The 288,358-nt window shown below is 42.1% G+C and overlaps 1 protein-coding gene across 1 annotated transcript; it reads right to left on the bottom strand.

Annotated features, from left to right (window-relative positions):
• Positions 1-125,078: 125,078 nt before the first annotated feature.
• Positions 125,079-237,683, bottom strand: LOC126260494 (proton-coupled amino acid transporter-like protein pathetic). The gene is made up of 12 exons (XM_049957823.1): positions 237,627-237,683; positions 173,158-173,166; positions 167,627-167,827; positions 140,253-140,383; positions 138,935-139,069; positions 138,075-138,225; positions 137,605-137,726; positions 136,162-136,246; positions 133,331-133,612; positions 132,039-132,217; positions 131,468-131,634; positions 125,079-128,028 (listed from the first exon to the last, which is right to left on the bottom strand). The coding sequence occupies exons 1-12, from the start codon at positions 237,681-237,683 to the stop codon at positions 127,787-127,789; spliced, it is 1,761 nt and encodes a 586-aa protein (XP_049813780.1). The 3' UTR covers positions 125,079-127,786.
• Between the last annotated feature and the right edge of the window lie 50,675 nt (positions 237,684-288,358).

A 288,358-nucleotide genomic window follows, 5' to 3' on the forward strand; every position in this document is an offset into this window, starting at 1 on the left:
AGCTAACTGGGCGGACTGTGGTATCAATAGCTACGATACCAGGGCGTAGGTGCAAGTTCGTAGGCTGGCACTACGACACCGACACCGACGACAGCGCCCTCAAGCCGGCGCTGTTCAGCTCTACGAGCGCCGCTGCAGATTCAGCCCATTTTGACCAAGAGCAGACGACCGGGACAAAAAATGGTTCAAATGGCTCTGAGCACTATGGAACTTAACATCTGAGGTTATCAGTCCCCTAGAACTTAGAACTACTTAAACCTAACTAACCTAAGGACATCACACACATCCATGCCCGGGGCAGGATTCGAACCTGCGACCGTAGCAGTCACGCGGTTCCGGACTGAATCGCCTAGAACCGTTCGGCAACCGCGGCCGGCACGACCGGGCACTTCGCTTCATACAGAGAATTAGCACTACTTACGACGGGTCTAAGTCTTCGCATCTACGTACTCATCTGTACAAAATTATGTATGCCTCCGTATATTTTCATGCGCCAGTAAACAACTTTTACTTGCTTGCAGTACCGACGCGTTTTACCTAACCTGCTCCTACTCGCTTCCTTCATTCGCCCAACCTTTCAGTTTTCAGGAACAGACCCACGCGCCGCCTTCCAGGCGGGATACAAAATGGACCTTCTCCCGTCTCCAATGTCACTGAGCGTCTAGACCGCTCGCTGGACATGATATGTGGATCGTCAACAAGGTATGTTCTTTCAGACAAGAAATTAAGTCTTACGTGTCCTTTGCTTACCTTAATTTTGTAGTCCTAGAAAAGATGCAAAGAGTAATAGACGCATCAGAATAGACGACCAGGAAAGTGAAAAAAGTGAGCTAGAGAAAGTTATATTAGTACAAAAATTATTCGGTTTGAAGAACAGCAGATGTAATAGCTTTCATACTGGTTAATAATTTTTGCTGTGGTCTTTTTGACGGTTTTGGTGACTGGAATGTGGTAGCTTGTTTTCGTTGTTCACCACGATGATTTCTTACATGACTGTAGTACAGCCTTAAAATAAGACGTACCAGATGGTAAAAGTAAGTCTGGCCCGGATAGCGTTTATTGGGCTTCGCACACAATAGACTTTAAGAATGTGTGGTTCTCTCCTGTAACGTCTTACAGTTGAACGTTCTGAATCGAAAAGTTAAACTAAATCGTAATCGCGGTTGGCTGTTCAAACCTTCATTATAACCATTTTCCAGAACTGCTACAAATTCGTCGGGCAATAGACCGCTCCGCTCGAACTGTCAACACAACTGGCACTGTTAAGAGTGTCCTACGACTTCCACATCGCTGGCAACGGGTTACACATAAAGCTGGTGACTACTTTGAAGATCAGTAAAACTTTGAATCACGTATCTATTTTGTACGAGCTGTAAATAAATAGTTGCCACTATTAAAGTTCCAACCCTCGTACTTATAAAGCAATTTTTTTGCAAACCTACTTTTTAAATGGAACAATGCCTACTGATATTAAGAAACCAAAAGTAGTGTGAATTAGAATGTCAGTGGGGTTTGTTGCAGGATTCTAGTGTGCGTCACTTAAGAGATATCGTGTATGAAAAGTTTCCCCACAAATACTTGCACAATACCTGTGGTAGCACACACTAAATAACACCACAACTGCATACACTAGTTATGTGGATTGTGACAAGTAACGAGACAGTTACATTTAGCCCGCCCGGTTGGCCGTGCGGTCTAACGCACGGCTTTCCCGGCGGGAAGGAGCGCCTGGTCCCCGGCACTAATCCGCCCGGCAGATTTGTGTCGAGGTCCGGTGAACCGGCCAGTCTGTGAATGGTTTTTAGGCGGTTTTCCATCTGCCACGGCGAATGCGGACTGGTTCCCTTATTCCGCCTCAGCTACACTATGTCGGCGATTGCTGCGCAAACAAGTTCTCCACGTACGCGTACACCACCATTACTCTACCAAGCAAACATAGGGGCTACACTCGTCTGGTGTGAGACGTTCCCTGGGGGGTCCACCGGGGGCCGAACTGCACAATAAGGCCCAGCGCACACTCACTGCACGCAGCAGAGGCAGAGCCGCTTTTGTAGAGCACGCTTTCCAATGGGGCACCGCATACTGCGCTCATTCGAGGGGGTGGATCGGTCGTGAGCGGACGCTATACTGCCGCGCGCTACTGGGAGACCCTTTGGGAGCGCTACGCTTGCCGTAGCATAGCAAACTTTGTCGTTTGCGTTGTGCGTGCACAACGCAAGCAAAATTGTCGTGTGTGGGTGCGCACGCTTTGCGATTGCGCCGCAAATTTGTCGTGGTACGACGCTTACGTGGTCCCTTTGTCGTGCAGCTGCTGCCGGTCTACTGGCAGCGCGGTGGCGGCGAGGGCCGTGGTTTTCTAGTTCACCGGTCGCCTGATCTGCCTCAGACGTGAATCATCCAGACACTGCCGCAGGGCATCCTCCCTGCTCCTCCAAGAGTAGGGAAATTCCTGCACCAGGGCCCGTGGTACTACCCGGTAACCCGCGCGCAGTCAATGTTAGGGCTGGCACTGTTCGGGGATACCTAACGGTGCCAACGAACGAACCAGTGCCCCTGGGCAGTGCATGTCAGACTTCAAGTACCGCTGACACAATCATCTTGGGTAAGCCCAAAGCCCCAGTCCGCTGCGGCACCCAGTCATTGGGTACCCGCGGCCAACCAAGCTCAGCCATTACCAAAGCCAAAACAAGAGTACAAGATTCGGACGTAATGCCAGCGCCTAAGCGTCCGGCTCCAAGCCGGCTCGCTGAGGAAACGGAACAAACTGCAAACGATGACATGGAAGTAGGGGGGGAAACTGTTGTCGCAAACATTCCGACGTCAAACAGCTTCGCTCCGATCGACACCGATGGAGCGGAAACGGCCGAAGCAACGCCTACCCGTCCCTCGACCTCAGGCGCGCAAGCGCAATCGAGGCCGAAACGGGAAAAGGTGCCCCCAATCCTAGCTACAATCTTGAACGGTACAATGAAAATCATAAAAGAGGTCGCCCCAAAACTAAAAGGAGGACTAAATACCTCGTGCAGGGGGTCCTCTGTAAAATTTCAACCGTCAACCCTGCCCGATTATAGATTTCTGACAGAGTACTTCACACAGAAGAAGATTGCGTATCACACATACCCAGTCAGTGAGAAAAACTCATATAAAGCGGTGATCAAAGGTCTCCCCAGAGACACAGATCCCGCGGAGATAAAGGAGCTCCTCCTTGCGCGTCACTTCAGGGTTATCGAGGTCAAACAGGAGACCAAGGCATCCGACCCGAGCAACCCGGGAGAGGGGCGCAGGAAGAGAGCTTCATTCAAAGTTATACTACACCCTGACGAGAAAAATAGAGAGCTCTTGAAAATCGAGCTGTTTATGAACTGCAAGGTTACGGTAGAGAGGTATCGCCAACCTGAGGGCCCTGTTCAGTGCCACCAGTGCCAGCAGCTGTTCCACTCTGCAGAGCAGTGTCACCATCCTCCAAAGTGCGTCAAGTGTGCCGGCCCACACTTGACAAACACATGCAAAAAGAGCCGTGCAACCCCGGCAAAATGCGCCCTATGTGGGGGCGATCACCCGGCAAACTACAGCCGGTGCCCCACACGTATCCAACTGATGTCCACCCGCCCCCCTCGGTCGGCAAACGGTGCTGCTCTGCCGCGAGGCGCTTCTCCCTCTACGGCGCAGCAGCCCACATCTGCGGCCAACGCACAGGCAGCTAGCTCTGCCTCCGCCAGCGGCCGCAGAGCGACTGTGCCGGGGCGAGATGCCTTTCCCTCGCTTCCCCCACCACGCGCCCCGACGGCTGCTGCCGCCTGGCCTCCCCCTCCACGCCACCACCGCACTGAGGCGCCCGCAGCTGCCGCGCCGCCTCAGTCGGCTGCTGGCCAGCAGCCAGGGACGCCGCTCGGCGTCTTTGACGAGCTGCGTCAGCTGTTTGCAGGCTTCAGCCTGACAAACGTCATGTTCACAATTAGGGACACCATGGCGCGCGTGCAGGCGGCGCCTGATGGCCTAAGTAAATTCATGGCCCTCGCAGAGGGAGCAATCTCATTATTCAGCGCTTTTAATGGATCCCCCTAGATCCAGAAAGTTCACAATTTTAACTTTTAACGCCAATGGCGTAAAAACACAGAAGCACGCACTAGAGGAATTTCTAGACCGGTATGCGATCGACGTTGTGTGCCTGACGGAAACTCACCTTAAGCCCAAGGACCGCTTTTCTGTAAGAAATTACTCCATCCATAGAGTAGACCGCGTAGGCCGCGAGCGCGGCGGAGTAGCGGTCCTTGTAAAAGGCAGAAGGTGTTTCCGCACAGTGGACCTACCGCAGACACACGGCATCGAGGCAGCCGGTATAGAAATCAAAATTCAAAACACTCCATACACCATCATCTCCGCCTACCACCCCCCGGGCACCACCATACTGACACAGGACCTTCAGGCTCTGCTGGGTACTGGCGCTCGTGTGATTGTGGGGGGGGACCTAAACTCGAAACATACGGCCTTTGGCTGCCGCGCCGAGAACAGAAGTGGTGGGAGATTGCATAGACTCGTCGAGAGGCGTGCCGCCCTCAGCGTCATCGCACCCGACGAGCCTACGCATATCCCTGTGGACCCGACAAAAAATCCGGATATCCTGGACATTTTTGTCGTAAAAAACTTTGCTCTCGACGCGACAGTCACCGTGCACTACGAGCTGAACTCTGACCACAACCCGGTCGTTCTGGACATAGCCAGTGTCGAAGACGAAGCCGGGAGGATGGCAAAAACAGAAGTAATAACAAACTGGGACCGATACAAATACCTGGTGGGTGAGCACGTGGAGGAAATCCCACAGATGGAAACAAAAGAAGAAATAGACGAAGCAATCACCAACTTTACAGACGTCCTCCACGCCTGTGCTCGCGCTACAAGCGTCAGGCTCACCACAGAGCCTGGCGCCAGGGACCTGCCCCCTGACATCTGGGACCTCATAGTCGCCAAACGCAGGTTGCGTAAGCTGTGGCAGCGTCACCGCCACCCAGCTGACCGCCGCCTGCTGCGGCGGCTAGAGGACCAGGTAAAACTCCGACTGCAGGAGCACAGGAGCCGCTGCTGGGAGGAGATGTTACAAACCGCCGAAACAGAGAGCAGCAAACGCAAGATCTGGCAGATAGCCCGGCAGCGGAAAGCCCCCACCAGAGAAAACAGGCCACTCCACGGCGTGAACGGTCTAGCGTACGAAGATCATGACAAGGCGGAAATAATGGCACAATCACTAGAGTCACAATTCCGAACTCACGTCATCGACGATGACGAGAGTGACAGGCAGGAAAGATTAGTCGTCGGACGAGTGACTCAGATTAGAAATACGCGCCCAAATACAGAATTCGTGCCCGTAAACGAGCCGACAATTAGCGCACTTATCAAGCGTCAGGGAAACCACAAAGCTCCTGGCCCTGACCAAATCCGCACCCCACTCCTAAAGCACCTTCCACCTCCTGCCATAACATTTCTGGCAAGCGTCTTCAACGCTTGCCTAAAACTCACCTACTTCCCCTCAGTGTGGAAAACTGCAAAAGTAATCACCCTCCCCAAACCTAATAAAAACCTGCTCCTTCCAGAAAGCTATAGACCTATCTCCCTACTAAACGGCATGAGTAAAATACTCGAGCTGCTCATCCTCTCACCCCTTCAACACTTCCTTACTGTACACAACATCCTGATGCCCGAGCAGTTTGGATTCCGCTCTGAACACTCCACAACCCAACAATGCCTGCGCTTGGTAGAGCACATTTGTATGGCCAGGGCAAAGAGAGAATCTACAGGAGCAGTGTTCCTGGATATAGAGAAGGCATTTGACCGCGTCTGGCACGATGGCCTTATATATAAACTAGACCAAATAGGGTGCCCAGGACATCTAATACAGATCATTGATTCATTTCTTGCGGAGCGTAAATTCTTCGTAAGAAGTGGATCGAGCTCGAGCCAGACACGACCGATTGCGGCCGGAGTACCGCAAGGTTCGGTCTTGGGTCCCGTTCTCTACTCAGTCTACACTAACGACATACCCAAGCAGGTCGGCGGAGGGATTGCTCTCTACGCCGACGATACAGCAATCTTCAGGAGCTGTCGTAACCTTGCATTCATCCGACGCAAGCTACAAGAGCACCTCGATACCATCACGCAGTGGTGCAACATCTGGAAGATAAAAGTTAACCCGGAAAAATCCCAAGCCATATACTTTACGACCAGGCTAAAACTCCCAGACCAACAACTCACCATTGGTGGTCGGGACCTAGCCTGGCGTAATTGTATCACATACTTAGGCCTCGAAATAGACAGGCGTCTTACGTGGCAAAAACATATTCACAAAACTGCGAACAAAGGCTGCGCCCTCCTGTCGCAGCTATACCCCCTCCTAAAGGGTGACGGCCTCACCCTAAGCTGCAAAATGCTTCTCTGGCGTCAGCTCATGCTACCGGCCATCTTGTATGGATCGGAAGTATGGTCGATGGCGTCAGACACCACCCTAGCACGACTACAACGACTGCAGAACAAAACCTTCCGAGTCATCACAGGCGCTGACAGATACGTCCGAAACACACAAATTAGAGAATTTTTAGGCCACCCAACCATATACTCCCTCATAAAGGAGAAGTCCACCAAGCTTTATGAGAAAACACAAACATCGCCCCACCATCTCATACAAAATTTAGGTCACGAACACCCCGATTTTCAACATAAGCGCCCAAAATTAACAATCACCCGTCAATTTAGAGACATTTAGATAACACATACACACACACAAAACAAACATTTACATAAAAACACGTACACAACACCATATCTCATTTTCCTAAAACCCCAAGCGCATTACTTGAAGTCAGACGGGCACAGCCCAGTGGCACTTCGGTATCCCAGAATAAACAGAAAGCCTGTCGCATACTGCACGCAGGCGAGGCGCAAGGGAGGATTAGCTGTGTCAGCCCTCTGTCCCGCTGTCCGAGCCGCACAGTTTTGCTCTGCCTGCGGCCCGAGGAGGCCTGTTACCTCAGGTCCCATCTCTGCCAGCAGTTCGCACCAGCACAGAGGAATGTTTGTATGTGGCACCGCGCTGCGCTCGGCCAGTAGTGACTTTCCAGCAGCAGTGTGTGCGTCTGCGACAGTACCTCACTTTCGTTCGTGTACGAAGTCTTTTAGTTATGGAACACCTCATTCAGTTAGTTCAGGACAATCCAGTGCTGTACGACACCAGTCATCCGGACTACATGCGGAGTAAATTAAAGGACGAAATATGGAAGAAGGTTGCAGAGGAATTACATTACAGCAATTGTAAGTATTATTTATTAATTGATTTATTTATTTTGTATGCATTTTCACAATATACATGTAATATTAATGACATAAGTTGTTCTCTTTAGTACTGGCCTCTTTTTATAGCTGCATACTGCCACTGAACAGAACCTTCTGGTGAATTAAAACACTCATTAAAATTTTCTCTAGTAAGAAACGCTTCACTCGTGTTTCTGCACCTACTTGGAGCAGGCGACAGAAGCTGGTTGGTACTCAGTGGTCCCATGTCGTCCTCCTCGGCGAGATCATTTGACGTAATGTTATCAGTCCTCAAGTGATTATGAAGTACATGTGTAGCTGTCACAATTCTATCTACAGTCTCTAGTTTACACTCAAAAGGCCGTTTAAACACACGAAATCGGGAACTCAAGATACCAAATGCACACTCTACAATTTGACGAGTACGAGACAGTCTGTAATTATAAACTTTATTTTTGTCATTACCTGTAACTCTGCATTTAGGGTACGGTCGAATTAAGTTTCTTAATCATGGAAATGCCTCATCACCTACAAAAACGTAAGGGGCTCTATTTTATTGTCCAGGAAGCGATTTATCTCCTGGGATATTTAAAGTTCCGTCAGTCAGTTTTATTCCTAATACTGAACTAGAAAAAATGTTTCCATCACTAAATCTGCCAATTGAACCGACGTCTATAGAGGTAAATCTGTAGTGAGCATCGACAGTAGCAATTAATACTACAGAGCAATGCTGTTTATAATTGAAAAATGAGGAACCAGATAATTGAGATTTTCGCAAAATGATGTGTTTCCCATCAACAGCTCCAAGACAATTGTAAAACTGCCATTTCCTCTCAAAGTCAGAAGCAACATTTTCCCACATAACTAATGTTGGCTCAGGTGGATAAATGGGTTGTAGATGCTTCCATATCGCTCCACACACATCGTAAACTATCTTCGACACTGTCCTTTGACCCATGCGGTAGCTTAGAGCGATGGTTTTAAACATGTCGCCGTCGTTAAATACCTAAAATGAAAAAAGACAACAATCCGTTTATGTCGCATAAGCAGAGTGGACAGAAAGTTACTACGTGTTTCGACATTTATGGTACGTGTACACGAAATCACAGATTGTTTCTGACACTGCTAGGGGAATGGGGCAAAACTATTCGAAAATATAACTGTTCACCTTTCTTATGTCACTTTATTCGGAAATATATGAAAAACTAAATTCAGGAATTCCTTGTTGCAAGGGAAACAGCGAAAGAAAATTGGAGAAAACTTAGGGATTGTCATCCAGATGCACTCCGTAGACAGAAAAAGAAGAGTGGGCAGGCAGCGACCTCAGTCCGCCCATGGCTGTACCAAAATCAGATGGAATTTTTAGTTCCATATATGGCCAACAGAGGTACGGTAACAAATGTGATGGGAGAGGAAAATGCTACAACGAGCGTTGCAAATGATGGTGGAGGAGATGACGTAACAGGCACACAGAGGAACGAAACACAAGACGACTTGGAGACGCCATTGTTAAAGAAGAAGAAGAAAGCAGATGTCAGTAAAATCATTCTTGAAAGTATTAACAGCTACGACGAGAGAGCTAAGAAAAAGAGACATTTTACGCGAAAGATCACTGCATCGAGAAAATGACGTCTTACACCAATTTTTCATGTCGATGTACCTATCGACAAAAGAGATGCCAAAGGCCTACCAAGTGTTGGTAAAGAAAAAAGTGTTTCAGATAGTATCTGAAACGAAGGAGGAAATTTTAACTAAACCAGTGGCTCAACATCATTCATCAATATCATCATGCAACACAGAAAATAGTTCGTCTACCACGGCAATATCTGACTCTCCTGGTATAGAGTTTGAACCTTCAGCACCAAATTTACCATAAACAGTGTTATCATGTTCATTATTTTAACAAATTTACAGATGGAAATTGTTTCTCTGAACTTTAATAAATATTGAGAGAAAAAATACTTTATTTCAATTGCATACCTTACACATACAGCAAAGTTTTCTTCTGTAGGTATGGGCACCCGCATGTGACTTGGTTTTCCTCTTATGTCTTGCTCTATCAATGTATGAACCTCTTAAAACTGCCGCCTGTTCAGTCGGAAGCTTTCCCTGAATACGTGATCAGGAACTTCCGTGGACAAGACGTATTCGCCATGTGTTCTTCGCTTTTGCATGTACTTGCTTTTCCATAGATATCTTTCTCTGTTCTTGTATGCACTGTACAGTAAAATAACACTCCTGAGTTCCGAATCAGAATCGGAATCTAAGTCTAACTGCATAGACAGACTCGCGGTGGACATTGCTGGGCGTTTTGTGTTTCGCGAGCGCTGGGCCACCGCTGAGCTCTGCCGTGCCTCTGCTGCGTCCAGTGTGCGCTGACCGGCAAAACCTCTGCTGCTCTGCTACGCCTCTGCTCTGGCTCTGCTGCGTGCAGTGTGCGGCGGGCCTAACCCTTTGTTCGGTGTGGGGCCGCGGAGGGGTGAAGTGGACTGCGGTAGTCGTCGTGGGGTTGTGGACCACTGCGGCTGCGGCGGGGACGGAGCCTCTCCGTCGTTTCTAGGTCCCCGGTTAACAAACAATACAATACAATACAACGAGACAGTTGACCATCACAGATAGTATTCAAAATGATCACCGGCAGCGGCAATACACGTTTCCAGTCTGGTATGGAACGACTGTTGCACACGTGCCAGCATTTCAGCGGAGGTGTCCTAGCAGGTTGCATATCATCGGACGTAGTATCATCGTTGTAGACAGCGTCTTTCAGCTTTCCCCGCATAAGAAAGTTTACAGACGTCACATCTGGGGAATGGGTTGGCCAAGATTTCTCTGCCCGTCCGTTCCAACGGATTGGAAACAATTCGTGAAGACATTCTGCAGTACGTCGTGCACTATGGGCTGGACAGCCGTCTTGTTGGTACCACAGGTTCCTACCGCTCTGCAGAGGAACGTCTTCTAGCGTCCATGGATGATTGTCTGTTAGGAGGCTGTGATACTTGTGCGCGCTCAGTGTTCCGTCTATGAAACACGGACCTATGAGCTGAAGGTTTACTATCGCATACCAAACGCTTACATTCCATGGACGCTGACGTTTCACCGACGAAACCAACGAAGATTGCCAGCAGACCAAAAGTGAGTGCTTCTGCGGTTTACCTGGCCGTCATTGGTAAACGTGGCTTCATCGCTGAACAGTATACGTGATACATGTCGTGTATGCTGTCTCAATCCACATGTACAGAAGTTAACACGATTCCCATAGTCCTTTCTATGCAGCTCTTGATGGAGAGAGAGGGACGCGAGAGGGATGGAACTTTTGTCTGAAACGTGCCACTTTCTCTTGCGATTGTGCGGGAGCTAACGTGCGGATAAATGGCAACAGCAGCAAGAACATTAATTTCTTCTCTTATGACGTCATTTGTTTCCTTCTTTAGCGCTTTCTAGGTGTTACACTACCACTTTTACATATTTTCTGTGATTCGCGGTTAAGCCTTTCTCCGTTTCCTTAAACCATTTTGGGTGAGCTGCTTTGTTGCGGAAGTAGTCAACATTTTTAAAAATAAATTTGGGTTCATTCTGAGGATGTGTCCATAAAACTAAATTCTTATTTTCCTTATTGTGTCTGAGTTTTTCGGTAGTTTGGTAAAGAGTTTTATTTCTGGGATGGATCAGTTTGTTATTATGGAATCGGGGGCTAAGGATTTTTCTTAATATCTTCATTTCTTTGATCTCCACACTGTCATCTGGGCCATGGCTGATGAGGGACAGTATTTCGGCAGCATACAGGGCCTTCGGTTTGATTACTGCGTTTCATGACTTATTTTTGCTTTCCATGAGAGTGACTTTTTGTTACGTGTTTTTAGTGAGCTGGAGGCTAGTACAGCTTCACTTCTTGTAGATTCCATTGCCTTGCTCTCTAGGACATTCCAGTTGAATCATTCTCCAAGATATTTAAATTCTTTAACGACATCTATTTTTTGTTCTCCAACTTTAATATGTTTGGATGGGATTTTTACTTTTGTCACTATTTTCGCCTTCTCGAAGGAGACTTTGAGACCAATTTTTTCTGCTTGTTTTTGTAGTTCGCAGGTCTATTCTTTGGCTTCTTCCCAGGGCCACTTCATCTGCAAAGGCCAGACAATTGATTTTTAGGGTTTTTCTTCTACTACAGGCCTTCATGTTTCACACTCTGACTACTTTCTCAATGGGAAATTAAACAGCAATGGGAAAAGTCCATCTCCTTGCCGTCCATCAGTTTTTATCTCAAAAGGATTGGAGAGTTCTCCCATGAATTTCACCATTTCATCATTATATATTATAAACCATAATATATAATGGTGAATAGTGATAAAACAGCAAAGCTAAATTAACACTATTCGTTAACAGTAACGTAACTGTCGCCTATACGCGCTGACTCTTGCGAACGTTGGAATGGATCTTGTAAAATGATGATATACAAAATTTTATTACACTGGCAGTTTCGTCATATCAACTGAAACTTCGTAATATTGAAATAATAATTACTTTGTCGGAACACTGTGTTTTACGTAAGGAACTAATTTCATAAGCACCCAGAGGGGAACCTGGGCCCGCACATACGTAGCGTAATGAATACATCGCTAATTCACAGGACTGGTTAGACATGTCGTCAAAAATAATCATCTACATCTACATCTACATCTACATTTATACTCCGCAAGCCACCCAACGGTGTGTGGCGGAGGGCACTTTACGTGCCACTGTCATTACCTCCCTTTCCTGTTCCAGTCGCGTATGGTTCGCGGGAAGAACGACTGTCTGAAAGCCTCCGTGCGCGCTCTAATCTCTCTAATTTTACATTCGTGATCTCCTCGGGAGGTATAAGTAGGGGGAAGCAATATATTCGATACCTCATCCAGAAACGCACCCTCGCGAAACCTGGCGAGCAAGCTACACCGCGATGCAGAGCGCCTCTCTTGCAGAGTCTGCCACTTGAGTTTATTAAACATCTCCGTAACGCTATCACGGTTACCAAATAACCCTGTGATGAAACGCGCCGCTCTTCTTTGGATCTTCTCTATCTCCTCCGTCAACCCCATCTGGTACGGATCCCACACTGATGAGCAATACTCAAGTACAGGTCGAACGAGTGTTTTGTAAGCCACCTCCTTTGTTGATGGACCACATTTTCTAAGGACTCTCCCAATGAATCTCAACCTGGTACCCGCCTTACCAACAATTAATTTTATATGATCATTCCACTTCAAATCGTTCCGCACGCATACTCCCAGATATTTTACAGAAGTAACTGCTACCAGTGTTTGTTCCGCTATCATATAATCATACAATAAAGGATCCTCCTTTCTATGTATTCGCAATACATTACATTTGTCTACGTTAAGGGACAGTTGCCACTCCCTGCACCAAGTGCCTATCCGCTGCAGATCTTCCTGCATTTCGCTACAATTTTCTAATGCTGCAACTTCTCTGTATACTACAGCATCATCCGCGAAACGCCGCATGGAACTTCCGACACTATCTACTAGGTCATTTATATATATTGTGAAAAGCAATGGTCCCATAACACTCCCCTGTGGCACGCCAGAGGTTACTTTAACGTCTGTAGACGTCTCTCCATTGATAACAACATGCTGTGTTCTGTTTGCTAAAAACTCTTCAATCCAGCCACACAGCTGGTCTGATATTCCGTAGGCTCTTACTTTGTTTATCAGGCGACAGTGCGGAACTGTATCGAACGCCTTCCGGAAGTCAAGAAAAATAGCATCTACCTGGGAGCCTGTATCTAATATTTTCTGGGTCTCATGAACAAATAACGCGAGTTGGGTCTCACACGATCGCTGTTTCCGGAATCCATGTTGATTCCTACATAGTAGATTCTGGGTTTCCAAAAACGACATGATACTCGAGCAAAAAACATGTTCTAAAATTCTACAACAGATGGACGTCAGAGATATAGGTCTATAGTTTTGCGCATCTGCTCGACGACCCTTCTTGAAGACTGGGACTACCTGTGCTCTCTTCCAATCATTTGGAACCCTCCGTTCCTCTAGAGACTTGCGGTACACGGCTCTTAGAAGGGGGGCAAGTTCTTTCGCGTACTCTGTGTAGAATCGAATTGGTATCCCGTCAGGTCCAGTGGACTTTCCTCTGTTGAGTGATTCCAGTTGCTTTTCTATTCCTTGGACACTTATTTCGATGTCAGCCATTTTTTCGTTTGTGCGATGATTTAGAGAAGGAACTGCAGTGCGGTCTTCCTCTGTGAAACAGCTTTGGAAAAAGGTGTTTAGTATTTCAGCTTTACGCGTGTCATCCTCTGTCTCAATGCCATCATCATCCCGGAGTGTCTGGATATGCTGTTTCGAGCCACTTACTGATTTAACGTAAGACCAGAACTTCCTAGGATTTTCTGTCAAGTCGGTACATAGAATTTTACTTTCTAATTCACTGAACGCTTCTCGCATAGCCCTCCTTACGCTAACTTTGACATCGCTTAGCTTCTGTTTGTCTGAGAGGTTTTGGCTGCGTTTAAACTTGGAGTGAAGCTCTCTTTGCTTTCGCAGTAGTTTCCTAACTTCGTTGTTGTACCACGGTGGGTTTTTCCCGTCCCTCACAGTTTTACTCGGCACGTGCCTGTCTAAAACGCATTTCACGATTGCCTTGAACTTTTTCCATAAACACTCAACATTGTCAGTGTCGGAACAGAAATTTTCGTTTTGATCTGTTAGGTAGTCTGAAATCTGCCTTCTATTACTCTTGCTAAACAGATAAACCTTCCTCCCTTTTTTTATATTCCTATTAATTTCAATATTCGGGGATGCTGCAACGGCCTTATGATCACTGATTCCCTGTTCTGCACTTACAGAGTCGAAAAGTTCGGGTCTGTTTGTTATCAGTAGGTCCAAGATGTTATCTCCACGAGTCGGTTCTCTGTTTAATTGCTCGAGGTAATTTTCGGATAGTGCACTCAGTATAATGTCACTCGATGCTCTGTCCCTACCACCCGTCCTAAACATCTGAGTGTCCCAGTCTATATGTGGTAAATTGAAATCTCCACCTAAGACTATAACATGCTGAGGAAATTTATGTGAAATGTATTCCAAATTTTCTCTCAGTTGTTCTGCCACTAACGCTGCTGAGTCGGGAGGTCGGTAAAAGGAGCCAATTATTAACCTAGCTCGGTTGTTGAGTGTAACCTCCACCCATAATAATTCACAGGAACTATCCACTTCTACTTCACTACAGGATAAACTACTACTAACAGCGACGAACACTCCACCACTGGTTGCATGCAATCTATCCTTCCTAAACACCGTCTGTACCTTTGTAAAAATTTCGGCAGAATTTATCTCTGGCTTAAGCCAGCTTTCTGTACCTATAACGATTTCAGCTTCGGTGCTTTCTATCAGCGCTTGAAGTTCCGGTACTTTACCAACGCAGCTTCGACAGTTGACAATTACAATACCGATTGCTGCTTGGTCCCCGCATGTCCTGACTTTGCCTCGCACCCATTGAGACTGTTGCCCTTTCTGTAGTTGCCCAAGGCCATCTAACCTAAAAAACCGCCCAGCCCACGCCACACAACCCCTGCTACCCGTGTAGCCGCTTGTTGCGTGTAGTGGACTCCTGACCTATCCAGCGGAACCCGAAACCCCACCACCCTATGGCGCAAGTCGAGGAATCTGCAGCCCACATGGACGCAGAACCGTCTCAGCCTCTGATTCAGACCCTCCACTCGGCTCTGTACCAAAGGTCCATAGTAGAGATGGGGGATCCGCTCTTGAACTAATTCATAGAGTTGAATCTTTCAAAGGAGTGAACAATCAGTGATTCAGAAAAAAAGAACGGTAGCTCCAAACGTTTCCCACGGCAGAGAGAGAGAGAGAGAGAGAGAGAGAGAGAGAGAGAGAGACGGAGCATATCAGCAGCGCCTCTGCTGGTCAGAGCACAGTGCACGCCACATAACACAGCCAGCGCCGGCCTCTGCCCTGCTTCTACCTTGGCTGCCTGCATTGTGCAGTGCCCCATTGGATTTTGTGTTTCACGTATGCCGTGCCGTCTCTGTGCGTCGTCTGCTGTGTGCAGTGTCTGGCGCAGCTTAACTTCGCATCGCACTCTGTCGGCGATCGTTTCAGTCGCACGTCCTGCCCTCTGGGCAGTTGATGCGAGCAACAGGACAGAGAGCCACCTAGCGGATAACATAGGAACTACTTGCAAAAACCTGCTCGCAAGGGAACGGACGATTTGTCTCGGAGCGGGTGAGTTCACCGCTCCCCCCACCCTCGGAACTCGCCCGCTCAACGCTCACCCCACCGTCTCGACTCTAGCCAGAGCGTTGAGCAAAGCGACTCAGGTGTCACTCTGGTCTCTGCGGTCTCAGCTCATGCAGTAATACAGCTCGCGGCTCGACCTGCTCGACTCAGCGCCTCTGCATCGGAGTTCGTCCCCACTGGACATTATTATATTATGTATACATCAATCGTTTTTATTTTATTTTTATTTGTTTAAACTGATTAGATTAGGTTCCTGATGACTCCTCTTACCATAGGATTTTTATTATGGACACTCGAATTTACGCTTTAATTACGAGCGAACCGATAAACGTATCGCAAAATGTGATGCACCAATATTTTCCTTGTTTTATTCTGCGTAAGGCTATATGCAGCACTTTCGTTTTACAGTCAAATTTTTTTTTCTTATTCTGGTACGGATTTTGCGCTTTTAGGCGTCTTCGGAAGGAAACGTTCACTTTAAAAATATATGGCTTGCGATTTATTTGTATGAGGTTAATGAAATTTTAATACATTATAGCCAAATATATTGTTAATGTAAATCTCAAGTTACAACATTTTCCGATCACCCAAAAAACCACGATATTGCAAAATAAATCAATAATCAAAAACTTAGTCATATCGTGGAAATTTCAATAAACAATACAAAATTCTTACTCATTATCTGTGTTACTTCAAAATAGGATCAAATAAGATCAAAATACAGGTATAGTACCGGAATAAACCAAGTTTAAAGGGCAATGTGCCTTCCATTTATTTTCTATTGTAAATGAGTGGTGAGTCATGAAAAAGAGCTAATTCATTTCAGGGAGTGAACAGTTCTGATCCAATCTCTGGAAAGAACAGTTTTGCCCATCTCTAGTCCACAGTCAGTCCTGTCGACGATGCTGCAGATGGTGAGCTCTGCTTTCATCCCGCTAGCGAGACTGGCAGTCTTCACCAAATCAGATAGCCGCCGGAAGCCAGAGAGGATTTCCTCCGATCCATACCGACACACATCATTGGTGCCGACATGAGCGACCACCTGCAGATGGGTGCACCCTGTACCTTTCATGGCATCCGGAAGGACCCTTTCCACATCTGGAATGACTCCCCCCGGTATGCACACGGAGTGCACATTGGTTTTCTTCCCCTCTCTTGCTGCCATTTCCCTAAGGGGCCCCATTACGGGCCTGACGTTGGAGCTCCCAACTACCAGTAAGCCCACCCTCTGCGACCGCCCGGATCTTGCAGACTGAGGGGCAACCTCTGGAACAGGACAAGCAGCCATGTCAGGCCGAAGATCAGTATCAGCCTGAGACAGAGCCTGAAACCGGTTCGTCAGACAAACTGGAGAGGCCTTCCGTTCAGCCCTCCGGAATGTCTTTCGCCCCCTGCCACACCTTGAGACGACCTCCCACTCTACCACAGGTGAGGGATCAGCCTCAATGCGGGCAGTATCCCGGGCAACCACAGTCGTAGTCCGATCGGGGGATGCGTGGGACGAGCTGGCCGTCCCCGACAAACCCCCATCCGGACCCCCACAGTGATGCCCATTGGCAACAGCCTCAAGCTGTGTGACCGAAGCCAACACTGCCTGAAGCTGGGAGCGAAGGGATGCCAACTCAGCCTGCATCCGAACACAGCAGTTGCAGTCCCTATCCATGCTAAAAACTGTTTTGCAAAGAACGTCTGAACTAATCTACAGAGAGCGCAAACAAATCGACAAAATTTAAACGGTTATTAAAATACAAGATTGCCTAGTAAATGCAGTAATGCTGCTACTTACGCACTGCTGACACACTGCTCGACAGCGGAAGGAGACTACGCGATTTTACACTATTCAGGTACTAAAACGCGATGCTACAACTCTCAAATACTATAATACGCCCGAAATTTATGAATTAAACACTGCAAGTACCAAAAACACGCAAAGAAATTAAGAATTAAACTATGTAAGAAATGAGTGAGCTAGGAGTATACGACTTGCTGCTGCAGCTGCTTATCCAACGACGGCAGGGAGCACACTGATGATATAGGTAAACAAGGAAAACTCCTGTGTCGAGCATACGCGAGAAATGTAATGCAAATCAAAAATGGTTGAAATGGCTCTGAGCACTATGGGGCTTAACACCTGATGTCATCAGTCCCCTAGACTTAAAACTACTTAAACCTAACTAACCTAAGAACATCACGCACATCCATGCCCAAGGCAGGATTCGATCCTGCGACCGTAGCAGCAGCGCCGGCCGCTGTGGCCGAGCGGTTCTAGGCGCTTCAGTCCGGAACCACGTGGCTGCTACGGTCGAGCCGGCCGAAGTGGCCGTGCGGTTAAAGGCGCTGCAGTCTGGAACCGCAAGACCGCTACGGTCGCAGGTTCGAATCCTGCCTCGGGCATGGATGTTTGTGATGTCCTTAGGTTAGTTAGGTTTAACTAGTTCTAAGTTCTAGGGGACTAATAACCTCAGCAGTTGAGTCCCATAGTGCTCAGAGCCATTTGAACCATTTTTTTTGCTACGGTCGCAGGTTCGAATCCTGCCTCGGGCATGGATGTGTGTGATGTCCTTAGGTTAGTTAGGGTTACGTAGTTCTAAGTCTAGTGGACTGATGACCTCAGATGTTAAGCCCCATAGTGCTTAGAGCCTTTTGAACCATTTCGTAGCAGCAGCGCGGTTCCGGGCTGAAGCGTCTAGAACGGCTCGGGCACAACGGCCGGCTAATGCAAATCCATAACCCACAATTAGCTGGTGCCCATGTCAGATAACTGAATTTCACGTTACGTCCAGATATAGTCATTGCGAATAAGCACTACCATAGGTTGTAGAATGGAATGACGGCAGTAAAGATTTGTCCCGCTTATCGCGAGCGGTTGCCTTACCATTTGGCCATCCGTGCACGAATCACGGCTGGACCCAAACCTTCTCATGATGTCGACCATGCGTCTGCGACCAGTAGTTGTGCATTCATTACCTATATTCCCGCACAGGTCAGACTTCGTACGTGAAAGTCTCTTGCCCAGTATCGGCAGATAAATACGATATTGTAGTACCTGTGTCATTCTGATTACGATGCAAAGTTCATTTCGACATGCGTGCATGTTCAAAGAACGGGCACTGCAGCGACCACAGCCGTTACGAGACACATCAAATGAAATCACAATGGAACGCCCAAAAGAACTTTGCATGGCGATCAGAATAACACAGTCACTGCAATATCGTATTTATCTGCCGATACCGGGCAAGCGACTTTTAAGAACAACATCTGGCCTGTACGGGCATGAATGTAACGGATGCACGAGTACAGGTCGTAGACGCATGGTTCACGACATATGGAGGTTTGGGTCTGGCTGTAAGTCATGCACGGATAGCGAACTGGTAAGGCGATCGCTCACGACAAGCGGGAAATCAGGGTTCGAGTCCCGCTCCGGCAGAAATTTCACTGTCGTCATTGCATTCTACAGCTCATGAAAGCCCTTATTCGCAATTGCCAATTCATTTTATGTGTTTCGTAATGGCTAAGGTCACTGCAATACCTGGACCTTTGGACATGCATGCATGTCGAGAGGAACTTTGCGTCATAAACAGAAAAACACAGGAACTGTAACATAGTATTTAGGAGCATCTCTCCATGTTAAGAGAAAGAATATCACTGTAATGTTCAATATTTCATTTCTTATTCTAAAAACTGTTTGACAAATATGATTCATTAGAGAGTAGTGTAAATCATTTTTTTTCCTTCTACTGTTTTCATTGTGAAACTGTTACTCTCAAACTCGGATGGATCGTCAATAACAAAATTCCACAAGTGAATAAATATATTTTGGGAGTGTGGTTAATATTCCCAGCTGTTTAAACAGATGCCTGTGAGATGTACATGTCTGAGCCCCACAGACATTTCTAATTAATTTCTTTGTGCGATGAATGCTTTTTGTCCAACTCAGAAGTTATCCCAGAACATTATCCCATAATACATCACTGAATGAAAATACACAAAATATGTTTACTGACTTCCGTATCCCTAAAATTGCTAATTATTCTTATGGCAACAGTAGCTGAAAATAAACGTATCAGCTGACCCACTATATGGTTTAGCTACTTAGTTTTCATCAATTAGCACACCTAAGGACTTACAAATTTCTACCCTGTTTATTTTGTGTCATCACTGTGCTGGAGAAAGCTGTCGCCGGCACACCGGTCGGCAAAGATGTAGTGCGAAGATCGATAGTAGGCTCTGGATCGAGCGCGACTATTACGAGAGAGGCCAGAGACAGACTCGAAAACAACACGCCCTCTTGGCAGCGAGTATTTAGGCCGCCGCCGCTGACCAAAGAGCCTCACTAACTCACACTACAGTTTGTCGTCTGTCAGTAAATTCACAGTTCATGTGACAGGCTACGACAGTGCATGGCGACCAGATCGAGACTAGGAGCGAGAATAAAGTTTGTAATAGCAAGATTATCGATATTGTCTGCAAGAGGAGCATTATCGATGAGCTTGTACCACAACACATGGACTCTATTAAAGTAAGTAGCAGCTGTCTGTCCATGTAAATAAAGAACCTTGTTAATCCATGTGTGCATTTGTGTTGTAGAAAGTAGATACCAGCTACCCGTGATAACACCTTCTCCCTTGCTTCTTGTGGTACAAGACTCTACAGTGACGACGAGGATTCTACAGTTAGTATAATTGGTTAATAGGAGTGGGAGCATTTTTAACAGTACAAAAATGGGTGAGCTTGTTTTTTATTTCATAGTTTGTAACCTCCCCACAAAATAAAATAAATAATATGAGTATGATTCTAATTTAGTGTAACCTCAAAACAAAATTCTTTCACAGTGTAACCTCCCCACAAAATTCATATACATTTATAACCTCCCTACAAAATTCTTTTCACATTAACCTCCACACAAAATTCTTTCTGATTTAATCCAAGCTCAAAATTCATTCACATTTAGCGTAACCTCAAAACAGAAAAATTCCTAAACCTCTCAACAGTAAAAATTATAATTATGTCGTTCACATTCAGTGTAACGTCCCAATAAAAAAATAAATTCAGTAACCTGGTAATAAAACAATGTAACTAACCTCTCAATTAAATTGTCGCTCACTTATGACTTTTCAATAATTCACTGTAAATTTAACCTGGTAAATTTTGGACGACAGCAGTGCTGTGTCATCGCCCTAAAAGATCATTCTGAATAAAAAAAAGGAAAAATTCTTACCTCAATGAAGTCGCCGGATATATCTGCTCTTACAATAAATTTTTCTGACACAGCTCTGTGCAATGCTGGCCGACCTATCTGTCATTTATGAAAGGAAGCAACTGATTTTTCTATTGCAATAATTGGGATGATCATGGATGGGATAAATTAGTAAATTCTTTAAATTGAAATGAATGGTTGTTAAAAGTTACTTTTTATGAGGAAGATTATTATTACGAGTGTTTTAAAACATTTACATGCGACTTGAGATAACATTACTACATATGCGCGAGGCTGCTTTTTACCTTATACAATAATACTCAGGCTCCGGCATCGCTGCACCGCGACTGGGCCAGCCAACACGATACACCAGACCAGACCAGAGCAGACTCCAGACTAGCAACAACTTACTGCTACAGCTACACAGTTCCTACTGCAGTCAACACTGCTCTCTGGTCAGAGACCTTGCATATCGCAGGCAGCGCATGAGCAATACATCGAAATTACATCTGCTCGGACCTCTTACATAACCCTCCACTGGGGGGGCAAAAATTTGGCAGCGATGGTGAGTCAATTGGACTTACCATGAGCAACAAATTTTTCTAAAATCTACTTAATTAACTAAGTTTACAGACACAGAGTATATACATATACACTCCTGGAAATTGAAATAAGAACACCGTGAATTCATTGTTCCAGGAAGGGGAAACTTTATTGACACATTCCTGGGGTCAGATACATCACATGATCATACTGACAGAACCACAGGCACATAGACACAGGCAACAGAGCATGCACAATATCGGCACTAGTACAGTGTATATCCACCTTTCGCAGCAATGCAGGCTGCTATTCTCCCATGGAGACGATCGTAGAGATGCTGGATGTAGTCCTGTGGAACGGCTTGCCATGCCATTTCCACCTGGCGCCTCAGTTGGACCAGCGTTCGTGCTGGACGTGCAGACCGCGTGAGACGACGCTTCATCCAGTCCCAAACATGCTCAATGGGGGACAGATCCGGAGATCTTGCTGGCCAGGGTAGTTGACTTACACCTTCTAGAGCACGTTGGGTGGCACGGGATACATGCGGACGTGCATTGTCCTGTTGGAACAGCAAGTTCCCTTGCCGGTCTAGGAATGGTAGAACGATGGGTTCGATGACGGTTTGGATGTACCGTGCACTATTCAGTGTCCCCTCGACGATCACCAGTGGTGTACGGCCAGTGTAGGAGATCGCTCCCCACACCATGATGCCGGGTGTTGGCCCTGTGTGCCTCGGTCGTATGCAGTCCTGATTGTGGCGCTCACCTGCACGGCACCAAACACGCATACGACCATCATTGGCACCAAGGCAGAAGCGACTCTCATCGCTGAAGACGACACGTCTCCATTCGTCCCTCCATTCACGCCTGTCGCGACACCACTGGAGGCGGGCTGCACGATGTTGGAGCGTGAGCGGAAGACGGCCTAACGGTGTGCGGGACCGTAGCCCAGCTTCATGGAGACGGTTGCGAATGGTCCTCGCCGATACCCCAGGAGCAACAGTGTCCCTAATTTGCTGGGAAGTGGCGGTGCGGTCCCCTACGGCACTGCGTAGGATCCTACGGTCTTGGCGTGCATCCGTGCTTCGCTGCGGTCCGGTGCACCTTCCGCCGACCACTGGCGACAACATCGATGTACTGTGGAGACCTCACGCCCCACGTGTTGAGCAATTCGGCGGTACGTCCACCCGGCCTCCCGCATGCCCACTATACGCCCTCGCTCAAAGTCCGTCAACTGCACATACGGTTCACGTCCACGCTGTCGCGGCATGCTACCAGTGTTAAAGACTGCGATGGAGCTCCGTATGCCACGGCAAACTGGCTGACACTGACGGCGGCGGTGCACAAATGCTGCGCAGCTAGCGCCATTTGACGGCCAACACCGCGGTTCCTGGTGTGTCCGCTGTGCCGTGCGTGTGATCATTGCTTGTACAGCCCTCTCGCAGTGTCCGGAGCAAGTATGGTGGGTCTGACACACCGGTGTCAATGTGTTCTTTTTTCCATTTCCAGGAGTGTATATAAGTGCAGAACATGAAATGAAATAGAGTGCACATGCACTGAGTACAGAACATATCAAGAAATGACAAAATGTATATGCAATGAGTACAAAACATATTAACAAATAACATAAAGTGCACACGCACTGTATATATCTCTACCATTTTACAATAACTAGGAAAGGAAAGGGAAGGATTGCATCATGGTTGTAGCCCAGTAGGTTGCACGTAGCTGCACTGAAAGTCCATATCTTTCTACAGAAGCACAACACCAAGTGAGACAAGCTGAAGTTCTCTTCCCTGAAGTATTAATCAGTGTAGCCAAGACACTGAAATGTCGTATTAATATTCAATGTTATCATTTAGGTAGTACATTAGGTACACCAAACAGTGGGACCATAATAACATCTCCATTGTTCAAGGTGGTGGACAGCATGATGTGTCAACACCACACTCATGCAGAATCCATACTCTTTCACCAACGTAGAATTAGTGCAAAAACCAAATATAGTGCTCCATGATTATGAGGGTAGACAGAACAAACGGATATTACAGTAATTTCTGGTAATTAGGTCAGAAGGTGAAGGACATTAAGTCTTATGCTAGTCATCATAGAGAATTACACTAGTCTATTAACCGATTTGAGTAATTGTTGGCACTCATTGCCTAGTTACTAAACATTTCTGTACTATGTATGGAGTATTACAGAACATCATTCATAAGTCATCTGATTACACTAAATATTGGCACTCATTGGCCAGTTACAAACCATATTTATGCATTGTTCAGAAGTCATCATTCAAAACAAGAGTTAATTAATGACATAGTATTTACATAATTCATCTAATTATAGTAATCATTGGCACTCATTGGCCAGTTACAAACCATTTTCATGCATTATTCAGAAGTCATCATTCAAAACAAGGGTTAATGAGTGTAGCATCAAGCTACTGGTATTTATATATAATAGCATGTAAGTGACATAAGACAAATTTAAAATATAAGAAACAGTGGCATTCATTGGCCAGTTACAAAGTATTCATATAGTTTTATAAAACATTATTCAGTATTATTCAGAAGTCATCATTCAAAATGAGAGTTAATTATTGGCATAGCATTTATAGAGTACAACAAAAATATTATTTACAGAAATTATTGGCATAGCATTTGTGCATTATTACAAAACATCATTCAGTATTACTCAGAACTCATCATTCAAGTGACATAAGACATATTTAAAATGTAATACACTATAACTATTACTCAAGGTCTGTGGTCCAATAATACATAGATATAATGGATTTAATACATCTGAGAAATTTGCATTATATTTAGTACTAGAAATATCTCTTAAACTAGTAGCATTATTTGGGACTGGTAATACATTTTTTTTGTGCTAGCAATCCATTGCGTTGGGATCGATAATTAATTGCTGGGGCATGAAAATATTTGCTTTTGACATATTGCTGCAAATAACGATTAATAACGTCATTTGTCATGAGTCAGCTGTACCAAGGTTATGAAACAAGTAGAGTATATGTGATCACATTCATGAATAACACACACAAATGGGTAAAAAAAATGCAAGTACTAGAACAGATTTAATGACTAACTGCTTATAGCACATTAATTTCATGAATAGCTTCTTCTGGAAAAAATACAAAATGGATTATTCAGCTGAAAGAAGAAACGGATATTATGCTGAAAAGTAGTGAACTTCGAATTAACAGGTAATGAAACGTGTACTCAATATGTATGTACTCTAGCTGTCCTTTCCAAAACATTCAGTCATTATACCATGCGACATAAGACATGCTGTCAAAATCGAACTGCAACAAATACTTAAATAACTACATAGCATTTCTTAACTAACAGTAAATATATAAACTTCATCATTATCCTCATCAGCAAAAGAAAAACTTCATTATTCATATTACCATAACTTCATTACTATCATCACCTGCAAAGAAAAACTTCATTATTCATATTAGCTTATTCTTCATATAACTATTCATCATCATTCATTATCATCTGCAAAAAAGACACTTCATTATTCATTATTCATATTACCATTTACTCATACAACTATTCATAGTATAGAGTTTCTTATTTCTAGCATATTTCATCACTAAAACTAAGATGTGTAGTTCTGTCTGACAGCCTGCATCAATCGCCTCGTATTCTGAAAGAAAAATAATTAGTTAAGACTGCTATCATACGATGTGTATAGTATATTCTTGTTAATGCTTGTTAATTCTGATCCATTTATTCTTCATGACGAGGTATTGCATTTTATTTCGTTCATTCCGAAGGTGAAATTCCCATTTCATGGTAATCCACTGTGGTTTGTTTAAGTTATTTCTTTTACACGTTATTGCTTTCTGAAAATGATGAATAAGGATTAATATCTGGCATTTAAATCATATACCCATTAAATAAAAACTTGTTTCTAGTGATATAATTAAGCATACAGCATAGCATGACAGAAAACGTATTATGTCAAAACATAGAGAGTGTTCAGGTGCAAAAATGTACACACAGTCTCATAATGCTGTAGCCAAAAGTGTAGAATAGTCATGATATTGAGATATCATAAGGAAAAATGTCAAAGTCAACTGGTGTTTGTTATATCTTAAAGATTTCGTAGTGCATACAAACAAAACAGAAAAACAATCATACATACACGAAAAATGGAAAATGTGCACGGTCTGGTATATAACGACAAGAAAAGCGACCTGCTAACCTTACCTTGCCGGGCGCTTGCCAAGAAAAAAAAAATACCCATTAAATAAAAACTTGTTTCTAGTGATATAATTAAGCATACAGCATAGCATGACAGAAAACGTATTATGTCAAAACATAGAGAGTGTTCAGGTGCAAAAATGTACACACAGTCTCATAATGCTGTAGCCAAAAGTGTAGAATAGTCATGATATTGAGATATCATAAGGAAAAATGTCAAAGTCAACTGGTGTTTGTTATATCTTAAAGATTTCGTAGTGCATACAAACAAAACAGAAAAACAATCATACATACACGAAAAATGGAAAATGTGCACGGTCTGGTATATAACGACAAGAAAAGCGACCTGCTAACCTTACCTTGCCGGGCGCTTGCCAAGAAAAAAAAAATGATAATCATCAGTAATTGTTCATATAAATATAATTGCATAAGTGGTCATATAAAAATCAGAAAATGGCATTACAGATTGATAAATCATAAAGTATGTTCATTCAATAAAGGGTTTAATATTGGAGACATGGTGATTGCCTTTACTTTTTCTGGTTCTCAGAGTTTCGACGTGTACTACATTGGGGTGAGGAATGCTGCGAATTCTGTATGGACCTGCATATAGAAGCTCAAATTTACTGCATCTACTCTTTCCTCTGTTGGATAAATAATGTGTGCGTACTAATATATTCTGTCCAATGTGAAAGTCACGGCGTGTACAAACCTGTTTTTGCTGTCTTCTCCGGCGCTCTGCGGCACGTTTCATGTTGTTCAGCGCAATGTCAATTATTTCATGGTGTCGCAGTCGACGAGATGTAGGAAAGGATACTAACTCTTTAATTTTGTTAGGTGGTTCAACATTTTTCAGTATAACAGTCGGAGATAACATAGTAGATTCATTTGGTATGGAGTTGATTACATCCTGGAATGACAGTATGTGTGTATCCCAATCAATATGTTTTTTATAGCAGTATATTCTACATAGTTTACCAATTTCTTTCATTAGTCGTTCACAAGGGTTCGAAGAAGCGTGATACTTGGATATATAGATCGGAGAAATGTTTCTTGTTCGTAACATACGTGTCCATATAGCAGATCGAAACTGTGGTCCATTGTCGGAAATTACTTTCAATACATGCCCTACATGAAATAGAAAATGTTTTACAAATGCTTTCGAAACAGATTTAGCAGTAGCTTTGCGTAACAGACTGAAGGTAACAAATGTCGAAGTGAGTTCAACAGCGACAAAGATGTAACGAAAACCTCTATTAGATCTGGGAATCGGACCAAAAATGTCTACAGCGGCCATGTATCTCAATTTAACAGGTACAATGGGATGTAACGGAGGAATATGTGAATTCGTGTCAGACTTAGCTTTCTGGCAGATTTTACATGACGCTAAAAATCGTCGAATACGTTTCCCCATGTTGGCAAAATAACAGTTCTGTCTCAGTATAAGAAAACATTTTCTGGCTCCGTAATGTGCGTAACTTAAATGGGTATACCAAATTAATTTGTTAACAAGCTCGTGAGGAATGCATAGTAACCAATTGTTGCTGTCAGGGTGAGAGCGGCGAAACAGAATATTATTGTGTACAGTGTAATAGTTTCTAATGGTAACATTATTCCTATCTTGCCAAAGGTGTTTAATTTCTTTCCATGCGTTGTCTTTGCTCTGCTCCTGTGCTATGTCTCGTAATGATGACGAAATAAAATTTTCGAATGCAACTTGTTGAATATACATGACGCTAAAACTTGCTTGGCAGAAGTTGGTTGCGACGTCTTGCTGATTGTTGCTGAGAGAACGGGATAGTGCGTCTGCTACAATATTTTGTGTACCGGGAATGTGAACAACTGTAAAATTAAATTCCTGTAAATAAAGTTTCCATCTGCTTAATCTGTCATGTGTAAATTTTGCGGAAAGTAAAAACTGTATAGCTCTATGATCTGTGTAAACGGTCGTATGTCTTCCATAAAGAAAATGCCTGAATCTCGTAAATGCCCATACAACACATAATGTTTCAACTTCTGTAACAGAATAATTGCGTTCAGCAGGTGACAGAATGCGACTCGCAAAGGCGATGTTTTTAATTAATGTAGTACCGTCTTCTTCAATTTCCTGAAAAATGTGTACGCCTAAAGCGGTGTTAGAACTGTCGGTGGCAATGGAAAAATTTCTAGTAAGATCTGGATGTGATAAAAGTGGTGCATTCAACAAAGCTTGTTTCAGATTGACAAATTCAGAATGTGCTTGGCAATCCCAGGGCCAAATAGTGTTTTTACCCGTCAATTGACATAATCTAGGGGTGTCTAAAGCAGAGTAATGAATATATTTACGAAAAAAGTTAATTAAACCCAAAAAGCTGCGTAGTTGTTTCTTCGTCGTAGGTACAGTAATGTCACGTAAAGCTTGAAGTTTTTCCGTGTCAGGCGCAATGCCTTCTGCTGAAATTACATGTCCAAGAAATTTTGTAGAAGTTTTGCCAAAGTGCGATTTGCTAAGATTAACTGTGAGTCCTTGTGCACGAAAGGTTAGTAACAGTTGTTCAAGAATCAAATTGTGTTCAGACCAGTTAGCTTCTGCAATAAGAATGTCGTCTACATACGTTGTGATTCTGTCTTTTAATTCTGTCGGAAGTATAGTATTCAAACAGCGAATAAATGCTGCTGAAGAAATAGTTAAACCGAACGGTAATTTGCAAAACTGTTAACAGTCACCAAAACAGAGAAAAGCCGTGTACTTTCTGCAGTTCGCATGGAGCTGAATTTGCCAAAATCCCGATTTCAAATCTAATGTGGAATAAATAGCAGTACCATGAAATTTCTGTAGAAGTTCTTCTAGTGTTTGAGGGCGATCTGTTTCATTAATAATAATGTCATTGATTTGACGCGAATCAAGCACGAGGCGAAGTGAACCATCCTTTTTCTTAACAATATGGAGCGGGTTTATGTACGGACTAACTGCCGGTTCAATAATTCCTTGGTCCAGCATAGCTTGCAATTCTTTCTTAACTTGCTGTGAATATAAGGAATGGGATAATGTTTGGCTTTAAATGTGTCGTGCTGTTTAACTTGAAATTCACACATAAAACCGGACATAGTACCAGGGACGTTGTCAAAAAATGGTGCTTGCTGTAAAAGAATTTTGTGTAGTTGAGTACGTTCGTCGTCTGTATTTGCATTGCTCTGTTTAACTTTATCAGAAATCATCTGTATAACGTCATAGTCGGTTTCGTCTGGAGTATTATAGTTGTGTACGTACGTATCTGTGAACAATGTGGAATGACAGTCTATGTTACGTGATGCGGAAATGACCTCTGTCCGATTAATTGTTTGTTCTTCTGCAGATAAAGAGTGCTGGAATTCTAATGCCAGTTGTACATTTTCATCCTTTAACATTAAATAGGAATTTTGAAAGTCAATAATTGCGTCGTGTTGTACCAGAAAATTCGTACCTAAAATAACGTCTGTTGTCAATAAGGGAACAATCTAAAAATTTGAGTGAAACGAATGACCTGCAATACAAAACGATAAGTGTGTCTAATTTTACATCTACTCCTTTACCAGATACTGCTCCTTTTACTTTAGTTTTGCCTAATGGTAATGTAGGATAGGTATTCTCTTTGTTACATTCGTTGAACGTTTCTTCATTTATAACTGACATAGGTGATCCAGAATCGATTACTGCTGAAAATTTGGATGATCCAATCTTTACTTCAATGACAGGGTGTGAAATGGTTTTTTGAATAACTGGTTTTTCCTGCAAAAGAGTGTCTCGGATGTCGTCAAATGTAATAACATTTTCGTGAACATGATTCTGTGTGTCAAAAGTATTGCTTGCGTTGCTGGAAGATGCAACCTGTACTGTATCTAGTCAAATTCTGACGTGCTATTATTTGCGGGAGGGTGCTGTGGCATTTCGACTATTTGTACTGTTCTGTTATTTCGTCCTGACGTATTACGTTCGGGATGATATCTACTGTCTGGTTCATTCATGATAATCTGTTGTTGCGGATGATTTTGCTGCTGGTAAGACCGACTGTTATTAAACGTACGCTGAAAATTGTGCTCATTACTTTTACGTCTGTCATGATAGTCATTTCTATATGGTGCATTGCGATATGAGTTGAAATGGTATGTTTTCTGTAGGTACTGATTTCTTTGTTGCTGTGCGTTACTATTTGGCGGAGCCGACGCTATACGTGTAGGCGGCGAAACATTAAAGCTTGGTTGACCTTGCACATTACATTGTTGGTTAGGTATGCTAACGGGCTGGTTTTATTGTTGTTGTGGGGAAAACCCTCTATTGTTACCAAAATATGTTTGCGACTGCTGAAAATTTTGTACATCCTGATGATTACATTTCTGTCTTTCATTAAAATTACGCTGGTAGCTCTGGAGTGTCTAATGAAAATTGTCACTTTCGGTAAAACTTGTCATATCAGGTTTTCATTATTCATTCCTAATTCTAGATAGATCGATATTTGAAGAGCTGTTTTGATAGATATAATGGATAGTAGAAGAGAAGGCAGCAGTGCAGAAAACTAAAGATGAAATAGCACTACTACGGCTCGGGGCCCTGTGCACGCTACAGCACATATTCATCGAAGTGTAATGAATCCCCTGAGGTCAATTACTCGCTGCAAATAAATTTTAGTTTCTGCGTTATAGGCAATGCCGGTGAAAATTCAAAAACAAATTGTTGTATCCAGTCCAAGGGGTGAATCTGTGTTCTGTCATTTTTAAATACTTTAAATTTTCTCACGGATAGAAAGTGCTTGTAATCAAAATTATCGTCTCTGTATGTCTGAACAGGTTCAGGATTGTATGATAATCTGTTTGTCTGTGACTGTTCGGAATCTAACTCACGTACTCTCTGTAAATTACCTAAATTATACTGGCTGTGTGAGTCTGACAAATGTTCGGAAAGTGGCGTATGCTGTGATGTGTTAAAGGCTGAAATATTTTTCATCTCCGTCACTTCGTGCTGTAAAGAGGACAATTTTCTACGTAATGTATTATTAGACGAACCTATCTCACTGATCGTCTGCTGTAAATTTTGGTATTCGGGTGTTTGATTAAACGAAACTGGTGACGTATCGTCTGATTTGGTGTCATTATTACTTTCGATAACGTCAATACGACTGGTCAATTCATCATATTTTTCAGTCAGTGCTTTTACCTGATCATCGTTTTTAGTATCACAAGCATTAATTTGTTTTTGTATTTTACGTGTGGTTTTGTTCAATTTTTTAACGTCTGCTTTGATGGCATCGGGATCCTGTATTAGTTCCAATTTTTCAAGTCTGTTGGTCATTGTCTGAAAGTCTAATGTGTGTGTGTCTGTTTTTGTTTTAAGATCGGAGATTTCATCATGCAATTCCGTGTTCAACTGTTTGATTTCGTTTGATACTGTAGCAATATTGTTGTCTACGTATGTTTTTGCTTTCATAAACAATTTACGCTTATCATCCTGTCTTTGTGCAGAAATTGTTTCCATGACATGTTGCTTTACTTTATTCTGTTCCTGTATAAATTTACTGTAACGCGTTTCACTGTTTTGTAGGTGGTGATTAAAACGTTCGTCAATTTGGCTGTTCTGTTGGTCAAATTTCGCGTCTACTTTCGCATCCAGTGTGCGTGAAAGTTCTGCTGACATTAATTTAAACTCGTCGCGTAACAGTGTTGCGTTTTCAGAACATTGTTTAGCGAATGCACTAATTTCGTCTCTAAGTAATTTAGTTGTGGCTGCATGTGTATTACTTAATTCTTGAGCCACAGATCTAATTTCTTTACTACTGCTCCTAGCACAAGCCTTAATATCCTCACGTAATTGTTCTTTAGTATCATGACATTGCGCGGCAACGGCTGTAATCTGTTCACTAAGTTGTTTGCTCTGTTCATTAAGTTGTTTGAAATTGTTATCTTGCTTATCATTCGACTGTTTGGAATTGCTGTCTAGTTTTTCATTAAGTTGTTGTTTGAGATTTTCATTATTTTCATTAATTTGTTGTTTGAGATTTTCACTAAGTTGTTTGTGCTGGTTGTCGTATTTTTCATTGAGTTGTAGTAATAATGCCATAACTTGATCCATGCCAAAATTAGCTGCTGTATTTTCTGTGCTTTGTGATGGTGTATGTGCATTTGTCACGTTCTGTGCAACCATGTTTGCTAATCGGATGTGCATTGTTAGTCACTACCTCCGATTCAAATAAATCTGACATATTTTGACTACATTGTTCATCTTCGTGAGAAAAATTTATCTGTTCACAATTCAATTTTGCAAACCGGGTGTGTCAAACTGCGCAGCGTTCATTGTATCGGAACGTGCCGCGTCATCAATTGTTACATTTACTGTGGACATAATTGGATTTGTTTGTTCATCATTAGGATCAAAATCATTACCAGTGATCGGTAGGCACTGATTATCTGTAATTAGACGATTATCACTATTACACTGAGTGTCGCATGTATTATCGGTCAAATTATTCGAGTCGGCTATTTCACTCATTGCACATCGCGATGTACTGTTAACAGTTTTTCGCGGCATTTTTCACAAATCAAACTTAAGCACAAAATGAAACAAAGTCAAAGCAAAAATGGAACAAATACAATTACAACAAAGAGCAATAAATTGCCGATGATCTGTGAAAGAAAGAGTGACAAATTAGTAAATGCGTTGCGCCAGATGCAAACTACATTTAAGTAAATAAGAGCAGATATATGACTACTTCTCAGAGATTCACAAAGAAATACGATCCTGGCCGGTTGTCGCCAAGTGTAACCTCCCCACAAGATAAAATAAATAATATATGATTCTAATTTAGTGTAACCTCAAAACAAAATTCTTTCACAGTGTAACCTCCCCACAAAATTCATTTACATTTATAACCTCCCTACAAAATTCTTTTCACATTAACCTCCATACAAAATTCTTCCTGATTTAATCTAAGCTCAAAATTCATTCACATTTAGCGTAACCTCAAAACAGAAAAATTCCTAAACCTCTCAACAGTAAAAATTATAATTATGTCGTTCACATTCAGTGTAACGTCCCAATAAAAAAATAAATTCAGTAACCTGGTAATAAAACAATGTAACTAACCTCTCAATTAAATTGTCGCTCACTTATGACTTTTCAATGATTCACTGTGAATTTAACATGGTAAATTTTGGACGACAGCAGTGCTGCGTCATGGTCCTGAAAGATCATTCTGAATAAAAAAAGGAAAAATTCTTACCTCAATGAAGTCGCCGGATATATCTGCTCTTACAATAAATTTTTCCGGCACAGCTCTGTGCAATGCTGGCCGACCTATCTGTCATTTATGAAAGGAAGCAACTGATTTTTCTATTGCAATAATCGGGATGATCATGGATGGGATAAATTAGTAAATTCTTTAAATTGAAATGAATGGTTGTTAAAAGTTACTTTTTATGAGGAAGATTATTACTACGAGAGTTTTAAAACATTTACATGCGACTTGAGATAACATTACTCCATATGCGCGAGGCTGCTTTTTACCTTATACAATAATACTCAGGCTCCGGCATCGCTGCACCGCGACCGGGTCAGCCAACATGATACACCAGACCAGACCAGAGCAGACTTCAGACTAGCAACAACTTACTGCTACAGCTACACAGTTCCTACTGCAGTCAACACTGCTCTCTGGTCAGAGACCTTGCATATCGCAGGTAGCGCATGAGCAATACATCGAAATTACATCTGCTCGGACCTCTTATAAGTTTAAAGCTAACGTATTTGAGCATATCCAGTCCGTAACTTTCACAAAAACATCATACACCGTTTTCTCTACTGATGCTCTTTTCTCGGGTTCAAAACTACTGTTTATCACACTTAAGCAGGATTGATTGTGACCGAGTGAGGTGGCGAAGTGGTTAGCACACTGGACTCGCATTCGGCGGTTGAAACCCACGTGTAGCCATGCTGATTTAGGTTTTCCGTGATTTCCCTAAATCGTTTTTGGCAAATGTCGGGATGGTTCCATTGAAAGGGCACAGCCGATTTCCTTCCACATCCTTCCCAGATCCGAGCTTGTGGTCCATCTCTAATGATCTCGCTGTCGAAGGGGAGTTAAATACTAATCCCCTCCTCCTCTCCAATAAAATGTAAAATCAACATGAAACAAGAATATGGTAGTAGTGGGTCAGTAATCGAATCTTGTGAAACTCCCATTTTAATTTCTCTCCATACAAATGATGTATCTTTACTCCAGCCTAGGGCAACGGGCGACAAACTCCACCTGTGGACCTCATTCGGTTCGAATCCAGTATTAATGCAGTCTGTGGTTCCCAGGTGTATTTTATAATAATATGCATCTGGTGACTAACAGCTGAAGCCAATAATTTCAGTAAACGTTAAGAGCTTCTTGAGAGTAGTTTTCCTGCTCAGTAACAAATAAAAATACTAACAGAGATAATAATATTTTAAGTTGTGGTTAGTTTTACTTGACGTTGCTGAATTTCGCCGTGAGACAGGTAAAGCTTACTGCTTAGCTCAGGAGGCGGATGGGCAACCAGCATGACCACTGCGGTGTTAGGGGATGTGAGGAGGCGAATGTTTTATTGTTAGTCTTCCAGTACCGACAACACACAGCTGGGTGCGTGCTATAACATACGTTTTGACACGGAAGTAATTTGGATGCGTAAATGTACATTACAGAAAGTCACCTTCAAATGCGGTACTTAGGCCAATTTGTAGGAAGGAACATCAAATGATTTGTGGCTGTTGTAATACGGCACAATGAGTAGAAGAAGACTAACATTCAAAACATTTGTTATCGTGTCTCATATTGTATACAGCGTATTTCATTTAAATGTACGTACAGTTGCCGCTATTCCTCCGTTAATCCGCCGCTGACACAGACGAACAGACAACACAACACTTCGTCAGACAATTACAGTGCCTTAGCTTGAGGGTCACTGAGGGTGGCAGCAATTTCAAACTGAACCTGCCGGTTTTTGATGATCGCAGCCTTACTATAGACAGTCTATTGGAGTCTCATGAGGTACTGATCTATGTAGGTAACCAGTTAATAGTAAGATCGATACATGTGCGGTCCGAGGTGCTTCCCCACAATGTCAATATTAGCTGTTAAGCAAAAACGTCGGACCACCACTGGCCTAGGTGGGAAACGTGCTCTACCGACTGAGCTATCCAAGCACTACTCATGACCCACCCTTATAGCTTTACTTCCACCAATGGCGGCCATAATTGTCATGCAATGGGATAAAATCAGGGAATTCTTTCAACACTTTCAATTCAGTGGTAACACTTGGAAAACACGGCAGAGCTGAGCATCACGTACATCAGTGCTTCCGTGCAAAACCTAAGGCTAAAAAGCCAGATCTCTTTCCTGTAGTCCGACTGCGCTTCCATGTCGTTCGCTATTTCTTTAGAACATCTGCAAACTGTTCACGGGACCGATGACCGTTGCAGTCTGGTCCCTTTAATCCCACAAACCAACCAACCAAACTGTTCACCTTCAAGGAAGAACTGTTTCGAAAACAGGAATTTAGCTGGATATAAAATTGTTGCGGTACTTATAAAACATTTTTTCGCAAATTCTCCATCAATGAAAGGGCGGGTTGATTTTGCTATTTAAAGAGCTATCTGATAGTTTTATTGCAGCACCATTAAACAATGCATGATTTTCTTCGGTAAATGTTATAAGGATGAGGTAAAATAGAGGAATAAAAACATATAATGTATAGTCTGTAATAGTAGTAATGTAACAAAACTACCTGGGTGTGTACTTTCTTCTTTCCCGCGCCTCTGTTAGAATAGAAGCTTGGCTCTCATTTTTTCAGAACTGTAGCTGATAACTTGTGTCATGAAGAGGTTAGAAATCTCTCTTCACGTTAAACTACATAGACGCCGATAATTTTATGTTATAAAACAAAGGGCTGTGTTGTGTTTCAATAAAGTAACGTTCTCGCTGTGGTCTCAAGCGTAAGGATTCATCTGATTTTCATTTTCAGGGTCTTAACTTCTCTGTTTTCGTCTCACTGCCTGTGTCTTATTATCACTAACGGTACCTTAACCCTTTATGGGAGCACATTTTTCTGTGCCTATTACAGGTAACTGTTGGTGGTTCAATATATTGTTGTTAATCGCCTGTGCTTTACGAAAAAGACTTTATGGACACAATTTTCTCGAAAATTTGGTTACGATACTATCAGAACTTTTTAGGAATTTTTTCTTATAAAAATTAGCATTGAGAAATAAATTAAAAATTTAAATGATGAGTAAATCCTTTATTCACAAAAGCTTAACAAAAGTTTAATAACTGGATGTTATGGAACACTCTGGAACATAGGCTTACACACAGAATGACAAAGGAATTTGAACAAAAGTTTATTTTTCCCCATTGTACGCACAAGCAAATGGTTCAAATGGTTCAAATGGCTCTGAGCACTATGGGACTCAACATCTTAGGTCATAAGTCCCCTAGAACTTAGAACTACTTAAACCTAACTAACCTAAGGACATCACACACACCCATGCCCGAGGCAGGATTCGAACCTGCGACCGTAGCAGTCCCGCGGTTCCGGACTGCAGCGCCAGAACCGCTAGACCACCGCGGCCGGCGTGTACGCACAAGCGCCAAGGTCCGTACTCCATGTTTTCTTTAGCAGATGTTCACTTAAATTTGAAGGTCTGAGTTCATCAGAAACGCTAATGTTGTCTGCTTTTTTCAAAAGGAATACAGATGAACAACCACGTAGTTTCCTTTACGCGAATCTTGATAGTAATTCTCTTGCTAACTGTAAACAATATGATAGCGGCTCTCCACTTCTTATGACCGCTATTTGCATTACAAACGCATTCACAATGGTTGCGTCATTTACAAAATTAAAGAAATGTGTGCTACCATTTAAGAGGTCCATCTTCATACCGTTCTCGCTTGTGATCAGTGATCCACACCACCCATTATACAGTTGTTCATACCATTCAAACCATGGACTAGCTAAGTTGCATATGGAACCAACTCCTTAGTTTCTAGAAACAAATTTTACTACTTTAGAAGTTATTGCTGTAAACAGAACTGTTACTATGACTGTTTTGTCGTTCTGTTGCAACAGCTGAATCTTTGATCAGCGCCTTGATCTTACCTCGCAAAATGTCATATTTTTCATCATTTCTGTACAATCTTTTCTATTCATTCTTACTACCTACAGAATATATTCCATTTTCCAGAACTGGTTTCCATTATCGAGTCGAAGTGAAATAGCTATCTAGCGCAACCCTCTCACCAAGAGGAATTTTGACATCATTGTCTCCCCCTTTTCCAGCCTAGACCTGGAACATCAGTAGACAACCTGTCTTAGCATCAGTAAGGCACCAGATCTTGCATCTCGTTTTTCATGGGCTTCCTGGGGAGATGCGTTTACGCTCGGTCTTCGCTTGAAAGGTGCCATAGCTTTGTTATTGTGTATGACTGATTATATACCTCTAAGAAATTACCGTTTGTAACGTCTCTTAGTAAAAGACATATTATGTAATAAAGAGAAAGCATTATGTGTCATGCTTTGTTCTTGTATAGAATTATGTACTGGTTTTTATTATTTAGATAATATCTGTGTCGGCGAGTACTGAAACCGCCACAGACGATACTTATTAAATATCAAACGAAGATGAGAATATGTGACTAGTATAAATAGTACAGAACGAACATTAATTTCTCTGTCGTCTTCTTGGAGTTACGTGAGTAGGAAGAGCCTGTGACGTTATATTGCACGCTTGCGTAGCATTCTTTTGTCAAGATTGTGAGAGGGACGCCATTAGACATAGCCTTGGAAAGATGTGTAATAACTTGATTTGTTTAAATGTTTTGAATAGAGTTACTTAGTGAAACCTTGCCTTGCGATTTGTAATAAGCTTTCCTGGTATTTTATCCCATGCCTTTAAGACATTTTCAGTTATTTAAATATTATTCGTGGTGCAGAGCTGCGCTACGAACGAACGAGCCGCTGCCGCGGCGCATTCAAACTGCATTAAATGAAATCTATGATACCGCAAAGAAGCGGGCAGGTGATAGTGAACTAAAATTATTTCTTTCAGCTTTCGGAATTGCAGAGCAGAGCAGCAGATTTTACGATGTGTTTTACAGGTTGACGCGGACTGCTGATAATATATTATTAATAGTGCAAAAAGATAATTTACCTTCATAACATAAAAGAAATCTTGCTGTGCGTAGTTCTGGTCTGGCGTACCTTATAGTAAAAACATCTTTTTCTATGACAATAGTCTCATGTTCTCTTGTTAGTCGTGGTACTTATTGGTGTTTTACTGTTAACAAAAATCCACTGCAAAATTTTGATGTTAAACAATCATTGCGTACTGTAACATCAGTATTGATAACGAAGTAATTTTCATTAACCTTTTCAATAACTATAAAGTAAGGAAGATATGTTGAACTTTATGGCGAGTTACAGTAACGAAAAAATGTTCCTTTAACGGAAAGCCAGATCCAGAATAATAAGAACATAATATATTTTGTTTTGTTGAAAATGAATGATCCAAAGAAAGTCATAGCACAGCATCACTAAAAGGTATTTCGGGGCTCTTTTCGTAGCAACATATTTTATCTCATATATTAGTTGTTACGCGAGTAATAGTAAAACAAAGCAAATAGTAAAGCATCGAGCGGGGTGGCGCAGTGGTTAGACACTGGACTCGCATTCGGGAGGACGACGGTTCAATCCCGCGTCCGGCCATGCTGATTTAGGTTTTCCGTGATTTCCCTAAATCACTCCAGGCAAATGCAGGGATGGTTCCTCTGAAAGGGCACGGCCGACTTCCTTCCCCATCCTTCCCTAATCCGATGAGACCGATGACCCCGCTGTCTCGTCTCCTTCCCCAAACCATCCAACCAACCAAATAGTAAAGAGCCAGCGAAACTGTCGCCCAAAAACGCGGGGCCGAATTTGCAGTGGCCACGAAAATAATAACTGTTTTATGTGTTTTCTTTCATTGTCTATTGTTATATAACTACACATATGTATTTAGTGATAAACGTATGTATATGTCTCATGATTAATGCCATGTATTAATGAATGTACAAAAATTCTTTCATGAAAAAACGCACCACTGAAAGCGAGTCAGAGGAAATGATCCTGATAGTACTGAGAAACTGTAACAGCTACCTAGTCCGGGAGCGGCCGAACCCCGAAATCAGATAAACTAAAGGTAAGACTACAGTGTAGTTGTCCTGTTTGTAGAAGCTTAACTCCAGTGAAGTGATCTCATATCGCTAGTGGTGTGCCTAGTTTGACGTTAGTATTTATGACAGGGCAAAATTGAGTGTAGATAGTAATTTTAGCGTGCAGCGTATTGTACATAAATTACCATATTTTATGTGCATGTGGTAAAACTGTAAGATCCTGTGTTCGAGTAGGTAATTTATGAATATGGTTAAATTGCGTAGTCAACGTCCCAGCAATATGGATACTGAAGGACAGCCATTAGTTAGTGCAGGAAATGTAGAAACGGATGCATTAAGCAGTACAAGTACTCTCTTTGAGGATATACCATGCGAAAATGTGGGGGCAGGGGCACAGGAAGTGGTGCCACCGCCCACCAGTGCTCAAGGAGATGTAGATAAAGAAATTGCACCACCCTCAGAAAAGCAGGAACCAGAGAGTGGTAATCTGCCTGGTGGGTATTCACTTCAGGCAATATTAGAGCGCGTGATGGATTACCAGTCAAAATTTGCGCAACAACAAGCTGAAAAGGACGAAAAAATTGAGATCTTTCTCGCACAGCAAGCTGAGCGAGATCGCCAGTTAACAGAAAATTTCCTTGCCCAGCAAGCTGAGCGGGATCGCCAGCTAGAGGAAAAGTTTCTTGCCCAGCAGGCTGAGCGGGATCGCCAGCAAGCTGAGCGGGACCAGCAACTTGTGCAATCGTTAGAAATGATGAAAAAAGAGATTGCCTGTATGAAACAGAATTATGAGTCGATACCTAAGGCCGTGCAGGAGTTGACTGTACAGGTCAACAACCTGCAAGTAGCAAACACTAACATTGTAGACGAGATAGGTGTCTTGGCCAAACGATTAGAAAAGCTAGAAATAGATTCCACACAGCTTGTAGAGCAGAAGTGGAACGAAGAAGCGACTAAACTTGAAACCGAATTCAACTCTTGGCTAGAAGCAAAGGAGAGCGAGATCGACAAAAATATTAATTATAAGGTACAAGCAGCCATGGCAGATAGAGATTCCGAATCGTTCAGTACCGCAGTAAATAGTCAAGTACAGAACGACATGCAAACCATCAAACAAATACTCAGTGAGGATATTCCGCAGTGGCAAGTGAATATTAGCAAACGGATATCCGACTTGGAAAAGGGTTTAGCACAGAGCAGCAAACATCTTGAACATGAAACTATGTCGCCAACAGCCAATGTTTTTGGCAACGCACAAACTTATACGCGACGCAATAATGGTGAATCTTTAGGCGATAATGCGAAGAGCTGTAGCTTCGGTTCGGAGCACACAGCCTATGTCCCAGGAGCAAACCAGTATAGTCCAAAAATATTGGTTGAAGAAAGTTTGATAAAAAATAGGCAGTTTCAAACGTTTACTACTGAACGGAAGTCAGTACACCCAGTAGTATTTATAAAAAGCTTTAAAAATATATTGCCTAGTGTGTGGAACGAAGCACAGAAAATTCAATACGTAATGTCATACACTCAGACTGATGCAGCGTTGTGGGCTACGGAAGTAGCAGACAGCTGCATGACGTATGAACAGTTCGAAAGGACGTTTTTGTCGAAATACTGGTCGCCTCGTATACAAGAGCGGCTAAGAAAAGAAGTATACAATCCCGAACCGTACTCACCCCGTCTTGGGAATCTGAGACGCTATTTCGAGAAGTATATAAACAAGACGCGCTACTGGGATGAGCCTATCTCACCAAGAGACATAATAAGACTCCTAAAATCACATTTACCCATTCATATCAAAGAGAAACTAATACACGTACCAGAGAACGACATGGAACATTTCCTGTCTGTTCTAGATTCAATAGACTTAATCCAGGAAGACGCAAAAGCAGCGTGTGATCACTCACGGAACAATGGATCAGGGTGTACACATGACAGAAATAATAGTGCACAAAACCACAACCGTGGAAATGGTGGGGGTGGTAACAAGCGGCAAGAGCACTCGCAAAATTGTAATAATAGTAAAAGTCAGAACGGGTATGGGCAGCCGTCCAATAATAAAAAGCGTCGATTTGACGACCGGTACGATTCTGGACCGCCAGGGACCAACCGCTGGAAAAATGCGCGAGGTCAGTGGCATAGCAATTACAGCGACAGTAATCGCAATTGGAATCAGAATCAGCGACCAAGCCCAGAACGGCAAGGTAATGACCGGTACGATAACAACAGACCACCACTGCAAAACGCGCCTATTGCGCAGTCGTGGCGGCCTAAAAATCAAAACGTACACATAGTAGAGGTCGCGGACAATAGCCGTCCAAGTACCTCGCAAGCAAGCCATCCAACAAACTAGAATCGGCCACGATATGCTCTCCGTCGCTGGCCGGGGGTTGGAGTGAGAGCAACACGAATGACAATAAAATGCCTGGAATACATATGCTGCGATACAACGACGGTATCAGTATGGATAAAGATCTACTGACCGAACCGCATGAATGTAAGAAAGATAGCAGCGAAAATGTGCAAGCCATAATAGAAGCGAAGATCAATGATGTTGCAGTGAATATAATCATCGACACAGGTGCCTCAGTGAGTGTAATGAGTACAGAATTGTTTAAAGCGCTGGGGAAGGGACGTAGCATACCGACTTTCCCGGTTAATAATTACAAGGTGTCTGGAGCTATAAGTGCACAGAGCCAATTAGTTAAGTACCAGGTGCAGGTGGAGATTTGTAAGGAGGGCGAAGCCATATTGAGCTCGTTCCTCATTGTTAAAGGGTTAAAGGTGGCCTGCATTCTGGGAGTAGATTTTCTCCGTGAGAGGGACGCAGTGATCGACCACTCCTCGGGAAAACTAAGCATAGTTAATAAAGGTAGGAGGATTGAGTTGTCTATGATGAAATCGAAGGAGGTACTTGTGCCATGCTGCAACCGAATAAATATCAAATGTAGGAACCCCTGGGTACTACACCTCGATGATTATTCACATGTGGCAGATCTCTATTATCCTAGTATTGAAGATAGAAATTTTGAAACAAATGTTTATGCATTTCAAACCAAAGTACCGGAATCTGAAAGTTTAAGCAACATACAAAAGCAAACAGTCAACGCAGCTGCGATCGGAATATACCATGGTATTTACCGACCGACCAGGTATAATCAAGGGGTACCACTATCACATAGAGGTGATGCCCCACAAAACGTACTGTCGCGCATCTTACTCCATCCCTTGGTCGAGGAGGGAAGTAGTGGCTAAAGAGATTTGAAAGATGTTAGAGTGGGATAGTAAAATTATTTATTCAGTGACATGTCAGATGTAAATAGTTGTTGTTATAAGAAGATTTCAGTTGTGTTTTAGAGTATAAGTATGTTAACTTTAAGAAAGAATTTGTGTGTATTTAAAATTTTGAGGAAGCAAGACATAAATAAGTAAGCATAGCATGAAAGTAGACTCAACAAACTGAGCAATAGCATGCTAATTGAAGACTTTGTATACAGATAATTAGTGTCATTAAAATACTATATGCTCATCAAGCAATGAACAATCTTTTTGTTGACGAAGTAATGAATAATTTCTTGAATAATTTTTCATTTGTAGTAAGTAAGTACAATTAATGATTAGATTTTATATATAATGTAACAGGGGTAATTGTGTTAGAATTAAGGAACCCTGAGAGAGTCTCTACTGGACAAAAAAAATGACTTTGTAGTACGAAACAATTATGTGATGTAACGTTACTGCCAATAGTGATCTGAGAACGACACTGGAGCAGAATTCAATCAAAGACAAACCCGTTCCGTGTAACCTACGCTTTGTATGTATCGAGGCTTCAATTGAAGCCCGTGTACTTGGTACACGTCCTTGAGTATTAATTACGCGGTACGCGAATCAAGTCAATCAACGCGGAAACTACACTGTAGTCCTGTAGGACAGATCATTAAAAAAAATACTAATACTAAATGAAGTATTTATTGAGCAATATGCCCAGGTCCAGCTGTCATGCACATGGTAAAATCTGTTTGCTAGATGGGTGATAACCTGGCAAGCTACACCGTAAACGGAAAAGAATACTATGTACCAAAAATCACACACCTTTAAATAATTTAAAAAAAAAACCTTATATGCCTAGAAACAATACTAAAAGTGTGTAATGCCATGGTAAACACAATGGACTCAATGTAAATGAGAATGATTATGCTAAGAACAGTTGATATGCATTAAAAATAAACTGTGTGCACAAACAATATAGGAAAGGACGGAATATTGTGTGTAGCAGGGACAGAAAATGACTGTTGTATCTGCACCAATATATACGTCGGTATAACTCAAGTGCTGAGTGACTAACTGTCATAGTGCAGTGCTCAACGAACAATAAATTTACTGTGTGTAAAAACGGTAGTTAGTGATCCGTTCGGAGTCGATTCAAACAAACAGCGCTCGACGGAATCATTTACTGTGTGTGAACCGAAACATTTTCGCGTGTTGAGAGACGCTCTGGCAGCGTATCGACCGTGAGAACAAATGAAAGTGTGTAGTACAACGTGCGTGTGACGAACCCTAAATACCAGTGTCACAATGCGAGTTTTGCCCGCATCTCGTGGTCGTGCGGTAGCGTTCTCGCTTCCCACGCCCGGGTTCCCGGGTTCGATTCCCGGCGGGGTCAGGGATTTTCTCTGCCTCGTGATGGCTGGGTGTTGTGTGCTGTCCTTAGGTTAGTTAGGTTTAAGTAGTTCTAAGTTCTAGGGGACTAATGACCACAGCAGTTGAGTCCCATAGTGCTCAGAGCCATTTGAGCCATTCACAATGCGATTCACTTGTGAAGCCACAAGAAACCCGTTATCACGCCAAAACATCCTGTGCATACCAGCGAAACGACGGCTTACTGAACAATAAACGCTTTTAACCAAGTTGCATTTCCTTCCACAGCTAATAATCTGTATCCTTAAAGACAGTACACCGTTGTGGAATATTTGTTTCATGCGTTGTGACGGGGAGCGATGCGGAGAAGCAGAGACGGGTGCCGTGCCGCCAGCCAGCCGGTCGCGGGAAACAACTGCAACACGTCAACATTGGTGAATGGTTCGGCGCGGTTTGCAACTGCGCGGGCGCCACCCCAACACTCCGTCGCTGTTACGGCGAGCAGGTCGTCGACCCCAGCGGTCGTTGGCACGCCGCGTTCCAGACGACGCTACGCAACAATTGCTTCGCGTCGCCCGTTCCGTACGACATTTTCGACATTCAACCGAACATTACCAACTGCGCTGTCAATGTACTAACATGAAAATGATTTATTGGACACGAAATTGCGTGAAAAACATTTTTTCTTTAGTTTACTGTGTATAAACTCAAAACATTCACTTGTTCGATGATATATGTTATATGTTTTCGTCATATTAGTGAAGCAAACTGCCGGCCGCGGTGGTCTCGCGGTTCTAGGCGCGCAGTCCGGAACCGCGCGACTGCTGCGGTCACAGGTTCGAATCCTGCCTCGGGCATGGATGTGTGTGATGTCCTTAAGTTAGTTAGGTTTAACTAGTTCTAAGTTCTAGGGGACTGATGACCTAAGATGTTAAGTCCCATAGTGCTCAGAGCCATTTGAACCATTTTTTGAAGCAAACTGACACGAATGCCATACCATGGTAGAACATTTGTCGTGAGTAAGTGTAGAGACAATCCATTACACTACTGTAAAACTATTTAATGATTGACTTTCAGTGTGACACAGAACACAAATATTACCACGAATGTGAAAGAGAGTAAAAGGTACATTTTCAACAAGGGGACTAAAGTTTAACATTTTATCATAAATAACCTTCGTTATCTGTGAACATTTGATAAATGCCAACCGTTTTTGATGAACAATCAGACTGCGTATTACGACAAACCAGGCGAGATGACCATGGCTCCGGCGCAGTTTTCCCAGGTTTTCTGACCGCACATAGCCCGAATGGGGGAGCCAGAAAACTATAATGACCCTGGGACTAGGTTTACGGTCACCTCGCAAAGTGTGAGAAAACCATAAAGAGTGTAATTAAAACTATAGTGCAAAAGAGCAAACAAGTGAATAGTGAATATTCCAAATAAGGTGACAAACAATGACAAAACGGACGTTAGTGGCAGCATTTTGCCGAACATTATTAACGTTCGTCAATTGCTGCCAGGGGGCATTGTAACGTCTCTTAGTAAAAGACATATTATGTAATAAAGAGAAAGCATTATGTGTCATGTTTTGTTCTTGTATAGAATTATGTCTTTTTTTATATTTAGATAATATCTGTGTCCGCGAGTACTGAAACCGCCACAGACGATACTTATTAAATATCAAACAAAGATGAGAATATGTGACTAGTACAAATAGTACAGAACGAACATTAATTTCTCTGTCGTCTTCTTGGAGTTAATTGAGTAGCAGGAGCCTGTGACGTTATATTGTACGCTTGCGTAGCATTCTTTTGTCAAGATTGTGAGAGGGACGCCATTAGACATAGCCTTGGAAAGGTGTGTAATAACTTGATTTGTTTAAATGTTTTGAATAGAGTTACTTAGTGAAACCTTGCCTTGCGATTTGTAATAAGCTTTCCTGGTATTTTATCCCATGCCTTTAAGACATTTTCAGTTATTTAAATACACTCCTGGAAATTGAAATAAGAACACCGTGAATTCATTGTCCCAGGAAGGGGAAACTTTATTGACACATTCCTGGGGTCAGATACATCACATGATCACACTGACAGAACCACAGGCACATAGACACAGGCAACAGAGCATGCACAATGTCGGCACTAGTACAGTGTATATCCACCTTTCGCAGCAATGCAGGCTGCTATTCTCCCATGGAGACGATCGTAGAGATGCTGGATGTAGTCCTGTGGAACGGCTTGCCATGCCATTTCCACCTGGCGCCTCAGTTGGACCAGCGTTCGTGCTGGACGTGCAGACCGCGTGAGACGACGCTTCATCCAGTCCCAAACATGCTCAATGGGGGACAGATCCGGAGATCTTGCTGGCCAGGGTAGTTGACTTACACCTTCTACAGCACGTTGGGTGGCACGGGATACATGCGGACGTGCATTGTCCTGTTGGAACAGCAAGTTCCCTTGCCGGTCTAGGAATGGTAGAACGATGGGTTCGATGACGGTTTGGATGTACCGTGCACTATTCAGTGTCCCCTCGACGATCACCAGTGGTGTACGGCCAGTGTAGGAGATCGCTCCCCACACCATGATGCCGGGTGTTGGCCCTGTGTGCCTCGGTCGTATGCAGTCCTGATTGTGGCGCTCACCTGCACGGCGCCAAACACGCATACGACCATCATTGGCACCAAGGCAGAAGCGACTCTCATCGCTGAAGACGACACGTCTCCATTCGTCCCTCCATTCACGCCTGTCGCGACACCACTGGAGGCGGGCTGCACGATGTTGGGGCGTGAGCGGAAGACGGCCTAACGGTGTGCGGGACCGTAGCCCAGCTTCATGGAGACGGTTGCGAATGGTCCTCGCCGATACCCCAGGAGCAACAGTGTCCCTAATTTGCTGGGAAGTGGCGGTGCGGTCCCCTACGGCACTGCGTAGGATCCTACGGTCTTGGCGTGTATCCGTGCGTCGCTGCGGTCCGGTCCCAGGTCTACGGGCACGTGCACCTTCCGCCGACCACTGGCGACAACATCGATGTACTGTGGAGACCTCACGCCCCACGTGTTGAGCAATTCGGCGGTACGTCCACCCGGCCTCCCGCATGCCCACTATACGCCCTCGCTCAAAGTCCGTCAACTGCACATACGGTTCACGTCCACGCTGTCGCGGCATGCTACCAGTGTTAAAGACTGCGATGGAGCTCCGTATGCCACGGCAAACTGGCTGACACTGACGGCGGCGGTGCACAAATGCTGCGCAGCTAGCGCCATTCGACGGCCAACACCGCGGTTCCTGGTGTGTCCGCTGTGCCGTGCGTGTGATCATTGCTTGTACAGCCCTCTCGCAGCGTCCGGAGCAAGTATGGTGGGTCTGACACACCGGTGTCAATGTGTTCTTTTTTCCATTTCCAGGAGTGTATTATTCGTGGTGCAGAGCTGCGCTACGAACGAACGAGCCGCTGCCGCGGCGCATTCAAACTGCATTAAATGAAATCTATGATACCGCAAAGAAGCAGGTGATAGTGAACTAAAATTATTTCTTTCAGCTTTCGGAATTGCAGAGGAGAGCAGCAGATTTTACGATGTGTTTTACAGGTTGACGCGGACTGCTGATAATATATTATTAACAGTGCAAAAAGATAATTTACCTTCATAACATAAAAGAAATCTTGCTGTGCGTAGTTCTGGTCTGGCGTACCTTATAGTAAAAACATCTTTTTCTATGACAATAGTCTCATGTTCTCTTGTTAGTCGTGGTACTTATTGGTGTTTTACTGTTAACAAAAATCCACTGCAAAATTTTGATGTTAAACAATCATTGCGTACTGTAACATCAGTATTGATAACGAAGTAATTTTCATTAACCTTTTCAATAACTATAAAGTAAGGAAGATATGTTGAACTTTATGGCGAGTTACAGTAACGAAAAAATGTTCCTTTAACGGAAAGCCAGATCCAGAATAATAAGAACATAATATATTTTGTTTTGTTGAAAATGAATGATCCAAAGAAAGTCGTAGCACAGCATCACTAAAAGGTATTTCGGGGCTCTTTTCGTAGCAACATATTTTATCTCATATATTAGTTGTTACGCGAGTAATAGTTAAGCAAAGCAAATAGTAAAGAGCCAGCGAAACATTTATAGTGTCATTTAGAGCGTCAGTTAGTGGCGTCATTTTAATCAGTTCACGATAACGAGGAGCGTCCTTCCTCACTGTGTTTCAGTTACCGTTGAGATGAATGTTTTCCAAAACACAGTTTTAACATTTTAGTCATCAGTCATCACTAGCGACACTGATTCAACATGCAGGGTATCTGAACGTCATTAACTCAATTAATGTGCCAGTTTGTGGATGCCTATAATGATGAGCAATGAACGCTTTGGTTTCAGTCTACCGCGCCAATACATTTCTTCGTTGTTACAAGTTCTTCAGGACTCAGTCGAAAACAGTTTGTTCAACAATATTCAAAATGATCTTTTCATTGACGTTACCAAGAAAATGCTGATATTGATGATCGTTTTAGATAATCCTTTGGCAGTGCTAAACTTTCACAGAGGCAGTGTTGCATCCCAATCAGTTTCAGTGCTCTCGCCACCATCACCATCACCACCACCATCATCATCATTCAGAGCTGGAATTTAGGGGGTATTCTTGTCGACTTCACGGGAGAATGTGTAGAGACTGAATATACTCCATGCACTGAAAAATTGTCTAGTGTAGGGCGCAGTTGTTCAAAAGTAGCGGTATAATGTGGGTTGATGTTCAGACTATTATGTTCCTCATCTGTCGAAACATTCTCTGACTCAATGTTTCGAATCTGCCTCACCCACAGGAAGCGAGAAAAGATACTGTAGTACGTCTACCTCGCTGTCAAAGTAATTATGTAATAATGAGAAATACCTCAACTAAGTGAATATGCCCAAGATCACCACAATAAACAGAAATGTAAAAGATGCTTCCAAAATAGAAGTTTTATTTCCCAGATCGCAGTCTTTTCTGAGAGGTTAACGCTATTTAAGTCTATAACGTTGGAGTCACCACAAAAAATTTGTTAGCGCTTTCTTTTACGTAACGTTTTTAATTTCACACTTTACCTCCGTGTTTTCAATGGCCTGACGGCAATGTACCACATGTAGTGACTTTATAATTCACATACCCGATGGAATGTAGAACTGAATTAATATATTGTTCTAAATTATGATATTTATAAACTTAGTGACATGTTTGTAACACTTACAGACCTGTAGACAGCAATATAACTTTGCAGGAACTAGTAATCAGGATATGTATCAATTGCGATCAGGGCAATAAAGCTTCCACTTTGGAAGCTTTTTACACTGATTTAGAGACCTCTCTCCTTCTTACAGCGTCAGGTAATTACAAAACAGAAACGTCTTCACTAAAAGTTGGCAACGGTGCTAGACGTAAGGCCATCTCGGACCGTGGGAGCAAATATTTTCACAAACTTAATACTTTTGTCGATGTGTTAGAATGGACTAGATTTTTTTTTTGTGCGTTAGCGTTAAGATTATTGCGTAAAATACAACATAAATTCCGTTGAGTTACTCACAAATGTCAGTGTTCGCAGATAAAGAAAAATGAAATAACACAATAACGACTCTTCCTGCCACCATATTTGAGCTCAACACGCACAAAATACCCCGTCGATTGTTGCCAATGCTACTGCTGGCAGCGGCGGGAATTACACGTGTTTCTCATTCTAATGATATGGCAGCGAAAGTAAAGCCTGGGAATGTTATGAGCGCGCTTGTCCCCGGAGGACGTTACTGTACGTGGGAAGTTCTCTTCCCATTGTCCAAAAACAGTATTGCCAATAACAAAGCGCTGATTTATCGCGTGGGTTTTAAATCGAGCTACAGAGAGCGCGCCTAGCTCTGATCTACATGAATATGCAGCTAATTAATAACCACTCATAATAAGATTTTAAATATCTTCAGGGTGTTGCAAAAAGGTACGGTCAAACTTTCAGGAAACATTCCTCACACACAAACAAAGAAAAGATATTATGTGGACATGTGTCCGGAAACGCTTCATTTCCGTGTTAGAGCTCATTTTAGTTTCGTCAGTATGTACAGTACTTCCTCGATTCACCGCCAGTTGGCCCAATTGAAGGAAGGTAATGTTGACTTCGGTGCTTGTGTTGCTCTACGGTACTAGCATCAAGCACATCAGTACGTAGCATCAACAGGTTAGTGTTCATCACGAGCGTGGTTTTGCAGTCAGTGCAATGTTTACAAATGCGGAGTTGGCAGATGCCCATTTGATGTATGGATTCGCACGGGGCAATAGCCGTGGCGCGGTACGTTTGTATCGAGACAGATTTCCAGAACGAAGGTGTCCCGACAGGAAGACGTTCGAAGCAATTGATCGGCGTCTTAGGGAGCACGGAACATTCCAGTCTATGACTCGCGACTGGGGAAGACCTAGAACGACGAGGACACCTGCAATAGACGAGGCAGTTCTTCGTGCAGTTGACGATAACCCTAACGTCAGCGTCAGAGAAGTTGCTGCTGTACAAGGTAACGTTGACCACGTCACTGTATGCAGAGTGCTACGGGAGAACCAGTTGTTTCCGTACCATGTACAGCGTGTGCAGGCACTATCAGCAGCTGATTGGCCTTCACGGGTACACTTCTGCGAATGGTTCATCCAACAATGTGTCAATCCTCATTTCAGTGCAAACGTTCTCTTTACGGATGAGGCTTCATTCCAACGTGGTCAGATTGTAAATTTTCACAATCATCATGTGTGGGCTGACGAGACTCCGCACGCAATTGTGCAATCACGTCATCAACACAGATTTTCTGTGAACGTTTTGGCAGGCATTGTTGGTGATGTCTTGATTGGGCCCCATGTTCTTCCACCTACGCTCAATGGAGCACGTTATCATGATTTCATACGGGATACGCTACCTGTGCTCCTAGAACGTGTGCCTTTACAAGTACGACACAACATGTGGTTCATGCACGATGGAGGTCCTGCACATTTCAGTCGAAGTGTTCGTACGCTTCTCAACAACAGATTCGGTGACCGATGGATTGGTCGAGGCGGACCAATTCCATGGCCTCCACGCTCTCCTGACCTCAACCCTCTTGACTTTCATTTATGGGGGCATTTGAAAGCTCTTGTCTACGCAACCCCGGTACCAAATGTAGAGACTCTTCGTGCTCGTATTGTGGACGGCTGTGATACAATACGCCATTCTCCAGGGCTGCATCAGCGCATCAGGGATTCCATGCGACGGAGGGTGGATGCATGTATCCTCGCTAACGGAGGACATTTTGAACATTTCCTGTAACAAAGTGTTTGAAGTCACGCTGGTACGTTCTGTTGCTGTGTGTTTCCATTCCATGATTAATGTGATTTGAAGAGAAGTAAAAAATGAGCTCTAACATGGAAAGTAAGCGTTTCCGGACAGATGTCCACATAACATATTTTCTCTCTTTGTGTGCGAGGAATGTTTCCTGAAAGTTTGGCCGTACCTTTTTGTAACACCATATATATATATATATATATATATATATATATATATATATATATATATATATATATATATATATATATATATATATAAGCAGATTCAGAAGAATGTAGGATAATTTTCGGCTACATAGACCTTGCGAACAAATGAAAAACTCAGTTTTTTTCTGACTTTCGTCTGAAGCGTCACTGTCCACTCACAACATTCACATCTACGCGCCAGATTTATTTTATCAAGTTTGTTGATAGATTTCAGTTGATGGTAGCTTCCGATTTTGACTACAGAAACTACTAAAATAAATAAAATACTAAAATAAATAGAATAAAATAAATAAATAATACTAAAATAAATAAATAAATACCACGGCATGTAAAATTTGCAGCGTACAGGCTTGTCAGACAGTGATTCGTCTCTTAAAGCAGTCCCAAAATCTATAAATCTAGGTGTTTAAATACACTGCACGATTAAAGTTACAGTCTTAAAACCGCTGAAACCGTTGTAGAAAGAAAGCCTTTGCTCAGGATGACTTAAAATTTGAACAGCATATTGTTGACATGGGGGAAACGTCATTGAAAAAAAAATTAACAAAAATTTCACCAACAGATGACGCTGTAAACGTCTTAACGTAAATGGGTCGTCTGCAAATGACAGGTGAATCGCAACACGACGGCTTTGGTTTCAGCTGAACACTACACCATTAGTTGTAGTACTGTGGGTTAGTTACTCCCATCTACAAAGGCAAGGTCGTACTATATCAGAGGCGGAAAATCGTTTTTTTTTGTGGTCCTGAGGCTAAAAACCACATAAGAAACAAAATGACATAGCTTTTTAATTGTTCTGGGGACCAAAACCCGCATAAAAAACAAAATGATGTCGGTTTCTAATATTGTCGTGGGACTGGCGCAAGAAATATTTAGTGTGCTATCCATCATTTTGTACCACAAGCTGAAATCGAGAAACAGACTGTTCAATTACAGTTCGGACTATCTCAGGAGTCACGTTGAGAATAGGTAGGATAAACTTCTTTCTCCCTCTACGATTTTGCACTTCAAAAGAAGATGTATTTTTAATTTTGTAATCTTTTCTCCGGTTGCTTAGCAGACATCGGACCAGGGCCTGTTTTCATACCACTGAGAGCCTGGAACTTCTGCAGGGCTGCTGGCGCACATTGGCCGTTCTGGTAAAGGTGCTTTGCCAGTAGCGCGTGGTCACTCAAGGAGACAGTCACATTGGGCATCTTGGATGCAAATAGGAACACCGTGTTCCGGGCGTCTGTTGGCTTGCATATGCAAGTTAACCCGGCATGGGACGCCACAATGAAAGTTATACCATGGTACTGCCTATATAAAATGATTGAGAATGGCCGGCCGGTGTGGCCGAGCGGGTCTAGGCGCTTCAGTCTGGAACCGCGCGACCGCTACGGTCACAGGTTCGAATCCTGCCTCGGGCATGGATGTATCTGATGTTCTTAGGTTAGTTAGGTTTAAGTAGTTCTAAGTTCTAGGGACTGATGACCTCAGATCTTAAGTCCCATAGTGCTCAGAGCCATTTGAACCATTTGATTGACAATGTAGTAAAATTTAACAAAAAAATTTTAAAAGGAAAACAGACATAAATTATAGTTATTGAATGCTGTAAACAACTAACAGTTGAGTTAAGAGAACAATGGTGACAGGAACTCTTGCCCTAAAAATTTGAATCACGCTATCTGAATTGCTCTGAGCTGATCAGGCTTTGGTTGATAATCTACAGAAGTTTATGTAGGTGCAGCTGAGAGCAAGTGGCGATTGAGATCTGTACGCCCTGACAAGGCCGGAGCAGTATTATGTTACCCTGTTTGGTTCGTGCGGCGGAGTAACTTGCAGCTGGCGAGATGTTTGCGGCAGAGACGAGGCGTTAAGTGGCACCTTTAAATCGACCGCGGCCACGAAAGAAATGAAAAATCTCACAGTCCAACGATCAAGCACGCAGATCTCAGTTTACTCTCTACCAGAGCTCTGAAATCATGGTAGATTTCAGTGTGTGACACACCCGTTCGCTGGTCGTAGCAAGGACCAATTTGACTCACTTATACGACAGAGCGCGCAAGGATACCAAACGTCAAGACTGGTGAACCAAAAACGAATAAGTGTGCCATCGGCAAACGAGTAGTCCGAGACGTTTGAAGTCACACTGTCGGCACAGTAAGAACTTCACCACAGGCTCTCCAGTCTAACTACTTGCAAGTGAAGTCATTCTCAGGACAGGTTCCAAGCACCAACCACACATGACAGAGCTTCAACCAGAAGATCACTTCCAGGTTCCAGACCGAAGTCCAGAACCCGACTGCCTCGCACCTCTTCAGGAAATATTTCGTTTTCCCGCAAAGTGCACGAGCGACACCGCCTTCACCACGGCTTGAGCCAATCACAGGACTTTAGAGCCGCCAAATCTCCTCTCCTACATGACAGCACAAACTCATGTTGAACCAGCGCAAGAGTTAAGAAACCTATGTCTCTGAAAAAAAAAAAAAAAAAAAAAAATGACTAGTCTTTTTAAGTTTTCACGGTGGGAGGAGATGTTGCTTCCGGCGACAACAAGCGAACAGATACAATATTAAAGATCTTTATCTAAATCGCCTGTGCCTTGCATCATGTTAGTCCTAGCTATGAGGTGTAATAAAGATTCTATCTCAAAATGTTTCTCAGATGCCCGAGTTTCTTATACAAACAAGGCGGCCAATGTAAGAGGGTCACAGGCCTATTTGCAGTATCGGTGAGCACAAAAACTAGTGAATTTTTATTGAAAGCGTGGCTCTGTACACGGTGCCTGGTTTATGACGCCACTGTGTAGACACATTCCTTCAGTCCGAGGCCCCAGCCCAGCCTTTGTCTGGCGCCAATGCAGATAGCAGCATTGTCCAGCTGGAGACCTGTCTCGACTAGGGGCTGCTCTGTCTGCCCTGTACAGCTGTGGGCCTGTCCAGCAAGATTTACTGAGAGATAAGCTCGCTGCCAATTGCTTTCAGCTTCCAACATGCCGTTTCTAAAAACTAAGAACCACAAAAATACCTCATGCTTTTAGTGCCCTACCAGGCTCCATCAATGTCTGCTCAGGCTGTTACCTTTCTAGAGGCTCGCTCAAGGTGCATAAGGTTGTAACAAAATCTTTAATAATTTTCTGTATATGAAAAATAGGTGAGAGAATAACTTGTCCTCTCTCACATATTCTGACGCTTACAGTGCCATCTATTGGTCAAATTTTAGTTAATTTCTATTTGTTTCGTGATGTTTGCCACTGTGTCGTAATATGCTGCTCAAATTTGACGTCATTCTGAGCCCTGTTTCCTCTTTCTATAGCGTTTTGTAACTGGAACTTTAATTATGGACACACTGTACTTGTTGTTCGTGCAGGTAGAGGAGAGGTGGTAAAGAAGTAATTGAGTCAAGCTCCTACAAGAAAAACCGTTATAATGTGTGCCATACGACGACGCAATCAAATTGTTTGATCCCCAGCGTATATTTAAAAAAACCTTTCATTCTGGATAAATGAATAGGATAGTCTTTATTAGTCATTCCTGCACAACAAAACTCACAAAGAATAGCTACTAGCTGTTGCATAACTGGCATTAAATATTTTCAAATGACGAAATAAGCCAGAGTTATTTGGGCTTTCTAAACTGTTATATGGGGAACCAGTGCTTCTTCCTGAAATTTTAGATGCTGAAACTTAGCTCTTCAATCATTCAAACCTTTTCGTTCCCCTCTTCCCAGGCACAGAAATCACAAGCTTCAATTTTTCAGAGTTGGGAGTCGACATGTGTTCTAACAAGGGTGCGGGGCACGGGTAGAGAAAAAAAGATCTTGCACCCGGGCAATGGGTTACGAGGAGAATGATGTTTAGCTGCGCGGAATGGCTGAGCGATTAGAGGCTCCATGTCACGGTTTGCACGGCCCCTCCCGCCAGAGCTTCGAGTCCACCCTCAGGCATGGATATGTGTGTTGTTCATAGCAGCAATTAGTGTAAGTTAGTTGAAGTAGTGTGAAGGCTAGGGACCGATGATCTCAGCAGTTTGGTCCCTTAGGAATTCACACACATTTCAACATTTTGAATGATGTTTAATTATTGGCTCGAAAGGCTGCTAACTTCTAGCCATAAGTGCGCTATGCGCGCATTTGATCAACAGCTGTGACATAAATTACGACACGGCATAGACAATATGTATTCCACGAAAGCACATTATACATATGCTCATGTACAAACACCATCTATGTTCTTTGACAGACTCAACACGAGATGTTGCCATGCTTTTAGATAGCTGAGGTTGCTGTCGCAAAAAAAAAAAAAAAAAAAAAAAAAAAAAAAAAAAAAAAAAAAGTGCGATATGTAGCGATCACAACTTCGGGACGAAGTTCAGCTTACCTTGGATATACTGTACACACACACACACACACACATGTACCTTACCAAACGTCCCCCCCCCCCCCCCCCCCATCGCAACACGTTGATCACCTACTGGATAACACATTTTCACATACACTGGTGCCGGCCCACCAACAAATTTAATACATGTGTACTATTTTAAATTTACGGTGCTGACTTGGCCCAGTGACTAAAAATAAAATCAATCCCTGGGGGGTACCAGGACGATTTTCCAGTGCGTTCCGACCGAATTAAGCCCTGTTGGGAACAAACATGACACTGCACTTTATTTCCAAAGGCATCTCTGAAATATTCTCAGGTCGAAGATTTCGTCTTTGCTGCCATCAATAGACGCTTAAGGTATTATTAGTATAGCTCTCTTCTGCTTAGGCCAGACGAACAGTACAGACACGAATGAAGTGACAGAACATGCACTGTTCGGCATTGTAGGCCTACCAGATTCCACACACATTAATGGCTGGGAATAGATTATCGCACCTCTGTATGACTCGTCTATTGGCCCATTTCGCAAGAGTCCAAACTTGTTATTGCTTTCAGTGCCTCGAGAAGTTTCCAAGTATGTCTATTGATTCCCATTCCTAAGTAATAAGTTCCGAAAACCATAGTACATAGTACAGCCTCTTGTGTATCGCACCCATCAGGATCTCGAAGACAGATTACACTAAACACAGCGATGCAGGTGCTTTTAAGCTTTCTTCTCGCTCTCCACATGTAAATGGACAGATGAGAAACCCCACTACGCGGTACATTTGTAAGTACTTTCTGCCACATACTTCAGTGGCTTATAAGAGGTGAGAAACAAGGGTGTCGTCGGGAATTCCCCAGGTAAGTGTGACAGGATCGCTCTTTTTCTCTATACATAAATTCTGGATAGACACACTCACGGTTCGTGTAGAATCAGTGAGTGTACTGTCCGTGAGTAAAATGGGGAAAGCGTGTGATCTGTATGAGTATGACCAAGGGCGGACTGTGAGGGCCGAAAGTTCGACACGAGCGTTTCGGAAACTGCACGACTTGTCAGGTGTTCAAGGAGTGTTGTGGTGATAATCTTCATAAATTCTGGATAGACTCACTCACGGTTCATATAGAGTCAGTGAGTGTACTGTCCGTGAGTAGAATGGGGAAAGCGTATGATCTGTATGAGTATGACCGAGGGCGGACTGTGAGGGCCGAAAGTTCGACACGAGCGTTTCGGAAACTGCACGACTTGTCAGGTGTTCAACGAGTGTTGTGGTGATAATCTTCATAAATTCTGGTTAGACACACTCACGGTTCGTGTAGAATCAGTGAGTGTACTGTCCGTGAGTAGAATGGGGAAAGCGTGTGATCTGTATGAGTATGACCGAGGGCGGACTGTGAGGGCCGAAAGTTCGACACGAGCCTTTCGGAAACTGCACGACTTGTCAGGTGTTCAAGGAGTGTTGTGGTGATAATCTTCATAAATTCTGGTTAGACACACTCACGGTTCGTGTAGAATCAGTCAGTGTACTGTCCGTGAGTAGAATGGGGAAAGCGTGTGATCTGTATGAGTATGACCGAGGGCGGACTGTGAGGGCCGAAAGTTCGACACGAGCGTTTCGGAAACTGCACGACTTGTCAGGTGTTCAACGAGTGTTGTGGTGATAATCTTCATAAATTCTGGTTAGACACACTCACGGTTCGTGTAGAATCAGTGAGTGTACTGTCCGTGAGTAGAATGGGGAAAGCGTGAAATCTGTATGAGTATGACCGAGGGCGGGCTGTGAGGGCCGAAAGTTCGACACGAGCGTTTCGGAAACTGCACGACTTGTCAGATGTTCAAGGAGAGTTGTGGTGATAATCTTCATAAATTCCGGTTAGACACACTCACAGTTTGTGTAGAATCAGTGAGTGTTCTGTCCGTGAGTAGAATGGGGAAAGCATGTGGTCTGTATATGACCGAGGAAGGACTGTGAGGGCCGAAAGTTCGACACGAGCGTTTCGGAAACTGTACGACTTGTCAGGTGTTCAACGAGTGTTGTGGTGATAATCTTCATAAATTCTGGTTAGACACACTCACGGTTCGTGTAGAATCAGTGAGTGTTCTGTCCGTGAGTAGAATGGGGAAAGCGTGAAATCTGTATGAGTATGACCGAGAGCGGACTGTGAGGGCCGAAAGTTCGACACGAGCGTTTCGGAAACTGCACGACTTGTCAGGTGTTCAACGAGTGTTGTGGTGATAATCTTCATAAATTCTGGTTAGACACACTCACGGTTCGTGTAGAATCAGTGAGTGTTCTGTCCGTGAGTAGAATGGGGAAAGCGTGAAATCTGTATGAGTATGACCGAGGGCGGACTGTGAGGGCCGAAAGTTCGACACGAGCGTTTCGGAAACTGCACGACTTGTCAGGTGTTCAACGAGTGTTGTGGTGATAATCTTCATAAATTCTGGTTAGACATAATCACGGTTCGTGTAGAATCAGTGAGTGTTCTGTCCGTGAGTAGAATGTGGAAAGCGTGAAATCTGTATGAGTATGACCGAGGGCGGACTGTGAGGGCCGAAAGTTCGACACGAGCGTTTCGGAAACTGCACGACTTGTCAGGTATTCAAGGAGTGTTGTGGTGATAATCTTCATAAATTCTGGTTGGACACACTCACGGTTCGTGTAGAATCAGTGAGTGTACTGTCCGTGAGTAGAATGGGGAAAGCGTGTGATCTGTATGAGTATGACAGAGGGCGGGCTGTGAGGGCCGAAAGTTCGACACGAGCGTTTCGGAAACTGCACGACTTGTCAGATGTTCAAGGAGAGTTGTGGTGATAATCTTCATAAATTCCGGTTAGACACACTCACAGTTTGTGTAGAATCAGTGAGTGTTCTGTCCGTGAGTAGAATGGGGAAAGCGTGTGATGTGTATGAGTATGACCGAGGGCGGACTGTGAGTGCCGAAAGTTCGACACGAGCGTTTCGGAAACTGCACGACTTGTCAGGTGTTCAACGAGTGTTGTGGTGATAATCTTCATAAATTCTGGTTAGACACACTCACGGTTCGTGTAGAATCAGTGAGTGTTCTGTCCGTGAGTAGAATGGGGAAAGCGTGAAATCTGTATGAGTATGACCGAGGGCGGACTGTGAGGGCCGAAAGTTCGACACGAGCGTTTCGGAAACTGCACGACTTGTCAGGTGTTCAACGAGTGTTGTGGTGATAATCTTCATAAATTCTGGTTAGACACACTCACGGTTCGTGTAGAATCAGTGAGTGTTCTGTCCGTGAGTAGAATGGGGAAAGCGTGAAATCTGTATGAGTATGACCGAGGGCGGACTGTGAGGGCCGAAAGTTCGACACGAGCGTTTCGGAAACTGCACGACTTGTCAGGTGTTCAACGAGTGTTGCGGTGATAATCTTCATAAATTCTGGTTAGTCACACTCACAGTTTGTGTAGAATCAGTGAGTGTACTGTCCGTGAGTAGAATGGGGAAAGCGTGTGATCTGTATGAGTATGACCGAGGGCGGACTGTGAGGGCCGAAAGTTCGACACGAGCGTTTCGGAAACTGCACGACTTGTCAGGTGTTCAAGGAGTGTTGTGGTGATAATCTTCATAAATTCTGGTTAGACACACTCACAGTTCGTGTAGAATCAGTGAGTGTACTGTCCGTGAGTAGAATGGGGAAAGCGTGTGATCTGTATGAGTATGACAGGGGGCGGACTGTGAGGGCCGAAAGTTCGACACGAGCGTTTCGAAAACTGCACGACTTGTCAGATGTTCAAGGAGGGTTGTGGTGATAATCTTCATAAATTCCGGTTAGACACACTAACAGTTTGTGTAGAATCAGTGAGTGTTCTGTCCGTGAGTAGAATGGGGAAAGCGTGAAATCTGTATGAGTATGACCGAGGGCAGACTGTCTGGGCCGAAAGTTCGACACGAGCGTTTCGGAAACTGCACGACTTGTCAGGTGTTCAACGAGTGTTGTGGTGATAATCTTCATAAATTCTGGTTAGACACACTCACAGTTCGTGTAGAATCAGTGAGTGTACTGTCCGTGAGTAGAATGGGGAATGCGTGTGATCTGTATGAATATGACCGAGGGCGGACTGTGAGGGCCGAAAGTTCGACAAGAGAGTTTCGGAAACTGCACGACTTGTCAGGTGTTCAAGGAGTGTTGTGGTAATAATCTTCATAAATTCTGGTTAGACACACTCACGGTTCGTGTAGAATCAGTGAGTGTACTGTCCGTGAGTAGAATGGGGAAAGCGTGTGATGTGTATGAGTATGACCGAGGGCGGACTGTGAGGGCCGAAAGTTCGACACGAGCGTTTCGGAAACTGCACGACTTGTCAGGTGTTCAGGGAGTGTTGTGGTGATAATCTTCATAAATTCTGGTTAGACACACTCACAGTTCGTGTAGAATCAGTGAGTGTACTGTCCGTGAGTAGAATGGGGAAAGCGTGTGATCTGTATGAGTATGACCGAGGGCGGACTGTGAGGGCCGAAAGTTCGACACGAGCGTTTCGGAAACTGCACGACTTGTCAGGTGTTCAACGAGTGTTGTGGTGATAATCTTCATAAATTCTGGTTAGACACACTCACGGTTCGTGTAGAATCAGTGAGTGTACTGTCCGTGAGTAGAATGGGGAAAGCGTGTGATCTGTATGAGTATGACCGAGGGCGGACTGTGAGGGCCGAAAGTTCGACACGAGCGTTTCGGAAACTGCACGACTTGTCAGGTATTCAAGGAGTGTTGTGGTGATAATCTTCATAAATTCTGATTAGACACACTCACGGTTCGTGTAGAATCAGTGAGTGTACTGTCCGTAAGTAGAATGGGGAAAGCGTGTGATCTGTATGAGTATAACCGAGGGCGTACTGGGAGGGCCGAAAGTTCGACACGAGCGTTTCGGAAACTGCACGACTTGTCAGATGTTCAAGGAGTGTTGTGGTGATAATCTTCATACATTCCGGTTAGACACACTCACAGTTCGTGTAGAATCAGTGAGTGTTCTGTCCGTGAGTAGAATGGGGAAAGCATGTCGTCTGTATGAGTATGACCGAGGGCGGACTGTGAGGGCCGAAAGTTCGACACGAGCTTTTCGGAAACTGCACGACATGTCAGGTGTTCAAGGAGTGTTGTGGTGATAATCTTCATAAATTCTGGTTAGACACACTCACGGTTTGTGTAGAATCATTGAGTGTACTGTCTGTGAGTATAATGGGGAAAGCGTGTGATCTGTATGAGTATGACCGAGGGCGGGCTGTGAGGGCCGAAAGTTCGACACGAGCGTCTCGGAAACTGCACGACTTGTCAGGTGTTCAAGGAGTGTTGTGGTGATAATCTTCATAAATTCTGGTTAGACACACTCACGGTTCTTGTAGAATCAGTGAGTGTACTGTCCGTGAGTAGAATGGGGAAAGCGTGTGATCTGTATGAGTATAACCGAGGGCGGACTGTGAGGGCCGAAAGTTCGACACTTGCTTTTCGGAAACTGCACGACTTATCAGGTGTTCAAGAAGTGTTGTGGTGATATTCTTCATAAATTCTGGTTAGACACACTCACGGTTCGTGTAGAATCAGTCAGTGTACTGTCCGTGAGTAGAATGGGGAAAGCGTGTGATGTGTATGAGTATGACCGAGGGCGGACTGTGAGTGCCGAAAGTTCGACACGAGCGTTTCGGAAACTGCACGACTTGTCAGGTGTTCAAGGAGTGTTGTGGTGATAATCTTCTTAAATTCTGGTTAGACACACTCACAGATCGTGTAGAATCAGTGAGTGTACTGTACGTGAGTAGATTGGGGAAAGCATGTGGTCTGTATATGACCGAGGAAGGACTGTGAGGGCCGAAAGTTCGACACGAGCGTTTCGGAAACTGCACGACTTGTCAGGTGTTCAAGGAGTTTTGTGGTGATAATCTTCATAAATTCTGGTTAGACACACTCACGGTTCGTGTAGAATCAGTGAGTGTACTGTCTGTGAGTAGAATGGGGAAAGCGTGTGATCTGTATGAGTATGACCGAGGGCGGACTGTGAGGGCCGAAAGTTCGACACGAGCGTTTCGGAAACTGCACGACTTGTCAGGTGTTCAAGGTGTGTTGTGGTGATAATCTTCATAAATTCTGGTTAGACACACTCACAGTTCGTGTAAAATCAGTGAGTGTACTGTCCGTGAGTAGAATTTAGAAAGCGTGTGATCTGTGTGAGTATGACCGAGGGCAGACTGTGAGTGCCGAAAGTTCGACACGAGCGTTTCGGAAACTGCACGACTTGTCAGGTGTTCAAGGAGTGTTGTGGTGATAATCTTCATAAATTCTGGTTAGACACACTCACAGTTCGTGTAGAATCAGTGAGTGTACTGTCCATGAGTAGAATGGGGAAAGCGTATGATGTGTATGAGTATGACCGAGGGCAGACTGTGAGGGCCGAAAGTTCGACACGAGCGTTTCGGAAACTGCACGACTTGTCAGGTGTTCAACGAGTGTTGTGGTGATAATCTTCATAAATTCTGGTTAGACACACTCACGGTTCGTGTAGAATCAGTGAGTGTACTGTCCGTGAGTAGAATGGGGAAAGCGTGTGATGTGTATGAGTATGACCGAGGGCGGACTGTGAGGGCCGATAGTTCGTCACGAGCGTTTCGGAAACTGCACGACTTGTCAGGTGTTCAAGGAGTGTTGTGGTGATAATCTTCATAAATTCTGGTTAGACACACTCACGGTTCGTGTAGAATCAGTGAGTGTACTGTCCGTGAGTAGAATGGGGAAAGCGTGTGATCTGTATGAGTATGACCAAGGGCGGACTGTGAGGGCCGAAAGTTCGACACGAGCGTTTCGGAAACTGCACGACTTGTCAGATGTTCAAGGAGGTTTGTGGTGATAATCTTCATAAACTCCGGATAGACACACTCACGGTTCGTGTAGAATCAGTGAGTGTACTGTCTGTGAGTAGAATGGGGAAAGCATGTGATCTCTATGAGTATGACCGAGGGCGGGCTGTGAGGGCCGAAAGTTCGACACGAGCGTTTCGGAAACTGCACGACTTGTCTGGTGTTCAAGGAGTGTTGTGGTGATAATCTTCATAAATTCTGGTTAGACACACTCACGGTTCGTGTAGAATCAGTGAGTGTTCTGTCCGTGAGTAGAATGGGGAAAGCGTGAAATCTGTATGAGTATGACCGAGGGCGGACTGTGAGGGCCGAAAGTTCGACACGAGCGTTTCGGAAACTGCACGACTTGTCAGGTGTTCAACGAGTGTTGTGGTGATAATCTTCATAAATTCTGGTTAGACACACTCACGGTTCGTGTAGAATCAGTGAGTGTTCTGTCCGTGAGTAGAATGGGGAAAGCGTGAAATCTGTATGAGTATGACCGAGGGCGGACTGTGAGGGCCGAAAGTTCGACACGAGCGTTTCGGAAACTGCACGACTTGTCAGGTGTTCAACGAGTGTTGTGGTGATAATCTTCATAAATTCTGGTTAGACACACTCACAGTTCGTGTAGAATCAGTGAGTGTACTGTCCGTGAGTAGAATGGGGAAAGCGTGTGATCTGTATGAGTATGACCGAGGGCGGACTGTGAGTGCCAAAAGTTCGACAAGAGAGTTTCGGAAACTGCACGACTTGTCAGGTGTTCAACGAGTGTTGCGGTGATAATCTTCATAAATTCTGGTTAGTCACACTCACAGTTTGTGTAGAATCAGTGAGTGTACTGTCCGTGAGTAGAATGGGGAAAGCGTGTGATCTGTATGAGTATGACCGAGGGCGGACTGTGAGGGCCGAAAGTTCGACACGAGCGTTTCGGAAACTGCACGACTTGTCAGGTGTTCAAGGAGTGTTGTGGTGATAATCTTCATAAATTCTGGTTAGACACACTCACAGTTCGTGTAGAATCAGTGAGTGTACTGTCCGTGAGTAGAATGGGGAAAGCGTGTGATCTGTATGAGTATGACAGGGGGCGGGCTGTGAGGGCCGAAAGTTCGACACGAGCGTTTCGAAAACTGCACGACTTGTCAGATGTTCAAGGAGGGTTGTGGTGATAATCTTCATAAATTCCGGTTAGACACACTAACAGTTTGTGTAGAATCAGTGAGTGTTCTGTCCGTGAGTAGAATGGGGAAAGCATGTGGTCTGTATATGACCGAGGAAGGACTGTGAGGGCCGAAAGTTCGACACGAGCGTTTCGGAAACTGCACGACTTGTCAGGTGTTCAACGAGTGTTGTGGTGATAATCTTCATAAATTCTGGTTAGACACACTCACGGTTCGTTTAGAATCAGTGAGTGTTCTGTCCGTGAGTAGAATGGGGAAAGCGTGAAATCTGTATGAGTATGACCGAGGGCAGACTGTGAGGGCCGAAAGTTCGACACGAGCGTTTCGGAAACTGCACGACTTGTCAGGTGTTCAACGAGTGTTGTGGTGATTATCTTCATAAATTCTGGTTAGACACACTCACAGTTCGTGTAGAATCAGTGAGTGTACTGTCCGTGAGTAGAATGGGGAAAGCGTGTGATCTGTATGAGTATGACCGAGGGCGGACTGTGAGGGCCGAAAGTTCGACAAGAGAGTTTCGGAAACTGCACGACTTGTCAGGTGTTCAAGGAGTGTTGTGGTAATAATCTTCATAATTTCTGGTTAGACACACTCACGGTTCGTGTAGAATCAGTGAGTGTACTGTCCGTGAGTAGAATGGGGAAAGCGTGTGATCTGTATGAGTATGACCGAGGGCGGACTGTGAGGGCCGAAAGTTCGACACGAGCGTTTCGGAAACTGCACGACTTGTCAGGTGTTCAAGGAGTGTTGTGGTGATAATCTTCATAAATTCTGGTTAGACACACTCACAGTTCGTGTAGAATCAGTGAGTGTACTGTCCGTGAGTAGAATGGGGAAAGCGTGTGATCTGTATGAGTATGACCGAGGGCGGACTGTGAGGGCCGAAAGTTCGACACGAGCGTTTCGGAAACTGCACGACTTGTCAGGTGTTCAAGGAGTGTTGTGGTGATAATCTTCATAAATTCTGGTTAGACACACTCACGGTTCGTGTAGAATCAGTGAGTGTACTGTCCGTGAGTAGAATGGGGAAAGCATGTGATCTGTATGAGTATGACCGAGGGCGGACTGTGAGGGCCGAAAGTTCGACACGAGCGTTTCGGAAACTGCACGACTTGTCAGGTATTCAAGGAGTGTTGTGGTGATAATCTTCATAAATTCTGGTTAGACACACTCACGGTTCGTGTAGAATCAGTGAGTGTACTGTCCGTAAGTAGAATGGGGAAAGCGTGTGATCTGTATGAGTATAACCGAGGGCGTACTGGGAGGGCCGAAAGTTCGACACGAGCGTATCGGAAACTGCACGACTTGTCAGATGTTCAAGGAGTGTTGTGGTGATAATCTTCATACATTCCGGTTAGACACACTCACAGTTCGTGTAGAATCAGTGAGTGTTCTGTCCGTGAGTAGAATGGGGAAAGCATGTCGTCTGTATGAGTATGACCGAGGGCGGACTGTGAGGGCCGAAAGTTCGACACGAGCGTTTCGGAAACTGCACGACATGTCAGGTGTTCAAGGAGTGTTGTGGTGATAATCTTCATAAATTCTGGTTAGACACACTCACGGTTTGTGTAGAATCATTGAGTGTACTGTCTGTGAGTAGAATGGGGAAAGCGTGTGATCTGTATGAGTATGACCGAGGGCGGGCTGTGAGGGCCGAAAGTTCGACACGAGCGTTTCGGAAACTGCACGACTTGTCAGGTGTTCAAGGAGTGTTGTGGTGATAATCTTCATAAATTCTGGTTAGACACACTCACAGATCGTGTAGAATCAGTGGGTGTACTGTCCGTGAGTAGAATGGGGAAAGCGTGTGATCTGTATGAGTATAACCGAGGGCGGACTGTGAGGGCCGAAAGTTCGACACGAGCGTTTCGGAAACTGCACGACTTGTCAGATGTTCAAGGAGTGTTGTGGTGATAATCTTCATAAATTCTGGTTAGACACACTCACAGTTCGTGTAGAATCAGTGAGTGTTCTGTCCGTGAGTAGAATGGGGAAAGCATGTGGTCTGTATGAGTATGACCGAGGGCGGACTGTGAGGGCCGAAAGTTCGACACTTGCTTTTCGGAAACTGCACGACTTATCAGGTGTTCAAGGAGTGTTGTGGTGATATTCTTCATAAATTCTGGTTAGACACACTCACGGTTCGTGTAGAATCAGTCAGTGTACTGTCCGTGAGTAGAATGGGGAAAGCGTGTGATGTGTATGAGTATGACCGAGGGCGGACTGTGAGTGCCGAAAGTTCGACACGAGCGTTTCGGAAACTGCACGACTTGTCAGGTGTTCAAGGAGTGTTGTGGTGATAATCTTCATAAATTCTGGTTAGACACACTCACAGATCGTGTAGAATCAGTGAGTGTACTGTACGTGAGTAGAATGGGGAAAGCATGTGGTCTGTATATGACCGAGGAAGGACTGTGAGGGCCGAAAGTTCGACACGAGCGTTTCGGAAACTGCACGACTTGTCAGGTGTTCAAGGAGTTTTGTGGTGATAATCTTCATAAATTCTGGTTAGACACACTCACGGTTCGTGTAGAATCAGTGAGTGTACTGTCTGTGAGTAGAATGGGGAATGCGTGTGATCTGTATGAGTATGACCGAGGGCGGACTGTGAGGGCCGAAAGTTCGACACGAGCGTTTCGGAAACTGCACGACTTGTCAGGTGTTCAAGGTGTGTTGTGGTGATAATCTTCATAAATTCTGGTTAGACACACTCACAGTTCGTGTAAAATCAGTGAGTGTACTGTCCGTGAGTAGAATTTAGAAAGCGTGTGATCTGTGTGGGTATGACCGAGGGCAGACTGTGAGTGCCGAAAGTTCGACACGAGCGTTTCGGAAACTGCACGACTTGTCAGGTGTTCAAGGAGTGTTGTGGTGATAATCTTCATAAATTCTGGTTAGACACACTCACAGTTCGTGTAGAATCAGTGAGTGTACTGTCCATGAGTAGAATGGGGAAAGCGTATGATGTGTATGAGTATGACCGAGGGCAGACTGTGAGGGCCGAAAGTTCGACACGAGCGTTTCGGAAACTGCACGACTTGTCAGGTGTTCAACGAGTGTTGTGGTGATAATCTTCATAAATTCTGGTTAGACACACTCACGGTTCGTGTAGAATCAGTCAGTGTACTGTCCGTGAGTAGAATGGGGAAAGCGTGTGATGTGTATGAGTATGACCGAGGGCGGACTGTGAGGGCCGATAGTTCGTCACGAGCGTTTCGGAAACTGCACGACTTGTCAGGTGTTCAAGGAGTGTTGTGGTGATAATCTTCATAAATTCTGGTTAGACACACTCACGGTTCGTGTAGAATCAGTGAGTGTACTGTCCGTGAGTAGAATGGGGAAAGCGTGTGATCTGTATGAGTATGACCAAGGGCGGACTGTGAGGGCCGAAAGTTCGACACGAGCGTTTCGGAAACTGCACGACTTGTCAGATGTTCAAGGAGGTTTGTGGTGATAATCTTCATAAATTCCGGATAGACACACTCACGGTTCGTGTAGAATCAGTGAGTGTACTGTCTGTGAGTAGAATGGGGAAAGCATGTGATCTCTATGAGTATGACCGAGGGCGGGCTGTGAGGGCCGAAAGTTCGACACGAGCGTTTCGGAAACTGCACGACTTGTCTGGTGTTCAAGGAGTGTTGTGGTGATAATCTTCATAAATTCTGGTTAGACACACTCACAGTTCGTGTAGAATCAGTGAGTGTACTCTCCGTGAGTAGAATGGGGAAAGCGTGTGATCTGTATGAGTATGACCGAGGGCGGACTGTGAGGGCCGAAAGTTCGACACGAGCGTTTCGGAAACTGCACGACTTGTCAGGTGTTCAAGGAGTGTTGTGGTGATAATCTTCATAAATTCTGGTTAGACACACTCACAGTTCGTGTAGAATCAGTGAGTGTACTGTCCGTGAGTAGAATGGGGAATGCGTGTGATCTGTATGAGTATGACCGACTGCGGACTGTGAGGGCCGAAAGTTCGACACGAGCGTTTCGGAAACTGCACGACTTGTCAGATGTTCAAGGAGTGTTGTGGTGATAATCTTCATAAATTCTGGTTAGACACACTCACGGTTCGTGTAGAATCAGTGAGTGTACTGTCTGTGAGTAGAATGGGGAAAGCGTGTGATCTGTATGAGTATGACCGAGGGCGGACTGTGAGGGCCGAAAGTTCGACACGAGCGTTTCGGAAACTGCACGACTTGTCAGGTGTTCAAGGTGTGTTGTGGTGATAATCTTCATAAATTCTGGTTAGACACACTCACGGTTCGTGTAGAATCAGTGAGTGTACTGTCCGTGAGTAGAATGGGGAAAGCGTGTGATCTGTATGAGTATGACCGAGGGCGGACTGTGAGGGCCGATAGTTCGACACAAGCGTTTCGGAAACTGCACGACTTGTCAGGTATTCACGGAGTGTTGTGGTGATAATCTTCATAAATTCTGGTTAGACACACTCACGGTTCGTGTAGAATCAGTGAGTGTACTGTCCGTGAGTAGAATGGGGAAAGCGTGTGATGTGTATGAGTATGACCGAGGGCGGACTGTGAGGGCCGAAAGTTCGACACGAGCGTTTCGGAAACTGCACGACTTGTCAGGTGTTCAAGGAGTGTTGTGGTGATAATCTTCATCACGTAGCGAGACGAAGGTAAAACCACGTCCATACGTCGTGGGGCTGGGCGGCCATCCCTCACTACAGATGTCGGACTTGTAGGATGGACAGACCGGTAAAACAGGACCAGCCGTGAACTGAGGCTGAACTAATATCAGACTTTAAGGCTGGACAGAGTAAAAGTGTGTCTGAACACAAGGCGCACCAATGCCCCTAGGATGGGCCCCGACAACCGACGATCCATGCACGTGGCGATGTTAACGCCACGACATCGGCAACTACGACTGAAATGGGTACGTCACCATCGTCACTGGATGTTGGCGCAGCTGCAGAGCAGTGCATTGTCTGATGAATGCCGATACCTTATTCATCACTCCGACAGGAGGGCGCGAATCCGTCGTCTTTCAGGGGACAGGTCCTTAGCACCTGTACTGCGGGATGGAGACAAGCTGGCAGCGATTCCATTATGCTCTGGGGAACATTCACTTAGGCGTCCATGGCTCCAAAGGAGCTCATGCAAGGTACTACGACGGTCAAAGAGTCTCGTACACTGATTGCAGATCACGTACACCCCGTCATGTTCCCCGATAGCAGTGGCATTTTTCAGCGAGATAATGCGCCATGTCACAAAGCCAGGAGCGTGATGGAATGGTTCGAGGAACACAGTGGCGAGTTACAATTGATGTGCTGGTCCCCCAGCTCGCCAGATCTGAGCACAACGGAACACATCCGCGATGTGACGACAGAGCACATCGCCCTCTCCCCGGAATTTAAGGGAAATAGGTGACTTTGTGTGCAGATGTGGTGCCAGCTCCCTCCAGCGACACACTGAGGCCTGATTGTTTCCATGCCATGACCCATCAACGTCGTTATACGTGTCAAACGTGGATATGCTGGCTATTATATAGATGGTCATAATGTTGTGGCTGATCATTGTATTTGGGCGTAACGTAGCAAGCGCCGTGAAATAGACTGAGAACGTCAGGTTGATAGTAGGAAAGGCGAATGGTCGACTACGTTTTATTTGGAGAATTGTGGGAAAGTGTAACTCATCTCTAAAGGAGACGGCGTAGAACACTAGTGCGACCTGTCCTTGAGCACTGGATGTGTTTTTGGGATCTCCACCATGTTGCATTAAAGAAAGACTTCGAAACGGTTCAGAGGTGCACTGCTACATTTGTTACTTGTTCGATAAACAGGCAAATGTTACAAAAACGGTTATTCACTTCTAATGAGAATCCCTGGAGGAAAGACGAAGTACTTTTCACGAAATACTATTGAGAAAATTTAGAAAATTGGCGTTTGAAGCTGACTGCAGAACGATTCTATTGTTTTCAACATACATTTCGTGTAAAGACCATGAAGATAAGAGAAAATAGGGCTGCTCAGGGTCTTGTATACAGTCGTTCTTCCCTCGCTGTGTTTATCACTGGAACAAGAAAGGAAATGACTAGTAGTTGTATGTAGGATCCTCCGCCACGCACCGTATGGTGGCTTGCAGAGCATGAATGTAGCTGTAGATGTAGATTAAAGTACGAAAACTCCTATTTTCTTTCTCAGGTTTGGAAACAGACAGAAACATGGAATTTGTTTTATAGTGCTTATTCACGTGTTGTGAATGCTTGAGAGGTGGCAGCACAGCACAGCACACAGAACTTAAGCAGCAGTGGCGAGAGTGAGGAACACTTAAAATGGCGGACAGTGTCGTGAAAGTGAGCGTCACGAATGCCTACGGACTACCACAGGGCTGTGCGATTGGCATGTTGTCAGAAAACTGTGATGTCAGTCATACGACCACACCGCCGCCTGAGAAATCGATACGCCGGATGCGATTCTCTCGATAAACGGAACAGAAGACCAGGCTGTGTTAGCCAAAGAGTACACAGCCAGTCGCAGTACTTATGCTCGCCGCGAGGCGCCGCTATGCCACTTCATGTGCAGCAGGAAAGTAGTGTCGTTGTGCCAGTCTACAGTTCGTAGCCGCGCTCAGTGGTCAGCCAGCGCCGTGTTAGTCATCGTTTGCTGCTTAGTCACTGCTGCCATCAAGTCTTTGTAGCTCCGTTCCAAGTTAGTCTTCGAATTCACCGGATTCGACATTCAAGATTGCGAAAGATTAATTCGTCACTGTAAGATTTGTGACTTGTAAATTATGTCATTCTACAGACGCTTAGTCTAGTCGCATCTTCTATAATTGTCAACCAGTTGATCATGGACTACAGCAAAGTTAAGTAATACAGGTAAATATGTTATTATTTTGTACTCCTGCTAATTGATTGTGTTTTCCTGTTGTAGCTAACATGCAGTCTTGGCATAGTAGAACCCACGTTTCCACTTCCTTGATTACCTCATATTTACCACCTCATGTTGATGGACTCGATTATGGTGGAAGATTGAGAGCCATCAAAAACATTGACACATTATGATGATGTTATGAATGGGACTTCCGTTTCATCGATTGTAACAAGGGAGGAGACGTGGATGCAATTTTCCAGTAATCAGATGAGTCTTCTACAGTAGCGTTCGCAACGTGCATGGAATCGTGGCGTCGACGCTGCGAAAAGTGTGTACGACTGCAGGGAGATTACGTTGAGAAGTAACCCAAGCTTTCAGTTTTCGTGCGAATGGTTTGCGAGGCAAAAACTGTGACTTTAAACGCCTGTATTTCTATTGTTCTGCTCGAATATCTGCTCTAAGATAATATGGGATGTATCAGTCTATTACAAAAATGAAGTGATACAGAACTAAGCCCAGTATCTAAAAACAAAGGGACACATTTTGTTTTCCATTGACTAAAATTGTAGTTGCTCTACCATTCAATGACTTGTCACTTGTCTAAAAAGTCATAAATGCCAATATAAAAAAGAAAAATATCCAAAGACGAACAATTCATAATTCCTTCTAATGAGTGCTTGCATAAAAAGTACGACTTCATGATGGAATATACGTGTGCAGCATGTGTTCGTTCAAATGGCTCTGAGCACTATGGGACTTAACTGCTGAGGTCATCAGTCCCGTAGAACTTAGAACTACTTAAACCTAGCTAACCTAAGGACATCACACACATCCATGCCCGAGGCAGGATTCGAACCTGCGACCGTAGCGGTCGCGCGGTTCCATACTGTAGCGCCTAGAACCGCTTGGCCACTGAGGCCGGCCAGTATGTGTTTTTTTAAGTTTTCTGTGCCTATTTTTTTTAAATGCACAATTCGAAATTATCACAGTCTTATGTGTCTTCTGCCACGATACTTCATCGTCACATAACTATCAACGCCGAACTGACGTCGAACAAGAAAGCCTTTATTTAGTTTCCAGTTTCCGAATACTTGAAGCAGTTCTGAAATATTTTAGCGTTTAAAGTTCTGTTTTATATGACGGAACGTGTCCTTCGAAATTATTTTGTGTACTTCAAATTTACGAGGACCATCTGGAAAGTAAAGAAAGTTTTGGCACAACTAAATAAAAACGAAAGATATCAACACAAAACTTAATTTGCAAAGTTACAGTACTTTACTTTTCAATGCAATTCCATAACTGTCAAGGCTATTATTGTAACATGGGACCAATTTTTCAATTCAAGTGTTGCAATCCTCTTCCGCCAAAGATCCTGGATGTAGCTACTTGTTTGAGATCTTTATCGTTTCCGAACCGTTTTTCATCCAAAAATTTCTTTTATTTTCAGGAGTAAGTGAAAGTCACTTCATCCCACTTCAGAGTTGTTATAAGGGTGTCCAAAAATTTCTCACTTAAAATGTTGAAGTTCTTGCTGTATTCCAGCTGAAGCATTTTGTGGGATTTTCGATGGGCGCCGCTGTTCCGAAAGTCGACAGAAAACATGAGGCGTGACCGCTCGGCAACAAAACTTGGCTCACACTGCGGCGAAGCAAGGAGCTAACTGGTATGCTTGTTATCACAGTGCTGGGGGGATCGATGCTGGGTATCGTTCTTCACTTTCTGAGCGACCCTCCTAAAATAAATTAGGTGGCCAAAAGCAACAGGAAAGATCGCAGGGTTTGAAGATGTGCCGTGTAGGATGGCTGAATTTTGCACACTACTGTTTTGAAATGACCCAAAATTAAAGGTGAAAGCCTTGCTAAGAAAACTGCTTATTACTAATCCTATTTACATCACTGAAATGTATTCTTATTTCAAGCACGCTGGAAATAAATGTCCAACCACATGTTAAGTGAAATGTATTTTCATCTATGTTTTGAAATAACAAAAAGAACATTCATAAAAATAAAAGAGAATTTTAACATGAATTAAAACATAGGGCCCAATTTTAAGAGTTGTTTCACACACTTACAAAAATGGCTTTGCTACGTGTTTAAAAACTCAAATATATGCTTCTTTTGAACACATTCAGAAGTTATTGCCTTTTGATTAAGTACAATTTTTTTCCAGTGTGCTTCTAACAGCAATCTTAAATCCGTTAATATAAGTAATCAGAAAATTTGTCGTAGCTAAGGCTAATAATTTTCTTTTGATTTGCAGAGATTCCTAGCTTACTACTTTGTGTCAGCCTGAAGCGGGTCAGCCCAGGATTGGGATGATACGTTTCACATTTCATTTTTATTCCACTGCTTTATATAAATCCGAACGATGCCTATACTTACTCGTAGATAGTGGTGTGTTGATGTCGTGGGTAATGTCACTGACTAACTACAGTGGTTACCCTGTGGGGCCATGAATTCCTTCAAAATGTTCGACTTTGGGAACATTGTTGCTCACCTGGGCAATGCAAAATAAAGTGGAGATGCTGAGTCGCAGATAGGCACAACAAAAACAGTCAAACAAGTAAGCTTTCTGCCAAAAAGGCAACCACCAGAATTAGATAACACACACACACACACACACACACACACACACACACACACACACACACACACATACACGACACAGTCTCTGGCTGCTGAGCCCAGGCCACGAGCCACACTATATCAACCATCTGCACCCAGCTGCTCTATCCTCTCCCCACCCCTGCCTGGTATGCTCGCATAGGCAGCACCCCACCTCTACCGTGCTTTCCCTCCCCCTCTCCGTCCTGACATCTTCCTTACTCCATCACCCAGATTGCTTCTTCCATTATGCGCTGCTGCTTGAGTCTGGCTTCGGCAGCCAGAGATTGTGATCATGTGTCTGTAAATTGGGTTTTCATGAGCGCGTTTGTGTAAATGTTGTCTAATTCTGATATAAGTCTTTTTAGCCGAAAGCTTACTCGCTTTACAGACTTTTTGTGGTGTTTATCTGCAACTCAGCATCTCTGCTATATGATATTATCATTATTCCATCCTGAATTTTCTGTTGTCTGATTTTGTCTAACAGCTTTTCTTCCATCCGGTAACCCAGTGCTGTTTTCCTTTGTTACTATTTTCTAATGCGTTTCTATACTCAGTATCCATCCTTCTTTCTCTTCTATCCTGTGCTTTACTTGTCACCTTCTAAGCTGCACCACACACTCTACTCACAAGCCACACTGTATGAACCATCTCAGCTGTGTTCAACAGATGGCTACAAGGCCACGCTGATTGTTGGTGCAGCATCTCATGTCTCACATTACTCCCGCTGATATCTTTAATCCTAGCCCTTAAACTCTTCCTGCATCACTCTCGCGTACCTTTCATACGCTATTTTCCTTACTTTTCTGCGTCACGTGAACCTGTGCCACATCCTACCAACTCCTCCCCACCCCCACTCCATCTTCTCTCTTATTCCACTTCGCACATAATAACTTCACGCATTCTACTCACATCTGCTGTGGCCTTCTTCACACTTTTCCACTCATAGACCTGCAACCCACGTTACAATCATTTCATTTTTCTTCTTTGACCTCATTGTGTTTTCACGTCGATTTCAGTTGGTTTTCACCTTGCACTGTCGGCATACTCCCTCAGATTTCATCTTATTTCCCCATATTTCATCAGTTTCGTCCTTTTAGTGATTTTTCCCACGCATTTTAGTGTATTTTTTAGAATTTTGCCACCCACATTTCTACATCATTTATGTATTTTTTACTTTCTTTTATCCCTTACCTTGTATCCTTGTTCCTTCCATCTGCGTCAATACAGAAAAGTTTTCATATACCTAGCCAGAGCCCAGTTCCACATACTGTTCCTGGTTTGTTTTCTGGCTCATGGAATCTCCCCAAATGGCCTTACATCAGATTACCTATCTCCAGCTCCTTCCCCAATGACCTCCATCTGTTCAGATTCAGCCAGTCCTTAACTCTCACCAACATAATCCTGCAGGGTCATGTCAATCAGGCCCAAACCTCCTTGCAACATCTCCTCTTCGCCTGTAAAATTCTGCTGCTATGCAATCCCAAGTTCCTGGATCCCCCATCACAGACCGAAACTTTTGCCCTCCACGAACTAGAGTAGCATGCACAACACCACCTCAAAAAAATCTCCACCCTGTTCACTTCCTACTCCCACCTGCACTGGTACTATCTTTCTATTTCCAAATATCCCCCATATCTTCTCATAGCTCACAAACCCTTCCTTGCAGACTTATTACATTTACCCCACCCTCAGAAACTCCCTCCCACCAGAGCCTGAACAGACCTGAAACACGATCATGAACCCTTCCTCCACAAGCTTTAGCCCCACAAAACAATTAGTCCTTTCCAAAGACCACACCTTTTGCTCTACTCCCAAATTCAATCATGCAGAACTTGTTAAAAACTATCACTCCTTTTCCTAGTCGCTGCAGTGGAAACACTCTTTTGCCATCAACACTACCAGTCAGATTCAACCAAAGACCAATGCTGAACCCAGCTTGACTCAGTTCACTCCAACCGTGATCAACACCCGCTGCCCCCAGATCACTCCCTGTTAACCTCCAGAATTTCTTAATCTCAAATTTTGCCTCACCATCATTTCTCAAATCCCATAATATGTAAGCTAAAACTGCATTCGCAGAAAGTACCGCAATCCACCACCTACAAACTGATTTTGATCTTGTAATTCTACCTGCTGACATAGGATCTACCACTCTTTATGTGAACTGCAAGGAGTACCTGGCAGAAGGACTGTGGCAGCTGTCAGATTCATTACCACACTGATCCCATTCCATACATCCAGAAAGATCACCAATCTCTCCTTATATCCTTAGGCTCATCCCAGAACCTCTCCATGATCTCTCTCCTCACCTCTACCACTCCCTGTACTCCTACCTTCTGCATGCTTCCTAAAGTTCGTAAACACAACCACCCTGGATGCCCCATTGTGACCAGTTACTGTACCCTCACTGAGAGAATTTCTATTCTCAGCTAATTGTACACAACCTACTCTCCTACATTAAAGATACCATTTAGTTCCTCCGACTCTCAACAGTTCCGGTTCCATTACCACTTGGTGCCCCACACATCACTATTGATGCCACCTCCCATTACACAAACACTCCTAATGCCCAGGGGCTTACAGCTATTCATCACTATCTTTACCAGTACCCTTCAGTTTCTCAAATTACAACCTCCTTCCTAGTCAACATGACCAACTATGTCCTCAGTCACAATTACTTCTCCTTTGAAGGCATCACCTACAGACAAATCCAGGCACAGGTATGGGCACCCACATTGCACCAGCCTACGCTGGTTATTCATGGGCCATCTAGTGGAATCCTTTAAACCACCTAGAATCCTAAACCTATCACCTGGTTCAGATTCATGGATGACATGTTCGTAATTTGGATCAAGTGTGAGGTCACCCTATCCACATTCCTCCAGAACCTCAACACCTTCTCTCCCATTTGCTGTATCTGGTTCAATTCAACCTAACAAGCCACCTTCCTCGATGTTGAACTGCACATCAAAGATGGCTCCATCAGTAACACTGTCCATATCAAACCTACTAAGTACCTGCAATACCTCCACTTTGACAGCTGCTACCCATTCGATACCACAAAGTCTCTTTCATACAGCCTAGATACCCATGGCTGTCTCAGCTGTAGTGACGAGCAGTCCCTCTCAAAATATACCAGGAGTCTCACTGAGGCCTACAGAGATCATAATTGCCCTCCCAATCTTGTACAAAAACAGATCTCTCGTGCCTTATCCCTCCAGTCACCACCACCTGCCAAAGTCTCACCATCTGGCCACAGAAGAGCATTTCCCTGAGTGTCGGATAGACCATCAGAGACAGAGCACCTCATGTTCCTGCTGCTAATAAGGCGAGTACACCGTTCATTGGTTATAAATTTTTACGAGCTTCCAACAGGAGCGAGTTATTTACGGATACCTGTGTAGTTACTAGATTATTTCTGTAACTTCTTGTGTGTTCGAGTACTTACCAGGCACAAGGTTTTATTTTAAAAACAATGTAGTGTACAGTATCACCGGTGCTATCGACCGTTATATCGACCCTCTTATCGTACAGGCTTTTGTTTATTTTGGTTAGTATAGCTCAGTGTTGGATAGACCATCAGAGAAAGAGCACCTCGTGTTCCTGCTGATAATAAGCACAGTACACCGTTTGTTTGTTATATATTTTTACGAGCTTCCAACAGGAGCGACTTATTTACAGATACCTCTGTAATTACTAGATTATTTTTGTAATTTCTTGCATGTAGGAGTGCTTATTAGGCAGAAGCTTTTAATGTAATAACAGCGTAGTGTACAGCACGGCCATTGTTATCCACCCTTGTATCGTATAGGATTTTGTTTGTTTCAGTTAGTGTAGCTCAGTGTCGTTTAGACCATTAGTGAGAGAGCACTTGGAATTCCTGCTGCTAATAAACCGAGTACACCGTTCGTTCGTTTGTTGCATATTTTTACGAGCTTCAAAAAAATGGCTCTGAGCACTATGGGACTCAACTACTGCGGTCATCAGTCCCCTAGAACTTAGAACTACTTAAACCTAACTAACCTAAGGACATCACACATATCCATGCCCGAGGCAGGATTCGAACCTGCGACCGTAGCAGTCGCACGGTTCCGGACTGCGCGCCTAGAACCGCTAGACCACCACGGCCGGCTACGAGCTTCAAACAGGAGTGACTGCAGTAATGGATAGTAACTGTGATTGCTGTGTACAGATGCGAGTTGAGTTGGCGATCCTTCACTCACAACTCCAGGCAGTGTTGGCTTCCATCACACAGCTTGAGGCTGCTGCCAAGGGGCATCATTGTGGGGGGTCAGATGTGGGGATGCGAGGGATATCGAGCACATCCCAAACGTCCCCCAATCGGTCGACTGCCATGCCCGCCCCTGGTAATGCCTGCACTGAGGTTGACCCCTCACCTGTCGTCAAGTGGGAGATTGTGCCAAAAGTCTGGCAGGCAGCGAAACTCTTTCTGAGGGGCCATCATAGGGCCTCCCCAGTTCGTTTGATGAACAGGTTTCAAACATTATCTGTGGCTGACGATGTCTCTGAGCCAGATGCAGTCGTCCACCCTGTTCCTGAGGAAGCTTCTCGGCCTGCAAGGTCTGGGCATTCACAGAGGGTGGGTTTGCTGGTAGTTGGGAACTCCAACGTTAGGCATGTAATGGATCCCCTTTGGAACATGGCTGCCAAGGAGGGGAAGGAAGTCAGTGTGCACTCCATGTTCATTCTGGGGGGAGTCATTCTAGATGTGGAAAGGTTGCTTCTGGATGCCATAAAGAGTATAGGGTGCAGCGAACTGCAGGTGGTGACTCATGTCAGTACAAATGATGTGTGTCCCTTTGGATCGGATGAGATTCTATCTGGTTTCAGGCGGCTAGCGGCAATGGTAAAGACTGCCAGTCTTGCTTGTGAGATTAAGGCGGAGTTCACCATCTCCAGCATCGTTGATAGAACAGACTGTGGTCCATGGGTGCAGAGCCGAGTGGAGGGTCTGAATCAGAGGCTCAGACGGTTCTGTGACTGTGTAGGCTGCAGATTCCTTGACTTGTACCATCTGGTGGTGGGTTTCCGGGTTCCGCTTAATAGTTAATAGATCAGCAGTCCACTACACATAGGAAGCGGCTACACGGGTAGCGGGGGCTGTGTGGAAGGGACTGGGCAGTTTTTTTCGGTTAGAGGGTCTCAGCGAACCACAGAAAAGGCATCCGTCTAAAAGGGCACAGGTAAAACACAGTAAGGTAGAAACGATCGGTATTGTAGTTGTAAATTGTCGTAGCTGTGTTGGGAAAGAACCAGAGTTCCAAGCCCTCACAGAAACCACTGAAGCTCAAATAGTTATAGGTACAGAAAGCTGGCTGAAGCCGGAAATAAGTTCAGCCGAAATTTTTTCAAACGGTGTAACAGTGTTCAGAAACGATAGTTGGTGGTGGAGTATTTATTGCTGTCAGAAGCAGTTTGCCTTTTGACAATCGGACTAAACTATTAACGGGATCGTTTTACCGAACCCCCCGAATCAGAAGATCTAGTTGCTGAACAGTTCAAAGAAAACTTCAGTCTCATTTCAAATAGGTACCCCACTCATACACATATAGTCGGTGGTGACTTCAATCGACCCTCGATATGCTGGAAAAATTATACCTTTAAAGCAGGTGGCAGGCAATAAACGTCATCCGAAATTGTACTGAATGCTTTCTCAAAAAATTATTTTGAACAATTAGTTTATGAGCCCACTCGAAGCGTAAATGGTTGCGAAAGCATACTTGACCTCTTAGCAACAAATAATACTGGACAAATATTGAGCATCGGGAAGAATACAGGGATTAGAGACCACAAGGCAGTTGCTGCTAGGCTGAATGCCGTAACACCTTCAACCATCAAAAAGAAACGCAAAGTTGATAAAAATGCTCTTAACGCCATTTTAAGAGACAGTCTTCACTCCTTACGATCTGGTCATGTAAGCGTAGAAAAGTTGTGGAAAGATTTCAGAGAGATAGTATCAACAGCAATTGAGAGATATATACCAAAAAATATAAAAATTGCTGGTACTGATCCCCCATAGTACACAAAACGGGTCAGATCGCTGTTGCAGAAGCAGCGAAAAAAGCATGCCAAATTTAAAAGAACGCCAAATCCCCAAGACTGGCAAAGTTTTACAGAAGTTCGAAATATAACGCTAACTTCAATGAGAGATGCTTTTAATAATTTCCATAACGAAACTGTCTCGAAATCTGGCAGAAAACCCAAAGAGATTCTGGTCATACATAAAGCACACCAGTGGCAAGACGCAATCAATACCTTCATTACGCGATGATAACGGTGACACTGATGACAGTGCCACTAAAGCAGAGTTATTACACACGGTTTTCCGAAACTCCTTCACCAAAGAAGACGAAGTAAATATTACTGAATTCCAATCAAGAAAACCTGCCAAGATGAGAAATATAGAAGTAGATATCCTCGGTGTCGCAAAGCAGCTTAAATCTCTTAATAAAGTGAAGGCTTCTGATCCAGGTTGTATACCAGTCAGGTACCTCTCAGAGTAAGCTGATACAATAACTCCATATTTAGCAATTATATACTAGGCCTGTTCAGAAAGTAAGCTCCGATTGATTGCCAAATTGAAACCACAGTGAACATCAGAAATGTTTTACTTGTAACAATTAGCTTCACCTTTCAGCTACTTCTCTACGTAGTCGCCGTTCTGACTTAGACTTTTGTCATAGCGTTGTACCAACTTTTCAATAGCCTCATCATAGAAGGCAGCCGCCAGTGCTTTCCGCCAATTCTCCACGCTGGCCTACACCTCGTTGTCTGTGTCAAAATGTTGTCTTCAAAGACAGCGGTTCATGTGACCAGAGATGAAACTCAGGGGGAGACAATTGCGGACTGTATTGTGGGTAATCTCACATTTCCATTTGAAAACGATGCAGGAGCATCTTCATTGCCCCTGCAGAATGCGGCTGAGAATTGTCTTGAAGAAGAAACAGCACGACAGTTATGTAATGTTAGCTGCATAGCTTCAGGCGAAATTTCTCACCAGGCCCTCGTACTTGGCGGCAGACACTATTTTCTAGACATCTTTACGCACTCACTGCGAGCTCAGAAATGAGAAGAACGACGTGATGCTAACTGGGGTTATACTAGAGACACTACCCAACACATCTGTGCAAAGCTTTATCGGATTTTCATAGTCGTTTCCATTTCGCGACCGATCGGAGCTTACTTTCTGAACGCCCCTCGTACAACCCCTCGCTCACAGAGAGATCCGTACCTAAAGACTGGAAAATTGTTCAAGTCACACCAATACCCAAGAACATATGTAGGAGTAATCCGTTGAATTACAGGTCCATATCATTAACGTCAATTTGCAGTAGGGTTTCGGAACATACACTGTATTCGAACATTAGGAAGTACCTCGAAGAAAACGATTTATTGACACATAGTCAGCACGGATTCAGAAAATATCATTCTTGCGAAACACAACTGGCTCTTTATACTCATGAATTAATGAGTGCCATCGACAGGGGATGCCAAATTGACTCCATACTTTTATATTTCCAGAAGGCTTCGACACCGTTCCTCACAAGCGTTTTCTAACCAAACTGCCTGACTATTGATTATCGCCTGTTGTACGACTGGATTCATGATTTCCTGTCGGAAAGGTCACAGTTCGTAGTAATAGAGGGAAAGCCATCGAGTAAAACAGAGGTAATATCCGGCATTCCAGATGGAAGTGTTATAGGCCCTGTATTGTTCCTGATCTATATTAACTATATAGGAGACAATCTTAGTAGCCGTCTTAGATTGTTTGCAGATGATGCTGTCATTTACCGTCTTGTAAAGTCATCAGACGACCAAAACGAACTGAAAAATGATTTAGATAAGATATCTGTATGGTGCAAAAAGTGGCAATTGACCCTGAATAAAGAAAAGTGTGAAGTTATTCAGATGAGTACTAAAAGAAATACGCTAAATTTCGATTACGCGATAAGTTTCACAAATCGAAGGCTGTAAGTTCAACTAAATAGTTGGAGATTACAATTACAAATAACCTAAATTGGAACGATCACATAGATAATGTTGTGGGTAGAGCAAACCAAAGGCTGCGATTCATTGGCAGAACAGTTAGAAGGTGCAACAGGTCTATTAAAGAGACTGCTTACATCACGCTTGTCCGCCCTATTCTGGAGTGTTGCTGTGTGGTGTGGGAGCCGCATCAGGTGGGACTGACGGATGACATCGAAAAAGTACAAAGAAGGGCGGCTCGTTTTGTATTATCGCGAAATAGTGGAGATAGTGCCACAGACATGATACGTGAACTGGAATGGCATTCATTAAAACCAAGGCGCTTTTCGTTGCGACGGGATCTTCTCATGAAATTTCAAGCACCAGTTTTCTCATCCGATTAGGAAAACATTCTGTTGGCACCCACCTACATAGGGAGAAATGACCATCACGATAAAATAAGAGAAATCATGGCTCGCACAGAAAATATTAAGTGCTCGTTTTTCCTTCACGCCTTTCGAGAGTGGAACGGTGGAGAGACAGCATGAAGGTGGTTCATTGAACCATCTGCCAGGCCGTTTATTGTGAATAGCAGAGTAATCATGTAGATGTAGATGTAGACTCCGTAGCACCCAGGCCCGGAGGAACTGAATCATATCCTCTGCCAGGGTTTCGACTACCTCCCGTTGTGCACTGAAATGAGGAATGTCCTATGCACTATCCCTCCCATCCCTCCCACAATGGTGTTCTGCCACTCACCAAATCTACACAATATCCTTGCCCATTCCTAAACTCCCCATCTTGTCACAGTATGCTCCCACAAGCAGCACTTTACTGTCCATCACTCCTACCCTGTTGTCTTCCCCTCTCCTTGCCCCAGTCTCCTTACACCCACCACCCAGATGGCTTATCCCATGATGCGCTGCTGCCTGCAGTCTGGCCTCGGCAGCTAGAGACTTTGGTCATGTATGTGTGAGTTGCGTTCGCATGTGTGTGTGTGAGTGAGTGAGTGTGTGTGTATGTTGTCTAATTCTGACGAAGGCCTTTTTGGCTTGACAATCTTTTTCTTGTACCAATCCGCGACTTAGCGTCTCTGCTATATGGGGAGTAGCAACTGTCCTTTTCATAATATTGTCATTAATCCACCCCGAATTTTCCAATGTTTGGTTTTTTCAATGCAAAATTAATCATTTTAAGAGGTATCTGTGCTCAAAGAACGACCCAATGGTTCATTTTTTTTCTTTGGTGACCGTCTTTCCGAGAAAAATAGAGGAAGCCATCATGATTGAAAGATAATCACCTCACTGCTTTCACTTGGGAAAGTTCTTCAGCAATTATTGTCGCAGTTTTCTTTCTCCTGTTTCGGGGGGGGTGGGGGGGGGGGGCAGTGTGACCCAGACAACCGTCCACATGGACAACAGATTCTCTCTCTCGCAACATAGAAGGCAGTTCACTGGTTGAGTTTAAAAAGGTCTGCTAGGTGACAGTTTGGGTAGATTCTCAAAATTTCGTTTCGTGAGAAGGCACCTCATTTGGTGACAACAGAATTATTTGCTAAGCGGGGTGTTGGACTCTCGTTCTTAAAAGTTCGTTGGTTAATCATTGAACGTGTTTTCCCATTGATGGAGTAACATTTCCATGGACTTTTTGTGGGAAACACTGAAACAGATGGAAAACGTAAAAATTTATGGAGACACGTGATCACAGGACAGAGGCAAATACACTTGTCTGGAGAGATGCGGAAAAAGACAATTGAAGAGAGCTTTAGTCTTACATTTCGCGATTCAGCTCGTCATTCCATGACTGATGGCGTTGTTGCCGTCAGCAGGCCACAGTGGTCACAGATCTTGTCACTATGAGTCGTAGATTCTGTTGAAAATAGCTTGCAGTGCAGGCTAGCACGAGAGGAGAAGTGTTAGGTGTTTTCGATTGTTTCTTCAAATCTGATTTAACAACACGACTTGATATTTCGGCTGGTGTCAGAGGGCCCATCTGTGACTGATCGGGCTTTGGTATTTGCATGTCTTTTCATTTTTCTGATTTCTGGTACGATTGGAAAAATTATTTCGTCTCCAAAAGCAGTTACGCATTTGAGGGACAAACTTGTTGAGATCGTTCTTACACTTACCATTAAAAGAAATCTGCTAAATTTCGGTTGTGCAATACATGCCGGCCGGTGTGGCCGTGCGGTTCTAGGCGCTTCAGTCTGGAACCGCGTGACTGCTACGGTCGCAGGTTCGAATCCTGCCTCGGGCATGGATGTGTGTGATGTCCTTAGGTTAGTTAGGTTTAAGTAGTTCTAAGTTCTAGGGGACTGATGACCTCAGAAGTTAAGTCCCATAGTGCTCAGAGCCATTTGAACCATTTTTTTGCAATACATGACACAGACCTAAAGGCTGTAAATTCAACTAAATACATAAGGATTACAATTACGAACAGGAAAGCAAACCAAAGACTGCGATTTATTTTACAGAACAGATAGAAAATCGCAACAGACTTACAGGCTTACTAAAGAGACTGCTTAACCTACGCTTGTCCAGCTTGTCCGCACTCTTCCGGAGTATTGCTGTGCATTGTGGAATCAGATAGGATTGACGGAATGACGGAGGACGTAGCAAAAGTCCAAAGAAGGGCAAATCGTCTTGTATCATCGAGAAATAGGGGAGAACGATGGGGCAGGATCTTCTCTCTCTGTCTCTTTCTCTCATCAATTTAGTGGATCAGACTATTAATCCTTCATGATTATGTAAGAATGTATTTAAGAGTGACTTTCTTTTCTTATTATGTGATCCGTCGCATGATAAATTCAATTCAATATCTGAGTCATGCGCAGCGATCTGTCTGTCACTCCAGCCAAAACACATTATAAAAACAGCCGAAAGGCTCATCAGTTCAAGTGAGCCTCTTAAAAAATGAGGTCGACATTGCTTTGGGTTCATTTTCCAGGAATTATCTGATAATATACTTCGTCTTGCATAAAAAGGTGGTCCGTGCACGATAGTGTTCCAAAAAGTCGCTTGCGAAAATTCCGTTATTAAGGGGTTAATAATTCTTGTTGTATTGATCACAGAGGTAAGGAGTTAAGTGTTCTGGATAGCCCTTCACTTAGCGACAGTTCATATATCCATCGGAATAACGGACTCACTGTAGCCGTCCTGCAGAGCAGGGTCAAAATTTAAACATTACACACTTCCTCTAGCCTAGGCAAATTGAACAAATCAGTTGGTTCTTTTGCATTAGGTGTAGTCTAGGATGGGCCTTAGGCGGCTTATAAAAGCACCGTTTGTTCGTGGGTGGTTCCTGAGAAAACCTAGAAAAACATAAGTAGCAGTTGTGGGGATGCCCAATTCTATAATTTATACTTGTGGCACATTGTCGAAATTTTTACCATATATTCATAAGATTCTTTTCTTGGGGAAACTTGAAACTTTTTTTCGATATCAATACCCGTTATCGATATTCAGAGATTCAAAGTTACCCTACTTGTGCACTGCCCGTGTAATATCCTGTCTGAGGCGTAAATGCAGTTTTAACTGATGTAGTGAAAACGTGGCAAGGGTTCTGGGGTCATCGTACTGGTTCTGAGATCACCAAATTATGCTTTAGTCGATACTTTTTCGCTCTCTCTCTCTATGATGGGCATTTCACGTCTATACAGGCTGTCTTGACCTAGGAATCATCCGATGGCACATCTGGCGGCGTATGGACGCCACACACCGTATGTGGCTTGCGAAGTAAGGATAAAGATGTAAGGACCTTACAGAAAATTGTCATACGAAATTCTTCGTAAATCGCATTTCAAATCCCACCATTTTTGTTATACTGCAGCCTAAAAATGTTGTGCATCTTTTTATAAAGTAGTGTAAAATGAACTGGTATTGGATGGCAAACAATTTTTTGTTAAGCTTATATTGTGAGTACTTATTTGTTGTCTATACATGTCAAAGTATGTAAATGTGTCGATGTATATAAATAAACTGTCAAAATTTTACTGAACTACAGTATTCGTTTTACATAGGCAGCACACCCTGCTGTAACAGAGAAAAGACGGGAACAGTTGAAAAATGCTCATGTTGGAGCACTAAAAAGGGTGAATGTGCTAGTCTTTGGCAGACTCTGACAGAAAACCTGCTGCCTCAATCCTCATTCTGTCTTCTTCACAAAAAGTTTTGGCATGCAAACATATTTGTGCTTTTTTGTGCCGAACTACAGTTGCAGAGAGTGCCAGAGGGAGAGAAACAGATAGGAGAAAGTGCCGGTGGGAGAGAAAGAGATTGGAGAAAGTGATGGTGGAGGGAGAGAAAGAGAGAGACAGAGGAAGGGAGTGAGGGAGGGAGAGAGCGAGAGAGAGAGAGAGAGAGAGAGAGAGAGAGAGGGAGAGGGAGGGAGGGAGAGGAGGCAGTGACAATGGTTGAAAGAAAGTGGCAGTGAGACGGAAAAAGATGAATGAAGACAATAGCAGTGGGAGCGAAAGAGAGTGGAGATACTGATGGCCAGTAAGACACAGTGGCAGTAAAAAGGAAGAGACATGGATGGAGATAGTAGAGGTCTGAGGAAAAGGAAAGAGAGAAGAGCCTATGTAAATGAGAGAGATGAATGGAGACCATACATAAGCTGGGGGGGGGGGGGGGGAGAGGGTCTAAAACTCGCCAGATCATACCACTTAAACACGAATAAATTTTGCCAATTTCCCCCATTCTATACACCGATGCATTAAAGTTTCTTGATCGAGGGGTCAAAACCCTGAGCAAACTATCCGCAAGGATATGTGTGGAGAGGAGGCACTGGTGGTTCAAGAGAAAGACAGCAGACTGTAAGCGAGAAAAAATGAGACAGTGACAATGGGAGAGAAAAAGAATAGGACAAAGACAATGGCAGTGCAACATAGAGACAGTGAAAGTGACAGAGATGGAAATGGTGGTAAGGGAGGGATGAAGACAGTGACATTGGGAGAGGCAGACAGGAGGAAGTGCCAATGAGAGAAAAAGGAGACAGTTGGAGAGACTCATATGTAGATAGTGGCAGCGAGTATGCTGAGCATGTGAGTATGCTGAGTATGAAGGCTTCACTAAGGCACTGGGTAAAAGGATTTAGAATGTTGTGTGCTAAGAGTGCAAATATCCTTGCATGCCAAAATTTTTGATGAGGAAGGCACAATGAGGGCTGAGACATCTGGTTCCCTTCCTTTCTGTGTCTTTAAACCAGGAACACATTCGCCATTTTTGCCCTCTAACAGGAGCATTTTTCAGCTGGTAGCAATACTGTCTAGTATTCGCTTGTTTCAAGTTTTCTAATAATGACAGGGGATGTTGTACAGCCGGCCAGAGTGGCGGAGCGGTTCTAGGCGCTACAGTCTGGAACCGCGCGACCGCTACGGTCGCAGGTTCCAATCCTACCTCGGGCATGGATGTGTGTGATGTCCTTAGGTTAGTTAGGTTTAAGTAGTTCTAAGTTCTAGGGGACTGATGACCTCAGAAGTTAAGTCCCTTAGTGCTCAGAGCCATTTGAACCAATGTCGTACACAAAATGAATAAGCTGTCATTGATCTAGCTACTGTGGGATTTCAATGACAAGAAGTCAGTTCAAAGTAATGTCTTCGATAGCTAAAATAAAATTGCGAAAGCACTTAATTAAACCTATGCTTATTTCTTTCAGCACATTTTTCTTATATTGTGTCTTGCGTTTTCCTTGTCGTGTTGTCATTACAGTGTAATTTGCCGGCATGGAAAACTTTTGGAAGGGCTTTAGTGTTGATTTATTTGTGATACAGTGCTGATACGTCGTCTGTAGGTTGGGCTTGTGAGGACAAAATTGCTTTCTTGTGCTAAACTGCCAATGAATAGGGATGAGGAATCGGAGCGGAGCAAAAAGGGAGTTAGAAAGGATCACTTGGTATTGGGTAGTGAGAGCAAACATGTTCTGAACAGCATACAGATACGAGTGAGAGGGCGCTCTAAGTTTAGAAAATAGAGAGTAAATTGTGGGAAATTATAACAATGAAGACGTGAATGAGAGCGTGGTAATGATGCAAAATGTAGACGTGATCGTGACTGATAGAATTTTCGAGGGAGAAGGCAGCACCAGATCAAATGTACCTGGATATGCTCAACTGAGCTATCTCAGCACGTTATAGTCAGAACCACCTGGAAAGAAGGATAAAATTGATATCTTACTCGAGTTTTATGGCAGGACTGAAATGTGCATAGGGATCAGACAGTACCTGTCCAATACCAGAAGTGTAAAATTTGGAAGTACAATTGCTTCTCATGTTTAAACAGAACCAAGATGGAATAAATCAATGACAACACCATAGGAATGACACTTTGACTAACGCTTACGGATATTTCTAGATGAAGGTCACACGGGTGTTAGGCTGCCGAGAAAACACAACTGGTGCACATAGCTTTGCACATTTCAGAAAATTATGCATGTGAAAGAGCACATGCTAGGCCGGAAATAATTCATGGATGGGAATGTTTCCGTACCTCACACAAGTATGAAGAACAGCATACAACTACTAACAGTCGAACGAAATCACAAGAAGGCGAATCTTTTGACTACATGCACTTCCTCTCAATGTGGAAGTTCCCATTTTTTTTAGGCAAAATGGAAATGCATGTCACCTAACGGCTTAGACTGTACAGTTTGACCACTCTTTTCCAGCTAGTTCGCTACTAAGACGTCGCTTAGAATTTCTGCGTAGTTTCCTCGAGGGTAAAATAGTGACGAGATTGTTAGCAACGTCATAACAATGCACATCGTACAGGGAATTTAAGGATCCAGCCTTAGCTAATTATTGGTCTAGTGCAGCGCCGAACTGAGTCAAATAGGATATAATGAAGAGCCAAAAACTGAAAGAACTTAATTTCCTAAGTTCAGTGAAATTCTCTGAAGCAAACCAGTACCATTCGGGCCTTCAGAAATCATATGGTTATCTTATATGAAGCTACCCACCAACAATAAGTGGGATCTTGCCAGACGTTGTGAAGAGGATACTGAAGCTTTCAAAAGTTTGCTCTAAGACCTGGAGTTTGCCCAGGATGAGGACAATGTGTGAAACAGACAAGAACCAGAGCGCGGCTCTCATGGACCACTACTCGGTCACAACGAATGACATTGTTATCGATTCTAATCATAAGATTCTGATCTTATCATCAGAACAGAGTTAAATGGAACAACTGCTGATACAACCGTGGTTACTGGCTTGTGCTGAGACGAGATATACAGGAGGGTATTGACGCCTCAAACCGAGGTTGCTGAAATGTGGTTTGCTGAGTCATGTAGCCATCGCAGTGTGATACGATGATGGGAGGCAGATGGAAAGGGGGGAACCTGCGGAAGACCTAAGAGCCTGTGAAGTAAATGTGATAGAATATGGTGATGTAAGGCAATTATTTTACAAGAGAAGAAGAGTGTCAGTACATGAAATTTTCATTTGATAAACGCCAATATGGTAGGGAAAATTGAATTAGAAACGATCCTGAACAATGGGAGTCAGATGTACAGCATTTCCAATACAGTGGTTTGGAGATACACTGAGAACAATAGTTGGTCAACGTTAGGTTTAAGAAAAATTAAGTTATAGGGGCTGTAGTTGGCGGAATTATTCATGTATACCAGTAGGTGCAATTAGAATTCAGTTTCCAAGGTCACAAGCTGGAAGGAGTTTCTTGGCGTTTCTGAGGTTACTGACTAATCCGATCTTTGGATTTTTTTGTGAAAACTGTGCGGTTCTTCCGGATCTCAGACATGGGGAGATAGTATTGTGGAAAAACGCTCCAATGCACATCACGTAATCAGTGAACAAACCACGCCCAATTTTCTAAAACTGTGCCTAGAGTCCGAGGAGACCGAGATAATTTCAGAGAACATTTTCATGAGCTGACTGGAGTATTCTCCAAACAATGAGTCCTTGGTTGAGAAAGAAATTAAATCCCGAATACAGGAAAAGTAGAGACAATGAAGGATATGTGGCGCCTGGAAGCCAAGGGGTCCATGTACAAATAACATTATTTCGAGGTAACTGAACTTAAAGTTAAAAAAATTTCCAGTAGGTCATTTTTGAAGTTACGTAGTTTTGTTTACATTACCATGTATCTCAAGGATATAGTTCAGGTTATACAAAACAGGAGTAATGAAATTTTGCCTAGTTTGAGACAATTTCTTGAGACTGTAAGGCTTTAATCAATACTTTAATAAGCTGAACTGTGTAATTATTGTTTTTTAGGAAATTCATCTTTGCACGCAAGGATCTGAAATTATTTATTTATTTTTCCAGTGAACCATGTTGTGACAATATCACAGGATATGGAATGTGTCAGAAATCTATGGTAGCACATAAAAACAAAACAAAAGGATTTCTTATTACAGTAAGCAGTAACTTATGTTCTACTACAGAAAATCAGTTTTGAGAGATAAATAAATATTACAAAATAGTAAGTGTTACAGGAAATAAACATTGCAAAATATGTGTTTACAAAAAAGAATAGTCAGGATTACAAATGTAGATTTGGGCATATATTTGCAGTTAACAATACAAGAAATGCTAAACACTGTATTTCAGAAACTCTCCTAGTGTATAAAATGATCTTACCTTTTTTTAACAAGAGCTGATCTTCTACCAAACACTTAATTCTTCAACAGAGGACGTTAAAAATCTTACAGGCAGTGAAATGAGCTCCTTTCTGTACCATACTTGGATTTGGCTGTTTATAGTGGATATAATGTTTTCTTCTTGTCTCATGACTATGATACTCACTATTCAGTTTAAAAAGGGATTTTTCTTTCCTTATGAAGCTCAACAAAGAGAATATATATTGCACAGTGGATGTAAGGATTCCAAGCCTGCATGTGGCTCTAGGTTGGACTCCACACATGATCCTTATAGCTCTTTTTTGTGCTCACAGTGATTTTTTAACCAGTGTCTGATTTCCCCAAAATATAATTCCATATACCATAATGACATGAAAATAACCATAATAGGCTGACTTCACGTTTTCCATACTTCTATAAGAAGAAGCAATGCATAATGTGTAAGTTGCTGAACTCAGTCTTTTGCATAGATCCAGGATATGGTTTGACCAGTTCAGTTTGCTGTCAATATGCAGTCCTAGGTATTTTGAGGTATCCACCCTGGTTAACACCTGCTCACCTATTTTTACTAATATTTCTTCATCTTTGAGTATTGTATGGTAATGAACTTATTTTGTTTTAGTGTAATGCAAAGAAAGACCATTAAAGTTAAACCAGTTCAATGTTTCACTCAAAACCTTATATCCTGCTTCATAAAATTTATCTGTTCAATTATCAATAAGTAGTGTGCTGTGATCAGCAAAAATGGTGAATCTACAATATTCCGTACAGAGAAGCAGATCATTTATAAATACAATAAAAAAGTAGGGGGCCCAGAACTGAGTCTTGAGGCACTTTATATGTAATGGTACCCCATTCTGTAGGTAATGGGACTACATTCTGACTATCCACTACAACTTTCTATTTCCTGTTTGACAGGTATGACTCAAGCCATTTCCCTGATGAACCACTTATACCGAGATGTGCAGCTTTTTGTAAAAGAATCTGGTGATTGACACACTCAAACGCTTTTGTTAGGTTACAAAAAGTCCCAAGCATCTTCGGTCTTTGTTGATAGAGTCCAAGACTTTGCCAGCAAATGTAAATATTGCATCTTCTGTTGACAAACCTTTCTGAAATCCAAACTGACTTTCGCTGAGAATATTTTGATCTCTAACTATACTGGCAGGCATTAGTTTCTCTGAAACTTTTGAAAAACTTGTCAGTAGTGATAGTGGCTGATAGCAGCATCTGTCTTATCGCCCTTGAGAGAAAGCGGTTTTACTACTGCATACTTCAGCCTCTCAGCAACTATTCCTTGATTAAGTGATGCTTAAAAAATGTGGCAAAGGACTTTGCTTACATGGCTTTAGCAGTATTTTAATAATTTGTTAGAAATACTCTGTGCCGGATTATTGAGTGTCTGAAATTTATTTTATTCGTTTATTTTGTGTTTTATTTATTTTGAAAACATAGCTGATATAGTGTACTGTTCTTTATTAAACTGAAGGATACAATTTTAAAACATAGTAGATATACTTTATTACATCCAAAAATACATTAATTTTCAAGGAAAACTTATTCCTTGAGTGTATACTGTACATAATTATACAGTCGAATCACTCACTATGAAACATGTCTCTTAATTTTTAACTCTCGCAGTGATGATACGCGATGGTGGCATGTTTTATCACGCTACCACTTTATAAGCATTACATCGGTACTGCATGTATCTGGTTGTTGCATAATGTTCTCCAGGAGGACCTCAGCTGCTTCAGCAAAAGCAGTGTTATCTCCTTCTGTGTCCGCTTCATCACTTTCACCATTAGTTTCTTGCACGCTTTTGATTATTTCTTCATCTGTTAATGTTTGGTCTGTATCACAGTTTTCCTCATACAGCCGCTTAGTAACATCAATTTCTTCTCCTCCTGGAAGGTTATGGAACATGTCAGTGTACAAAGTAATTGATAATTGTTAGTTGACTGGCTCATCACTGTTACTCACTGCTGGATCCATCTCGGCACCAATGGATGGGCACAATTTTCGCCAGCTCTTCATTATGTTAGCGTCCAATTCCTTATTCTCACTCCTTCACATAACCTTCCGTTTTCCCAACTCACTATCCATTTGTGTTGAGTACTGTCGAATAATATCTTCTTGCTTTTTGATGTCATAAATTGTTGCTCGTCCAACACTGAACTCAGCAGCAATGGCTTTCTGCGAAGAACCTCGACTTAACTTACCTAAAATTTCGAGTTTCCTTTAAGAAAACATGATTCCGAACTGTAAAGAAAGCTACAATTTCAAATACAGTAAGTAAACCATTATTTAACTAAACACTGTTGCGCAGAATACATTATTGTGCACGTGTTTTTCGATGTGCGTTGGTTTACTGAGAGGCCGGACTACAGAGCGCCGGATTAGCGAGAGTGTAGTGTATTGTCAATTCCAGTAGAATTTTTACTTTTTAGGGATTTAATAAGTCTTTCAATTTCTTGAACAGTGACTGTTGTTACCTTCATGTGTTGTACTGGGCTAGGTACTCTACCTTTCAAAAGATTTATGACTTGGTTCATGGAGTTTTGTAAACCTATTTTTTCTGTTACTGTTAAAAATGTTTGATTAATGTGTCTGCAACTATTTTTGGATTGCTAACAAGATGACCCTCACTTTTTATTTGGATGTTTTCACTACAACCTGTAATCTTCCTTGTTTCCTTCTTCACTAAGTTCCAAATAGTTTTTACTTTATTGTTTGAGTAATCAATTTCTGCCTTCAAGCACATGTTCTTTGCTTTCTGTATGGTCTTACTCAGAACTTTATTGTGGAGTTTATAGTGCACACTCCTACTGCAATCATTTGATCTCCTGGCTGCTGCACATAGTTCTCTTCTTGTTTTACAAGATATTTTGATGCTTTTAGTAATCCAAGGCTTGTTCCCAGATTTTAGCTGATTTTTTCTCAAAGACTGTTTTTCGATAGGTTTCATCAAAAAGAGTTGCAACTTCATTGATAAATATATTAAAATTTGAGTTAACATCAATTGCAGCATAAACAGGAGTCCATTCCACTAGCTGTAATTGCTGATTAAAGTTTTCAATGGTGTGTTCGTTAGTAATCCTAAAGTTTTTCCAAGTGAAATTTTCTTTCCTTTGTACATTTATTTGGTTTAAAGTGAGGAATTGCCCTTCGTGATCAGAGAGGCCATTTATAATATTTTTCAGGGTTGAATTATTGTAAATATCCTTATCTAAAAATACGACTAGCTGTTAAAGTGCTAGACTGGCTGTTACACTAGTTGGAGTGTCTACCACTGGTACTAAGTTGTAACAGTACATCAGGTGTTCAAAGTCGTTTTGTTTCTATTTTATGTTACCACATTGAAGTCACCAATAACAATGGTTGATTTAGTTTTCCTAAATAGGTAGGGCAGAAGTGATTCTATCTGTCTCAGAAATACGTTCAGATTTCCAGCAGTTGCCCTGTAAATACCCAGTACCATAACTGTTGCATTGTCTGCTGTTAACTCGATGCCACACACCTCAAAATTCTGTTCATCACAGTATTTGCTTAAATCTAGAGATTTATATACTACCTTATTTTTTGAAAATATTGCAACTCCATCTTTTCTCATAATAGAATTACAGTAATGTGCAACTAAACTGAAGTTTTCAATTTGTGGATTCCACTCATAACACAATGTTGTGAGAAACACAGTATATCAGGCTCACTTTCAAACTCATCTTTTAAATTTATTAGAAAGTGGTCTATTTTATTCTTGAGACTACATATGATTTGGTGGAATAAAGACAGATTTTTGCTCACCCCTGCATTTGCATGATGTTTGCTCGGAGTGGCGTTTTCCAGTATTACTTGAGGTGTGGAAGACTCATATTGAACACACGAGACATATATTTCACACAACTTGGACTCCTTTTCCCTCACGTTACCTACCATAAAAAAACGACAGGTTTGCTTTCTGTTGCACGTGCACGGTGCACGTGTTGATGTTTCAGCTGTTGGTCCTGCCACTGATGAATCTGCTGGTTTTGATAATTCTGCTTCTTCTGCTGCTGAGATTGGTCCCATACCGATACCGATACAGTTTCTTGATTGATTGATTGGGGGGAAGGTACCAAACAGTGTGGTCATCAGTTCCATTGGATTAGGGAAGAATGGAAAAATAAACTGGCCATCCCCTTGCACGTGTTGATGTTTCAGCTGTTGGTCCTGCCACTGATGAATCTGCTGGTTTTGATAATTCTGCTTCTTCTGCTGCTGAGATTGGTCCCATACCGATACCGATACAGTTTCTTGATTGATTGATTGGGGGGAAGGTACCAAACAGTGTGGTCATCAGTTCCATTGGATTAGGGAAGAATGGAAAAATAAACTGGCCATCCCCTTGCAATGGAACCGTCCCAGCATATTCCTGAAGCAATTTAGGGAAATCACCAGAAATATAAATCAAGTTGGTTTGGCACAGGTTTGAACTGTCATCCTCCCAAAAGCGAGTCCAGTGTGCTAACCAATTCGTCACCTTGATCGGTCACAATTTCTTGCTGCATCACTGAAGGTGGTGTAAAACCAACAGTGTGGACTCTGTCATGCATACCATCTGTTGAGCTTCACTGAAGATCTGGTGTATAATCGGATGGGGTATCAGTGGATGGCATCAGTGGAGGGGGAACCAGCACTTGTAGTGCTAATGGCCAACCACCAGAGAGCAGCAGCGTGTTCTACTGAGTTGTGTGAGCTCTTGCACGACATTTGCCAGCCAGGCGCATCGGAGCTGGGGAGCAGGTGGGAGAGGGGAGTGGGAGCATATGAGAGGACAATGTAAGTATTATTACTAAGCTTCTCGTCTGCTGAAGGATGTGCTGTTGGAAGTAGCTGCCAATGATGGACGATTCTATGTTCCTTATCTGCCAGCCAGAGCTTAGCCTCTAAGGGGCCTGCTGGATGTCAGAGCAGCTGAAGTTGTAGTTCATGTAGTAGCCAACCAAGCCATAATGTCCAAAGAGTGATATATGGAATGACCTTGGGGCCAGCCTGTGCCCAAAATTGCCATGAGATCTTTGAAGGTGATCTGTCACTGGGTTGCTCCTTGTGGATGCTATGATGAATCGCTTCTATGGTGGGACACAATCAATGTTCAATGTAATCAACTTTATCGTAGCAAGCTCGGGTTGTGTGAAGAGCTCAAATCTGGTTGCAAATGAGATCAGTATGGTCATGAAGATGGCTGACCAAGCAAAGAAATCAAGCATCATCATTTAGATGTCATGTTTGCAGATGTAGGGTGAACCACTTCTTTGGATTGTGCTTGTGGAGCTGTGGTAACTTGTCAAATATCCGCGTGCCTGGACATGCTGCATAGAAGTTGGTTGGCTCATTGTATGATGGAAGAGGGACAGTTATGTGGGTCATTCTAATGCTATCACCACAGCAGTGGGCATGAAATTTTGAGTGAGAATGCTGTGCAAAGAAGGTCAGTGTGGTTTGTCATCTGACATCCCTGTTGGGGTTCTGAGTGCGGCAGGGGACAGTCAAAGCTTTAACCACATGTGCTGCACAGTGTGGAAGATGCAGAATTGCATCCAACTGATGCAGATAGGACTACTGTGGTGGTCATTGGAAAGTGAGATGGAAAGTTCATGAGAAACTACTTGGGTGGCCAAATGGAACACTGCAGCACTTACCTGTAATAATTGTTCACCGCCTGTTGTTGGTGACAAACTGAAGGAGATGGTAGACATGTAGAAGTGAGAGGTTGTGACGTGAATTTTTACTTCAAATGATGTAGACCTTGTTCAGTTTTGGCAAACAGAGCTCAGCAGCCAGGGTATGTTGCAGTGTGCAATGGCACCATTTGTTGAGTTTCTGGTCATGGTGGTGTAGTCATGGTTAGGTTAGGCATATGTGGGTCGATACTGAAAGAATGTTCATGTGCACATAAAACTGGTACTTGTGCTGTTGATTGTGTCTGTGCTTCACAATCGACATCTGGTGTTTATGCAGGGAGAGTGGAGCTCAATGTTTTCTATGGTAACTTATCTATCACTATGTAGGCTGACAATGAAGACTGGTAATACACAACACAACACAACACGAACACACACACAAAAATAGTTAGTCATGACTGAAAAGGAATCTGATGTTACCATTGTCAGTATTTATCCTATACTCATTGCATGTAAGAGAGATAACCCATCCATAAGAAACAATTTGCACTTTATTGTCTGAATAAACTGTATGCCCAACTATACATCACAACAACATAGCAGAGACAGAAGGCCAATGATTCTGGTGTTTATTAATGTAAATACTTTCTGGACAATCAGTAGTTGCCACAAATTTCTTATTAGTCAGTCTTCATACAATTTAGTGGAATACTTTGACTCGGGAATGAATAATTCAGATATTCCATACTTGCAGTAAATAGGTCCATACTTTGCCAGTATGAGGATGAATCAAACACAAACCTGATTTCTTAATAAGCTTATTTAAGCTTCTGAAAGATTTACACACATAAACACGTTTTTCCCAGTAGGCAATATCTTGATCCTGTTTCCATAAAAAGAAATTGGCTGTGATAGCAACTGGTTAAACTAAACACATCAACAGCACTATCACTGTCAAATCTGTGTCCTCTGGTGCTTCCCTTAGAGATCCAAACAAGTGAAAATTGCGGAGAAGTAAATCTGGATTGTAGGGCGGATTCTCTAGTGTGATCCAGAACAATTCCTCAGTTTTTTATTGAGTTCAAGCAGCTATGTTGTCATCAATCACATTTTGGATTTAAAATGCACACATTTTCTAATGATATTCATGTTTTGTGTGGTCCAAGAATTGGGAACATTATGCAGTATTCACAGTATGATGTTTGTGGAAAAAATTGATTAGAAGAACTGCTTTAAAATGAAAAATGTTGTACAAGCCTTCCCAGTGGAGAGATAGGTTTTTTTTATGGGTGCAGATTGTTCCTTTTTTGCACCATTCTGTGGTGCCTTCTTGTGTGTGTGTGTGTGTGTGTGTGTGTGTGTGTGTGTGTGTGTGTGTGTGTGTGTGTGTGTGTGTGTGTGTGTTCACTATTGGAATTTGTGCTCTGCAGTGGGAAGATGAGGTAACCATCTTGCAGACACCTTCAAAAATCCAAGGCTGTCAGTAATGACCATCTGAGCACTACTGTAGCTTATGCTAACCTCAGTATTAACTTCAGCAACTGTTATGTGGCAACCATCTTCAGTGAGCTGGCTAACAATGCAAATATTCTCCTCAGTAATGCTGATCCTTGGGCAATGTCAGTGAGCTGCATTATCAACTGCTTCTCATCCTCATAAAAACTGTTTGTGCTGTGCTTACTGTTGAGACTTTCCCAGGGTTTGTCCTCAAACTGCCCCACAAATATTTCCAAAATTTCAGATAGTTTTAGTGCTTCTGTTCTGAGAAAGTTGATTGTAATGTGTTGCACAAAGATGATGCTACTTCTTGCTCTGACATTGCAGTACTAAGTAAAGAAATGGTATGACTGTAATCTAGCTGTGGATAACAGCCACTGGAAACAAAAGCAACAATGAACAGAGATCATGTCACTCTCCATTCACAAAAAGGTACATACAACAAAAATTCTCATTTATATTTAATTCATCCCCATGTATAGGTAGCTGACACTGTGTGTGTAATATTACACAAATGTATAGCATATGAAACTATGAAAGTTAGCACCAAAAATGTGACTCTGAGGCTGAGAATAAATTACAGTTTAGCTAGGATTTAGAGGATTGACCCCATTAAGTTCCATTGTCTAATTTTGACATTTGCACAGTACAATTGTGCATTGAAGTATAAAAGGAAAACTGCAGCTGGTTACAAGAGGAAGAATGATTTTTTTCGAAGCAGTACATCTTCTTATAAACAGTTAGAGTGGGTTAGGGATGTACAGATTTTATTGGTTGATTCCATTAACATATAATTGCACTTGTTCAACATCCATGGAGGCTCTGCCTCATGTCGGGTTTTATAGAATGTGATGTGTAAATGAATGAATCATCGGTTGACTGTTTATGAAGCATCATAATTGACTGTTTTGGTTCTGTAACCATCTGACTGGGTAAAAGCAACAGTGGCTTTGAATACCATTCTTCACTCCGTTTGTGAAGTGGGTTCCATGATTAGATTTTTGCCTGCAAAAGGTTCTACAGCTGGTTACATTCATCAGGTTTTATGCCTAGCTTACAGCCTACAGTAATTAATGAAGGAAACGTGAGACAATTGTCGCAATACTTTTGATATTGTATTGTATTGTATTGTATTTATTGGTCCAGTAAATCTTACATGTACAGTACAGCACATCAGATATTGGACAGGTCAAAGTATATCTTACAATTAAAACACTTTAGAAACTAGAAAATTATGTTCACAAAATTTTACAGCACTTCATATACTGGGCAAGTCAATGTGTAAGTTATAATTAAACCACATTAGAAACTTGAAGTTTACAACTGAATACATGTATAAGCCAATATTAACGATTAAAGTATTTGCATGGTCCTTACTTAAGCTCTAAGGATTTTTGAGGAACTCTTCTACACTATGAACTGACATGGACACTAGAGAATTACATTCACAGAATTTTACTTCATATACTGGGCAAGTCGGTATATAACTTATACTTGAACCCCATTAGAAACTTGAGAATTACATCTGAATGTATTTATAGGCCAATATTAATGGTTACAGTATATGCATAATCATCACTTAGACTCTCGAGGATTTTGGAGGAACTCTTCCACACTATAAAAGCATTGTGTCAACAGATATTCTTTTAATGCTGCTTTAAAATTTTTTACATCAGTCTTTACTTTAATTTCTCTTGGCAATTTATTGTAGATAATTTTTCCATGGTGTAATGTTCCTTTTTGGCACAAACTGATTTTTGTATGGAGTACATGAAAGTCAGTTTTCTGTCTTGTATTATGATGATGAACATTTTCATTTTTGGGGAGGATACTAGGATTTGTTATTGTATATTTCTTTATAAACATTGCACTTTCAAATAGGAAAATACATGGAAGGGGAAGAATCCCCATCCTTTTAAATAATGGTCTACATGGTTTGTTCCTTTTTATTCCAGCCATGATTCTCACTATTCTTTTTTGCATCCTGAAGAGTTTTAGGCAGGATGGCGAGTTACCCCAAAAAGTGATCCCATATTTTAGGACAGAATGTATATTAGAATAGTAAACTGTCATTAGACAGTCCTTATGACAGCAGTTTTCTAGCACTGTCATTAAATAACACATGGTACTTAGCTTCTTTAATATGTTGTCAATGTGAGTTTTCCATCTAAGATTATCCTGTAGCCAGACCCCCAGAAATTTTGTATTAAGCACACTTGCAATATCCGTGTCTGACATCTGAATTCTTATATCCTCTTCAATGTTTCTCTTGACATTATGAAAATTTAATGCTACTGTTTTGCTTTTATTTATTATTAGTTTGTTTTGGTTGAACCAGTTTACAACATTTGTTAATGCCTCAGACAGTCTTGTCTGTAGTATCTCTGCAGTCTCCCCGCTGACTAATATGCTTGTGTCATCTGCAAACTGAATAGTGCTATGGTACTGGTTGGTTGATGTTAGGTCATTTATATATATATCAAAAATAGGATGGGGCCCAGTACCGAGCCCTGCGGTACTCCATATTTTACTGCTTTATAATCAGAATAGTGTCTTGTTGATTTATTTTCTTTGTGAAAATGTATTTCTACTACTTGCTTGCGGTCAGTAAGATATGATCTAAGCCAGCTGTTAGGCATACCTCTGATACCAATTCTTTCAAGCTTCTGCAGCAATAGAGTGTGGTCTATGATGTCAAAAGCCTTAGACAGATCGAGGCATATGCCAGTTACTTTTTGTCCACTATCAATTTTTTCGAGTACTTCACCCAGAAATTCATATATTGCTGTTTCTGTTGATCGGCCTTTCCGGAAGCCATGTTGGGTTGTGGATAATATTTTGCACTTTTCTAGAAAATCTAGCAACCTCTTATGAAAAATTTTTTCTAGTATTTTCGAAAATGTAGATAGCAAGGCAATAGGTCTATAATTGGCTATGTCTTCTTTCTTACCCTTTTTGAACATTGGTTTTAGTTTCACTGTCTTTAAGCAGGAAGGAAAGACTCCATTTGTTAATGAGCTGTTGAAAATGTGGGCTAATGGTATTGCAATGAGGTCCCCCACATTTTTAATGACATAATCTGGAATCTCATCCACACCTGTTGAAAATTTTGTTTTTAACTCTCTAATTGATAGTATAATTTCCTTAGGGTTGTTTGGAGTAAGAAACAGGGAGTTGCAGTTTCTATTTTGATTGGATGGTGTTGTAGCAGGATTTTTATTTGAAGATTTTATGTCAGATAGTAATTTTTCACTAATATTTGCAAAGTATGTATTAAAAGCATTGGCTACTTCTTCTGGATTTGTAATTTTTTTGCCATCTTGGATTACCTGGAGATTTACATTTTGGGAGGTCTCTTTTCCTACTTGTTCTCTGACTATCTTCCACGTGGCTTTCATTTTGTTCCTGGCCATTTTTATATGGTGATCATTTGTTGTTTTTTTAGATTCTTTTATGACTTTGTGAAGCACTCTCTTATAATTCTTGAAATGCACCAGAAATTCTTCTGTAACATTTTGTGTTTTTGAGATTTCATAAAGTCTCCTCTTTTCAGCACATGATATTTCAATGCCTTTCGTCAGCCATGTAACATTTCTTTTTTTAGTTTTTAATGTTTGGTTTTTAACTGGAAAAGAAATATTGAAATAATGGGAGAATATTTCCATGAACATGTCAAACTTTTTACATGTGTCCTCATAGTTGTCTATATCATTCCATGTTTCTTATTTCAGTAAGTGCCTGAAGTGTTCTAGGTTGTGCTTGCTAAAATTTCTACCTTTTCTTGTCATTTGTTGTTCAGTATTTCCTGTAGTGTCTACTGGGAATTCAATAAACTGTGCATAATGATCACTGAAACCTGTATTCATATTTCCAGATTTGTATAAATATTTATCTGTATTTATTAGTATCTGATCTATAGCACTGCTTGACGATTTGGTGACTCTGGTGGGGAATTTGATAGTTGTATGTATGTTGTAGGCTTTTAATAAGGCCTCAAGGTTTAATCTGTCTTTTGAGTTCTTGTTGAAATCTATATTAAAGTCACCACATATGATGGTTGTTTTACTAACTGTTTTTATACTGTTAAGTGCCTTCTCAAGATTTTCAATGAAAGTAGTTACATTTCCATCTGGGCTTCTATATATGCAAATAACAATTATATTTAAATTTGTCAGTTCTGTAGCAGAAATTTCGAAGTTTTGCTCTTCCCCTAGCTGGTTAGTGAACTTTAAATTTTCGTGTTTGACGTCCTCTCAAACATATATGCATGTTCCTCCATGCATGGAGGTTTTCCTACAAAAAAAAGATGAAAGGGTAAAGCCCTCTATCCTTGTGTGATGTAACATATTTTCGGATAACCAGTGCTCACTAACACATATAACAGACACTTCTTTTAGTTCATCTGATAACAATATTTCTATCTCACTAACTTTATTTGATAAGGATTGTACATTTTGGTGCAGGAGCATAAATTTCGACGATGACTTATTTACTAGGTTGTTTTGGCCTACCTTATGTTCGACAGCTGCACATGACATATCATTTTTAACACTTTTACAATTGAAGTTTTCTTTCCAGAGCGATGTTTTAGAAGATGAAATCAACATTTCTCTGGGATCACTTGCCATAAAAAACGTTGTGGTTCTTTCCTGTTTCGTGTTGGGCGAGTTGACTTGTAGTGTGATGGCGTTTCTGCTGTAATTTTTGGAGTTGTAATTTGAGGAACCGCAACCAGGCTAGATGGGGATCCTCTTCTTGCCGCTTCAACACTTCCTGAAGTTATTGGAGTAATATGCTCTTCATTTGAAATTGGTGATTCCATTGCTGCTGCTGCTGCTGCTGCTGCAATTGGAGGCTGCACTAAGCTTGGCTGATTTCGGTTTAATTGTTCCATAATTGCATCGCACAGTGCTACTTTCCCTTTCATGTTTCTGTGCAATCCATGGGTAGTGAAATCTTCTCTTTTTTGACTGTCTGCATTAATATATGTCACATTGCTGAAGAGCTTACATATTTTCTCGAACTTTCGGTTTGTTGCTTCGATTTCTGCATTCACACACGATGTTTTGATGAGATCATGTCTCATAGGGATGCGTATTACGAAAACTTTCATGTCCATAACTTTTGCAATGTTTCCCTTAAAGATCGCAAAGCGAATTTTGCCTCGTTCTTGTAGACATCGTTTGCGCCAGCTAAAATAATGCAAGAGTTACAACTTCCATGGTTACTGTGTGTGTCAATATGCTGAGTAACTTCTCGCAGTGGAGCACCTGGCTTCACAAATCCAATAACACTTTCATTTATTAGTTTTTCGTTCATGATCTTTGCCAGTCCTTTTCCATGACTTATCAGAAAATAAATAAATAATGCCAGCATCTTGTTTTTTACGTTGACTGTTTTCGTTTGTTGTTTTCGGTTCCGAAACTTTCGTTTGTATATTTGCTTCACTTTGTCTGTTCGTTTTTTCTGATAGCACACTGAATCTGTTTTTGCACACGATATTAGAATCAGTCAATAACTTTCTTTGAGAATTTGACAGTTTACTTTTTACTACCGGTATGTTTGGAAGTTCGCGATTTCGAGGAAAGTTTGATCTGTTTTCATGCTTTTCCGCTACCATGCTAGAGTTGTTTGTTTGCACACGTTTTTGTTTACTTTCAGTTCCTTGCAACAGTTTTTCTTCAGATGGCTGTATTCCATGATTTACTACACTCGATTTTTGCACACTGTTTTTTTGTATTAAAGTTACACTGCTTCTTCGAGATTTATCTTCCTGTATAGAGTTTTCTTCGGTCACTGATTCCCATTTTCCTGTGGAGGCCGCGTCTTCTTGCTTCCCGTATTTTCCCGATTGAAGTTCTTTTATATCCTGTTTTAGAGTACCGATTATGAATCGTAGACTTTTTATACGTTCATTTAGCTTTGATATCTCGTCCTTACAACTCATACACGATTTGTTTTTCCATCGAATTTTACTTTTTTTTGCGGAGATACACGATTTACTTTAACACTAGCCGCCATCTTTGCAATATTTATATATTTCTTGATTTGGTGTTTTTTTCCCTAGGGAGGTTTTTACATGGTGCTGGCCCTCATTTTCCCCTGCCTTCTAACATGCTTTTCGTCATTTTATTGCTGTTTTGCACTTTCTCTTTATCTGTCAACCGGTATCTATTCATCTGTCTTTATCTTTCTCCTTTCACCATACCATCTGAAGCATCTGTCAGTAAGCATTTTATTCTTGGACATTGCCCCAACAAATTCTTTTTTCTCTGTAAAATCTTCATTAATATTTGTTGATGACATATAAGTTGCACATTTAACATCCCGTTGTAAGAAGAAACTTAAGTAACTGCCTTGGACTCGATGTATTTTTGTAATGTTTATAACTTATGGACACCCACCAGAACAGTCTGTGTACGTCTAGTGTCATTTCAATTATTTTACTTTCAACTGGTTTTCACATAAGTATAAATTCAAATAAAATAGAATGTTCCCGAATGGGATGCCTATGAGGCTTCTGTTTACATTCTGCAGTTCCGTGACTTTAGATTAAATAAAAATGATTTTTTTGTTATTCTAACTACATTTTCATAATCACATGACAATTATTTGAATAATGCATAATAAGATAGAGTCTACAGTAGTATTAATAAAATTTAATGGTTTCACAAACTTTGTTGACATTTGCTATTTGAATCAATTAAATACTGAAAAGTTACAGTGTTCTTGACATATATTTGTTTTCAAAATACTGTGTATTCTTTTCAGTTTAAAAGTGGTATTAATAAGGTGATTAACTCTTTGGAATATTATGTTTATGTATTGGAATTGGTAAGAATATTCTCATTAATCAGAGACAATAAATAGAACTATTGTTGTTGTAAAGGCTCCAGTGTATTCAGTGTTTCATCAGAAGATAAGTATTGTATCATTCAAAACTAAAATGGTGTCTAAAACTATAAATCCAAAAGCACTTTCAAACAGTTAATTTTGTCAAAATGAACTGAATCTTGGTTCTTTACAAGTTGCTTTAATAAATGGCTTCACCTTCGTCAATATGGAGATGCAGAATAAAAAAAGCAAGGCTTCCAAATATTAGTCACCTTTGATAGTATAGGTAAGTTCTAACATAAATAGGCTATAATTACTTCCCAGCAGTACTGTAACTTAATTAACATCTCTTTAAATATTAACATTTTTTCAGGTTATTGTTCCTAAATAAAAAATTATACAAGCATTTGGGTTTTTATGGTCCATGTTTTTATTTATTGACTTTCGAGAGGACACAGCCCATTTCCTTCATCATCCTTCCTAAGACTGATTACCTCCTTGTACAAGAGACAGTAAACCCTAATCTTCTTTTTTCCTATGTCATTCATATTTGATTCCCACAGAGTACTATATCAAGATGTTTATTGACAGTTGCACTGTGGGAATGCCATAATTTGACAAGAGAATTTACTGTGATCATTTTTCTTAATCCCTGCTAAACCATAATTTACTCTCAACCATAGAATCACCATTTGCAGCTGATTTTCATAGCTTCATGTACATAACATAGAGAAACTGCATTTAATAAATACAAGACAGAATTAATGATAAATACTTAACTTCAGGAGATGAGATGTTAACACTGCTGAACAGACATACATAAAAGTGATGACATGGACCTCGCTTTTGGAGCTGTTGACTCCATTCTCAGGGAGGAGAGAGGGATAGAGTAGGTAGGGGTACAGGAGAAGGATGACTTGTAGTGAATACAATGGTAGACATAAGTTGTATTTCCAGTTAACTGTTTTATAAAGTACAGGTCAAACAACTTAAGCTATTAAAAATGGTTGAAGAGAAACAAGCAGTTGTCTTGACTAACTTTTTTTTTCCCCAAAGGTCAGAAGTCTATTTCCCACATATTTTGTTTATCATTTATTTGTCATTTCAGAAAAGTTTTGCAGAAGTCAAATACTCCACAATAATTTTAAATATTTACTCACTACAGCAGTCTGTTTTGTTTTTGATTAAACATAGTTTGGTGCTTGCTTTAGTGACTTAGCATAGCATTACACTATCAAATTTTCTTTGCAAAAGTTTCTTTCTCAAATAAAATTTGATAGTGTAATAAGGAACTTTGTCAAAGTTAGGCCTTGGTGAAATTTTTTTTGATCGCATCTAGCACCTTGCCTTGGCTATGAAGAAATAAACTATTCATTATCAGTCTACTGCATGAAAGAATGTATCTGCTTGGATCAAAAGCATTCCTGAAGCTGTTTCATATCTAATGTTTACCAATATGGCATTGTAATTTATGTGGTACATCACATCTATGATGAAATTGATATAAATGTATGAGGCAGAGCTACATCTACTCGTACATCTACATGAACACTCTGCAAATAACACTTAACTGCCTGGCAGAGCGTGCACTAAACCACCTTCACAATAATTTTCTATTATTCCAATCTTGAACAGCATGCAGTAAAAATGAACAGCTGTGTCTTTCAGTATGAGTACTGATTTCCCTTATTTTATTATGATGTTCATTTCTTCCTTTGTAAATCAGCACCAACAAAATATTTTCACATTTGAGGGAGAAAGTTGGTGGTTGAAATTTTGCCACAAGATTCTGCCTCAACAAGAAGCATCTATGTTTTAATTATGTTCACTGGAGATCCTGTATCATGTCCATGGCACTCTCTCTCCTATTTCTTGATAATACAAAATGTGCTGCTCTTCTTTGAACTTTCTCAATGTACTCCGTTAATACCATTTGGTAAGGATCCCACACCACGCAGCAGTACCCCAAAAGAAGATGGACAAGTGTAGCGTGGGCAGTCTCTTTACTAGATCTGCTGCATCTTCTAAGTGATAAAAGATGGACTTCGGTTCACCTTCCCCACAATATTTTCAGTGGGTTCTTTCCAATTGTAATTCCTAGGTATTTAATTGAATTTATGGCCTTAGATTTGACAGATTTATCGTGCAACTGAAGTTTAACAGATTCCTTTTAGCATTCAAGTGGATGACCTCACACTTTTCACTGTTGTTGTTGTGGTCTTCAGTCCTGACACTGGTTTGATGCAGCTCTCCATGTTACTCTATCCTGTGCAAGCCTCTTCATCCCCCAGTACCTACTGCAACCTACATCCTTCTGAATCTGCTTGGTGTATTCATCTCTTGGTCTCCCTCTACGATTTTTACCCTCTACACTGCCCTCCAGTACTAAATTGGTAATCCCTTGATGCCTCAAAACATGTCCTACCAACCGATCCCTTCTTCTAGTCAAGTTGTGCCACAAACTTCTCTTCTCCCCAATCCTATTCAACACCTCCTTATTAGTTATGTGATCTACCCATCTAATCTTCAGCATTCTTCTGTAACACCACATTTCAAAAGCTTCCATTCTCTTCTTGTCTAAACTATTTATCGTCCATGTTTCACTTCCATACAAGGCTACACTCCATACAAATACTTTCAGAAACGACTTCCTGACACTTAAATCTATACTCGATGTTAACAAATTTCTCTTCTTCAGAAATGCTTTCCTTGCCATTGCCAGTCTACATTTTATATCCTCTCTACTTCGACCATCATCAGTTATTTTGCTCCCCAAATAGCAACCCTCCTTTACTACTTTAAGTGTCTCATTTCCTAATCTAATTCCCTCAGCATCACCTGACTTAATTCGACTACATTCCATTATCCTCATTTTGCTTTTGTTGGTGTTCATCTTATATCCTCCTTTCAAGACACTATCCATTCTGTTCAACTGCTCTTCCAAGTCCTTTGCTGTCTCTGACAGAATTACAATGTCATCGGCGAACCTCAAAGTTTTTATTTCTTCTCCATGGATTTTAATACCTACTCCGAATTTTTCTTTTGTTTTCTTCACTGCTTGCTCAATACACTTTTCACTATTTAGTGACAATTGCCAATATTTGCACCATACAGATATCTTTTCTAAAATGTTTTGCAATTGGTTTTGATCTTCTGATGACTTTATTAGGCATTAAATGACAGCATCATCTGCCAACATCCTAAGGCAGCTGCACAGATTGTCTCCTAAATCATTTATATGGACGGGGAACAGCAGAGGGACTGTAACACTACCCTGGGGAAAACCAGAAATAACTCCTGTTTTACTCAATGACTTTCCATCAGTTACAGTACTATCAACTGTGACTTTTTTGACAGGAAATCACAAATCCAGTTAAATAACTGAGACAGTATTCCATAAGCAAGCAGATTGACTACAAGCCGCTTGTGAAGTACAATGTCAATAGCCTTCTGTAAATGTAAAAATTCCTAGAAATCTAAAAATCCCTAGAAATCAATTTGAAATCCCTTGTCAATAACACTCATCACTTCATGTGAGTAAAGAGCAAGTTGGGTTTGACAAGAAAGATGTGTTCTAAACCCATGTTGAATGTGTGTCAGTAGACTGTCCTCTTCAAGAAAATTCAAGTTATTTGAACACAAAATATGTTCCAAAATCCTACTGAGTATCGATGTTAATGATATGGGTCTGTAATTTAGTCAATTACTCCTACTGCCTATCTTGAATGCTGGTGTGAACTGTACAACTTCCCAGTCTTTGGATGTAAATCTTCCATCAAGTGTGCAGCTGTATATGATTGTTTAAGTATGGAGGTACTGAATTAGCAAACTCTGAAAGGAACCTAAATGGTACACAGTCTGGACCAGAAGACGCTTTTATTGAGTGATATAAGTTGCTCCACTACTCCGAGGATATCTGCTTCTTAATAGCTCATGTTGGCAGCTATTCTTGATTTGAATTTTGGACTATTTACTTTGTCTTGTTTGATGAAGGAATTTTGGAAGGCTGTGTTTAGTAACTCTCCTTTAGCAGCACTGTCATTTATAGTATTTCCATTGTTATCATGCAGAGAAAACATTTATTGTGTCTTGTCACTAGCGTAATTTACATAAGACCAGAATCTGCCAGTTTTTGAGACAAAGTTTTGTTGTGGAATCTATTTAAGTATTTTGCATGGATGTCTCCACTAAATTTTGAGCTTCTGTAAAAGATCACCAATCTTGGTGATTTTGTGTTCCTTTAAGTTTGACATGCTTTTCTGGTTATTTCTGCAACAGCCGTCTGACCCATTTTGTGTACCAAGGGGAATCAGCTCCATTGTTTGTTAATTTATTTGGTATAAATTTCTCAGCTGCTGTCAATACTATTTCTTTGAATTCAAGCCACATCTGGTCTACATCTTACTGGTACATTGTTAATTTGGAAGGAATGGAGACTGTCTCTCTTTTCAATGTTCAGTATGCCGAATGCAAAAACCTGATTCATTGAGGTGAAAGATACCAAGAAATGACATAAAGAAGAAGATCAATATTTACTATATATGTAGTAACTTTTCCTGGAGGTACAGAAATAAGAAAACCCCTAATGTGGCTGGCAAGAATAGAGAAGCTACTTTCTACTAGTCTTCTTCCTTGTGACCACCTGTAACTAAACACCTGTAACAAACCCCCCTAGCTCAGGGGTTGTATTGTGTCAGAACGACAAAGAGGTATGATTTGGGAGAGAGGGGTGACTCATGCCGAAACATGCAGAGGAACACCAGCAAGTGTGCCATTGACTTTATTGCATCAAAGGCACAAAGCCGACCTTTTGCTGAACCCAGTGCAGGTGCCACATGGCATTGTTGTGTGAGTCAGCACCAATGCCAGTGCTGGAATTTGCTGCATCAGTGTCTGGTTGCCCAGCCTTGCAGATGTAGTGCTCCTACTCATGCCATGGCTAAGTGGCAGCCATGTATGTTGGCTCCACTGATACCCCATGACTTGGCTGACTGCTCCCTCAAGCGCAGCCCCATGTGTAGCACTGAAGGGCAACAGAAATCTGCCATCATTGTAGCAAGCCTTAGCAGCTCTGGCCATCTGACCAGGGCAACTTGGTCAGCGCACACAGAAAGCTCCGCTCCCTGGCGGCTGCCAGTTCGTGCCGCATTCCTACCCCTGTGGACAGCAGCTTGTAGTGAGCTGGATGATGTCATCCAGGCAGCAAGAGTCAGCGGCCCTCTCACTCCTCGTGCCAGTGCAGCCTCAATGTGTGGCCCACCCTGCCATAGTTATGATGTGCAGTGGAGGTTGGAGGTAGTTTCAGCAGGCCAGTTGGCTGTCAATATCCATCACCAGAGGTTGTTGTGGTTGGCCAGCAAGTTAAACAATCATCATTCTCTCTGGTTCTAGAAACAGACAGAATGGTGACATGACTGCATGATCTGAGCCTCCGGGCTCGCTTATTTATATTTATTTCCCCTATGCTGCTGATGTAGTTCCTCTGGAGGGGACATGTGGAGTGCTCTTTAATAATTACAACGTCAGCTTTCCTCAGCCCACTTTGGCCCCTACACATAGATCAATAGGCACTGTTCTAAGTGCAACGTATGATTTCTTCACAGTATACATTTACTAAGCCTCTACAAGGGCACATAAAATTGTGCTGTTGAAAGATTTATGATTGAAAATGTGGAGGTGTGATATGAACTTGCTTGCCATCCGTTGCCCCTATTGTATTATAAGCATTCCATTTATTCTCAATATCATCTGCAATTTTCTCCCACTCTTCTCTGCTTGTGGATACCTGTATCTATGTCTAATATATTATGTAATCAATGGTTTTCATTTGTCTATTTATAGTGGGAATCAGAGGCTCAAGAAACCCTGATGGTGGAGGCTGAATTCAGTCACAAGGAGCCCCATCCCCAAGGTTAGCAATGAAGAAATGAAAGAAAATCCAGTGATGTTCTCTTGGAGGCAATGGCTGATTTCACAAAGTGGAGTGCAGAACCATCTGATGAAGACTGCTGCTCTGCCTTCTCCCAGCACATAGCTAGTGAACTGAGAGAGAAGAGTGTTGCTGGTAGTATGGGGCTGAGGGACATCATTTGCAAGGGGGACTATGAACAAGATTGATAAAGCTTTGACGAATAGGTGACACTTTCTGAAGATGCTGCAGCCACATGCCTCTGCCTCCAATGTGATTCTGATGGTCTTTCAGGAGTTGTGGCTGATGATGGGTACTTGTAAAGGAATGTTACTGTAGTACAAATAATTTGTTGTATTTAATAAGAACAGTTATTAATGGCTATATTATATGTGAAACAGTTATTTAGCTACAGATATTCAGTGCTTTATTAACAGTGTCACATGTTCCTGGTACTATTTTCAACAATGTGCGTTGCAGTATCCAAGTGCAACATTGTAAAATAGAGTAGCTTTCTCTTGTCACAAGAAATCAATGTTACAGAAAGTTTGTGTTTTGTAGATATAGCACATCTGAGATGAATGTTCTGCTTGGAAATATGAGGAGCCACTTCCTACAGCACCTGTTGATATGTGATATCCATTCACAAGTAATTTTTATACAGCCTTACATCATTAACTTCCAGCTCCTGCAACTCACCTAGAAACCCACAGCATCCTATGTTTACTTTTTCTTTTCTTCTGCTCCTCTTCAAAATGTAAATTCAGTGCAGTTGTGGTATCTGCACCAGCATAACACTGTAATGAGTCTTCGTCAGCCATTCTGAAGGAACTATGATATTGAAGATCTTCAATGTATACAGTATAGAGAAAGAGAAAAAGTAAAATGTTTTAACTTCTTAACAGCATTGTTTTACCTAAATATTTTGTTTTCTACAGTATTATTGCTGTTAACTTTTTTTTATAAATGTAAATAAAATGGGATCTAGAATATGTATGTGCTACATGACTGTATTATACCATATATATGAAATTATTGACCCATAGTATAGAATTAAACGTTCTGTAATTTAGGTACATAGGTTATGTATGCCTCATAAAATCCGTTCAGTTCACGGTATCTAAAATTTTGTACCTACGATGTAAATTTCCAGAAATGTTGTGGCTAAAATTTATTAGTTATCTTAGCAAAACTGTAGTTAGAATCAGTAAAAGTAATGTATTTTATTGGAAAACTGACAAAGCGAATATGTACTTGGACTTACTCCATAGAGGTACATCATAAGCTGCTAAATAAATAAACCAGTTTAATCCTTAGAGCTGCTAGCAACTTTAAACACAATCTTTAGTGCTGTCAACCAACTTTAAACTGTATATGCTGTTGATACTCTTGTTCATTTGAGGAGCGAAACCAGTAAATAAAAAATACTAAGTGAAATTTTCAGCTGTTTTCAAAAGCTTAGTTTTAACAGCTGCTCTCTCTGCAGGCAGTGCCTACTCTTGCTTTTTGATCATGCTACTGGTGATAACTTTCTTTGTAAAAATTCTGAATAAGTGCATATTAGACCTATTACAGTTGAGTTGGTAGTATTTATTTTCAGATATCAAGAGTTTACAATCATACAGCAGACCACTAGTCATATGCAGTAGCAAATCTGAATCTAGTAGTGAAAACTATCAAAGCAGGAACTAGCATTTGTGCAGCATCCAAGCAATTTAACATGCCTCAAACAAAATTAAAATATTTCACTGGGAAATCTATCGAGGACCATAAAATAAAACTTTTCAGTTGTGTTAAATATAGAATACAATCTGCTACAAATTCTACATATTCACATACACCTTTACCTGTAACCCACATAAATACAGACTCATTTTGATTAATTTTTCTTTTGCTATAAGTATACAAGACAAGTGGAGAGATTGAGTCATAAGATGATTTAGCAAAATATTTATTACCAATTTCAAACATATGATAGGTATGATAGGCAATTACATCTCTATCATTAAAACTTTCAAGACCAGGTACACTAGAGACTCCGCTACCACCTCTTACTATGGCAATGGTGAACCATCCATTTCCATGGGAGAAGGTGTTTTTATATCCAAGCTAAAATTAAGAGAACATCCCAAGAAAACACAAGGTCCATCGACGAGGGTGTGGGCTGCAAACACTGTTTACTTTAATGCGATTTTTCTTGTCTGCTGATGTTGTTGTAAGTTCAATGTTTTCTATGGCCGTGTAAAATTTGTAGCTGATTGTACTCTATATTTCCATAAATGAAGATCTGTAGCGTCAGTCATTACCGGACAAGGGTACATCTAGAACCGGAGGCTCAAGGATGCAACAGTTTTGTTATGTAAACACTCTTATCGCCTGGTGTTGGCGGTGCACCAGCGGGGACGCGCACACCTAGAGCTACTAGTGTGCGCGTCCGGGATAACATTCCGCTGGCTACTGCGAAAACTCTAAGTTCTGCCACAGTATATAAGCGAGCGTGCGCTCGCGCGACGCTCAGTCTGTGACTTGCTGCTGCACAGGCAACTGCATTGAACGCCACCAACATGCCGTACAGGAGGTATCGTCATACCTGCACAACAGTTTACAAGACCATAGAAAACATTGAACTTACAACAACATCAAGAGACAAGAAAAATCACATTCCAGTGAAGAGTGTTGCAGTCCACGCACTCGTTGATGGACCTTGTGTTATCATGGGATGTTCTCTTAATTTTAGATAGGATATAAACGACACCTTCTCCCATGGAAATGGATGGTTCACCATTGCCATAGTAAGAGGTGGTAGCGGAGTTTCTAGTGTACCTGGTCTTGAAAGTTTTAATGATAGAGATGTGTTTACCCCAGCAGAACATCTTTCTCTGCGTTCCACCTTAAAATAAATTGCTGATATGCATTATTGTTTATTGTTCACAATTGTGAGGACATCAGCACATAAATTTACTCTAGCTAATAACAAGAAACATAGGCCAAACTGGAAACTGCAGAAGGGCTTATTTTTTATAAAGAGAGAAAAACTCTCTTTGTGACAAGCTGAAGCTACTAGTCTGAGTTATGAAAGTCATTTCAGTAAGTCAAACATTGATAAATTTTATACCAGTTAGAAAGAATCTTGTTAAAAATTGAAATCTGGACTGGAAGACATCCACAACCTTGATGAGACTGGCCTCACAATTGTACAGGAGCCAGAAAAGCTAGTGTCTCCATACGGGCAGAAGCAAGTGGAAAAAAATTCTCCAGAGAGGGACAAACTTGTAACCATTTGTAGCATTATTTGGAAAACAGTAAAAGCATTTACCACATTTCTGTGTGGATGTGCTCCCACATGTCCATTTTCATGATCATATGCTTCACAAGGAACCACACCTGAGGATGTAAGATTGGAGACATATTTGTGGAGATATTGGCACATTTGGTCAAAAGTGAATGATCAGGCAAAGTTATTATCATTGACAATCACGAAAACATCATGTCAATAAGAGCATTAAATTTGACATAGAAACTGTTTTAGCATTACAATGACAGTGCAGTGATAAATTGCCTTTCAAGTTCTATTATAACAGGACACATGGCAGGTTGCTATTAATCATCATTTCAGGTGTGTGATGTAGTAGGCATTGTGTGAGAATTATTTACATCTGCTTTCATGCCTTCTAATATCAGGAAAGATTTCAAAGCTACAGCACTAATGCCTTTCAATGAAGAAACATTTGGTTAAGAAAATTTTCTGTGGTTATCTGTGACATATAGTCCTGTTGAGCCATCTGAGATTGAAAGAGTTGTCTCTAAAAACAATGTTCCTGCTACAGTTCCAGATTCAATTCCTCCATCTTCTCCTGTGTCTATCAGTGATACAGTTCTTTCAACTACTAATACCTTTGCTTCTCATTCCTTCATACCCTCATGAACAAGAACTCTAGACAGAATTATTTGTGCCTCCTAAAGCATTGCTTCAATTCCCACAATGTGTTTCCCAAAAAAGGAGTGATCATAGCTGAATATAAGGAAGACCTTTTATTCTTACAGGTTCACCTGTTTGGATCAATTTGCAAGAAGATTCTGTGTCCAGATAATCAAAGAAATATAAAAATAAGAAGACTGGTGCACAAAAACTGGATTTATTGTCAGAAGAAACTGTTACCTTTGTGTTAGAAGAATCTCACTATTCTCAAAATGAATGCTTTGAAAATGGAGACAATTTTTCAGAAATTAAAACTGATTTCTACATAGGTAATTGTTGAAGGGTATGGAGTAAAAATAGACTGGGATTACCATTTTACAGCTGTTGTAAATGATTTGATTTGTTCTGGCATTCAAGTGACTATCTAAAGCAGCAGTTGCCAAAAGATTTTCCATGACATGAAGATGCCTTCCTTGCCGCTGTTAATACTATTACAAAACTTCCTCATCCCCTTGAGGACATACATCAAGGATTTGAAGAAATTGTTTATTTCAATGATGATTCACATGTAAACATCTTTTTATTAAGAATGATTTTATTTAAAGCTTCAGGCAGTTGGAATGGAATGGAATGGAATACTGGTATGGACAAATTGAAAGATAATAAAAACGCATGAGAATTGGTTATTAAGCTGAAGAAAAGATATGAATCTCTAACAATGGAAGACAACTTTAACAGTGAAGGCCAGTGGAAAATGATAAAAACAAATACAGACACAGCAGCAATAGATGTGAGCAAAAAGTGAAAGAAAGAAGAGTAGCAAAGGAAAAACACCTACAGAAATATTCCAAAAAAGCAAACAAGCATATGAAAATGCTAACAGGGAAACCAAAAATTTTCTCAGAAGGAAAAAGAGAGAGCACATTGAAAGTCTAGTGATATTCAGAAGAGGATACATACAATGGATGTATAATATTGAAGACTAAAGTGACAATAAGGTTTTGAAAAGAGTAAAAGGTGTGGAAATTTGCAAGGAATATTTTGAGGAGAAGAGCTGTTAACTGTTGGAGATGAAAGTACAGAAATGGAGAAACAACATAAATATCAGAATTTAGAGCTGTTACTGCACTGCTGAAACTGAAAGATACAGCAAACACAATCAGAATACTAAAAGACAACTAAGGGAGAGATGGAATAACATCTGAACTACTTAAGAAAGGAGGAGATAAAATTGTGAAACAAGTACACCAACTCATGATTAATATTTGGAATACAGGAATAATCTGAGCTGAGTGGAAAGAAGTGGTTATAATACCAATACATAAAAAGGGCAATTAATGAGAACATAGAAATTATAAAGGCATCTCATTAATTAACTCAACTACAAAGTGTTCTCCAAGATTCTCCAGAAATGATTGGAACCATATTTGAAGAAACAATAGATGAGCAGCAAGTGGGACTTATGAAGAACTAGTCCAACACTGATAAGATATTTGTACTGAAGCAGCGATATCAAAATGCTGAAAAAAAAAACCAAAAAACAGTGGCAATATCGTTTGTTGATTTTAAAAAATCTATAATAGCACAAACAAAGAAAAGTTGTTGGAGGAAATGCAACAGTTTGGAATACCAAAGAAGATTACAAATCTTGTGAAAGTTACACTGGGAGATTGAAAAGGGATAGAGAAAATGCATGGAGAATATTCCTTTGCTTTTGGAATAAAAACAGGAAACAGAAAATGAGATAGAATATCATCAGTCTTGTTCAGTGTAGTAATATAGGAAGCACTGACTGCCACAAGTGAAGCAGAAATGGAATTAGCATAGGAATAAAAATGAATTCATTGGTCTTTCCCAGTGATGTAGCATTAATCACTGAAAATGTAGATGGCCTGAAAGTATTGGAAAGAAAGCTAATTCAAAGAGCACAGAATTGAATCAGAGGTAAGTGATGAGAAAATAAAATTCACAAGGGGAGAAGGAATTACAAGACAAAAAGACACGCAGCCATACAGATTGATGACCATGCATCTGAAGAAGCAGAAGGGTTTAAATATTTGGTGGTTGGAGTGAATAACAGAAATGATGAGAAACAAGAAATATAAGCAAGGATAAAAGTAGCATCTAGAGCATCATATTCACTCAACAAACTACTGTCATCCAAAATTTTATCATGAGGAACCAAATTAAGGATATATAAAACTATCATTAGACCAGTATTATTATATGGGGGCAAAATAGAAGAGTAGATAAGTGCACAGAGAGAAAGATAAAGGTTTTCAAGAATAATATCCTATGGAGGACATTTGGACCAATTTGTGAGGGAGGAGAATGCTGAAGAAGAAATAAAAGCTGTCTCAGTGAGGTGTATAATGAACCTGAGATTATTGTGGAAGCCAAGACTAAGAGACTGAGATGGACCAGGCACATCTATAGAAGGGAGGAGGGATTGACACTACGAAGAAGAGAAGTGTAAGAGAAGAAACCCAAAGGAGGATGACCTATTTTCATTTCTTTTTTGAGTCATCAATCTTCTGCCTTCTTCTATAGTTTTTGCCCTCTAGTGCCATGGAAACCATTTCCTCACATCTTAAGAGACATCCTATCATCCTGTCCCTCCTTCTTGTCAGTGTTTTCAACATATTCCTTTCCTCTCCAGTTCTGCACAGAACCTCCTCATTCCTTACCTTATCAGTCCACCTAATTTTCAACATTCGTCTGTAGCACCACATCTCAAATGCTTCAGTTCTTTCCACTTTAGTTTCCCCACAGGCCATGTTTCACTATCATACAATGCTGTGCTCCAGACATACATTCTCAGAAATTTCTTCCTCAAATTAAGGCCTACGTTTGATACTAGTAGACTTCTCCTGGCCAGGAATGGCCTTTTGGCAGTGTCAGTCTGCTTTTGATGTCTTACTTGCTCTGTCTGTCATTGGTTATTTTGCTGCCTAGTTAGTAGAATTCCTTAACTTTATCTTCTTTGTGACCATCAATCCCGATGTTAAGTTTCTTGCTGTTCTCATTTCTACTGCTTCTCATTACTCCCATTTTTTCTTTAATTTACGTTCAGTCCATATTCTATACTCAATAGATTGTTCATTCTATTCAGCAGAGCTTGTAACTGTTCTTCATTTCACCCAGGATAGCAATGTCATCAGTGAATTGTATCATTGATATACTTTCACCTTGAATTTTAATTCCACTCCTGAATCTTTCTTTTATTTCCATCACTGCTTCTTTGATGTATAAATTGAACAGTAGGGTCAAAAGATTACATACCTGTCTTACACCCTTTTTAATCCATGCACTTTGATCTTGGTCATCCACTTCTAGCCGAGCTGTCTAAGGCGCTGCAGTCATGGACTGTTCGGCTCATCCCGGCGGAGGTGGGAGTCCTCCCTTGGGCATGGGTGTGGGTGTTTGTCCTTAGGATAATTTAGGTTAAATAGTGTGTAAGCTTAGGGACTAATGACCTTAGCAGTTAAGTCCCATAAGATTTCAAACACATTTGAACATTTTTTTCATCCACTTCATTATTCCCTCTTGGTTCTTGTACGTATTATACAGGGTGATTCAAAAAGAATACCACAACTTTAAAAATGTGTATTTAATGAAAGAAACATAATATAACCTTCTGTTATACATCATTACAAAGAGTATTTAAAAAGGTTATTTTTTTCACTCAAAAACAAGTTCAGAGATGTTCAATATGGCCCCCTCCAGACACACGAGCAATATCAACCCGATACTCCAACTCGTTCCACACTCTCTGTAGCATATCAGGCGTAACAGTTTGGATACCTGCTGTTATTTCTCATTTCAAATCATCAATGGTGGCTGGGAGAGGTGGCCGAAACACCATATCCTTAACATACCCCCATAAGAAAAAATCGCAGGGGGTAAGATCAGGGCTTCTTGGAGGCCAGTGATGAAGTGCTCTGTCACGGGCTGCCTGGCGGCCGATCCATCGCCTCGGGTAGTTGACGTTCAGGTTTCATAACTAACCTTTTTCGTAGGACTCTCCATACAGTTGATTGTGGAATTTGCAGCTCTCTGCTAGCTCTGCGAGTCGATTTTCCTGGGCTGCGAACAAATGCTTGCTGGATGCGTGCTACATTTTCATCACTCGTTCTCGGCCGTCCAGAACTTTTCCCTTTGCACAAACACCCATTCTCTGTAAACTGTTTATACCAACGTTTAATACACCACCTATCAGGAGGTTTAACACCATACTTCGTTCGAAATGCACGCTGAACAACTGTCGTCGATTCACTTCTGCCGTACTCAAAAACACAAAAAGCTTTCTGTTGAGCGGTCGCCATCTTAGCATCAACTGATGCTGACGCCTAGTCAACAGCGCCTCAAGCGAACAAATGTACAACTGAATGAAACTTTATAGCTCCCTTAATTCGCCGACAGATAGTGCTTAGCTCTGCCTTCTGTCGTTGCAGAGTTTTAAATTCCTAAAGTTATGGTATTCTTTTTGAATCACCCTGTATATTACCCATCTCCCTATTGCTTACTCCTATTTTTCTCAAGATTTTGAACACCTTCCACCATTTTATCCTATTTTCCTCAGAATTTTGAACATCTTGCACCATTTTACATAATCAAACATTTTCTCCAGGGTGACACATCCGATGAACGAGTCTTGATTTTTCTTTAGTCTTGCTTCCATTATCAACTGCAATGTCAGAATTGCCTCTCTGATGCCTTTAACTCTCCTAAAGCCAAACTGATCATCCTAGAACACCAAGCGAGGTGGCGCAGTGGTTAGCACACTGGACTCGCATTCGGGAGGACGACGGTTCAATCCCGTCTCCGGGCCTCCTCATTTAGGTTTTCCGTGATTTCCCTAAATCATTTCAGGCAAATGCTGGGATGGTTCCTTTGAAAGGGCATGGCCAATTTCCTTCCCAATCCTTCCCTAACCCGAGCTTGTGCTCCGTCTCTAATGACCTCATTGTCGACGTGACATTAAACACTAACCACCACCACCACCACCATCCTAGAACACTTCCTCAACTTTCTTTTCCATTCTTCTGTATATTATTCTTGTCAGCAACTTGGATGCATTAGCTGTTAAGTATTGTATGATAATTCTTGCACTTGTCAGCTCTTGCAGTCTTGTGGATGATATTGTGTGGATGAAATTTTTCCAAAAGTCAGATAGTATGTAACCAGATCATACATTCTACAAATCAACATGAATAGTCATTTTGTTGCCACTTGCCCCAGTGATTTTAGAAATTCTGATGGAATGTTATCGATCCCTTCTGCCATATTTGATTCTAAGTCCTCCAAAGCTCTTAATTCTGATTCTGATACTGAATTGCCTATCTCTTCTAAATTGAGTCCTGTTTCTTCTTATACCACATCAGACAACTCTTCCCCCTCATAGAGACCTTCAGTGTACTCCTTTCACCTATCTGCTCTGTCCTCTACCTTCAACAGTGGAATTCCCATGGTACTCTTAATGTTATCATACTCGCTTTTTGAAATTTCAACAAAAGTTCTTTTGAATTTACTAATGCTCATTCAGTACTTTCACAATCATATCTTTCTCAATTTCTTCACATTTTTCATGCAGCCATTCTATCTTAGCTTCCCTGCATTTCCTATTTATTTGATTCCTCAATGACCTGAATTTCCATGTTCCTGAATTTCCCTGAACATTTTTGTTCTTCCTCCTTTCATCGATCAGCTGAAGTATTTCTTCTGTTACTCATTGGTTTCTTCACGGTACCTTCTTTGTATCCATGTTTTCCTTTCCAACTTCTATGATTGCCATTTTTAGAGATGTCCATTCCTCTTGAATGGTACCGCCTACTGCAATACACGAGTATACCTTATTGCTAAATCTGTAACCTTAGAGAACTTGAATGTATCTCACCATGCCTTAGTACTTCCATATCCCAATTCTTTGCACATTGATTCTGCCTGACTAGTCTCTTCAACTTCAGACTGCTCATCATCATTACCAAATTGTGATCTGAGTGACTTACCAAACGAAAGCGCTGGCACATCGATAGACACACAAACAAACACAAACATACACACAAAATTCAAGCTTTCGCAACAAACTGTTGCATCAGGAAAGAGGAAAGGAGAGGGAAAGACGAAAGGATGTGGGTTTTAAGGGAGAGGGTAAGGAGTCATTCCAATCCCGGGAGCGGAAAGACTTACCTCCAATCCCGGGAGCGGAAAGACTTACCTTAGGGGGAAAAAAAGTAAGGGTATATACTCGCACACACACACATATCCATCCACACATATACAGACACAAGCAGACATATTTAAAGACAAAGAGTTTGGGCAGAGATGTCAGTCGAGGCAGAAGTGCAGAGGCAAAGATGTTGTTGAATGACAGGTGAGGTATGAGTGGCGGCAACTTGAAATTAGCGGAGATTGAGGCCTGGTGGATAACGAGAAGAGAGGATATATTGAAGAGCAAGTTCCCATCTCCGAAGTTCGGATAGGTTGGTGTTAGTGGGAAGTATCCAGATAACCCGGATGGTGTAACACTGCGCCAAGATATGCTGGCCGTGCACCAAGGCATATTTAGCCACAGGGTGATCCTCATTACCAACAAACACTGTCTGCCTGTGTCCATTCATGCGAATGGACAGTTTGTTGCTGGTCATTCCCACATAGAATGCATCACAGTGTAGGCAGGTCAGTTGGTAGATCACGTGGGTGCTTTCACACGTGGCTCTGCCTTTGATCGTGTACACCTTCCGGGTTACAGGACTGGAGTGGGTGGTGGTGGGAGGGTGCATGGGACAGGTTTTACACCGGGGGCAGTTACAAGGGTAGGAGCCAGAGGGTAGGGAAGGTGGTTTGGGGATTTCATAGGGATGAACTAAGAGGTTACGAAGGTTAGGTGGACGGCGGAAAGACACTCTTGGTGGAGTGGGGAGGATTTCATGAAGGATGGATCTCATTTCAGGGCAGGATTTGAGGAAGTCGTATCCCTGCTGGAGAGCCACATTCAGAATCTGATCCAGTCCCGGAAAGTATCCTGTTACAAGTGGGGCACTTTTGTGGTTCTTCTGTGGGAGGTTCTGGGTTTGAGAGGATGAGGAAGTGGCTCTGATTATTTGCTTCTGTACCAGGTCGGGAAGGTAGTTGCGGGATGCGAAAGCTGTTGTCCAGTTGTTGGTGTAATGCTTCAGGGATTCCGGACTGGAGCAGATTCGTTTGCCATGAAGACCTAGGCTGTAGGGAAGGGACCGTTTGATGTGGAATGGGTGGCAGCTGTCGTAATGGAGGTACTGTTGCTTGTTGGTGGGTTTGATGTGGACGGACGTGTGAAGCTGGCCATTGGACAGGTGGAGGTCAACATCAAGGAAAGTGGCATGGGATTTGGAGTAGGACCAGGTGAATCTGATGGAACCAAAGGAGTTGAGGTTGGAGAGGAAATTCTGGAGTTCTTCTTCACTGTGAGTCCAGATCATGAAGATGTCATCAATAAATCTGTACCAAACTTTGGGTTGGCAGGCTTGGGTAACCAAGAAGGCTTCCTCTAAGCGACCCATGAATAGGTTGGTGTATCAGGGGGCCATCCTGGTACCCATGGCTGTTCCCTTTAATTGTTGGTATGTCTGGCCTTCAAAAGTGAAGAAGTTGTGGGTCAGGATTAAGCTGGCTAAGGTAATGGGGAAAGAGGTTTTAGGTAGGGTGGCAGGTGATCGGCGTGAAAGGAAGTGCTCCATCGCAGTGAGGCCCTGGACGTGCGGGATATTTGTGTATAAGGAAGTGGCATCAATGGTTACAAGGATGGTTTCCGGGGGTAACGGATTGGGTAAGGATTCCAGGCGTTCGAGGAAGTGGTTGGTGTCTTTGATGAAGGATGGGAAACTGCATGTAATGGGTTGAAGGTGTTGATCTACATATCATTAATATATATAGAGGGAAACAAATTAATGATATGTAGATCAACACCTTCAACCCATTACATGCAGTTTGTTTCCCTCTATATATATATATATATATATATATATATATATATATATATATATATATATATATATATATATATAACAGAGGGAAACATTCCACGTGGAAAAAATATATCTAAAAAGAAAGATGATGAGACTTACCAAACAAAAGCGCTGGCAGGTCGATAGACACACAAACAAACACAAATATACACACAAAATTCAAGCTTTCGCAACAAACTGTTGCCTCATCAGGAAAGAGGGAAGGAGAGGGAAAGACGAAAGGATGTGGGTTTTAAGGGAGAGGGTAAGGAGTCATTCCAATCCCGGGAGCGGAAAGACTTACCTTAGGGGGAAAAAAGGACAGGTATACACTCGCACACACACACATATCCATCCACACATACAGACACAAGCAGACATATTTAAAGACAAAGAGTTTGGGCAGAGATGTCAGTCGAGGTGGAAGAGTAGAGGCAAAGAAGTTGTTGAGAGACAGGTGAGGTATGAGTGGCGGCAACTTGAAATTAGCGGAGATTGAGGCCTGGCGGATAACGAGAAGAGAGGATATACATGCAGTCTCCCATCCTTCATCAAAGACACCAACCACTTCCTTGAACGCCTGGAATCCTTACCCAATCTGTTACCCCCGGAAACCATCCTAGTAACCATTGATGCCACTTCCTTATACACAAATATTCCGCACGTCCAGGGCCTCGCTGCGATGGAGCATTTCCTTTCACGCCGATCACCTGCCACCCTACCTAAAACCTCTTTCCTCATTACCTTAACCAGCTTCATCCTGACCCACAACTTCTTCACTTTTGAAGGCCAGACATACCAACAATTAAAGGGAACAGCCATGGGTACCAGGATGGCCCCCTCGTATGCCAACCTATTCATGGGTCGCTTAGAGGAAGCCTTCTTGGTTACCCAGGTCTGCCAACCCAAAGTTTGGTACAGATTTATTGATGACATCTTCATGATCTGGACTCACAGTGAAGAAGAACTCCAGAATTTCCTCTCCAACCTCAACTCCTTTGGTTCCATCAGATTCACCTGGTCCTACTCCAAATCCCATGCCACTTTCCTTGACGTTGACCTCCACCTGTCCAATGGCCAACTTCACACGTCCGTCCACATCAAACCCACCAACAAGCAACAGTACCTCCATTATGACAGCTGCCACCCATTCCACATCAAACGGTCCCTTCCCTACAGCCTAGGTCTTCGTGGCAAACGAATCTGCTCCAGTCCGGAATCCCTGAAACATTACACCAACAACCTGACAACAGCTTTCTCATCCCGCAACTACCCTCCCGGCCTGGTACAGAAGCAAATAACCAGAGCCACTTCCTCATCCCCTCAAACCCAGAATCCCCCACAGAAGAACCACAAAAGTGCCCCACTTGTGACAGGATACTTTCCGGGACTGGACCAGACTCTGAATGTGGCTCTCCAGCAGGGATACGACTTCCTCAAATCCTGCCCTGAAATGAGATCCATCCTTCATGAAATCCTCCCCACTCCGCCAAGAGTGTCTTTCCGCCGTCCACCTAACCTTCGTAACCTGTTAGTTCATCCCTATGAAATCCCCAAACCACCTTCCCTACCCTCTGGCTCCTATCCTTGTAACCGCCCCCGGTGCAAAACCTGTCCCATGCACCCTCCCACCACCACCTACTCCAGTCCTGTAACCCGGAAGGTGTACACGATCAAAGGCAGAGCCACGTGTGAAAGCACCCACGTGATTTACCAACTGACCTGCCTACACTGTGATGCATTCTATGTGGGAATGACCAGCAACAAACTGTCCATTCGCATGAATGGACACAGGCAGACAGTGTTTGTTGGTAATGAGGATCACCCTGTGGCTAAACATGCCTTGGTGCACAGCCAGCACATCTTGGCACAGTGTTACACCGTCCGGGTTATCTGGATACTTCCCACCAACACCAACCTATCCGAACTCCGGAGATGGGAACTTGCCCTTCAGTATATCCTCTCTTCTCGTTATCCGCCAGGCCTCAATCTCCGCTAATTTCAAGTTGCCGCCACTCATACCTCACCTGTCTCTCAACAACTTCTTTGCCTCTACTCTTCCACCTCGACTGACATCTCTGCCCAAACTCTTTGTCTTTAAATATGTCTGCTTGTGTCTGTATGTGTGGATGGATATGTGTGTGTGTGTGCGAGTGTATACCTGTCCTTTTTTCCCCCTAAGGTAAGTCTTTCCGCTCCCGGGATTGGAATGACTCCTTACCCTCTCCCTTAAAACCCACATCCTTTCGTCTTTCCCTCTCCTTCCCTCTTTCCTGATGAGGCAACAGTTTGTTGCGAAAGCTTGAATTTTGTGTGTATATTTGTGTTTGTTTGTGTGTCTATCGACCTGCCAGCGCTTTTGTTTGGTAAGTCTCATCATCTTTCTTTTTATATATATATATATATATATATATATATATATATATATATATATATATATATATATAGAGGGAAACAAATTAATGATATGTAGATCAACACCTTCAACCCATTACATGCAGTTTCCCATCCTTCATCAAAGACACCAACCACTTCCTCGAACGCCTGGAATCCTTACCCAATCTGTTACCCCCGGAAACCATCCTTGTAACCATATATATATATATATATATATATATATATATATATATAGGGAAACATTCCACGTGGGAAAAATATATGTAAAAACAAAGATGATGTGACTTACCGAACGAAAGCGCTGGCAGGTCGATAGACACACAAACAAACACAAACACACACACAAAATTCAAGCTTTCGCAACAAACTGTTGCCTCATCAGGAAAGAGGGGAAGGAGAGGGAAAGACGAAAGGATGTGGGTTTTAAGGGAGAGGGTAAGGAGTCATTCCAATCCCGGGAGCGGAAAGACTTACCTTAGGGGGGAAAAAAGGACAGGTATACACTCGCACACACACACATATCCATCCACACATATACAGACACAAGCTTGTGTCTGAGAATGATGTAATCCAACTGGAATCTTCCTACATCACCCGGCCTTTTCCAAGTATACCTCTTCCTCTTGTGATTCTTGAACAGAGTATTTGCTGTAACTAGATGAAAATTATTACAGAACTCAATTAGACTTTCTTCTCTCTCATTCCTTGTCCACAGCAAATATTCTCCTGTAACCTTTTCTTCTACTCTTTCCCCTACAACTGTATTCCAGCCAGTCCCCCATGACTATTAGATTTTCATCTTCATTTACATACCATATTAACCTTTCAATGTCCTCATATAGCTTCTCTATCTCTTCATCTTCAGCTTGCAGTGTTGCCATTTATATCTGAACTATCATTGTTGGAGTTGGTTTGCTCTCGATTCTGATAAGAACAACCCTATCACTGAACTGTTCACAGTAACACACTCTCTGCCGTGCCTTCCTATTAATAATAAATCCTATTCCTATTATACCATTTTCTGCTGCTGTTGGTACTTCCCTATACTCATCTGACCAGAAGTCCTGGTTTTATTTCCATTTCACTTTGCTGACCCCTACTATATCCAGATTGAGTCTTTGTGTTTCTCTTTTCAGATTTTCTAGGTTCCCTACCACATTCCAAGCTGCTGAGATTCCATACCCCAACTTGAAGAATGTTATCCTTTTGTTGGTTATTCAGTCTTTCTCATGGTCACCTCCCCCTTTGGAGTCCTCTCCTGGGGATCTGAATGGGGGTCTACTCCGGAATCTTTTGCCAGTGGAGGGATCATCATGACACTCTCCAATTACCATGAAATTAAATGTAAATGAGTTACGTACATACATTGTCAGACCAGTTTTAAAATATGTGATTCAATTAACCAAACCTTTTATGTTTTCAACTCAAGGTCCAATTTTGTTGCTCCCCCATCACATACAGAATCTTTCTGGTTTCATGTTATGATCAATTATATTAACTGCATTTCTTAGATAGGAAGGACAATAAAGAAATGATACCACAAATAAAACACTCACAGTTTTTGTAAAATAATATGTATTATGTCACATCAGTACATCTGCAGATTTTAAAAAAATGAATAGAGAAATTAAAAACTCACAAAGACAATTTTAAGTTTTGAAGAAAAGAAAAAAAGTATGTTGTCCCTGATAAATATTCAGTCAGATCTGAACTGCTAGTAAGTGTAACACAAATACATGATCAATTGAATGTTACACATTCTGTCATGTAATCTCCACTGAATATCTGTTCAATAAGTTACAAGCACAGCTGATAGGCACAATATTATGAAGCTTTTAACAATAAATTACATTCTTTTTGGTAAGCTGCAGATATTTTTTTGCAGACTAAAACGTTTTTTATATTTCTTTCATTCATAGCACCACCTACAATCACACAGCATTCCAATAATTTACACCCTGCAACTATCAACAACCTTCAATGTCAAACATTTGGCATGACTGCCACTGTACCAGTTAATACACCTAAAAAACATTCCTGAGCTCTGAGCAAAATACTTTGCCAGGAACATTCAGTATACACACAGGATGCAAAATAACACAATGAATGGGACTAGACTACCAAGAAAAAGATCTACACTATATATATGGCATAAAGAAGCAACAGCCTCTTTCACTCATACATGAAAACTTAACAACAGTATCAATCAATGGAACTTTGTTTCAAAAGTACAAAGAATATCTATTGGCTAATATGGTACCCTATTTCAACTAAAACTGAGGAAGCTGGTTTCCATGTGGTGCAAGTATTAAAAATAAATATCTGAACTGTGTTGTTCATTGTAAAAAACTACATGTGCAGAAGATACTCTTATTTTGTATGCAACAGCATAACATAACTTGGTGTCATGAGATTTTATCATGCAGTATGCATGTAATGGTTCAAAAATTTGAATGTATTAAAAATGTAAAAGCTTGATTGGAAATCTAACTTGAAAAATGTGTTTTATTTTCACTTCTGTTTTACTAGAACCACTTAAGTCCACAGGTAAATCGATTCAACAATCTGCTCTGAATCTCATGATAGCAGTATTCAGAGTAAATTGAAAACTAGTGCTACATAACAAAAGTTGCTTGTGCTTTTATACAGCAGATTTGTATAATTAAGAATTTTAGTGAGCAATAATAATCCACAGAAACCAGCGAACATCACTGAAAAGTTTTATCACTTTTGCTGATTCTGATTTCAAATACATAAATACTTTTTCGAAAATAGTATGTTGAGCATCACTGAAATTAAAAAAATGTATAAAGCTGTGAAACAGTTTAAATATAGTTTCTCATATCCATCATTAAATTTTGGAACTTTGTTTAAAGCATCAGCATTACAAAAATATATCTACTAAAATATAACTGCTTTGTACATTACAGTGTTTGTCGAAAATATCAGATAATATTCCTCACTTAGATTGTACAATTTATCACAGTTGGCTTCTTTATTAACTGCTGAGCTTAACCTTTCTTAAATTTCTTGACAATTTTTGCAAAGTTGTTGTAACAGGTGAAATGAGTTAATTTCAATTTTGAAGACGTATGTTTCTTATTATGTCAGTTTCTTTGTAAAATGTGAATAAATTATTCTTATGTCATTGTATGAAATCAAAGTAAATTAATCTCTGAACTGCAATAGCAGCATACACATTATACATGAATAGAAACAAAAGCAGGAACAATATTGGAAATCTTTCACACACTGCAGTTGTACATCATGCCAGTTCTCTAAGAAAGCACACTGAGAAAGCTGATATCAAACTCTGTGTTAGTTGTGTGGCACTATTCAGCATTTCCAACCCACCCACCTGTGCAAAAACACTTAAAAATTATCTTTCCATTTATGTATACAAATACTGCATTTAAGAAGAGTAAAATAGGTTACTCTTCAATCCAATAAAATTTACAACTTTTACATGCTATATCTACATATTATTACATCCACATTTGTTAAATAACAATAAAAAACAATTGAGATAGCACCTTACACAATAACTCTTATCTTATTTACAGAAACAATTAATAACATTAACAGAATGCGGCTCAGTGAAAGACTGCATTGGAACAGACTATAGTGCATGACAAACAATGGTTTTAAAAGTTTGTCATGTTTGGTACAAAGCTGTTGCTGCATTAACTGAGTTCCAAAATGGTTTTGGATTACTCTGTTCCCTTACTATTACTGCATAGCCCTTTAACTGCAATGCAAAAAGAAATGGATGTTGCAGTTTTCTAATGCATGTAATGCAGTTTTCCATTATATAAATTAAATTTGCTTGTGGGCTATGACTAGATAAATTTGCTTAAATGTGTTCAACACATTACAGCAAACAGCTAGTTCTTCCTGTAGGCACTCTTTGCTAACTCATTATCACTAATAAAGCTCCCTTTTCACTTGCCACATGGTTATAACACTAACTAAAACATTAGCACCATATGGCAAGCTCTGCAGTCTAATAGGCATGTATATCTATGTTAACAGTCTATCTCTTCCAAATTACTGGAAATGGCACACCCAAAAGGGCTTATGGCAGGGAATGCCAGTGCCACAGTTGGTTTTAATAAATCACATACCAACTCTGTAACTACCCTGTGGTGCCTGCACCTAGGTAGACAAAGCTCTGAATCCGCCTCTGTTTACTGATTACTGAGATTAGCCTCCCACAACCTTTGCATGCGGACGGATGTAGGATGTGTGAGGCAGTTCCCACAGTAATTCTCCCTTAATGTCTCACATCCTTACATCTCTTCAACAATTTCTTGTATGCTTGTCCATGTTCCAGTGACAAACCCAAGTACTCCAAACAGAATGATCAACACATTTTTCCAGAGACGCCAGTAATAACTCCCCAGTCCAGGAGATTCCCAGTAGGTGGCCAATTCAATGATGGCAGGGAACATCAGGCCAAGGGTTGATAAACACACAGCACCCACCAATGAAATTATTGGCCCTAGATTTGGCACAGCAGCTGCTACACCCACTGTAAAGAAAGTGTTCCAGTTTATACACACAATTGACATGGCAAGCATTGTAAACATTATGGCATAGGAGTTTTTATGTATTCTGCAAGCAATGGATGGAAATTCAGAAACAACTTGTGATTTTATAGAAATTATGCAGAATAGTTATATTGCTTGTAAAAATCACTAAAAAATAAGGCAAGATTTGTGGGTGACTGATTGTTCTCTGCTATATATTCCAACAGAAATGTGCCACTAATAATTGCAACTCCAGATTTCCACATTTTTTATGTATCTAAAGGACTAGTTTTCAATTTACAGTTAATTCCATGAAATAATGTCTTAGCATAGAAACTTTTAAGTTCAAAATTTGAATGGTGTTGTGTCAAATGAATCGTATAGTTTTACTGCATAGACAAGAAATTATTTGTGACACAACTGTTATTGCATTACTGGCATTTGAAAAATTACATTGTGGTTATAATACAAAAGTACATGATAAATACACTGAGTAAAGGTGTTTGGAGCAACATATATAGTCTTGTTACTTTTAAACATTATCCCCATTATCAGAGGAAATGTTCCAAAGCTTGAAGTGAGAGCTTAGTAGTTGTGAGAAAGTTAAATGCATAGATGATTAAAACAATGGACTTGTATTTGGAAAGAGCAGGATATAAATACCCATCTGTTTCTTATAGTTTTCATAAATTACCTAAAGTTGATGTTAGAATTTAGCCTCCAAAAAGACACAGCTAATTTCCCACCAGAGGCTTATCCAATTTAACCCTTTGACTGCTGTTGATAGATTAATTAATCAAACCCCACTGTTCCCACTAAGCTGCTGAAGAGCTTAATTGTGACCTCTGATTTTCCTTCAGCATTACTGATCAACTTGTACCTCCTCTCTGACTGCTGAGCACTCTTGACTTTCTTAGTAGCTTTTTATAGTTACTGCCATTAAATTGTGTAGGGATTCTTTTGTTTGTTGTGACCCTCTTTTGCTGCATTCAGCTTTGCTTTATGTCTTACTGTTAATCAGGATTGGCATCACAATGTTTTCCCATCATCGTTTCTACAAACAATATAACAGGGCATTGTGGTTGCACTGAGGAAGAGTTCATGGAGATACTCAGGGAGAGCTGCACTGAAGATGAGTTATTTGCTGTTGATGTAAGTGATAACTGCTCCTCATATACTGAAAGCCATGGTCCTAAGCAGCAGATGTAAAATTATAGTTTCAACAAGAGATGTAATTGATAGTCCTTCCAAATATGAAAAGCTGAAAGTGATAGTAACTTTCACATGGGTACTGATTTCCTATCTGAACTCTTGATATTGCTTTGCTTTTGTCCAAAGTTTCTTTAATATTTCTATAGGTGACCTCTGTCTTTCCTCAAGTTATGCATTCTTCTACAGTCTTACATTTCTCGTCTTGCCATCTCTGCTTTGCCATTTTGCACTTCCTGTCAATCTCATTTACTAGACATCTATATTTTATTTTGCCTTCTTCCTTTGCTTAAATTTTATATTTTCTGCTTTTGTCTGTTAGATACCTTATCTCATGGGTTATTAATAGAGCTCTACTGGGCTTTGCCTGTTTGATCCCATACTGCTTTCACTATTTCATTTTTCAAAATAAACCAATTATCTTCTATTTATTTCAGTCAATTATTGTCTAATTCTCTTTCTAAAACTCTCAACTGCCTCTGTTTCCTTAAAGCTGTTCAGGCCCATTCCTCGATATTCTACCTTTCTGAAATGTCATCAGTTTTAATCTGCAGTTTGTAAGCAACAAATTATGGTCAGAACCCACATCAGTGTCTAGAAATGTTTTGCAGCTTTAAATCCAGTTTTGAAGTTGCCTTGCTGTTATGTAATAAGTCTGAAAGATTCCAGTGTCTCCTGTTCTATTCCACATGTACAATCTTCTTTCATGAGTTTAAACCAAGGATTAGTAGTGATAAACTATGTTCTGCACAAAATTCCATCAGGTGACTTCCCCTATCATTTCTTTCCCCTAGTCCATACTCCTCACTATTTTTTCCTTCTCTTCTTTTTTACACTGCTGAAATCCAATCCCCCATCACAATTAAATTTTTGCCTCCTTTAACTATTTGAATAATTTGTCCCATCATACATTCTTTAATTTCTTCTTCATGAATGGAGCTGATTAGCATATAAACTTGTATTATTCTGGTGGGTGTTGCCTTCATGTCTATGTTGACTATGATAATGCATTCATTATACTGTTCATAGATGCTTACTTGCTTTATTATCTTCTTATTCATTATTAGACCTACTTTTACATTATCGCTGTTTTTGATTTTGTTTTTATAACTCATCTGACCAGAAGTCATGTTCTTCTGCCACCACACTTCACTAATTCCAACTATATCGAACTTCATCCTATCCAATTAAGGGGTCTAATGCTGCACACTGAAACCCATAGAAAGCCACTTTTGTTTTACCTAGTGATGACATCTTCCTCAGTAGTTACAGATAGAGATCTGAATGAAGTAATATTTTCCCAGACTCAACCATACAGTTCAGTTGCATGCCTTCAGGAAATATAATGGTTGTTGTTTTTCCTAGCTTTCTCCTGTTTGCAGTACCAGCATAGCAAGGCCATGTTGCTTAATATTACAAGGCCAGATCAAGCAATCATCCAGCCTGTTGCCTCTGCAACTACTGAAAAGGGTGCTGATCCTCTTCAGGAACTACATGTTTGTCTGGCCTCTCCACAGATTGATTATTCCCCCCACCCCACCCCCAGCCCATCCCCACCCCCTTCCTCTCTCTCTGTGACTGCAACTATGGTAGAGTTATTCATACCACTGAGGCAGACAGCAACCCGACCTTGGAAATGTCCCTTATTAATGGGGATGGAGCTAATTTTTACACCTTCAATTATGTCCATCTTGGTGGTGGCAAATCCTAGAGTAACAGGAGGAGACATACAAACATATTCAGCACAGTGCAAAGCAGGTTGTTTGGGTAACACAGGATTTAGTGTGGGTAGATGTGATCAGGGGCTAACACCACAGCTCTCAGCTTGGCATGTAGCAATCTCATCTGCAGCAGCCATAGGGTTAAGCCTGTGATCCATCTTCAATAATTTCATCAATGGTGGTGAGTTCAACAGTAATATTTCTCCTTTGAGTGACCAAACATACAAAAAGTGGTAATATCAAGAGGAAAAGAGGCAGGCCAGGAAAATTTGAGACACAAGCAGAACAGAAACTGAAAGGCAGAACATGCCATTACTAGAAAAAAGGAACAGAGTAAATATTTGGCAATAGAGACTTTTAATGTTAAATGAGCTACCCAGTAAAATTCCACATGTTTGTGAATATAAACTTGTGTTACATTTTATGTAAATTAGTATGATTCATTGTCAGTAATGCTGTTACAGTGTTTGCAATTAATTTGCATAACCACTTAAATCTGTAACGAACGTACCTGTGCAGATAACGAGGATCGTTCTCAGTATGTACTCAGCAATCGTTTTGCGGGAACCGAAACGATGTTTTGTTGCCTTCCAGATGATCTCGAAGGGCACGTAGAACTGCAGTGAGTATGTGAAGAAAATTGCCACCGCTATCATGACCTTAACTGACTGGGCCAGACTGTAACAAAACCGCACTAAAGATGGACCTCCATAGTTGGTTCCATTGGCATTTTGTCACTTCATTGTATCTTGATGTAAAATGTGATACAGTGACATCCAACAATGATTTGTGTTTGTATTCAGTACAAATTTATTTTTATACTCAGATCACTAATTTCTGTGTACTATTTGAAGTTTAAGGTGATTCCTCAGCTGTGTATGTAATAACTGTTTACACTATATGTTGCTGGCAAGTGTCCTGAGGAAGTGCTGTAAATTTAATATTGTTTTCAAGCTAAGAAAGTTGGCGTCAGATAATATTTAAGCACTTTGGACAAATAATAGACATTGTGACATTAGATGGTATTAAAAATAATGTAGAACAATAATATAAAACCATACTGACTCTGAATTAATACTCACACTTCTTCTGTTGGCAAGTTCAGTGTTATGCTGCCTTCAGTCTTATCACCATATTTAAGGTAGCCAAAGAAGCCGACAGCTGTGTAAAGGGACACTACAACTGCCATACCAATATTGAGCACACCTGGGCAGCCAATAAAATGTGTCGGTGTCTTCATACTGTTTTCAAGTGGCATTACCTGCAAAAAGATATTCAAATTAAATAAACAAAATTAAGAATTGGTCTTAAGATAAAGCGTAATGTAGTACAAATATTATGGACAATGTTGCTAAGCTTTTCGACAATATCCTCCTTCAGAGACAACTAATACAGTAAACATACACAAATGTGGCTACATTGTCCCAGCTCTGCTGCTTAACTGAGGTGTTGAGTTGTGTCGGGTCCAGTGGGAGGAAGGGAAAGCAGGCAGGGAGCAGTGGAAGGGCAGGTGCTGCATGTTGGGAGGGAGAGGTAATGAAAGAACATGATAGGGATGTGGAAGTAGTGAGTTTCCTTTGGTCCAGGTGACAGAAGTGTTGTGTGACACATGATGAAGTGGTTTCATGGATTGTGACTTAGACAGGGAGGTAGAACAGAGGAAGATAGAAGCTGCAGAGAAATGAGTGTAATTGTAGACTCAAAAAAACTGAGGCATGGGGACGGTACATCATTTGTCCCATATATATGGCTGCATATATATAATGAATAAAAGTACAAGTACTTTGAACTATGAGAAGAGACTGCGACAGTCATTAAGAAACTAGTCTACTGATGTTTATATACAAGTCATATAAAATACCAGAAGCTGTTCGTGTAATATGAATAGGTCAATGGATCATCCATCAACGCTGTCTCATTACTTTGCTGAGTATTACAGATAAGCAAAATATATTGCAACTACTACAGTGAGAGAAAGTACTTTCTATACATGTGTATGAATGTCTGAAATCAGACATTAGTTGAGTACTTTAGAGAATCATTCAGAATGAAGGTGAGTGAGTCAAACATTAAAACATTAACACTAAGCCTGGTGTGCAAAAACCAAGCTACTGTGAAAGTCAATGACACAGTTGTCAGAATCATAAAAACAACTGTGCAAATAATGTATATCCTGATTGAGCTTAAAATCTTAAAATGTCTCATTAATTTGAATACTGCTCTATATTTAAATCAAATTGAATGTATCCTATAAAAGAGGTTAATGCAGAAGATATCCATTTTTAACTGTTAGTATTTTTCATTAGTTGACAATAAGAGTTAACATTTATTTAACATTAAAACCACACATAAATTGTTGATTGTGTCCACATACCACTCCTATTCCTTCCAAGGCAAAAATGGCAGTTCCAAAAAACAATGGTAGCTGTCCCCATGAGGAAAAATTAGGAAGGCCACTGTTGGTGATGGAAGGCAGATCACTGAAGATGTAGTAGAAGGTAATTCCTAATCCAATACTGATCAGTATGTTTGCCAGCATTGAGAAAGGAGAGAGGTATTTCAGATTTCGAACCCAGTTGATTAGGATCAGTACAGGAGCCATTATCAGCATGTAGTACTGAATAGGCCACTCTGCCTCTGAGTAGAAATCAACAACCTATGACAGAAAGAGAAGCAGTTACAACCAACAAATAAACAAAAAAATGGCTCTGAGCACTATGGGACTTAACAGCTGAGGTCATCAGTCCCCTAGAACTTAGAACTACTTAAACCTAACTAACCTAAGTACAGCACACACATCCGTGCCCGAGGCAGGATTCAAACCTGCGACTGTAGCGGTCACACGGTTCCAGACTGAAGCGCCTAGAACTGCTCAGCCACCACAGCCAGCACAAATAAACAGTTCAAACAGTTCATTATTTTTGTGAATACCCTCTGTGTCGTCAGTTTTTCTTCAGATAACAACAGCTACATATATAACTACTTTAGTATTAAAGGAGACCACTCACCAAAAAGCAGAAGCATTGAATTGTTGATAGGCATACACAAAAGAAGGAATACTTGCTAGCTTCCAGAATTATCCTTTAAAGGCCTAGAGTAAAATACACAAACACACACACTCACGAACATGGATACATGCCCTATGCCCGGCGCCATGGAGGGGCATAGGCATGGATATATCAGCATAACAAGCATTTTTGCTACGTAACAAGCACTAAATTGTTGGATTCAGTGACTGATGTGAAACTGCATTGTACTTAATCTGAATGACATCACCTGTGAAACACATTTAAAAAATGTTGCCCTATGCCCGGCGCCATGGAGGGGCATAGGCATGGATATATCAGCATAACAAGCATTTTTGCTACGTAACAAGCAATAAATTGTTGGATTCAGTGACTGATGTGAAACTGCATTGTACTTAATCTGAATGACATCACCTGTGAAACACATTAAAAAAAATGTATTTCGTGGCTTGAGAGGATTTATTAATTGCATTCTAAAGATATTAATCTGATCTGGCTTCATGAAAACTGTAGTGGTAAATTACCAACCAAACTAAATAAATGGTCTTGGACAACATGTTAGTAGGAAGCCTAAAAAATTTTTGATTCAAATTTATCTTCTAAATATGTCAGGATTTGCCTGAAGATGTAAATCAAGTGTACAGAGTAAATTACTATAGGTGATATAAGTCACAATGAATTACACAAAAAGGCAACAAAATGTGTCCTCATATCACAATTTTTCTGTGTTTTCACTTTGAAACTGGAATAATTGTGTACACGCAAGCAAGAATCATACGGAATTCTATAGAGGCAACAAAATTACCATGTTTATCATTATGCCTTCTACATACCATCTGTTTAAAAAAAGGTCAACGGTGCCTATTTAATTATTTCTGCCCTTCATGTAACTGTTGCAGATTTGCTTAGTCACTGTTCAGTTATTAACAATCAAATGATACTGCATCAGTTCCATTTATTCTGTACACCTCACCCAAAACATATATCTATTTATTTTTATTCATATATTAATTTATTTATCCCCTTTCATCCAGCAAAGTACTTTACATAGTTTACATTAAGTTAATTACAGCACATGTTATAACAAGTCTTGCACCACTTAGAAATAATTATGAGGGTGTGTTGAAGAGTAATACTTCCAAATTTTTATGTGAAAAATCTTAAAGCTTTTTAAATAAAACAAACATTATTAACATTCTCCTTATATATCTATTTTCTGCAGTCCTCTGCCACTAGAGGGCTCTCAATGGTAGCGTGTAACAAGGTGGTGTGTAATGTAACCATGGCAGCGCAAGAAAAACAGCATGTCGTAATCAAGTTTTGAATTCATGTAGTTCATTCATACATGGAGCACTCTCTCCATCAGCATGACAATGCCAAGCACTGTGACATCCATAACAGTCTGATGCCTCATGTTCACTCTCATCTATTGTCCTCCATACAGTCCAGAATTGGCCTCGTCCGATTTTTGTCTGTTTCCAAAACTTAAAGAAAGGGCACCTTTAGGACTTCACTCTGACCTGATGAAGAGGTGCAAGCCAGGGTAAGGCTGCACCTCTGTCAATGAAGTGAAATGTTCCACAACAAAGGTATCAATGAACAGGTCTCTCATTGAGAGAAACATGTTTATTACGAGGATGACTATATTAAAAAATAAGTATGTAAACATGATCTAGAATTTTAATAACACTTGTTTTATTAAAAAAAGCATTAAGATTTTTCATGTAACACTTTTAAGTGTATTACATAAATAGTGGTAACAATAGCTACCATAAATAGTAAAAAGAGATTTTATATAATTTCCTGGAAAGTAAAACAACAAAGACAAATTATAAGGGGGTAGATGTAAACTGAAAACTCTGGATATTGGTAGCAATGAATGTTGGGGGAGATGTTGGGGAGGGAGATAAAAAGGAACATCCAGAATGAGGGGTGGGGGTGGAGAAAGAAGCATGAGTGAATAAAACATGAAAATGGAAATAAAGATAGCCAGGAGAAGATGGAAGCACTTGCTTTACTGTTTAACAGAGATAAATTGGCCACATCATGCACTGAGATCACTTAAGAAATTTTTAGGCCTCAGATTTTACACGTAAGTAACGTGGTCAACAGATACACATAACAGTTACACAATGCCAGCGTGTTATATAAAATTTGTTAAGTCTAACTAATTTCTTACCTGTTTAATATTTTTTGCAACAAAAACAATGTAGACACAGCAGCATCCTATTAAATCAATCACCAGGAATGTGTTTATGCAGCCCCTGAAAGAAAAACAATTTCATAGATTTTCAGGAAATAGATACCTTGTGTTACAGTATTGTTGTAAACTATACTTTGTAACGGAACATATTAAAGGTTTACTTTAATGAAGTATGCGATCCCTTCCAAATTCAACCAGTTTAACGAGTATTTATGATTATAGAAAAGTTATTGTGTATGTTAACAATGATTGCACAACATGTCTCCATAAACAGTCAACCCATTAAATTATACTGAATAACTGACCCACACAAAAGTTAATATCACTTGATCACTGATACAGCAAATGTCATCATGTAAAAACACTAAGTTCATCTTAAATAATTAATATGAAGTACGAAAAATAGTGGCCAACTTCGGTATTTTGGATCTCCTTAAATAAAAATCACCCAGTGAAACTTATTTGTTCACTAGGAGCGTTTTCACTCAGTATTCACGTAATCAATCCTATTTTAGACGAAAACCAATGTAATTCTTAATAATTCATGTTACTTACTTATTTATGCAAATTAGAGAAGTCAATTGACAAACTTCTAAAAAACGGCCTTTTTGTAACAAAGAATTATTCTGTCAAGTCAACAAATCTGTCTGTCATTTTAATAACATGTTAAATTATGTCACTCGATGCAAATTAATAACTTTTCTGCACAAATTATGATAACAGATGTACATGTGACTTATAAACTATATCTCTTTTTAGTAGTTCTTTGACAATATTATAAATACAGGCAGTCGGAATGTCACTTTGGTAAAGTGTGTTTCTGTGTTATTGTTTGAGATGGATAAACAATGCAAAGAACATGTAAAGGAAGTACTACTTTGTGTTGTGTTATGATCTTTGGTGGACAGTGGAATTAAGATGGCCACCAAAGTAATAAATATTTGATGTTTACATAGGTGTTGGTTTCGCTCGTTCTTTATCATCAAAAGCACATAAAAAACACGGGACCTCCTGTTTTTAACCCTAGACAACCAGATTTAGAGCCAGCATCAGCATCGAGACACAGCAGCGATCCAGCAAGCAGCAGCGATTACTACAATGCATTTTAATGGCGCCAACCTAACATCAAGTGCTAACAAGCTCCGTAAATGGGAGTGAAATAGTGCGATTACAGTAATTAGCAATATCAACGAAAAAGGCGGACCATTACAACTTCAATGCAAATAATCTTTTTAATTTGGCTGCCAATAACTGTGTAATTAAAGTGCGAAAATACAGAACAACACTTTGAAAAATTTGTGAATGTAGCATGTCTGTTTTACATATTTCAGTATCCAAATTGAATATAGTATTTTTTTAATATTTCATTTTTCTGACAAAAAAGTTATTTAATTTTTTATGATAAATATGTGCACTCACGCTGCAATTCCTGAAAACTTCTGCAAAACTGGTGGTCCTGTCAAAAATGCTGCTTCAGCTACTTCAGAGAAGCCGAGTGTAGGAACTTTGGATCTACGACATAGGATATGCGCGCATTTCACCTGAAAAAGAGGTTTTTGTTATACTTGCTGCAGAAAATAGAGTGTACAGAAGTATCCACTCAGTTCTAATGAACTGCTCAACCATTACATAGCCTGTTCAGAAATTTATGTAAACTGAAGGTAATAAAGACAGGAAATTGCTTTTTGCCTTATAACAACGTGTTTATCAAAGTAATTCTTCCCTTAGGGAGATATAACTAGTTCTACTTATGTCATTGAGACTGAGTTTATCATCAAAATATGCTACAAATGTATATATCTAATTTACAATCTTAATATTAGAAAAATTGTTATTGATTGTTTATATACAAATGAATACTTGTGCAAGTAATCACATGAAATACTCACCAGTATGTGTACACAGTATGTGCAGACAAAACCAACAATGAAAATTGCAACAAGGCCAAACAGGAGACCAGAATTGTAGAATGCCAGAGGCATTGCCAAGATTCCTGATCCAAGACTCCCCTTTAGCAAATGTATTAGTGTCTCACAGTCACTGAAAAAGTTACAAATCACAGAATCTATCAGTGGTCTACAACAGAAATAAGTGAAAAATATTAACAGTTAATAAAATTGAATGTAAATTATGTTCCCAACTTGTGGAGACCTACTAAGCCAGTAGATATGAAAAACATGGAACAAAAATACAATAAAATGTGAACTTTTGTTATAAATAGTTTCCTCAGAGTACTTAGATTAGCATATGACTTTGACTTTTAAAGCATATTATAAGTATGTGAATTAAGTCTTGCTGCTGCAGTCAATAATAATGTCAGAACTGACTGAGAGAAACAAAATTATTATGTACATATTTCTGCTGTGACATGTTCTTTCAGTTTGATCTCATAAAGAGGGCTGGAGATAAAGGAAATCACTATTAAATGAAAGCCTGAGGTTTATGAACTTTTCTTTCATGTTAATATTATTTCAAAATTTATAGACGCAAGTCTACTGCAAAAAATTATGTCAACCCTAGAAGACATGTCAGCAGAGTGCATAACTAAAATAATAGAAACAGTTAAACAATGCTTGCTAGAGATATCATGAGATAAAATATGCACGTGCAGTGGATGATGAAGCAGAGAGCTCATGATAATCACTATTCATAAGAAGCCTTAGAAGAATCTTCATTACACACATAATGTCAGTTTTGATAATATTATTACTCTGGCAAGAAATAAAGAAAACTGCACAGCAACACTTACGTGGTGGGATGTGGATGGTCACGATGCTCAAAGGGGTTATAACCAAGCTCCTCATCATTGGCAGGCTTTTCAACAAGTGGAGTAGTTGATCCAGCAGCAACAGTGATGGGAACATCATTTTTATCACATTTATATCTGTGAAAAAAATGGATAGTTAGCACACTCAAGGGGACTTTAAAACAGATAACATGAATTTGGTATTTCCTGATTGTTACAAATAAATACAACCATGTCTCTGATGACACTTATGTGTATAATGTAAGCCATACAGTGAATTGCAATCTTGGATTGAGCCTCCCACTTATGAGAGTGTTATCTAGATTACTGAAGGACAAACAGTTAAAAATTATACAAGCAAGTTGTGTGACATTGCTGTAACAAATAGTATGTAAAGTAGTGTTAGTGGACAATAGCTAGGATGGATATTGTACAGTTGGTGCCCATGGAAACACAGATCACACTATGAGAGATTGTGATACCAACCAATTCCTACATCAAATATGTGAAGCTTGTAATCATAAATGTAATTAGGATTCTCAACTATCTGAATTAAAATCTTACTGATGAGAATTCTTTTCTAATCCTTTGGGTAATGGATATCTATTTTTAGCCAGCTTCCAAGATCTTAATGAAGTTAGAAACAGATAATACATGAATTTCTGCCACGTCAAGTTAGTTGAAGTTCGATGAATTACATCAGACACATTTATTAAAAGGAGAGAAAAAAATCACTAACTTAATAGAGTGTGAGTTCTTGATGAAAACAAGTTCAGAACATGTTGTGGCAGACACTGATTGCTTATAAAGATAGATGTGTAAATTACATGTATGGTCAGACACACGTATGACACAAAGTGGAATTCAGTACATATGTTATGTTTTGTCAGTAACATAATTAATTTTGTTTTCAGCTCTCCTGCCATGTGTTGCCTGTAGGTAACTAGCATCCTTGTTTTCATTTTTTTTATAGTCTGTTTTTCAGTTAGAGTGACTGAAATATCATTGATTGCTTTTTTAAATTCTAGCTTATCAATGCTGTATCTAGCATCTCCCTCTTCAGGTGACTCTATTTGACTTGAAACCACATTTTTCCTTTAATGCTTTAGTAAATTTGTTTTAAATTCTCTATGAGTCAGCCAAACTAATAGATCAACCACTACCAGTTAGTTTGAGATGTATTTACACAGTCTGTATTTTACCAGATCCTATGGTAATATTTACTTACATCTTTGCATTTGATCAAACATACTACATTTTTTATACTCTGAAACATGAAGACTGTTTCTTTAAGTTTACTTCATATGAGCACATTACTTACTTGTTAAGAACAAGGTCTGCGAGTTCTGTTCGACAGCCTCTCTTCTTGGAATCATATTCAGTGATTATAGGTCGCAGGTTGCCTGCCTGTAAAGAGAGAAGTTGGATATGATTAGACAGTACTGCATGTATTGACAAAAATTATGTTGATAGCAATTAATGCCCCCTACTGCATTGTGTGTCTCAGGTAACTTACTTAATTGATACCTTATTGCCAAACTTCTCAGACAATGGCCACATATTGCTTTTGGAGGAAACAGTGAATGTACTGCGAGTGCTCGACTGATGATAAGTCCTAGTACACTGATCAGGAGACACATTTCCGGTGAATCTCTGATGAAATCCCTTTTAACTCATCCTCTTATTAGGTGAGTGGCCATTCTCGATTTGTTGCCTTCATTCACATCTGCATCTCATAAACAGTCCAAAATTTTACAAATAGCCTCATGGTGCAGAGGAACTACTCTTGAAATATGATGCCTCTTTAGCTGAAGTTGTCAACCAATGATAACTTGGTGGCACTCAGTTGGGGATAGTTCAACCCATTCCAGAAGGTGAAAGAAAGTTCCTATTGCAGAATTTGGATTGCAAGGGAAAAGTGGTAGTGCCTGATCATAACCTTTTGCAACAATGTCCCGTGTTGAAAATCAAACCTTTCCACAGAGTCTAATAGAATGAGGACATGTAACACTGTAAATTATGATCCATCCCTTGTATAGGGATGGTTGGTAGCCCTCCTTGTACTATTTGAGAGGGATGGGCATGTGCTAGTAGTGAGTTTCATCATGCTTTTGTTCCATACTATGGTCATCAGTAACAATACAAACACCACAATAAAGTGCTCAAGCATGCTTCAAAGTATCAATTTCACACAGATGTGCACTTGATATCATGTAAGATCTGAGGAATGTAATGATAAACCATCTCAAGAAGGAGCTTAATCAGGGCAATGAATTGAGATTCCCACAGTGTCTTCAATGCTTGCTGATCAGTATGGGACTAACTTTGACTATGACTCCACTCAGATTTCCTCCAGCCTGTTTCCATTGCATAACTAGGCAAAACTATGTGGCTGCAACATACTTCTGGCAGTGTACTAACTGACTGACTCCATCATTGAATCCTGAAGGCCACACAATGGAGACTCACCACCATCACTGTCTGCCAACAACTTCAATGGATGCAGTATGGAGAAGTATGGGATCAGTATACTAGTCTCTCAACTATTGTCAGCATTATGACCTTTAGATATATTATTATTTCCTATTTAGGTGGATTCTCACCCTCATGATTGCATCCAGTCCATTCCAGTCCTTCTATTTAAAAAAAATCCCTTGTAAAACCAAAAATCAAAACTAGGTCCTCTACATGATAATCAGACATGTTGATTGCTTCTGAGGTGGACACTGTAATTATTTCTTTAAATGAAAAGTGAAATAGCAATTATACGCTTGTGCCAGACCACATGGTGCTAATTCATGTATGATAAATGTCTATCTTTCCTGTAACTTGCATAATAGTATATATGCTATGAAGGTTCTGATTGCACCATCATAAATTTTTACTAACCCCTAAATTACCATTCAGTCATAGCTTATGCAGTATTTTAGTATTGACAATATCTTTCAAGGATCTAGTTCCCACTGTCATATGTCATAAATTCAAGTTACATTGTGTTTTTGTGGAGATCTTGACAGAGATGAATCAAGAACGTTTTTCAGCACATCATTCAGTGATTAGATTCAACTGACAATTTATCCAAAAATAATGGAAGTTTGGAATTTAGTGACGTAGGCACACCAGCCACCAAAGGACTTGAGATACAGTATCTAGCAGTATCATGAGATACAGTACTTAGCCACCAAGGACTTGAGATACAGTATCTAGCACCAATAATCTGGATCTTCAAAGGCTGAATTTGGATTTGTACAGTTACAAGCATGGAAGTTTCCTTCAGCACCTGACTAGAAGGAAAATGTAGTCTTCTCAAGTTCTTCCTCAGTTGCTAACAGTTGCCTCAGGAGCCCTGTTGACATGCCGTGCAGTCAGACCCTGCCAAGTTTCCAAGAGTTAGCAGAGGCAAAGTCATACCTCTCTGCCAGCAACTGTTAGTAGTGTTAACCAGTTCACTTTATTCCAAGAAGCGCTCTGCCTGTGTGAATGGCGCACTGCTCCACAATATGTGGTCATCACGTGCACTCCCTGGCACCGAGGCGGTGCTCGTCGTGACAGTCGCACTATACCGAATTTTTTGCTAGCCTTTAACTTAACAAATTCTCTCAAAACAGAATATGAACCTATTGACTTCTAAGTACCATTTTCAGTGGCTACAGTTGACATTCTACACAATCATATTTAAAAATTCTTGACCTAAGACATGTCTTTGTCAACTAGAGTTTTAAAAATCTCCTCTCACTACTGTGTACAGATAAAGGTTTTGTAAGCTTACAAAAGTCTTGAGAAAAATGTCAAATTGCTTTACGGAAAATAAGACAGGTCTAACGAGGCTTGTGGAGCACTTCCAGCAGGAATATTTGGCGCAAAGATCAAAACATCATCTTTCAGTTCCTTCCCACTGGTGCCACATTCATCACCATCGTTTAATGCAGTCTCAAGAGCCGTACATACGACTTTTAGTTTTCCACCATCCCTCGTCTGCAGATCATAAATAACGTACAGAAAGCAGAAGCTCTTAATATACGTGCAAATAACCTAAAATCTATTTCATGGACGACAATGCAGAAAAAATTATCGTGAAGGAACTTTGTGCTTCCCGTTCTTGTTAGACTCCTAGGTAAAATACTTCTTCATTCTCGTGGGACTAATAAATTTTTTTCCAAGTCTGTATGAGATCGACGTTCGTGTCAGCAATTACATTTGCATCCGTTGTCACTTCTTCTGAGCTTTCCTGTTAATTATGATATTGCCTGTGTACAAATCTTGGACTTGACCGCCTCTTATCTACTTAGCACCCCAAGCTGCTGCTTGGGTTGGGTCCTCGTTCCACCAATGTGTCATCAGTACTAAGCTGTTAAATGAATTGCGAGTTAGCTCAAACTGTGTGGTAAATGTGTCGTGGCACTGATTCTAGAACATGTCCAGATGCGCCATTCCGTCACGCTGGTGATTTCCTAACTTTGCGTGAAGTGTAGCCAAGTTTGGGACTTGCGCTGATGTCTTGGCAAGAACGGCGTTACGTTTCTCCATTAGACGAAGCGTGTTCTAACAATAACGGTTTTCGGATCTCCCACTGCCTGTTGCGAAATATGCCCTGTCTAGCCGCCGCGACAAGACGGGCGACTCGTGTTCTTTTCAGTCTCCTCTAGCAAATTGTTAAAAAGTTCGTCAGCGGTAGTTCAGATGGTAAAAAGAATTATTTTATCTATCCAAAATATTTCATCCTTGTATTCGAGACGGTACGGACAAATGTTTCGAGCTTCAGCGCAACACATTGTACATAGACCGTAACTTAGGCACGGGAACAATATTCTGCTCAGATTTTGCAAATTTAGTAATTTTGTAAGCAGGTTAATTAGAAATGAAGCATTACTGAAAAATATTACTAAAATTAAGTATGTAGATAAAAATATTGCACACACCAAATTACATGTATCATTGTAGTAAAGAAATCACAAATTGTATAAACTTCCTCAAAAAAATCTTACTGTTTATGGCTGCTAATGAACATCCGTTTTAGTAAGACGTATAATAAAGAACAAATTTTATTTGCTCCTCATAAATTATCAATATTGTTTAGTTATAAAAGAGCGGTGCTGAAATTAGCTGTTGAGAAAATATCACTTTCCAGGAACTATTTGTGTGTGTGTGTGTGTTTATAATTTTATTTTGCGTTTCCTTGCTTCAAGCGAAGAAAACTCACCGATTAAGTCACTGACTTAAGCTTAGGAGTTGTGTATCAAACTCGTATTCAATCGACAATGTAGCTAAATCTGACAGTCTGCTTCAACGAATACTTACTGCATTCACAAGATGATGCTGTTACTGGCATTGTCGTAAATATCTTCAAAGTCATTTCAGTTTTGGATCAGCGTCTCTCAACCGTAACTTAAATCTTAAACCGCTCTTTTTTTTTTTTTTTTTTAATCAGTTTTTGCGCTTCCTCTGTGGCTGCATTGTTGGCGGGAGCCTGTTTCGCCAGCCCCTCGTGCAAAGGGAGACAGAAAGACCGTACCAGTTTTTTTTTTTTAAACTTCTTGCATGAAAACATCAGCGTCATTCCTAGGAGCGCTTAGTGCTCGGTTAACTAAGAACCATTATGGCGTCACGTTCGGTCGGCAAACCTGACCCTGCATTGTTTGCCAATCCACACCTGCCTGCTACGTTGCCAGAACAAGATGTAAACAAGTCTGTAGCGGCATTCTGAATTTTGCAATCTCCCTAGCGCACTACCGTGTTTGGTAAGACAGCTGGACGACACGAGAGCGGTGTTGTTTAAGTTGGGAGGGTGAAAGGCGCAAACCATTTACTTATCATAATTTCGTAATTGGGCGTTCGAGCACTATAAAAGACATTTGTTAGACAATGGATCGCGCTCTGGGTTACGGTAAACGTCTGCAGACTAGCCAACAATTTTTTTCGATGAGGCATCGGATAATTCAGAGCAGTTATTTATTTATACTGTAGACTTCTCTTTAATATGTGTCGGTTGGATCTAAATGTGCCAGTATATTGCTATACTTGAAAGACTTGGTTAAGCCAGTTGACTCTTGCTGGAAAAGATCGGAGTAAATTTAGCAACTTGGTAACTTAAGGTTTTAGTGATATCTGCATGTGATTCTTCACTTCAGCCAGTGATTCATCTGCTGCGATGTTGCTGTCGATGAGATATTAAGCCCGACAAAAAATAAACAGCTTCTCAGTAAAGAGCCACTGCCATGTATTTCGTGACAGTGTTTGCTAGTTTTCACTTTGTTGCCGTCATTATTCGCACTGGCTAGGTAAGCATTACAGCTGAACTTTACTCACAGAGTTTAGCCTCGCAGAGGTTTTGACGGAATTAAACAAGTAGCGGGTGCATATATCCTTTTATATACATAATATCAGTAGAGGTATGTATGACTGTAATAGTCTTTCGAGCCGTGTAAGAGCTTTTGCGCGCAGAAAGCTCAGTCACAGATAAAGGAAAGATATGTTCACTTCTTCCTCTGTACATCAACCCATGGAATGAATGTCCAGGAAGTTCTCTTTCGAGTTTAGTGAACAGAATTTGTCTGTCTTAGTAGTTATTAAGACATTTAAAAAGCTATGAATATTCCTGTCGTATCACATTATTGTCTGGCAGAACCCCAGGCAAGTTTAGCCTCCAAATTGGAAACCTTGCCACGCATAGTGGCTTTCTGCCTTCAGACAGTACGAGTGTTATGTCCCGGTGAGTGTAGCGTTTTGGTGTATGTGAAAATAACATCTGGATTTTAATGGGCAGTCTGATGATCAGGAACTGCAAGACACCATCTCTCCTCAACTTGCTGGCTAAGTACATTTGTTCCAACACCATGATTCGAAGCAGCGCATGTTAGCAAGCTTGGCTATGAAAGCGGGTTTCTTTTTGTCAAATAGCAGCGATTTTGGTGTAACTGTGTTACTACAGTCCGCTGTTTCTCCACGAGAAATGTTCTCAAAAATTACTTTTGAACTGAAATTTCTTCTCCCATGTCGCTGTTAACTCCCGTTACAATCTACAGGATGTTCTAGAAGTCACACTCCCGACTTGCCGCCTTCGCTCAATCTATTGAGTAGTTTCCTATGAAATCCACTCACAAAAGAGCAGCAGAACTTCAAGTATCGCGGCCAGCAAGGCACGATTACGGTAGATACAAATTTAAAAATGGAAGGTAGTGAGGGCCGAACTTTGGTTGCAAATTTCGAAATGTCGAGTCTCGCTCAAGAGTGTTATTTTCTGACGAATTTGGGATGTATCACTGTTTGCTTGGGAGGGGTGTGGTTTTCTGATCTAAGGAAAATCCCTATTATGTGCAAGAGCCGGAAAAAAACGCCCCATGTCAACACAATGCCTGTTCGGACCATATTTCTTTTAAGGACACTTGAACAGAAATTTGTATTTGCACAAGTCGCCAACGTAGTTCATTACTTCAGCTCGAAGACATGGGAATCACTAATGATGTGTGTCTACAGCGGGATGAAGCTCCAGCACACTTTGCTATTTAGTTGCGGGAGCTTCTTGATGAACAATTTCCAGACTACTGGATCGGGCAAAGTTCAGCAGCATCTCCAGCGCCAGTGAAACGACCACCATGAAGTCTTGACCTCACCACGCCGGCCGACTCATTATGGAGAATAATCAAGTGCCATGTGGCTCACCGTTGGCAAGACTTGTGAAGAACTGAGCAAAAGTGTTGTGGAAACCTTTCGAATCGAAACTCATAACACCATCCACAAGATGTCGAAAAAGACACGGAAGGCATAGATCTCTGTGGAAAGCATGGTAGTGGACATACAGAATCGCAGGATACAGTCATAGAGTAAATATCTCTGGAGTGAGCATTGCGTTCTGCGCATGTTGTCAACATTAAACCAGGATTGTCACGTGATCTCGGGACTTCGCTGTGCCTGTGTGCTTTCTGCAGCGCTTTAAGTTTATAATACCAAGAGTTTTTGTTGTGTTTCACCGTTTGTTGATTGTGTAATAGCGATGGTGAATTACGTTGTTGCCACGGATGCAAAGAAAAATATATGAAAGGAGGGATAGTAACTTTTTATGGGTACATTCCATATAGCTCTAATTATAGTTTTCATTTTAGTAAGAGACACTGTATACGTTTAAAAATTTCGAGACGCATTATAATTAAGACTTGATTCTGTAGACCTATTTTTCTACGATTTTATGACCATATAATAGATATTACGGCTCGTACAAAGGCTTACAAACAATCGCTTCCTCTCGTAAATTTGCTAGTGGAACAGGAAAGGGAAAGGTTAGTTGTTTCAGTAAATACTATCCTCCATGCATTTATCAGCGACTTGTCAATTATGTATATAGATTACTCCGTCTGCTATTTATTTAATGAACTGGGAGCAAGTACTTAAAACGCGTTTAATAAATACCTCAAAGTGCCACCAGTAAGAAAAATTGTGCTTTAGGTCGCAAAAACGAGAAAATAAATACGCAGAAATACAAGAAAAAAGGGCGAATTAGCAGGGATATAATCGCTAATGTGTGGTAAATTCGGTGTTTTTCGGACACTTGCGAAAGTACTAACGTACTGTCAAGTCGTTTTGGAAGACTATCACTGCAAAAATGTACTTCAGGCTCTGTAATACTATAAAGTGCGGTATCATACCAAAAACTACCAAAAATCGAGTGCATCTGAACTATGACACCTATCGCAAAGAAGCTGAATGTAATATCACTTGCCCTTAAAAGTTACGTAGCTGGTTTATTCCCGGTATCAAATGGTTACTGTTAAAATGTCTGCGCAACATATATAAATAATCCACGACACGTATGAAAAGAATCCGTCTGTACTAGGGATGTAGTGACATTCTAAATATACAGGGCGCTATACGAACAAACACACGACGTCCCGAGATCACGTGACCAAGCCGGCAATGTATGTTGACAACACAAAATCTGTTCTGCGCATGTGAGTGCTCACTCCAGAGATATTTGCTCTATGGATACAGTACATGGTTTTTATTACTCCATTATGCTGGGTAGTTATCACTGTAGTGCATCTCCTCACAGAGGTCCAGAGTGAGCTGTAATTATCGTGTGGCAAACAAATTTGGCAGATGTGCTAGTGTGTTAATGCGAGACCGATTTACGCTGGAAAAAAATTAGTTCCAATTTTAGCCACCAGGTGCAAATCTGGCGCTGTACACCATCTCGTCGACGTCTCTGGTGCTCGTATTGGGCAAACTGTGCAAGCACTGGTTACCTAATAACAAAATCAACCTTATGCCTTTGTCACTTGTTTGTACTTTTCTTCATACGTCAATGGAAACATTTCTATAATTGGGACTACAGTTTTCCCAGCGTAGGTCAGATCCGCATTATCGCATTAAAATATCTACCAAGTTTCGCTGCCATACAATAATTACAGCCCAAATTGGACTTCTGCGAGTGATTGCACTCGATAACCAACTGGCAAGAATATACTGGTTTGACCTAGTGGTACAAGAACTTCTCGGATACACGGCACTTATCCAGCTTTTATTACCGTGTATGTTACGGGACGCTTTGATGAGATGAGTGCGTGATAGACTTGCGCAATGCGGCGAGGCTCTTCCCACGAAGCTGCAAACGAGTCCCGAAGGCTGGCCACGGCGTCAGGCAGGGATCGCGTGGATGTGGCCCATTGCGGTAATGGTCAACATCCCCCGCGACGGCTTCAAGTGGCTCAAGTACCCACCAAGGACGGCCAATTGCGGATCGCGAGCTGCACTCCCTTGTCACCTGCCTGGGGGGGGGGGGGGGGGGGGTGACAGCGAGGTCGCGATCGCTTTTGTATTTTTAGCTCCCGCTGCTCTGATTGCTACCAGCTACGTCATGCTAGCGCCGTCGCTATCGGGTGCGTTGACTCGCACAGTGTGGAGCCTAACTTTGTGTCAGTTGTTAACAATTGTAACTGCTTTTTGAAAGTGGTAGCCGGACCTTTTTCTTATTCCTTGTGGATAAATCTATCTCTGGTCGGATATAGACATGGCAAGCATATGGTCGTCCTGTGGCTGCAGCCATTATTGTTACACTACTATCATGGATCATACTTCAGAGGCCAATCTCTCTTTTGACACACCTGTCTCAATATAAGCTCAATATGTGGATCTGATCGTCCTATAACAAACCCTACTCCTTGTCTTTTCAGGATTTACGCATCGATCAATGCACTGTATGTTGTTTAAAAAATTCTTTTACTGCCTTTGTGTTGAAGCGCAGGTATCCAAACGACGTCTAAGTAAACAGTTGGTAGAGGAGGTGAAGAGATCCTACAGGCAGAGGGTGGGTAGTCCCTCACGTACAATTCGTAATTACGTGGTTCTCTAGATAGGCTTACGTATCTTTGGAAGTACTCGTACGTCTAAACTGGCACTGCTAAAAGTTTTATCGAACATTCGCTTGTTCACTTTGCTGCTACAAAAACCTCTGTTGAAGTTTTTAAATAATTCTAGATAATTTTTTTACGGGACAGTTTTATGAAAATCTTATTTCGTTTTCTATTAGTAGTCTACTTTTGCTCCTTACAAAAAAGAAAATGTTGTTACCAATAAAACTGAAGATAGAGCTAAGCTGAGTAATCAAGCGGTATAAAAATAATGCAGCTAGGAACTCGTATTACGACATTGTATTATTTGGTATTAAATTCAAGCAATGTTCAGTTTAGTGGAAAAATAGAGAGCACACAGCATAATTTTTAATTGTCGGTAAGAGTTAATTATGTGATAAAGAACTTATTCGACCACATCAGTCTTATGAGAAATAAAATTCTTCGTAAACTGTGATATAATACGCACCTGACAAGCGAAATCACTTTTGTAGGGACTCGTGGCATTTACCTTCCACTTCACAAAAATCTACCACAGATTGTTTTGTGTTATTTGTGTTATTAATCAATGGTTGAAGCTGTATCGCTACAAGACACGAAACACGATGTCTCATGGGTAAAGTGTAGGCAAATTAGTTGGAGATTGCTTCGATCTGGCGTCCTGATTGACAGCCAGTGATTACGGCCATAGCGGTATCAGCTGCCAGATAGCGACGTCAATCCGAACGCCGTCACCGTAAAAATCGTAGTCTGCGTCATTCCAGGAAAAGGGTGTGTAACGGGATACGGGAGATGACTTCTGCGGTTTACAAACTACGTACGAGGACGCCTTAGAGTCGTGGAAGCGAAAAACTCACATTGCCAATAATTCGTCTACACTGGCCGTTCAGAATGGGCATTACGACTGAACACCCACCAAATGTCAAATCCTTTCGGTAATACTGATTCTAGTGACAAAAAAAATCTCCAAACTTTTGAATTTTATGTTAGTTTGCACGCCCATCTTCCGCAGCAAACAGGAAAACCGGTAGTAATTGTTGACATGTGCCACGGATGTTCTGTTCTTTACGAATGGAATGTACTGAACGAAGGTGACTAAGTTAATGATGGTGTTTGTTTTAAGAGTTGAAACAAAAATGCTCATATTGATATTAAAAGTTGACTGTCGGTCAAAAACAGCTCGGCGAACACCGGAATTGTAGTGTCATTCAAGTGGGACGTGTCTGAACATCCGCCTCGTCGTCCACCTGGCTCCAGGAGACATCCACCTGCTGAAACTCATGACAAAGTAGCATGGCTCCCAAATCCCAACGGTTTGCATCCGACAAATAACAGCAAGACGTTGTGGCAGGCTAGCTGCAATCTCTTGTTAAGAGATACGATAAATGCTTAAATATGAATAGCAACAATACCGAAAAGTAATATAAAGGTTCAGCTTTAAGACATTCACTTCAACCATTCCAATATTTTATTTCTTGTCTCACGGAAGTTATTTTGCAGGTGACATTTTGTATTTTACTGCGAACGGTGCCTGTGCAGTGTTCTGAATACGTTGTGTCAGTCGGCGTCAGACCAGTGTTCTATGTAGCTGCAAGTGCATTAGATCAGAGCTAGGCCTAAGTGAATTCGAACATGAATAAATTGCTGGTGCTCATATGGTGAGTGCTTCCGTAACGGAGGAAAGCATCTCGAAGATTTATATCGCATATAAGGAAAGTGCAGCTGGCCGGTGTGGCCGTGCGGTTTTAGGCGCTTCAGTCTGGAACCGCGTGACCGCTACGGTCGCAGGTTCGAATCCTGCCTCGGGCATGGATGTGTGTGATGTCCTTAGGTTAGTTAGGTTTAAGTAGTTCTAAGTTCTAGGTGACTGCTGACTACAGATGTTAAGTCCCATAGTGCTCAGAGCCATTTGAACCATTTTTGAAGGAAAGTGGAAAAACATCATCCGCTAAGTCACAACACGGAGGAAGTGTCTGTTGAGTGATCGTAACAGATTGTCATTAAAGAGGATTGTGACGGAACATAAGAGGACAACAGCTACAAAAGTCCTTGTAGAATTAGACCCTGGCAGCATCAATACAACAGGAAGGGAGTTCCATAAGCAGGGAATTACAGGGAAAGACGGCATTTCAAAAACACACGAGTGATGCAAATCCCGTAACAAGAAAACATGGTGGCGAAGCCATAAAATCTGGACTATGGAGCAATGGGAGAAAGTCAATCTTGTTGCACACTGTTTCTAACTTCTGTCCAAGTTTACGTCACAAGAGTGAAAGAAGGTGGGGGTTCAGTGATGATTTGGGATGCCATATTGTGGTAGTCCACTGGTACCATGCGTACTCTGCAAGGAACCATTACCGCCAAGCATTATGTGACCATTTCGGCTGATTAGGTCCATCCCACGGTACAGTTCCCCATGGCAGTGCTGTGTTTCAAAGTGACATAACCCTTGTTCACAGCTGGTTATGTGAACAAGTGGATGAAATGTCGCGTCTCCCATGGTCACCAGAGTCACCAGATCTCAATGTTATTCAGTCTTTGAGTCTTTATGGTATACGTTGGAGAGAAGGGTGCGCGATAGCTGTTCATCTCCATCATCGTTACCTGAACACTTGCCACTACTTTGCAGGTAGAGTGGTATAAGACACCTCTGAAAGCGCACAGGAACTGTTTTTATCAATTCCTAGATGACTGGAAGTGTTTTGAATGTCAGAGGTTTTCCTACGCCGTTTTGGGCAAGCTTTTTCCATTTTTACGTGTTTTTGTCCACCCCCTGCAAGTGCTCGTTAACTCTCTTCATTTCGACAGAATTTCCGTTGTCGTACTGTGTACAGTGTATGTTCTTAAAAAGCGGGGACAGCAACCGATGTTAAAGAAATAAGGAATGAATTGGAGAGATGAGAAAGTGGCTCGAGCAGGGATCACTGCCGCATGGCTCGAGCATGCTTCGCTTCAGAGTCGAGGTCACGAGAGGGCCGCCCCGTGGCAGTCTGGTGGCGGCACGTGGCCATTTACATTGGCGATCGCATTGTCGTTGCTTCCGGCGACCACAAAGAAGGCCGCGCGCGAGCTCTGCATTCGCCAGCGCGCCTCTTCCACACAACGGCTGGCCCGCAATCTTCCACTTTGGCGACGGTGGCCAGACTTGGCGTAATAGGGCGCTATATTTAGAGGCGCTGGAGACGCTCATCTCACGGGAGGTGCTGATCCCAGCGCTCTGTACGGCTAACAGGCCAATGCACAACCAGACAGACGTACGTACTTCACTTTGACACTACTCGCTTTGTGACTGATAAATTAATGGCGTTGCCAATGTTCGTCGTCTGTGATGACATCCGCTTCAGCGTTTTCTTGGTGCCTTCCAATTACAACTGGATTTATTCTTTATCTCTTTCTCACACTGACCTAGTCACTAACGGACACCACCTATTTCCAGAACCAGCACTAAATACAAGAACGAACAATCTGGGGGAGCACGTTTACTGTTGATCAGTCTCTTTCTCGAAGCAGTATTGCTCCTCGCGTTTAAGACTTGAGTACTCGTAAATACAGAGGACTAGATAAAAAAATTGTGAAGTTATTGGGCGTAAAGCAGCTCGGCTTGAGCAGAGTTGTGCGTACAAAAGACGTAAACCTGACATTACTCTATTGAAGTAGTATTTTTCGTCACTCTTTAGTGCCTCAGGGTATCTTCCAGACCAGTGAATGGCAGGACAGTATGGGGAAGGTCAAGGGCAGTTGGGGAGATACTGTTGCCATGTCACTCCCACCCCGTGCACGGTTGGAGAACGACTGAAGACAGATCGAAACACAGTCACATGTTATTTTCGGTTCGTCAGTTGCAAACAGGATTAGTTTTGAACTGTGGTTGCGAAAACGAGGAAGGAGGAAAACCTGGAATATATGGGGCACTCACTGTTGCGTGTTTAATGTAGAACGTGACTCATTCCCATCTCTACGAGAAAGTTTTGATCGTATTGGTATGTTCATGTTCATGCGAGGATACGGGATGTCCGTAAATTATCCTTACAATTTAAGACTTAAATAACCTTAAAACTATACGAGATATTAACAAACGATTTTCAACAAGTGAGAACCCTTTTTTTTACCCTCCAGATGACACAATTTTGACGCCAAATTGAATCTGAGAACCTAGTAAAATATTTCTGGAAAGGTGGACTGGACGAGATGGTCCAATTCGATGGCCGCCACGATCTCTTGTGGGGTTTTGTAAAGGACCTGGTGTAACGAACCAAGGTTAGGAACCTACAGGACTTCAAGACATATACTCGCAATGCATTTGAATATGTCACCGTGGAGATCTTGAGTAGCACATTGTATAAGTACATAAGGAAAAGCCTCAACAAGCTATGACAAAAATTTAAAACCAATGATAATAATTATTAGCTCGGCCGCTGTAAGCGTCGATAAAGATATATTTTGCCACGCCGGAAGGCGAATAACAAATGATAAAAAAACTCCTTTCTTTTTTTGTCAATTAATAGAGAGACTCTGTCTTTAGTTCTCGAGCGCAGAAGACGTAGTTTTTGTAAGATGTGTGTGGTAGCCATTTGTATTGTCTGAATAATAATTATTATTGGAACAAAACCAAGAAGCTATACAGTTATCTTCCGCGCAATATGTAAATGTCATGTCACGAATGCAGCTTGCATATACACATATATATATATATATATATATATATATATATATATATATATATATATATATATATATATGGAAGAAGTCCGATAAATGATGATTACATTACCTACACGGTCAAGAAGAATAAATTTTGCGGCGTCGGAAGAAGAAGCACCTAACAGGAGTGTGTAGATCTCTACTACAAGGAAGTAAATTCACGTTAAAACGGACTCAAAGAAGAGAAACTATAAAAATCCTAAATTTGAGCATTAATGGGAAATAACTGATTTCTAGTAATCTCTTTATTTATGTACCCTTATTATTATCGCTATTTATATGTATATACACGTACATAAATTTGCACAACATGGAGAGAAATGGCATTCGACTAGACATTATCCATCTCATTAATGGTGCACGCACTGATGTAAATGAATGAGGAAACAAAACTTTATGAGTTATCACAAATATGAAAATCATTTCTTCATATCCTGTAATGTAACGGTACTGCACAGCTGATCGTAACTATAATATGCTATACAATGGACCAGGTTACGCGCTGTCTGGTTAACTACAGTCGTACTACACATTATTTTGCTGTTGTAATGCTTGTGTTTATGACCTGTTTAATAATTTTATGTGTATCTTGTCGTAGACAGGAATGCTAAAAATATTCCGGTAGGAACAGTTTGTATTAAAACAACTTTAACCCGTGTAAGCATTCTCCATCAAGAAACTGTACAGAACTGTTGACCAAGTTAATTAGGTATGTAACTATGTATCTTTTTAAATTATTATTTGTCTTTTTTATTGTGCCTCTGTACATGAGCATGAGGCCCGATACCAGTTCTGTATAATAAACTGTAAATTTTAAATCAGTTCTACTATGCAACCGATACTGACATTTTGGTTACTATATAGCTCCTAGAATTCATCGTGTAGTCATTATCGAAGTTAACAGAGATCGAGGCGCAGGTCAATCGAAAAAAGATTAAAAAAGTAAAAGGCCGTGACGTTGGTGAATGAACCATCGTAGAAATTGTCTGACGTTATAGAGGGAAACCACTCTTCCTAAATAATAGTCTGCTGCCATCTCTATGAGCCTTCTCGCCTTGTTCTTGAGTATCAGAGGAATGGTGGCGTGCAATAATGCGACATACTGTCATCCTACATGTGCTGTTACGCTCAGGGTCCAAATCTATGGTAATAGTGGGATCTCTGCTACAGAGACTTATAATGCGCGAAAAGTCTTCAGTTACTATGTACCATTTCTACATGATAACTCTTTATTCGTCTTCAAATAAAGTAAAACAGAACAGCAAAGGCAACAAGGAAAAGAACAGCAGGTGTTTCCTCCGGAAATCGCCCTTTGTTAGACACTTTCCCTAGACACATGGCGTTTCCGCTTTGTGAAACAGACCGAGAAAATTCGGCTCGTCTTATCGAACAATGATCTTGAGTAGTTGTAACTCAGCTTTTTACTGTTCCTCCCGCGTTTGCAACTAAATAATTTTGGAGACCGGGTCCTTCTCATCTAAAACACAAATTCGTTTGTCTTCAGCCATACACGTTTTGCCATTGCTGCAGAATCGTTAGTGGTCACATTGTTTTTTATTCCGCAATTAATGAAATTATTGGGTAGAGCTATTAGTATGCCAACTAAAAGAGAGACAGTGCAGTAACAGTGGGAAACAACATTAACATTAATTTCAGGATAAACGGTATACTAACTGATGACGCCATAGCAGTGACACCACGTGTTTGACTGAAAACAAACCAAATTATATTGCATAACGTGGGTTCGATCTCCGGGGGAAGAAGGAAAAACATTTCTATATCTTGTGCACACTATACTTATTGTAGCGATTCGAATTATCATATTATCTCCTCCTCAGTTTCTTCTTTCTCACCACGAAAACAGATTTTCAACTGAGTAGTTACTCCTACAGACTTCTACTTCAGTTGTGCAGTTGGCTTACTGTTGTCTATTAGAATTAACGACTGTAGTGGATAGACTTTATTAAAAACGAACGCCAAAAAGGAATAGCTATTTTGTGTTTTTAAATTAGGTCCCTATTTATGTGCAATACTTGACGTTGGTGGTTTGCTATGTCCTAAATGAATGTGACTGAAAGATGGAGCCGACTGGACTGAGAATCTCGGTACCAGTCAGAACCCTCTTTTCCCAGTTGCAACAGACTAAGTAAAGATGGAAGATATGTTGGAACTGTTTGCCTTTCAGATGAGTTACAGTAACATAAATCTTATTGCAAGCGATAAATCCGTGGCTGGATCACCCACTTCTCATACAGTTGTCGTCCAGTTCATCACAAGTGAATCTGGACAGCTTAAATTGGATAGATACTTAGTGGAATTGCCTCAGCACTCACACGCAGCCTTATGTTAGCCTCGCTCTGTCACAGAAAATATCTTCTCGTACCAGTGGAGACAGTGATGCCAAATCGAATGCCAACAGATTCATTTCAGTTACTCAACGTTAAACCGCCGACGAGTCCCAAGAACAGTTAATACTTAGTTATTTCCATGAAATTCAACGCCTATGTCAGACGATTTTTATTCTGCATAGAAACTGCTATTTTAAGACGTAACATGCGTAGTTCTTGTAGTAAGTTGGATACACATGGGAGCAGCTGTGTTGAACAAGAGGGCAAAAGTGCCCTGTAAAACGCACGCGCAGCCAGAAGGAGGTCAGAAAAACGGGGACGCTTCGCCGATAAAATTTTTTCCGAGCCGTTGACTCCTCTGGGAGGTGGAGTGGCGGAAGTCTTTCTCTAGCATTCAAGAAAAGGCCTTGTTGGAGCTGAGCGGAGCAAAAGAAAGACGGGGTGGCGAAGCGAACACTCGCATGGATGAGTGTTCGGTATTTTTGTCACGTACGCATTGTTACAATTCAGTGTTGAAGTATCTTCCACTGCTGATTTTTAAGATAACATCTCGTAACGGAGACACGTGTGATCTCCCATTTTTTTTACTTTTTTTGTTAAAACTTACTTTCACGTACTGTACATAGAAAAGGGCGTTGACAACGATTTCTGAGGGTTAGTTTTCATAACTGGAACATTTTAAAGAAGGACGTTAACCATGGGTGGTTTACAGAACGGAACTCTCACTCTGCAGTGGACTGTAAGCGACAGCGTATTTGCCTGACACACTAAAACTGTTTGCCAGTGCGGGATTCGAACCCAGACCTTGGAATCCAGACGAGTAATAGAGGCTTATTAGCAGCTATTGTGAAGCGTATTGGGATAGTGCGTTGCCTGTGGAACGTAAACCCACGATTTCCAGTCTCTGGCGCACAGATGTTTTTTTTATTTTTGTTTTGAATTAATTATTTGTACACACATATTGTCCGAAATACTGCATGTAACGAAAATACAAGACTACATGTGAAATATTTTGCTTCTACAATGCAACCAGCTATATACGTACGCAAGAAGTAACTGGCGCTAGCATATTAACGAAAACATTCTCCTCCTGAAAGTTCTTTTGTGAGCAGAAGAAGACTGCAAAATGAAGTAGCTTCAACATATCACGGGTTAAGAAACCAGAGAAATAACAGCTTGACTGGAGTATTTCAGTAAGAAATGAAAACTGATCTGGTATGCACGTAAAAATGGTCGACAAAGAGCGAATCTTAGGGTGTATTATATTTAATTGAACAACGTGCTGAAAAGTGATTCTTCAGCAATGTGCAATGAAACTATTCACAGCAGTTGTAAATTAATTGTCTAGTCTGTGTATGGTGTGCGGGCTGTTTTGAACTGCTTGGCTTCAGTGAGACGCTGCAGTCACAGAATTGTGCGTTCGTGTTGCGGAGAGTTGTCATACTAAGCAAATTTATTTGGCCCCTGGCTTCCTGAAGATATTCGACTCGAAAATCTGTGTTCAAAAATCTTGAAGCAACATTATGGCAGATTATGTATCACATCGTTACGCAACTGAAGTAGTACTTTGTTGCAGACATATTTGTAGCTTGAACGATCAGCAGTCGGAAAGGAAATATTGGAATCATCGTCGTATTGTCAGATCTACGAACACTTCTTTTTCATATGGCAAAATACAATACAACCAAACAGGGAATGGATGTAAGAATACTTCTTCAAGGCGTCCTACGAGAGGTAGTCATAATGTTTTAATTACCAACTAGAAAAAATAAAATTGCGTAATCATTTTTTTGTTTAGAGGTAGACGTCTACAGTCCTGTTTCGCACTGGAATATCCGCATCACAGTAACGTAGCTCGCCACTAACCGAAAAGAAAATGTCGCCGCCAAGTGACAAAATGGAGAAGGCTGCGCCATTCTTTTTTCTCCCCTAGCGGTGTGCAAAGGCACTGTGGTACGGGTGTTTCAGCGAGCACTAGAACTGCAGAGGTATACCTGTAAACAAACGAAAAATTACTTACGTAATTTTATATTTTTTCAGGCGATGAAAAACTTTATTACGGTACTAATTCTTGTACAAGAGAACATATGAGAGAGGAAGTAAAGAAGAGATGACCTAATCTTAAGTCGGAATACTGGTTTGATGCACATCGTCACGATACTCTGTCCTGTGCAAGCCTGTTTATCTCTGCATAACCATCGCAAGCTAAAAGTATTTGAACCTTCCGACTAGTCAAGTCTCGATCTCCACCTAGAATCTTTACCCACCCTATTTCCGTTAATTACCAAACTGGCGATTTCTTCATGCCTCAGGGCGTTTCCTGTCAACCGATCCCTTCGTTTTGTCCAACTGGATGTACGAATGATATTATTTTTTGCTTTTCTGTTTCAAACGTTGTTCATTTTTTACAGAGCATTCCTCAACCAAAGAGGTCATTTTAGTAATTACGAAATTAACAGCAGCAGCTGGCTGTGACTCGTGTAGCACGGCCGTTGCTCGCACGATTGAGGAAAAAGCCCAGAAGGTCTGTTGTCTGCCGGAAATATACCGGCTACAGAGCTCAACAAACCGGTCCTCGCCGTGGCACGGTGGACCCGACCTCGCTTGGCAGCGGTTCCATGTACGGGCCGGGTCCCCCGTCGGCGCGCCTGGACAGCTGGATTCCGCGTGCCTCGCAGCTGACGAGGCAACGACCACGCGCGTGGAACACGGCCAACAGGCGGTCCCCCGCGCCCTGGAGAAACTGGAAGCGTTCCAGCGAATGGCACCGACCTACGCTGGCGGCTGTGCCTCAACTCCCACGCCAGTGAGCGCTCGCCCCGGCACGGGTGATCTGCGCATGCGTCATTCCGTTCTCTTGCTGAGGAATGCTGAATGGAAGCGTGGGCCCTACACTGCGCCGAAGAATGTGACGGCGAGTGTGACACAATGAATATACCTACCGAACGTTTGAATTTGTTGCTGCGGGCGAACTGGACCCCTGTCGGTTCTGTTGCACTGTAAAAGGGTGTGCTGATAGCGAACGTATCGTTAAAAAAGTAAGTCGAGTTTAGTCACGAACGCAGTAGCCAGAGATGTGTTAAGAGGACAAGCACTCCATGGACATACGCACATGCTGCCGTTTCATTGACCACTTTTGATAGTAAAGAGATGTGGTGCATGCACCACGATTTTTCGTACAAGCACACCCCATATGACATAAATCTGCTGATCTTTTAGAACTGCAGTCTAAGATGATGCTCGTTTCTCAATAGGAATGCAAAGACAAATTGAGACTTTTTCTTTCCTTGGTCTGTTTGCAATGAAACAGCATGGATGGAGTACTATCTGATCAAATTTGGACAAAAGCCGAAATAGATCCAAGGTAGACAGTCTGTATCTGGATCCGAAATCTGCATCTACGGAGAAGAAGACCAGTGTTTTACAAGTGTGCAACCTCAGTCACTAATATGTTGAAGAAGAGTGATTTACATGACGTTGATATTCAAACCTAGGTGTAGCCGAATGAGAGTGTCTAGTTAGCACAACATTTCGATGACGTGCATCACCATCATCATGTGCTAATGAGGCCGCTGAGGTAGCAGGAATGTAACTGAGGAGTCAAAAATATACTCCATGCTTATATATCTAGGTCATGTCTGCTGTAACCATCGAAGATTTTATTGGCATCTCAGAAGCAATAGAAGCAACTGGTGAAGACAACGAGCTACGTCACCTCAGTGGAAGACACATTCCCAATAGTCAGTTTTGCACGAGTCAAATTTGTTTTGTTAAAGTTTGGCGGCCTGTATGCAGTGCATCATTACCAGGAGAACAATAAAACAGTTATAAATAGAGGAAAAGTGAGAGGGGTAGGGAAATCATCCACTGCAGCGTTACTTCACTAGATTACATCACCGTGTTACACACACATTGCTGTGTCAATGATCGCGGTTGATAATATAAAGATGTGATGTATGCACCACAGTATATTTGCCGTAACTACACAAGTATGGTCCAACTTGTGAAGATGACCAAAATTGAGAAAAAAGGACGTTGACGTCGAGATCATTACAGGAGGAACAATACGAACAACGTGTTAACTGACACAGTCATCTGATCTGTGATGAGGTGGTTCGTTGACAAGGCCGAGAGCTATGGTCTTGTGTGTATTAGCGGGATTTACTTCAAGCAGGCAGCAAATATACGTAAGACCACCGCACACACTACTTAAAGATGGCGATAAGGTAAACCGTCGAAATGTTGTGCGCGGAAAACGGAATCGGTGGCTTGGCAAGAAACGCGAAAGCACTTTACCAATCAATTATGGCGAAGAAAACTACATTCCACGAGCCCTTTTAGCAAGTATTTTCACTTTCGCCTTTGAATACTTTTTTGTGTGTGAAATATTCGAAGGTGCGACGTGATTCCGATGATAGAATGACACGAACAGTGTGGGGCCGGCTTATTTACAGCTGCAGTGAGAGCAAGAGTATCTCATCTCCCCTAGGAAAAGTCCTAGTAAAGCTATTCTTTAAATTGATGGCTATCTTAGCCTTCAAATTGCAATCTAGATGAAGGGACCAAAACGAAAATCCTCTCCTTTTACAAAAAGTGGCTCTGAGCACTATGCGACTTAACTTCTGAGGTCATGAGTCGCCTAGAACTTAGAACTAATTAAACCTAACTAACCTAAGGACAAGACACACATCCATGCCCGAGACAGGATTCGAACCTACGACCGTAGCGGTCGTTCGGTTCCAGGCTGTAGCGCCTAGAACCGCACCGCTACAAAAAGTGTAGAGACGTATTAAATTCTGTAATACGGAAATAAGGAAGGTACGGTGACGTTTCTAGACTCCATATTTTGTGGTTTCCCCCCTCGTTTGGTGATCTCCAGTCCTGACCACGTCACAGTTTTCGCAATGTCACGAGTGCAGCAGCCAGCTAACTCTTTATTGCGCTTGTCAGGTTGCTTAATGGTGATGGAGTACGTCGAACGGTAGCTGTAGTGAGATTTACAGCGCCCGTCGACTGCTTGGTGTCGCTATTCCTGTTAGATGACCGGTTTAGCAATTGTTTCAATGGAATAATAGCCATCCACTTGACTGCATGCGCGGCTGGGGCGTCTGCGAGATCAAAGAGCGTCGACAGCCGTCTCATCTCTCATCTCAAACTCACGTCGTCCGCCTGACATGCTCTAAAAATTTTACGTCTGAACCCAGGCTGGCAGCTGCGACGTTTCACACACAGCACGGAGTGTAGAAAGGGAAGAAGAAAGCACTAGTGTCCCCTCTTTGGGTTGCGGAGCTCTGTCGTTTGTTGTTGCAGAGTACAAGCCGCAAAATGGCGTCAGTAATATGGCGATGTCCTCGACACTGGGGGACCACAAATCCAAACAGTCCCAAGGTCTGAGACCGAAATAATTAATACCTAGGCAATAAGCTGGATTAGAAAAAAAAAACTGCATCCAAACATGGAGACTACCTTAGCCACGATCATGTGGATACGCAAGCACTGAAAATGGGTTGATTCGTGCGGTTTGCAAACAGTAACTTGCGATTTTCTAACAGCGATGCACCAAGTCATTGAGACGAGGATCCACCGGAAACATATTCTGAAGGAGCAAGGACTAGATGGTAGCTGCAGTGAGTGTGGGAATTAGAAGGAGATCACATCGGACATTACACATGGATTTAAAACCAGGGCATCCACAGAACATTTGAAAAGTGATGATGAAGTTGATAAAATAATCTACTACAGATTGGGACAGTGGTATCAGTCACTGAAAGATTCCTCTGTAGCAGAGAAACTGTAGCATAAAACGAAAAACTCAACATTTTCTGGAACTGCAGCATACTGATGACACATTCCTTGTAATGGAATTTATGCAATAATGGCCGATAAAGATGAGCAAATCACTTTCTCCGTAGACATCACTCTACCCAGTACCCATAATTTACAAACAAAAAGCTACCCACAATTCACTAACACAAAGCTGAGAAAGTAATGTTCCATATAGACTAAAGACTCGGAGTTTACAAATCATCTGCAACTTGAAAACAGGCAAGCAAAGGGATGTGGTAGATGAGGTAAGGGCCGTATCGAAACGGAGTGGGTACACATCGTCGCTATTGTAATATTGGACATGGATGTTGTCTCAAAATGAACTGCGGAGATCCTGCAAAATGTAACCTGCAACGTTCACCTTATTGGCATTACAAAACGCAGTTGTACTAAACTCTTGCAGAATAGTTCGTTGGATTCTCGGAGGACATAGTTAATGCAGTTATAACCTTTTCTTTAAACCATTCTCATTACATCGATACGTTGTCATAATCAGAGGACAACATTAGGGGCTTCCACTAATGCTAAGAACTGGATAAGTTATCCTAGTGTAGATTGAGTCGGAAGTAAACGCGAAAATAGCATTTTTTTTAATTCCTACGTTACCAAACGTAACGTGTAACCCAGAATGAAATTTTCACTCTGCAGCAGAGTGTGCGCTGATATGAAACTTCCTGGGAGATTGAAATTGTGTACCAGACCGAGACTGCAACTAGGGACCTTTCTCGGGCAAGTGCTCTACCAACTGAACTACCCAAGCACGACTAATGATCCGCCCTCACAGCTTCAATTCTCCCTGTACCTCGGCTCCTAAAAGTAGCCGATAGAATCATTCTAGATTTTTACATTATTTTAACTAGCCTTAAAGCAGGAAGTGTGTCTGTATGCATTCATACAACCAACGCCTTCGTTGAAACAGTTGGGAGTGGGCTGCAAGGTACATCAGTATATGCCTCACATAGAAATACAGAAAGAGAACAGAAAAAAAGGGGACTGCGAGTGATCAGGCAGTTTGCACTAACGTTTCTGAGTGTCAGAGTTGGCGTTGACTGGGAGGTAGATGGAACGTAATCGACTCCTACGAATGAAGAATCTACCTAGTTACGTAACATTTCGTGCCCAGTAGGGGAAAGATAATACGCTCGGCGACCTTCGGCGATATTCTCTTGCGCAATAAGTTAGTACCTCCTGTACAGAAGAGTGACACCGTCACAAGTGCCACACAAATGCGCAAAGGAATGCGCCCGCATTAGCCTTCAAGCTACGTATATTCACTACAGGTACTTTGAATCTGGAAACCGTGCTGTCAGATATGGTCATTAAAAACGAAAAAAAAAATCTTCGGCATTCACTGAATATTTTAGTGGTAGTCACTAGTGAGATATCAAAGGAATTTTGAAATTTCAACAGTGAGTCCTTATGGGACTAAGCAATTCACGAAAAACATTCTCATTATGACCGAATGTAATTTACAGCTAATAAATAAGCAAAAAGACCTGGATATTGTTTAATATCATTGTCAGTGACAAACCATTCACGAGTGCTGGGTGTATAGTGGTGAATGTCTGGAGTAATTTAAGTCTGGAAGACCACGTAAGCCATGTTATGGGGAAGCCAGATAAAGCACTGAGATTCATTGGAAGAATCCTAAGGAAGTGAAATTCGTCTGTAGCGGGAGGTCAGTTACGAAAGTCTCGTCCGACCTGCTCTTGAGTATAGCTCGTCACTGCGAGATCCTTAACTAAATGAATTAAGTTACTTCTGTTTCTACCTTTAATTGCTTACACCAGACGTAATTTTGGCATTGGCTAATTTTTGTTGTTGCTTTTGTGATGATATAGATTCAATGGCTTACTCTAAGTCATTTATTATCACTGTTTTCTGAAACTCGTTAGTTGAATAGTTAATGGCCTCAGCTTTACTATCGGAGTTGTTTTTACAAACAAAAGAAAAGAGTTGTCTATTTACTCATGCACCAGCATTTCCAGCTCTTTGCATTACCAAGTCGTCTGTATAAACATGGAGTCAATGTTACGGTTAGCACCATGTTTTAATTGTCCATCGAGATAGCTCTTAGCGTATCCAGATTGATATCATGTTTTCGTGTGAACCTTCTCTTAAAATGAAATTGTCAGTGATGTCACTGTACTTACGCAAAGAAAGTGGGGGTATGAGCTTTCCTTTTCTGCAGATGGTGAGTTACCATCCCGTATAATATGTAACCTTTGAACAAACCATTTTTGTGTTTTCAGCTGCCTCGGACGTCATATAACTAGACTATGAATGTGTATCCGGTAACCTGATTAATTTTCTATGGAGTAAAATAGCTAGCCTTTCGACAACAAGAAAATACAGAGGTATTGTTCTTAACGATCCGCTGGACGCAAATCGATGGAAATGAAACTACTATTACAGCCAAACACCGTACGGTGGTGTGCCAAGCGTCAAGGTCACAAACCGACGTACAGAATGAGCTAATTCCGTCGCAAAGTAAGAAGTGGAGAGCGAAATTCGTTGAAACTCTTACATGCATGAAATATTTACCGAACGTGGTTGGTGTTAGCATGTGTGGAAAGATCACTCGATTATTATAGCACAAAGGGAAGTAAAGATTATCAGCCGGCCGGTGTGGCCGAGCGGTTCTAGGCGCTTCAGTCTGGAACCGCGTGATCGCTACGGTCGCAGGTTCGAATCCTGCCTCGGGCATGGATGTGTGTGATGTCCTTAGGTTAGCTAGGTTTAAGTAGTTCTACATCCTAGGGGACTGCTGACCTCAGAAGTTAAGTCCCATAGTGCTCAGAGCCATTTGAACCAAAGATTATCATCATATGAGTATAAAAGACGCCCAGTCGAACAAAAAGCGACTTTGATGATGCTATTTGTTCTGCTTGTATAAAAATTAACTTTATAATTAGCATTCAGCGAGTCGAATGGTACGGATCAGCCACGAGGCCACCGGTTTTTTTTTTCTTTTTCTTTTTTTCCCCTCGAACCTTGTCAAGCGTGGCTAGCTGCTCGCCGGTACCACTTCCCGACACCTTTCAGTCAAGCTGTTTTGCTGGAGTTACAGCGAGTCAGCAGAACGTAAACTCACGGCACAAAACACAGGCCACATTCTCACTGATCCCTTTGGAGCTCTGTAGACGGTTTAGCACAGGAGTAACCAAACATTTTTACCTGCAGTACACTTATAAATCTCTGTTGCTACTAAATTTTTCTAATCGCCCGCTGGTTCCACAGTAATGGTAATTTACAAAGTAGGGAACTAACTTCGCTTTATGAAGTTTATAAAGCAGAGTTACAGCAAGTTAAAGCACATAAAAATAGTTACCAACGAAACATTTTAGATCAAAATTTTATGAAAACGTAGTAAAATGTTTTTTTTTTTTAAACGCCTACCGCCTTCTGTCTACTAGTAGACATTAGGTACCAGATTGACTATTACTGACTTTCGCACAAGTACCATGTGACTCCACTGCTGAGGTAAGTGGTAGATATGTGGCAGTTTGTTGTATGAAATTAGTGTAGCAAGACAGGTCGACGGGCAGACGTGACAGAATGGTAGGAAGGGGTTGTCTTGTTCGGAACGTGCTCATGACGAGTCCGTGAATAAAGCTGGGCCGTGCGTAGAGGACTGTCTTAGTGCCTCCAACAAACTGTGTATAATTCGCGGCTATTTAACATAGCATAACAGCAGTGGCCGCAGGAAAGAGACTAGTTCAGGCCTTGTCAACGAGAATCGGTTTCACACCTGACATGAACTGCTGCTTCAATGAATGTAGGGATTTTCTTATCCAGTCTCCAAGCGAACATTACAGAGGGAACGGCATGCAATGGACACTGGGAATTGGGTACCTCATGAAAGGGCGTTGACCACAGCGGCAAATATCTGCACGTTTTTGAGCCAAACAACAAGGAAACTGGATAGATTCTGGCTGGGGGCGTGTAGTGTGGTACGAAGATTCTGTCTCTTTTACAAATGATGCGAGGTGTGAAACGAACCGACGACCCAATTGGGCGTTTACCCGCAGGGTGTGGTGAGTGTCGTTCAAGCTGAAGGTGTCCATTCTTTTTTTATTTTTTGGCTTTCTGGCCGAGCCCATTCAGCCACCCAATAGTAATGTCACTTATGACGATACGAAGATAAGGACAACACCCAGTCCCCGAGCGGAGAAAATCTCCAATCTCGCCCGGAGTCGAATCCGGCCCCCTTCGTTTAGAAATCCCCTGCCCTGATCGCGCAGCTACCGGGGTGAACACCGGAGATGGTTCTTTGATGGTTTTCAGTACTGCGAATTGAGTCCACTCATTTAGGGTATGGTGATCATCAGAGACATCAAAGGACTTGGAAGAGCAGTTGAACGGAATGGACAGTATCTTGAAAGGAGGATATAAGGTGAACATCAACAAAAGCAAAACGAGGGTAATGGAATGTAGTCGAATTAAGTCGGGTGATGCTGAGGGAATTAGATTAGGAAATGAGAGGCTTAAAGTAGTAAAGGAGTTTTGCTATTTGGGGAGCAAAATTAACTGATGATGGTCGAAGTAGAGAGGATATAAAATGTAGACTGGCAATGGCAAGGAAAGCGTTTCTGAAGAAGAGGAATTTGTTAACATCGAGTATAGATTTAAGCGTCAGGAAGTCGTTTCTGAAAGAATTTGTATGGAGTGTAGCCATGTATGAAAGTGAAACATGGACGATAAATAGTTTGGACAAGAAGAGAATACAAGCTTTCGAAATGTGGTGCTACAGAAGAATGCTGAAGATTAGATGGGTAGATCACATAACTAATGAGGAGGTATTGAATAGAATAGGGGAGAAGAGGAGCTTGTGGCACAACTTGACTAGAAGAAGGGATTGGTTGGTCGGACATGTTCTGAGGCATCAAGGGATCACCAGTTTAGTATTGGAGGGCAGCGTGGAGGGTAAAAATCGTAGACGGAGACCAAGAGTTGAATACATTAAGCAGATTCAGAAGGATGTAGGTTGCAGTAAGTACTGGGAGATGAAGAAGCTTGCACAGGATAGGATAGCGTGGAGAGCTGCATCAAACCAGTCTCAGGATTGAAGACCACAACAAAAACAACGACCATTTCAACAGCCTCCGTGACCTAGTGTCTTCTTAGGCGCTCTATTGCAGCTCGGATGGGCCACTAAATGACCTGATTATAGTCCCAAAGAAAATGTCTGAAATGGTTTGGTGCAGCAGGTGCAACGCAGCTGTCAACATCCTCTCAATTTGGTAGTCCTAGAATATGGCATACACGTGAAGAAATACGTGGTCCCTCTTCGTCGACGATTTCTGCCCGGGGACTGGGTGTTTGTGTTGTTCTCATTATTCCATCATCATTCACGAAAGTGGCTAGATTGAACTGTGTACAGATTGGGAATGTGTACGGTCGCTGATGACAGCGCGGTTGAGCGCCCAACGACCCAAACATCACCATCATCATCATCTTCTTCGTCGACGACTTGAGACCATTATGAAAGCCTGGTAGGGTGTCTCCTGGTGATGACTAAGTTTTTGCAGGGTGCGCTTAGCACGCGGTCGGCCGCGGCAAGTGTCTGCGTCCTTGCGTGTGGTCGCCAGCGGCTGCGGCGCGTCCTTGAACCGCGCGGCGGCGCGCAGACGGCGGGTCCGGTTCCAGCGGCCGCCTGCTGGCGGCGCCTTCGTGTGTCGCTGCCGCCCACGAGCCGCGCGCGTTGCGCAACCGGGTAGGCCGACGCCGTCTCGCCAGATGCCGTGTCCCATCGAGCGGCCGCGGCCGGGTGAACGGGCGGCCTCACCGCTGCGGCAGGTCGCAGCCACGAGGCGAGCGCGAGACGGCGTCGGGGGGGGGGAACTAGTTTCCCTCGAAGCTTGCTAGGAAGGAACGTTAAAATGGCGTCTATTACGTTAATCGACTGCTATCGAGTTACGTAGGCACAACGAGTTTTACGGAAGTGCTCAAGTGTGTGCATAAATCCTCGCAAATCTCGGCAGATAAATACACTAAAGCTGAATATATACTGGTATCTGTTCTTTCCGACATGTCCGAAAGAACAGATACCATCTTAGTATACATACATATAGTTAAGGCTCACCGGGCACTTGACCATCTTCTTCATCTGTGCGAATGCACAAACAGTGCCCGAACTCTTATGGGAATCGGCAACGCGCCGCGAGTAATGAGCATAATGGGCGGGGGCACTACGAATGTAGTGCGGGAAAATACGTTGAAAATGTGGGTTTCGCGGGAGGCGTGCCAGAGATAAATCACTGCAGTCGCGGTATCCTCTGTGTCCTCGGTGGCTCAGATGGATAGAGCGTCTGCCATGTAAGCAGGAGACCCCGGGTTCGAGTCCCGGTCGGGGCACACACTTCCATCTGTCCCCGTTGACGTATGTCAACGCCTGTAAGCAGCTAAGGGTGTTCATTTCATTGTAATTTCACACTAAACAGGTCAACAGGCCATGAAGGCCCACTGGCGTCACTGGATGCGGGCATGGAGGGGCATGTGGTCAACACTCTGCTCTTCTGGCCGTACGTCAGTTTACGAGACCGGAGCCATTACCTCTCATGCAAGTAACTCCCCAGTTTGCCTCACAAAGGCTGAGTGCACCCTGCCTGCCAACAGTGCTCAGCAGACCGGATGGTGACCCATCATAATGCTAGCCCAAGCTAAACACACTGACCGAAAAAGAAATCGCGGCATCATCAAGGAGCTGTGTAACACAAACGAAAGTTTGTAGGCGTGTTTCTACATCTGAAAGATGATGTCTCTTTAGATTTCGTGCAGGTCTCATAAGATTTGCGCTATTAGCGCCACTAAGAATATGCCAATCAAATTTTCTTTAAATAAGCGCTGTAACGGCCCTGAGCATTTGTTAGCTTAGAGATTGGACCTGGTGAGTTGATGCTGGCCGAAAATGCCTTTAAGGCGACAAAGTCGCCGTTATCAGCATCTCACCGAGATTGAACGAGGTACTGTAATAGGTCTACGAGAAGTTGAATGTTCCTTCTGCGATACCAGGTCGGGTTGACAGAGGAGATGGAGAAGATCCAAAGAAGAGCGGCGCGTTTCGTAACAGGGTTATTTGGTAAGCGAGATAGCGTTACGGAGATGTTTATCAAACTCAAGTGGCACACGCTGCAAGAGAGGCGGTCTGCATCGCGGTCTAGCTTGCTGTCCAGGTTTCGAGAGAGTGCGTTTCTGGATGAGGTATCGAATGTATTGCTTCCCCCTACTTATACCTCTTGAGGAGATGACGAATGTAAAATTAGAGACATTCGAGCGCGCACGGAGGCTTTCCGGCAGTCGTTCTCCCTGCGAACCATACGCGACTGGAACAGGAAAGGGAGATAATGACAGTGGCAGGTAAAGTGCCCTCCGCCACACACCGTTGGGTGGCTTGCGGAGTATAAATGTAGATGTACATGCTGATACATAATTTTTGTATGTTTTCATTAGTTATAAATAACGTTATAATTTTTACTTTACAATTTGTAGAAGTCCTTAGCGTGTCGTTATCGGTGGTGCTGTCGAAATTTATTATATGTTGATAAGTTAATGGACTTTTATTAATCTGCACTAGCACTGTTTTTGATATGTTTAATTCGTTTCTGAAACTGAAAACGTCTGTTGACAGCTTGGTAACGGTGTACTACGTTTACATCTTTGGTTTATTAATCTATGGATTTGTGTGAGGAAATCATCTTTGTATTGTTTACTGCCGGTATTATCTTTGCAAATTATACTATTTACACTTTCGTCCCGTTGGCCCACTTAGCACCACGAGAGAAGCTCTGTCTAGTAGCCAGAAATGAGACATAAGCGTCCCTATTCCAGCGAGAGCTAGGTTTTACGGAACTTTTGCTCAGCGCAGTCATTCCTAATCTCCACAACCTTTCTATTTCAGTATCCTCTAACCACTTCCGTTCTTCTTGTTCCCACTGTTACTTTGCCCCCACCCTCTCTTTCTTTTTTCTTTTACTGTTTCTCATTTTCTTTTTTTCGCCCATCCCAAAATGGTGCAATGGGCACGCGCCCTAGCTGCCACAAGCTAGTCACGGCATTATATGTAGGTGTAGTACACTTGGAGTTCAGAAACTTACGGAATAGAACTTACACAATTAAAGTCCAGGCGGTGCACACGAGACATCCGCAATAGTTAGCCTGCTGTAATGAGGCAAGTATTCATAGCTGAACAGTATGTCTATTAATACGAGTAGATCATGACCTAGCATTTTTCGTCCCATTGCGTAAATTTGTTTTTCCCTGCACCTTGCCACAAATGTATTAAAACTCTCAGCAAACTAAGTTTCTGGAAGAGTGTTGTAAGAGATCACATATGCACATGAACTGATATTAGATGTAACAGATCACATATGCCGATATAAAAGATTTCTGAGTATCGTGCCGCGTCATAGTGTAAAATCTGTGCTGGAGAAACCAGTGTTTCGGCCACTATCCTGCTTCCGGGTCTACTGATCAGCAGACCACTGTAACCGTCACATTATGACGCGGAACGATACTCAGAAAAATTTTATGTCAACTGACTCAGGCCGCGGAAGTCCACGCGCAATTAGGTCACATATTGTCGTTGAACTGATTTCGTGAATTTTTAGCCTATAACACATGACATTACGCGCTGGCATGCCGTACAATCTTCCCTTTGTCCTCGTAGAATTGTTAACTTGTACACCTATTGTGACCGCTGGTGGAAACCAACAAGTAGGCACCATCTTTTTCGGCGTGTTAGGAGATACCTGCTTTTGCGCCGCACACAGTGCCGGCCGGTGCTCACGTCACACAGCCAGCCGCCACGCGAAATACGAGCCCCGCTCTTATCGCGCGGTCTCATTGTCGGCAGACAAGCTTGCCGTGGAGCGGCGCTGCCGTGTGGGTGGCCTACCGGCCAGGGGAACGCTGCGGAGGACTACGAAAGGCCCGCTGTGCACGGTATAGGACACGCCGCGGTACCGGCCCACACACGGACTGTGTCCCCATCTAGGGGCGTCTGAGTCACAGCACAGCAAAGCAAAGTTCCTCTCGCCGCCCTACATGGCACGCTCATGAGAGGAGAAGCAGTGCCGGAGTGGAAGAAAGGCTCTGCGAGGGACTTATAATACCGTCTAAAATGACCAGGGAGACACTACACTTACTAACAAATATAACTCGCGAGAAAAATATAATACCGTCTTAAATGACCAGGGAGACACTACACTTACTAACAAATATAACTCGCGAGAAAAAAATGAAACATACTAATGTGAGCCACTTTGTGTTTTAATGACTGGTAGCACAGTTCTAATTATATACGGGATGAATTTCTCTATGGACGTGCTCTGCAGTCAGTCACTCGGCTCAAAAAAGTCGCGTTGTTCTAGTCATGTACACATGCACAGCACATCTTGGTCATTGGCTGCGGAATACTGTGCAACGGCTACCTTCCGCGTGACATGTTCTGCCACCTCCATCATACCCATGGGCGCGAAAATTAAAACGAGTTACCTTATTCTGGCGTTTGCAACTTACTTACTGACACACCCTCGTAGTATAAACCAATATAGAAGTACCCTTAACCTCTCCTGAAAGCGACGGCCAAACAAAAATTGCCTCAAATTCACGTATCAGTTGCACAACTAATCAAAATTATTTTATTTTTCCAAGCACAGAAATGGTACGTTTTTTATCTTTTCTGTAACAGTGCAGTAGCACAATTAGAATAGAAGAGAATCTTTTCTTGTTTCTTTACATTTGTTAAGGTCGAAAATCTTTTATGATCTCTAACATGAGTCGGCTACACAAACAAAACAGTACAGATACATAATCGACTGAAACGAACAAAAACAGCAGAAAAGTGCACTCCAAAGAGGTTGTGATGCCCCAAATAAAATTTAGTGTTGACGAAACAGGCGAAGTTACGTTTGGGTACTTAACCAGCACGTTTCAAAATTTTTTGCACGATAACCATTCACGAGGTATACTTCACATTAAAAGATTCTTCGTGCCTTAGGACACGTTTCATTTCACGACCATTAGTTGTAATGAGAAAGCTAAATGGTTAAAAAATACTGCAAATAAGTAAATAAATTAAAACAAAAAAGCCGACTGTACCCTCACGGCAGAAAAACTAATTATTTTGCGCTTCATCTGCTCTTTATTATTTTCATCTTTGCCTTATGACATGTTTGACGTTTTCTCACTGACTTTATATTACTTAGAGCTGCCATACGATTCAGGAATGTCCTATCAGTACAAAATTTTGGAACACTGAAAACTTCCCGTGCCAGAAAATACTATATAATATTTAATTTACGTTTCCATCAGTGTTTGAGTATTCAGGGGAACATAATTATTTATTGTTACGATATTTTGGCCAGAAATCTTCCAGATATTATGAAGACAAGTTTTTAGCCGAAGAACTGGAAGGAGAAGGGGTAGTCAAATGAAAACGAGATACATGGAAAAAACATTTAAGTAACCTGTTTATTATTTCGAAAGTAGCCGCCATAACTATCAATACAATTAGTCAATGCCTTAAGGAAAAACTGTTTGCGGTTGCCTGCAGAACCGTGATTGTACCCACGCCTGCCCTCATAGTCCGAAGCAAATCGACGGCCACGGATGTCTTTTTTCGTGTCCGTCGATTTCGTTCGGACGAAAAGGTGCACGGCCGGGTACAACCAAGGTTCCTCATGCAACAGCAAACATTTGTTCCGCAAGTCGTTGACTGTCTTTTCCCACAGCGGAATAATTGTATTAATAGTTATGGTGAACACTTTTGGAATAATAAACAATTTACTTATTTTTATCCATTTGTCTCGTTTTCATTAGACTGCCCCTTATAATTATGTCCTCGATGCGCGCCCGAAAACCGAAAGAACTTCGAATTATATGGGAAAATGACAAGAAACGCATATGAAATATTTTTGCAGCATATTCCTGAAAGGTGAACAAAATGGAAATTTGGATAACTTACGCGCTTCGTTTCTTTTGTTGCTGCAGAGCAGGGAGACACACTCACCTGGAAGACCTGAAATGAAACAAAGAGAAAGTGCTGTTAGTCAAACTGAGTAATATTGGAACGAAAGAGATATAATAAACAAATGTAAAACATAGGGACACATTTCAATCGTTACGCAACCGAGAATCACAGGAAATCCGAAGAGCTCCAAGTGTTTCAGATTTGTGTGAGCTACACTTTGAAAACTTTCATTTCTTAGTTTGATCAGTTACTTCTCTGAAACTCCTGTCGCCTTCACGTTCAGTACACTTCATTATTCACAAATACTTTAAAATAAATGTACACGAAATGCCTAATACAAATAACACACAAGTACAGTTCTTGAACTGTATCTTTTACTTTTAACGTAAAAGTATCCGTAAGAATGGTGGGGCAGGGGGACAGTATTACGTAACACAGGCTGGTATTCATAACAGAAAAAATAATATGCGCCTATCAAACGAATTGTGTGCAGCCATCCGAAGATTAGCCATGAAACTAATTGCGAATTAGTAAGTAGTTCATTCTTCGAAATTGTAAGTGTCTAGAGTGTTGTGATCTCTCACGTTCTGACGGTAGGGCTGATTGCAGATGAATATTTTTCTCGGAGTAGGTAATTTTTAGCCTGAACTTCTCAGCAAACTGATATGAGCGTTGGACTGGGTTTCGAACCCAAAGCCATGTCTTTGGCAAGAAATACTCTTACCTGCCGAACTATCCGACCAGGCTTCACAGCGACATCTTCGAGAAGCGGCTTACACGCAGCCTATAGCCCATTTCCCTAATGACCCATTTACTCTGCAGTGCGGTGTGCTTTACTGAGATACTTTCTGACGGATAAAGCTCTAGGGCTCGTGCTTGTATCACTGATATTTTCAACCGTATTTTGAGACTGCGATGCAGTACCTCGCGCAGGATACTGTTGCACGATCGAGACCTAGAGCGGGCGGAAAGCCCTCACAACTTCATTTGTGTGCCAAGATTTGCTACGAGAAGATGACTTCGGAGCATCTGTCTCTCTCTCTCTCTCTCTCTCTCTTCTCCAGTGCAGACACCGTACACGGCGTTGCAACTGGTGGATACGCATCTGGAATTCGTTGCGCAGGCAGCAGAAGTAAAAAAACACAAGGTCATTCGCAACACTGTATTGTTCTCCAGCGAGAGACGGTCCCTGACAGCTGTGCACGGAGCAGCTGTCCGGAATACCAAAAGCGTCTGCGCACGTCGCCAAATTTTACTTTCATATTGGTTGCGACATTCATCTGCTCATTGTGATCAGTATTCCTGGAGCGGCACTGGTAGGAAAACGACAGGAAATTTTCCACTGCCCACTGCTGACGTCGACGTGAGTAAAGCCTCTTCCTGTTTCGGGAGTATATTATCATTTAGAAATAGTTTCTGGAAAACGTGAATGATTTCGTTTCGTTAAAGTAAATCAAGGTCCAAGGATCGCCGCATTAGCCTCTCTGATGTGAAGACTATAACGAAAAGAAACGACCAATTGTTCTACAATTATCAGTCGAGAAATTGCTTCGCAATGATTTGAAGTTTCAACTGCTCAAATAACTTCCATACTAGTGTCGAAGAGATCATCGCCAATTCTGGGCCCTAGAAAAAGGGTTTCATTTTCGGTAGCCACCGGATTTTGCAATTCACTGTCTAATATCAAAGAAATAGTTTTTTACTTCTTCTGGGTGGTCATATCTCTTCGTTTTACATGAACGTTTTCCATTACTGCTATATGTAATTCACCAAGTAGTTGTTAGAAGCGTGTGACTTTTCACCGCACAGTAGGTGTCGTCAACGTTTCCGGCACTGGTTATCAGACGCAAGACGATAGCCGACAACGTAACACCGCCTAGCGTGTGTTCCAGTTTTTGTCTCCCTCTGCCCCTTTCTTTTTGCTTTGGCGTTAACACACAGGACAAGAAAGGGGAACAGTGGTCATTGTCAGCTGCTACTTAACTATTTTCCAAGAAAGTTTTTTATATGATTCCGGTACGGTACGGGAAGAGCATGTAAAAATCTACAGATATCTATCACATGTAGACGAGTCACAGATTCCGCTATTTCTTCATCTTACCTAACTGCTCCAAGATCGTCTAAAAATTTACTCTTGTGTTGCGTTCGTAAATTGATCGACACCGAAACCAATTTGAAAGGAACTTCCAAAGCCAAAAGCTTGTAAAGTTCCTGAGTCTTTTATTTTTGAGATACTTCGTTAACGGCCTTATGCATGTTGTTAAGATTTACGATGTACTATAAACAATGGTAAAATACAACATCAGAAATACATTTTAAACTGAGTTTAGTTTTATATTCGGAGTTCACGTGGCAGTAAAGATGGTCAAGTAAAAAAGAATAAAGACCTGTTCTGGTATTCGGGCATTGCAGAAATCTGATCCTGTTTTCTAACATATCTCGAATGTAGGATACTGACGATGGCGCCTAAACTATCCCTCCAGGACGAAGATTTGTGAAGACAAAGAAGTAGTTATGATTCTGAAGCATGAACATTTGTTCAGGCGACTCGAAATCGACAAACGCTTCGAAAATGTCAAATATTTTTTATTAGAGGACTCCCGTTACATCTGTACACTCTTGAACAATTCATGTTCCTGCAGTGATCCTCAAACTCTTCTGACATATTCTGATGGGTACGGTAAGGTAGTGTACTGTCTTGTCGCTTGTGAGGTGCTGTAGCCGAACTGTGTTCGGACTGTAAGATCCTACATCGTCCACTGATGAGAAACGATGGCAGTCTATAGGGGGCCCGTTTCATCACTCGTGAACCCCCGCCCCCTCTCCCTTCCCTACCTCACACACATACCTTCTCCATTTGAGTGATCTGTGTGCCGTGGAAACTCGAATGTGTCGTCTCATGTGGCTTTCCAAGTACTCGACTCAACCACTAGTCTGTACTCATCCATTCAAGGGACCTTTTTCCACTTTCCGAGTGTCCAATAGCTGTGGCAGTCCCTGCACCGTGTGATATTCCGTGTGCAGAGGAAAACATGTAAGACGACGAGTTCTGTAGTCTTCAGAAACGGGTTGCTGCGGCGTTGTATAGCTACTCGGCGTTGTTGACCGGCGCTGAACTGGTGAGTGAATTGTAAGCTTCGCTAGAACCTTCGGTAGTCGGCGGCGATCACATTCTTCAACCGATGTTGTCCTAATGGAGGTACCCACGTGACTCTATTGCCAGAGCAAGACGTTAAAATCGCAGTGCCTGAACGATCTTAGGGATGAATTGACCTGTGTGCTGAGCATCCACGATCTAGTCGTGATCACATATCGTGCGTATTGTCCATGCTACACTCGACTGCCACGCCGACATGATAAAATAAGAGAAATCGGAGCTAGGCCTGAGGACATCACAGTTGGTGAAACGCTTAACTGTTCCATTCCACTGTTCCGACAGAAGTTTTCTGTCTGCGATACTGCAACTGAATCAAATTCGGTAGCTCACAAGTCTGAATTGTACAGCAAGAACCACCAATCTCCATACAAATGGTGAAAGCGGTGAGGAAGTTCTTTATAGTTTTCAGGAAGGTGGACCAATTGAAAAGAAATGTCACCAACCAAGGAAGAACGGATTGATATTATTCTGTTGGCTGGGAACGGTACGCCATGTAGCACACACTCTCAGGGTAGCGCACAGAAATCAAATAACCCATGACACCGTGGCAAAACTTATCAAGAAATTAAAAAGAGCAGGTTCCGTTGCCAACTGGACTCACATTCGGGAGGACGACAGTTCAAATCGCCATCTGGCCATCCAGATTTATGTTCTCCGAGATTTCCCTAATTTTCTCGTCGTGGTGGTTTCGCAAGATGTATGTGGAAGGAAGTAATACGTTATCTGACACTTATGAAAAGTGCTCTCTAGAAATTTCAATAAAAAATTTCTCCGTGGTGTGATAGGCCTCCTTCGTAAGACTATCACTGTGTGTCGTCATGGAAGAGAGACACATGGAATATAAACGCAAGTATAACACCATATGACACTATTTGCACTCATAATTGGCTATTGACTCTAAATAATGAAAAGTGTGAATTCGTCCAGATGAGTACTAAAAGAAATCCGCTAAATTTCGGTTACACGATAAATTACCCAAATATATGGGCTGCAATTTCGCCTACATACTTATGGATTACAATTACAAATAAATAAAATTGGAAAGATCATAGAGGTGATGTTCGGGTAAAGCAAACCAAAGACAGCGATTTATTGGCAGAACGCGTCGAAAGTGCAACAGATCTACTAAAGAGCCTGCTTACGCCAAGCACGTCCGCCCTCTTCTGGAGTATTGCTCTGCGGTGTGGGATCCGCGTCAGGTGGGACTGACGGAGGAGATCGAAGAAGTTCAAGGAAGGGCAGCTCTTTCTGTATTATTGCGAAAACATGATACGTGAATTCGCGTGGCGATCATTAAAGTACACGATTTTTCGAAGTGGCAGGATCTCTTCGTGAAATTTCAATCACCAACTTTCTCATCCCATTGCGAAAATGTCCTGTTGGCGCCCATCTACATAGGGAGGAACGATCATCATGATAAAATAAGAGAAATCGGAGCTCGCACAGAGAGATTTAAGTGCTCGTTTTTCCCTCACGCCGTTCGAGAACGGAACGGTAGAGGAATATCGCCGGCCACGGTGGTCTCGCGGTTCTAGGCGCGCAGTCCGGAACCGTGCGACTGCTACGGTCGCAGGTTCGAATCCTGCCTCGGGCATGGATGTGTGTGATGTCCTTAGGTTAGTTAGGTTTAAGTAGTTCTAAGTTCTAGGGGACTAATGACCACAGCAGTTGAGTCCCATAGTGCTCAGAGCCATTTGAACCATTTAGAGGAATATCTCGAAGGTGGTTCGAAAAATGCTCTGCCAGGCACTTAATTGTGAATTGCAGAACAATCATGTAAATGTAGGTGTAGATGAATAAAATATAGTCACCACTTTTACTCTTTTTATGGAATCTTATGACTCACGTGGTAGATGAAGTTGAATTCCACAGTGGTTCTTAGTACAGTCCAACAATGTCTTCAAATAGGTGATGCGGCCGATATTTGTCTTACGGGTATTTAGTTGCGATTCCGGAGTAGGGACCGCAGACGGGACGGAGAGCGCGTGGGACAGTTCGACTCCAGACGCAGTCTCCAGCGGAGCGGCGTGAGGGCGAGCTGGAGGCGCGACACCCCAAGGACACGGATCAGGCCGCCTCCACGTGCCGTCACGCCGCCGCCGCTCGCCGTCTGCAGATTCCGTCGGCCGTGACGCTGACGTCCACACCAGCACCCACCACTCCGCAACTTCTCCGTGCAGAGCGTGTGAAATCCGTTCCGGCGCTTCGTTCCCTCGTGAACGGCCAGTGTGTGTCACCTAGCGGAGGACAGCCTTTCTCATCTCAAAAGGTGGCACAACGTTCAAACAATTCGTCCTCTCCCTCGGTAATTATGCAGTCGGAAAGAATTTCACGGGGCGCTGTCATCTCGGTCTCATCGGTGACGGGGCGAAAATAATTTCATGGCTACAGTTTATGCGTCAAGAAGACGAGCAATGGTGGAGTACATTTTCTGGTCAATGTGCTTGTGCCTGTGTCTTCAGTTTCTTAAGAGATGATGATATACACTGAGGAACTCACTGGATAGCGACATCCACATATAAAGATGGCGGTAGTATAGCGTACACAAGGTTTAAAAGGGCATTACTGACGGAGATGACATTTGTACTCAGGTGATTCATGTGAAAAGGTTTCCAACGAGATTATGCCCGCGCGATTGGAAGTAACAGACTCTGAACGTTGGAGCTAGACGTGTGGGGACTTCCATTTCGGAGATCGTTAGGGAACATCCGAGATCTACAGTGTCAAGAGTGTGCCTAGAAAATCAAATTTCAGGCACTACCTCTGACCATGGACAACACAGTGGCCGACAGCCTTTACTTAACGACCGAGAGCAGCGGCGTTTGCGTAGCAGTATCAGTGCTAATAAACAAACAACACTGCTTGAAATTATTGCAGAAATGAATGTGGGACGTACTTTGAACATGTCCGTTAGGGCAGTGCGGCGAAATGTGGCATTAGCTGACTGTCGCAGCAGACGACCGTTGCTAGAGCCTCTGCTAACAGCACGACATCGCCTGCAGCCTCTCTCCTGGGTTGGACACTTAGACGACTGGAAAACCGTGGCCTGGTCAGATGAGTCCAGATATCAGCTAGGATGGTAAAGGTCGAATGTGGTACAGACTGCACGAAGTTTTGGACCCAAGCTTCAAGAAGCCACTGTGCAAGGTGGTGGTGGCTCCATAATGGTGTGAGCGTTTACATGGAATGGACTGGGTCCTCTGGTCCAACTGAACCGATCGTTGACTGGAAATCGTTATATTCGGCTACTTGCAGACCATTTGCAACCATTCAACAATGGAACTATTATGGATTACAATGCGCCATGTCACTGGACCACAGTTGTTCGCAGTTGATTTGAACATCTTCTGGACAGTTCAGTTCAGTCGAATGGTTTGTTCACCCAGATCACCCAATCGAGAGCTCAATCCGTACACGAAATCCTGCACTGGTAACACTTTCGCAATTATGGACAGCTACAGAGGTGACTCCCGATAGCTGAGTTGTCAGCGCGGCGGTCTGTCACACCAAGGGGCCCGGGTTCGAATCCCGGCTGGGTCGGAGATTTTCTCCGCTCAGGGACTGGGCGTTGTGTTATTCTCATTCCATCATCATCAGTGGAAGGCAACGGGAAACCACCACTGGAATCACTTCCCTAGACGCTCATGCGGTGCACTTCTCTGACGAGGCTTCCCCCACGACAAGACCTGCCGTAAGGCAGAACACGAAGTTCTATAGAGGCAGCATAGCTCACCATATCTGCAGAGGGCTACCAGCGACTTGTTGAGTCCATGTCACGTCAAGATGCTGCACTATGCCGGGCAAAAGGAGATCCAACACGATATTAGCAGCTGTTCCGTGACTTCTGTCACCTCAGTGTAACGTAGTGTTCTTTGTGATCCGTCCGTCCGACGTGAATGTCAAGCCCAGAGACATGTTGAAGCTTTTCGAAAGAAGTAAGGAAGTAGCAAACATCGAGTATCGGCCACATGCTTCACTAACTCAAACATTGCACTATACTCTTCACGCACCCAGCCCTGTCAACTAATTAACTGGCCGAAAAAAGACCAATTCGGCTAGTGTCTAAATACGTTTCCATTTTGCTTGTTGTATTCTTATTATTTAAGCACTCGCAGAACTGTATTTTTTTCCTGGATGAATGTTTCTCTGTCTTAATAATTTCTTAATAAAATAATTTTCATTTCGTATGTTGTACAGGTTTTCTTTAAGACACAACTCGTCTAGAAGAAGCGATCGGTTGATGGCATACATCGAATGGTTCAAATGGTTCTGAGCACTATGGGACTTAACATCTGAAGTCATCAGTCCCATAGAACTTAGAACTACTTAAACCTAACTAACCTAAGGACATCACACACATCCATGCCCGAGGCAGGATTCGAACCTGCGACGGTAGCGGTCGCGCTGTTCGAGACTGAAGTGCCTAGAACCACTCGGCCACTACGGCCGGCGATGGCATACACCCTGAGGCATCATAGAATAGTAAATTTTGGAATAAAAGGAAATTCGGGAAGTAAAAAAATGGTAGATACAAAGTACTCTTGGCTACAGTAACCAGGTTCATGTGGATGTAGGTTGCAGTATTTATGGAGAGATGGCCAGACTAGCGGGGAGAGAGGCATGAAACCATTCTTCGGAATGAAGATCTCAACAACAACAGCGCTCGTCAGCAAAGATATAGGACCATAAATGTTCCCTTCCATTTCTGATAGTTTGTTTTCCTTTTTCTTGGGTAACTGGCGTCTGTTTGTAGCAGCCAAGTGTTTGGTTCAAAATACTAAGTGCCATAACAGTGTTGAGTAGCTTTTTATGTCTTTTTTCACTGAATCCACTTTTTTGTGCTTATCAGGGCTTGTAATTTTCAATCATGATGGAGTTTTATTGACCAAAAGTGTTGAGAGCCCTTATTAACCCTATGGTGCAGTTGTCGACTGCAGTGGACAGTTGTTAATGTTGCTTCCGTGACGTCTTTGGTCTGTCCAGATGCAGAAAACGCTCGCTGGGCGCAGCACCACTAAGGAGTCCGCACTGGAGTGGACTGCGTGAATTTGCAGCCTCAGAACTGATTAAAAACGCCAAAGAAGCAACATCAACAGCTGCCCACCGCAGTGGAAAATTGAAACACGTGGTTAAGGTGCTATTTCGATGAAGTTCACCACTGTGTTCAACTTCAACGGTATTGTCACAGCGATCAGTTTCTGAACTCTGAGCCACAGTTATTCACATTCTCGGTCCCGCCCCGGTAACTGGCGTCACCGTAAACTGCCCTTCGCAGAGTGTGGGCGTGGGTATGAAGACAACTAACTAGGAGGTGAAGCTGATCATTGAAGAAGAGACTGTCTGAAATCAAGACTGGGCATAAATTTGATACGCAGTGGACTAGTGATTCTGGTATATTCGTATCTGTGGGCTCGCGTAGAGTGTGCCGCGTAATATGAAAGGGAACGAGTTCGCACAGTGTTCCCGGCGAAGTCGAACCCTGTGCGCCGGAGCGACTGCTCGGAGCCAAGTCGGCGACCTTTGCTTCTGGGAACTGGGTGCGGAGTTTCTGAATGGGACGTGGCTGAGTCACCCTCTTACGCAAAGCCGCGTCATACCGGCTGGCACTAGCCGCCTAGCGTGCACGCTCAAGGCGCGGTAAACACGTATCCTCGCACTCGCCTGATAGGCAACCCGCTAACGCTGCTGGCTCTCATCAGGCTGCGAGAGTGCAGACCCGGTGTTACAAGTGGCGTGCAAGGCGGAAGCCGGCGGTGTGACGCGTTCTGCGCAGACTGACAGAGAGAGAGACGGAGAGTACTCAGCGGACTCCGCACTGCGCTCGCTTGTCGCTTTTCCATACCGCGCGCTCCAGCCGTTGCCTAATCTCGTTAACTGGTTACGATAGGGTGGGCGCACATTGACTAACTGTTTCTACTAATGACTCTTCCTACAACAATTAAATGCACAAAAAACTATCGCTGTCGCATCTACATCTACACACAAACTCCTCAAAGCATCATACGGACAGCGGTGGAGGGCACCCTGTACCACTGCTAGTCATTCTCCTTGCTGTTCCACCCGCAAATGAAGAGGGAAAATTGATTGTCTTCACGTCCCATACATTAAAAGTACATTGGCGGCAAGAGAACAGTTCTGCATTCACCCGCCAAAGCCGGTTCTCTGAATTTTCTCAAATGGCTCTGAGCTCTATGCGACTTAACTGCTGAGGTCATCAGTCGCCTAGAACTTAGACCTAATTAAACCTAACTAACCTAAGGACATCACACACATCCATGCCCGAGGCAGGATTCGAACCTGCGACCGTAGCGGTCGCTCTGCTCCAGACTGTAGCGCCCAGAACCGCACGGCCACTCCGGCCGGCCAATTTTCTCAATATTGTTTCGCGAAAAAAATCGCTCCAGGACTTCCCACTTGAGTTTACGAAGTATCTCCGTAATACCTGCGTGTGGAGCGAACATACTACTAAGAAATCTAGCGACACGTCTCTGAATTGTTTCAAGGTCTCTGAATTTAATCCGACTCGTTACCGATCCAAAACACTCGAGCAGTACTCAAGAATGGGTCGCAATAGTGTTCTAAACGCGATCTGCTTTATAGGTGAGCCACACTTCCCTAAAAGTCTCCCAATACATCAAAGCCGATCTGCCTTCCCTACTACCGATCTTCCGTGCCCATTCCATGTTATATTGTTTTGCAACTTTACGACTAGGTACTTAATCGACGAGATTGTGTCTGGCATTACACCAGTAATGCTTTATTAGAACATTACAGGTTTTTTCCCTATTCATTTTCATTACCTTGCGTTTTTCTATGCTTAAAGCAAGGTGACATTCATCACATCAAACAGAATTTCTGCCTACGTCATCCTGTGCATTCCTACAGTCACTCGTCGACGACTTTCCTGTACACCACTGCGTCGTCAGCGAACAGTTGTAGACCGCTGCCCGCTCTATCCGTCAGGTCATTTATGTACTTAAAGTACAAAAGCGGTGCTATCACACTTCCAGGGGCAATCCTGAGGTTATCCTTGCCTATGATGAACGCTCGTCATCGAGGACAATGTTTTGCGTTCCAGTCGCTCACATATCTGGAAATCTACTCAGTCTGCTCGTACTGTGGTTGAAGTCTGCAGTGGAGCACTGTGTTAAATGCTTTCTGTAAATCTAGAAAATGCCTGTTGCCCCTCATCCATGGTTTGTAGGATATCGTGCGAGAAAAGGGCAAGCCGAGTTTCGCTTAATGAACTCCATTATACCTAAGTACTCTCTCATTACCTAAACTAACATAAAAATCACTGTTAAATGTTCTACTCTGACCACGAAGGACACACTGCTGTCAGATGCAACGTAATGACGCCGTTGGCTGAGTGTCACTGCTCCATGTAACTGCCATTGCTCATCGCCCCAACACCCGCCTTCCCACTTGCAAGTGGAGAAGTGCAGTTCGATCTCTGATGACAGCCATCCGCAAACTCTGCCCGAAAACAGATGACTTTGAAATCGGTGCCACACAGCGTGATTCTCTTTCCCAGTGATTTGGCTGGCAAGTCATGTGGAATAGCAATTTTATTAAATTGTTTACATAACGATGGGCTCAGCGACAACTAGCGAACTAAGATACTGTATTTGGTTTTTATTATATTTACATGTGCGAAAATGTCATGCACTTTATGGTTTGGATGGTATTAGGGGTGCAAAAAACTCGTCCATTAAAATATGTAAATAAATAAATAACACACTTTACTGTTTTTAGTTGTTCATCACTGAATACATCCGTTGAATGTTAAGGTTTTGACTGACATGCGTGCACGAGAGAGAAAGACAACTATCTTGCCAACTAGCGAGGACCATGTTGGACCATGGCAAGGGTGATTGAGGTAAGCTACTCGCTGATTCAATCTGGGGTAGCTAACTTACATTAAATATTTCAGTACAAATTTCTATGTGTATTATGTTTTGATAGTGCCGATTAATGTTTGGAACATCACAAATGGGTATTTCAACAACTTCTTTAAGAATATGTCGATAAGAAACGGGCTCCCACTTTTTTCACTTGCAATTTCTTCTAGGTAAAAGCAAAAATATGCAACGGAGAGCAAGTAAAGGCCAAACACTATCTCACATCTGTGTCAATTTTTGTTGGCAACAGCGACATTCGTTTGGCTTGGAGGACCAGTCTTATCACTGCGCGCAAAACTGTAAAGAGTAAAAATTTACACCATTCTGGCAGCATAAAGCTGTCTGACAGGACACAAGCTTCCACTGGTTGACAGTTTATTATGTGCTAGCTAATCCACTATAACTGATGCAGGGTGAAATGAAACAGTTGTAACACGCCGTACGCGTCGTTGAGTGATGTGGGATCCGAATTCAGTTCCTGCCAGATTGGATAGTGTTTACGCGATTTAGCTAGATAAATTTAAGCTAATGCACTCCTTCAACAACACCGACGCTCAGTTTCGTATTGAGTTCATAGCACTGTTGAAAGTAACTAAATGTTTACTGTATAAAACTACAATATTTAAAGCTCAAAATTTAGACGATGTTTAGAATGAGCCATCAGAAATCCTTAATTTGCTTTGCAAGTCCATGTGATTGAATTGTCAGAGTATAGTAGGATAGACGTTAACAGCCGACTGGTGTTACGTCACCCAACAGGTACTGCGTACACACGATTGCTACATTGTTTAAATGGCACACTTCGCTTGAAGCCCTGAACAGGCCGTCGATCGGCGCAATCCCACCCACGCAGCGGCTGGAATCCAGGTCGGAGAGTTTGCGTTTGCAGTTACCCGCGGGTAACTGCTATGTGCAGCGGGTAACTGCTACGTTTACAGAAGCTGCGACTGTTTGTTTATTGGCAGCCGCGTAAACAGACAGGGAGGTTCTTGACCATGAGCCAACATGTGTTTGCGCGGCTCCGCCTCTAGAAGAGCTATGGCGTCATAGCTTTATTTTCTCTAGAGCTTTCACGTGACCGCGGACAGCCTTCGTTTGGGTTGCAGGCACACCGTGAGTTCTGCTGCACCGTAAGGCAAACGAGTGGTTGCACAGCGCACGAGATTCGTCATGTCGGTGGTGTTTCTCAGTCCGTCTTTCATGCTCTCTTCGTCATGTCGAAGTACTTAGCTCTATCTCCTTCATTTATCGTTATCCGCTTCTGCTGGCCGCCAGATTTCTCAGTCTAGTCTTCCTCCAGATCGTAGTGTCATAATGAACTAGTCTCGTATTCGGAAGGACTTAGCTTCATATTTCGGACAATTTATGTCTGTTATCAATCATTTTCCTAAATGAGTTGAAACGATTGCCGAAATAACTTCATGAACGATAGTAGTTTTCGTTCTTCTTCTGCTCACATGAACTTTGCTCCATCTCGTTATTTTCGCCAAAAAAATTTTCACTTCAAAACGAACAGAAAAAAACTGTTACGAGGTTTTGTTGGTTAGCATATCTCAGGGTGTATTCAGAGAACTTCAAAGAGCTGTTACACCATCTTGTAGGTTGGAGATGCAACATTGCAGTATGTCTTTCTAGCGTTTTTTCTCGTAAGTAGCAGACTACATTCCTTTTTGGAAAATAGGCTGGATTTTCCCCTCAGTACGCTGACAAGGATATTTTTGCCTTCAAAATAGTATAGCTCAGTGCCTCACAATAACCTTCAAAGAATAGTTATACCATCTTATAGATTCGAGATGCAGCATTACAGTACGTCTTTCTAGCGTTTTTTCTCGTAAGTGGCAGACTACGTTCCTTTTTGGAAAACATGCTGGATTTTCCCCTCAGTTCGCTGACGAGGATATTTTTGCCTTCAAAATAGTATAGCTCAGTGCCTCACAATAAGTGCAGACTACAAAAGAAACGCCCTCGCTTTGCTTCCTAGTAGGACCTTCCATTTTGCCTGTCACTTGAGGTTTCTTTCGCGTCTCGTAGTGTTTGTTATGTGAAAAATACCAAATAGCACAATGGTAAGGAGTCCACGTACAATGTTAAGTCAGTTCTGTGACGGAACGAAGCAAACGGCATACAACCTCTAAATGGCTCTGAGCACTATGGGACTTAACTGCTGTGGTCATCAGCCCCCTAGAACTTAGAACTACTTAAGCATAACCAACCTAAGGACATCACACACATCCATACCCGAGGCAGGATTCGAACCTGCGACCGTAGCGGTGGCGCGGTTCCAGACTGTAGCGTCTAGAACCGCTCGGCCACTCCGGCCGGCTAAACTTCTAAGAGGACTATGGAGAAGAAGGTGCTGCTGTAGTGAAATCAACGTTCTGGTAGGGATTTTAGAGGAAAAAGTCTCTGGAATCGTAAATCTACATTGTCTCTCCATTCCTTTTTTAACATTCCATTTGTTTGTCGCACATTTGCTAGTAATTTTAAGGATAAATTGGCATTATGACTACAGGAAAATAAAATTTGTGATAACGTATGGTGGAAAATACGAAACGAATTGGTTGCATCCGGTTGCTCTTGATAACAGCCTTTCAGTCATGTTCCAGGAAATAACACGCTATCTGTCCGTGTTGTGGGTGTGGTCTACGGCATTGGCAGTACAGGCTCTATTCCGCTCGATAAGAAGGTGCTCTGCACACGAGAAATCTCTCCATACGACAGTTGGTTTAAGATTTCAGAATCCGCAACAAAGGTAAAGAAACCACTAATAGGAACAAGTACTCTGTTTCCTCGTTGAAAGACTACTGTGTATCACCTGCCTCCTTTAGTAACCCGTTTTTCCACTCTCTTGCCATGGCATAAACACAGACTCTTAAAGATAATGTAAGATAGGTTAATGGATTACTAGCTGTTATCTTTACATGGCGATGTTAGCTTGTGGTCCCTGGATAACAGCAAGATTTGAAGAAGAATAAGCAACAAGATAGTAATATTTAATAACGAAGTGGAGACTAACTCGTCCGAGAATATCGGAAACATGTGGAAAGAACATAAGTGTGTGATTAAACATTCTTTTGCACACTGTAGGCGCCGGCCGCGGTGGTCTAGCGGTTCTAGGCGAGCAGTCCGGAACCGCGCGACTGCTATGGTCGCAGGTTCGAATCCTGCCTCGGGCATGGATGTGTGTGATGTCCTTAGGTTAGTTAGGTTTAAGTAGTTCTAAGTTCTAGGGGACTGATAACCACAGATGTTAAGTCCCATAGTGCTCAGAACCATTTGAACCATTTGAACCACACTGTAGGTTCATGGTGGGCACTAGACACGTTAGTGAAGCTAAGTGTCGCAGTTAGAAGACGAAAAGTACGATTTGACATCATAACTACGTTGTGGTCGTCAGAGCAAAATACTTGCGCGGGACACAGCTGCAGCAGAAGTAAAGGCATTCACGTTATTGAACGAACCATCCTACAATTCGTCAAAAATGTCTATGAAAACTCCATAAAAGTCCTCACTATGGATGGCTGCACATGAATGTGAAGGCCGCTGTTTCGGAACGCAATTCAGTTATCCTAACCAAATCGCTAATAGGACTAAGCAAACAGTCGATGTTTTTGTCAAACTCGTTTTCCTTTTTGGGGTATTTACGTAGAATTGTGAGACGTCATGGTAATAATTTTGTGTCCAAGAGTACATTTAAAGTTCATAACTGCACTCTTCCTACAAGTGAATCAGGAACTGTTAGGCAGGTCATCAGTAACGGGTTTAAGACTCTCAGTTACAAGCTCAAGCATTATTTTTGCGAACTATGAAAAGACGCTCTGCGTTCACTTCGAAGGATTCTGATAACGTAGATAATGTAGGAAAATGAAGAAATTCTGTTATAGTGACGTAGAGAAAATGGAATAATAGAAATTGGAAGCTTCTAAAAGTGACGAAGTGGACTGGTGTTAAAAAGTAATGTGTGAAATGTGAAAGCTAATTCGTTCATCAGAACAGATGAGAAAGCAGCCTGTGGTATCCGATTGGGATTGTGCTGATCCATTGAGGACAACGTAATATGTTAAGGAAGGGAGCAGTATAATGGAGTGAATAACAGGGGGGAACAGCCCTAACGTAGCATAAAGATTGCATCTGCACTTGGAAACGGTTTCCCTTACGTACTATTACACTATACTCTCTTGTAAAAGCCGAAATAAATGAAAGGGAGGCAGTAGTTGAGAAACGATTAAGACAGCACTCCCATGTCGTCCAATGTGTACATAAAGAAAGCAATAACGGGAAGTAAGGAGAAATCTGGAAAAGAAAAAGCAGCTGAGGTAGCAGAAATAAAACTTCAAAGTTTTGCCGATGACATTGTAGGTCTGTCAGAAAGGACAAGGAGAAAGCAGTTTTACTAAAAGAAGTCAGAGAGAGAGATACGCAAATATCAGATGGTTATAGTTTAAGTGCAGCTACTAACAGAGTTACACTGTGGGCTGTAATTACCTTATGGCAGCGAAACTTGGTAAACATTCTAATGCATCAATGCGGAACCGATTTACGCTGTAAAAAAATTAGTTCCAATTTTGGCCACCAGTTGCAAATCTGACGCTGTACAGAATATCGTCGACACCCCTTGTGCTCATATTGAACCACTTGTATAAACGGCGGTTAATAATAACATCAAAATTATGCCTTTCTCACTTGTTTGATCTTTTCTGCCCACGTATCTTTCCTAATCCATTACATATGGAAACATTTCTATACGTCTTTCTTGCATTCACAGCCCCAGGTTTGCACCTGGTGGCAAAAATTGGAACTAATTTTTTTTTGCAGCGTAAATCGGTTCCTCATTAACGCATTAGAATATGTATCAAGGTTTGCTGCCATACGATAAACACAACCCACACAGCTCTTTAATTATAACGACCCGGTGTGTACAGACTTGCGCAAGGTAGAGAGCTGCAGCGAAACAGTTGTTCGAGTGGAGACCGAAACAACAACAACAACACATTCAGCTATTGACATTCGGAGCGAGGGGAAGAGCAGAGAGCAAGGCCCGCGTTGTTTCTGCAGCGCGGCCTTTGGGCAGGCGGCCGCGGCTGTGAGGCAACGCCTGCCGGACGCTGTATTTTAAGCAGGACTCGCGACGGGGCCTGTGGAACTGTTCCAGCCGGCGCGCCGGCGTGCCACGCACAGCTCGCCTCGCGAACTCTACCGCTGGCATTCTGTCTCTTCGTCGCGGCCGGTTCTTAAACATCGATCCCAAGAAAGATGACATTTAGCATTTCTTACTCACAAGGGAACCTGCCCAACGCACCCCCCTCAGATTTAGTTATAAGTTGGCACAGTGGAAAGGCCTTGAAAAACTGAACACAGATCAATCGAGAAAACAGGAAGAAGTTGTGTGGAACTATGAAAAAAATAAGCAAAATATACAAACTGAGTAGTCCATGCGCAAGATAGGCAACATCAAAGATAATGGGGGCTCAGGAGCGCTATGGTCCCGTGGTTAGCGTGAGCAGCTGCGGAACGAAACCTCCTTCGTTCAAGTCTTCTCTCTAGCGAAAATTTTATTTTTTTATTATCTGACAAACTCTTATGTTTTCATCACTTTTTTGGGAGTGATTATCACATCCACAAGAAAACCTAAATCAGGCAAGGTAGAAGAATCTTTTTACCCATTCGCCAAGTGTACAAGTTAGGTGGGTCGACAACATATTCCTGTCATGTGAAGCACATGCCGTCACCTGTGTCGTATACAATATATCAGACGTGTTTACCTGTGGAGGAATCGGTTGACCTATGACCTTCCGATCAAATGTTTCCGGTTCCCATTGAAGAGGCACGTCCTTTCGTCTACTAATCGCACGGTTTTGCGGTGCGGTCGCAAAACAGACACTAAACTTATTACAGTGAACAGAGACGTCAATGAACGAACGGACAGATCATAACTTTGAAAAATAAAAAAAGTAAACATTTCAACGAGGGAAGACCTAAACCAAGGACCTCTCGTTCCGCAGCTGCTCACGCTAACCACGGGACAACGGCGCTCCTGAGCTCAGATTATCCTTGATGTTGGCTGTCTTGCGCATGGGCTACTAAGTTTGTATATTTTGCTTATTTTTTTCATAGTTCCACACAACTTCTTCCTGTTTTCTCGATTGATCTGTGTTCAGTTTTTCAAGGCCTATCCACTGTGCCAACTTATAACTAAATCTAAGGGGGGTGCGATGGGGAGGTTCCCTTGTCAGTAATGTTTAGCGTGCCTTCGACAACGAATTGATTTCAGACGAAACATTAGATTACGTAGACAGAATTTGCGAAAGACGGACTGCTTGCGTGTTTGTTAAAGGAACCACCGCGGAATTATCAGGAACTAATGAATGAAAAATAAGGGAAAATTAAAAATGGATGATGTCTTATCATTGCGGATATCGTTGAAGTCCGTGGCGGTTGTTCAAATAAAGGTTGTTTAGATGTGAGAAGATTTTAGGTTGGGCTTGACCGTTATCGTTATGAGTTTCATTTGAAAGTACAACATTCTGTAAGTAATCACATTTCTTATACTTTCCGCTAGCGTTTCGGAACATTACGCGAGAGTGAGTCAATATATAAGTCGCAAACGGGGTAGAGATAGCAGAGCCGCCTGTACTAGTCTGAAATTTATTTTCCTTTTCAGCATACTCTGTAATATTTCTGACTTATTCAGCCATCATATTAGGTTCCAGGAAGCTATTCCCAGGGCAGTGGAGATGCAAGAAGCATAGAGATGACGCAATGTGGGATAAGGTACCGGTGACAGATGTTAGATTCGGTACCATTCCCGTGAGAAAGACCGCCTGCATGATGCTGCTGCTCTGTGATTGGCTGCTGTGTTCGGCGGTAGGGCGCCAAAACGTTAAACTTTGCTTGCTATTATTAATTAAACCTGTCATCCAAATTACTTCATTTTTTTAAATAAACATCTCTCAACAGCCAGCTATCAATCAGTCATTTCAAAATTATTAAAATCAAAGTATTACTAAAACAAAAGACTGACGATATTACTGCCGATGCACTTCGGTGGCGTTCGGGTCACGCCTTGCTGGCTTGGCGCGCGAATTGTCTCGGGCAGTCCGGCTCTCCAGTTCTGACCGTTCCAGTAGACAGACATGTTGTCTGTTATAGCAGTATTTGTTTCATGCAATTTTATTTACTACAGTTCCGACCGTCGCTAGGTACAGACATGTTGTCTGTAAGAGTAATATTTGATTGATGTAATTTTATTCTCCAGTGCTGACGGTTCCAGTAGACAGACATGTTGTCTGTGGCAGGATGTATTTCATGTTATTTTAGCCAGATATAATGACTGTGGAAAGATATGTTCAATACGTTGTGATCAAGAATAGTTTCTCGTATCTATATCAATAAAAACTCGAGTGGCATCCCAAACATGGGCGTACCCAGCGAGGGGAAAGGGGGGGGGGGCAGCTGGCCCCCCCCATCCCAGAAGATGTTCGCAGTTTTTTACTAGTTTACTGATTTATTTAATAAGAAATGCTGCATGTTTTCTCGGATTGTACAAGTGCATTCTTGTATTTAAAATGTTTATTAAAAGCAGTTTTTCACTGGTTTACTGTTTTATTAATAAGAAGTGCTGTATGTTGTCTCGAGTCCTTGTTTCCTGAGACTAGTATGACCTGCCCCCCCCCCCCCCCCCCAGTTCAAATCCTGCGTAAGCCCTTGATCCCAAATGATTTATAGTTTATTCGTAGCAGCAGTTCCTTGCGAAGTTAATTTCAGCCTCAAGAAAAAGAATCCACGACCTGCGTGCTGTTTTCTGCGCTGGGGACATCATCATCATGAAGACAGCAGGTTAGTGAAGTGTACAAGAACTCATGTATTCCACACAGGGCAGTGGAAACAACTAGGCACCTCACGTGTACTGCATGCACAGTACAAATGTGCTCAGTGACACGTCATCTGCAGTAATGCAGAGGAGGTAAAGAAGGATGAAAGTATTAACACTATCTCACTTTTATTCCTTTTTCTTTTGCCGTAACTCCTCTTGAAAAATTAAACACTTAGCCAATCGCTCGACAAAACGTTAAAAGCCTGCAGCACAGAATTTTTGTCGCGGTGTGCGCATCTAAGTTTATTTGGTTCCTTAAACTGGTGCAACCCACAACAACGATGTGTCCCGCGGATAGCGAAATGTCCCTAGACGGGGAAACAATTTGCAGTCACTGCATACCACGGACGGCCAGGACGTTTCTTATTTGTGATTTTTTTTCCCTTTACAGAATTTCTCTATCCAGTTGAACAAAAATTTCCATTAAATACAGTTATAACCATGCGTGGGACGAATTTCACCGTGGCCGTGCTCCGCCGACAGTTCATCGGCTCACAGGAATCGCGTTGTTCTAGTCGTGTACATTCTCATAGCATACCCGCCATCTTGGTCTGACTGCAGATCATTAATCATTGGCCACGGAATTTTGTGTATCGGTGCTACCACCTCGAACACGCGTATAGGCGTGAAATTTAAAACGATATGCCGTATTCTGGCTTTGGCTTTTGCGACCCTCCATCATCAGATGGATCTAAATCCACCCAATGATGGGGCTATAATCCTCTGAAGTGCTTGAAGGAAAGTATACAAAATGTGACTGGTTACAGTAATTTGCAGTTTGAAATGATTGCTGAGATAGACCGTAACCTGCCGCAGATACCATTAAAAAGCTTTTATTTCATCGCCATGATCGGTTTCGGGTAACTACTCCCATCTTCAGACGAATACAACTGTTCTATCACACCGTCAATGTCTTAAGTAACATGTTGTCTACTCCTGTACTGCGTGTGCTTAAATATTCTCATAGCGTGCAGGAGAAGATGACATGTTGCTAAAGACAGTGAAGATACGGCAAAGCAATTATAGCTATCTGAAGACGAGACCGATGATACAAAATCTGTAATAGCGATGAAATAAAAGGATTCGTGGCTGGCTGCAGTCACTCTCAACAAACTTTAGTTGAAATTGGATGGTGGGATGGGGTTTTGAAAGCCGCAGCCTCCCGAATAGTATACTACCTTGCTCGGTCTTTTCTGTTGAAGGAAAACTTAGGTCATTAGCGGGAAAAGAACTCAGGTTCTGACACTGAGAAACGTGTACCGCAACCCGACAGACCACAATGCACAGTAATAGAATAGACTGCCGGAGTCAGATGTGTAAATGACTATCCTTCAAGACAAGGAAGCTCAAAGAAGTCAGTTGCAGGAACCTGGAAGAAATAGGTCATATCTAAGTGCAAGAACTTGCAAACGTGCCGTTCCTGTCACTTCGGTGTTTCTAAAGGTCAGAAACGTACATTAAGCTCAGCCATAAAGGCCTATCGACGTCGACTTACTGCGTGCATTGGGGCTCTTTTATTGCACCACAGCTTACGACGGGCGAAATAAAAAACGATATTATTCTTTGCCCTGGCTCTTTTGCGATGGGCGCTTACTGGTGGGAGAGAGAGAGAGAGAGGGGTGGGAGAAGGGGGTCACTGGAGGAAGCTAACACGATTTTCAGCATGTTAGCACACAGTCGATTAAGTGGCAGAAAATAACGTAAGAAGCTGTTACTGAATATAACGCTGCTCACCCTGCTCCTCGTGCCAGGTACACTTTACATCTCGAGCAAGGCATCAAAATAGTATACATATGTACGAATACAAGTTCACATACACTAATCTTCCATATTTTTTGTCTGTGGCATATCGGCTCAGAATTAAATTAAAAATAGTTCCCATCTCCGGAATCTGACGAAAGATTTCGGGAGATTTCACATCGTAGTAAGGCAAATACTTGAATCGGAAATCTCCAGCCAAACGTTCCGAATTGGGATTTTTTCTGTCCTGTTACCAGCCCCCTTGCTATTTTGTTGAAACGGCTTTACAACAGATCATTATATACATTTAAAAAAAATACAGCGCTCTTGCGAATGCACCACTGCGTGAGTTCAAGTAACTTCTAATGTGTGTACCGTTACTTCGAGTTCAGTATTCTGAACAACAACGAACGTCCTTCTTTAGTTCTCTGAATAGCTATACCGCACTTGCGAATCGAGTGGATCATAAGATCACCAACTGAGTGACTAACATTATAATAAAATTTAAATAACTTTGTGATGGACCTTTCAACGAGTCGCATGGTAGAAGCCAGCCGCCAGCCAGTCGCAGTTCTTTCTCGTTGCCTGATTGTAGGTACACACACAGTCTTCTCTAGCGCGGATGGCCGTACTCCGACAACACTACTCCCTGGCCGCTGCAGTCTGTCAGTCACTGAGCTATTTTAATAGAAGTATACTGCAAGCTGCTATTGCAAAAGTTTTGGACGAGCTGAGGCGTTGCCGCTTTTCGTTATCATCCGACAGACACGTATTCTTGACTGAAATCTCTGTCCTGCGAGCTCGCCTGATGATTGTTGCGGTTTCCCTAAGCCACGTCAAACAAGCGTCAAAATGATTCCTTCACAAATGCCACGGCGGATTTAATCTCCCGCGCCCCCGTCCCTTCACCTTTCCTTTTGCCAATAAATCACCTCTCCGTATTTAACGACCTGATGAGACAAACATTTCAAGCTTTCATTTCACTTCCTTCTGTCTTCAGGCGTCCATTTTTCACGTAATGCTTCAGGAATTTTCTTATTGGAAACATTGCTTCGCAGTCTGTCGTCCTTCCAGCAACATTGTTTGTTTGTTTGTCGCTTTCTTTATGTTCATTCTTCTCCTTTTATGTCCGGCTCCTACGAAATGTATTGTAAACCTGACTAAACAAAAAAAAAATTAATTAATTAAAAATGTAAATTTGTGTAGTCCTTGCGGTATAACGTTTAGACGACTTTATGTCAAGTTTTGGCATCCAATAGTAATTCACGGGAGCATCACGGTACTTCTTAGATTGTTGCAGAAAGTAATTATTCCTGTAATACACGTGTAATACCAAACTCTAGAAATATTTCTATACTTTTATTTTTGGGAGCTCTGCACTTGTGTTTCAAAATAGAATATTTATCCTATATTCTTGAGAAACTTTGTGAATCTGTAGCGTATTACGCGCACCTCAAATTCTCATAGTCACTAGACGCTACATCTACTTGAACATTTAGCCAGAAGATTAACCAGCCTTGCGATATAGATCACCGCCTGTATATCAGGCATTATTTAACTAGTCCCTGCCCATAGAAACTGCTTATCAGTTTATGTGACTCCAGGATGCACACCTGAATTTCAAATCATAACTGCAAATCACAGTTGAATTACCAAAATTAAGATGCGAAAATGTCTTTTGTTGTCTGAATCGACTTTATCGTTCTTTCTTTCACTCAATGTTTGGAAGCAAGTAATGGTACAATCAGTGTGTTCTCTTCCCGACTGTTCAGCAAAGAAAACAGCGCTTCAGTAAAAGCAGACCGCTATTAATTAGTTTCTGAATGTTGAAGAGATAGGGAACTGCACACACTTTGCTAAGGAACGAAGCAACAAAGTTCAGCGCTTTCTCAAAAAATCACGTAAATGTCACTTTTCTTGCATAATGTAACGCTAAAGAAAGACAGTGAGCTCGACTGCTACTCGCTGAACCCGCCTCAGCTTCAAGCACATATCTTCTCACTCCCACGTCTCAGATCTTGGGAATCTGTAGGCGACGCCGCTCCCATTTGTTCCTTAAGAGTGGAGAAAACATTTAACGAAACTACTCTATTCCCCTGATAATACCTAAGTGGTGTTCCAACTACACTTGACGTGTTATATCGGCTCGTTTTGCGTCGGCCCTCTATTCAACACAAACATTTTAAATTTTTTTGATGGATTTGTAGATACGACGTATGAATAAGTAGTATTTGTGCCAAGTTGGTAATCTTCAGTTATTTCAAGGGTAATTACTGGCAAGTCGAAATGCTTTACGATAGATAAGCAATTTAAACATGCCTCATGCCACTTGTAGTGAAATAGTTCTGATAAGACGAAGATAATGTACGACACCAGTAAGTGGCGTTTCTGTCCAGTATGGATGTTGACTACCAATCTCATACCAGATAAATGAATTTCATTTTTGGTTACTTAGCCAGACTTGTAAGGAAACTGAATGACGGCGAACTATTGTGAATGAGAGAAAATCATGTACGAAGTTAACGGAAGCGATGACGGAGACGTGTGGTTCTGTTATGTAACTTCCAAAATACTTTGTGAGCCACGATATCTAATATGCCAAAGAACAGACCCAGATTCATTCTTCCAACAGACAAAGGGCAATCAGATCTTAAGGAATGTATGAGGTTTTCACAGGATGCTGGAAAACGGCTGACCATACCTTATGATCATTAGGTTACAATCCCTGCATAGGTGTAGAGTAACTCACCAGCGCCAGCGGACTGTGAAATCTAAGCAGATATACTCTCGGACCCATGTAAATTCCGGTTGTCTACTAAGATTACAAGTAAAGGACTCAGTACATGGTTGATAAAGATTAGAAGTTGGAATGTTGATAATAGTTTGTGAAAAAGAGAATTGTAAAGAAGGATTGTTGTTATTTGAAATCGATACCGAAACGGACACCGGTCAAGCTTCGAACAAGAGCCCATAAATTACCTGAGGGAGTCTTTCTACAATTATTTGAGAAAATAGATGTGCAATAAAAATGTCGGAACTTCATGCAAACAAGATCAACCTTGATCCTTTTCGAAAAGCACCTCTTAAAGAACTCGTAATTGATTCACAGAGAAAGACGAAAACGGGGCAGCTGTCGGCTGGAAGTCCGGGTAAGAGATGGATGCGTTAAGCATTGGGATCCGATGGGACTAGTAACGTTAGTGGTGTATCCCGGATCTTAGTAATCCTAGATGTATCAACAACAGTGACGAATAGCAGATCCGGCTTCTTCTTGTAAAGTGAGCCACGGTCGGCTGTATAAGCTTCACCATGTCACAAATCGTTGACCCAGTTGCAAAAGAAGTTAGCAGAAAGACTGCTATTGGCCTAGACGCACTTCTATATCGGAAAGCTATCTTTGCTATCAACGAGTGTTTTTTCAGTGTTTATTTACTGTGCCTGTTTCGTCGCGTTTGTTTATTTTGCGTTTTAGATTGAAGAGTCTATCCAGTAAGAGAGTTTGTGGGGCGCTATTGGTTCGGGCGGCCAGCGTTCTTCCCAGTCGCTTTACGACTCTAGAAAAACTTTCCTGCGACGGCCGCAAACTGCATGGCCTGAATTCGTACAAACTAGAACGGAAATCAAGTGATTTCTATCTGCAGGCAGCACTGTTCACAGTACCAAGGCAACCAGAAGAGAAAAAGAAACCCTGGACCGTTTTAGATGTCCTTCCGTTCAGCTCCTTCTTAGTGTGAATACCGCAGTTATTCAGCACCAGCGATTGCATACGACAGGTTTACATATACTGGGAGTACTAGTATCTTACAAACAATCGTGACAAAGGAAAACCTGTGTAATAGAGATAACACTTCCACGGTTAAAATTTGGCTCTCCTGTAATAAGCTCCAAAGAAATGATCGAGTGCAATTTTCATATACGTAACATTCATCCTTTGAAGGAGAGTAATTTGGTAATCTGCTCCACGGAAGAGAAAAAGAAAAGACAGACCGCTTCCAAGCTTACGGTTTTTGGTTTCCGAGAGGCAATCTTGTCCGGAATTTGCTCTCCAACACCACTAGTTAAAAAGAGGATCGCGTACTCTTGCTCCAACTAAAAGCTTGCTCACCTACTTGACAATCCACATTAGAAACTACTGAAAAATGAATGGAAATTGTGACAATTCAGTTTTTCAGCTACAATTTTCTCGTGCGAGGGGACACTAACGTAGTTATTACATGACATACATTTTCACAGCCTTGGATAAATGAAAACATTAATGTCTAGAAGGCTGGTACGTGACGAAAAATCATGTCTTACTGTCATTTTAGCAATAATATCGTCTATATTAAAAAAGTGATCACTTTTGAAAGAAAGAAAAAAACACCTATTTAGCTTTTTGTAATAAAATGCATAATTATTTGTTGCCGTCCTCACTAAACGATTCTTGAAGGTAATGAGGGTAACGATGGCAATGACAAATAATATGTTTTGCTCTTTTGCATGTATCGAACGTGTTTCTTTCGTTTCGTGTCGCTTGCACAGCGTTCCTAAATTAGGGAAAATAGTCAGATATCTTTTATTGGATAAGTGCCAAACTCTCACCGTTAGTCAACATACTTTATTTGATTAATATTTAAAAGGTCAGTTCTGCAATAAAAGGCAACGACACAAAAAATATTCTCGAAAGCTCTACTGCACGTTCGCACATAGAAGGAAATTTACGCAGCAACGCTTGCTTGCATCCATATAGCTGCTACAATTAATTCCATATACGTACGTTTGTGAAAATGAGCATGTAGTGCCTTCGAATACATGTAACTCCTTCGGCCGATTTTTGCACCAAGGTAAATGCTCCAATAAAACAAGAAATATTATTCCGCTTATTGAATATTTATATAGTGTATCAGGTATAACTGCAGATACTTCTAGTACTGACTGAGGACGGTGATGTTTACGTCTTTTCAGGCTAATAATTATAGCTATTACAAGTTATGTTTTTAGGTTGGTTAGTACCCCAAGTACATGTGGCAAGAGCGAGCCATTAATTCTTATTTTCGCCTTGGCAGCTGGTCAGGCGTTGAAATGTGGAAGCGTGGGCCCAAAATGGTTAGTCTGTCCTGACAGTCGTGGTTCACTTAGTGGCGTAGTAACGACCGTGCAGAAAACATCAGGTAGTAAGTTAGGTGACGTGTTTGCGGGAAGTGTTAGATGCAGAGCAGAAACGAGTCTTTCCAATTTGTTGAAAACCCCTGAAGTAATGTAGAAGAGCTGAGACAAGCAATTTAAAGCACATACCAAAAAGTGGACGACGAATGTTGGACACGTGACGTCACATATGACGTACCTCACCGCACTTGCAGCAGCTGGTCTTGTCGATTCTACACTCTACCAGTGTTGCACACCACTCCGCTAGAGTACTCTGTTTTGCGTTCTTGCACTATCCAATGCGATGGGATAGCGCTCCGGTAGTGTTAATACAAGACCACAATGATTCGGTTTACATGTATGAAAATAGAGTAGCCTATCGGAGTGGTATGTAGCCCCGCCCCCTAACAATATAGATACAATTGCTTTGATTGCATTTGAAGAACTTACGACGGTTTACAGGATTCAAAAAATGGTTCAAATGGCTCTGAGCACTATGGGACTTGACTTCTGAGGTCATCAGTCCCCTAGAACTTAGACCTACTTAAACCTAACTAACCTAAGGAGATCACACACACCCATGCCAGAGGCAGGATTCGAACCTGCGACCGTAGCGGTCGCGCGGTTCCAGACTATAGCGCCTAGAACCGCGTGGCCACTCCGGCCGGCTTACTGGCTTCGACCAGATCCTTGTTACTAAAGTAAAACTTGAAACAGACATCTAGCGCCCATCTCGAGCACTTTCGTGTAACTTTGGTAGCAAGTTACTGGTGCTGATGATGACTGATATGATTCGAAACCGGTAACTGTAAATGCCATAAAACCACCACCTACCATCAATATAACTGTGGATAAGGGAGCATTTTTCAAAATAAAATGAGTGCTACACGGTCTAAGGCGCTGCAGTCATGGTCTGTGCGGCTGGTCCCGGCGGAGGTTCGAGTCCTCCCTCGGGCACGGGTGTGTGTGTTTGTCCTTAGGATAATTTAGGTTAAGAAGTGTGTAAGGTTAGGATTCAAAAATGGTTCAAATGGCTCTGAGCACTATGGGACTTAACATCTGAGGTCATTAGTCCCCTAGAACTTAGAACTACTTAAACCTAACTAACCTAAGGACATCACACACATCCAAGCCCGAGGCAGGATTCGAACCTGCGACCGTAGCGGTAAGCTTAGGGACTGATGACCTTAGCAGTTAAGTCCCATAAGATTTCACGCACATTTTAACATTTTTTTGGGTGCTACAATTTGAGAATATCAGTCTTCAAAATATCTGTGTTCTTCAAAGTGAAGACATTTCAACGATCCATTTCATAACTATTGATAGATGTTCTCAAATCGACGCTAGGCTACAGTTATTCAGGGTCTTTAACGGAGACGTGACTGATGAATGTTCACAAGGGAAATCTATCATACGAACTCTCTAAGGCGCCTTGGGTAGAGCTCTCTGACGGAGGACGGATTATAAATGGACGGCAGAGTGTTGTGACGCCGCCGGTGCATCATCTTGCCAGTAGCTGCGGCGACCTCGCGTTTCTCTTTCTGCAGCCACCTTTCAGAGAATAGGTCACCTGTGAGACCGTCTCGCCGCCAGTATTTGGATCAAGGGCGGAGGCGGCGGCGGTGCTGGCGTTGTCTCAACAAGGCTCTCAGCGCCGCCGTCACGGCCCCCTAGTTACTGTGCCACTGCTGAGGCACGTTGTTCCCGCGCTTGAGGTCACCTTGTTGACACACAGACCACCTGCGGAATGGACGCTCCTCTACCGTGCAGTAAGCTGCCCGTCACTGATGACCTCGTAGTCGACAGTACGTTAGACCATAATCTATTTCCTTTTTTGCAGTACTATATCCACCTACTTTCCGGAGAACTGTAGCAATAAGCGAGGCCATACTCTCCCTACGACTTATTATAGAAGATAGACTAGGCAAGGAAAACATATGTACACAGCGTTTGTAGATTAGAGAGAGTTTTTGACAATGTGAATGGAATACACTCTTGGAATCTGAATGTGAGAGAGTAAAATACAGGGAGCAAAATCTTATCTATAATTTGTACAAATCCAGATTGTAGTTTCAAGATTTGAAGGAAATAAAAGTTGAGAAGCCGGCCGCTGTGGCCGAGCGGTTCTAGGTGCTTCAGTCTAGAACCGAGCGACCGCTACGGTCGCAGGTTCGAATCCTGCCTCGGGCATGGACATGTGTGATGTCCTTAGGTTAGTTAGGTTTAAGTAGTTCTCAGTTCTAGGGGACTGATGACCTCAGATGTTAAGTCCCATAGTGCTCAGAGCCATTTGGACCAAGTAGTTGAGAAGGGACTCTCGACAGGGTTTAGCCTATCCCGTGATATTTTTCAGTCTGTAGATTGAATAAGTAGTAAAGTCAACCTAGGAGAAATTTGGAAAGAGAATTGAAGCTCGAAAGAACAAATAAAAGCATTGAAGTTCGCTACGGCAGTGTAATACTGTCAGAGACGGCAATGGACTTGGGAGATCAGTTGAAAGGAATAGGTAGTGTCTTGCCAAGAGTTTATGAAATAAATATAAATAAAAGTAAAACAAGGGCAATAGAGTGAAATCGAGTACAACGAGGTGGTGCTGAGATAATTAGATTTAGGAAATGAGGTATTACAAGTAGTAGACTGGTTTTGCATTTGTGCAGCAAAATGTTTGACAATGGAAAAGAGGGGTATAAAGTGCAGATTGCGTTTCTGTGAAAGAGAAATATGTTTCAGGATCTATGAATATTATAAATTAAAATCCACTGGTACTGCGTTTTTATGCTTGTAAGTCATGGCTAATCTCAGGAGCTATTGTAGGGATTTTGATACGGCTTTCTCTACTAGACTGATTCACTAGAAAGATTTGTGTACAACACTGCATTTTATAAACAAGTCAGGTCGGAGGCAGTGCTCCCCTTGCGAGGCTGGGACGGGTTGCTAGTCTGATGAACGAGTGCACACTCAAAAGGAACGCCTCTAATTTTCTTATTCTGTTCTCAATATCGCTTGCGGTATCACACGTCATGCATATTACTCGGTCGACGCAAGTGACAATCCACTGCCGCTAGAGGGCCCCGAATTGTAGCGAGTAACATATCGGTATGTAACGTAACTATATTGGTGCGTGAGAAATGACGTGCTATAATCGAGTTTCTAATCGCAGAAAACGTGCCTCCGACTGTAATCCACAGTCCACAGAAGAATGAAAGCTGTGTACGGTGATGATTGTATGGACATCAGTAATATGCGACGTTGGGTTCTATGTGCTCCTAATCAAGGAATCGGTGGTGCTAACTTCAGCGTGTGTGACAGAGCTCAGTGTGGGCGAACGCGTATGGCAACCGACGAGATTCATGGGAATTAAGTTGATGAACTCATCAGAGGAAATCGTTGGATAATACAGAAACAGATCTCAGGTAAGCATGGCATATCACGGGAGCGTCTACACACCATCACTGCAGAAATGCGGCACAGAAAACTGTGTGAAAAAGTGGAGATTGGACAGTTGTCAATAATGTCTTTTGCGTTTTGAGCGTGAAGTGACATTGTGACAGTTGATGAAACATGGGTCCACAGGTTTGACCCCGAAAACAAGAGAGCATCAATGGAGTTTCACCACAAAAGATCACAGACCCCGAAGAAGTTCAAGATCATGCCACCAGCAGGAAAAGACAACCTTACAGTGTTCTGAGACATTGAAGGTGAGGTGCATTTGGAATTTATGCCTAAATGCATCGCGATAAACTCTGCAAGGTACTGCGAGACCCTCGCTAAACTGAAAGTACGAATTCGAAGAAGTCGTCGGTGCATAGAGCACCGTCTCCTTCATCACGACAATGCCAATCCACACACGAGCGCTGCGACGTCTGTAAGAATCCGTCACCTGGGATTCGTTGTCATCGATCATCCTCTATTCAATCCCGACTTGGTCCCATCCGATTTTTGTCTAAACCTTACGGAACACTTTCAAGGACTTCGCTTTGATAGTGATGGAGCGGTGTAAGCAGAAGTGATGTTGTGGCTACGTCAGCATAGTCAAACATTCTACAGTGGCGGTATCAACAACAGCGCCAGGGTGACTATGTTGAGAACTAAATATGTAGACATGCAGAGTGATGATTTAGATTTTTATTTTAAAAAGCTTGAAGAGTTTGGCGAAGTCCTCTCTGTTGTTTTGGCAGAAGAGCCAACACCGTGTTACTCGTGGAGGCCGAAATGCACGCGTTTTAGCTCACGCAGGAGGGAAGAACTATACTGACGTGAGGTCTGGAACATGACAAGGAATTAGAATTCAGAAAGCGGACGTAATTAGTTTGATACTTAACTTCAACGCTCTTGACGGTACATGAGTCACAATATTATCTGTTCAGAAGACATAGTAACTGAATATGGCGCCTTGCTAGGTCGTAGCAAATGACGTAGCTGAAGGTTATGCTAAACTGTCGTCTCTACAAATGAGAGCGTATGTAGACAGTGAACCATCGCTAGCAAAGTCGCCTGTCCAACTGGGGCAAGTGCTAGGGAGTCTCTCTAGACTAGACGTGCCGTGTGGCGGCGCTCGGTCTGCAATCACTGATAGTGACGACACGCGGGTCCGACGTATACTAACGGATCGCGGCCGATTTAAAGGCTACCACCTAGCAAGTGTGGTGTCTGGCAGTGACACCACACTCTCTGGAGGTATATGTCTGGAGTGCAGCCTGGTACGGAAATGAAACGTGAACAGTAAATTGCTAAGATAAGAAGAGAATGCACGTTTTTAAAATGTGGTGCTGCATAAGAATGCTGAACATTAGATGGGTAGGTAATCCGATCTGATGGGGCAGTACCAGTTTCGATTTTTCCGTAGTTTACTTCATCCTCTTGCTACTGTCTTTAGATTGTTCGTATTTAAATTAGTTATTGTACAAGATGCCAGCTCAGTTGCACGTCACATTTCCTTTTGGTCTTTTATCCTATAAAAATTTTTATCACTTCGATCTGTTGCGCCTCAGATTAAAATCGGAGGCAATGGCTGACAGTTGCCTCGCTGTTTCGTGTGTGTACATTCTCTCCTGTCTCTACTGCGCACATTGGTTGCCTATTCATTCTTTAACGACGCGCCAAGGAGTGCGAGAGTTATGCACCTCCGGGCGCTGCTGACATCAAGTTAGTGAAGTGCGCTGCAGTGCCGCACCGTGGGTTCTTCCTAGCGCAGATAGCTTATCCTTCCCCGCCAGCGTTGCCTCCTCCAGTCTGCTGGTTTCGCGGAAGGCGATTACCTGAACAAATTTACTCAGGCGCGCGGCGTGGGCCTGGAAGGTGAGTTGCGCAAACGCCGGGTGGCTCCCAGCGGACCTTATCTGCCGGCGCCAGTACTTAACCGTGTCCCTCGTCTACCGGACCGCTCCACACGAACAACTGCTGCGTCTAGGTCGCCGGTAATTCAGGGACTCCACGTCCGACCACTGCCGGCACAACATTCGCCGCCACGTGTATTTGATTAACACTTGAGACCACTTGTTCGGATGATAACATCATGTTTTTCTTTTCCTCATTTGTTTTGCGGCAATATAATATCGCAAAAGGTGACTCACGTCGGTGGTGCAATCCCGTTACATATGCCACTGGCTGCCTCGAGATCCTAAGTAACAACACTTCTTTCATATTCCAGTTTGGCGCATTTTTCATAATCCGCAGTGAGCAAAAATATTGAACTGTCATTTTTTTTTCTTGAATAGCTTTTTTTTTTTTTTTTTTGAAAATTTGACGCTTCCCACTATTTGCTTCGACTTCACTGAAATAGTTGGAAATGTCACATCTCGTGGATTTCATTGTGATCACTTTTCACGCACAAGAACTGTAACATAAGCAGTGGAAAAAGTCATAGCTGTAGTGCAAAAGAACAGAATTTAATATAGTTTATGAAAAGTAAAACAAAAAAAGGCAGGGAAGTAGATAGTGTCGGAAGTTCCATGCGGCTTTTCGTGGATGATGCTGTAGTATACAGAGGAGTTGCAGCATTAGAAAATTGCAGTGAAATGCAGGAAGATCTGCAGCCGATAGGCACTTGGTCCAGGGAGTGGCAACTGACTCTTAACATAGACAAACGTAATGTATTGCGAATACATAGAAAGAAGGATCCTATTATATGATAGCGGAACAAACACTGGTAGCAGTCACTTCTGTAAAATATCTGGGAGTATACGTACGGAACGGTTTGAAGTAGAATGATCATATAAAGTTAATTGTTGGAAAGGCGGGTGCCAGGTTGAGATTCATTGGGAGAGTCCTTAGAAAATGTAGTCCATCAACAAGGGAGGTGGCTTGCAAAACACTCGTTCGACCTATACTTGAGTACTGCTAAGCAGTGTGGGATCCGTACCAGGTCGGGTTGACAGAGGAGATACAGAACGTCAAAAGAAGAGCGGCGCGTTTCGTCACAGGGTTATTTGGTAAGCGTGATAGCGTTACGGAGATGTTTAGCAAACTCAAGTGGCAGACTCTGCAAGAGAGGCGCTCTGCATCGCGCTGTAGCTTGCTGTCCAGGTTTCGAGAGGGTGCGTTTCTGGATGAGGTATCGAATATATTGCTTTCCCCTACTTATACCTCCCGAGGAGATCACGAATGTAAAATCAGAGAGATTCGAGCGCGCACGGACGCTTTCCGGCAGTCGTTCTTCCCGCGAACCATATGCGATTGGAACAGGAAAGGGAGGTAATGACAGTGGCACGTAAAGTGCCCTCCGCCACACACCGCTGGGTGGCTTGCCGAGTATAAATGTACATATAGATGTAGAGTGAGGTCACTGGCAATAACAGACTTGAGAAAAGTAGTAGGCGAGGGACAGAAAGAGAAATGTGATCGAAGACAAATAACGAAGGGAGAGAGAAAGAAAGTGACGTTAAGTGAAAAGAGAAAGATGCATAACTGGGAGAAAAATGGAAGAATTTGCTTTACTGTTTGGCAGAGAGAAGCTAATCATATTTGTTTATCAGGGAAAAGTTATGAGGTTGACAAAAGGATTTGCCACAGGTACTTTCGTAAACGAAACAGGGAAATGTATTGTGCGTAGAGCGCTTAACTGCTTGTTCCAAAGGCGCAAAACAGCAATCGAGATAGGATTTTACAATGTTTTTCTTTTAAATTTCTAATATGATGCATTGGTGTGCAGGCACACTGAGGAGCTGCTAAAGCTAACATAGTTGCGGATATTGTCTCGCTACAATCATTCTAGCTAGCTGACCATATGAACCACTGTCGTGACCAGATACACGTGTCTCGCAGATGTGACGCCCACGAGTATTCAGGGTTAGTTGAATTCGTCTAAAGTTTCCAAAACTTGCGTCATATTGGATTATATCGCAATAGCGGAGTTACTTTACATCGAGTGATTGCACAGTTGTCTGCTTCGCTTCCCGTGGAAATATGTCCCGATATTTCCGTAGGGGGCACAAACAAGCGTAAGTTTTCCTGCACTCGGTGGTGGAGTTCTCTGCCCAGTTGTAGTGCCCATACAAAGTTACATTCACGTTCTTCACCATTTTCAGATGTCATGTTGGGATATGAGAATTCGAGGCAATTTTTCGCGGACTTCAGAATTAATTTATTTATTATAAGATACTAAAATTACTAGTGACTTCTGTACAAGTAGTTTATGTCCTGAAGGTAGATCATTATGGGGAGTTTCCAGTTTATACATATCGAATACTCTTCTCTTTTACGAAGGGTTCTAGAGACATTTCACTAATCCTCCGCAAGGGGTGACATAACTGCAGCGAACTGTAAAGAGAGGCATCGCTTAATGGTGAACTGAGGCAGCTAGCGAGACATTAAAGTCGCTCGTCCGGCCTGAATATACCGATGGCAACGCTGTCAACTATTTGACGTTCTGGCCGGCCGCGGTGGCCGTGCGGTTCTGGCGCTGCAGTCCGGAACCGCGGGACTGCTACGGTCGCAGGTTCGAATCCTGCCTCGGGCATGGGTGTGTGTGATGTCCTTAGGTTAGTTAGGTTTAAGTAGTTCTAAGTTCTAGGGGACTTATGACCTAAGATGTTGAGTCCCATAGTGCTCAGAGCCATTTGAACCATTTTTTTGACGTTCTGATGTTTAGAGCTCAAATTTCAGTAAAATCCCCGTTTCAAAACTATCGGAGACAGACTCGGAGGTGTAACATTAACCTGAAGATCCGACCTTTCAGAGTCCGAGATGACGATCCGTTATCTGCCTACAGTACCTTAGTTGTAAGAGGAGCGTATCTGGACTCTTCGGCTCATTCCACACTCATCCGGCAGCCGTGTGCACGGAACGCTGCCTCTGCCATTTCACACTCATCCGGCTGCTGTTGTACACGGCACACGAGTTCCCCTTGTTTTAATTTCTTCCCAGTCTTTCAGCACAGTCCCGGCATAATGGAACGTGAACAATTGCTGGAATTGGTTTTAGTTCATTATTGTTTCAAAAGAGGAAAGAGAAACAGATTCATCTATTTTATTTAAAAAGCTGTGAATGCGGACGGTTTCACGTCCTATTGCAAGAGCTATCGTGAAAACTTCTTCTGATACTTTCGAATGACTATATCGAATTTCGACGACCTTGATGTCCGACTACAGAATTCGTTAGACTGCAAGAATACATTCTTGAGCGAATCTGTTCAGCCTACACAAACGTTGGCTGTCGGCAACAAATGGAATTTTGTCCCACAAACCTGGCCATTCTTCCACTAAAGAACTTAATCCTACAGTTTCTGTTTCCTGTGCCATGTATAGGACTACAAGAAAAAGGTATGAAAATAAAAATGACGGCAAATAACAGCCGAACTAATGAATATATATACACGCTGTTGTTGCTTCGAGGACTGCTGTGTCGAGCCAGAACGGTGTGATGGGATCCGAGTTCAGGAAGTCCTCACTACCACACACTCAGGCGTACTGACGGCAAGGCAGCAGTCCAGGGGAATGTCCGTGACGCGGCCGCGTACACACTGCCCTATACTCGGCTGCCGGACAAGTGTGAAATGGGCCTACGGAGAGGGGCGACCCTTGAGCCAGCCAAGACACCCTGACCTGCCCTAGTTGCGCGGCGCGGCGGTAGCGTGTTCGTGGCCCGACTGGCCTCCCCTCCGACAGGGCAGCAGTATTGATCTGCGGGCCAAGCCAAGGGCACCAAACTTCCGTATTTATAGTCGCTGCGGGTACAACTGAGGTATCCTCCCAGCAAGAATCGCGGCATTCTCTACCCTGTTTTCTGCCGCCACCTCCATCACTTACGTGACCAACGCCTATAATTTACACCAGATCTGTAATTAGGCAGCTCAGAAATACGTACATATGACGTATGAACGTTCATTTTCCAGCCTTTGGAGTATAATTATTGCAATTTCCGTTATAAATTGACACAATATTATTCTTAGCTCCAAAAATATTTTTTATACGTGAAGAAATCAACTAGGGATGGAACGCAAATACAGTACAGGTAAATAGCCACACCTCCAACCTATGCTGTAGTTGCAATCACACGGCAAGACAGCCTATGACGATGAACACTCTAACCGATCAAAGAACAGAAATACTATAACTTTATTAGAACTAAACGTCTTAGTTTGATAGTTTGAACATTTATTAAAACTCATCTTTTTTTTATGCATCCCCGTAACTATACCGGAAAACTCAGCTTCTCAACAAAACTGTATGCTACCACAGTCACGTCGCGATAATGACTTCAATGCTGCACCGTAGTTTAGGTGCGTCAACAGATACAGTCACGTACGGGAAGTAGCTGCTTGAACACTGAAAGCAAATTTCGAATTTTAGATAAACGGTGGTAACCAACACTATGCAACAATATAGCGTCACAGTCACTACGTCGTATCAATACGATACATATAAATATTTGTGAACAATGTGGATACGTAGATATCGTAATCCACAACCATACAACGCCATTCATACAATAAAAGTGCTAAAGCAATGCTTGGCAACAGTAAGCAGAACCACTTTCGACTCAGTAAATGCCCCAGAACTACTCAAAACCAGGCTAAATGGGCACCCTCGAGAAAACAATACAGCAGAAGGTAGAAATTTACATTTTGGGCCACGTAGCAACACTTGCTTACACCGCAGTAGTCCATAGAGTATAGCCATAACAGGAGAAAGAGAGAGGAATGTGCGGGAAGATATGGAAACTGGCTTCGAATAAAATTGCAGCAGTTAAAAAAGTAGGAAATAGAGCTGAAGTTATAGTTACTATAGACATGATAAGGGGAGTATGCATTTAAAACGAAAGAAAAACGGACTTTCTTGTGGAAGAGCAGTGTACAATCAATTCAGCTAACACGGCATTCGTTACAGATATAAAATTTCAGCTCAAGTCTACAGGACTACAAACGTTGTGAATATCTAAGGCCTGTTGTTCCAGCCACTGCTGGATGCCTCTCTCATGTTACGCACCATAATATTAAATCATAATATTAGATCAGTAGATAATAGAGACCAATACGTTCTTAACTACGTTATCGATTTGTCTGCCGTATTGTTGGCTGGTGCCACACAATTCCATAAAAAAAAGCAGTCGCAATTCAATAGAGCAGTTATTCGGTGCTGGCCTTTTTTTTCCGAAGACCACGAAATTCAAAGTAGATGGGGATGCTTCATCAACAAACAGATGTCCAATTTTACTAATCTCTTCATATCATCAACTTCCTTCCCAAAGAGTTTTCGGTGGCATAGCTGTGTCCACTTATTTGCTGTAGAGGCCTATGAACGGCGTGACTCATTAAATTATCATTTTAGACTTACGTTTATCATGCTTCTTCATTTCTAAAAGGAAGAGAGGCTGGCGTTGACATTCATTTATTAGGAACGAAGCACAAGCTCGGATGGCGCAAAGATTAGGTAGGAGGATGGCCTCGGCAGTTTAGGAAAAATGCAGAAAAATCTGAATCTAGATGACCGAAGGACATACCGAACGAAGTGGCACAGTGGTAAGACAATGGATTTTTATTCGAGACAGCAGTGGTTCAAATACTCGTCCGGGCCGCGAGGAGTACCTGCGCGGTCCGATGCACCTTTCCACGGTTCAAATGGTTCAAATGGCTCTGAGCACTATGCGACTTAACTTCTGAGGTCATCAGTCCCCTAGAACTTACAACTACTTAAACCTAACTAACCTAAGGACATCTCACACATCCATGCCCGAGGCAGGATTCGAACCTGCGACCGTAGCGGTCGCTCGGCTCCAAACTGTAGCGCCTAGAACCGCACGGCCACTCCGGCCGGTTTTCCACGGTTCGCGCGGCTTCCCTCCCTCGGGCATGGGCGTGTGAGTTGTCCTTAGGAAAGTTAGTTTAAGTGAGATGAAGTAGTGTGTAAAAGCCTAGGGACCAATGGCCTCAGCAGTTTGGTCTACAGGAACTTACCACAAATACTCGTTCAGCCATCCAGATTTAAGTTTTCCACAACATCTCTAAATCGTTTAAAGCTGTTTAAAAGACCGTCACCGATTTCATTGACCATCTAAATCTACATCGTTCCCCAATCCTAGCTCTAAGTATCTCGTCGTCGTCGGTCTGTTCCTTCCGTGTATTAACCCTGTGAGGAAAGTACTGTCATACCTCGCCAAGTGCTTCACTTTTAGAGCGAAGACCTATAAGGCAGTATATCAGTTGTGCCTCTTACATCTCCGTGTCCAACGCTGATCTCTCACTTGAAAGGGATTCAGTGGACGGTAGTTATCGAAATAGTGTAGTTTGTCTGTTCATGATAAATCTTTGACGAAGCCGTACCCGAAAGGTCAAGAAACTTTGCTGCTTTGGCAAACATTTCTGTTGTAAGTTTCAATGCCCCTTCCACGCATGCCAACACAGAGGGATGGACAGTCAAGCTTACCCGCCTTATCGATTTACCAGAGCAGAGATGTGCAGCGGGAGGTTCATAGTGTGTTCAAAGGTAGCAAGCATTATCAATGTGGCACGAGTGAGTGCTACCGGCTGCTATCCTGGATCCATGTTAGGTAACGGAAAAGATCGGCGACGAGCCTCAAACGAGCACAGCGGCGCAGTGATGCGAGTACGACCAATCGGAGCCTCGCCGGAGAGGCACTCCTGTTCGGTGCAGATAGAGCTGGGGGCGAGGCCGTGAGATGCGCGGGAAGTATGTAGGCCGGCGGCGGTGGCACAATGCTCGCTATTTATACGCGGCGTCCACTACGGGCGTCGGCGTCCATCGGCGGGAGGGAGGCGCCTGCAGCGGGGACCGCAGCGCCCGCGTGCTCCCGGCCTCTGCAGCCCTGCTGGTGGCTCATACGGGCTCCTGGCCTACTTGCCGCTGGGTGGTGGGGTCTGGCTGACGCGGCTGTGTTTTCACGGCCACGCAGTGCCGTGGAACACCAAGCAGCGGTGTCGAGTTGTAGGTGAAGAGGCTCTCTCGCCAAAAGCAGTCTACCAGTGATTTGACAACAATCTGGCACTGCACGTTAGGGTAGAGACTCTCCTATGACTGTAACGTTCCCTGGCAGCACACACACTGTTAATAAACTGAAATGACGTTTAATTGTACTATGTACGTCGCTATGAAGCAATTCGTATGTACTGTAATTGTTTAACAAAAAATATTATTTAATTTTATGTAAAGGACGTTGGTTATTATTGTAATATTTTCTGTAATAATATTCTCGATGTATTTATGATTGTAATATTTCTATACACATAATGTAATTACGAAATATGTTAATATCTGCGATGAAAAAATATAAAATATAGCCACAGAGGAAAATAATGATGTAAGATTACAAAGAGATATTAATAATCAGCAATAGTATAAATAGCACTACATAATGTGCATTCTTTGTCGTGTTCCTCGAGAGCTGAGAGAGAGAGGAACCTGTGACGTAGCATTACGTGCATGAGTAGACTTCTTTTGTCTGTATCTGTCTTTAGCCGCGATTAGAGGAAAAATTATACAGGTGTGTAATTTTAATTATTGTTGTGGTCTAAATACAATATAATTTGTCAAAATTGTGTATTACTAATGTAAATTAGCTTGCCCATGTCATCTATAATATTTCTTTAAAGAATTTTCAGCACTTTTAGCGATTATCGTTGGTGTTGCTGGGCTGTGCCGCGACCGAACGATTTGCAACGGCGGCACATTTAAAATATTGTTCCGCTATAAAATTAACCAAACCCGTAAATCGGGAGCAGGTAAAATTAGCAGTGAATTACGAAATTTTTTCTTTTACAGCGATCTCGAGGCTGACTGCATTTATTACTGGTTTTACATTTGTGCATTCATAGGCGGATAATTAACGTTGAAGTTTTTAATCTGTTGGTTCTTTCAATTTCTAAAGCAAATAACTTAAACGTATAGTGAAGTGTGTTTTGTCAATGATGATTATACGTTCAGGTCGGCTTGGCAATATTTAACCATTTTATGCTAACAGAGACAGTCTTGTGTTCCATACCTAATGCCGGGAAAGAATTCAGTAAATATTTAAAAATCCACTGCATTTAGAAAATGTGTGCCAAGGCCGAAATACGTAAAAAATTTCATGTAAATAATTTTCAAAGTCATAAATGTTATTAATCAGTTAGTTTGAATTTATCAGCATGAGAGGGTTGCTAAAGTTCACGTAATTTTAAATGTGCTTAATTCTGTCTAAATGAATTTTTATTACCACACGTAAAAAAAAGGGTTCTACAACAAAGTTCGTACTGAAAGAGTAAATAACAAAAATATTTAAAGCCATTTCTTCCCCATTTTCATCCATTCATTTAATATATATATATATATATATATATATATATATATATATATATTTCATTAAATGACCATCACACCATCCCACAGCAGACTCAAGTTACACATAGACCGAACACACAGGGGTTGCACAAAAATATGGAAAGACCAAAAGCACATTGTCATGCCTAATACGATGCGAAACAGAGTCTCCTCGGAATCGATAAACAAATCTCCTTTATGGTTTTCAGGTGAATCTTACAGTATTCTTCCCACAAAACAGTGGAAGTTAACGTAAAGGCGATGGAAGTGGATAGCGATAACGCACCCTTCTCTCCAAAGTACGCTACAAAGGTTCAATAATACTGAGATCTAGTGACTGGTAGCCAGGGGAGGTGTGAAGATTTATCCTCGTGCTCACAAAACCAGTCCTGGACTATGCGAGTTGTGTGAAAAGAGGGCCAGTCATCTTGGAGCACAGCATCACCACTGGGGAACAAACATTGTATAAGGGATAAACGTGATCAGCCAAAATGGTCACGTAGTCCTTACCGTCCTTAGTGAAAGTGAAGAAGAATTATATAATCTGCGGAATAGAATGTACAATCTAATGAATACAGCATATGGACTGAGATTAAACAGAAGGAAGCTGAAAGTAATGAGAAGTAGCAGAAATGAGAACAGCGAGAAACTTAACATCAGGATTGATGATCACGAAGTAGATGAAGTTAAGGAATTCTACTATCGGCTGAGCTGTTCTAGGCGCTACAGTCTGGAACCGCGCGACCGCTACGATCGCAGGTTCGAATCCTGCCTCGAGCATGGATGTGTGTGATGTCCTTAGGTTAGTTAGGTTTAAGTAGTTCTTGGTTCTAGGGGACTGATGACCTCAGATGTTAAGTCCCATAGTGGTTAGAGCCATTTGATTTGATTGGCAGCAGTGTGAAGTAACATTCTTCCGACCAAATGCTTCCATAGTCCTGGTTTTATGGCTTCGGGAGCACGTTTTTCCTGTTACGGGAAATTTGCATCACTGATTAGTGGTTTTCCAATGCGAGCTCGCCCTGTAATTCCCTAATTATGGAACACCCGTTGTCTTGTTTTGAAGCTTTCAGGCTTCGCTAGTGCGACATTCAGTCCTAAAGTGACTTTTACATCTGTCGTCTTCTTTATTTTTCGTCACAGTCATCTTCAGTGACGCACTTTCGTCCGCGCTGTGACCTAATGGATGATGTTTTCTGCTTTCCCTGTATGAGGTATAAATCTTCGGTACGGTGTTTCTTGAAACACCAAACACTCCGACTTTCTTGGTTACGGAAGCACCGACCACATGAGCAATAACAGTTGTACCATGTTAGATTTCTCGTAGCACCGACATAACGCACTCACAACTACGCGGAACACTGTTCTAACCACGATTGACACAGTATTGAGGAAGTGGCACAGGTGCTGTTCGTGGTCAAACACAACAGCACAACCTGCAGGCTTGGGTAGCAGCTGCATTTATAGTACTTGCGTCTCTCCAGTATCCTCTACAATACTCGATCTGACTCGCGTTTACCCATGAAAAATTTGTCTGGAGGTCAGTTTTCACTGCCTCCAAATCCTACAACGGTACATTGTCTACCACTCATAGATGAAATCTATACCAGCTCATATAAGTGCCACATTTTTTAAATTTATTTTTCTCCTTTGAGTACATCCCTCACACCCACACGCGTAAATAAATTAGAATTACTTACAACGCGTGTAGATAACAAATCAAATTGATAAAACAGACATTAATGATGGTATAAAGCAACGTCGGAAACAACTGAAACGACATTCTGAAATCACACAAAGTTATTCAATTTAGTCAGTCAGTTCATATTTCTCTATTCGATTCTGACAGAAAGGAGTGAAGTTCCTTATACACTGCAAGTATGTGGTTGTTGATAACGTTGGCACATATGTTGGTAACTGGTATTGGTTCAAATGGCTCTCAGCACTATGGGACTTAACATCTATGGTCATCAGTCCCCTAGAACTTAGAACTACTTAAACCTAACTAACCTAAGGACATCACACAACACCCAGTCATCACGAGGCAGAGAAAATCCCTGACCCCGCCGGGAATCGAACCCGGGAACCCGGGCGCGGGAGTGACTGGTGTTCAAGACCTATAAAATATCTCAGCAACTTTGATGTGAGGCCACACCGGTTGATGAATCCCGAAAAAAAAGTGTGATTCGTGTCTTCGGCTTCGCCACAGTCACAAAGTGGAGAATGTGCTACGCTTAGGCTGTGCACCTGACGTGAGAGGCCCTAGGTGATGATACCACCCCTCCGACACACACCGTTGGGTGGCTTGAGGAGTATGAATGTAAATGTAGATGTAGATGTAGAGACTCGAAATGCTGTGGAAACTACGGTGCGAAAAGACTCGCACAGTAAGGCATAGAGAGATTTCGTTTCCTGGTCGTGAGCGGGGCCACAGACGAGCGACGTCTGCGTGTTGGCACGCCCACGCAAAGGCACGCGTGCGTGTCGGTAAAGACCACACCCTGCGGCAGATGGAACGCCGGCGGAGTCTCGTGCGAGCTTGTCCCAACTTGCCGCAGCCTTGAGGACGTGACAGGACCGGCGAGACTAGCTGTCAGCTGTAATGCATGCTCAGATGCAGGAAGGGGAACTCAAATGAAAACGAGACAAATGGAAAAAAATAAGTAAACCGTTTATTATCTCAAAAGTAATCGTCATGAGTGTTAATATTTTCATTCCAATGCGAGACGAGACGGTCAGTGCCTTCACGAAAAAATATGTACGGTTGCCTACGGAACAATTATTGTACTGAAGCGTGCACCGTCCGACCCAATTGACGGCCAAAATGTCTCTTCACAGTGCTCCAAACATATGGGAAACGTATGGGGAGAGATTGGGACTGTATGAAGGCTGTATAAGGGCTTCTCATCGAAATTTCCGCGGCATAAGAGAAACAATTTTGGCAACATGTCAGTGCACATTTTGCTGGTGAGTTGTTTAGTTAAGCTGCAGAAATTTCCTTAGGCGTTCTCCATTCAGTCCAGATTTCTCCCCATACGTTTTCCATACGTTTGGAGCCCTGCGGGAAGGACATTCGTGGTCGTCGATTTGATGCAAACGAAGAGAAGTACGCCCGAGTAAAATCATGGTTCCATCGTCAGCCTCAATCATATTTCCATAAAGGCATTCACCGTCTTGTCTGACAGTGATTTACGTCACTGTATACTCGTCGAAGGATAGTAATGGAAATACTGAATAATCTTAACTGGCAGATACTCTTAAGAATACCCAATATTTCACGAGAATCCGATTCAGTTTTTAGGGCGGACTCAGCAAATATTCTTTAGACTTCCAGTGTTGTTGCAGTAGAGACAGTGGTGATAAAATCAGACTAATAATAACACGCACAGCATCATATAAGCAGTAATCCTTCATAAATTCCCTCCGTAAAGCCGGCCGTAGTGGCCGAGCGGTTCTAGGTGCTACAGTCTGGAATCGCGCGACCGCTACGGTCGCAGGTTCGAATCCTGCCTAGGGCATGGATGTGTGTGATGTCCTTAGGTTAGTTAGGTTTAAGTAGTTCTAAGTTCTAGGGGACTGATGACCTCAGAAGTTAAGTCCCATAGTGCTCAGAGCCATTTGAAACATTTTTTTGAACCTCCGTAAATAAGTTATATGAAACGATGTTGTACTTCACAAAAAGTACCCTCTTTAGTGCACCTTTTAGTGCTACAGAGAGTATATTACTACGTAGACCGACAGGCGTCGTATGAAGACAGTTGAATGTTTGTAAGAAGAGGGAAAGTAGATTCTCAAATTGCTCCTTCGTTAGAAAAAGGCACAGAAACAGCATTTTCTGATGCAACTCGATCGTTTCCAGGAAATAAACGTCAAGGAATGGGATCAATTCACTTTCATAGTTTGCATCGTAAACGTCGGGCGTTTCTTATGCAACTGGCATCCTGCCACTGATACACGCGTTTATTTCCCTTCGGACGTACGACACGTGATCTGTTCGTGCCTTTACGACTTCCGGCTGGAGTGCATACAGCAGCAACTTTCTGTTGCGACACCATAGTTTCTCGCGTCGTCGAATCTCAGGAAACAGTGGACGTAATACCAGCTGCATGGGAACATTGGAGGGAGGACGAACAATACACTTCCTGCCCTTGAGTCAAGCCGAAGTCTACAGCAGTCTGATTCAATGCAAACTGTAATTGAAATCTAAATAGCTTTAGGAATGGCCGCGGCACCGTAATCTGTTAAGGTCGTGCGTGCTTCTGGAGATGATTGCGACCTACGTAATCGGAAGTTTATGTCAACCAAACTGGAACTGAGAGTCAGCAATTCCTTCGATGGGCCGTGTATTGATAGTATAATAAACAAGCTGGGTTTATGCGTGCCAAAATTCTGCAAACAGGTGTGGTTTGCACTCTGTTCTCCAACAGAAACAAACAATCGACGCAGTCGCAGGTTTCATAAGCCTTTACTACCTACACCTACACGTTGCAAACTATTAACGTGAGACTTTTTTAGGAGACATGTGGTATTAAGGCGTCATCGATAGAGTGGACGTTATAGACTAAGCTAAAGCTCGATTGAACCAGGATTAGCGGTTAGGAAGGAGGTGACGTGGGCTTGATTCCATCCTAACATACGCCAGAAGTGGTTTAGAAAAATCCTTCCTTCCCACATACGAGATAATCTTCTTAAGCAGAGTTAGCGAAAAAAATTCGGGGCTGCACATGTAGCAGTACACTGTTTTCAAGTGTACACCGGAAGGTAGGAAAAAAAGTGAAAACAATGGAGGCCATTGTGTCTTTCAGCTCTGGATGTAAATTGTTAAGGTGAAAAGTGCCAAGTGGTACCGTAGCTGGTAGTCCCGTTTATAACTTGCTGGGTAAGTCACCTCAGAAGAAACCAAATGCATTCCATCTCCAATATGAGGTAAAAACTGTGCTTTTCAAAGCGGCCTTTTTTGCTTTTAATGTGTTATATGCCCAACTACCGCTTACGTCAGTCACCCAGATTGCTGAATCACGGTACTGAGAGCGTTCTTGCACATTACAGTAACTAAGTTGGGACGCTACAGAACTTGTAGCCTTGTACGGAAGTGAAAGATGGGCGACAAACTGCTCAAGCAAGTTGAGAATAAAATCTTTTAAAATGTGGTGCTACATGAGAATGCTGAAGATTAGCTGGGTAGGTCGGATAACAAATGAAAGAGTACAAGTCGAATTGGGGAGAAAAGAAATTTATGGCACAGCTTGACTAACGGAACGGACCGGTTGATAGGACACATCTTGAGGTATTGAGGAATGTTCAGTTTGGTATTAGAGTGAAGTGCGGTAGGGGGGGGGGGGGAGGAAACGAAAATTGTAGAAGGATTACAATGGTTGAGTACAGTAAGCAGGTTGGGTTATGCACAGGACAGACTAGAGTGGAGATCTGAATCAAACCAGTTTTCGGACCGAAAACAGGGAACAAGCGTTTCATGGGCCACATTACTGCCCTAGTATCACTACTCTGACCCCTAATATTGCTTCTTACACTGTCGCTACTATTACTGCTTCTGTGCCTACCATTTAATGTTCGTCAGCAGCACTCTCCGCAAGAGCACGTCGTCCACAGTTAAGAACGTTTTCACAGTTGGGGGCTATTGAGACCACCTGGCTGTGCGGCTAAGAATAGCCGTTATGACGTAGCTAGTCTGGGAGACGGTCCTGACCTACCATTATAGGAGGAGGAGAACGACAACCCCCGGAAGGAGTGTGGCGGGCGGTCACGACCGCAGGCGGTGCGGTCCTTTCTCCTCGACCTGCGGCAACGCCTACCGCTGCTGATGGAACCGGTTTGCCGGCAAGGGCGCTTTCGAAACCGCCTTCCTGCACTCTGCTATATGTAGTGAACCTCACGTTCGGTTTCGTCAGCAAGTGTTGCAGGAAGCTCTGTCGCGTCCTCGACAGATCAGGGCACGTTGAGGCATTCCCGCCTACGACACACAATATCTAGGTTTCGGAAATCGTAGTGTTTCCGTGATAGTTGCGGTTTGGTGCACTGTATATATCACTGTATACTGAAGATCTGCTTTGTTATGAAAACGAAAATCTTCCCTGTTTCGTCGGTTCTGGCTGTGTCCTTCAGCTGTCCTGACTTAAAAGCAACTCTGCTGCTTAGTCACCACTTCGGCCCGAGTGAGCTACATGCTTGCTCCAGACTCCCCCGCCGTGTTTCCCTGTCGATGGCTGTTCGTGCCTAGTCAGTTTTCGCCTTCCTTCGTTGCCTTTTCCCGTTTCAAAAAAATGGTTCAAATGACTCTGAGCACTATCGGACTTAACATGTGAGGTCATCAGTCCCCTAGAACTTAAAACTACTTAAACCTAACTAACCTAAGGACATCACACACATCCATGCCCGAGGCAGGATTCGAAACTGCGACCGTAGCGGTTGCGCGATTCTAGACTGAAGCGCATAGAACCGCTCGGCCACGCCGGCCGGCTCTCCCGCTTCTCTACGGTGTCGGCACAATAATATTGGTTGTAGCAATGTTAATGACAGTGGATGGCTGGCTACCGTTCCCCCGGAGACGGAATCTGTGTACCACCTCTGTATGCGTCTGGAATAAATATCGTGTTCAAGCGTGAGAAAGTTTTTCGAAAAGTTTGCGTAGCACGAATCTGGAGCGTGACGTAGGTAGCAGCCCGTCGTTTACCTGGATGGATGTGGGAAATTGCCTGAAAAACGCATGCAGGTTGATCTGGGACAGGCTCGCCTCCCCGAATCTTGAAAGCGACGCGTTAACGCGCACGGCTATTTGGGCAGATACACAGCTGAGCAGTATCTCCCCCTATTTTATCTTTTCATTTCATTTGAGGCCTCACTCGTATCGTACAGTCGGCTGCAGAACCTCTGACTGGTGCCAGTCTCATGGCAACCTCAGTACTTGTTCAGCGCGCTTAAGTCAGCTCTGTGTCATATTGGAAACGATTCTGTCAGGTCAGAATTTATGTATGAGGTTTTCTTTTCTTTTTTCTATTTTTTGGCTCTTGCGTTTTCGGGTTTCTCATATGGCTCAAAACTTCTGTTAGAAGCTTGTGATAAAATTTTAGACTGCATCACACTTCAAAAACTAATGTAAAGAAAAAACGGAGGCACACAGTTCGCTAAAGTAAGAATCTACGACATACAATACATTTCATGGACAAATTTTGTCCGATTTTTGACTCACACCAAACGCTATCATTAAATGATCGCCAGTTCCTTTCTGTTTTATGCTTCACTTTCATTTTTAAATTATAGATCTTGTTTTCTTTTTTTTTAGTTCTACGAGAGGAAAGAAACACTATGACACAATTATTCCTTTCTGTGTTTTCGTCTGTCAGGTTTCAGCACCTACTCTTCTGTCTTCAGCAGACAGTTGTTTACTGTCAAGAAAAGTGTACACATGCAACAGTTACTTTTGAAATAGTAGGAAATTAGCTTTAAAAGCTGTTTCGAGAAATATGGGCTTAGTTCGGTGATTTCACTGTAAAATACGTAGGTTGTGTACGAGTATATCTCAATTGCCTACAGTGTTAGTGTTAGCCTATACCGAATTTAGGTTTCCAAAACTATTTTCAAGACCTTCAGGAACAAAAAGTGGGAATATGAAAGGAAATTGAAAGTTTTGGTTAGGTGGAACATCAAACGATTGGAAATATATTACAGTGTTTGATCAAAACCTACTGCAATAGTCCGATTTAAAGGACAAAACAGCTGTTCTTCAAATCTGGCTAAGGCATTTTACTGTGCCAGAACAAATTAATCGGGGGAAGTTGGCCGATATACGGCTTGTTTACAAACTGACGAGCTACATATCCCGTGTGAGTTCGCTAATTTGGTACTACAGATTTTTCATTGTCAGTAAGGAGTAACCAGAAGTTAAAAGATAGGTCTGGTGTACTATCTCAAACAAGGGCTGTATTCGGGTGGACGGCTGTTCGAACCAGGCCCGGCCCTCCAGATTTGCCTTTTCTTAATTTCCTACAGGCAAATGCCGGTGTGGTTCCTTTGACAGGGCACGGCCGGTTCTCTTCCCGTTTCCGACCTTGTGCTCCGTCTCTAATTATGTCATCATCGACGGGATGTTAAACCGTAATCTTCCTCCTTTCGTTTTCGAAACAAGAGGAAATAATCAGATTTGAGAACGCACCGATCCACGGAAAATAAGGTAGACAAAAGTAGAAGGTGTATCTTGTCTGTGGAGTAAAATGCACCGCAGTCGAGCAGCGTTTGATCATCGACGAATCTCTGGTCTGTTACCCATCGAACAGCGTCCTTACATCGAATTTTCAACAATACATTACCGAGGAAACCGTGGAAGGTAGGCAACCGCAGTTATAAATCAGCTCTCAGTAACCACACACTTGTTATCCCAGAAGAGGTTGACGCTTCTCTTCTTCCCAATGGATATCAACATGGCGTCAAACGCAGTCGCGGCTTCAGAAGAGCCAAGCCGCTAGCAGACACGGTTGCCCTGTTGTCACTGCTGTTAGCGGCTAGCGGACATAGCAGCTCGGCGGACTTGCAGAACGAGCCTCCGGTGACGACGGCGGCGCCGGCGCCGAAAAGGCCGGCAGCCGAGTTATTTTCAAAGCGGCGTGACGGAATTAGCTTTCGCGAACTGTGCGGCTGCAGGAGACGGGAGGCGCCTCCTCTGGAACGTCAGCAGCTAGCAGGCAGCTAGCAGCGGAAGGGGCGGGTCGGCGCCGTACTATACAGCCCTCTCGCAGTTGCTGCTTCCTGCCCGGTACGCTCCACTGCCTGTTCGTTTCGCTCACGGTGAAGCGGACTGTCTACAACGCAGGTAGTCTCCTCACATTCACCCATCCGCGTCCGTTGCGCTACCGAGTCGCAATATCAGAGGCTACCCTCACAGAACGTAACTCTTGACAAATGTCACTAATCTCTAACGGGACTTAATGAAACAACAAGTTTACTGTTACCAGTTACTGTTTATTTATCTCAACGACGCGTTTCAAAGGTGGATTTACATTTGTTAGTATGACATGTGTGTGTGTTACTTTTTTTGGAAGAACTTAAGACACTTTCAAGTGGAGAAACAAACCACTATTTCAGAACATGGTTTTGGATTATTTTGACAAAAAACAAAACGTATCTATAGACAGAGCCATAATGTCTTCCAAAATATCGTAACACAACACATACACATTTCATACTAACAAATGTAAATCCACAGGATGAGGGAAGTTTAAACCTTTGAAACGCGTCGTGGAGATAAATAAACAGCGACTCGTTACAGAAAACTTGTTGTTTCATTTAACGTCAATAACATTCACGTAAAGCCTAACCTAAAATGTTCGCATTTAAAACTGTGACGGGACGTTAAACCCTGATCTTCTCATGTGTTTTAGTTTTACACGCATGTCACTCAAATGCTATCTTTACTGTTACCGTTTTCGACTTATTACCAAGCCATAGTAACATTATCTGCTTAAAAAGAAAGAAAATGGAGGATGTTACATACTAGAAAACTAGATCACGTATCAAACCAAATTTTTGCACAATTATGGGTACGTTATATAATTTCATATCGTTTTGCTAACTCTCCTCTTTTTCTTTCTTTTTAAACAGAGCATATCACGACGAGTTGCTAATAATTCAAACCCGAACCGGTAATGACACCACTTGAATGACGTAAGTCTGTGTTCATATATTTAATTTTTTAAATTTTGTCTGCACTGCTAGGAAGTACCGAACATGGTATGTCAAGGTCTGGCATATCTGGTTTTTTTTTTCCTTGTATTCACGTGACTGGCAGCTGCAAATGATTTGTTAAAAACGAAGTCTCTTGCGAGTATATCTCTAGGTACAAGTCGGAAGAAGTAACGCCGTGTAAATACAAAAGTGGATGACCATTGGTTTACAAGTCAAGGGAGTGAAAGGAGGTTAGCGTATCTACAATGAAAGAATTTGCTCCAAAGCTCTGTAGTGAAGGCGTGTCGAGAGTGTACTGAACACGCTTTTTCGAAATCCGTTTTGAAAATGGTACTATTTTCCGCGTAATCTTGCTGTACAACCACTACGGTCTATGTAGGCCAACCAGAATGCTGAAACAGCTCACTAGCCGAATAAAACACGGTCCAAAAATACTCGATCTCAGTATAACAGGCAAGCGAACACCCCAGCTTATGGGATTCAGAAGATGTTTGGCGTCTACATCCACGCTATTGAAGATATAGTAATGATTAAGTGATACTACATTTATTTTGCAAGGGAGTGAAGACATAAATTAAATTAAAAAGGCTTGTTTCTCGGTTTTCTCTGTGTCCCCGAGACGAGAGCGACACGGAAAGTACTGAACATTATTCCCTTCGTACAGGAATAATTTTGGACCACGCTGATTTTAAGGCAACGCCTTCCAAACAGTAGTTATTGGTGGTCACCACATGTCGTTGACAGTCAGAGAAGGTCCTTGGTTTGAAGAAGGACGCAAGGCGCAAGGAGCGTAGGTATACATTCCTGGAAGGTAGCTGTCGGTTAGGATCAGCAAGGTAACGGCTCTCCAACAGATCTACATAATTCCCTCAGAGCTCTCTGGTTAGAGATATACCGTTCTGTAGGAAAGGCCGTTCGGAGTCCAATAGAAAATAGTGTCTACCCTGCCAGTCGGTTGTTTCCTTCATGGACCATAATTTTAAACAGGACCGAGCAGGGGCACACTGAATGTCTCCCTTTCGTTGGTGTCTCGGAGCAATCAACATGATTCATCCGCGTATGCAGTGTTCATCACAGGAGGCCTCGTGGACAACTGCCAGCCGCCGTCGGCACAGCACTGCGAGATGCTACGCCATCCACGCTAGGTAACGCTCTGTCAAACCCTAGTGTTGCTGCTCATTGTTAACATTTCTCTGTCCCGCTCACCCTTCATTTGCTACTTTTTTGTACCTTTTACTTTAACTGAAGCTTAATGTCACGTGATCTTGATACTGAACAGTAGTCCCCTCTTTCTTCCCAAGTTCAGTGCTTAATGTTAGTTTTCTGTTGCCTTGAAAATCCTGATTGCGCAGTGGAAGTGTAACACCACAATGACTTGTTGCAGGAATCTATTGTCTGCGTAGAAACCTTCATGCAATAGTTTCAGTGGCACGTGGATTTGGAAGGTGGCATCGAATATGAAGGGAGCGGAGTTTAAATCTCCGTGTGGCATTATTAGGTCTTCCGTGGTTCCCATTAATCATTTCCAGGCCACGATTCCTGCATCTTTGTTCAGAGGAGCAAATGCTCTATGATCACGATGGTTACACGTTAATAATCTCCGCCGCCGCCCCCGTAACTCATCAGCTAGTCAGCGGCGTCGTGGACGCAGCTACGGCCAGTGCAGTGCTGCCTCCTCGGCAGTACAGGATCTCGCTTGTCGCGCCATCGGCAAAAACTGCACTGTGGACGGTGAGGTGCCACAGTGCTCTGTCCTTGTGCAGCCGTGGCAGAAGGTCGCCCTTGCGGCTCCCGTTAGACCTAGGCCTCCCACACTGGCTTCTTGCTACCTGTGCCGCACTGCTGACCCTGCCGTAACGGTATTTCGTGCAGAGGCCACAGACACTGAAAGTTTTGGCTGGGCGTGTTCATCTACATCTAATTACATAGACAGCAAGATACTGAACAGTGCTCGGCGAGAAGTACTTCGTACCAGATTATCCTTTTTCTGCCCTATTCTATGCGCGTATTGGGCGAGAGTAAAATGGCTACCGTACGCCCTAATTTCTGTTACCTCATTCCCATGTTCCTTTCATGACATGTTCGATGGTGACAGCCCGATATTCACACAGGCTTTTTCCAATACAGGTTTCGCGAGAACTACGCCGTCCTTCTTCTTAGGATCCCCGTTAGTTCGATGTCTGTTCTGGTGCCCACTTAATAAGGACTGTAGATGCTACAACATTGCTCTAGAAACAGTCGCATTACCGCCTCTTATGCGATTTACTTTACAGATAAATTGCGTTTTTACAGAATCCTCCAACAAACCTGAGTCTTCCAACGAAATTCCCTGATACTGATTTTACGAGATCGTCCCATTTCATGTTGCTTCTTGCTATTACCTCTAAATAATTGTACGATGCGACGTGCTCAATATGTTCGCCACTAGCCCTGTAATCGGATAACACCGGTTTCTTTCTCCTTGTTGTAGGCATTATCTTTCATTTACCCACATTAGAACAGAGCTGCCATTCATTGTACCTAGTGGAAATTGTGCCCTAGTCTTTCTGCATTTCCTTGCGATCTTCCAACGGTGATGCATTCCCGTAGACACCGAAGAGCGTTGCGTTTTGCGCAGAGGATATGGAAGATTTCATTCACAATCTGTCTGATGCCACGCATTTTAATTGGCTTGGTGGATCGCAAAAGGCCCTTTCTGACGCGACCTTTCCTAGAAATGCCACATCTTATGATTGCTCCAAATGAAGAATCGGCAGCTGATGTTTGAAGTCATCGCTGTCTCAAAAATCTACAGACATCAGTCTTTGAATGCTGGCCCCTATTTCGATCGTAACCGAGTTTGGAATCTTCCTACAGTCACTCAGGAGACCTGAAAATGGCTTAATATATCACCGAAACTGGTATCCCAATAAAATAACAGTTCGGAAATTTAGACGCCTGAAAGGTATTTGATTTGACTTTCTGTACTGAACAGCTGAGGTCCCGAACCACCTCTGAAAAGCTGGACATACAGAAAACGAATTAAATTCAGTAGTGAAGTACCGCATCGATTTTACCGCAATGAATTTTTTAGATTCAGAAAGACATTCAACAAAATGTTGTATTAATAAACAGGAATCTAAAAATAAATAAGAAGAAAATCGGCATTAATGGGAATAAGGAAATAGTTAAAAAGACCTACATGGAAATGAGGTATTGTGTCACTAAAATCAGTCTCAGGTTTAGCAGTTCTGCCATCTCGGCAGAATCATTACGAGAAGATGTTCGGTAGCAGCGGAGATAATGATTGATCTAGCAAAACCAAAGATTTTTTGTGTGAAAATTATTCCTATAAGTAGACACATCTATGTAGGAATGGGGAAATTCTTCTCAAAATTGTTCATGTGGAGACACATCCCTGTGGATGTGAAAGCTGGACGTTGTAGAAACAAGAGAAGACCCGAGTGAAGGCAGTTGGAATATGGATATGCCCACAACGATCTGAACGGAAAGAAAAACGAATCTAGAAACACTACTGGGACTAGACGAGCACCACGTTTGATTAGGTAAACAGGAACAAAGAGGCTGAAGATTATAGAAAATTTCTTTAGAAGCGATACTTTTCTCACAAATTCAGGAGCGTGGGATTTTAGGCAATGAAAAGGAGAATAGTGTTCCTTGAGACTTTCAGGGCTAAAATTAAATTATGGAGAGGTACAACTTGCCATGGTGAGATGGGAACTAACTGACTGACACACATTGTTTATGAATAACTGTCCGTTGACCGTTTTCAGTTTTTGCTTCCGGTACGTATTTCGAAGTGGTAACTCCACCGTAACTACTAACTCGTACTTTTGTCTTAATCACCCGACCAGGAGACACAAATTTTAATGAATCCATAATGTTTTCAAATGGCGCACAGAGGCAGTTACGGATACATATTTTATGAATAAATGTCCGTCGACTGACTGTATTTCAGTTCTATTTCCGGAGTGAAAGCTCTTGCTCTAGAATACGTAACAGCAATGCAGTGTGTCCCATGAGAAACGGTCATTGATATGACAGGAACGATCATTCGAAGGAAAGAAGTCTGGTAAACATGACCCTAGAATGGATATATTAAGAGCTTTAGCACGTCTTTATCTTTGATACTATGAAACAAATCTTTTCTACTACAAGGTTTTTGCTTTCCATATTTTGGGAGGATGTACTATGGACCAAAACAAGGAAAACTATCAAGTAAACATGAGCTTAAAACCTTAGGAACTACGAGCACTTGTTAAGTAGAAGAGATGTATTAAACAGTAGTGAAGCTGAAAAAAATGCTCATAACTCTTAAGGTATGCACTTTAAGGGACCATGTTTACTGGAATTTTTTCTTGTTTGGTGCGTACTACCACCTTTCAAAATATGGAATGCAAAGAGCTTGCTGTACAAGGGACTTATTTCACACTATCAAAGATGAAGAAGTGCTGACAGCTGTTAAGATGTGTATTTTAGATCCAATGTTTATTAGTCTTTTTGTTTCGAATGATAGTTCCCGTCATATTCCTGCATACTGACTACTCCTTCTGGGACACAGTGTTGTTGTTGGTGTGGTCCTCAGTCCATAGACTGATTTGATGCAGCTCTCCATGCTACTCTATCCTGTGCAAGCTTCTTCATTTCCCAGTACCTACTGCAACCTACATCCTTCTGAATCTGCTTAGTGCATTCATATCTTGGTCCCCCTCTACGATTTTTACCCTCCATGCTGCCCTCCAATAGTAAATTGATGATCCCTTGATGCCTCAGAACATGTCCTACCAACGGATCCCTTCTTCTAGTCAAGTTGTGCCACAAATTTCTCTTCTCCCCAATTCTAGTCAATATCTCCTCAGTAGTTATGTGGTCTACCCATCTAATCTTCATCAGTCTTCTGTAGCACCACATTTCGAAAGTTTCTATTCTCTTCTCGTCCAAACTATTTATCGTCCATGTTTCGCTTCCATACATGGCTACACTCCACACAAGTACTTTCAGAAACGACTTCCTAACACTTAAATCTATACTCGATGTTAACAAGTTTCTCTTCTTCAGAATCGCTTTCCATGCCATTGCCACTCTACATTTTATATCCTCTCTACTTCGACCATCATCAGTTATTTTGCTCCCGAAATAGCAAAACTCCTTTACTACTTTAAGTGTCTCATTGCCTAATCTAATTCCCTCAGCATCGCCCGACTTAATTCGACTACATTCCATTATCCTCGTTTTGCTTTTGTTGATGTTCATCGTATAACCTCCTTTCAAGATACTATCCATTGCATTCAGCTGCTCTTCCAGGTCCTTTGCTGTCTCTGACAGAATTGGACACAGTGCATAAAGCGAAAAACAGTCAGACCGCGGGTTTTTAATCATAAAATATAAATATTTCAGTGCCTATGGTACCACGCAAAAAAGATAGTTGACACGTTTTATACGCAACTGACACAAATATCTCGCAAACTGCCTTAACAACGAAAGGTTGAACGTATTTATATTTGTTCTTTTACTGCAAATTCTGTAATTTGACGGCAATACAAAGTATTTGGCTATCAGGCGAACATAGATTTTTTTTTTTTAAGCTGTGAGTGTTTTATTATTTTAAAATTATGAGTGTTCAAAGTAAATGTACCTGATGAACGCAAGTCTGAAAACTGAAGAGTTAGAAACTAGCCACCACGAAGTGATTAGTAGCAGAAATTCGGCTGAAAATCTGTTCATTTCTTTGCATTTAAAGCCTAGGATCACGGAGGTACGTATGTTAACAGCATCCCCGAATGGATTAGAGAGGGGTTAAGGTGACAACAGTACAATATGCACCCATCACCAGACACCGTGCGGCCTCTTCTTGAGCACATATTTACATTCTTTCAGTGAACGACGGTATAGATGCAATGTATTGGCGCGGCACCTGCGACGTGTGCATTTTGGCGCCACGAACAGCAGCGTCAGCAGACAGGGCGCGGCTCGCTGGCGGACAATGGCCGGCCCGGCCCAGCTTGCCCGCTTTCACTGCAGAATGCAGGTGCAGGTAGTGGCGGCGCGGAAAAAGGGCGGGCGGTCGCACAATAGCAGCCAGCCGGAAGAACGCGGCCCGGGTCGGGCGGCCGCAGACAAGACGCGACCTGTCCTTCCGCTCATAAATGGCGCCAGCGCCACTGGCGTGTGTGTAGGGGTAGCGGTGGGGCGGGGGGAGGAGAGGGGGAGGATTTCCGATAGTCCATTTACCAGCAAGGAATTCCTGAATGGGCACAGCTTCTATCAACTCCGCCGCAATGCGGCTGTCGACACTGTCTTATGCGGCTCCTAGACGGTCGATATTACTGAACAATAATATTTTGATGGTTTTCTTAGACGGCTCATAAGAAAAGTGCAATAATATTGTGTAAATATGATACGTTTGTACTGATATACCGGTATCAGTCACAACGTTTGTTGACCGATTTATTTAATTAGTAACGTGTTTCGAGATTAGACATGATCAGACTACAGTGGCAAAAAAAAAAAAAAAAAAAACTTAACACAAGTGCACATCTACATCAGTTCTCCGCAAGCCACCCGACGGTGTATGGAGGAGGGCCTTCTGGTACCACTAACTGAACTCCCAGCCCCCCACCCCCCTCTTTCAGGGTTCCACTTGCGAATGGCGCGTGGGAAGGACGACGCCTCTGTATTAGCCCTTAATTTCTCGAATTTCCTCGTCCTGCTTATTGGCGAGATGTACGTGGGAGGAAGTACAATGCTGTCCGCCTCTTCCCGGAAAGTACTCTCTCGAAATTTCGGTAATAAAATTGTCCATGATGCACAACACCTCTCTTGTAGGGTCTGCCACTGGAATTTGTTGAGCGTCTCTGTAACGCTCTCTGCTCCGTTTAAAGACGATCCCGTCACGAAACGTGCCGCTCTTCGTTGGATCTTCCGTATCTCCTCTATTAGTCCTACATATTAAGGTTCAAATGGCTCTGAGCGCTATGGGACTTAACTTCTTAGGTCATCAGTTCCTTAGAACTTAGAACTACTTCAACCTAATTAACCTAAGGACATCACACACCTCCATGCCCGAGGCAGGATTCGAACCTGCGATCGTAGCGGTCGCGCGGTTCCAGACAGTAGCGCCTAGAACCGCTCGGCCACCCCTACATATTAAGGGTCCCAGATTGATGAATAATACTCAAGAGTCAGTCGAACAAACGCCTTGTACGCCACTTGGGTGAGCTACATTTCCTTAAGAATCTTCTTATGAATCTCAGTGTGGCATCTCCTTTTCGTGCTGGTTCTTTTTTTTTTTTTATTCTATAGATATTTAAGTCCCTTTCTGTATAGTCTCGGTATGTCCTGTGCTCATCCTTGTTCTTGTGACGTGGTAGATTTCCTACGATGTGTCGAGGTACCTCTATTTGTATTGCTCTTTTAAACCTGCGGGCCATTGTTCACAAACTTCTAGAAGACTGCCACGCAATAAGATCAAAGATAACCACAGCACATACCAAAACTTTACAAACTTTAATATCTATGTGAACTTGAGTTAAACGTTTTATGTGCTGCAACCATAGGCTGATGATGAGGTCTTACCTGGGTACATATTGCTAATTAAATTATTTAAGCAGTCAACAAAGTTTGTGACTGGTAGCGGTATTTGTAAAACATTTTCATATTTATGGAAGTTACGGTCCACAAACAGTCAATATGGCTTTAAACTGGTTCGGCGATGGCGAAGGCCACCATTTCTTTCCCCCCCAAGGAATAGATTACTTGGAGAAAAGCGGAACCATAACTGGACCCCATTATGCTTCAGTGTTGGATCGTTTGAAACTTCCGTTGGTTGGAAAAAGATCAAGTTTCGCACGCAAAATAGTGCTCTTTCACCAGGATATGTACCATCTCAAGCAACAGCTAAGGTGCATCAATCGCTTCCTCATCCACCATATTCACCAGACACGACCCAAAGTGACTTCTTCCTGTTCCCTAACCCAAAACTTTGGCTTGTTGGGAAGAAAGTGTCATCAAATGAGCAAATGATAGTTGCAGTCAACGATTATTTTGCAGAGTTTGATAGAACCTATTTTTTTAGTGGGTTGAAAAATTTGGAGGATAGCTGAACCAGGTGTAAATCCCTGAAAGGAGGCTATGTTGAGAAGTAAGGTGCGTTGTTTACGAAACAAACATTTTTACTGCTTTTTTACCAGACTTACCAAACCACCTTCGTGTAAGTCAAACGATTTAACTTTTTGTCAATGCTCAGAAAGTAAAGAAATCCTGCGGAATAATCATGAGACGAGAAAATCATCCTGATGGACAGGATTTTCACATACAGTTCGTGTCCATAATTGGTCCGACTTTGCAACGTCTGATGATAGGCACCTCGTCAATGAGTAGTAAGAAGTGGGCAGTGACGGAGTAAAGAAGGAGACTCCGTTAGTCGTGTCACGCGATAGCACATACAGACAAGCTGCAGAGGGTGTCAGGTTCCGCAACTTGAAGCCGCGAGTGTGATGCAACAGACACCCGAGAGCGTGCCGCATTACACGACGGCCCTGACTCCACCCTTGAGGCAATATTGTTTTTTTATTCAGACTTTTACGCCTCGCATAGTTTCTGGATGATTCCGGCGGAAACGAGCGAAAGAGGCAACTTAATAGATGCGCACTCTGCGAAGAAATGAAGTACTATTAAAAGAACAAAGTGACAACAACAGCCAACGTCGGTGCTAATTGTCACTACTTATCATTACACTTTATCGTGCTGAATCATTTACTGGACAGGGGACGCAACAAGGAAACTAAATAGAATTCCGATGGCATGACTTTTAAGACACCGCGTTTCCTTAACGTTGCTGACATCTACAAACTATTAACAAGTTTATTCCCATAGTATTAACAAGTTTATTCCCGTATTAGAATAACAGCGGAGAAAGCCAAGGCAAATGGAACGCTGTCGATTGTACATAACACAACGCATTTAGTCGTCAATTTGCGTGCGTATCATGTAACAACATAGTGCCGTGTACGACAACATCAATCATCAACGAAATTTTGCGCGAGTTTGTTTTTCCAGTGAGATCTACGCAGGACAGGCCGGCCAATGGAGCTTGACAAGGTTTCTAGGATGTTTGTCGCTCATTCATGTCAACGAATGCCACGCTGGCTAAATAGCTTTCTGCGTGTAAGGAACACTGTATACACATCAGTGTACAGTGTTATATTGTAAAAGTAAACAATCGGTGTTCCTCGACTTGAGGCTTTATGTAGCAAATTTTGCCATGAATAATACGCGACGCTATGCTATACAACCAGCGGAAATATGGTGATCCATTAGATACTGTTAAAAATGGCTCCAAATACTATGGAACTTAACATCTGAGGCCATCAGTTCCCTAGACTTACAACTACTTAAACCTAACTAACCTAAGAACATCACACACATCCATGCCCGAGGCAGGATTCGAACCTGCGACCGTAGCAAGAGCGCGGTTCCGGACTGAAGCGCCTAGAACCGTTCGGCCATAGCAGCCGGCGATATTGTTCAGGCACGAGCAATAGAAGCAGGCAGACGTGCTATCTAGAATGAAGACGCTCTATCTAGTATTAAGAATATTTATAAGGAACTAGAAGCACGGATCCTAATGTATTCGGTACGTTCGGTCCAGCTGTAAAACAGTCTTTTTTTCAAATTTATATTTGTTATTTTAATCATAAACATAAAGATCTTGTTATGTGTTCAGAAATGCTCAGAATAACTTCTTAGAGGTGATCGGAACACGAAGCAGCAAATAATATGACGAAGTAGATTACCCCCACAAAATTCAAATATGTCTGCATCGTTTGTTTGTCTTCTCTGTTCAATGATACCCACGAAATGATAGCCTCGCAATTCTCTACACGTGGTTCCCAGATTATGTTTTCCTCTATAAAGACGCTATTCCAAGGTCTTCACATTCGATACGACTCTTATCAATAACACAGAAGTATCTTCCTTTCATCACGGGATTGGAAATTAGAAGTTAAACGGATTTAGCCCTCGTATTACCTTTTATATTACGTATATGCAGTGCGCATGATGTGTCACTGCCAAGAAACATAGCTCGATGAAACTTGGACAATGTACAATGAGAACTGCCAGCCCAGTTAGCCGTGCGGTCTAACGCACGGCTTTCTGGACTGGGAAGGAGCGCCTGGTCAGCGGCACGAATCTGCCCGGAGGCTTGTGTCGAGGTCCGGTGAGCCGGCCAGCCTGTGGATGGTTTTCAGGCGGTTTTCCATCTGCCTCGGCGAATGCGGACTGGTTCCCCTTATTCCGCCTCGGCTGCGCTATGTCGGCGATTGCTGCGCAAACAAGTTCCCCACGTACGCGTACACCACCATTACTCTACCACGCAAACATAGCGGCTACACTCGTCTGGTTCAAATGGTTCAAATGGCTCTGAGCACTATGGGACTTAACTACTGAGGTCATCAGTCCCATAGAACTTAGAACTACTTATACCTAACTAATCTAAGGACAGCACATACATCCATGCCCGAGGCAGGATTAGAACCTGCGACCGAAGCGGTCGCGCGGTTCCAGACTGTAGCTCCTAGAACCGCTCGGCCACCCCGGCCGGCTCGCGCATTGTCATCCATGAAAGCGAAGTCTGGGCAGAATGCACCCCTGAAAAAGATGCACTTGGTAAAATAGTACAGTGTACCTTTTTCACAGATTTGAAGGTCATTATGCCCACACAACGTTATACCTCCCCATACCATAACACCGGGCTCGCCAAAACTATCACGTTCAGTAATGTTCCTGGGTGCATTACGTGTTCCTACTTCTCGCCCGCCGGCCTCTGGTGGCCGTGCGGTTCTAGGCGCTTCAGTCTGGAACCGCGCGACCGCTACGGTCGCAGGTTCGAATCCTGCCTCGGGCATGGATGTGTGTGATGTCCTTAGGTTAGTTAGGTTTAAGTAGTTCTAAGTTCTAGAGGACTGATGACCTTAGAAGTTAAGTCCCATAGTACTCAGAGCCATTTGAACCAACTTCTCGCCCTATGAGGGTAAGTCGAGCATCGTCGAATATGATCGATTTGATCGTCCAGGTGTCACGCTGAGGAGAGGCATAATGTTGTATGGGTGTACTGACCTTCAAATTTTCGAATACGGTACACTACGCGGTCAACGTAATTGTTTCACAGTACTCCTTCCCCACATGTGCCTTTTCAGGGGTGCATTCTGCCTTGAATTCATGCGTAACTGCATCAAACAGCGCAGCTGGGGGAGCTCGAGAAACGAGAGTATATTGGGCGGATGCAATGGTCTGTCCGTCACCCCGACTTAAATCCCGTCGAAAATGTGTCGGATTCGTTGGGGAGATGTATTGTAGCACTTCCACATGTATCAACGAGCATCCAGCAGTTGTCAACCTGCTACGGCCGCAGGTTCGAATCCTGCCTCTGGCACGGGATTGTGTGATGTCCTTAGGTTAGTTAGGTTTATGTAGTTCTAAGTTCTAGGGGACTGATGACCTCAGATGTTAAGTGCCGTAGTGCTTAGAGCCATTTAGTTGTCAACCGCTCTGATCGACGAATGGGAAACCCTACACAAGAACCCCTTATCAATCTTGTGGGCTTCATGGGGCCACGTTGCAGAGCAAACTTTGTACTCTGTGGTGACCACACGCATTATTAAGAACCACATTCCGCTTTTTGTAATGTCCAGGGGACCAACATGAATTACAAAGACTTCATTGGAATTATTTTCTTTGAATGAATGTGTCATTTCAGTTCCTGTCATTGCGTTTTTCTTTCAGTTAGCTTCTGTGCTGCACTATACCAGTTCTTTGTATGTACGGACCAAGTCTTATCTACCTATGTTACTTGTCAGTGACACATTTCGCGGAGACTACTTTTGTTGTTAAGTTTTGTGCACCAGTGTATTAGAACTTTGGAGTAGTTATATAATACGTTAGAGTCATTTTTGGAACATGTGTCTAATTTGTTGGTCGATGCCAACTTTGCTCGGTAGTCGCAGCTGCTTGAATGGGTCGAGTACGTGCGCCAGTCAATGGGTGGCTGCGGATCGATCGTAAAAGTTGGTTATCGGCGCGTTGCGCTGCACACACACACACACACACACAGACACACACAGTAAACAGAGCCGTCCACCCGCGCCCTCAGAGTAGTCCGAGCGAACCCGCTTAGGGAATTGCATATATCCATATGCACACGCAGTGACTATGTTGCACCACGAAATGTAGAGTTATTACGCGGAAAGTCTCTCTCGGGTGAAAAATAATCCGCGCATGTAGGCTAGCCAACCTGCAAGATTCCAGTAGAAGAGTTAGTCGTCGATGTCAGAATGTACGTTAGGTCGTGAGTTACAGCTGCCTGCTCTCCACATCGTGAGACATCGAAACTGAAGCAAGGGAAACGGCTGGCTGCAAGTGCACGTGACCGCCGGATGGTAAGAATTATTGTCCGAGCTGTGACATATGATCATTGAGTCGCTCTTACGTAACGCCCACGTTGGGAAACGGTGTATCGCAGATTTAGCAGCTCTCGTTCGTTCATCAGCTGCTCCACAAGCGAAGCGTCAGCTTACGTAATCGGTAAAAATAATCGACTTATTAGTCAATTGGGTGAAATATGGAATAAATCACTGTACGATTTTAATCTCGCCTCTCTACCTTGTCAAACATCACTACCTTAATGATACTACATCTCGGACGGCAACTACTGAGTCTTTCAGTGATAAGGATCGTGATTAACAGACTTTTCTCTACTTGACTGACTACAACTTCTTTTTCTTTTGAATGCTTACGTTTTTTTTAAAAAAAATCAACAGGACACGTGAACCAATAAGCTTCAAAGACGTAGTGATTGTCTAAAAAAAATGGCTCTGAGCACTATGGGACTCAACTGCTGTGGTCATAAGTCCCCTAGAACTTAGAACTACTTAAACCTAACTAACCTAAGGACATCACACACATCCATGCCCGAGGCAGGATTCGAACCTGCGACCGTAGTGGTCGTGCGGTTCCAGACTGTAGCGCCTTTAACCGCTCGGCCACTCCGGCCGGCCTAGTGATTGTCTAAACTTTCAGCATTACATCTATTATAGTTACCCATACTCGGGTATTTTAAGATGTATCACTGACGTCTACTATTATTCATGTAACGTTTAGAATGAAAATTTCCGAAAAATGAAAATAAAACACGTCACACATTACATCCATTAACGTTAATGTAGTCTCAATGCGGTCTCTCATTTTCAGTCATTTTCGTGTTAATAGTCACGAACAAGCAATCATTCTCCGACAGATATGGCACTTTGAATGGTTGGAAAACCTTGCGAAATAATGGAGCGAGGAGGGAATGAATGCGGAAACAGTCTGCGAGTCGAGCGACTATTTCGCAAAGTCCGTGGCCCTCATTTGGCTACGTCGCCGTTTACGTAACAAGTCACAGGACATCGGAATCCACAACCATTCAAGCAGCATTCACGAGACGATTCGTGAGAAGGCAGGCAGAAGAGTGGAAACCTGTCTGTCTTTAGTTGTAATAATATACAAAAAAAAAAAAAAAAAAAAAAAAAGCAATTTAATGTTGGCGCAAGCGATGACAAACCGATCCAAGTTGCTTTGCAGGTGCGTGAAGGAACGGTACATGACACACACAGTGTTACCCAGGTAGTCAAATAGTTGAGAAAACGCAATTAGGCGACCAATGAAACTCAAAATTTGCTGACAGATAAGTGGCGCTCCGTCGTTGTTGTCTCACTGAGATAGCATAGCTGACCGACTGTAATCACCACGGCACGTCAAGACTCCAGACCATTCCACAAGAGTTATTAAGATAGAACGCCACATTCGCAGTGTCATAAGACCAGGTTAAGAGCTACGACGCGAACGCTGAGGTATCCGCCATTTTTTTATCCCTCTGTTGCGTAGAAAACTCCGCGCCCTACATCTTCAAGTGTGGCGTAGTACCCCTTTTCGGATTTGTTAGGAGGTGTACAATTAATGAATTTTTTCAAGCATTATAAGCCTACCATCTGCACATTACCATGACAATTCGAGGAATGACTAAAATGTGCGACGACACAGAATAAAGCTTCACATAAATTGCAGAGACAAACATGCAAATACAAATATATAAATTAACGGAAAAAGTTTGGGAAGGTGTACAATGACACCATCATTAACTTCATTTACTTTGAAAATTGTCTCAGCTGATTGTCCAAAACATTGTACGTCTAAACTCCGAAAAGCGCCGTTTAAGTGTGCAGCTGTATTTGTTGGAGCCCATATCAAGAGTTCTTCATGCTTCATCGAAATAGTGACTACGCCGCACTGTTTATATGCCTCAGTCTGGAGTGTTATTCGTCTAATTTTACCGTTGAGTTCAATCCGGGAGCGATTTGCAAAACATCTGCAGAATATCCCGGTTCCTACGAATTTTCGAAGTAGACTTTTGCTAAATGTTTATGTCTTTCAGCAAATGTTTATCAGTCGAGAGCTCTTAGCATTTCCGTCACACTCTCCTGCGCAACAAACAAGCCTCTGACAAATCGCGGTTCTCTTCTTTGTATAAGCTCGCTGTCCCACCTTAGGCAGTTCTGCCTCGTTTTTCGAGGTGTAGTTCAGTCGGTACAATGAAAGGCTACCAGATATTTATGTTTCTCGAAACACAGGAAAATTAACTTTTGTATTCCTTGAAAGCTACTTGCCAATCTTAGCACCAGTTCGACGTCTTTTTACGAGACTTCAAGTGGACGTTTCCACTATTTTTATAGAGTGATCCCTGCGGGCAGATAACCGCACCAGCCTCAGCACAGTCTCGGCAGATTCACACTGTAATCGAAAAGTGTAGAAAATGTTGGACTGGACGTGGAGTGAACGCTTCTCTTTTCCCGCTCAGGGAGAGTCTGCCGTGGTCAGTGACCGCATCGCATCGACCCACAAACTACCTTGCGGTGCCAGACGGCCGTACCTGGAGGCTGACAACGGTTGCCAAAAGCCAAGGCAGCGCCCTACGAACGACACCAGATACCGAATGAGGTCGAGGAGCTGCGAAGCACAGCACTACGAAAATGTCATCGGGTTCGCTGTTACAACTGCATGCTGTCTACTAATTTAGGGCACCAAATGTGCGTTTTATTTGCGCTACTGCTGTGCTTCATAAAAAAAAAGCGCGCGTCCAGAATAAGCGGGTGCTATTTTGAAGGAAAGAAAAATAGGCAAAAGTCGTGAAGATGTAGTAGTTTAGTGAAGAAGTGCTGGGAACCACTCACCTCTGGAGCCTTGGTAGAGTTGGACGCGACGCGCTGTGGCACTTGGTGTCCCGGCATGGTGTCCGTTAGCTTCTGGGTATCGTCTGCTCTTGATGACTGCTGGCCCGCGAATGAACCGGCGACGCGTGTGCGCGCCGTACTCTCTCTCCAGCGGCGGCGGGCTACGTCACGTGCCCCCTCCCCTGCCCTCCCTGCCGATGCCGCTGCCGCTGCCGCCACCACAGCCGCCGCCCCCACCCCTGGGCCGTCGCTCTGGTTTACACCGCCCCCACTTCGCACGCCGCCGCCTTGCGCCAGCCACGCGACGCCGACGCGCTACGTCACAGCTCCCCGACCTGGCGCCGCCGCGTCCTCTGGAGCTGGTCGGCGGAGCGCCGCCGCCGTGGCCACGGTGCCTCTGGCACTCCAGTCTCCAGTCGGGCGCTGCCTGACTGGTCCGCACCTTCTCTGAGCTCGCCAGTGCTTCCTCGAAAAAGCGTGTGTCCGCTAGAGATCATGAACGGAGAGAGGACGAGTCTGATGTTCGGGTTGCATACCCACAAATCAACGTGCCGCTGTCACATCAGTGATAACGGGCTTCCTTCATTTCCACTGTAGTGGGTGATGAAAAAGTCAGTATAAATTTGAAAACTGAATAAATCACGGAATAATGTAGATAGAGAGGTAAAAATTGACACACGTGCTTGGAATGACATGGTGTTTTATTAGAACAAAAAAAAAAGAAAACAAAGTTCACAAAATGTCCGACAGATGGCGCTGGACAGCAAAACGTCAGTGACTGCGCATGACGATCGTTATGCTTGGCCTCCCAGGTCCCCAGACCTCAGTCTGTGCGATTATTGGCTTTGGGGTTACCTGAAGTCGCAAGTGTATCGTGATCGACCGACATCTCTAGGGATGCTGAAAGACAACATCCGACGCCAATGCCTCACCATAACTTCGGACATGCTTGACAGTGTTGTTCACAACATTATTCCTCGACTACAGGTATTGTTGAGGAATGATGGTGGACATATTGAGCATTTCCTTCAAAGAACATCATCTTTGGTTTGTCCTACTTTGTTATGCTAATTATTGCTATTCTGATCAGATGAAGCACCATCTGTCGGACATTTTTTGAACTTTTGTATTTTTTTGGTTCTAATAAAACCACATGTCATGCTAAGCATGTGTGTCAATTTGTGCCTCTCTATCTACATTATTCCGTGATTTATTCAGTTTTCAAATGTATACTGACTTTTTGATCTCCTGGTATATCGACGACTATGACGAGTCTGAGAAGTGTGGCGATGCCGTCGCTTCACACTCGTCGACTCGTTCTCTCTTACCCTTCGAGTGGGCTCGCATCTTCTTCTTTTTGCATGCGTAGTCGCGTGGGATATTCAGTACCCACCTTCTATGATAATTTATTTAGGAATCAGTTTAATATTTACGTTTTGCAATAACATTGTTATATACTTGTTTGAAAAGTTTCAGCCAGCATCTGAATGAAGGAAATCATGATACAAATATGCAAATACGCAACAAAGGGCAGAAATATAGTATTTATTTATGTACGACAGAGAATACAATGCATTACAAACAGAAATCTCTGATAGCCCATTGTGGCCCTCAGGATATCCATACCTGTACCGTCCGACTGCCAAACTTCTTTACATTTAGACGTTGACCTTTATACCCGTCAAACATAAAACGCCGAATATTGTCGTAATTTCATATCTATTCGTAGTTTTATAATTCCTTTTACGTTTGTAGTTTGTTTTAAGGTTTTAATATATTTGTTAGTATGGGATACTACCACTTTTATCATGCCAGTTGCGAAAAAACCTGAAAAACTCAGCAATTTCATTAGAAGTATTGTTTGAAGAGCTTATGAGACCGGCTCAAACTTTTGTAATACTTTTTTTTTGGCTTAGTTTCATTTTAGGGGCAGGTTTCTTACTCCATTTTGATAGTTTGTATTTTTCTAAGTAAATTCCAATTTCCGAACTTCTTCCTGTTAAAAGTTAGTTTCATGGTCTCGCTCGCTGAAATGGACTTCTTCGTCACTCAGATCACTTTCCCTTTCAGCTAACTCAGAAAGGCTTATTCCAAGTCTCTCAGCTTCGTCGGGCTCTTGAAGGTACGCAAGTATGTCCTCAAACTTTATAAAATCTTTGGACCTAGAAACAAATAGAAGGAAGTCACTTACATATTTTTCGATCTATGTATTAAATACTGCCGTGGGAATGTACTTTTACAGTTTAATCCTTTGCTTGGATAAAGTGAAAATGGCGCACCTGAAAGAAATACGAGTAACGTGGGGGGTACGGAGTGCCTCACTACCGTTTTCCCAACGAAGAAACACAGTACTGAGGGCTCTGAGTCGTGGACCGGTGTGTGTGTGTGTGTGGGGGGGGGGGGGGGGTAGAGGAAAGGAGGGGCGAAGGTGGCTAAGGTAAACAAATACCTAGAGCTGCCACGTCGCAGGGCACTGAGTTACGCTTCAGCATTACGAAATTCCGCAGTGGGGTACTTAATACCCCAGCCCGCCCACTCGAAGAGTAAGGTATGTCCACACGATGAGCTTCTCCTCACGCGCAGTAACTGACGCACGGGAACGGCATGCACAAAAACTAGGAGAAAGGGCGCAGGAAGGCATGAGAGTACCCGTGTAGAGACGTTGTCTCATTATGCAAGTGGTCTGCTACGGACCTATTGCTTTGCTCTGCAATTTGTGCAGCGCTTTTTGCCATGAAAGGCGACAGAAAACGTGAACACAAGACGACTATGAGTAAAATAATATCTTGACAGCAGAGGCACGAGAAATACAAAGTGACTCTGATTTTTTGGTTGCATATTTCCAGGGAAGTTGGACATAGCGAGATTTAAGAATTCCTACTTAGGAAAATGTAGCGATAAGGCTAGCAATAAAATTTCGTTGCTGGCAACTGGCGACCTTTATACCAGTTTGAACAACTTATTTAGCATTTCAGAGCAACTCGTTTCAGCCATTATTCCTGAAAATGGTTCAAATGGCTCTAAGCACTATGGGACTTAACATCTAATGTCGTCAGTCCCCTACACTTAGAACTACTTAAACCCAACTAACCTAAGGAAATCACACACATCCATGCCCGAGGCAGGATTCGAACCTGCGACCGCAGCAAGAGCGCGGTTCCACATTATTCCTGAAACTGAGAGGTACTATACCACACCTACTTTGTCATTCTGTAAATGTTAATTAACTATTCATATGTAATTTGATTTTCTTGAAAGTTATTTACACAACTTCTTCATTCAAGAGAGATTGTAGATAGGTTAACTTTCTCGTGCTCGACAAATTCGATAACGCTGTAGACACCAGAATCCACTAGGACGAATATTGTGTTTTCCTATTTTGTATTTTTTTACTTCATCAGTGCCCTTCATTTCTATCTCTGGTACCACTACTGTAGCTTGTTAAGGAGCTCCACTTAATCCCACGTTTTCTTTCTTTCAGATGTCAGCCTCTTCAAAAGTTATGCTCTTAAGTCTGTATAAAATCAGCATTCGTCCAAAGTATTCATACACCTTTCTCATTTGACGCTCATGGCATCATACCTAAAATTTTTATTCATATAATCTTTAAAGCAGCGTTCCACATAACTTGTATTTTTCTGTATACATACATAATTTTCAGAGTACTTTCTTTCGAGTCAGCAGGCATTATGGCAAAGAAATCGCATTAAAACATAACGTCAACACACCACACTACGACACACACATCAGGGTCGAGGCTGACTGTCGTGTGCTAAACAGCGCAAGAGATTCTCACCGAACCGGGAGCCCTTAGGGCACGGTCTCCATTTCGAAGAAATGACGCACGCACAATTGCGCATGCATTGGTGCGCTTCCGGAAATGTTGGCGCATGCGGAAAGTTGAACGGGAAAAAGACATCGTGTGGACGCAGAAGTGTAAGGCTAGTCGTGAGTTATTGTTAGTACGGAAAATGAATTCACGATTTTTCTGCTGTGAAGTCGCACTGACAAGGTGAAATGACTGATTGTCGGTATCAGATGGCTTTTACGAAGCTATGTTTCATGAGACTGTGGATGACGTGAGGGAAAAATTAATTAACGTAAGGTGCACAATGCAAATGTGTTCCATTACACGAGGAGTGATATGTGGACTAACTTTCACGCTATAGTCCACGCTTTAGACGAAAAACATGCAAAGTTCTTCCAATGCAAACTAAATGGTCGTATTCTTGTTTATTCTATGTCCACAAATATGTTGTGTCAAACGGAAATTGGGCGCTATTTCTGTATTCATTTGGTCATGGAAATTGGCGTTTATGAACAAACAGCGAGTTGAGTAGGTTATTATTCATTTCTGTAATTTAATTTAATAATTAATCTTAATTTAGAGATTGCTCTTCGTTATCATGTCGTGCTTTCTGGTACTGTCGTTATAGACTTGGTAACGGCTAGAAAGTGTGTATGTGTCAACGTAATTATTAGGCATGCTCTGAATAGATATTAAATGTCAAAATAGCCCGTCCGGTTCGCCGTGCGGTCTAACGCACGGCTTTCCGGGCGGGAAGAAGCGCCGGTCCCCGGCACGAATCCGCCCGGGGCAAGACGCTGACATATGCTGTTGTGTCTGTGTCACTGATGGGAAATGTGTACTGACATTCAAATCTGCTCTGTGGACGGAATATGTGTTGCCACAACCGCTGGAGAATGAACCTCTGAATGTTAGACAAGAGATGTACATTCAGTATGATGCGGCGCCAGCCCATTTCAGCATTCCTGTGAGGGATCATCTGAGAGCCACTTTCGTCTTCGAGAATCGATGGATCGACCGAGGTGGCCCTGTAGCCCGGCCACTCAAGTCATGTGGCCTCCCGTGTCTGGATTTCCTCCTCTGCGCTCATATGAAGCAGCTAGTGTATGAAATCGTCGTAGAAACAGATGAAGATCTCGTCTGAGATCCTGTGAATACAACTGCTGTAATTAGCATGCTAAACCGTCTTCTGTGTAGACCGTCCCTAGCATCAGGAACTGCCGTCAGGCACCATATGTACCGTAATTAAATATATTTGTTTTGACGTTCTCTACCTCATGAGAAAGAATAGTTTCGGAAACCACTTTATATTCAGTGTCACCGACAGTGCAGTGTACTGAAGTCGAACACTTGTATGTATAAGAACGTTAGGAACGAAGCACGAAGCGGAAAATCCTGAGTAGTAATTTCAGTGTAATACTGTTTAATAGTGGCGAGTTAATGCTATTTAATAGTGGCGCTTTAAAACTGTTTACGATCTTGCCACACAGATTTGTACGAAAACCAAATTTTTACAGAGACTACAGAAGATATTTGAAATAAATAGAAACGCTTACGGTCTAAATAAGGCTTTTACTATAGTTCCAAATGGCATATGTCACCTATATTATTTACTGAGAAGTTTGCATTAGAACAAAAACTTGCGCAAGTTTACCTCTGCAAGTCGCTTGGACAAGTTCATTTCGGGCACTTGACAAGTACTTGCAAACGGGTTTGCACTAGAGCAGGAGAGTAGCATCATGAGATAAGGAAGTGGAAGTTTACTAAGACATGCTTAAAAACCAGAACAGTTACTATCGTTGTTGCATTATTATTATCAAAGTAAAACCTCGACGCACACAGAAAACTAAGAACAAAATAAGTGTTATGGCGAATAAACAGATAAAGAGGCGTACGTGTTTAAATTTCTAAGAAACACTGCTGATCGAACTAAAACCAGAAGACTCTGCTCTGACTAAAAACTTTCTCAGAATGTCGTATAAAAGTTTTGAAAATTTCACTGTCTATTGTATAATCAAGTATTCGAAAGCGGGATACAGAAATGTGGCTAGGTATAGCACCAAGAGACCAACTTTTAACAGTTCTTCGATTTCTACAATCTGTATTTATTAGTTTTATTACAGTGTAATACACTTATGCGTATGTTAACATCAAATATCAACTAATAATATTTAAAGACGTTTATATTGTCATTCTGCTTTCCTTTCTAGTGAAACAAAGCAAACGGTCAATTCCATTTCGCACTTCGCGCGTCCAGTGGTAAATTTCGTTCAGGGTATTTGTCTTTGCACCATTCTCCTTTTCGATAATGAAATTTTCGAATTCGTATTGAACACATGAAACTTTTGCAAGTTTGGGAAAAAGTTACGGCAACTGGCAAGTTCAGCAAGTAACTGCAGCAAGATGCAAGAAACTGTTTTCACTAACTTTCGGAAGACAATTCTGGAAGTGGACCAAACTCGAGGAAGTCAACTTTCTGGTAATGTCTCCAAGTCAAAGAACTTACAGAAGTAGCTTCTACAAATGACTAGCGGGAGTTTGTGCTTAACGCATTACAAGTTTTATTTACATCATGCTCGCTACCCGCAATAGGAAGTTAACTCGTAGAATCGGTTGCTATGCAAACGGTACTACGTAGTGTTAGCGCCGAAACAGCAAACTGTTTTCTTCAGTATGTGAACATTAATTTCCGGTTGTCATTCAAAAGCAAAACAGTCCTTCGATACTAGTTTTCTTAATTATTCGTTGAACGAAACAGACATAAATGAGGAAAGATCGACGCATCGACTGTTATAAGTGGAGAACTAGTTCATGTAAGGAAATGTCTGGGAATGAATAGACCATGGCCATGTTGAATAGGGCCAGCATTCGACTGAGGAGATGTAGAGAAAGGAACTCATAAGCTGAATCATTATGGCTAGGAGGAGGTTTGGTCCAGACTTCTTCTGAACACGAACCAGTATTTTTACCTCTCCTCTGCATTCGAGCGAGCGGTTTCATATTCCACGGAGCGATGTGTCGCTTTTTAAGACGCCGGAATCGCACTTGGGAGTACAGTTGATCATATCCCCGCACAGACATTCAGATTTGCATTTACCATGATATCCCTAAATGTGCAGAGAAAAATACCGGGCTGGTTCCTTTGAAAAGCACCTGACCGACCTTTTTCCCCTTCTTTCCCCAATACAAACTCGCCTTCCGTCTAATGACTCCTTCGTCGACGATGCGTTAAACACTGAATTTCAGTTTCTAAATTCTGATTTAGCTTTTCTTTCGTTTCTGTAATTCACTCGATGTGAATGCGAGTGTGATGCCTTCAACGAAGTCGATTTCCTTCCTTTGTCTTGACAAATCAGTTTGTACTCCAAAGACCTCGACGCATGCTTCTTGCGTGTCGACAATCTCTAATTTTTAATTTTTTGCATTCTTCCTTTGCAATATCTCTCTTGCAGTGGGAAGATGTGTGCTTCCAGCCAAGAAAATATGTACTGTGAATGATATGGCCTACTGTGTTGCGTTGCCCGCCGTCCCTCGCTCTTGGGGTACAAAGCCATGTGCGTCCGTGGAAAGAACTACGACTGGAAATGACGGACAACAAGTAGCGATTGGTAAAACAAACTACTCGACCGTAGCGTACCTCCATCTGGCCACTGACACGAGAGTACCTACTTCCCACTCACTTTCGAATAGTGTAATAGTGTATTTCCCTGTGACGTGTCGCTCCCTACTTTGACTGAAGTACCCTCCAATAAGTGGCGCTTGTAAGGCGCAGATTTCTGCACAACAAATTTTAAATGAATGTATTTGATACTCAGACGAGAAGCATAGGTTACCAGCTGATCTGTTCTTTGTTTTATCAGATGATGAAACGAATGTGACATGAGATTAGGGTACCAGTGTGGGTCCTGGGCCCAAAATAAATCTCACAGATAAGACTTCAGGTGAAAGAGCAAAACTCCACATGTCAAGGTCACATCCACACCTAAACTTTGTGGGAAAATTAGAATAACATGTGCCAAGGACATAGGATGGCATGAACCCTCCCCCACTTTCCTCCCTGGGCCACAATAAAATGGCAGGAAACACGTCCTTCTCCTTTTTCATTCTCTCTAGAGCAACTTCATGAGCCTCCTTATAATTTGCGCTCTGTACTCCATAGTGAAAGGATCCAGGTCCTTCTTTGTAAATAATAACAGATATACAATAAGATTTTGTTTTATTAACAATATTTTTGCAATACATTTTCCAAACTTATTATATAAAACATTATTTTTTGTACTTTAATAGAAACATTACATACTTATGTACAAATAGAGATATATCCTGAATACAGAGAGAGATAATACTAGTAGAGAATCTATATACTACTACATTTTTTATCTCATTGATTATCAAATTTTCGTGATGTGGATAAAAATTAGCACATTTTAAAAGGTTTGTTTGAATTTTCTCATTTTGAGAAGACCAAAGGAGCAATCTGTTTTACTTATTAAAAACATTCAACAACCTAGATCACATAAATAATTCTTTAAGACAGCTTGTTTCAACTGACTTTGCTGTTGTCTTCACATCTTAAAAATGTTTTTGTTGTGAAATCTGTTTATATTACGTGGACCTCATGCCAAGCTGTCATGTGGATAAAAATCAGCACATTATAAAAGGCACTAATGACAACTTCACGTGAGTCCAAAGTAAAATAAACATGTTACACAGTAAAAAGATTTTATTGAGAGCTGAAGATGACGAAAAACTCCCTCGAAACTGATAGTCTTAAAAAAAAAGGAATATTTATTCGAGCTAGGCTGTTGAATGTTTTTAGTAAGTAAAACAGATCGCTCATTTGGTCTTCTCAAAACGAGAAAATTCAATGCTGACTTGTACATGGACACTCATTATCATCCAAGTGTAGGAGTGGGAGAGTCCTGATCCTGTCCTCGTAGATAAACTGTATAATGTCATGTTGCAACAGACTAACTTTCAGCTGTGATGAAGTATATACCATGTGGTCTCATGATCGAAAGACTACTTGTTGCACCAAATATTGAGGGTGAGTCAAGACACCACTAATACCTCTGAGCAGACCCTCCTTGTAATGTTTGATGTTGCAGGCGTTGAGTCTGCATGGTGCACACCTTTAGCCCATCCTTGGATGGCACCCATATCTGTACAGTATGTGTACATTTTCGATGCATCGGGGCACCACCTTATTATTTCATATGGACAGCAGCCTTTAACGCATTAGATGAAACTCTTTGCACAACATAAAGTAACTTCGAATCAGCAGAGTACAGAGCCACAAACTCATAGTACACGCAGAGTTTGGAAAGGTCCAGTGTATCACAGACAGGTTCTGTAAACTCTACTGAAATCTTAGCCATCTCCAAAATAACTAATTCTCTATAGAAGATAGTGGCCTGCTTAAAATTTGTCAAAGAAATTCAATCTTTTGCGCCGAACCATTGTAAGGTGGCTATAATTTCGCACTTTACAAGCACTCATCCACACACTTTGCCGTGATCTACAACCACATTAGGTATGAATATGAATATTTAAAGGAGACGGACATTTTCATATACACATTGTAAATAATTATTAATGCTTATTGCATGAAAGGTGACGGAGTGTCTTTATAATAATACTAACAGAGTTTGGAATGGCAGTGGAAATGAAACGGCAGATGGAATACTCAAGCCCTGGGTGGAAGGCCCACAAAGGTGTGCTGGTCCTGCTTAAACACGGTAATAGCACAATAGAGTCGCGACCGGCCGGTTGGTGGCTGAACCGGAAGGATTATACTTCGGAAACTATGAAAATCTTGGACGCAAGTGGGAGGAATGAAGAAGCAGCCCTCGGAAACCATGCAGTATGGGTTATTTCCAAGGATTTTACTCAGAAGCATACCATTGCACGAGTATAGGTTTTTCCTCGCGAGCTTTCCGCGCTGGACTACAAAAGAATAAAATATGGTTGGTCGGCGTTCGGAAGAATCTGTACAGAGGGAGAATATTCCGTGGATTCGGGAATATGATTCGTTTCCAGAATTACGATGGTGGGGAGCCGAGCCTTGCTTGGAGACCAGCGGTGGAGAGAAGAGGTTTTCCATTTTGAGCTCCCGTGTGTGACGGACGCTCAGTATCAGCTTCTTGTTGGTATGAACGGACTTGCTGTCTTTGCTCTCACGAGATTTTATAGTTAGAACGGTTAGGCACTGTACTGTTGCGATCTTATACGATTCTGGACTTCGCCTCCGAGTTGGAAGTCGTCATTGAGTATGCAGCATTCAGTGATTGAGAGCACTTCCTCTGCCTATACTTACGTTGAGACGTTATTAGAACTCTGGCCTTGTGGGTGGGAGTTCGCGTTTCTCGTCCATAGAACACAGAGAGGAGAAGACAGTATTAGAGTGTATTAGCCAGAGGACCACCTTCTCCCATCCTAGTGCTTGAAAGAGTTTTATTTGTGGCTGGAGTTCTTTCATCGACGCAGATGTGTATGAGAACCAGCACACCGACACACCAGACGCAGTAGATATTGTGACATTGCAAATTGCTTCGGCTTATTAGGGCTATAAAGCTAAACAGCCGTGATCACGTTAGTTTATTCCCACTTAGGTTCCACACAAATGTAGATCAATTTTGAAAGTAGTGTCTTCTAGTGTCTGGAATGTAGAGAATGTCAGTCATTTCGCGTTATTGTGTTAGATCGCGTGGCCATAAAAAGGGGCAGAGTTGGGCAACTGATTAATAATTTTACTTGGGAAATATGACATTTCTCAGAAAGGGTGTTTTTTTAATCTGCAATAAACATATAATAAGAAACAACGTTTATCAATTTATTAGTTGCCTTCCACATTGATTTATATTTAGATTGTAATTTATGGAATTAAGAGATCCTAAGATATGCTTCAGGGGGTAGTCAGACAGGGGCAAATCAACATTTTACCGTTTGTTAATTTCCGTTGCGCACATTCATTTTACACCCGCCTGGAGTAGCATCTTGGAACGTCCATCCCAGTGGTAAACTAAATGAAGTTCGTGACACTTTATCAAATTTTCTATACTTTACGTGAATACGAAATTATTCATTAATTTAAGACAATACTTTTCAATGTCACATTCACGAGAGCCACATTTGCGGTATTCAGATCTATATACTCCTCCAGCCAGCATGACTGATTGAGCGATATAGCACCCAAACTGAGGCACTAATGAAGGTTTCGGTAGTGCTTGATGTATCTCCTCTTATCCCCCAGCATTATCATCCACCTGGGTACAGAACCATTGCATGGGACAAGCTGCTCTGGGCACAGCAGCAAGTCACTGTCTTCATCTTGCAGATTGGTGGGATGTGCCATTTCTGCCTCAATGACATATCATTCACCAGTATCCACTGCATTTAGGCAAATTCCTAATTGGACAGCCCTCAGAACACTCCAGTTGGCAGAGACTGGGGCATGGCATGCCTATACATGTTGTTGGCATCCTAGTATAGGATGTAACTCAATTCATCTAATGACCTTTACTCCTCCTCACTAATTCATGGGCTATTCAACCTAAGGTGAATGCACACACTAGCAAGGTCCTCTGCGGATTCTGCATTCGAAACATAGCAGCATGTCAACATCAATCAATAATTTGATGCTGACACAAGTTATTTTTAACATTATATTCTATGAAAGCCCTGGTGAGGTGTAGTAAAAGGCAGGAACGAGAGTATGTGTCCATGCGTCCATGCATACACTCCAGAATTTCTCAAAAATATCTGTGAGCAGATAGTCGACCATTTCCCCAAAATAAGGGATACCAAACTCTTGCCAAACATTAACTACATGCCCATCCTCTGCACCCAGTATGGCAATGCCTGTAAGTCTACTGGTGAATACAGCTATGCATGTGATTCTATTGAGTCCCTCCTTCGAATCTAGTTATTTGTAAGGAAAGACCCCTTTCTTCATCACAAGCTGAAACTAGGACATTAACCTTATTACCTCTGAAGTCGCAATAACCAAAGTACTCTCAACATGGAAGTGAGCATTATACCCACCCAAATTATGAAGGAAAAAGGGTATATGACACATGGCTGTTGGTATTTGATGTTGCATGTATAGTATGCTACACTGTGGAACTTTCCTGTCAGATGTCAGTGGTCTCTGTGTAGAGTTTGACGCTTTTCTATTCAGTGGCAACCCACAAATATGACAGTCAGCTGCCTACTTGTATAAGTCATCATTTTCCTGTGATTAGGTCGTGGGAATGTTGTTGTGGCAACAACATGCCATGCAGTTTTTTCGAGCTCAGCGAGCAACCATCTCACAGGTTGCTCACTTGATATGCTGTCACATGTGATACATGTCTTTCTGTGAAGGTACTATTATAGGCAGTGGTGTCACATTGAAACATGCAAAGGAAACTAAGAGGCACTGAAAAACCTCGTCTGGGAAAAGGCACTGTGATCTTGGTTGTCAACATTCTTAATCTTTAAGAACTTGTTTACCTCAGTAGGCAATTCTGCACGCATTCATTCATGGCATTCATTCGGTTAGATGATGTGTTAAATATCCACTTGTAGTAAACGAGCTGAGACATCTAGTGCAAAAATGCAATGCTTCTTTATTTTTTCTCAATTGGGTGGAGAGAAGGTGAGATGTGAATTTGATCTAAACATAGTTTTGTTTCTCACACACAGAGAATAGCAACAAATCTATGGTTGGGGTGCTGCCTGGCTACTTTGGAAAAGTAAAGGATCTGATTACTTTATGCAATACATCTTCATATACTCTATTGCAAGCCAGAAGTGAACATGCAAAGCAGATTTTTGGACATTAATACATGCTTTTTTAGCAGTAATATCTTTTTGAAGGGGGATCAAACTGGATATTCCGATTACTGGATTTCAGACATGTGATTACAAAACAAGGTGGAGTACATGGCCTTTCCTGCATTTCAGAAAAATCTGAATCTACATGCCATATCGAGTCGCCCTGTGATATCAGACCATAAACACCCCAAATTCAGACAATGCTCTTCCTTTAGCAGCGTTACTACCTTCTTTCAGGTGGGTGCATAATTTGCAGCATGGAACCATGCTTGCCTTAGTGATTCTATGGAGATCCCTTCCCAAACTGGGCTAGTAAGCATTATGGAATATGAGAGCTTCTGGTAGTCAGCTATGGAGTTGTGTATGTGAGCTTCTGGGATACTGTCCCCAAAAGCACCATCGACCATAGATTAGTCCAGTGTGGATGTGCGATTTACCAGGTGCTCATTGACAGGATGGGCTGCAGGACTGCTGCTAGGTTAGTACGTGGCATACTTGCACTCTGTAGCTTCTAATTCCATGTTTTATATTTAAATATCACATGCACACACACACACACACACACACACGCACACACACACACATACACACGTGTGTATGTATCAGCTTGAAATATATCACATATTATCTGTGTCCACTGTGGGAGTTACTTGTCCCTCTCTAGTACATGTGTTTGTTATCCACTTAATTATCATTCAGAATATATGATTTAAAAATAATAGCTTTCTGCTGCAAGGCTTTGTCATAAAACCTTTTAAAAATACCACATATTTGACAACAGATCAAACAATTAACAGTGTGCCATATGTGTATATATATATATATATATATATATATATATATACAGGGTGGTCCATTGATAGTGACCGGGCCACATATATATATATATATACAGGGTGGTCCATTGATAGTGACCGGGCCACATATCTCACGAAATAAGTGTCAAACGAAAAAACTACAAAGAACGAAACTTGTCTAGCTCGAAGGGGGAAACCAGATGGCGCTATGGTTGGCCTGCTAGATGGCGTTGGCATAGGTCAAACGGATATCAACTGCGTTTTTTAAAATAGGAACCCCCATTTTTTATTAAATATTCGTGAAGTACGTAAATAAATATGAGTGTTTTACTTGGACCACTTTTTTGTTTTGTTATAGATGGCGCTGTAATAGTCATAAACATATGGCTCACAATTTTAGAAAAACAATTGGTAAAAGGTAGGTTTTTTAAATTAAAATACAGAACATAGGTACGTTTGAGCATTTTATTTCGGTTGTTCCAATGTGATACATGTACCTTTGTGAACTTATCATTTTTGAGAATGCATGCTGATACAGCGTGATTAACTGTAAATACCGCATTAATGCAATAAATGCTCAAAATGATGACCGTAAAGGTCAATGCATTGCGCAATACGTGTAACGACATTCCTGACAACAGCGAGTAGCTCACCTTCCTTCATGTTTGCACATACATTGACAGAGTGCTGACGCAAGTTGTCAGGCGTTGTCGGTAGATCACGGTAGCAAATATCCTTCAACTTTCCTTCAGAAAGAAATCCGGGGATGTCACATCCGGTGAACGTGCGGGCGATGGTATGGTGCTTCAATGACAAATCCACCTGTCATGAAATATGCCATTCAATACCGCTTCAACCGCACGTGAGCTATGTGCCGGACATTCATCATGTTGGAAGTACATCGCCATTCTGCAGTGAAACGTCTTGTAGTAATATCGGTAGAACATTACGTAGGAAATCACCAAACACTGCACCATTTAGATTGCCATCGATAAAATAGGGGCCAATTATCCTTCCTTCCATAATGCCGCACCATACATTAATCCGCCAAGGTCGCTCATGTTCCACTTGTCGCAGCCATCGTGGATTTTCCGTTGGCCAATGGTGGATATTATGCCGGTTTACGTTACGGCTGTTGGTGAATGACGCTTGGTCGCTAAATAGAACGCGTGCAAAAAATCTGTCATCGTCCCGTAATTTCTCTTGTGCCCAGTGGCAGAACTGTACACGACGTTCAAAGTTGTCGCCACGCAATTCCTGGTGCATAGAAATATGGTACAGGTGCAGTCGATGTTGATGTAGTATTCTCAACACCGACGTTTTTGATATTCCCGATTTTCGAGCAATTTGTCTGCTACTGATGTGCGGATTAGCCGCGGCAGCAGCTAAAACACCTACTTGGGCATCATCATTTGTTGCAGGTCGTGGTTGTCGTTTCACATGTGGCTGAACACTTCCTTTTTCCTTAAATAACGTAACTATCTGGCGAACGGTCTGGACATTTGGATGCTGTCGTCCAGGATACCGAGCAGCATACATAGCACACGTCCATTGTGCATTTTGATCACAATAGCCACACATCTACACGACATAGACCTTTTCTGCAATTGGTAATCAGTCTATTTTAACATGGGTAATGTATCAAGAAGCAAATACCATCCGCACTGGCGGAATGTTACGTGATACCACGTACTTATACGTTAGTGACTATTACAGTGCCATCTATCACAAAGCGAAAAAAGTGGTCCAACTAAAACATTCATATATCTTTACGTACTACACGAATATGTAATAAAAACTGGGGGTTCCTATTTTTAAAAAATGCAGTTGATATCCGTTTGACCTATGGCAGCGCCATCTAGCAGGCCAACCAAAGCGCGATCTGGTTTCCCCCTTCAAGCTAGGCGAGTTTCGTTCGTAATTTTTTCGTTTGATGCTTATTTCTTGAGATATTCACTATCAATAGACCACCCTATATATATATATATATATATATATATATATATATATATTTCAAGTGGCAGACTATTAATTCTTTGATCTATTGTCAAATATGTAGTATTTTTTAAAAGTTTTAAGACAAAGCCCTTCAGTAGACAGCTACTACTTTTAAATAATGTATTTTGACTGATGATTTAGTGGATAGCAAACACATGTACTAGACAGCGATAAGTAACTCTGACAGTGGACACCAACACTTTGTGATTTTACATGCAATACCTTTCAAAGAAGACAGTCTGGAAACAGTGGAAACTATAGTGAAGAGTCAATTATTGTGGATTTTGCAACTGGTTGGCTGTTATGTCCAGCCATTGGAGCTATTCTTTTTGGTTGGATCTGTGCAAAAACAAAGACTTGGGAACTTAATATTTGTAAGCTACTGGTGTTGTAACAAATTTTGTTCTACAATGATTGTAAGTGTTCTATCTGTGAAAGATACTAAACAATATTATTTTCTTTTTCTTATTCTGGTGTGGCAGGATACTGATGTAAGTGTACTCAATGTATCTTTTTGTCAATAGTAACTGGACTATTATATTCAAAAACTGTTTTCAATTCATAGAACAATAAACTTCTCAGTTCTTCTGTGAGAACTGAAATACACAACTAATTTCTGGCCTTTTAAATTAAGTAGGAACTGGCTAATTTGGTGACACAATCATTGAGCACCCTAATCTGAAGTCCAATTAACTTTTTACAAAATGATTTCTTATGTATGAGCATTACCTATGTGCATGGTCATTTGCCACAAAATGCACCATTAACCAACAATGACTTTTTGGCTGCAAGCTCCTTTTTACCCACTTTATTAAAGTTAACAAATACAATTTCATTTAAGGTAAAAATAATCAGCATTTACAATTGTTTCAATTACAGACGAGAGTAGTTGTAATTCCCCTTTTATATCACTGTTTGAGTGGATCCTTTTGTGTCAGACGTAATAATACTAATAACCTGGAAAATTAATCAATTTATACAAAAGGAAATACTTCAAGTGGACACCATTTATCAGGATTTAAATGTAATTTTGTTGAGCTTCCTGTGCAACCAAATTTTGATGTCATGCAACTAAAAATTGTATTTCTCTTTTTCATATTCACAGACATGTGAATGAGACAACATTATTTGGAGGAATGAAGCAAATAAGCAACAAATATAAACAAAAAAGTTTAAAAATCATAAAATGGTCTAAATAATATTTCCTAATATAGGTATTTTTACAAGGGATCTAAAATATCTTGCTAAATATAAGGAAGAGATATAACTGTTTACTCTTCTTCCTCTGCATCTCATAAAACTTTGTCAGTTAGGTAGACAGTTCACAGACCAATTTGCAGAAATTCGATAGTTAATTATGTTATACATGAAATTAGTCTCAACAAGATGGTTGACTATGTGCACAGTATGAACAATATGGTATAGTGCTAGTATCTTGTTTCTGCAGATCGTTAATTTCTTGTTGATAATTCATGCTTTTATGCAATATTACTTGTATACTGCTCTTTATAACGGATATACGAAATTCGTCAAAACGATTTCAGTCATCTGTGGCGTGGTAAAAATGGGTAGAATTATAAATATGGAACCTGTAGAAATCATTGATCATGAATCACTTGCAGACGATAGGGAATTTGCTGATCTGGCAGTGGGAGATGGAATCAATTACAAGCTAAAGATGAGGAGTTTGTTCTGCAAACTAGTCATACTGTAGACCCATTTATCAAGTTGTATAAAATAACAGAAGTATTGATGAATACAAGTTTCGATCGCTTATCATTAAAAGAGATTGCCTTTCAGTCCACTTAGGACTCCTTCATGTCTAAACTGGAGGCCATTCAATCAAAACAGGACGCTTTTCAGTTCACACAGGATGCTATAAGATCAGAAATTTCGGAATTGACTGTTGCTCACCATTGAGCTATAAAAGTTTAACAGGTGAAATGGGTGCAACATGATCGGAACACTCCTGACTAGAAAGAATTCTTCAGCAGCTAACGGAAAGAGACGGTAGCTTAGCAGCTGAAGAATTTGATTAACAGAGTTGGAATGTTTCTCATGCATTTATGATATTGATATCTAAGGAAGGTACAGAGATGAATGAAAAGCTGGATTTTGAGTTAAAAGATGCTATACAACAGTTACAACAGTCTAGTATTGGGGTGTTAACAGAAAAAAATACTACAGGGGGAACTAATTTAGTCTATATCAAATTAAAACTGCACTAAGCACGGACCTCCCTAAGTAATATAACAATGTTGTTGCGCAACTTAATGATATAAAGAGGGAGTTGCATGACATGCATTCTCTGTTATAGGACAAGTGACACTTGTAACAAACCGAGTCAACTCGAAATGATAAATAAAGGTGATGCAGATCATAGTAGCCCAACACCTAACTGTGAATCATACAGGATGGAGAAAGTTCCCTCTTTGTCATCTTCTAGAGGAACATTTGCTGGCGCATAGGTAGTTCAAAGTCTTTTCACTTGATAAAAAGGGCACACACCCAGTCGCATCCACAAGAGATATGGACTGATTTACAAACAAATACAATTCACTACAGTATTTACACAGAGTGAAGCAACATTATGGGCAACAGACACTGACAAGTGTTCTGTTATCACTCGTATGAACAATCTGAAAAGGCTTATGCATCCAAATATTGGTCTACCTGTGTACAGAAGAAGCTCAGAAGAGAATTTTCAATTCGCAACCCTTCCATAGGCGATAAGGTAATTTACGTAAATACTTAGAAAAATATATAAATAAAACCCCAGAGTGGGATGAAACAGTTTTGCAGTGAGACCTGTTGTGGCTTCTTAAACCTAAAGTATCACTAGGTATCAGAGAAAAGGTAGCAAATGTTTCCGGAACAAACTTAGAGCATTTTATGTTCATTTTGGACTCAACCGACTCCATTCTTGAGAATTCTAAACTAAGCAATGTCAGTAGGACTGGCCAGTCCACACTGCCAGGTAACCATTTCAACAGTCAAAGCAGAACAAAAAGTTGCTGCCACAACTGTGTAGTGCTGACAGTGAGACTTCTGGTGAATAATGGTATGCAAGGAAATCAGAGTCCGATGAAATTAAATAAAAGAAGAGCAAATGACAGTAGGTAAAATCTCAGATACTTCATTGGAAGGGGAAATTAAAGCATCATAATTACCGAAATTAAGGGAATATCAATTTAAGAAATAATGGTCAATCCAATGTAAATAATACTCACCAAAGCAAAAATGAAGTGTAGAACTGAACTACCAAAACTAATTGAAAGACGCCACCCCTATATGTCAAATACAACAAACTAAAAGCGACACCATTTTGATGTCAAATGTCGGTCACAGGATGGTGTTAGGACAATGATGCCAGTCAGTTAACCTGCTGTGATATAGTATTGGAACAGACATTAGAGATGAATTGTGTACTGATCTTAGCGTGTGTATTGATTGATGAGCAACATGACAACCTAGATAAGGCTGTTGTTGAAACTGTAGTGGGAAATGCACCAACTACAGTTGTACTATACATTGGAGCTACTGCCAATGTAATGTCCACTGACTTAATCAATAGGATGGATCAAATTACGAATGTGTCTACTTTGCTAGTTAGAAACTGTAGAACTATCAGCTTGGTTGGTACTAGGTCTTGAAATATCAAGCTGCAAACACAAGTGCCAGTAATCGTAGGGAATAGAGACATTATTGCACATTCCTAATTCTGGAAGGTTTAATCTCACAGTGCATCCTTGGTTTTGAATTTTTTCAAGAAAGAGACACCTAATTAGACCTATTTAATAGTAAATGCTACCTGTTTGTTGATGGAAAGAATATTACCAAAGATTCATTAAAAATATGGTAAGTACTATCAAGGTGTAATGATCAAATTTGTTAAAAGAAAATTACTGGATATCAGCAATTAGCAATCTCATTTCATGGACACAAACTCTAGCAAAGATGTTACTAGTGACAACGTGTCAGAATCCAAGTATCTGTACTCAGAGCAAAAAGCTAAATTAGTCAATTTTGTTAAAGTATATAGGTGTATCCAAGCCAGCCATCATACATGGTTATGAATATCATATGGCGGTAACTCATCACAAAACCTATTTTCATGTGTCTGATTCCACCCTGTATCTAAGCAAGAGGCAGTTACTAACGAAATACATAAAATACTGTCCTGGATGATCACTGATTCTTTGTTATCATAGTTTTGTAGTCTGTTACTAGCCATGGCCAAGTCTGGTGGTAACATTCGCCTTCTGCTTGATGCTAGAGCGATTAATCAAATTGTTGTTCCTTTCATAGCAAGCGTTGGAACCTAGATGAACAAATACAAAAATTTCATAGTGTGAATTTTTTTACAAGCATTGATCTGAGAGGCTCCTGTTGACATGTCCTGTTTATATTTGCAGGTAGACGTTGCCAATTTAGTGCTCTGTCCTTTGGTTTAGATGTCAGTTCAGGGATCTTTATTACTGTCCCAGCCACTGAGCTGGAACCTGAAATGAAAGATAACATAACCCTGTCTGTTGACGATTTATTCATCATGACACCCACTTGAGAGAAACACATTAATTTAAGTGGGAGAGTATTACAGAAGTTTCTAAAGATAAGAGGTACAGAAAATCTTCAAAAATCTAAATTTGGTAAGGATAAAATCTGATTTCTTGGATGTTTAATTTCACCTAAGGGAACAGTACCAGATGGTGACAAAAGTAGTGCACTGAAAGATTTTCCTGTACCCAGAATGAAGAAACCCATCAAAGGATTCCTAGGTTTTGGTTCATTTTTAAGGCAATGTGTACCTAATCAACTGTTGAATAGTGAGCCACTTCTGAATTTGTAGGCAAAGAATGCATAGTGCTTTAGGTTGAAAGACTATCAAGTAGTTTTCGATTCTGTAAAACAAGTCTAGCTGAATTCTGAACTGTTAAACTAGCCTAATATGTCTAAGGACTTCTGCCTTGCAACAGAAGCTTGCTGCTGTGTGTTGGGATGTCAATGGTTAAACAGTCACTAATACAGCATTCTACTGGCATAGTGAACAGTATTATTCTTGGTGTGTGTTTATTTTCCCACAGCCTGTCAAGCTAGTCATATGTGGTATACTCATGGGGACACTTTGATGCTGAAAAATGTCCAAGGATAGTTAATCTTTATTGATACTTTCTAAACACACATAGACAAGTGCAACAACTTTTAATAAGCTCCATCATCTGTCAGGTGACCAAATCATCAAACAAGTGCTCTCGAACAGAACTGCATTCAGTATTATTAGCTAAAACATTACAAACCATGTCAAATGATGTCACTGGCTCCCTGCCTCAAGCTCAGGGTAAAGTAAACTACTTGGTTGCACTTTACATTACCTTTTTTAAATATGTCATACTGTGCCCAATGAAAAAAAACTATCACAGCATTATCTATTATTAAAAGGATCTCAAATAACTGTTTACTCAGGATTGGTAAGTCTGGTGCATTAAAATCAGACAACGACTCTGATGCAAAGCGGAAGGCATCCAAAGTTATCATCAAATTAAACAGATTTCAATTTCAAGATTTCATCCAGAGGCAAACCCGTGGGTAGAGTTTTCAGAGAGTTCAGTCGATTTATCTGTACTCATACTGCAAATCGCAAACATGCTGGGCCTTCAATCAAATAGTTAACAATTTGCCACATGACCCTACCCGATACAAACTAGCTGAATTAATGCCTAGAGAATAAGAGAAGAATAAGTAGAGAGAACACTTCCCTGAATTCTGAGGAAAGAATGCCTGTGGGAAGAGAAACTAAGACAATCACTGATTGCATTACCAGAAGATGCTTGCCTAAGGAAGGAATACTATGATAGAAAGTTAACACATACCCAAGGATTCCACATAGGTGATTAAATGCATTTGGGGACATATGCAAAGCCATACCTTTTAAAGAGAAAAAAACACAAAATGGCAACTACACTCCTGGAAATTGAAATAAGAACACCGTGAATTCATTGTCCCAGGAAGGGGAAACTTTATTGACACATTCCTGGGGTCAGATACATCACATGATCACACTGACAGAACCACAGGCACATAGACACAGGCAACAGAGCATGCACAATGTCGGCACTAGTACAGTGTATATCCACCTTTCGCAGCAATGCAGGCTGCTATTCTCCCATGGAGACGATCGTAGAGATGCTGGATGTAGTCCTGTGGAACGGCTTGCCATGCCATTTCCACCTGGCGCCTCAGTTGGACCAGCGTTCGTGCTGGACGTGCAGACCGCGTGAGACGACGCTTCATCCAGTCCCAAACATGCTCAATGGGGGATAGATCCGGAGATCTTGCTGGCCAGGGTAGTTGACTTACACCTTCTAGGGCACGTTGGGTGGCACGGGATACATGCGGACGTGCATTGTCCTGTTGGAACAGCAAGTTCCCTTGCCGGTCTAGGAATGGTAGAACGATGGGTTCGATGACGGTTTGGATGTACCGTGCACTATTCAGTGTCCCCTCGACGATCACCAGTGGTGTACGGCCAGTGTAGGAGATCGCTCCCCACACCATGATGCCGGGTGTTGGCCCTGTGTGCCTCGGTCGTATGCAGTCCTGATTGTGGCGCTCACCTGCACGGCGCCAAACACGCATACGACCATCATTGGCACCAAGGCAGAAGCGACTCTAATCGCTGACGACGACACGTCTCCATTCGTCCCTCCATTCACGCCTGTCGCGACACCACTGGAGGCGGGCTGCACGATGTTGGGGCGTGAGCGGAAGACGGCCTAACGGTGTGCGGGACCGTAGCCCAGCTTCATGGAGACGGTTGCGAATGGTCCTCGCCGATACCCCAGGAGCAACAGTGTCCCTAATTTGCTGGGAAGTGGCGGTGCGGTCCCCTACGGCACTGCGTAGGATCCTACGGTCTTGGCGTGCATCAGTGCGTCGCTGCGGTCCGGTCCCAGGTCGACGGGCACGTGCACCTTCCGCCGACCACTGGCGACAACATCGATGTACTGTGGAGACCTCACGCCCCACGTGTTGAGCAATTCGGCGGTACGTCCACCCGGCCTCCCGCATGCCCACTATACGCCCTCGCTCAAAGTCCGTCAACTGCACATACGGTTCACGTCTACGCTGTCGCGGCATGCTACCAGTGTTAAAGACTGCGATGGAGCTCCGTATGCCACGGCAAACTGGCTGACACTGACGGCGGCGGTGCACAAATGCTGCGCAGCTAGCGCCATTCGACGGCCAACACCGCGGTTCCTGGTGTGTCCGCTGTGTCGTGCGTGTGATCATTGCTTGTACAGCCCTCTCGCAGTGTCCGGAGCAAGTATGGTGGGTCTGACACACCGGTGTCAATTTGTTCTTTTTTCCATTTCCAGGAGTGTAATATATTCAAGTCCATTTAAAATAGTTGGGATAGCTTACAAAGGGAACTATGTGTTAGCCTAACTTGATCCAAACAAGGTTAAGGGACAACACACTCACCAGGAAATAAAGAAATACATACAGTAATTTTAAATTTTCTACACTTACTGGTTTGTATAGATATATAAAAGCTCTTAGTTATGCATAACGTAGTTGCTTTATGGACAGTGACACAAAACGTAATTACATGATTTATGCAAAGAAGTACAAGGACCTTATTAAGTTGCTGTAATTAATGTGACCTGTACTCAGGTATACATTATATATATATATATATATATATATATATATATATATATATATATATATATATATCTGTGTGTGTGTGTGTGTGTTTTATAATTATTTAATATGTAGTTCAGAAACTACACTCCTGGAAATGGAAGAAAGAACACATTGACACCGGTGTGTCAGACCCACCATACTTGCTCCGGACACTGCGAGAGGGCTGTACAAGCAATGATCACACGCACGGCACAGCGGACACACCAGGAACCGCGGTGTTGGCCGTCGAATGGCGCTAGCTGCGCAGCATTTGTGCACCGCCGCCGTCAGTGTCAGCCAGTTTGCCGTGGCATACGGAGCTCCATCGCAGTCTTTAACACTGGTAGCATGCCGCGACAGCGTGGACGTGAACCGTATGTGCAGTTGACGGACTTTGAGCGAGGGCGTATAGTGGGCATGCGGGAGGCTGGGTGGACGTACCGCCGAATTGCTCAACACGTGGGGCGTGAGGTGTCCACAGTACATCGATGTTGTCGCCAGTGGTCGGCGGAAGGTGCACGTGCCCGTCGACCTGGGACCGGACCGCAGCGACGCACGGATGCACGCCAAGACCGTAGGATCCTACGCAGTGCCGTAGGGGACCGCACCGCCACTTCCCAGCAAATTATGGACACTGTTACTCCTGGGGTATCGGCGAGGACCATTCGCAACCGTCTCCATGAAGCTGGGCTACGGTCCCGCACACCGTTAGGCCGTCTTCCGCTCACGCCCCAACATCGTGCAGCCCGCCTCCAGTGGTGTCGCGACAGGCGTGAATGGAGGGACGAATGGAGACGTGTCGTCTTCAGCGATGAGAGTCGCTTCTGCCTTGGTGCCAATGATGGTCGTATGCGTGTTTGGCGCCGTGCAGGTGAGCGCCACAATCAGGACTGCATACGACCGAGGCACACAGGGCCAACACCCGGCATCATGGTGTGGGGAGCGATCTCCTACACTGGCCGTACACCACTGGTGATCGTCGAGCGGACACTGAATAGTGCACGGTACATCCAAACCGTCATCGAACCCATCGTTCTACCATTCCTAGACCGGCAAGGGAACTTGCTGTTCCAACAGGACAATGCACGTCCGCATGTATCCCGTGCCACCCAACGTGCTCTAGAAGGTGTAAGTCAACTACCCTGGCCAGCAAGATCTCCGGATCTGTCCCCCATTGAGCATGTTTGGGACTGGATGAAGCGTCGTCTCACGCGGTCTGCACGTCCAGCACGAACGCTGGTCCAACTGAGGCGCCAGGTGGAAATGGCATGGCAAGCCGTTCCACAGGACTACATCCAGCATCTCTACGATCGTCTCCATGGGAGAATAGCAGCCTGCATTGCTGCGAAAGGTGGATATACACTGTACTAGTGCCGACATTGTGCATGCTCTGTTGCCTGTGTCTATGTGCCTGTGGTTCTGTCAGTGTGATCATGTGATGTATCTGACCCCAGGAATGTGTCAATAAAGTTTCCCCTTCCTGGGACAATGAATTCACGGTGTTCTTATTTCAATTTCCAGGAGTGTATATTCTGTCAATTAAATGACTATTACACACAAACATAGCTAAACTGTGGAACAGATGGAGTGACTAGCTAATCCTCACCATGCCTGCCGTCTTTTTATATATGTGCACAGTAGTGAATACGCACAAAGAGTATAATTATTTGCGTTTCAAGGAGAAACAGGACTGTACTATTAAAGATTACTTACAGTGCTATTAACAATTGTGTCTGCATTGAGAATTACCACTAGTTCACTGAGCTACAAACATTAATAATCTTATGAAGAGATAATTTATAAAATGCACAGATTAGCAACAACTGAATGTCTTCACTTATAAAAAGCATAAATGCGTGCTACAACACAGGATAGTATGTTTTACTATGTACATTTTCTTATATTATAAATATTCTGACAGAAAAGTGGGAACCAGCTGCACCAATCCTCATTCTGCCTTCCTCATCAAAAATTTGGCGTGTGACCATAATCTTTTAAGACAGAAGACTGTAAATCATTTTTCGCAGTCTCTGTTTGTAGTTATGATTTCTTACTTACCATCTCCCTCTCACTGTCGCTTTCTACATATGAGTCTCTCATTGTCTCCTTTTTCCCCCTTTAATTTACAATATATCACACGACCAGTATCTCCTGTCTTACTTACATTGTGTCCTATTGATCTTCCTCCTCAAGTGCTACTCTCCATACCATACCTTGACAGCTAAAATATTCTTAGGAGTCAAATTTATTTTTTTCCCTATACCCACGACTTTAAAACTTCTTTGTGCTCTGGTAGGAGAATTTTTCCGCCGTTCCTTTGTTTTCCCTTCTACAGCAGGGTGTGCTGCTTACAGACCCTGCAATCTTAATAATGGTCTCCACACATATGTCTCTTTCATTTACACTGTTCCCTCTCTCTTTTGCTGCCGATGCTTGTGTCTCAGTCCAGATGTCTTTCTCTTTTACTGCCACTGTCTCTTACTTACCATCAATATCTCCTCTCTCTTTGGCTGCCACTGCTATCACTTCATGTACCACTCTTTCTGTTTCACTGTCACTCACTGTCTCCCACCATCACTGTCTTCTGTGTCTTTTTCTCCACTGGCACTGCCTCCTCTCTCTTCAACTATCACTGTCTCTCGGCTACTCTCTTTCAGCACAAAAAGTGTGAATACGTTTGCATTCCAGAATTTTTGGTGAGGAAGGCGGGATGAGGTTTGAGGCAGGTGGTTCGCCACTTTCCAGTCAGAAACTTTTAAAGAGGAACATATTTTCTTTCCATGTGCTCTGGTAGGAGAATTTTTCTGCTGTGCCTTTCTTTTCCCTGCTACAGCAGATTGTGCTGCTTATATAAAACGTATTCTATATGCCAGTAAAGTTTTGACAGTTTATGTATATACTCCAACACATTTATATACTTTGAGACATATAACCCAACAAAGAAGTATACATAATACTCTCTGTTCAAACAAGTCTCATAAAGCCCAATGGTACTGACTAACCACCATGTCATCCACTGTTTTGAGGCATCACTGGATATGGATGTGGAGGGGCATGTGGTCATCACACCGCTTTCCTGACTCTTGTCAGTGTTCCTGACCAGAGACTCAGTTTTTCAATCAAGTATTTCCTAAATTTTCTAAGGAATCATCCACGAACAAATGATGCTTTTATAAGCTGCCCAAAGTCCACCCTAGACCACAGCTAATGCAAGGAAACCAACTGATTCACTGAACTTGCCAGGGCCACAGGAAGCGTGGGATATTTGAATTTTGATCCTATGCTGCAGGATAGTTACAGTACGCCTGTTTTTCCGATAGGTATGGAAATGGTCGCTAGACCTGGAGCTACCCAAAACACTTCACCCCTTATCTCTGTGATCAATAGAATCCGAAATATGACCCCAGAAAAATCGCATTTTTGCTCGCGGCTTCTTTGGAACATATTGGTGATGCCATAGTAGTTGACAACTACTCAGGTGTCAGTGCACTGAAGACAAGAAACTAATTGTATATAAGGTACATTGTATAATACCTGTTATAAAATAAAAAATAGAGTAAAATATTGTATATGTATGATAGTGATTGTAATTAATATTTGCTTATCTGGAATGTGGACGTTTAATTATTTGGTATCAGACGCTTGACAATGGCTTTTTTGTATATGCAATGTTATTCATAGTTGACCGTGAAATAAGAATCAAATAATCGGACTTTGTATTTAAATCGTTTCCAGAGACTGCTGCGTTAGGTGCGGATTCAAAATCTCAATATTAGAATAGTTTGCCAGCCATGTCTATACGTTGTACAGAGGTGACTGTCTACTAAACATAAAAAGTTTACGCAGTTAGTTAAATCAGATATATTCTGTGGTGTCATCGCCAGACACCACACTTGCTAGGTGGTAGCCTTTAAATCGGCCACGGTCCGCTAGTATACGTCGGACCCGCGTGTCGCCACTGTCAGTGATTGCAGACCGAGCGCCACCACACGGCAGGTCTAGAGAGACGTCCTGGCACTCGCCCAGTTGTACAGCTAGCGTAGTTACACTGACCAATACGCTCTCTTTTGGCGAGACGATAGTTAGCTTAGCCTTCAGCTACGTCATTTGCTACGACCTATTAAGGCGCCATTACCAGTTTATATTCAGTGTAATAATGTCTAAACAAGAGCGATGTTCTCCAATTGTGGATTAAAGTTAAGTATTCCAAGAACTACGTTCTTTTCTTTATAGGATAATTACTTTACCTTGTTCCAGACCTCACGCCAATTTGCGTGAGCTTAACGCGTGCCTTTCGGCTACCTCCGAGTGGCTTGGCTGTCTTGCTACCCCACTACATATTCAACGAATAAGCCTGCAGTTAAATAATTCAACTTACTTTGATAAATATAGAATCTTTACAGGGTCGAGTGCCTAGTGATATTGCAACTCAGAGTGTTCTTATATAACATCAAATATGGTGGCGTGCCAGTTAATAAAATATACGTGCTTCCCGCACCAGTTATTGTACATGACGTACTTCTTCTTAATGAAACATAAGAGTGTCGTAATTATATTTTGTTTTATCAGCGGCATAGCGCTGCAGTTCTGTGCCATATGCTTTATTTATTTGTCAGAGATTAATTATTTAATTAAGATTTCGCGTTTCTGAGGAAGCTCACGCACGGCATGCAAATGTGCCTTTATACTGTGCACCATGAGTAGTAGTTGTTCGTACACAATAGAAGGAATATTTCTGCTATAATGATGAATATAAATGGTGAGAAGGTAATGTACAATGCTAATGTAGAATTAATAAACACTTGAAGAATCCTCATAATATATATATATATATATATATATATATATATATATATATATATATATATATATAACAGAGGGAAACATTCCACGTGGGAAAAATATATCTAAAAACAAAGATGATGTGACTTACCGAACGAAAGCGGACCTCCCACAGAAGAACCACAAAAGTGCCCCACTTGTGACAGGATACTTTCCGGGACTCTAACAGACTCTGAATGTGGCTCTCCAGCAGGGATACGACTTCCTCAAATCCTGCCCTGAAATGAGATCCATCCTTCATGTAATCCTCCCCACTCCACCAAGAGTGTCTTTCCGCCGTCCACCTAACCTTCGTAACCTCTTAGTTCATCCCTATGAAATCCCCAAACCACCTTCCCTATCCTCTGGCTCCTATCCTTGTAACCGCCCCTGGTGTAAAACCTGTCCCATGCACCCTCCCACCACCACCTACTCCAGTCCTGTAACCCGGAAGGTGTACACGATCAAAGGTAGAGCCATGTGTGAAAGCACCCACGTGATTTACCAACTGACCTGCCTACACTGTGATGCATTCTATGTGGGAATGATCAGCAACAAACTGTCCATTCGCATGAATGGACACAGGCAGACAGTGTTTGTTGATAATGAGGATCACCCTGTGGCTAAACATGCCTTGGTGCACGGCCAGCACATCTTGGCACAGTGTTACACCGTCCGGGTTATCTGGATACTTCCCACCAACACCAACCTATCCGAACTCCGGAGATGGGAACTTGCTCTTCAATATATCCTCTCTTCCCGTTACCCACCAGGCCTCAATCTCCGCTAATTTCAAGTTGCCGCCACTCATACCTCACATGTGATTCAACATCTTTGCCTCTGCACTTCCGCCACGACTGACATCTCTGCCCAAACTCTTTGTCTTTAAATATATGTGCTTGTGTCTGTATATGTGTGGATGGATATGTGTGTGTGTGCGAGTGTATACCCGTCCTTTTTTCCCCCTAAGGTAAGTCTTTCCGCTCCCGGGATTGGAATGACTCCTTACCCTCTCCCTTAAAACCCACATCATTTCGTCTTTCCCTCTCCTTCCCTCTTTCCTGATGAGGCAACAGTTTGTTGCGAAAGCTTGAATTTTGTGTGTATGTTTGTGTTTGTTTGTGTGTCTATCGACCTGCCAGCGCTTTCGTTCGGTAAGTCACATCATCTTTGTGTATATATATAGATATATATACCGGGTGATCAAAAAGTCAGTAGAAATGTGAAAACTGAATAAATCACGGAATAATGTAGATAGAGAGGTACAAGTTGACACACTTGCTTGGAATGACATGGGTTTTATTAGAACAAAAAAAAAAAAATACGAAAGTTCAAAAAATGTCCGACAGATGGCACTTCATCTGATTAGAATATCAATAATTAGCATAACAAAGTAAGACAAAGCAAAGATGATATTCTTTACAGGAAATGCTTAATATGTCCACCATCATCCCTCAACAATAGCTGTAGTCGAGGAATAATGGTGTGAACAACACTGTAAAGCATGTACGGAGTTATGATGAGGCATTGGCGTCGGATGTTGTCTTTCAGCATCCCTAGAGATGTCGGTCGATCACGATACACTTGCAACTTCAGGTAACCCAAAAGCCAAAAAACGTACGGACTGAGGTCTGGGGACCTGGGTGACCAAGCATGATGAAAGTGGCGGCTGAGCACACAATCATCACCAAACGATAGGCGCAAGAGATCTTTCACGCGCCATCTGTCGGACATTTTGTGACCTTTGTTTTTTTTTCGGTTCTAATAAAACCCCATGTCATTCCAAGCATGTATGTCAATTTTTACCTCTCTATCTACATTATTCTGTGGTTTATTAAGTTTTCAAATTTATACTGACTTTTTGATCACCCTGTATATATATATATATATATATATATATATACACACAAAATTCAAGCTTTCGCAACAAACTGTTGCCTCATCAGGAAAGAGGGAAGGAGAGGGAAAGACGAAATGATGTGGGTTTTAAGGGAGAGGGTAAGGAGTCATTCCAATCCCGGGAGCGGAAAGACTTACCTTAGGGGGAAAAAAGGACGGGTATACACTCGCACACACACACATATCCATCCACACATATATATATATATATATAGGGTGAATATTAATAAAATTTACACACTGCAGTGACGGATTCTTGACTGGGAATGAAGGAAAAAAGGCCATATGAATATGTTTCCAGAAAGCATCGTCACCTCGGTAGGTGGTGCAGATGAGTGAAAGTTCCTCTGATCATGGGCTGTGTGTTCCTTGTGTCTTGCAGGCTGTGAGACACAGAGTCCTGTAAACCGCAGAATGATCCGATATTCGTCGGGAACAAGCTGACATGGTGTTATTGTACAGGGTGCAGAGGCCCTGTTGCATGACATTCTAGAGCACCGGATTTAAACCCTCTGGATTTTTACCTCTGAGGGCATCTGAAAAGCGTTGTGTCTGCTGAACCATTTTCTGATGCACAGACCCTTCAACAGTGTGTTCACAACACCTGTGATGCTGTTCTGAGAGTGGCTGGAACGTGCAAAAGAATGCGATAATCCACGATGGGATGTGTGAATGTGTGTATTGCATCCCATGGAGACCATTTTGAGTACTTATTGTGATGTGGATGCAAAGCAGGTCTGTACGGTGTTCTGTCCATTTCCAGGACTGTAGTGTGAAAAACAGTTTCTAAGCTCACATTGTGGATGTTCATAGGTCTATGGGCAGTAATACAGACTCTGAACTTCCTACTGTGGAACTGATAATAGTTTTTAGCTATGAAATGCTTACTTCGCTCATTCATGAGTTGACGATTGCTTTTCTTTTCTTGTTAAATGAAGTTTACTTCATGTATTCTGATACAGATATAGTATAATTATTCAGAGATGTATACTTTTTAATATAAACTATGATGTCCAGATCGTTCAGTAAATATAATAAGTCTGTGATGGTGCACATGTCTGTAAAGTTCAGGCCAAAATGTCACACGCTTATTAATGAATGTTATCATTGTCAATTAATGTTCTTCTTTCCAATGAAATGTGTAAATACAATGTAAATATTGTTGGTTGTACATCATATCTCGAAAAACTATGATCTGTGCAGAAAATATTAAAACTTCTTTTCACAAAAAATGAGAAATTTAAAATGGTTATGCTATGAACTCTATGTGGAGGTTCTTGTATTTAAGTTTCGCAAACGCTCCTCTGAGTGATACTAGCATTTGTTGACATGAACAGCAAGTCTAGTGCATAAATGGATAATTATGGTTTCTCACTCACCTTATTCAACACTTTAGTAAGATTGATTCACATCCATGGTCCAGTAGGAGACCTCAGCTTCAGATGCGATTGATGAACTGATTTGATAATCAAGTGCACACGAAGTCACAGTGAACTAAAAGTGAATGGCCACTGTATCCGTGCTCGCCATAACCGACAATAGTGTCTGTGCTGCACCTAGTTGTTGAAGTGAAACACTGGGCATGTAAGCATTATTGACTTAAAGCGTGTAGTGGTACTGTTTAAACCTATCCTTACAAAGACACTCGTTCAGTGTATGTAGTGGACATTAACATGTATAAGACTTGCCTGTGAAATATATTACAGATCGTGAATAATAAATGTTATTTTGAATCAATGTAGAAAAATGTACAAGTCGATGAAAGATAAACAGACCTACAAGCTTAAAAGGTAAAAAGGGACCCAAATAAAACCACAAATCTCTTCACTGTATTCAAATGATTAACTATTCATTCATGCACTTACATAAATTTTATGTATGTGTTAATGAAATTTTTCTTTTAGAACAACCTAATGCAAGCCTTATTTTATTTGTTATTCATACAAATGTGCAACTGTTTCATTTAATCCATATCTAAGGAGCTGTGTGACATCTCCCTGAAATGATACCAACGTACCCTAAAGACTGTGACGACCTGCCACCAGGCCAATGAAGATTTGCCTGTCTGTCTGTCTCTCTGCCCTTGAACAACGAATCCTGTCCCTGACAACTGACACTTGTTTCTTGTATGTGATCCATTTCATCAGACCTCAACATGGAAGACCATTCATTGACAACTACCATTCAAATTGTCCAACACCTGAAACCAGTTGTCTTAACATACATACAAACATGTGTCTCTCCTTTCTGCACCTTCACAAAAAGTTATGAAATAAGAAACAATCTAAAATACATGATTCTTATAAAACCTGAACTCATCTCTTCTACAAATAACAATAAATTTTTCGTTTTACATTATATGTATGTATGTTGTGTTTGTAAAAACTATTGCAAAATAATGAACTTTACAGAATTTAGTTATTTTTACTCAGAAACAACATGTTTAACAGAACCTTATGTTCGCTACTTCCAGATAAAATTTATACTTTGTTGGATGTAATATTTGGCGAATTCTCTGTACTTTAAATAATCTTATTTCACACATATGAACTTAATTTTAAAGCAACATTCTTAGTGTGATTTTAAAGAACATGAAATTAATCATCACTTCTATATAAAATAAATGTCAAACTTTATTTGTCATGTATGTCCTGACCCATACTACTTCTTGTCATGACTGACGGTAAGCCTGAAGCTATGACCGAACTTTTAGCTCAGGTTTCCCATGGACTTCACCTGAATGGGAGTAAAATATGTTAAATATGATCATGAGCACTGGTGTAGTAATCCAGTCTTTAACAATACCCTGTGATCTCTAATTACCAAGTGTGGACTTGAGCAAATCTGTAACTAATGTGGGGAATACCACACCTTGGAAAGAATCTAATAATGATGTTTGTTTTGCAAAACCATGTTCAAATGACGAACAGCATTGTTCAGTCAAATAATTCTCTCATGACCAACACTATAAATCAACCATAATAACTAAATTACTAATATTTATGGTACCTTTTCCACAGTTTTGCTAACAACTGAAGTGAGTAATATGTAGTCAAATGGTGGAAGCTGGCTTGCACTCCAAAACGATACCTTCACGATTTGAGGGGCTACATAACATGCCTGTTGATAAAGACACAAAGGTAAACTTTGTTGCCTGTTTAAGTAGTGCAAAATGGACATGATAATAACAAAAATATCAAAAAATATTCCTGCTTACAGACTGTCATTGAGACTTATTACCTGGAAAATTAATCAATTTACACAAAAGGATCCTTTTGTTTGAGACTTTATGACACTTATTATCTGGAAAATTAATCAATTTATACAAAAGGAATCACTTCAGCAGCACTCCTCTGCCAGTATATACAGAGGTAATTTATTTAGAACATGAACAATGTGCACTTTTGAGATGAGGTATGTACAACAGTTGACATGTTAAACGACTGGGATTTTTCCATATACAGAGTGGTTCAGGCAACAGGCAGCTATCGATTGTTGACATTTCGAGCATCATATAGAAGAGGCATCTAAAATTGTATGTCCACACCTCAACAAACTGCATAGGTAGTGTATGTGAAACCTGTAAAGTGCTGAGTATATGAATAAATACAATTTTTGAAAGAAAATATCATTTATTGGTAATCAAATTTAAAAGTATTTGCACATTATCTGAAGCACACATAAAACCGTTTTTTGACTTCACCATAAATTTCCTTGTGTTGTACAATGTGTAACATTTCTACGATTCAAGACTCTTAATGGGCACATTCTTGTAGATCTCACGAATCCACATCTTCTCAACACCTTTGACAAAGACGATACTGTTAGTGTGATCAAGGTTTTGCAGCGATGTTGTCATACCTTCACACACAATTCCAAAATTGTCTCAGCGTTTTCAATGATGGATGCATGTTAACCATGCTGTGGTTTTTTGAATTTTGTTAGTAACTATTAGGCAAAGCGATGACTGTGGTCAAGGTCGTTATTACAGGGCAGTACTGGTGAATGTGACAAAGGCAGCTTTTAGCACATGTTGTAAAAATACTGAGTGTCCACAATGATGGTTGTTCTATGAGGTGTCATTGTCAAATTACCTCCGACACAGTGCATCATCTCTATATTTATATAAGTTGCTGTACATTCTCAGTGGTGAATAATTAATGATACAGCCGTGTAACATTACTGCGTATGGTGTGGTGTTTTGAGCGAAATTCTTTGATGACTCAAATTCAATACGGAAATCTATTGGTCCTCACTTTACACTTGCATTTTTCCTTGAGCGATTAGTCACAATTATTGGTATTAATTCATTTAAATGCAGTGGGCTTAACAAGGATCCAAATTCATTATGCTTCAGGTAAGAAGAGCAAAACGTTATTATCCCTGTCAAGCTGTAGATTATCATATAGGTAAAATATAAAATTCAAGCAAAACTCTAGCACTGATTAGCTTCCAATCGTTGAATATGCTGGAATCTATTTTCATTACCCCTCCTGTCTATTTGTAGCAACTGAGTAATGAATCAAGGCGTTTTGTGTTGAAATGCTGTTTCAGTGGCCCATGTGTGCCTGAATGTGTTGTTGTTGTTGTTGTGGTCTTCAGTCCTGAGACTGGTTTGATGCAGCTCTCCATGCTACTCTATCCTGTGCAAGCTTCTTCATCTCCCAGTACCTACTGCAACCTACATCCTTCTGAATCTGCTTAGTGTATTCATCTCTTGGTCTCCCTCTACGATTTTTACCCTCCACGCTGCCCTCCAATGCTAAATTTGTGATCCCTTGATGCCTCAAAACATGTCCTACCAACCGATCCCTTCTTCTAGTCAAGTTGTGCCACAAACTTCTCTTCTCCCCAATCCTATTCAATACCTCCTCATTAGTTACGTGATCTACCCACCTTATCTTCAGCATTCTTCTGTAGCACCACATTTCGAAAGCTTCTATTCTCTTCTTGTCCACACTAGTTATCGTCCATGTTTCACTTCCATACATGGCTGCACTCCATACAAATACTTTCATAAACGACTTCCTGACACTTAAATCTATACTCGATGTTAACAAATTTCTCTTCTTCAGAAACGCTTTCCTTGCCATTGCCAGTCTACATTTTATATCCTCTCTACTTCGACCATCATCAGTTATTTTACTCCCTAAATAGCAAAACTCCTTTACTACTTTAAGTGTCTAATTTCCTAATCTAATTCCCTCAGCATCACCCGATTTAATTTGACTACATTTCATTATCCTCGTTTTGCTTTTGTTGATGTTCATCTTATATCCTCCTTTCAAGACACTGTCCATTCCGTTCAACTGCTCTTCCAAGTCTTTTGCTGTCTCTGACAGAATTACAATGTCATCGGCGAACCTCAAAGTTTTTACTTCTTCTCCATGAATTTTAATGCCTACTCCGAATTTTTCTTTTGTTTCCTTTACTGCTTGCTCAATATACAGATTGAATAACATCGGGGAGAGGCTACAACCCAGTCTCACTCCTTTCCCGACCACTGCTTCCATTTCATGGCCCTCGACTCTTACAACTGCCATCTGGTTTCTGTACAAATTGTAAATAGCCTTTCGCTCCCTGTATTTGACCCCTGCCACCTTCAGACTTTCAAAGAGAGTATTCCAGTTAACATTGTCAAAAGCTTTCTCTAAGTCTACAAATGGTAGAGACGTAGGTTTGCCTTTTCTTAATCTTTCTTCTAAGATAAGTCGTAAGGTTAGTATTGCCTCACGTGTTCCAACATTTCTACGGAATCCAAACTGATCTTCCCCGAGGTCCGCTTCTACCAGTTTTTCCAAAACACCTGCTTTCTTTGGGATTAGAATTATTATATTATTCTTGAAGTCTGAGGGTATTTCGCCTGTCTCATACATCTTGCTCACCAGATGGTAGAGTTTTGTCATGAATTGAAAGTTAATGAGAGCTGAATATCTGCATTCAACACACATAGAAATTTCAGATGCTCCCTGTCTGTTATGGAAATATAGGGTATTTCCCACACCAATTCCTCGAACACAGTTTTATTCTCTTCTTGCACTCCTCATATTTATTGGTTGTTATCTAGAGCAATTTGAACGAGAATCAGTTCTTTAGCATTTATGTTGATTTGTCTGTAATCTCCTAAGGACCCCATAAACAATTTGAGTGGAATAAATACACTAAAGTTATTACTTATCGATCTGTCTATGAACCACCCAGCGTTTTGTAAAACATTCAAGTCTGAAGTTGAGGCAGAAGCACATGTTTTGAGGATCAATGTAATTACAACACTTCTATGCTGGTCAATGTCAATAGCCTTCAGTTTGTATTTTGTTTTGTGAAAGACAAACGTATTACATGTAAGTTACAGTACTGCTTCTGTAGAACTTCCACACTTCTTCATTAACGTTTTCTCCAGGTAGAGGAATTGTTAATTCATCTTGGTGTTGAATCATCAAATTGAATTGTAGCTATTATGCTGAGTGATGCCATTGTGTGCTTTCAAATATACCAATTCACTGAGCTTGTATTTCTCCCATCATCATGTTGTTTTTCCCTGCAAAGTGATGCACCAATGGCTGTGTACATCAGTTTTATGCATTTTACCCATGCTGCTGCTTCAGGTGAAGGTGTACCATGATTGACTAACTTGAGAAGGTCCAATGTCTGAATAGTCACTGGAAGGTACAGGAACTTGCTTGTTGCCTCAGTGATTTTATATCCTGGTAACACTGTAGGAAAGAATCTGTGTATCGTATGAATTAATCTGCCATCGAGATATAAATTTGTTTCAGAATTACACTCGACACAGTTCATGCTAATATAGTATAACCACTAGACAGTAGCATATACACTGGATAGTAGTATATCCACTAGTAGTATATCCACTGGGTGATCCAACTTGTAAATTTGATCACTATTGTTCTCCAAAACTTAATCTCTTGAAAAGTCCAGTAGTGATCCTATTGAACCTTATCAGCAGAAGCCTAATGTCTGTTTTGTCGTTTTTATCTCAGTTTCAAATATATTATCATTTGTACATAACTCAAACTCTTTTGCTTATAATTTCATGATTACGCTTGAATCGTTAGTGTCGTATGAGACAGAGAGTATTTCTATAACTTCACCACTTCCATAATGTAATTTATGGTGCACCTCAGTTTTTTAGGTATGCTGTTGTATTTTCGTAGACTGATCAATGCAATACTCTATTTCTTCTTTGTTAGAAATATTTATGAAACGTAACTCACACTTGCTACTAACAGTCATTCTTTTAATGTTAGAGTGTTCAGCATCAGATCAAAACCTCAACTGATGCAGTGATATGCTTGCTACTTGCTTTATGCAAATGTCAGGAGCAACATTAAGTACAATTATCCACAGAGGTATGAATCAATGTCTTGGTAGCAAAAAAAATGTACAACACAAAGTTGTTGGTGAAGCTATGGTGCTACTCTTCAGGTGACTGTAAATGCCCAGATGAGTCAAATTAGTAGATGATATTCCAGTTTTTTTTATATACACACCCAGCGGGTTCCAGATTCTCCTGCAACATAAATTTACAACTGCACATACTTTGAATTTCCGCATTGTCTTTAGTGAAGTATTCTGCACAAAAACTCATGAAATATTGGAGGATTTTAAGTTTTTTGACGAACTGAAGCTGATATGTTCTTGTAGATGGTTTGCCCAGTAGTACATCTACCAGATTTTCTTATGAACAGTACGGTTTTAAACATAGCCCTTCCCCAACAGCAATAACCTCCACCATTCTGTTATATTTGTTGGTCTCCTGAAGTTGCTCCTCTGGGTTTTGCGCATTCTCAGTGGTCGACGTGAGACAGCCGTTCCTCCTGCTAATGAGCCGGTTACTGGTAGTCCCGCAAGTTCTGGAATTAGAAATGCCATAATTCCACCAGATGTCATAAGTATTGGCATAACTCTACGTGTTTTAATACGTCTTCTCCTTAAGCCTTTCACTTCAAGGCACTTTCTGCCACTGTTACCATTGACTGGACGACACTTGTTTGGATTCAATGTTTTAAATGTCTCATGGGTTTTTTCTTCTGCTTCTTTATTGTACAATGAGCTGCAAGCGTTCAATTTAAGTATGGCCTCCATTGCCTTATCAACTGCAAATGCTTCAATGTATTGGGGTGATAAAAGTCATGGGATACCACCTAACATCTTGTCGGAGCCCTTTTGCCCAGTGTAATGCAACAACTCGATGTGGCATGGAGTCATCTAGTCGTTGGAAGCCCCCTGCAGATACAATGAGCAGCGCTGCCTGTGTAGCAATCCATAATTGTAAAAGTGTTGCCGGTTCATGATTTTGAGCACAAACGGATGCTTAGTTATGTCCCATTCATGTTAGGTGCTCGAATGTCCAGAACGTTCATCAAACCAATCGTGAACAGTTGTGGCTTTGTGACAAGGTGTACAGTCATCCATAAAAATTTCATCGTTGTTTGGGAACATGAAGTCCATAAATGCCTGAAAATGGCTTCCAGGTAGCCAAGCATAGCCATTTCCAGTTAATGATCGTTTAATTTGGACGAGAGGATCCAGTCCATACCACGTAAATACACCCCACACCATTATGGAGCCACCACGAGCTTGCACAGTACATCGTTGACAGCCTGGATCCATGCCCTCGTGGGATCTTCGCCTCACTCAAACCCTACCGTCAGCTATTACCAACTCGGAATATTAAATACTCTTATGATTTCCGAAATCCAATGTCCCATGCGTCTATTTCCAACTACCATTCGACATTCAAAGTCTGTTAACTCGTGTCATGCGGCCATAATCACATTAGAAACATTTTCACATGAATCGCCTGAGCACAAATGACAGTTTCTCTAATACACTGCCCTTTTATACCTTGTGCTCACTGTATTACCATCATCTGTATACAGGGTGTTACAAAAAGGTACGGCCAAACTTTCAGGAAACAGTCCTCACACACAAATAAAGAAAAGATGTTATGTGGACATGTGTCCGGAAACGCTTAATTTACATGTTAGAGCTCATTTTAGTTTCGTTAGTATGTACTGTACTTTCTCGATTCACTGCCAGTTGGCCCAATTGAAGGAAGGTAATGTTGACTTCGGTGCTTGTGTTGACATGCGACTCATTGCTCTACAGTACTAGCATCAAGCACATCAGTACGTAGAATCAACAGGTTAGTGTTCATCACGAACGTGGTTTTGCAGTCAGTGCAATGTTTACAAATGCGGAGTTGGCAGATGCCCATTTGATGTATGGATTAGCACGGGGCAATAGCCGTGGCGCGATACGTTTGTGTCGAGATAGATTTCCAGAACGAAGGTGTCCCGACAGGAAGACGTTCGGAGCAATTGATCGGCGTCTTAGGGAGCACGGAACATTCCAGCCTATGACTCGCGACGGGGAAGACCTAGAACGACGAGGACACCTGCAATGGACGAGGCAATTCTTCGTGCAGTTGACGATAACCCTAATGTCAGCGTCAGAGAAGTTGCTGCTGTACAAGGTAACGTTGACCACGTCACTGTATGGAGAGTGCTATGGGAGAACCAGTTGTTTCCGTACCATGTACAGCGTGTGCAGGCACCATCAGCAGCTGATTGGCCTCCACGGTTACACTTCTGCGAATGGTTGATCCAACAATGTGTCAATCCTCATTTCAGTGCAAATGTTCTCTTTACGGATGAGGCTTCATTCCAACGTGATCAAATTGTAAATTTTCACAATCTACATGTGTGGGCTAACGAGAATCCGCACGCAATTGTGCAATCACGTCATCAACACAGATTTTCTGCGAACGTTTGGGCAGGCATTGTTGGTGATGTCTTGATTGGGCCCCATGTTCGTCCATCTACGCTCAATGGAGCACGTTATCATCATCTCATACGGGATACCCTACCTGTGCTGTAGAACATGTGCCTTTACAAGTACGACCCAACATGTGGTTCATGCACGATGGAGCTCCTGCACATTTCAGTCAAAGTGATCGTACGCTCCTCAACAACAGATTCGGTGACCGATGGATTGGTAGAGGCGGATCAATTCCATGGCTTCCACGCTCTCCTGACCTCAATCCTCTTGACTTTCATTTATGGGGGCATTTGAAAGCTCTTGTCTACGCAACCCCAGTACCAAATGTAGAGACTCTTCGTGCTCGTATTGTGGACGGCTGTGATACAATACGCCATTCTCCAGGGCTGCATCAGCGCATCAGGGATTCCATGCGACGGAGGGTGGATGCATGTATCCTCGCTAACGGAGGACATTTTGAACATTTCCTGTAATAAAGTGTTTGAAGTCACGCTGGTACGTTCTGTTGCTGTGTGTTTCCATTCCATGATTAATGTGATTTGAAGAGAAGTAATAAAATGGCCTCTAACATGGAAAGTAAGCGTTTCCGGACAATAGTCCACATAACATATTTTCTTTCTTTGTGTGTGAGGAATGTTTCCTGAAAGTTTGGCCGTACCTTTTTGTAACACCCTGTATGTGCATATCGCTATCCCATGACGTTTGGCACCTCAGTGTTCGTTTTCTATGCCTATGTCTCTTCTTTGATATATTTTCTTGGTCTTATCAGTTAAAATTCAATCAATAACGTGATGTTCCGCCAAACTCTGACTTGTAAGCTACACTAAATTATGTTCCTTGTAGGACTTATCTAGTAGGTTTAGCCCCTTCTCGCCAAGAGCCAGATACTTCAACTTTGTTCTAGTTCGACAGTAGTTACATCCAGGAATGTGCAATTTAACTTGCACCATATCAAGAACATCACCACCACCTCTGATACTCTTCCTAGCACTCATGTCGTACTACTGAATTTTGTGCAGCCTGTTACACCTGTACGTTAAATCAGAGTGTTCATCCAACTGCTGTGGAATGATGGAAAGCTGAGTAGTTTAACTAAAGCTTTGGTCCCTCAACATCTTATGTCATGGACTGTGAGAAACACAGCAGCTTCAGACCTTTTCTATACTTCTTGTGTGCATAAACACCCAGAAATATCTTCACCTTCCCTGCCCCTTATGATGTATGTTATTGGATTCGTTTGTTGCCCTTTGGAAACTGTAAATATCTCGACATAAAAGTTTTCTGGGTATGGTACCGCGTCATGCTGTAAAAAACTACTGCTGCCCGAGAAAAACCAACGTTTCGGCACGGTTGCAGCGGCCTTCTTCTGGGTCTAATGGAGAAAAACCAACGTTTCGACCACGGTTGCAGCGGCCTTCTTCTGGGTCTAATGGACCATTAGACCCAGAAGAATGCCGCTGCAACCGTGCCGAAACGTTGGTTTTTCTCCAGCAGGAGTAGTTTTTTTTATATCATGACGCGGTACCATACCCAGAAAACTTTTTTGTCGACTGATTCTGGCCGCGGAAGCCTACGCAGTTATGTAAATATTTCCATTAGCCAGTTCAGTAGGTAGGATTTCTCAAACACAGTTTTGTGTTCTGAAATATGCACATAACTGCTAGAGTGAATTTCTGCCTGCGTGGATTCACCTTTTTAATATGACTGCATACAGTATTCAGAATCTCATTATCACAAACATCAGTTGGCCTCGTTTTATTCATATGGTGTTAAGTTTGGTTCTATTCCTCAATTGTTTGCGAGAGAACATTTTGCCATTTGTATGAACCACAAAGATTAAATCAAATTCAATACTGTTTTCTATCATCAGGTTCAAACATTCCATAATACTCGGTTTCATGTAGGAATATGACGAGTAGTGTGTTTTCCGTGTGTCTTTAGTAGCACTGATATTGTTTCTCTCCATTGAGATCTTGCTATATAAACATTTGAATGATAGGATGTAGAGAAAGTAAGAATAATATTCTTGCTATATTTTCATACATTCTCACAAAATTACAGCCATCCTGTTCTGCAAAATTTTTTAAGTAGTTGGTTTCTATGCACATTAAATCCTGCCTGAATGACATTCACGCTTACAGGAGCAACAACGTACATGGGTATTCTATTAATATATACCGTCTCTATGGCTTTCATACTCTCGGTTTCAGCAGTTGTAAACCTTGGTGCTGGATGCACACAGGCATTTATACATTTCCTAATGGACTCTACGCAATGATTGCGTACATAATTTACAAATCCATAGAATGCAGATCTGACATACGGGCAACAGTGACAAAATCTGTCTGTCGCTACCACTGATATACAGTGTAGTTCACGTAAACTGATGGCTCTCGCATGATTCATATGAATGGGCAATCTCCTGAAGTTATTTCCAGCATTGTTTCTCCACATACGAGGATGAGTCAAATGAAAACCTTAAATTTGTAATGACAAATCGAAATTTCACGCCGTTATCCTGTAAGTTGGTAAGCGTGCTATAAACAGCGTGCAGAATGGCCTATAGGTGGCAGCATAGTGCAGATGCACTCATACCGTCGCAGAATCAGCATAAAGATGGCCGCCCCACTTGCGACTTGCACCAGGGAAGAACAGCGTTCTGTTGTTCGGTTTTTGCGTAGTGAAGGTGTGAAACCTATTGAAATTCATCGAAGAATGAAGGTTCAGTACGGTGATCCATGTTTGTCACAGCAGCAAGTCTACGAATGGAGTAGGAAGTTCGCAAATGGTGTGACTTCAGTGGAAGATGCTCCTCGTCCAGGTCAGGCACAACGAGTTGTGACTCCACAAAACATTGCAGCAGATGAAGCCATAGTGAAGGAAAACCGCCGAGTGACACTGAATGACATTGCAGCATGTTGACAGATTAGTCATGGGTCAGCACGCCACATTGTGCATGATGTGCTCCAGTTTCACAAAGTGTCTGCAAGATGGGTGCCACAGCAGCTGACTCCTGAAATGAGAGAACGACGTGTTGATGCTTGTGAAGAACTTCTTCGGCGCTTTGAACGAGAAGGTGATGGCTTCCTTGCAAGAATCGTTACTGGGGACGAAACCTGGGTTCACTTCCACCAACCGGAAACGAAGAGAGCGAGCAAGGAATGGCGCCATTCCTCATCATCAAAACCAAAGAAGTTTCGAACAGAACCATCAGCAAGGAACGTTATGCTGACTCTCTTTTTGGACGAAAAAGGCGTCATTTTGGAGCATTACATGCCTAGAGGGACCACTGTCACCAGTGCATCATACACAGATCTCCTAAAAAATCATCTGCGGCCTGTAATCAAATCAAATCGACGTGGATTGCTGTCAGAAGGTATCCTTTTGCAACATGACAATGCAAGGCCCCACACTGCCCGTACAACAGTTGCAACAATCACAGACCTGCATTTTGAGTGTCTTCCTCATCCACCATATTCACCAGACCTTGCCCCAAGTGATTTCCATATGTTTGGACCACTCAAAGAGGCAATGGGAGGAAAGAAGTTCCGTTCTGATGAAGAGTTACGCCACGCGGGCATGAGCGGCTGCGCGGACTAACAAAAGAATTTTTTTCTAAAGGAATCAGTGTACTTTGTAAGCGCTGGAGGACTTGCATTGAGAGTGGGAGAGATTATTTTGAAAAGTGATACAGCTTTGTACCAATTCTGCACAATAAATAATATTTAAAAATATTTAAGGTTTTCATTTGACTCACCGTCGTATATATCGACTATGGACAACTTTCTTCCAAATGTATAGACATTAATAGGAGTGTGCGACAGATCTAGTGACTTGTCCTCTCAATATAGTCTGTTATACACCATATGTAGTTCCACTCATACCACCAGTACTGCACACTAACTAGTACCAATATGTTTAACATTCTACACTTAAATTAATATGTCAAAGTTGCCAACAGGTGCCAAGCCTGTCTTCACATGTTTAGATCCTCTAGCAGCCATATTATAGGGAGTTCCGACGGCTGCAGCTGCAGTGGTACAGAATCGAGAAGACCAAATGCTGGCGGCTGCTGATGTGGTGTCACAGATAACATGTGTGTATCATAATATCACATTTATGAAGTAATATAGTACTGGACTTATCAGGAAAAAGAAAACGTCTACAATTTATGGCACAGGAAGTACGTTACATATCAAAGACGCTACGTGAATGTGATGTAGCTGCGTTGTATGCTCCAGGAACTAGTTTTTATTCCTTGATGTGGTACTGTATCTGTTATCGTAAGAAAAAGGTGGTATCTGGAAGGATAATTCTTCGAGAAAAAATAACTGGTCTAGCTAAATCTATTGTTCCGTTACATAAAAAATGGATTTGAAACTGTTTAGAAGAAGTATAGATTGTTTGTATGAAGTGATATAATAGTTCACTGGAATACTGTGAAGATACTATTAAAGAAGGACGTGCAAATGACGTCAGGCAAAGATTAGTACAGATCCGTGCGTCTGTGAAAAGATCTCTGCGCGAAGCATACATCAGCTACCACGGTCATACCTTGGCTAAAGATCTAGAGGAGAACATGAAAAAATTCTGGTCCCATGTATATTGGCTAAGCGGTTCTAAGGCTTCCATACAGTCACTTGTTGCCCAGTCTCGTTTGGCTGTAGAAGATAGCAAAATGAAGGCCAAAGTTTTAAATTCCACCGCACTGAGTCCCGTATGGACGACATACTAATAAGAATCCATGGCATATACAAACAACTGAGAGAGTTGAAAACAAGTAAGTCGCCAGGTCCGATGGAATCCCAGTTCGGTTTTACAAAGAGTTCTCTATGTCACTGACTCCTTACTTAGCTTGCATTTATCGCGAATCTTTCGAGCACAGCAAAGCGCCAAGCGTATGGAAAAAAGTGCAGGTGATTCCTGTATATAAGAAGGGTAAAAGAACGGACCCACAAAATTACAGACCAACATCCTTAACATCGGTTTGCTATAGCATATTCTGAGTTCGAATATTATAAATTTCCTAGAGGCCGAAAAGCTCACGACCATGTATCAGCACTGCATTACAAGCATCGCTCGAGCGAAACTCAACTTGTTCTTTACTCACATGATATGCTGCGAACTGTGGATGAAGGGCAACAGGCAGATCCCATATTCCTAGATTTCCGAAGAGCATACGATATGGTACGCCACTGCAGACTGTTAACGAAGGTGCATGCATACGGATTACGCTCCCACATATGTGGCTGCCTCGAAGACTTCTTAAGTAACAGAACCCTGTAGTTGTCCTCGACGGCGAGTGTTCGTAGGAGAGAGGAGTAACATCAAGAGAGCCCCAGCGAAGGGTGACAGGACCGTTCCCACTTTCTATATACGTAAATGATCTGGCAGGCAGGTTGATACTGTGGTGTACAGGAAGGTGTCGAAGATTAGTGACTACAGGTTGATACAAGATGACCTAGACAAAAATTTTTGGCGCGATGAATGACAGCTGGCTCTTAATATAAAAAATATGTAAGTTAATGTGGATGAGTAGGAAAAACAAACCAATAATGTTCGGATACAGCATTAGTAGTGTCTTGCTTGACACAGTCACGTCGTTACGGCTGCAAAGCGATACGAAATGGAACGAGCATGTGAGGATTGTGGTATGGAAGGTTAATGGTCGACTTCGGGCTATTGACAGAATTTTAGGAAAGTGTAGTAACAGGAAAGTGTAGTAACAGGAAAGTGTAGTAAAGGATACCGCGTATAGGACGCTAGTGCGACCTGTTCGAGTGTTTGGGATCCGCACTAAGTCGGACTGAAAGAAGACATCGAAGCAATTCAGAGGAGATCTGCTAGATTTGTTACCATTGGATTTGATCAGCATGCAAGTGTTATGGATATGCTTCGGGAGCTCAAGTGGGAGCCCCTGGAGGGCAAAAGACGTTCATTTCGAAGAAAACTGCTGAGAAAATTTAGAGAACCGGCATTTGAAGCTGACTGCAAAACGATCTTTCTGCCGCCAACATTCATTTCACGTAGGGATCATGAAGATGAGATACGAGAAATTTGGGCTCTTACAGACGTATATGGTCTGTCGTTTTCCCCTCGCTCTATCTGCGAGTGTAACAGGAAAGGCAACGATTAGTCGTGGTACAGGGTACCCTCCTCCACGCACCGTACGGTGGCTTGCGGAGTATCTGTGTAAATGTAGATGTAGATGTAATAAAAGCCGGATTCACAAGACTGATGATGAGGCGACTGGAATTCTTTCACTCTTTAATTTATTGATCTGCTATAAGACATTGTAGTACATCAGGGCAGTGGATGAGGTGCTTGGGGGCCGAGTTTCGAGCCTGCATTACATGGTCTACACAAGATTCCAAGCTTCTGTAATGAACTACATGTTTCTGTACCAGTCCTTCATTGTGCTGAGTAGAGCTAGGTAAGTGATTTACTAGATTCTATCTTCAACAGAATTTTTAATAAATTTATCAGTTACTGTCTTAATATGTTGTTGTAAGTCTCTCTGAAGACAGTTGCTAGGAAAATCGAGGAGACGACATAACATCTTGGTCCAGCACTTCAGCTAGCAATGCGTCAGGACGCATTACGCTGTCAGAAAATAACGAAACGTAAATAACAACACTTAGTACATATTACTTAATAATGCTATAGCTATTACATTTTGTTATTCTGACTGCAGGCTGATCTTTCCTGTTGACAGTGTAACACACTGATCCTTTCACTATGGTGAACAGACTTCGAATGACGATGCTCATGCAGTTAGGTTCATAAAGAGAAAAGGGGGGGGGGGAGGAAGGCGGGGAGGTTGATTCTTATCGAACCATGGAAGACAGGAGGGATTTCCCGCCAACCTATGACCTTGGCATTTGTCAACTTCATTTTCGTGTTAAGTTTAGATTTGAGCTTGACCTCGACTTGCCAACTTCCTTACCTTAGCGATAACACCAGTTCCCGTCAGATCACTGAAGTTAAGCGCTGTCAGGCTTGGCTAGCACTTGGCTGGGTCACTGTCTGGGGCTGCCGAGTGCTCTCGGCAAGTGGGTTGCACTCAGCCCTAGTGATACCAATTGAAGAGCTACCTGATGGAGAAGTAGAGGCACCAGTCACGAAAACTGACAACGGTTGGGAGGGTGGTATGCTGACCACATACATGTCGCTCTGTATCTGCGTCGGGAGATAACTAAGGGCTGAGGAGGACACTGCCGCCGGTCGGTACGGTTGTGCCTTCAAGGCATGTTCGGACGGTGTTTGTTTGTTATTAAGGCTTCGACAAAATGGTTCTGAGCACTATGGGACTTCACTTCTAAGGTCATCAGTCCCCTAGAACGTAGAGCTACTTAAATCTAACTAACCTAAGGACATCACGCACATCCAAGCCCGAGGCAGGATTCGAACCTGTGACCGTAGCGGTCGCGCAGTTCTCGACTGTAGCGCCTAGAACCGCTCGGCCAACCCAGCCGGCGGACCTCGACACGTGGAACCATATATTCTCACATGAAGTCTTATAAAGACACTGATTTTGGGCCCAGAACCTGCACTGATGCCCTATTTACATGTTTGAAGATTTTGTCAAAAGTCGAGTTGCTCCCTAATGTAATAGGGAAAAAGTTGTAGGATGTGAGGCTGCCAATTATCCAAAACACCGTTTTTTCTCAGTACCTAAACATGCTTCAGCACCACTGTGCCATCATCAGTGGGTTTGCGTTTTATTTATTCTTTATAGTTGGTGTGCATGAATTTTCTGGGTCACTTGTGTATTATTTACTACAGCTAGGTTGTCATGTTTTCGTGTGGCAAGCCCTTTTATTCGCTGCATCATGGTGAGGTGTCGTGATGCACACGCAAAAATTACACTTGTTTTCCACAAATAAGGTGGTAACACAGTTTTGACTTTACCAGAACACAGTGTGATTGTGGTTTGTGTTATCAGGGTGGTTGGTTCATCTCGTTTTGTTGTCAGCTATTAATTAGCCATATTTTCCCCACTTACGTTTTTAGTTTTTTCTGTAATTAAGTTAACATTGTCGAGCATGGTGGCCTAAGTGTAATGATCGTGCTTGGAAACTGGAAGGTCGCGGGATCGAGTCCCGGTCGCACCACGGACTTTTTTCAAACAGCTTTTAATCTATCTAGCCTTTGTCTCTCAGTTACGTGAAAAACCGCCAGCAATAAATTCGAAGTTGAACTGTAGGTTCCATTTCCCTGGTAGTATTATTGTGGTTGGTTAGGGACGCACCAGCCGCCGATGTGACATCCAATTGAAAGACCTGCGCCAGGCCAACGGGTCATACGACATTAGTATTAGTGAGAAAGTTAACAGCAGATTTCACCATTGAAAAAGTTGACAGTTTCCAATTCTTTCTAAATGTGTAAGATATGTTAAGTGAAGGTGAATCACAATGAGAGTGACTGTAATTTTAAATGAAACTGCATTTTAGGCATTTTTAAGTTTGAGCTTTGATTTGGACAATTTTAAGAGAGGTGCTAATTAACACGCTGTTGAACTCATCTAAACGTAAAGGCACTCGCGTCCGCACTCTCTCTCTCTCCCTCCCCCCCGCCCCCCCCCCTCTCTCTCTCTCTCTCTCTCTCACACACACACACACACACACACACTCATACACACACACACACACACGAAACGTGCGCACGCGCGTGCACGTACTCCTTTTGAATCAGATACTAATGTTCAAAAAAATCTCAAAAGCTCAGCAGCTTACAGTCTGTGTATTGTTTAAACGTAGCCAGCTGCTCCGACACGGTTTGTCCATTTCACATTATTAAATAATGTTGTAAAATAGCTACTCTCTTGTCCTGTCTCTCACGTTACAACTTTATCAGCCTGACTTGACGAACTGGTCTTATCTTTATAACGGTAACATAAAATGTTAACGCTTCTGAATTCGTTATCAGTGGATGAACCACACTACGAGAATTTTGCTATCAGCCTTAAGTGGAAAGGTTTACCTGATACTACAGTTATCTAGAAATGCTTGCACAATACTGTCGTTTCACCTGTAGAAAACTGCTTCTGAAAGTGGAAAGTCCCATTTCTGCTGTGGAATTCCAAGATTTTGTGGTTGATATTGGTAGATGCGATTGTTACTACTAAATCGCTTAAGGACATTTTAAAATACTTATAATATAAAAATCCCGTATTTGCCTGTGAACAGGGCTGAAGTAGACTGAATACTTCGTCAGTCCCGCTAGAGCATTTCAAATTATTGTGCAAGAATTTATTTCAGATATAGTCGACAGTTACACGAAAAGTTGTTGCATAAAGTCTTTTCGTAAAGTGTGAATAATAATTCGCCATAACTCGACCATTTCGTAATGATGTTTTGTAATAATTGTTCATTTCTGAGCCACTCTTTGCTGCGAAACCGTACAGACGATCTGTCTATGTCCAATAGTTCGACACTGCTTGCTATTAAAGCACTGCCTTAAGTGGAATTAAATGGTGTGGCGCCTAGCATCATGTACGGTGAATAATAACTGAAGTTGGTAGTTACTGATATTCGTCAGCAAGCACATCTGAAGTTCAATAATGTGCGTTATGATATCGCACATCACCTTGTCGATGAACTGTTTGACGCTTAGAACAGGAGCATCCGATTTAACGACAAATTTAATTTCGCCGACAGTTATGGTTTTATAGACGTTTCGGATAACTCCTTGACTATGAGCCGTTCGGCCGGAATTTTCTTCTTCTACTCAACACTGAAATTGGACAGTAGCATGATGGGCTCTCAGATGCTTTCTCTGTTATGTCATCTTCGTGGAATCGTGGCGTTGTTTTCCTTTCTTTGTGACATTCATAAATTGGCGTCGACATCATCTTGCTCTGTTTCTTTCAACTTTCCTCTTAATAATATTGGAGAACCAGCAGAAGTAGCGCAGAAGATGACCAATAGAGTTTTTTTCTTCATTCTTTCCACAAAGCTTCCTTTTTCCTTCATTCTTTCCAAAATCTGTATGTGTCACACTCTTAGCTCACGGTTTCCTTAATGCTCGCCGGCAGCGCCACATTTCAAAAGCTTCCAATTTAGTTCTTTCAGTTTTCCTCATAGTCGATGTCTCTCAGCTTGTAGCTTGGATACTGCGCACAATGACTTTTGTAAACAGCTTCTCTATATCTGTAGATGTCGACTTGAATGTTAACGGGGCTCTAATCTTGTTAAAAGCTTTTCTTTTTCTTTAAAAATTCGCGACATCTTCTCTTACCAGCATCTTTCTTCACAGGGGATAATGATTCCCAGGGGTGCGAATTCCTTTGCTTGGGCTGATTTTATGTATAACAGGGTGATTGCGCTTTATTAACTTCATCCGTATTGCGTCTTATAATTATCGTTTTACATTTGTTTATTTCATCTTACTTCCAGCAAGTAATTCACTTGTTTCGGTGAGTTTTCTAGTAATTTTTCAGTCTCAACTCCAAGGCCGATATCATTTGCGAATCTGATTATTTGAAAAACGTCTTTATTTATACAACCAGTTTCTGTCGTCATACTATCAACAGATTCATAAAAATATTTGCAGCATCGTGTTAACATGTTATTATGTTGTGCAGTTTCCGTTTCATTCATTCCACAAGTGTTTGTGTCTGACAACACTTCAATTTCTTCTTGTGTGGTGATATTGAAAAGTAGTGCTAACAGCCAATATCCTAGCCTCACTATTACTACCCTTGCACATAATTTGTCTGAAATCGCTCAGTTTCCGTACAACAGGCGATTTAATATTCCATAGCCGTAATGTATTTCAAAGGCTTTGAAGGCCTGAAAGAGAACATTACGAGGCATGTAATAGTTTTTCCTCCTATTAAGTTGCGTTCATTAACTAGCGCCTGATTTTAATTCTGTTTGAAATCTGATCCAGTCAGTAATACAAATGCTAACAATGTAGTCAGGGACTGGTGAATTTTTTGCAGTAAAGTAGGTTCCTGATAATCATAAGGTAAACTTTTTCCGAAGTCCCCATCCGATCAGAATTCGAATGCCTTATAAGGACCTGTGGTCATGACTATACACGTATTCCAAAAATGCTCTCACAGAATCAATACTTGTCACAGGCAAGACATACTGATCAGC

This window comes from Schistocerca nitens, chromosome 5 (assembly GCF_023898315.1).
Source record: "Schistocerca nitens isolate TAMUIC-IGC-003100 chromosome 5, iqSchNite1.1, whole genome shotgun sequence".
Lineage (NCBI taxonomy): Eukaryota > Metazoa > Arthropoda > Insecta > Orthoptera > Acrididae > Schistocerca > Schistocerca nitens.

Coding starts and splice junctions, on each gene's coding strand:
- LOC126260494 (XM_049957823.1), bottom strand. CDS start 237,683: ATGCCGGGACACCAAGTGCCACAGCGCGTCGCGTCCAACTCTACCAAG. Junction 136,247..137,604: donor AAGTTTTCAGGAATTGCAGC/GTGAGTGCACAT, acceptor TTTTTCTTTCAG/GGGCTGCATAAACACATTCC. Junction 128,029..131,467: donor GATCCTCGTTATCTGCACAG/GTACGTTCGTTA, acceptor CTTTCTTTACAG/TGGGTGTAGCAGCTGCTGTG.